Source organism: Nycticebus coucang, chromosome 4 (genome assembly GCF_027406575.1).
Source record: "Nycticebus coucang isolate mNycCou1 chromosome 4, mNycCou1.pri, whole genome shotgun sequence".
Classification (NCBI taxonomy): domain Eukaryota; kingdom Metazoa; phylum Chordata; class Mammalia; order Primates; family Lorisidae; genus Nycticebus; species Nycticebus coucang.
In genome coordinates, this window is record NC_069783.1 from 63,913,874 (window position 1) to 64,202,231 (window position 288,358).

General features: G+C 43.7%; 1 protein-coding gene, 1 long non-coding RNA gene and 1 pseudogene across 4 annotated transcripts; 1 reads left to right on the forward strand and 2 right to left on the reverse strand.

Moving 5' to 3' along the window:
- Positions 1-28,010: 28,010 nt before the first annotated feature.
- On the reverse strand, positions 28,011-153,764 carry SPRED2 (sprouty related EVH1 domain containing 2). 3 transcript variants are annotated; one of them, XM_053588218.1, is made up of 7 exons: positions 152,917-153,764; positions 67,318-67,408; positions 66,381-66,558; positions 57,435-57,603; positions 53,878-53,942; positions 33,922-34,071; positions 28,011-31,249 (listed from the first exon to the last, which is right to left on the reverse strand). In XM_053588218.1, exons 3-7 carry the CDS (start codon positions 66,522-66,524, stop codon positions 30,584-30,586), a joined length of 1,194 nt encoding a protein of 397 aa, XP_053444193.1. In that variant the 5' UTR covers positions 66,525-66,558; positions 67,318-67,408; positions 152,917-153,764; the 3' UTR covers positions 28,011-30,583. The 3 variants fall into 3 exon arrangements, with proteins under 3 accessions (XP_053444193.1, XP_053444191.1, XP_053444192.1); XM_053588216.1 differs by lacking the exon at positions 67,318-67,408 and having other exon boundaries at positions 152,917-153,763; XM_053588217.1 differs by lacking the exons at positions 67,318-67,408; positions 152,917-153,764 and adding an exon at positions 88,073-88,275.
- Positions 153,765-156,199: 2,435 nt separating this feature from the next.
- Positions 156,200-163,011, forward strand: LOC128584680 (uncharacterized). The gene is made up of 3 exons (XR_008379708.1): positions 156,200-156,430; positions 157,159-157,282; positions 162,624-163,011. It is a non-coding gene; the product is annotated as an uncharacterized LOC128584680 (long non-coding RNA).
- A 40,529-nt stretch (positions 163,012-203,540) lies between these two features.
- LOC128584679 (60S ribosomal protein L9-like) lies at positions 203,541-211,763 on the reverse strand (annotated as a pseudogene).
- Between the last annotated feature and the right edge of the window lie 76,595 nt (positions 211,764-288,358).

A 288,358-nucleotide genomic window follows, 5' to 3' on the forward strand; every position in this document is an offset into this window, starting at 1 on the left:
TCAATGATCCCAAGGTCCCCTCCTGCTCCAACATCTATTTCTGTTTCTTTTCTTTTTTGAGACGGAGTCTCACTTTGTCGTCCTTGGTAGAGTGCCATGGAGTCATAGCCCACAGCAACCTCAAACTCTTGGGCTTAAGTGATTCTTTTGTCTCAGCCTCCCAAGTAGCTGGGACTACAGGCGCCCACCCACAATGCCCTTCTATTTTTTTTTTTTTTTTTATTGTTGGGGATTCATTGAGGGTACAATAAGCCAGGTTACACTGATTGCAATTGTTAGGTAAAGTCCCTCTTGCAATCATGTCTTGCCCCCATAAAGTGTGACACACACCAAGGCCCCACCCACCTCCCTCCTTCCCTCTTTCTGTTTCCCCCCCATAACCATAATTGTCATTAATTGTCCTCATATCAAAATTGAGTACATAGGATTCATGCTTCTCCATTCTTGTGATGCTTTACTGAGAATAATGTCTTCCACGTCCATCCAGGTTAATACGAAGGATGTAAAGTCTCCATTTTTTTTAATGGCTGAATAGAATTCCATGGTATACATATACCACAGCTTGTTAATCCATTCCTGGGTTGGTGGGCATTTAGGCTGTTTCCACATTTTGGCGATTGTAAATTGAGCTGCAATAAACAGTCTAGTACAAGTGTCCTTATGATAAAAGGATTTCTTTCCTTCTGGGTAGATGCCCAGTAATGGGATTGCAGGATCAAATGGGAGGTCTAGCTTGAGTGCTTTGAGGTTTCTCCATACTTCCTTCCAGAAAGGTTGTACTAGTTTGCAGTCCCACCAGCAGTGTAAAAGTGTTCCCTTCTCTCCACATCCACGCCAGCATCTGCAGTTTTGAGATTTTGTGATGTGGGCCATTCTCACTGGGGTTAGATGATATCTCAGGGTTGTTTTGATTTGCATTTCTCTAATATATAGAGATGATGAACATTTTTTCATGTGTTTGTTAGCCATTCGTCTGTCATCTTTAGAGAAAGTTCTATTCATGTCTCTTGCCCATTGATATAAGGGATTGTTGGCTTTTTTCATGTGGATTAATTTGAGTTCTCTATAGATCCTAGTTATCAAGCTTTTGTCTGATTGAAAATATGCAAATATCCTTTCCCATTGTGTAGGTTGTCTCTTTGCTTTGGTTATTGTCTCCTTAGCTGTACAGAAGCTTTTCAGTTTAATGAAGTCCCATTTGTTTATTTTTGTTGTTGTTGCAATTGCCATGGCAGTCTTCTTCATGAAGTCTTTCCCCAGGCCAATATCTTCCAGTGTTTTTCCTATGCTTTCTTGGAGGATTTTTATTGTTTCATGCCTTAAGTTTAAGTCCTTTATCCATCTTGAATCAATTTTTGTGAGTGGGGAAAGGTGTGGGTCCAGTTTCAGTCTTTTACATGTAGACATCCAGTTCTCCCAACACCATTTATTGAATAGGGAGTCTTTCCCCCAAGGTATGTTCTTGTTTGGTTTATCAAAGATTCGGTGGTTGTAAAATGTTAGTTTCATTTCTTGGTTTTCAATTCGATTCCAAGTGTCTATGTCTCTGTTTTTGTGCCAGTACCATGCTGTCTTGAGCACTATGGCTTTGTAGTACAGACTAAAATCTGGTATGCTGATGCCCCCAGCTTTATTTTTGTTACAGAGAACTGCCTTAGCTATACGGGGTTTTTTCCGGTTCCATACAAAACGCAGAATCATTTTTTCCAAATCTTGAAAGTACGATGTTGGTATTTTGATAGGAATGGCATTGAATAGGTAGATTGCTTTGGGAAGTATAGACATTTTAACAATGTTGATTCTTCCCATCCATGAGCATGGTATGTTCTTCCATTTGTTAATATCCTCTGCTATTTCCTTTCTGAGGATTTCATAGTTTTCTTTATAGAGGTCCTTCACCTCCTTCGTTAGGTATACTCCTAGGTATTTCATTTTCTTTGAAACTATGGTGAAGGGAGTTGTGTCCTTAATTAGCTTCTCATCTTGACTGTTATTGGTGTACACAAAGGCTACTGACTTGTGGACATTGATTTTATATCCTGAAACATTACTGTATTTTTTGATGACTTCTAGGAGTCTTGTGGTTGAGTCTTTGGGGTTCTCTAAGTATAAAATCATGTCGTCAGCAAAGAGGGAGAGTTTGACCTCCTCTGCTCCCATTTGGATTCCCTTGATTTCCTTGTCTTGCCTAATTGTATTGGCTAGAACTTCCAGCACTACGTTGAATAGTAAAGGTGACAGAGGACAACCTTGTCTGGTTCCAGTTCTAAGAGGAAAAGCTTTCAGTTTTACTCCCTTCAGTAAAATATTGGCTGTGGGTTTGTCATAGATAGCTTCAATCAGTTTTAGAAATGTGCCACCTATGCCTATACTCTTCAGTGTTCTAATTAGAAAAGGATGCTGGATTTTATCAAATGCTTTTTCTGCAACTATTGAGAGGATCATGTGATCTTTATTTTTGCCTCTGTTAATATGGTGGATAACGTTTATAGACTTGCGTATGTTAAACCAGCCTTGCATCCCTAATGCCCTTCTATTTTCTAGAGCCAGGGTCTCACACTTGCTCAGGCTGATCTCAAACTTGTGAGCTCAGGCAATCCACCGCCTTGGACTCCCAGAATGTGAGGATTACAGGCATGAGCCACTACACCCAGCCTTTTTTTTTGTTTTTTTTTTTGATATAGTGTCTCACTTTGTCACTCTGGGTAGAGTGCCATGGGGTCATAGCTCACAGCAACCTCAATCTCTTGGGCTCAAGTGATCCTCTTGCCTCAGCCTCCCGAGTAGCTGGGACTGGGACTGCCTGGCTATTTTTAGAGACAGGGGTCTCGCTCTTGCTCAGCCTGGTCTCGAAATCCTGAGCTCAAGCAATCTGCCCACCTCAGCCTCCCAGAGTGCTAGGATTATAGGTGTGAGCCACCCCGCCTGGTTTTATAGACAAATAACTATATCATGTACATGTCAGCTCAGGCCTCAGGAGAGAGATAGAACAAAGTGTGGGGCAGGGGTGCTAAGAAAGGGAAGCTGTGTTAGACAAAGTGATCTGGAAGTCTTTTAAAGAGGTGACATTTGGGCGGCGTCTTGGCTCAGTGAGTAGGACACCAGCCCCATATACTAAGGGTGGCAGGTTTGAACCAGACCCTGGCCAAACTGCAACAAAAAAATAGACGGACGTTATGATGGGCACCTGTAGTCCTAGCTACTTGGGAGGCTGAGGCAAGAGAATTACTTAAGCCCAAGAGTTGGAGGTTGCTGTGAGCTGTGATGCCACAGAACTCTACTGAGGGCGATAAAGTGAGACTCTATCTCAAAAAAAAAAAAAAAAAAAAGAGGTGACATTTGAGAAGAGACCTGGAGAAAGCCACACAGAGACCTCAGGGCTGAGCTTTCCAGGCAGAGAACACAGCACGTGCAAAGGTTCTGGGCAGGAGAACCTTGAGGAACCTTGAGGAGAACCTTGAGGAACAACAAGGAGGCCAGTGTGGCTTAAAGAGATGAAGGGTGGGGAGCATTAGGAGATGAGGTTGGAAAGTCAGTGGGGACCAGACCTAGTAAGTCTGAAATGTCACGCTATGGCTTTTTGAGATAGGAGGCTATTGGTGGGATGGAGGAGAGGTATGGACATGAGGTACAGGGAGGACTGCTTTCTCACGGGGAATGAATGGTTTTCTGGATGGTGAGTGCCCACTTCCTGTCTTTGAAAATAACAGAGCTTAGGAAGTGCAATTGAATTTTCATTTCGTAATTAAAGATCTTGCAAGGCCTCAGGATTGGTCATTCATTCATGATACAGCATTCACCGAGGACTCTACACTCCACTTACCATAGTGACAAGGATCTCAGATCTCACCATATTGAGGAAGGCAGGTTCCTCCTTCCTTCCACTGCTGCATATGAATCCAGCAACTTACAGGTATCAGGGAGGGGAAAGGTCTCCAGCTTCCGATCTGTCACAGATGATGCCAAGATGCTCGCCGTCCAAGTTTACTGTTCTTTTCAAAGGCAAGCAGTTCCTTTGGGCATGGTGGCTCACGCCTGCAATCCTAGCACTCTGGGAGGCCGAGGCAGGTAGACTGCTTGAGCTTATGAGTTCAAGACCAGGCTAAGCAAGAGTGAGCCCCCGTCTCTAAAAATAGCTGGGTGTTGTGGCAGGTCCCTGTAGTCTTAGCTACTTGGGGAGCTGAGATAGGAGGATCACTTGAGCCCAAGAGTTTGAAGTTGCTGGGAGCTATGATACCACAGCACTCTACTGAGGACAACAGAATGAGACTCTGTCTCAAAAAAAAAGAAAGAAAGAAATGGCAAACAGCTCCATCCTCCATACCAGCCAGGGCTTCTAGATCCTTCCCTTGGTTCTGGGAACATAGGTGTTATTCCCAGTCTCCTCGGTGGCCACTCCCCACCCACCTGCAGCCAGGTACTGGTGGCTGCCACATGTGTGAGCAAGGCATAGGCATCTTTCCTTAAACCTTTTGTAACTTTTGGTCCATCAGACATACTAATCAGTAGGTGGAGAGGAGGCTGGCTTTGCTGGGGCAGTTTCCCTTATCGAAACTAGCCAAAAGACAGCACTCAACCCCATTTTTTATTTTATTTTAATTTAATTTAATTTTATTTTATTATTTTATTTTTTTGAGACCGAGCCTCAAGCTGTTGCCCGAGGTAGAGTGCCGTAGCATCACAACTCACAGCAACCTCCAATTCCTGGGCTCAAACGATTCTCCTGCCTCCGCCTCCCAAGTAGCTGGGACTACAGGCGTCCACCACAATGCCCGACTTTTTTTTGGTTGCAGCCGTCATTGTTTTTTAGAGGACCCGGGCTGGATTTGAACCCACCAGCTCAGGTATATGTGGCTGATGCCTTAGCCGCTTGAACCACAGGCGCCGCCCCCCATTTATTCTTTTAAAAAGCCCTTACATTTTTTAGAAACGACAACTTGAAACTTTGGGTGATGGAAGTCAGGCTGGGGCAGGTTCAGACTAGGCCCTGCAATCTCACCTGAACCCTCCACTCAGCCTGGGTGGATGGGGGTCACCCTTGTTGAGAGAACAGGAAGGCCACAGTGACCTGCCACAAGGGAGACTTGTCCTCTTCTGCGTCCAGCATTCTCTGGGTGCAGGGTAGGATGTCTGTGGGCAGCAGTGCTGCGGCACTGACCACATTTGGGAAGCGCTTAGCTGGAAAGGGCACGGATGGGGTAATTGAATAGGTGTCAGACACATAATGGCTTCGAGAGTCTTTTCTCCCTCATTCGGTAAGAAGAGCCCTTTCCCTCACATCCTCTATAAAAGTCAAGGAGAAAAGGATGTTCACCCAGCTGTATATCAACCCTGTCTATTGAGAAGGAGTTTTGGGAAATCATGAGGAGAAGCACACTTTTTAAGAAGGCTTTGGGGACTGTTAATAGCAGGCTGGGCAGGGCACAGGAAGAGGCTAAGAATGAGTGTTTTCCATGAGATCCTGCCAGGTGATAAAATATTAAAACCAATACCAACACTGGCTCTTCAAGGAATGGTCTTAATGATTCTGTCAGATTTCTGGGCCCTCTGGGCAAATGGACGGTGAGCTTTGAGCTTTATCAAAAACAGGCCCTGTGATAAACCCTTACACCTTAATCTCATCTAATCTTAACAAAAATCCAGTGAGTTGGCACTATTACTATCCCCATTTCACAGATGAAAAACTGAGGCTTGTACAAGACCACATAGTTATGATGTGGCAAAGCTCAGCTTGAAATCTAGGATTGGGATTCTAAAGCCAATGTTTTCTACCTTATTTGTTTAAAAAACTTAAAGGAATACAGAATACATCTATATGCAGTAAAAGTATAGAAGAGTTTACAGTAGAAATCAACTGTCTATCCATCAGACCCCCATCCAGATGTAACCTTCATTACTGCTTCCTTGTGTTGCCTTCCAATTATAGAGAACACACACACAGTCTTCCTGCTTCAGTCTCCTGAGTAGCTGGGACTCTAGGAGCGGGCCTCTGTGCCTGGGTAATTTTTCTATTTTTAGTAGAGATAGGGTCTCACTCTTGCTCAGGCTGGTTTTGAACTCCCGACCTCAAGCAATGCCCTTCCCCGGCCCCCCGCCATCAGCACTCCCAGAGTGCTGAGATTACTGGCCAACATTGTGCTTTTGATAACAAGAGCAAGATAACAGATATCGTGTACAGTTGGGGTCACTTGCCAGGTCACTGGCTCAGAAACTTCACTTGTAACGTCCCCAAGAGACTGGGGATGACACCTAGGAGGCCATGCAGGCTCTCATACATGGGACATCTCACATGTGCAATCCTCCAAGTTACACAGACCTCAGCACTCTAGGGACATTTCTGAACCAAGCAAGAATACCATGGCAGGAGTTCCTCTGCAGGTGGAGACCATTTTGCCTGGGTCACTAAAAGAGGCACAGACTAAAGCACAGGAGCCTGCCCAGGGTCCCACAGGCAGTGGGGCTGGCATGGGTTTCTACTCCCCCACTTGGCCTGAGCAGTTCTGCTCAGTGAAGATTTGCCTCATCTGTGTTTGGCCCTAGCACTGAAGGAGACCCTGAGGCCCCTTCTGTGTCTGGGGAAGAAGGGCAGGACCGAAGAGTGATGAGTGATGCTTCCCCTGTGGGGAGCGGCAAGTGCCCTTGTCACCACCTTTTACTTGGGCGAAGCTGGATTTTTTGTCTGTCTTATGAAGTTGATGCTTCCTATATAAACTGCTACTGTTTTTGTATTAGTCAGGATGGTCCAGTAACAAACAAACCCAGCATTATAGTGGCTTAATACCAAGACTTATTTTTCACTTTACTCATTCACTCCCTGACTCAGGCCACCCCTTTTTAGCTGTCCTCCCTGTGGCACTCAGTGACCTGATCTGATTTCATCTTGTGGTTTGGTGCCTCAGTGGCTGGCCTCCATGCCTGCCCTGGGAGAGGTTAGTATGTTACACAGGAGAGTAACATACTAACACTTAAAAGTCTCACCCAGGCCGCTTGTAGCCCCTTGGCTAGAATTAGGGGGGGGACCGGCAAACATGAGTTGCATTATGCAGGGGAATGACCACAGGTTTGTGGGGATGGTTGTGAAAGGTGGATCTGGGGACCAATATTAGCTTTTAGGTACAAGTCAATTGCTAATTCATCTGCAGAGTACTTTTAACTGTCAAATAAAACATACATACACAGAAACCAGCACACCCTGAAGTGTTGAATAGTTAATTATAGGCAAAGACAAAGACATTTTTTGAGACAGGGTCTTGCTGTCACCCCAGGCTAGAGTGCAGCGGTATCACCATATTTCATAGCAACCTCTACCTTCTGGGTTCAAATGATCCTCCTGCCTCAGCTTGCTGAGTAGCTGGGACTACAGGGATGTGTGACCGAGCCTGGCTAATACTTTTTATTTTTTTAGAGATGGTGTCATGCTGTGTTGCCCAGGCTAGTCGTCTTTCTTATTTTTTCTTTTTTTAAAGATATAGTCTCACTATGTTGCTCTTGGTAGAGTGCCATGGCATCACAGCAACCTCAACCTCTTGGGCTTAAGCAATTCTCTTGCCTCAGCCTCCCAAGAAGTTGGGACTACAGGCACCTATCACAATGCCCAGCTATTTTTTTTGTTGCACTTGTCATTGTTGTTTTAGCTGGCCCGGGCCGGGTTTGAACCTGCCAGCCTCAGTGTATGTGTCCACTGAGACTACCCAGGCTAGTCTCGAACTCTTAGCCTCAAGTGATCCACCTCAGGCCTCTGATTCCAGGCAAATACTCCTGAAACTGTCTCCTCAGGAAAGAAATAGAACTTAATGGCGGAGTTCATTGTTTTAGCTTTTGGGCTCAGTGCTATATACTTTGTCAAATTTGAGTGTAACATAGTTTTGGAACAGTGCAGTTTTGAATTTCAGAGATATAAAGCTCCACTCTTAAACAGAGAACAATGAACACTCTCACAATGAATGTGGGGACAAATGTGGGGTGCCCCGGGCAGGCTGGAAAATGCTGCTGAGAGACCCTTCCTGTCTGGCCTAACTGTGGACTTGGTCTCTGGGTCAGCCTGCTGCTTATGGCCCTTCCGGCCACCACACCCACCAGATGGCCCCTCCTTCAGGCCAAACTGCAGCCTGGAGGTCAGTATGAACTTTGGGACTCCCAGCTCTGGGCAGAAGCCTCATCACCCCTGCCAAGGTATGTGTCAACCTTGAAGTAGCTCACGATGTTTTGGTAACTTGCAAAGGCTGAATCCTAGAAAGACCGAGTGTTCCTGGCCACCAGCTTTGGGGATGCTCTCTCTGCCCCGGGAGCCTGATGCACCTGCTGGGAGGCAGCGCTGGGCAGGGCCATCCCCTCCAGCTCTGCCAACACATATTCCTAGGCTCAAGTCAGACTTGGGAGAGCCCAGCTTTCTCCCCACCCCACATCCCGCTCCCTCTGCATCCATGAGTAGCTTACTCAGTGTTTGTTAGAAAAATGAGAATCTTCGTCAGATAAGAGGGTAGGAAGCAAATGCCACGCTGCCATGACCCTCCTTCTGAGGAAGGGGCAGGGAACTTGGGCCTTCTCATTCTTTCTTTTCAGAGTGTTTGGAACAAATTCCCAAAATACCAGAGGCTGAGTGCAAACCTCCTTTGCTGTCATCAAGAGGGAGGATGAATCATGCAAAACACGCAATTTCTCTCATCCCAAAATACTGCATATATACTTACATTTAGTGTCATTTTACATGTGCAAGGTATTTTTTAAAAAATTCTTTCTCTCTCTCCCTCTTTTTTCTAAACCAAAAACACCAGCTGTAAAACCCACTGCTTCCTTCCCGGCCAAGTCCGCAGTGGCAGGAGGCGGTGGCAGCAGATAGCAGGGCCCCTGTGCTCTGAGTCAGGCCTCCCTCTCGGTGGCTTGTTGCCTGCAAAAAAAACCTAAAAGATGGTGAATAGCACTTAGGGGCCCTGCAAGTACCAGAGAGGCCTAAAATACTTGCAGAGGGGCACACTCTGTTCATAGCATGAAAGGCTACTATGTAAATATCTGGGGGATGGTTGGGGCAAGGCATTTTCAAAGTGGCTTCTCTGCTTGTCACATCAAGCCGATGAGGAAGCAAAGACATTCATTCAAAAACATCACATAGAAGCCACACCACAACTTCCTGGCCCCAGAGTGTAGACTCAAAGGGACCATAGCCCAAGGGCCTGTGTTTCTTTGACCTCTCTCTCCTTCGCTGCATTTGCACAGGATGGTTTTGTGACAGCCTACAATGTCAGCTTTTAGGGCTGGCCAGACAGAATCAATCTTCTCTTTTTTGGCAGGGAAAAGGCTTTTTTGGAAGACACTCAAAAGGCAACCATAGTTACTGATGGAGCATGGCAAGCATGAGACAGGAGTAGTTATTACCCAGGCTTGACAAAAGGGAAAAAACAGGGGATGGATTTTGCATCAAGACACAGATATTAATTCCAGTGGCTCCAGGAGGAGTGTAGAGGCAGAGCAGGCAGAGCTGAAACCCCTTGCAGCGAAGCACCCCCTGCAGATTCCCAGGAGGACTCATACAAACATGGAGCCTGGCAACAACCCTCTATCCAAAGACAAGGCTGTGAGCCAAAATCCAGGCAGAATTTTTACTAACCACATTGTTCATGGGGACGCATTCAGAAGAACATTCTTGGATTTCACACTATTCATGTTTCCCACTGTGAGCCAGAACAGGACAGAAGGCACCATGAGGAAGGAAATAGCTTTTTTTTTTTTTAAATCAATCAATCAATCTTTTTTAACCAAACTAGAATGGTTTTTTTTTTTTTTTTGAGACAGAGCCTCAAGCTATTTCCCTGGGTACAGTGCTGTGGCCATCATAGCTCACAGCAACCTCAAACTCCTGGGCTCAAGCGAGTCTCCTGTCTCTGCCTCCCAAGTAGCTGGGACTACAGGCACCCGCCACAATGCCCGGCTATTTTTTGGTTGCAGCCGTCATTGTTGTTTGGCAGGCCCAGGCTGGATTCGAACCCGCCAGCTCAGGTGTATGTGGCTGGCACCTTAGCCGCTTGAGCCACAGGCGCCGAGCCCAGACTAGAATGTTTTTTGAAAGGAAATAGTTTTGCTTTACTCAATCTTTGTTGGTGATGGTCTTCTTCCTGGGCGAGAATTATCTTCTAGGTCAGAGCTTAGTTTCATCCATTTCCTCCTTTCTCCAAAGAAACAGACTGCAATTCTGAGCATGAAACAGAGAGAGAGGGAGAGAGAAGGAGGGAGGGGGAGAGCAAGCACAAGCTAAAGGCATGATCATCTTCTTCAGATGTTTCGGTGTTAGAGGATGTGTCATCAACAGTGACAGAAAGGGAAGGGCGCTGAGAGAGGCTGCTCCAAGAAGGGATATAAACTGTAGTTGATTCCCAAGCTCAGTCAGAAGATCCAACTGTAGGCTGGCTCAGAAATACTCTGGATAATGCTCACCAGGCAGGAACATCTGAGTTGGACAGGCTTAGATCCACAAGCTTCAGAAGCTGCCAGTACACAAGGGGGAGGCTGAGGACACATAGCATTTACCTTGTGTGATGGCTGGGGCCAAGCCTGGACAGAGGGCTCTCCAGGCAATGGAAAAACACCTACAAGGGGCCAGGAAAAGATAGTCAGGCTGGAGCAAGTTGGCAGCCGAGTAACAGCTTCCTTGCATCTGGGCACCGTGAGTCTGGGGATATAGGACTCCAGGCATCTCTGGCTGGTGGGATCTGCCTATCATCACCCCTGAGAGGATACAGGGAGTCAGTGAGAGACTTCTGGACCCCAAGAGGAGGACTAAAACAGTGGAAAACCGGCAAGTGGTCGCATGTGTTCAATCCGTCTAAACCCGCCCGCAACTGTAAGTTCAGTAGCAGCGAGACTGCAAACCAGAAAGGCCTTACTGGTTTTGGTGTCTTTGGACTTGGCACTCAGCTGAACTGCCTTGGGGAGAGCCTGAGCGGGAGTGCGGAGAACTTTGGCCTTTGTCTAGGGCCCCAGTCTGAGCCGCTGAGCCAGACGGAGCTAATAGAGTTTGGCTCTGGGTCACAGGCAGCCATTGTGAGCGATCTGCCCCGGCAAGCTCCGCCCTCAGGGTCGCAGAGCTGGAATTGGGTGGGAGCTGGTAACCCAGCAACCAAGTAGCCTAAGGGCAGGTCTGAGCCACCTTGCAGCCCTAACCCTCGGGGGCAGAGGGAGACCAGTTTTGACACACAGGGTAAGTGGATAGCCACTTCAGCAGTGACTCCAGCGACAAGCACTTCCCTGAGAAAGCTTCTGCTCAGTAAGTGAACAAGTTCAAAGTGCCTTTTAAGTGGGCTGAAGAGAGATTTAGGGTGTCTACCTGCTGGGGTTTGAGAAACTAGCAGCCTCCAGTCGTATCAGAACTGTGATTAACATCTCATACCCCAGAAGACCACGTGTTGCCCAGACAATATTCAATAACATATACATACTGCTTTGTTTTTGGTTGTGTTTTTTTTTTTTTTTTGGTTTGGTTGTTTTTTTTTTTGTTTATTTTGATGTTGTGGATTGTTGTTTTGTTTTTTAAGTTCAACCTTTTCTATACAGATCCTTTTTCTTTCTCAATTTTTCTAGTTTAATTATAATTTCCCATTGCTGCCTATTTCAATAATTAGAACTTCATTTTTGTTAGTGTTTCTACTGCTATTATTTGGTTTTTCCAGCCAATTTTATCCCGTAAAGTTTTCTGTTTGCTTGTTTGAGTTTGATTTATAGCATTTTTGTCTTTCCTCTCTACTTGGTGGAGGTGGGGTACTATGTCTGATCAGGTTAGCAAAGAGCTGCTAACCTCAAGGGAACCACCCAACTGGGCACCCCCAGAAGGTGGTTTTTTTTTTTAAGGTTGTATCAAAGTACCCTACTGTACACCTATATTGCTCTGTCTCCCTCTTTCTGTGCCTCTCTTCTTTTTGTCAATATTCCTTTTATCCACCCCCTCTCCTTTCTCTATTTTTCTTTTTTTTTTCTTATCACTCGGTCCTCCTTTCTTTCATCCCTTTTTTGCTCTTCAACCTTCTCACCCTTCTGGTCCTGTAACCCTAAGTCCACAGGCATGAGAACTTAAAGAGCAAGAGGAAGTGAAAGGAAAATTAGGGCAAGGAAACAGATAAAAGAAATCACCCATGAGGAAGAATCAGCAGAAAACTCCAGGCAACATGAAGAACCAGTCAAGAACAACCCCGCCAAGGGACCATAAGGTAGCTACTGCAGAGGATTCCGCCTATACAGAAATGTTAGGAATGACAGAAAGGGAATTTAGAATACACATGTTGAAAACAATGAAAGAAATGATGGAAACAATGAAGGAAACTGCTAATAAAGTGGAGAATAACCAAAAGGAAATCCAAAAACAGAATCAAATCAGAGATGAACAATATGAAGAATATAAAAAGGATATAGCAGAGCTGAAGGAAATGAAACAGTCAATCAGGGAACTTAAAGATGCAATGGAAAGTATCAGCAACAGGTTAGACCATGCAGAAGAAAGAATTTCAGAGGTAGAAGACAAAGTTTTTGAGATAACTCAGATAGTAAAAGAGGCAGAAAAGAAGAGAGAGAAAGCAGAACGTTCACTGTCAGAATTATGGGACTTTATGAAGCATTCCAACATACGAGTTATAGGAATTCCAGAAGGGGAAGAAGAATGCCCCAGAGGAATGGAAGCCATACTAGAGAATATTATAAAAGAAAATTTCCCAAATATCACCAAAGATTCTGACACACTGCTTTCAGAGGGATATCGGACCCCAGGTCGCCTCAACACTAACCGAGCTTCTCCAAGACACATTGTGATGAACCTGTCCAAAGTCAAGACAAAAGAAAAGATTCTGCAAGCTGCCAGGAGTAAGCGCCAGTTGACCTACAGGGGCAAATCCATCAGATTGACCACAGACTTCTCTAATGAAACTTTTCAAGCAAGAAGACAATGGTCATCTACCTTTAATTTACTTAAACAGAACAATTTCCAGCCCAGAATTCTGTACCCCGCTAAGCTAAGCTTCAAAATGGAAGGAGAAATCAAATCATTTACGGATATACAAACATTGAGGAAATTCGCCACAACAAGACCAGCTCTACAGGAAATACTTCAACCTGTTCTGCACACTGACCACCGCAATGGATCAGCAGCAAAGTAAGAACTCAGAAATTAAAGGACAGAACCAAACCTCCACACTGATGCAAGATAAAACTAAGCAATGGACTCTCACAAAATAAGACAAATAGAATACTACCACACTTATCAATTATCTCAATAAATGTTAATGGCTTGAATTCCCCACTGAAGAGACATAGATTGGTTGACTGGATTAAAAAACACAAGCCATCCATTTGCTGTCTGCAAGAAACACACCTGGCTTCAAAAGACAAATTAAAGCTCCAAGTCAAGGGTTGGAAGACAATTTTTCAGGCAAATGGAATTCAGAAGAAAAGAGGAGTTGCAATCTTATTTTCAGATACATGTGGATTTAAAGCAACTAAAGTCAAAAAAGACAAAGATGGTCACTTTATATTGGTCAAGGGAAAACTACAACAAGAAGACATTTCAATTCTAAATATCTATGCACCCAATTTAAATGCTCCCAGATTCTTGAAACAGACCTTACTCAGTCTGAGCAATATGATATCTGATAATACCATAATAACAGGGGACCTTAACACTCCTCTTACAGAGCTAGACAGATCCTCTAAACAGAAATTAAACAAGGATATAAGAGATTTAAATGAGACCCTAGAACAACTGTGCTTGATAGACGCATATAGAACACTCCATCCCAAAGATAAAGAATATACTTTCTTCTCATCACCCCATGGCACATTCTCCAAAATTGATCATATCCTGGGACACAAAACAAATATCAACAGAATCAAAAGAATTGAAATTTTACCTTGTATCTTCTCAGACCATAAGGCACTAAAGGTGGAACTCAACTCTAACAAAAATGCTCGACCCCACCCAAAAGTATGGAAACTAAACAATCTTCTGTTGAATAACAGATGGGTGAAGGAAGAAATAAAACAGGAAATCATTAACTTCCTTGAGCATAACAACAATGAAGACACAAGCTACCAAAACCTGTGGGATACTGCAAAAGCAGTTTTGAGAGGAAAATTCATCGCTTTAGATGCCTACATTCGAAAAACAGAAATAGAGCACATCAACAATCTCACAAGAGATCTTATGGAATTGGAAAAAGAAGAACAATCTAAGCCTAAACTCAGTAGAAGAAAAGAAATCTCCAAAATCAAATCAGAGATCAATGAAATTGAAAACAAAAGAATCATTCAGAAAATTAATGAAACAAGGAGTTGGTTTTTTGAAAAAATAAATAAAATAGACAAACCATTGGCCAGACTAACGAGGAATAGAAAAGTAAAATCTCTAGTAACCTCAATCAGAAATGATAAAGGGGAAATAACAACTGATCCCACAGAGATACAAGAGATCATCTCTGAATACTACCAGAAACTCTATGCCCAGAAATTTGACAATGTGAAAAAAATGGATCAATATTTGGAATCACACCCTCTCCCTAGACTCAGCCAGGAAGAAATAGAGCTCCTGAACAGACCAATTTCAAGCACTGAGATCAAAGAAACAATAAAAAATCTTCCAACCAAAAAATGCCCTGGTCCAGATGGCTTCACTCCAGAATTCTATCAAACCTTCAAGGAAGAGCTTATTCCTGTACTGCAGAAATTATTCCAAAAAATTGAGGAAGAAGGAATCTTCCCCCAACACATTCTATGAAGCAAACATCACCCTGATACCAAAACCAGGAAAAGACCCAAACAAAAAGGAGAATTTCAGACCAATCTCACTCATGAACATAGATGCAAAAATTCTCAACAAAATCCTAGCCAATAGATTACAGCTTATCATCAAAAAAGTCATTCATCATGATCAAGTAGGCTTCATCCCAGGGATGCAAGGCTGGTTTAACATACGCCAGTCCATAAACGTTATCCACCATATTAACAGAGGCAAAAATAAAGATCACATGATGCTCTCAATAGATGCAGAAAAAGCATTTGATAAAATCCAGCATCCTTTTCTAATTAGAACACTGAAGAGTATAGGCATAGGTGGCACATTTCTAAAACTGATTGAAGCTATCTATGACAAACCCACAGCCAATATTTTACTGAAGGGAGTAAAACTGAAAGCTTTTCCTCTTAGAACTGGAACCAGACAAGGATGTCCTCTGTCACCTTTACTATTCAACGTAGTGCTGGAAGTTCTAGCCAATACAATTAGGCAAGACAAGGAAATCAAGGGAATCCAAATGGGAGCAGAGGAGGTCAAACTCTCCCTCTTTGCTGACGACACGATCTTATACTTAGAGAACCCCAAAGACTCAACCACAAGACTCCTAGAAGTCATCAAAAAATACAGTAATGTTTCAGGATATAAAATCAATGTCCACAAGTCAGTAGCCTTTGTGTACACCAATAACAGTCAAGATGAGAAGCTAATTAAGGACACAACTCCCTTCACCATAGTTTCAAAGAAAATGAAATACCTAGGAGTATACCTAACGAAGGAGGTGAAGGACCTCTATAAAGAAAACTATGAAATCCTCAGAAAGGAAATAGCAGAGGATATTAACAAATGGAAGAACATACCATGCTCATGGATGGGAAGAATCAACATTGTTAAAATGTCTATACTTCCCAAAGCAATCTACCTATTCAATGCCATTCCTATCAAAATACCAACATCGTACTTTCAAGATTTGGAAAAAATGATTCTGCGTTTTGTATGGAACCGGAAAAAACCCCGTATAGCTAAGGCAGTTCTCTGTAACAAAAATAAAGCTGGGGGCATCAGCATACCAGATTTTAGTCTGTACTACAAAGCCATAGTGCTCAAGACAGCATGGTACTGGCACAAAAACAGAGACATAGACACTTGGAATCGAATTGAAAACCAAGAAATGAAACTAACATTTTACAACCACCGAATCTTTGATAAACCAAATAAGAACATACCTTGGGGGAAAGACTCCCTATTCAATAAATGGTGTTGGGAGAACTGGATGTCTACATGTAAAAGACTGAAACTGGACCCACACCTTTCCCCACTCACAAAAATTGATTCAAGATGGATAAAGGACTTAAACTTAAGGCATGAAACAATAAAAATCCACCAAGAAAGCATAGGAAAAACACTGGAAGATATTGGCCTGGGGAAAGACTTCATGAAGAAGACTGCCATGGCAATTGCAACAACAACAAAAATAAACAAATGGGACTTCATTAAACTGAAAAGCTTCTGTACAGCTAAGGAGACAATAACCAAAGCAAAGAGACAACCTACACAATGGGAAAGGATATTTGCATATTTTCAATCAGACAAAAGCTTGATAACTAGGATCTATAGAGAACTCAAATTAATCCACATGAAAAAAGCCAACAATCCCTTATATCAATGGGCAAGAGACATGAATAGAACTTTCTCTAAAGATGACAGACGAATGGCTAACAAACACATGAAAAAATGTTCATCATCTCTATATATTAGAGAAATGCAAATCAAAACAACCCTGAGATATCATCTAACCCCAGTGAGAATGGCCCACATCACAAAATCTCAAAACTGCAGATGCTAGCGTGGATGTGGAGAGAAGGGAACACTTTTACACTGCTGGTGGGACTGCAAACTAGTACAACCTTTCTGGAAGGAAGTGTGGAGAAACCTCAAAGCACTCAAGCTAGACCTGGGCATCTACCCAGAAGGAAAGAAATCCTGTTATCATAAGGACACTTGTACTAGACTGTTTATTGCAGCTCAATTTACAATCGCCAAAATGTGGAAACAGCCTAAATGCCCACCAACCCAGGAATGGATTAACAAGCTGTGGTATATGTATACCATGGAATACTATTCAGCCATTAAAAATAATGGAGACTTTACATCCTTCGTATTAACCTGGATGGACGTGGAAGACATTATTCTCAGTAAAGCATCACAAGAATGGAGAAGCATGAATCCTATGTACTCAGTTTTGATATGAGGACAATTAATGACAATTATGGTTATGGGGGGGGAACAGAAAGAGGGACGGAGGGAGGGGGGTGGGGCCTTGGTGTGTGTCACACTTTAGGGGGGCAAGACATGATTGCAAGAGGGACTTTACCTGACAATTGCAATCAGTGTAACCTGGCTTATTGTACCCTCAATGAATCCCCAACAATAAAAAAAAAAAAAAATATATATATTTACACAAATAAAAAAAAAATAGTACAAAAGGAGGTGGGTAGGAACAAAGCTATATTAAGCTAAAACAGTTACTCCAGATGGTAACTTGAATCCATAAGAGCAAGAAATGAACAGAATGCAAAATGATAAATAAGGTTAATATAACAAAACCCATAATTATATACTTGTCTCCAGGCTATGTTAAACTAGTGTGATGAAAATATGTCAAATGGTATATAAAACCAGTGTATGGTGCCCCATGATCGCATTTACGTACACAGCTATGATTTAATAAAAGAAAATAAAAAAATAAAAAATAAAAGTGAAAGAAGAAAAAAAAGAAAAAAAGAAAAGATAGTCAGGCTGAAGGGGAAGAAACCTGCCCTCAAGACTCAGAGGAAGTGATCTCTTTGAATGTGACTGTTCTGGAAGAAACAGATGCTCATTTTGCGTAGTGTCCTCTGCAAGATGCAAGAAGATAGGGCTTCAATGGAGCTGGTTAAAGAAGGAACTAGAAGGACACAACAGTTTGAGATAAGGTAAGAGATACAAAGGAGGATGTCTAAAATAAGAAGGGGATACAACGTAACCAAAACAGAGCCAGAGTCAAAGCTGCATTTGAAGAGAGTGAGAGCAGAATTCACTACCAAACAGCTTGTTAACCAAACACAGGAAGAGGCCACGTGCTTTTTGTTCTCAGTATCCCTATATAATCATAAAAATCATTGAGGATCCCAAAGAGCTTCCGTTTAAGTGAGATACAGCTATTGATATGACTATGTTAGAAATTAAAACTGGGAATTGGGTGCTGCCTCAACTAGCCCCCCTCTCTCCAGACTGCCTGCAAAAGGTGAAAAGTGAGGCTGAAAGTCCCACTCCGCTCTCGTCCCCTCCCAGCCCCATCAAGAACCAGCCAGAGCCAGAGCCCAGCCAGGATGAGAGTCAGCCTTGCAGCCTCACCAGCGAGGCCCGGCTCCCTGCGGGGGCTTCTGCACTCCAGCACGCATGCTGCTTTTCCTCCAGAGGACTCCTTGGGTCACCTGGATGCTGGCATCTCAGCCACCTACCCCTCTGGGTCCCTTCTTGCCCCTGTCTCCGCGTTCTGGATCTCAATTTCAGCCTTCTGCCACCTCCTTCTTCCACAGGCATTGCTAAACCTGGCAGAGCCCATGGCTGACACCCCAGCTCCCACTAACACCAGCCTCTGCACAGAAATGTGTTAAACTAGGATATGGTGGTCTGGAACTATTGGTTCTAAAATACAAATGGGCTGGGTGCGGTGACTCACCCCTGTAATCCCAGCACTCTGGGAGGCTGAGGCAGGTGGATTGCCTGAGCTCACAGGTTCGAGACCAGCCTGAGCCAGAGCAAGACCCCCCCTCTCTAAAAGGGGGGTTGTGGCAGGTGTTGTGGCAGATGCCTGTAGTCTCAGCTACTTGGGAGGCTGAGGCAAGAGGATTGCTTGAGCCCAAAGTCTGAGGTTGCTGTGAGTTGTGATGCTATGGCACTCTACTGAATGTGACAAAGTGAGACTCTGTCTCAAAAAAATAAATAAATAGGCCAGGCAAGGTGGCTCACGCCTGTAATTCTAGCACTCTGGAAAGCTGAGGTGGGTGGATTGCATGAGTTCAAGACCAGTCTGAGAAAAAAGCAAGATCCCCCATCTCTACTAAGAATAGAAAAAATTGAGGCAAGAGGATTGCTTGAGCCCAAGAGTTGGAGGTTACTGTGAGGTATGACGCCATGGCACTCTACCCAGGATGACAGCTTGAGACTCGGTCTCAAAAAAAAAAAAAAAAAATACAAATAAAGGCTCAGTACCCATAGCACAGTGGTTATAGTGCTGGCCACATACACTGAGGCTGGTGGGTTTGAACCTGGCCTGGACCAGCCAAACAACAATGACAACTGCAACAAAAAAATAGCCATGCATTGTGGCGGGCACCTGTAGTCCCAGCTACTTGGGAGGCTGAGGAAAGAGAATCGCTTAAGCCTAAGAGTTAGAGGTTACTGTGAGCTGTGATGCTGCAGCACTCTACCCAGGGTGACATAGTGAGACTCTGTCTCAAAAAATAAAATAAAATAAAATAAAAATAAGATACAAATGGGATCAGTTGGTCAGAAGTATGCTGAACTAGAGTTGAAGGAAGCCTCTGATTCTAGCTAGAGAAAGCAGAGATGAGTCTGTTGGAGGCTAGGGCCTCTGCAGTCTCACAGCTGCGGCTCTGGAGAACTTACAGGTGGCAGCAAGCTGTTCTGTGTGCCTGGAGTAGCAAAAGGAGCCTGTCATCACTGGGTGTGGGCACAGCTTCTGCAAAGCTTACATTCCTCCCTGGTGGCAGGACCCAGAGAGGGACTTCCTTTGTCTTGTCTGTTGAAAGACATCTCACTAGGGTAGTCTCTGGTCTAATTGGCCACTCGGCAGCATGGTGGAAATTGCCAAGCAATTTCCAGTGGAAGATCAGGGTTGAGAACCTCTGCCTCCAGCATGACAAAGCCCTGTCTTTTCTGCCATGAGGACCATGAGGCGGTATGTTTGATTCCTGCAATTTCCCACACCCGTCCGTGTCACTGGACGATGCTACACAAGAGTACGAGGAAAACTGCTAAAGTGCCTGGAGCCCCTGGAACAGAAGCTGCAGGAGATGACGTGCTGCAAGTCCTGGGAGCAGAAGCCTACTGAGCTCAAGAGACTAGTGGAGAGTCACGGACAGCAGATTTTTTTTTTTTTTTGAGACAGAGCCTCAGGCTGTCGCCCTGGGTAGAGTGCTGTAGCATCACAGCTCACAGCAACCTTCAACTCCTGGGCTTAAGCGATTCTCTTGCCTCAGCCTCCCAAGAAGCTGGGACCACAGATGCCTGCCACAACGCCTGGCTATTTTTTGGTTGTAGTTGTCATTGTTGTTTGGCAGGCCGGAGCTAGATTCGAACCCGCCAGCTCTGGTGTATGTGGCTGGCGCCTTAGCCGCTTGAACTACAGGGGCTGAGCCCCGACAGCAGATCTTAAGGGAGCTAGAAGAGCTTCATGGGCCACGGGGTGAAGAGCAGCAGGGTTGCTTTCATGATGAAGAAGAGGAACAAGTTCTATGGAGACTCCGAGAAAACGCTGCTCACCTTGGGGACAGGCACGGGGATCTGGCCCACTTGGCTGAGGAGGTGAAGGACAAGGGCTTATTATAATAGTCCAGCTTTGGCTCGGCGCCTGTGGCTCAAGCAGGCTAAGGTGCCAGGCACATACACCTGAGCTGGTGAGTTTGAATCCAGCCCAGGCCTGCCAAACAACAATGATGGCTGCAACTAAAAAACAGCTGGGCTTGTGGCGGGTGCCTGTGGTCCGAGCTACTTGGGAGGCAGAGGCAGGAGACTCGCTTGAGCCCAGGAGTTGGAGGTTGCTCTGAGCGGTGATGCCACAGCACTCTACCCAGAGCGACAGCCTGAGGCTCTGTCTCCAAAAAAAAAAAAATAGTCCAGCTTTGAGATGCTTAAGGTTCGACCTTTGCCCCCGCTTAGCCCTCCCCCAGCACAGTTTAGCTTTACAAATACTATTCAGTCAGCCTAGGAAGCACACTCTTCTCTTCTTTCCTAAATCCAGTTCTTTTCTTCCAGACATACCCAAAGGATCATTTTCTACAGAAAGGCTGCTCTGATTTCTTCTATCCCCTTTTAATAATTTTTGTTGTTGTTGTTGTTATTGTTGTTTTTCTGTAGAGACAGAGTCTCACTTTACCGCCCTCGTAGAGTGCTATGACATCACAGGACTCACAGCAACCTCCAGCTCTTGGGCTTATCTCCTGCCTCAGCCTCCCGAGCAGCTGGGACTACAGGCGCCCGCCACAACGCCCGGCTATTTTTTTGTTGCAGTTTGGCTGGGGCTGGGTTTGAACCCACCACCCTCGGTATATGGGGCCGGCGCCCTACTCACTGAGCCACAGGCGCTCCCCCCCTTTTAATAATTTTTGTGCTCTATGTCTTTGCAACAATTATGTGCTTAATCTGTACCAAAGAAAAAGTATACTCTTTTGACAGCAGGAAAGTCTGGTCTGAATTAGCAAAAAACTGTGCATTAAAATTTTTGTAAATGTAGTTGCTATTACTTTTAATGTAGTAATCTAGTGCTAAAAAACAAATAGAAACATAGTTTAAAGGATAAAGGCATACGTTAGAGATAGTGTGGGTTCAAATCCAGACCATTACAATAAAGTGAACAATGCAAAAAAAAAAAAAAAAATCAAAACTGGGCTGGACTCACACCTGTAATCCTAGCACTTTGGGAGGCCAGTGCAGGAGAGTTTGAGACCAGCTTGAGCAACATGGCAAGACCCTATTCCTACATAAAATACAAAAAATTAACCAGATGTGGGGGCATTCGCCTGTAGTCCCAGCTACTAGGGAGGCTGAAGCAGGAGGATCTCTAGAACCTAGGAGTTTGAGGTTCCTGTGAGCTATGATTACACCACTGCACTCTAGCCTGGGTGACACAGTGAGACCCTATTGAAAAAAACTAAAACTGAGAAATTGAAAAAAATATTTATTAAAAATTTATTTTAGGACAGGTCTGGTGGCTCATGCCTGTAATTCTAGCACTCTGGGAAGCTGAGGTGAGTGGATTGCCTGAGCTCATGAGTTCAAGACCAACCTGAGCCAGAGCGAGACCTTGTCTCTAAAAAATAGCTGGATGGGCTCAGTGCCTGTGGCTCAAGCAGCTAAGGCGTCAGCCACATACACTTGAGCTGGTGGGTTCAAATCCAGCCTGGGCCCGCCAAACAACAATGACGGCTGCAACCAAAAAATAGCCAGGTGTTGTGGCGGGTGCCTGTAGTCCCAGCTACTAGGGATGCTAAAGGAAGTGAATCATTCGAGCCTAAGAGTTTGAGGTTGCTGTGAGCTGTGACACCATGACAATCTACCAAGGGTGACGAAGTTAGACTCTGCCTCAAAAAAAAAAAATTATTTGAAAAATACAATAAACTCGGGGTGGTGCCTGTGGCTCAGTGAGTAGGGCGCCCACCCCATATGCTGAGGGTGCTGGGTTCAAATGCAGCCCCGGCCAAACTGCAACCAAAAAAATAGCTCGGCATTGTGGCGGGTGCCTGTAGTCCCAGCTACTTGGGAGGCTGAGACAAGAGAATCACCTAAGCCCAGGAGTTGGAGGTTGCTGTGAGCTGTGTGATGCCACGGCACTTTACCGAGGGTGAGAAAGTGAGACTCTGTCTCAAAAAAAAAAGAAAAAAAACAATAAACTCTTTTCATGTTAATAGAAATAACATGTTTCATAAAAGATAAAAATATTTTCAAAACAAAAAGTATTTCAGTGAGGAGAGTCACTGGCTTATATTTTGCAAATCTCTTTAACTAATAGAAGACATCTGGATTCTCACATCTGCTTCTGAATTCAATCTGTTGTGATAGGTTGTTTTGGTTGAAGCATATGAATTTGACCTTTTTTCTTTTTTTTTGAGACAGAGTCTCGCTATGTAGAGTGCCGTGGTGTCATAGCTCACAAAATCTCAAACTCTTGGACTTAAGCAATTCTCTTGCTTCAGCCTTCTAGTAATTGGGACTATAGGTGCCTGCCATAATGCCTGGCTGTTTTTTAGAGACGAGATCTTGTTCTTGCTCAGGCTGGTCTTGAACTCATGACTTCAGGCAATCCACCTGCCTCGGCCTCCCAGAGTGCTAGGATTACAGGTGTGAGCCACCAAGCCTGGCTTAGTGGACAGTCTTCTTTGATACTATGCCAAAACTCCCAAGTGATAGCTTTTTAAAAGTTAGTTGCAGTGTTGAATCTGAAACCCTATCACTTTGTTACATCAAAATTCATTGGTTTTGCAGTTTAAATGAATCTTTGTATGATTTTGTAACAGCATGCAGTGATCATTTGGAAAATATTGACTCAATGAATTATCCAGCTCTCTTGCAAGTTGACATGTTTCATTTTCATTACACATTGCTTTTTTTTTAAAAAAACTTTTCTTAGTATCACCAATTTCATGAGAAGTCTACTGGGAAATTGTCAAACCAACAGTAGCAGATACATATTTTATAAAATTGCAATTTTTGCTTGAATGCTCATATTTGTCACTGACAACAAATACTGTTGTCTTCCTTAAAGTAATAGACTCATTTTTTTTGAGAAAGGAAAGTGTCTGCCAAATACCTCTGCCTAAACAACCATACCAACATAATGACAGTCTCTGTCAGTCGCTCTTTCAGGCAAAAGTAGTGTCCCATGACGAAAGCAGCTGTTAGGTTTGCGACTCAAAACAAGAGCAACAGAGGCTTTACCTCAAGATAACATATTTAACCATACAACTTAAATGGTTCATACATATGTTCCATTTTGTCACACCGAATATTAAAAAGAACTCGGGTTAATATGTATTATTATTATTTTTTTTAATATGTATTTTTTTTTTTTGAGACAGAGTCTTACTATGTCGGCCTTGGTGTCACGGCCCACGGCAACCTCAAACTCTTGGGCTTCAGTGATTCTCTTGCCTCGGTCTCCCAAGTAGCCCAGGTGCCTGCCACAATGCCTGGCTATTTTTTTTCTTTTGCAGTTGTCATTGTTGTTCAGCTGGCCTAGGCCTGGCTCAAACCTCCTTGGTGTATGTGGCTGGTGCTATAACCACTGTGCTACAGGCACCGAGCCACGGGTTGCTATGTATTAAAATTAATAATACTCATTGCTTCATCAAGCACATTTTAAGAAAACTGGAATTTTCTTTCTTTTTTTTTTTTTTTTTTCCAGTTTTTGGCCAGGGCTAGGTTTGAACCCACCACCTTCTGGTATATGGGGCTGGCACCCTACTCTTTTGAGCCACAGACGCTGCCCTCTTTTCTTTTCTTTCTTTCTTTTTTTTTTTTTTGAGACAGAGCCTCAAGCTGTTGCCCTGGGTAGTGCCGTGGCGTCACAGCTCACAGCAACCTCCAACTCCTGGGCCTAAGCGATTCTCTTGCCTCAGCCTCCCGAGTAGCTGGGACTGTAAGCGCCCACCATAATGCCCGGCTATTTTTTGGTTGTAGTTGTCATTGTTGTTTGGCAGGCCCAGTCTGGATTCGAATCCCCCAGCTCTGGTGTATGTGGCTGGTGCCTTAGCCGCTTGAGCTACAGGCACCTAGCCATGGAATTTTTTTTTTTCTGTAGAGACAGAGTCTCACTTTATGGCCCTGGGTAGAGTGCCGTGGCCTCACACAGCTCACAGCAACCTCCAACTCCTGGGCTTAGGCGATTCTCTTGCCTCAGCCTCCCGAGTAGCTGGGACTACAGGCGCCCGCCACAACGCCTGGCTATTGGAATTTTCTTTTAAGAGCATGTGCTTGGGGGCGGCACCTGTGGCTCAGTCGGTAAGGCGCCGGCCCCATATACCGAGGGTGGCGGGTTCAAACGAACTGCAACAAAAAAATAGCTGAGCGTTGTGGCGGGCGCCTGTAGTCCCAGCTACTCGGGAGGCTGAGGCAAGAGAATCGCTTAAGCCCAGGAGTTGGAGGTTGCTGTGAGCTGTGTGATGCCACGGCACTCTACCGAGGGCCATAAAGTGAAACTCTGTCTCTACAAAAAAAAAAAAAAAAGAGCATGTGCCATGATGAAGCACACAGTCACTAGATCTGCATGGTTTGGTAGCCCTGCCTTGATGGGTGCTAAGGTACTAGGAGAAATTTCACCTTCCACTGCTTTTGCACCATCAGTTCAAATGTCAACACAATAGAAAAAATAAATATTGTGTTATTAAAGATAGTATTATTTACCCCGCTCCCCCTAAGCAGTCTCACTCTATTGCCCTGGGTAGAATACTGTGGGTGTCATAGCTCACAGCAATTCAATACTGTGGGTGTAGTAGCTCACAGCAATTGGGCTCAAGCAATTCTCTTGCCTCAGCCTCCTGAGTAGAGTATCTGGGACTATAGGTGCCCACAACAAAGCCTGGCTATTATTTTTAGAGATGGCATCTGGCTTTTGCTCATCTCGAACTTCTGAGCTCAGGCAGTCCATCTGCCTCGGCCTCCCAGTGTGCTAGGATTATAGGCATGAGCCACGGGGCTTCACTGGTTTTAAAAAAATTTTTGAAAATCATGGGTACATAATAGTTGTGTATCTTTATAGGGTACATGTGATGTTTTAATACAGGCATACAATGTGAATTAATTAAACCAGGGTAATTGGGGTATCCATCACCTCAGGAATTTATCATTTCTTTGTGTTTCCAATTCTACTCGTTTTTTTTTTTTTTTTTTTTTTGAGACAGAGTGGCCCTGGCTAAAGTACTATGGCATCATAGCTCACAGCAACCTCAAACTTTTGGGGTCAAGTGATCCTTTTGCCTCAGCCTTCCAAGTAGCTACAACTTCAGGCACCTGCCACAAGGCCTGGCTAGTTTTTCTATTTTTAGTAGAGATGGGGGTCTCATTCTTACTCAGGCTGGTCTCAAACTCTTAAGCTTAGGCAATCCACCTGCCTCGGTGTACCAAAAGAGCCACATTTCTAATTATCGCACCTCACAGATCAGAAAGCTCAACAGGCCTGTAGTCCTGCAGTAAGAACTTTCATACCACCCACCATCAATAGCCCTGTGATTGCTTGCTTTGTGAATGCCTGCTCAGATGCCACAATGGAGTAACAAACTGACTTGTAAATCCTGTAAAAAAGAACTCTTCCAACAATGGTTTTTCCTCTGGGAAGTGTCCTGGTTTTCTGGGGGGGGTGTTCACTGTTTAGACCTGGGTTGGCAGAGCAGCAAGGATGAGAAACAGAGAGGCTGTGCTTGCAGGAGAGGACCCCAAAATCCACAGAAACTACAGCAGCAAGCCAGGAGGTGAGGTGGGCAGCGCTAAGGAGGCTGCTCCAACCCCAGCAAGTGCTGCTGAGCACACCCAGCCTCTTGGCAGAAATGTTCCAACGTAGACATACGCCGTTGACTTTTTCCAAGTTGCGCACATTGGCTGACCTGGAATCTAGCCTGGTGCACTTCTGCAGCCATCACCGGGGTCATTAACATATCTGGAAGGGTCAGCAGGAAATAAAAACCAAATTCAGAATCACAGAGAGGATAAGAAATAAAAATCTTAACATATAGATTGTAGGTTTCAATACTCACAAAATACTGACGATGTGCTTTGGCCTCCTGTGCTGTGAAAGACGCCGTCCTCTTCCTACTGTTTCCTCGGGGCCCAGAATAAACGGGCTGGCAGTTTGGAGCCCCTCTGGGGTAACTACACAGTAACTACAGTTACTACAGTAACACAGTAACGACAGTAACTACAGCGCATCATCAAGTCTTCCTCCTGCTCTGGGTAGGTATTACTCCACCTGTCCTACCCAAGGAAACTCGGAAAGGTAGTCACTTGGACAAGGGCTAATGGCTAGTCCGGGCCAGCAGACAGTCAGCCCTCTAAATCTGTGGGCTCCCCATGGATTCAACCAATTGGGGACTGAAAATATTTTCTTTGGAAAAAAAGGATGTCTTATACGTCTGCACTAAACATGTACAGACTATTTTTTCTTGTAATTATTCCCCCAACAATATCGCCTAACAACTATTTACGTAGCATTTACACTTACTAGGTTTAATCAGTCTGAAGTACTCAGGAGGATGTGTGTGGGTTATATGCAAATACTGCACCATTTTATACAAAGGATTTGAGCATTTGTGAATTCTGGTGTCTGCAGGGGGTCCTGGAACCAATCCCTTGTGGATGTGGAGGGACAACTGTTGTTTCTTCACGTGTTATCTCACTGGGAAGGTGGAAATGAATCGCTATCCTGCAGATGTTGAAGATAATGTCTGGGGTGTGCACAGCTCCTGGCTTTGCACACAGGCCCCCAAAGACAACAATCTCCTCTTGAAAGAATAGAGGGCAAGGCTCTTGGCTGGTGCTGCCAGCAGGGATGGAGGGAGTAGAGGCAAATGAGGGAGCCCAGTGTGGATGCAGGCCCTGTGGTCAGCCAGCATGGCTGGGCCTGGCTCAGTCCTTGCCTCTGTGACTGCAGGTCCCCTTGGTTCCTTACCCTGAGCTGCAGGGACAGAAGGACGTGCCTTGCAGAGCCATGAGGGGCAAGTAAGATCTTGGGGCCCTTTGCCTACTCTACCTCCAGAGAAGCCCCGCAAGTCTTCCTCTCACTCTTAAGTCCCAGTGTCTCTCCCTGCTTTTTATCTCTGCCAGAAGCTTGGAAAAGTCATCCCCTTTGGGAAGAGTTACAGCTAAGACAGAGGGCCCCCTCCCAACATTTCTAAGGGCCCTACTTGCTTCCCTACAGGAGCTGAAACTTCCCTCCGTGACCCTCAAAGGACCTCATGCTCTATTTCCTTCTGGGGAGTGTCACTGTAGCTTTTGAGCATCCAAAGAGTCCATTTGGAAAGGAAAGCTGGCCAAATAGAGCTGCTCTGAGGAGACCAACGGTCTTATAGTTTTAATAGCTGTTTTGTGAAACTGTCTTCCAAACTCCACACACACACACACACACTCTCTCTCTCTCTAACAAACACCCAAGGTTCAGCAGGAATCAGAGGAAAACAGCTTGGAGGAAGTACAGCTGTTCCCTCTGAGGAGCTTGCCTGGGGGAGGCCAGGCCTAGGAAGAGGGGGTGTTCCCTGGGCAGTGACACTTTCCCGTGAGGCAGTCGAGCCTGAGGAGTTGCAGTCTCCCCGTGGGAATATGACATAACCATAGGTGGGAAGGCCTTGAAAAAACAGACCGGTGTCCACACATCCTTCTCCACAGGAACCCCCTCCCATCCTGCGTGTAAGAACTCCTAGGTCAGCAGAGGGTCAGCTATTTCCCCATCTCCAGCCAGACAAACACCCCAAAGACACAATCTGATAGGATGTGTTTATATTTACATGGTACATTTTAAAGCAAGGGCTATGTTGGTCATACATATTAGAAACCATAAAAAAAAGTTAAGAACTAAAATGTACATCATACACTTGTATATATATTTTTTACACAGAGGTAAAAAGGCTTATTATAAAAAAATCAATACAACAGGGTTTTTAGTATACAGGTAAAGAATGAATTATGCTTCAGGCACTTTAATTTGTTAATGTGAGCAAATAGCTTGGGGGGTGTCGGGGAAGCTTCTGGACAGTAAATCTTTTGGTTAATGTTTTGTTACCACAGATACAAAAATAAAATCTGAATAATTTCTCTCAAATGATTGACGTCAGTATGGCAAAGCTGACTGGGAAAATACTGCACACTGTCAGCTGCAGTGTGGCAATTAGAGAGATGTATTTACATAAATGTCCCCATGGCTATCTTTGTGGCCTTAACCACTGCCTTCACAAACCAAAAAGTATATGCGGAGTAAGATTTGCTAGCATAAGGACAAAGGGTGAAGGAAGAGAGAAACATTAATGACTAGAGGTGACAGAGGAAGAGCAGCTGGGATATGGGTGTTGTTATTGAAATAAATAGGGGCACTTGAACGGAGGTCTAATGAAACATACATTAGTGTTGTGCTTTGTAGAGAGGAGACCCTAGAGAAAGACCCTGAGGGAACGCCTCAGGGTGGAGGGGAAAATGGTCTCGGGACAGCACTGGAGGCTGGCTGTAGGTTCTCTAGATGTTTTCCAGGCATGGAAGAGGTTCTCTGTTCTTCCATCCATCCAGATAGCTCTCTATTCCTTTTCCAAACTGGAAAGCCCAAACCAGTGACTCGAACAAATGAAAACATCTACCCAACTAACTCATAAACACACTTGGTATTTACATTGCCAATCTGACTAAAGAAACTACATGGGCTCTCAAGGGAGCTGAAAATACCCCCAAGGAGGTGAGCATGGCTAGCACTTTCCTAATATGATTGGCAGACTGGAAAAAAGTCCCTTTACTTGAAGACTGATGTCCTGTGTACAAGAAAGAAGGGACCGGGAAAGGGAGGAGGGGGGAATGGGGCCATGCCTTTTGCTGGCCATTACCACAGAAAGATCATGTGGGAAGAGTAGCCAGCATCAACAAGCCCGTCCCCTGTGGTCTCCACAAAGTTCTGATTGTACTATGCTACGTACAGGTAACGACTCTTCATTTCTCCGCTTTCTTCGATAAGAAGATTTGGCTATTTCTTGCAATATATTAGAAAAATACTCTTTTCCAGCTAATTAGAAACCTCCTACGTGGCCAGGCGACAGGGAGAACCAGCTGGCTGACCTAACCATCTGTGCACCCAAAATGGCAAGTCTGGGTTTGGAGTTGCAGGAGAAAGACACGTAGGCATTGGAAGGGTTTTTACATATGGCCTTGTTTTTTCCCAAGTATAAATGAAGAATTTGGTGATGTGAAATTGAGTTCAAAGTAAAAACAAAAACATAAACCCATGAACAAAATGTAACCCACCACTCTTCAAATTATGACATTTAAAACCCGCCTCCCCCAGTTAATATAAAATAGCTACTGGAGGGGGTGAGGGGAGGAAGCGCCTATAGTTTTATTCATTACTACATTAGTGTTTCTCCGTTGGAACTTATTTGTACAACACTGGTTTGTGTCTGAGTAACGATCTGGTTTGTAAAATAATGAACAAAATTTCTTACTTTAGTAGTGTCATTCTAATATTGTGAAATTTTTACAAGTGGTGGCAACACAATTTAAAAAAATTCTACTTTAGGGATAACCGGGGAGGCTCATAGAACCTGAAATCCCCTTTCTAGCCCTGGTCCAAGAGGCTGCAATGCAGTTTAAGGAATTTTCCTGATTCTTACAAGTTAATCTGAAGTTAAGGCTCGATTCTCAGTCATTTTACGGCTAAATGTTTTGCATCAGTGAATAACTTCGACAGACTTTTTTTTGGGTACAGATAATGACGATGGGCTAAAGATAGAAATTGAAGCTTACGCGGGAAATTTGGCTTTAGAAAAGTTAAAGCGATATTGTTTTGTGGTACAAGTAGGTTAACTAGCTCACCTCCTATACATAACAACTGCAGGCTTAAATACTTCTGGTAGGGTTTCATCATTCTGACATCACACGGAGGCAAGCACCTGATGCCTGCTGGCAAGGGGCAAGCTGACCCAAGAGAAATGTAGTCTTCAAGCTCTTGGGAAAAAAATCAACTACAAAACCCACCAAAAATCAGCAGTTCCAACTGCAGGCTCCTTTGAACGGGAAGAAGTGGGAAAGGAAAGAGGAAATCACCGTATGGGTAAGACAGTGAGCTTGGTTCCATATTGTTAGTAATACGCACAAGTTACGCTGAAAGTTCCTTCCTCAGAACACCGGGCGGGGGTGAGCACGGGTGTGTGGCCGATGCGGGGAGGGCGGCCCGGGCAGTGCGGCCAGCGGGCAGTGGCCTTGGGCGGGCCTCGCGCTCTCCCCCTCCACGCCCTCCGCGCTTGGGAGCGGATGAGAGGAGGTGAGAGACGCCGAGCTCCGAAGGGGGAGACACACGAGTCAGGCGGCGGCTTTGTGCTTCCCGCCGCAGCACCTGCACATCACTCCGCAGTGGTAGCAGGCCCGAAGGGGCAGGTAACAGCACATACAGGGGGCCAAGAAAGACAAGGCAATAAGGGCCATCCACCGGAGGCAGAACTTCTCGTCGCTCGTATCACACGAGCACGGGTCCGTGTAGTCGCCCTCGGGGTCCGACATACAGTGGTAGAGCATGCTGTCCGCGCACCACATGCAGCTCACGCGGCGGATGCAAGTTCGCGCGGCGTCGGGCGCGTCCTGGCAGTGCCCCCTGCGGTTCTCCTCGTGGTTGAACATGTCCCTGCAGTACACGCACCGCGAGCGCTCTCCGTCCTCCTTCCGCCGCCGCGACTTGCCCCGCGGCGGCTGCGTCTTGATCACGCCGCCCCCTCGGCCTTTGGGGTCCTCCAGGCCGAAGTCTGACGAGTCCACGTAGGGGTAGTTGTAGTCGTGCTTGGGGACCTCGCCCTTGGCGAAGCGCACGTAGTAGTCTGCATCCTCCGCGGGGTCCGGGTACTTGCCCCTGACCGGCGCGTGCCGGTAATCCTCGTACCCCGTGGTCATCCAGATCTTTTCCCGAGGGTTGATGCGGACAATCTCCTCGTCGTCGTCTGGGAAGCTCACCTGGCGGTAGGACCTTGGCATTGGCTGCCCCGGGGAAGACAAGACATAATTTTGTAGCAGTAGCCAGAAAAAAAACACCCAGTCCCTCCCCAGTCCTCTGGAATGCACCTTTCACCTCCACGGAGGCACTTCTCCCAGAAATTGACCCGTCCTGCAGTGACTGGACATTTTGTCCATCAGTCAGAGAGGTGTTTCTGAGTCTCAATCCGCTACTGGGTTAGAAAATCAATTCAGTGGGTTGAGACGGGCAGTGTTTCCCCTGTAGGTTGAAGTGTTAACTGCAGGGTGGAAGGTACCACACAGCAAGAATGGAGTTTGATGAGCGCGCAGGAGCCCCACACGCCCATCCAGAGGTACAGCAGGGCCTGCCTCGGTCCTAGGGTGGAGATTAGGCAGATTTCTAACTGCTCAGATAGGTTTTGCCCGTTTTCGTACAGTATGTTACCTTATGTTAAGTCTGGCTCCCCCCCCTTTTTTTTGAGACATAGTCTCTGTGCTGTGGGTGGAGTGACATGGTGTCATCATAGCTCATAGCAACCTCAAACTCTTAGACTCAAGACATCCTCTTGCCTTGGCCTCTGGAGTAGCTACAGGCCACCCATTGCAAGGCCAGGCTATTTATTTTTTTGAGACAGGTTCTTGGTCTAGTTCAGGCTAGTCTCCACCTGCCTTGGCCTCTCAAGTGCTAGAATTACAGGTGTGAGCCACCTGGCTGGCCTTACTTTTTCTATTTTTAGTAGAGATAGGGGTCTCTCTTGCTCAGGCTGTTCTCCAACTTCTTGAGCTCAGGCAATCTACCCATCATCTCAGCCTCCCAGCCTGCTAAGATTACAAGGGAGAGCCACTGTGCTTGGCTTTTTTTCCCCAGAGGAAATAGAATAAGGATACTGGAATGCACCACATGTTGTAAGGGTTAAGTACTGTGTCCTGAGATTTCATTAGCTATGTGTGTGCAGTGTGTACATGCTGGGTCACATGGTAGCATCCGTCTCTCACTGAGAGTCATGCTTCAAGGTACAATAGAGGCATGCTAGTAATTTTAAGCCTCACCTTGTAATCTGGCTGGGAAAATAAGATGTGTAGATGAGAGTAAGAGTAAAGGTCCCCACAGCTGACTGCCTGGGTTTGAGTCCTGCCAGGATCTCCCAGACGGTGTTTGGCCAGACCCAGAGCCATACCCTCTTCACATTCAAACTGCATTCTCCCTTAGGGTGAAAGAGTCTTTTCTTTCTTCTTCTTCTTTTTTTTTTTTTTTGGCCAGGGCTGGGTTTGAACCTGCCACCTCCAGCATATGTGGCAGGCGCCCTACTCCTTTGAGCCACAGGCGCCGCCCCTGAAAGAGTCCTTTCTTTAGTGTTAGTCCTGCTACAGTTTACAGCAGTACCTTGTCCCGAGTGCCAGGCACTGAATAAATACTTATTGCATAGATGCATGCAACCCTGCCTTGCTCTGGGCATCTCAGCTGAGACAGAGAACGCGATTTCCTCCCCTTTTAAGCCCTTTGGGCATGAAAAATTTTCAAGGGGCAAGGCTCTGAAGTGACCCATTGCAGTCAAATGCTGACTACAAATTTATTAGCAAGTCAGTATGACTCGGTTCCTGTCTAATGAAGCTGCACAGCCCCATTGTGAGAACAAAGAGAAATGATTTGTGTTGAGTGTCAGCTCCAAGCCTGGCACACAGGGCACTCTGGATACCTGCTACCATCACTGTCATTATCACATGGTAATTAGATTTACTGATCATGTCCCACCAAATTGGGAGCGTCTTGAGGACAGGGGCATGTCTGTGTCTCAGACACTTTGGTTTAATTCCCATCAGACTCCTGTTAACCAGTTTCCTGGACTTTGGAAAAACTACAATTCTAAAGCTTGGGAGCTGACATGGGCTTTATTAATTTTTATTTTGCAAAATAAGGAAAAGTCAAAGAGAAAGACATAAGAGGACATTTTAATGCCAAAATATTAGGAAGCACATAATAAAATAACACTAAATAAAAAGTCAAATAAATCTAGCTTTATGTTAAAAAAAACTTCACTGTTCTGTGTTCCTTTTTTCTCATTTCAAAGCAGTCTAGTGGCCACATCATCCCACATGGGCACCATGTCCATGCCCCATGATTTGGGAACCTGCTCTTCCAAGCAGCTGCTTCGTAAATATTTGTTGAAATACTGAATTCCAGACTCCAGCTACATCTTCCTGAGCAAGACTGGGCCTGCAGCCTGTGATGGTGGGGTCTTCAGCCAAGTGTGCAGCATTCCTTAGTCTTGCTTGTGGCTCTGTGCTTCCACACAAAGCCAGGAGGCCTTTTGGACAGAGGAACACAGGAAGCAGAGTAGCAGCCTGGGTGGGGACAGACCTGGATTTGAATCTTGACTCACCAGGTGCTCCATCACTCTACGCCTCAGCTTTCTCATCTATAAACCAGAGATGTTGACAACTAGCCCTGTGGGGGTAATTTGAAAATTAAACCAGATACTGCATATAGAAGGCTTGGCAAGGTGTCTGGCACATGGGAAACTTTGTAAGGCTGAAGGACTGCCACCACCACCACCACCATCAATATAGGGTGAGGGTGCAGCGTTGGAGAACAGAAGAGGCCTAAGTTTAGGGAATGTGGCTGAAAGGAGAGAAAGGCTGTTACAGAATCAGAGCTGTCCCCCTGATGACCTCAGAGGGGTGAGACTATTGCTCACCTGATCGAGGTGATAGTGGTCTGTGGGGTATGGGTCGTGGATGTGGCCCACGGTGTAAATCCTCCGGTGCTCACAGGATGTGGGAGAAGAGATTGTCCGAGTAGGTTGTTCCCTCTTCTGAGAGGAGTTAGAAGAACTGTCTGTTGCTGTCTGTTTAGAGGGAGGTAATCAAGAGTCAATTAAAAAACAATAACAAAAACCGACACACAAGACCCCAACGTGCACTATTCACAGACCTCCTCCTTGCCAAATGTGACATCTTGCTGGGCTTCCCAAAATCTTGAGTTTATCCTGGCTGTGGTCGAGGACCCCTGAAGGGCCAGACTGTCTAAACATAATGTGGCTGGCTCAACAGGGAAAAAAATCCAGGCACCAGACTGGAAAGACAGGTTAGCTTTCTCAAATGTGGGAATAGTGACTCAGCTTTTGATAAAGCTCTTAATAGACCAGGCTCCCACTTATGTGTCCCCATTTGATCAAGAATGGCTACCCCATCTATGGCCCTGGCTGCGAGGCACTATGGCAAGCCAGGAAGATGTGAATAGGCAAAGATAAACCCCAAACATTTCTATGTGGGATTAATCCCGGCCCAGCAATGTCTCAGAGGTAAGTAAGGATACCTCTAGGGCAGTGGTTCTCAACCTTCCGAATGCCATGGCCCTTTAATACAGTTCCTGTGGGTCATGACCCACAGGTTGAGAACGGCTGCTCTAGGGTAATCATGAAAGTTGGCTTTCCAAAAAGAAACCTTGTAATCTTTGGAGTTGGAGGTAAACCTTGGGGATCACTTTAAAATAGAAGTGAAATAGACAACTGCTGGATGATTGTGCAGAACAAAGCCACCCCATGGAGGGGAATGAAATTCTCTTTTGTAACCTAGGCCAGAATGCACTGAGTTTGTCACCTAGGTGCTCTACCCTCCCTCTGGGGCCTTCTGGTGGCAGCAGCTCTACCTGTGACACGCTCTGTGCCTCTCTGTCCCTCATTCCTCCCGAGGCGGAGGGAGTGGGCTGAGTGCGTGGTCTGCTACTTTGCTCCTCTCCTTCTTGGGGACTACCCAGTGGGCAGACAGCATGGGCCAATGGACAATCTTGGGCTGTGTAGTCCACCCAGAGGTCAAGGGCCAATCTTCTCTATCTATCGCCCCCGTACCTCATGGGGCAGGACTAGCTAACTCTGGGGTCTGGCTCTGAAATCTCACTTCTTGCAGATGGAAGCCAGGGCTGGCTTCATTACTAATTAGTTGTCTCTAAACTTTTTTTTTTTTTTTTGAGACAGAGTCTAACTATGTCACCCTGGGGAGAGGGCCTTGGCATCACAGCTCACAGCAACCTCAAACTCCTGGGCTCAAGTGATTCTCTTGCCTCAGCCTCCCAAGTAGCTGGGACTACCAGTGCCCACCACAATGCATAGCTATTTGTTGTTGTTGTCACTGTTGTTTGCCAGGCCCGGGCTGGTGTACGGGGCTGGTGCCCTGACCACTGAGCAACAGGCGCTGAGCCCAAACTTTTTTTTTTGTAGAGACAGAGTCTCACTTTATGGCCCTTGGTAGAGTGCCGTGGCCTCACACAGCTCACAGCAACCTCCAACTCCTGGGCTTAAGTGATTCCCTTGCCTCAGCCTCCCGAGTAGCTGGGACTACAGGCGCCCGCCACAACGCCCGGCTATTTTTTGGTTGCAGTTCGGCCGGGGCCGGGTTTGAACCCGTCACCCTCGGTATATGGGGCCGGCGCCTTACCGACTGAGCCACAGGCGCCGCCCCAAACTTTTTTTTTTTAATTAACTCAGTTTCCCAGTAACTGAAAGATACCAAAATGATACCCCGTTTCCCCAAAAATAAGACAGTGTCTTATTTTAAGGTGTGCTCCCAAAGATGTGCTACGTCTTACTTTCAGGGGACATCTTATCTTTCCTGTAAGTAGGTTTTATTTTCGGAGGATGTCTTATTTTCGGGAAAACAGGGTATGTAAGACTTTACTTTCTTCCAAACTCCAGCCTGCTTGCTAACTCTCACCGGCCCTTTCCTATGTCTTTGAAGGCGCTGCTTCCCTTTCTTACCACACACTGACTGCAGAGAAGACAGAACAGCACACAACCCTGTGCAGTGCCACAGTATGGGTGCTTCGGGGGCCATCATTCCTTAGCACAGCCCAGGTAACAGGTAAAATGTCATCTCCATGTCACACCTATGCATATGGGCCTCTGAGAGATGGGGGATCCTACCCATGGTGACACACAGTCACTGGTGGAGCTGGGAATGAAAAACAGACTCACTGACCACAAAGCCCACTGAGATTCTAACATGCCACTCCACTGCCTCTCAAACTCAGGCAAGCCCACTTCCAGTTCCTACTCTGGGAGGTATTTTGTTGAGATGACAGCTTGCCAAGGAAGAAGGTACATGTTCCCTTTATATGCACCAAGAAGAGGAGAGGATATCTCACATTATAAAGTTTATAATGACTTCAGCAAGTACCTTTTGAATGAGCAGATAAGGGCCCTTCAGTATGATTCAAATCCCAGGAGTTATATTCTATCCAGCATCCACGGTACAGCCACGTTATCAGGTTAGACACCACCCTTGTATTGAGCATCGTATAATAATATGCTCAGCACTTAGTTCTCAGAAACCTAGTTAATGTGTAACAGTCACAGGCCGGTCGCGGTGGCTCGCATCTGTAATCCTAGCACTCTGGGAGGCCGATGTGGGTGGATCTCTTGAGCTCAGGAGTTTAAGACCAGCCTGAGCAAGAGCAAGACCCAGTCTCTAAAAAAATAGCCAGGTGTTGTGGTGCATATCTATAGTCCCAGCTACTCAGGAGGCTGAGGCAAGAGGATTACTTGAGCCCAAAAGCTGAAGTTGCCGTGAGCTATAAAGCCACAGCACTGTAGAGGATACAGTGAGACTGTCTCAAACAAAACAAAACAAAACCAAACAGCCCCCCTATAAGAGTCATATCTGTGTTAAGTCACACGCTCACCTTAACCCACCTACTTAACCTATGTTTGGGTTAACAGTGTATAGAAAGAAAGTCACTCTGAGAAGTGAGGCATACGGGGTTTTCCTAGGGTGCAGGAATCAATCAGAAATGCCACCTTCCAATGCACCCGTCCTCCCTCCTCAATCCCAGCAACCTCTTTCCACTGCACAGGCAAGTGCAAAGCTCCCCAGGCATTGGCAGATGATGGGGACTGAGAAAGGCTTTCTTAATTTAATGACATATTTGTACAAAGGAGCAAGAATGAAAGAAAACCTCAAGAGGCCTGTCTGCAGTCCACCACTGCCCTGAGAGCAAAGCTGAGGGTGTGCCCTTGCATAGCCCATAGCTTTCCATGCCCAACTGCTCTAAGTCTGGGGGGGAAGGAGAGCACCAAAGAAGTTCCATCAGAAGCTCATGTTTATTTCAGATCTATACTATGAGGTAAAGCTTGCAAAGCAGTGAGTGTGACCTACAAAACGTACATAAAAAAATGTACTATAAGGGCATTTTCAAGGAAGGTGAGAGGAACAAAATATCCCTTTACCCACATGCAACTCTGAACTGGCCCTCCTGTAGCTCTGCTGTGGTTTGCGCACAGACCACTGAACAGTAGGCCACCTGAGGTGCACACATTCAATAAAGGTGAGATTTTAAAACATCTCCATTATTTGTGTGCACAAGCTACTGGTACCTATCAACACACCAATCTAACAATGGTCACCTTCAACTGAAAAACTTGGCAGCCACGTGCCTTTTGGCTATGTTTTACACTCTCCTTGCTCTCTAGTGTGGGGGCCTCTTAGGGCTTTGAATTCAAGAAGAAAATAGTAGGGTTCTCTGTGACTGCTCTGTGATCAGAGATTTCAGCATCCTAAGAGGGGGCTTTAACACACTTCCCAGCATCCCAAGACAGCAAGGTCAGAGGGGTTGTTGAATGTCTCCTGCTGTAGACAGCCGGGCCGGCCCGCCTGGGAGGTCTTGTGTACCATGATGCAGCAAGCAACAGCCCTTGTCACCTGCAAATATATTCAAAGGATATATTTACAGGTGACACCGCCAAAAAAAACCTCTGAGTTTAACTCTGACTCAATGTCAATGCTCAATATTAAAATGATGTCCAGTTAATAAGTGTGCATCCTAGTAGGGGGCACTGAACAACAGACATGCAGGCAAGTATTATAATGCTAAAAATAATAGGATCTTGGCTCAGGTAGATTTGAGTCATTCTCTGCTAATTATAAGATGTGTGATTTTGGTCAAGTTAAACTCCAGTCTTCACATCTGTGAAATGGGGCTCAAATCTTCTGTGGAGTTATTGCAAAAATCAAATGAGATTTAAAATTTCTATTTTCTTAAGTGTGACTGCTGATATGTGGGAAAGTTGTTGATTCTGAATGTTGATCTTGTGTCTGCTTGCTTTGCTTAGATGCTGTCTGAAACTTCAAATAATTTATCAAGTGATTCTGTGGGTTTTTCTTTTCTTTTTTTTTTTGAGACAGAGTTTTATTATGTCACCCTTGGTAGACTGCCATGGCGTCACAGCTCACAGCAACCTCAAACTCCTGGGCTTAAGCGATTCTCTTGCCTCAGCCTCCCAAATAGCTGGGACTTACAGGCGCCCACCACAACGCCCGGCTATTTTTTTTTTTTTGCAGTTGTCATTTAGCTGGCCTGGGCTGGGTTTGAACCCGCCAGCCTGGGTGTATATGGCTGGTGCCCTACCCACTGAGCTATGGGCACCGCCTCTGTGGATTTTTCTAAGTAAGTCATTTCACTCACAATAGTTTGGTTTACTTTCCAATATTTATACCATCTTTTTTTTTTTTTATCTTATTGCATCTTTTACCAAGGTTTATAGCATGATACGGAAAAACAAAGGTAATAGTGCTCTGCCTGTCTTGAACATGACTTTGATGAAAAAACTTTTTTTTTTCTTTTTGCAGTTTTTGGCTGTGGCTGGGTTTGAACCCACCACCTCCGGTATAGGGGCTGGCACCCTACTCCTTTGAGCCACAGGCGCTGCCTGATGGACAAACTTCTAATGATTTTCAATTTGATACGATCTTTCGAATCAAATTCACAACTGAGGTGATTATAAATCCCAAAATGTTTCCTTCTATTCTAGATTGCTAAGAGTTTTCACCTGAAGATGTTTGAGACCAGCCTGAGCCAGAGCTAGAACTCATCTCTAAAAAAAGGGGGCTATCATTAGATGATTTGTATCTACTGAGATGATTACATAGTCCTCTACCTTTAATTTTATTAATTTATTATAGACAGTCTCTGGCTCTAAATAGCCTGGGCTAGAGTGTAGTGGCATCATCATAGCTTATAGCGACCTCAAACTCCTGGGCTCAAGCGATCCTACTGTCTCAGCCTCCCAAGTTGCTGCGACTGCTGCCACCAGGCCCTGCTAATTTTTCTATTTTTTTTTTTTAGAGACAAAGTCTCACTATGTTGCTCAGGGGCTGTACTTGAACTCCTAGGCTCAGGCAGTCCTCCTACCTTGGCCTTCCAAAGGGCTGGAATTATAGGCATAAACCACGTGCCTTAATGTATTTTATTAATGTAGGAATTAAATAGTTATGCTTTTCCAGTATAAACCAAGTTTACATTCCTGGAATTATTTGCCTGATCTTTCATTCAATTTATCTTACTAATATTTGAAAAACTAATATATTTATTAATATTTTTAGTAAATTACAGAAACAATAAAGATGGGCTCTTGCTCTGTCACCCTGGAGGGCAGTGGTACAATCATAGCTCATTGCAGCCTCTAACTCCTGGGCTCTAGTGAAGCGATCCTCCTGTCTTGGCCTCTGAGTAGCTTGGACTATAGCCCCATGACACCATGCCTGACTAATTAAAATTTTTTTTTGTAGAGACAGGGTCTCGCTCAGGTTTTGCCCTGGCTAGTCTCAAACTCCTGGCCTCCAGCGATCCTTCTCTTGCATCTTGCCAAACTGCTGGGATTACAGGTGCGAGGCACATGCCCAGCTGTCTCCAGAGGTTCCACAGGTTCCTGCAACTATGTAAAGGATTTGGCTCCTAACAGCAATCACTTAATAGGTAAGATGTGCACCCGAAATTGTGCTATGCTGTTCCTCACAGAGCTGTTCTACTACCTCTCGCAACAATGCTGATGTGGTTTCCAGAAAGTGGGCTCTTTTTATAGGTTAATCCTTTCTTTCTTTTTATAGACAGAGTCTCACTTTATGGCCCTTAGTAGAGTGCTATGGCATCACAGCTCACAGTAACCTCCAGCTCTTGGGCTTAGGCGATTCTCTTGTCTCAGCCTCCCGAGTAGCTGGAACTACAGGCACCTGCCACAGTGCCTGGCTATTTTTTGTTGCAGTTTGGCCAGAGCTGGGTTTGAACCCACCACCCTCTGTATATATGCGGCCTGCGCCCTACTCACTGAACCACAGGCGCCGCCTAGGCTAATCCTTTCTAAGTGATTTAATTAACCAGCAAGATGTGGAAAGCAGATAGAATAAAGTCTGGCTTGTGCCTAACGGACAGTGTTACTTCAATATGTACATATTCTTTAACATGCTTATTCAATGCTGAGCACATCCTGTATAACAGGTACTGTGCTTAGACACAGGGATAGAACGGTAAACAGAAGGGACAAACCTTCTTGCCCTCCTGAGGCAAGTTGGAGACAGGCAATAAATAATTTTTTTTTTTTTTTTTTTCTGATCACCCCTGGTAGAGTACCATGGTGTCATAGCTCACAGCAACCTCAGACTCCTGGGCTCAAGCGGTTCTTTTGCTTCAGCCTTCTGCGTAGCTGTGACTGCAAGTGCCTGCCACAATACCTGGCTATTTTTTTTTTGTATGTGTGTGTGTTAGAGACTGGGTCTCAACTCGTGAGCTCAGGCAATCTACCCACGTTGGCCTCCCAGAGTGCTGGGATTACAGGTGTGAGCCACTGCTCCCAGCCTAAGTTTTTAAGGGGGCTGAGGGCAGTGGCTCACACCTGTAATCCCAGAACTCTGGGAGGGTGAGGTGGTGAATTGTCTGAGCTCAGGAGTTCGAGACCAGCCTGAGCTAGAGCCAGAGTTAGAACTCATCTCTAAAAAAAGAAAAAAAAAAAAGCTGGGCATTGTGGGGGGCGCCTGTAGTCCCAGCTACTTGGGAGGCTGAGGCAAGAGAATCGCTTGAGCTCAAGAGTTTGAGGTTGTTGTGAGCTGTGACGCCACAGCACACTACTAAGGGTGACAAAGTGAGACTTCTTTCTCAACAAACAAAAAACCTTTGTTTTTAGTTGGGGTATAACATTTAAAATACAGGCAGTCCTTGAGTTACAGACATCTGACTTATATGCAGCTGATTTATGTGTGACTTACACTTACAAACGGAGACTATTACATTAAGTCCCCGAGTTATGAACATCTGACTGACATTTGACCCCATTTATGAAGGGAGGCTGTTACAGGTAATAGTTAAGTGTACCTGTTTCGCCTTACATACACAAGTTCAACTTAAGAACAAACCTACAGAACTTCTTGTTTATAACCCATGGACTGCTTATGTACAAATCAAGCGAGAGGTAGGAGAACAGCCTATAATTTAATTAACTTTTACCTTTTTAAAATATGTTCTCCTGGACATTTTATTGTTTTCAGTTTAGGGATATTAGGAATAAAGTTGCTATGAACATTTTTTTTTTTTTGAGACAGTCTCACTTTTGTTGCCCTTGGGTTGAGTGCTGTGGCGTCATAGCTCACAGCAACCTCAATCTCTTGGGCTTTAGTGATTTTCTTGCCTCAGTTTCCCAAGTAGCTGGGAGCTAGGAACATTCTTAAAAAACAGTTGAAACGGAATTTTAACTGTTTAAATAACTGATTTTAATATTATGTAACTTGACAATAAATCAAAATCGGAAGCACAAAAGACACTGGGCTGAGGCTGTATGAGCTAATGAACTGGTTAAGTTTTTTTTTTTTTTTTTTTGAGACAGAGCCTCAAACTGTTGCCCTGGGTAGAGTGCCATGGCATCACAGCTCACAGCCAACCTCCAACTCCTAGGCTCAAGCAATTCTCCTGCCTGCACCTCCCAAGTAGCTGGGACTACAGGCGCCTGCCACAACGCCCAGCTACCTTTTGGTTGTAGCTGTCGTTGTTGTTTGGCAGGCGTGGGCTGGATTCGAACCCACCAGATCAGGTGTATGTGTCTGGCGCCTTAGCCCCTTGAGCCGAGCCTGAACTGGCTATTTCCCTAAGTTCAGTGCTTCCTGGTTTGGATGGGAACTGGTCTGAATGGAGAAGGGCAACTAGAAGGTTGATGCTTCATGTTGAACCCGACGCTAGCCTCCTCCCATGGCATAGGCCCAGTTGGTACCATTTGAGTCTTACTACTGAAGTTTGGCTGCCCTTCCCTCTCCTACAGAAGGATCTTGAGTTCACTAGGAAATTCTCAAAGATGGCATGTCATCTGTTCACATGCCCTGGATCCGGGAATAAGCCTTCTTCATTGGGAAGCTGCAGGAGGGAGGGAGAGAAGCAAAAGGCCAGGCCAACTGAGGAGACAGTTTCCTTAAACTGTCCATCCTGGGATGGAATCCTGGCTGTGGACCAAGGGCTTTTGGGGTATTAAGGATGAGCTGGATGCATTTCAAAGTTCATATTTCAAAGTAAAACAAGTCTTCTGGGGACTATGTGCAGCCCTTCAATTCCCCTGGGGCTTTCCTGCTAAATCTGTTTTTCCAAAAGGGGAAGGTGGAGGGGGCACTGGCAGCTGGAGACAATGCTGTGGGAGAGGAAAGGTGTGCCTGGGGCTGTTTTCTCAAGAAGGATGCTCCCACCCAGCACAGGGGCCAGCAAAGCTCTTCCCTTGGTAGGGATGTAGACAGGCAGGAGGAACCCTGCCTCTAGAGGCAAGCAAACAAGGACAGCCATTTCATCATCCCTGTGTCCCCAGGAACACAGAGCCGACCGAAGAAACCATAAATTGCAGAGAGCCAAGCCCTGCCTGAGCAGCCATTTCAGATCACCATGTTTTGAGTAAGGAATAGTATAGACAATACAAGAAATTGCTTAAGGAGCTAGCCCTCATTCTCTGGGAATCATGTAGCACTGTTGAGCAATAATAGTGCTATACAGGAGGCTAGGCATGGAGGCTCATGCCTGCAATCCTAGCACTCTTATTAGAGGCTGAGGTGGGAGGACTGCCTGAGCTCAGGAGTTCAAGACCAGTCTGAGCATGAACAAAACCTCATCTCTACTAAAAATAGAAAAACTAGCTAGGCATTGTGGCAGGTGGCTGTAATCCCATCTACTCGGGAGGCTGAGGCAAGAGGATCTCTTGAGCACAAGAGTTTGAGGTTGCTGTGAGCTATAATGCCATGGCACTCAACCCCATACCCCTCCCCCCAAAAAGGTGCTGTCCAGGGAGAATTAGAAAACCTCAGCTCCAGCAAGGCCGTGTATCTTGGACAAAGTTGTTTAACTTCTTTGGGGCTCCGTTTCCTCCTGTGTAGAACGAGAGGGTTGTACTAGGGGATCTTCAAGGTCTGTTTGAGCTGTAACAATTTTATGTGTACTCCTCTGTTGCTCTGAGAACATTACAGGTTAGAGGAGTATGACTAAGCCTTCTGCTCAGCTCATTAGAGACCTACAGGATTGATTTAGTTGGATTAAGTAGAATTTCTGCCTTGTCTGCAGATTTGAATTTTTAAAGGTGACCATATTTGCATTATTATTATTATTTTTTTTTGTAGAGACAGAGTCTCACTTTATGGCCCTAGGTAGAGTGCCGTGGCCTCACACAGCTCACAGCAACCTCCAACTCCTGGGCTTAAGCGATTCTCTTGCCTCAGCCTCCCGAGTAGCTGGGACTACAGGCGCCCGCCACAACGCCCGGCTATTTTTTGGTTGCAGTTTGGCCAGGGCCGGGTTTGAACCCGCCACCCTCGGTATGTGGGGCCGGCGCCTTACTGACTGAGCCACAGGTGCCGCCCAATATTTGCATTATTTTTACTGCATTCTACCACCAGTAGCTGATGGAACCAAACAATATGCTTCTGATTACAAGGGATTCTCATTTTATATATATATATATATATATTTTTTTTTTTATTGTTGGGGATTCATTGAAGGTACAATAAGCCAGGTCATTTTATACTTTTAAAAAAAGTATCAACACCCCTTCCCGCATATGTAAATAGAACCACTGCTCTTCCTCTTGGGCTGAGAGCGCCTTTTCCCTCTGTGTCTACTGGGGCTGACAGACAGATCGCCAATCCCTCTCTCCTCCGGCAAACAGAGACCATTCTGTCAACAGGTCTTTGGGAACAGGTAGCTCCTCACCTGTCCTGAGGGCCTACATTGGCTCCAGGTGTCCTCTTTCTTTTTTTTTTTTTTGGCCGGGGCTGGGTTTGAACCCGCCATCTCCGGCATATGGGACCGGCGCCCTACCCGCTGAGCCACAGGCGCCGCCCCCAGGTGTCCTCTTTCAACAGGGGCAAGCTGATGGGGAAATAGGCCAGACTCATGCTCTTTTATAATCACAGCTGTAAGGCAGATGCTGGGGCCAGGAAAGAGATGACTCTGTCCTAGACTCCAGGAATTTATCTTTTTTTCTAGGACCTAGAAGATGTTTTTCATTGTGAAAACAAAAACAAACAAACAAAAAACCCTAAAATTAAAGTTTTAAGTTTCTAAATTTTAGGTGACGGTTTTATTGTGAAAGGAAAGGACTCTGATACTCATAGCTTGGCTTCCCTGGAAAGATGAAGGGGTTGGGGACTGGAAGGATTGGTTTCAGGTAACCTGAATATGTACTCTGTATGAATTAGTAAAATGGAAATAACTGTGTCTACTGTCTGTCCACAGCTTAAAAAGATGAGATGATAATCTATGTAAATGAAGCCAGATGAAAGGGGGAGGGCTAGCAAAATGCCTTTAGGCCGAACCTGAGAGCACTGTAAAGCTTTTGTTTAGATCCATAGACAGACATTCAATTAATTTGGCCACTATAGGTATTACAGTTTGAATAAGAAGGTCCTCTTCTTACTGTGCAAGGTGACCTTGATGGTTATTGTCATTTAGAAGTTAAAGGAGCTCTCCTCCATCTCTGAGACCTTCCACACCACTCCAGCGGGTGCTGCTCCCCCCGGTCAACCACAGAGTGGACAGCTGCCTTCCCCAAACATTTCTGTTCTTCTTAGTGAACCATCATTGGCCAGTTTCACTAGTTCAACTTTGTAGAAGTAATTTGTATTTCCAAACTATTTTCTCCTCCCCCATTGCAAATCCTTATGTCCCAAAGGAAAGACAACAGAGAACATTTTTTATCAAACTGATCTTCTAAAATGAGACAGGGCAGTGGCTCATGTCCCCAGCACTATGGGAGGCCGAGGCAGGTGGACTGCTTGAGCTCAGGAGTTTGAAACCAGCCTGAGCAAAAGCAAGATCCCCCACCTCTAAAAACAGCTGAGTGTTGTGGCAGGTGCCTGTAGTCCCAGCTAGTTGGGAGGCTGAAGCAAGAGGATTGCTTCAGCCCAAGAGTTTGAGGTTGCTTGTGAGCCGTGATACCACAGCATTCTACTGAGAACGACCAAGTGAGACTCTGTTTCAAAAAAAGAGAGAGAAAGACAGGGAAACTTCAGACCTCCACGAAAGAGACTGCTGACCTTTTAAGCCAATGTACCAGGTGAAAAGCCCATCATTTAGGAAGTTCTTCTGCCAGTAAAGGAACCTAGGATACTGAATATGTTAAACTTACTGGATACATATATTTCCTATTCTTAAAGTTCTCTGAAAGGCAGCAAGCAGGTTTGGGGTTTGTGGAACCAAGCACAGATTACTTCATCTCTCTGAGCCTTTAGTGACAGTATCTGCACAAGTGTACTGGCAGAGGATGGTTGTGGGGAGCAAATGCAATGATGTATGTAGAGTGCAGTGCAGAATGCCAGGGACAGAGCCAGTTCCACGCTGAATCCCTCTCCTCCCCCACTATGGCCAGTGAAGAGAGACTCGAAGGAAATATATTCGCCCCCATAAGGGTATGGGTTCAGAGATCAGTGATCACAGCTAACTAAAAGCAGAACCAAGTTGAGAAGCCAGGCCTCTAGACTCCAAACTGCACAAACTCAAAGAGATCACATATATCTCACCTTTAAAAAAATACTCCTTTTTTTTTTTTTTTTTTTTTTGTAGAGACAGAGTCTCACTTTATCACCCTCGGTAGAGTGCCATGGCCTCACACAGCTCACAGCAACCTCCAATTCCTGGGCTTAAGCGATTCTCTTGCCTCAGCCTCCCGAGTAGCTGGGACTACAGGCGCCCGCCACAACGCCCGGCTATTTTTTTTTTTTTTTGGTTGCAGTTTGGCCGGGGCTGGGTTTGAACCCACCACCCTCGGTATATGGGACCGGCGCCTTACCGACTGAGCCACAGGCGCCGCCCAAAAAAAAAAAAAAAAAAATACTCCTTAAAAAAATCAGTAAATAGGTTCGGTGCCTGTAGCTCGAGTGGCTAAGGCACCAGCCACATACACCAGAGCTGGCGGGTTCGAATCCAGCTGGGGTCTACCAAACAACAATGACAACTACAACCAAAAAATAGCCGAGCATTGTGGTGGGCGCCTGTAGTCCCAGGTATTTGGGAGGCTGAGGCAAGAGAATCGCTGAAGTCTAGGAGTTGGAGCTTGCTGTGAGCTGTGACGCCACAGCACTATACCCAGGGTGATAGCTTGATGCTCTGTCTCAAAAAAAAAAAGGGGAGGGGGCGAGGGCGGCGGCACCTGTGGCTCAAGGAGAAGGGCACTGGCCCCATATACCAGAGGTGGTGGGTTCAAACCCAGCCCCAGCCAAAAACTGCAAAAAAAAAAAAAAAAAAAAAAAAAGGTAGATTTGCACTCAGCTTTAATGTTGGTTGGGGACAGAGTCGGTGGAAAAAAAGAATGTTATGTTATTCTATACTGTCTTGCTTCTGTGAATGAAGCTTTGATAATTACAAAATTCAGTGAATTCACTTTTCCTCATTTAATTAGGACTGAAAATAAGCACAACTTAACAAATACCCCAACTCATTAAGGTAGAACGAACTGCTTCTGGGTGCTTTGGTTCTAAGCTGGGGGTGGGTGTGGGGGTGCTCTAATCATGCTTTAGCCACCTGGGGTGGCTGGGAGGTTGGGATGTCATCAGAGATCACTGCTCTGAATAGCCAGAAAGTCATAAAATGCAGTTTGTAATAAACAGGATGTCAAGGGTTCAAACACAGGGCATGAGGAAAGACCAAGTTTTCCAGTCTGGACAAAACACAGCCAGAAGCTGACAATGCTGCCAAAGACAGGGCATTTCCCTTAAGGATGACTGCCTGCCTGAGGAAATCAGGTACAATGAAACAGCAAAACTTAACCCAGCACCAGCCCTTTTCAACTGGGTTTGGGGAAAGCATTAGGCCCCACACAAAATGCTGTGAATAACTCTTCTTAATCCTGCAAAGGATGGTACACAGTTGGCACCATTCTAAGTGCACAGAAGAGAAGTTAATTCATTAGACATAACAGATGTCTGATGATGGTAGGGCTTCATTAGAAATCCCGGGTGAGAGGGCTGCCCAAATCCAGGAACAAAATACTTTGGTTGTAATAGAAACCTAGAAGGTGAGGAAATAAAATAAATCAAAACTGCATATATGGTGGGCCTTTCTATATGGTCAGCCTTTGAGCCGGAATTTTGGGGCCTCGAAGTATAACACTCCCTGCAGCAGGGTCCAAGTCCATCACAGGAATGGTTCACATGGGCACTGGCCACACATTTATCCTCTTATCTCTCCCCTTTCCAGCTTGAGTCCAAGAGAGTCCTAAAATATAACTCTTGCATTTGGTTGTTACTTTAAAAATAGAATAGTTGAAATATCATAAATGTAATTATTTAACTGAGGAATAAGAAAAGTAACAGTGGTGAACTGGGAAGGGTGGGAAATCTAGCTGATCTCAGCCAAGTCCTATGCCTGACCGAGCTGCTTCTGTGACTGTGTGTGTAAAATGAGGTAAATCCTGCGACATCCTTTGCCAGCAGGAGGGAGGTTGGATGAGATGGACTCACAATCCCTTCCCATTCCAGGATCTATAATTCTAAGGACTTGGCCTGGGTACAGCCACCCTTACCTTCCAGCAAACTCCCTTTAGTGTCACCCTACCTTTAATGTGCCATGCTTTACTTGGGGGGTAGACTGCTTCCCAGTACCAGGCCAAAGGACACAGTGACAGCTACTGAAAAGTACCCAGCCCCGCAGAACTCAGCCTTCACGGAGTCTCTTTAATCTGTTTAAGCCCATGGATGTGGAATCAGGATGGCTGTAACTCAGGTGTCTCAATTCCTTCTCCCTCCACTCCCATTCTGAGAAAGCCCTTTGCATTCTTCTGTCCTTTCTTTTTTAAAAATCAAAGCAACATATGGATAGCACTTACATCAAATAGCAGCCCCTGGTCTAACCCTCCCTATCTCAGCCCAAGTATCATCTTCTTTTTTTTTGAGACAGAGCCTCAAGCTGTTGCCCTGGGTAGAGTACTGTGGGATCATGGCTCACAGCAACCTCCAATTCTTGGGCTCAAGCCATTCCCCTGCCTCCGCCTCCCAAGCAGCTGGGACTACAGGCGCCCGCCACAACCCCTGGCTATTTTTTGGATGCAGCCGTCACTGTTGCTTGGCGGGCCCGGACTGGACTCGAACCCACCAGCTCAGGTGTATGTGGCTGGTGCCCTAGCCGCTTGAGCCACAGGCGCCGAGCCCCAAGTATCTTCATATAGAGCAAATATATATATATATTTTTTGTACAGACAGAGTCTCACTGTACCGCCCTTGGGTAGAGTGCCGTGGCGTCACACAGCTCACAGCAACCTTTAACTCTTGGGCTTACGTGATTCTCTTGCCTCAGCCTCCCGAGCAGCTGGGACTACAGGCGCCCGCCACAACGCCCGGCTATTTTTTTTTGTTGTTGCAGTTTGGCCGGGGCTGGGTTTGAACCCGCCACCCTTGGCATATGGGGCCGGCGCCCTACTCACTGAGCCACAGGTGCCGCCCTTATAAAACAAATACTTCTTTAACTCCCAGCTTTAGAGCATGAGTACAGCTACTCAGCATAATTATAGTTAAAGCAACAATGCCTGACACAGATTCTATTTTTTCTTTTTAGAGAGAGTCTCACTCCACCACGCTGGGGAGAGTGCAATGGCATGATCTTAGCTCACTGCAACCTCAAAATCTTGGCTCTCACTGTTGTTCAGGCTGCTCATAAACTCCTGAAGTCAAGTGATCCTCAGGACTCGGCCTCCCAGAGGGCCAGGATTATAGGTGTGAGCCAGTGCACCCACCTTGACACAGATTCTGGATTAGCTGGGCTCTAGAAGCATGCATACAACCCTATAGCTGCATTCTCCCAAGATTATTAAAAAATTGTCCTTATCAATGAAAATGCTAATAACATTTAAAAATGATTTCAGAATTCTACAGCAATAAATACACCAAACCTCACCAACAGGAGGGTTTTGATTTTAAACAGACCAAACCCTACCAAGTTTGGGAAACCATTCATTAAATGACTATAAAATCTAGAACCTTTCCAGTCCTCTACAACCCATTTTCTCTACTCCCACATCCTATCCCCAATAACCTTTACTCCCACCCCTGTCCCCAATAACACAGCTAAAAAGTACAATTTGAACTTACTGAGAATCTCTCGACATCACCCACCTTTAAATAGTCCTTGAGGATAAAAATAAAGCAAATGAATAAAATATGAAAACCTAAGATTATTACTATATCTGCCCGGGGTTCATTTTACCCATTTACTGAGCACCTGGAGAGCAAAGCTTTATTGTGTTGTAGAAACTACAATGATGAATAACCTATGTTTTAACTGGAGGAAGATTCATTCATTCAGCAAATAAAGTATGAAAAAAAACAAAAAAGCAAGCAAGTGCAGGCTTTCAAGTGGCAAAGCAGTGCCATGGGATTTTTAAGGAGAAAGAACAACGATTGGTTGGGGGAAAAATATTATGAATGTAAAAAGTAGCCCCCAACTCAGAAGGCCAGAGCGGTTGCTACTCAGCAGTTTCTGGCAGTGGCCTTGGTGGGAGAGACGTGGACGGGCACCAGGCTGGGGGTCAGTGAGATGGGAAGGAGAAGCAAGGGAAGGCTGAGAGGCAGCGGTGCTGGCACCTGCAATAAATGTACTTTTTTCTGAGGAATACAACATGATCCTACCATCCTGAGAAGTCAGGACAAACTCATTTGAAAGACAACCATGGGAGCTAGGGAAATGTGAGCAGAGACAGACGCACTTTGTGAGAACCCAAATCCAAGGGGAGGTGCCCTTTCCCCCAGGCTTTATTCCTTACTAAAGCAGAACATTAATTGAGGTGTGCATCAACATGCTGTCCACAACATCCTGTTGTCTTCCTAGCCCCAAGGAAATCTCCCGAAGCAGAGGGAAACCTCTGGCACTCAAAACAGAAAAGATGCATCTGGTTCCTCAAGTTACATCTCTAAAGGTCTCCCCACACATGCTGTCCTCATTCTGACCCAGCATACCTTGTGAGAGGGTCTTTTCACCATTTAAACCCTTTCTGTGATAAATGAGTCATTCCACATTCTAAATATCTGCCTTACTGATAAGTTTCAGAAAGCAACAGAACCTGTGGGCGGAGAGGTGATTGGTGGGATTACACCTATGGTGCATCTTACAAGGGTACATGTGAAACTTAGTAAATGTAGAATATAAATGTCTTAACACAATAACTAAGAAAATGCCAGGAAGGCTATGTTAACAGGTGTGATGAAAATATGTCAAATGGTCTATAAAACCAGTGTATGGTGCCCCATGATAGCATTAATGTACACAGCTATGATTTAATAATTAAAAAAAAAAAAAAAAGAGAGAAAGCAACAGGACCTGGACAACTACAGACTGCCCTGGAGTTAAAGCAGTTGCTGGCGTCCTTGGCTCTGGGTTTCAGACATCTCATTTACTGTCTTAGGACAGAAAGTCTAATGACAGGGAGCTCACGGATAAATTGGGAACCTGGTATGGATGAGCTCATAATAGTTAATGGCGTTATGACTGGGCTTTTCTTGGCAAAAGGGGGCACTATTATTAATCGGTCCTTGTTTGTAAACAAATGGAATGAAGGCAATTGATCATCCACACTAGGGCCTATGTGGAATGCTATTAATTGAGTTTCCAAATGTCTAGAAGCAGCTAGCTGCTTCTAAACTTTCTTCCAGCATTTGGTGTTACCCTGGAGTAGCACATGGATCCCCTGTGGATTAAAGGGCAAAACCAGGAGGGAATCTGGCTTCCATCATCCCTTTCCCTCTTGCTGTCTCCTGAGTCTATAAATCACTTCTGGCAGGTAGCAGGGACGCAGCAGCGAATGACAGTTTTGCTCTAGAGCACAGGAAGCCACCTTTTAACCCGCCTGCTGTTGTTTGTCTCTCAAAACGTGACAAAGGAACAGATGTAAGCAACATGCCAACTGTTGAGAGGATCTGCTCGGAGCACTGTAGGAAGCCTGTTCAGAGCCACATCACACCAGCCGCTCCAAGGAAGGACAGCTGAGCTCATTTCCTGAAACCCCCCACGCAAGCTCTGTTCACGTCAGGTTGGGATTGGCAGTGCTCGGGAACTCACCACGCAAACTCCTGCTTCCACTACCCCCCATGGCTCCCCAGTCTTGAAGCCCCTTCCTGAACCCCATTCAAATGCCACTGAGGTCCAGTCCAGCCTCATCCCTTGCTCTCTGCTACATGACTGCTTTATTAATTCCTATCAGTTTTTTTAGGGGGGGATACATTTTCCGATCCTGCGCCGCTCTCTCCTCTCTTGACCAGGCTACTTTACATGGTGTGTGCCAGTCTCTCTCTCTTCCTCTCATGGGTCAATCTCCTCTCTGTAAACTACCCTGTTATCTCCTTAAGGCCTGGGGCCAAGGCTAACATACCTTTGTATTCCCAAAGTAGCAGTTTTTCACATCACTAGCTGCAAACTATGAGTGCACTGGGAAATAAATTTAAATGGACTACACCCAGTATTTTAAAATATGAAATAAAAAATTACAACTGAGGAACTATATAAAGTATTAGATGACTTTATGAGATTCCTATTCATTTTGGGGGGAGGATACATGTAGTAATGGTGGTATGGTTGTGTGGGAGAATGCTTTAATTTTTTTTTATTTTTGGCTAGGGCTAGGTTTGAACCTACCACCTTTGGCATTTGGGGCCGGTGCCCTACTTCTTTGAGCCACAGGCGCTGCCCCAATTTTTCTTTCTTTATTTATTTAAAAAGCACTTTTTTTTTTGTAGAGACAGAGTCTCACTGTACCGCCCTCGGGTAGAGTGCCGTGGCGTCACACGGCTCACAGCAACCTCCAACTCTTGGGCTTACGTGATTCTCTTGCCTCAGCCTCCCGAGCAGCTGGGACTACAGGCGCCTGCCACAACGCCCGGCTATTTTTTTGTTGCAGTTTGGCCGGGGCTGGGTTTGAACCCGCAACCCTCGGCATATGGGGCTGGCACCCCACTCACTGAGCCACAGGCGCCGCCCTTAAAAAGCACTTTTATTAGACTTTATTTTTTGGAACTGTTTTAGGTTCTCAGTAAAATTGTATACTCTCAGGTACACCGAATTCTCATATACTCCCTGATCCCACACGTGGATAGCTCTCTCATTACCAACACCCCTTCAGCTCAGCGGCGGGCGCGCTCGTTGACCTTACACTGACACATCACTATTCAATATCACCCCAAGGCTACAGCTTACATTAGTGCTCATTCTTGTTGTTGTACGTCCCACAGGTTTAGACAAATGTACTATGACACATACATACTATGACAGTATCATGCAGAGTAGTCTCACTATCCTGAAATTCTTTTGTGAATGCCTTATTTTTAGGAGAGGCATGCTAAAGTATTGAGGGGTAACTTACTTTGAAATGGAGCAACAAAAGAAAAACTTGTGTGTGCACATGCACGCCCATGCAGCAGGCCCACACCTGTGTGTTTAAGTATACATGCACAGATCAAGCAAATGTACCAAGTTACAACTGTTCCATCTAGGGGTAGGGTATACAGGTATTCATGATGTTATTCTTTGCATTTTTCTGTGTATTTGAAAAGCTTCATTAGTAACAAATGAAAGAAAATGAAATAGAAAAAGATCAGACTGCAGACCATGAAGACCATTTAGTTCCAGGTATCTACTAAATGCACTTGTGTCCTGGATCACAAAATAAATGCTTTCTTATTGTGGGTCAAGGCCCAGAGCACAAACGCAACTTGCTGCTCCAAGCACTCAGCAGGCTGATAATGAGCTACTTGTTAATTAACTTCTAGAACAGGATTTAACTAAAGAAGCAAGCTGAGAAATCATTTTGTCCTCAGTTACACCCCATTAACTCAAGCTGTGTCAAAACATCTAGGCCCTTTCCTGCCTTAGCACACTTGGGCCTGACCTTAACTCAGCCTTCAGGCCTTTCTTACCAGATAGTTAATTACTCATCAGGAAGAATGCCTCTAGCTTTCCCCCTCCATGCCAGGGAGGGGAGTATATTAACAGAAGACCCCAGTAGGGAGATCAACTATCTTGATTTGCTCGTGACTGAGGTGTTTCCCAGGACTAGGGACCCAGCACAGGCCCAGGCAAACCAGGGTAGCTGGTCACCCTAAACCTGAGAGAAGGCTTTGGGAGAACCTTGAACAGATCAGGGAGAGCTCACACATTCCTGCCGGGTACCAGATGGCACCACTGCAGCATGAGCAATGGGGCAAACCCAGTGCAGGAAAAGCTGCGACAAGACAGCTCTCTGATGGCTTCCAAATAGCAACAGCAAATGCCACTTTGCAAATGAGAATTCAGCTATTCCAAATAGCAATAGCAAATGTCTCTTATGCCCTTAGACAGAACCTTTCCCTGATTATTCATCAACTAATCTGGAAAGTACAGGACTAAGGACACTCACTGTAAAAACATCATCGTCGCCAAGCTCAGCTTCGTTATGGATGGTGGAAGATGATGTTGTTGAACCTAAAAAGACAAAAACATAATAAAAAGTGTTTCCCAAGACGGTAGGTTAAAACCAATCATTTAAAAAAGGGTATTTTAATAAAACCACATTCCATTCCTTTAGCAAGTGCATGGCCAGAAGAAACAAGTTACCTGGGATGAAATGCTTTTAATTTACTCTTAAATTGACTCTTGCCAGGATGCTCTCTAAATTAACTTTGCCTACTCAATTAATCTCTCAAACTTCTCCACTGCCACTAGAAAATAAGGACATAGGTACCACATAGGAGGTGAGAGCCTGCCTACTCCTCCAAGGGGCACCTTAAGCCCAAGCCTCAGTGGTGACCTTGAAGTTTCAGCTGTGTGGTGGGAAGACTGGACTGGGTGCCCCCAAGTTATACCAGCCACAATTTCACTATATTGGCCTTTTCATCAACCAATGAGAGAGGTTTTTTTTTTTTTTTTGAGACAGGGTTTTGTTTTGTCGCCCTCAGTAGAATGCTGTGGTGTCATAGCTCATAGTAACCTCAAACAACTCTTGGGCTCAAGCAATCCTATTTCAGCCTCTCGAGTAGCTGGGACTATAGGTACCCACCACAACGCCCGGCTATTTTAGAGTTGGGGTCTTGCTCTTGCTCAGGCTGGTCTCGAACCCATGAGCTCAGGCAATCCAGCTGCCTCAGCCTTCCAGAGTGCTAGGATTACAGGCGTGAGCCACCATGTCCGGCAATGAGAGAGTTTTGATTAAACAGATTGTATGCTTGCCTCCAGTTCTGAATTAATATATTGTATTCTAAATTCCAGACCATGGGAGCTACTTTCTAAGCAAACAGGCAGACAAGGAGGTTTTCTCTTGCAATATAAGGGTATCAGTGAATTTTCTTTGCTTGTCCCAGTCAAAATTAAGGCTCTTGTCAGAAAACCCAGCTTCCACTATCTAACGAATTGGTCTTTAGAGTTCAACTTATTTACTTGTTTGACTTTTTCTTCATTCTTATATGCAAAACAGTGTAACTGTCCCACTTTATGCCACAATAGTACCCAGTAATGTATGGATACATTTAAATGACCAAAAGAAAAACATTTACATTTGTATAAGTGATAGATATACCAAAAGGGAAATTTATTCTCTTTTATTTTTCTTGGTAAGTCTTTTAAAATGTACACTTAAGCCTCAGCACCCGTAGCACAGTGGTTATGGCGGCAGCCACATACACCAAGGGTGGCAGGTTCGAACCCAGCCCGGGCCAGCTAAAAAACAACAATAAAAAAATAGCTGGGTGTGGGCAGCGCCTGTGGCTCAGTGAGTAGGGCGCCGGCCCCATATACCGAGGGTGGCAGGTTCAAACCCAGCTCCTGCCAAACTGCAACAAAAAAATAGCTGGGCACTCTACCGAGCAGCAACGTAATAAGACTCTCTCAAAACAAATAAACAAACAAAAAAACAAGGTACAGTTAGAAAACATTTTGCTATTACATAAAATTGAAATTAAAAGAATTATTCAGAAAGGGATGAAAAATACTTAAATTTCCAACAAGAAATAGGAAGAAAAAAATCAGTTCCATAAAACTTTCTGTGCGATTCTTATTGGTCGGTCTTTCAGGATTTTTCTTTACTCTTGAATTAGTCTAATCAGTCAATGTTTAAGGCATGCTTGATAGAAAACAGCTAGGGAGAAAAAACTGTAGATAGGAGAATCAAATTTTATGTGTATTTTCAGTGAAGTACATGGACACAACGTAAACTTCTGTCAGTAATACAGGAGATATTTTCTCTCCCAACACTTAAAAGTTATTATTTAATAACAATATTTTAGGCCAGGCATGGTGGCTCATGTATATAATCCCAGCACTTTGGAAGGCTGAGGAGAGAGTTTGAGGCCAGGAGTTCAAGACCAGCCTGGGCAACATAATGGGACCCCATTTCTACAAAAACAGAAAAATTAGCAGGGTGTGGATGGTGCACCCATAGTCCCAGCTACTTGGGAAGCTGAGGCGAGAGGATTGCTTGAGTCCAGGAAGAAGTTCAAGGATGTAGGGGGCTGTGATGGTGCCACTGCCCTCCAGCCAGTCTCAAAAAATAAACACTTTAAATATTTGCCACTTATGTAAGACCTGTGAGGTGAATGCTAGTTTATATTATTTCCTTTTGGCTATCTCATGGTTGTTATTTATGGACTCATGTTCTAACTAGAATTGTCTTACTACTGATTATAATAATAAGTGATTTTTCGGGCAGCGCCTGTGGCTCAAGGAATAGGGCTCTGGTCCCATATGCCAGAGGTGGCGGGTTCAAACCCAGCCCCGGCCAAAAACCAAAAAAAAAAAAGTGATTTTTCTAAGATTGGTTTTGCTCTCTTCCCTCAAATCCACTGATGAAAATGATTTCAGTACATGTTGTGTTTCTTAAACAAATAAAACATACATTCTTTTGTGACTCACTTTCCCAAATCCTGAATTTGGCATTTACGTGCCTTGCTTGATATTCCTTCCTTCATGGGGCCTGGCTATGGCACCTTTAACCCTCTGACTTGATAGTTGAATGTGCTGAAGTGGAGAATTTGTGTGTCTGCATCTGTGGACTCCAGCCAAGCCCATCTTGAGGACTGACTGCCCAAGGGCCTTCTGGGCTGTGACTGGATACAACACAATGCCTACTACTCACCCATACACCAAGGCCTAAACCGGACCAGGGCTCCAGAGGTCACAGATCCCTTTCTTTTTCAGTGGCAGCCATACACTCTGGGCCTCTGATTACTGAAGGACAGTGGGTAGGCCTAGAGTCTTCTGGGCCTGACAGAATCCAGTCTCTACTTCTGAGCCAAGATAGACCAGACCAAAACCGTTTTTTTTTTTTTGTAGAGACAGAGTCTCACTTTATGGCCCTCGGTAGAGTGCCGTGGCCTCACACGGCTCACAGCAACCTCCAACTCCTGGGCTCAAGCGATTCTCTTGCCTCAGCCTCCCGAGCAGCTGGGACTACAGGCGCCCGCCACAACACCCAGCCATTTTTTGGTTGCAGTTCAGCCGGGGCCGGGTTTGAACCCGCCACCCTCGGTATATGGGGCCGGTGCCTTACCGACTGAGCCACAGGCGCCGCCCCCGTTTTTTTTTTTAGTTTTTGGCCAGGGTTGGGCTTGAACCCACCACCCCTGGTATATGGGGCCAGCGCCCTACTCCTTGAGCCACAGGCGTCACCCTGAAGCCATTTTAATAGTCAAAACAAGGTGAAATCAGTCAAAAATATATGCATGTGGTAATTCAGAACCTGCCTGCTTGTACTTTTTCACAGCAGAGTCTAAAAATCAATTGGGATCATTCCTTACTCGGAAAGTCATCTCTTTCCCCCTGCTCTGTCGCTTTAATTCCTCGCCCTGGACGCTCCGAAAGTTTTTGGGATCTACCGACCTGGTCCCAAACCCTCCCACAAATAAATGATGGTAGACTACTGGAATTAAAAGAAGCTGATATATTTCTGTAGTCCCACGAACAGTGCATCAGCAAGTTCAATACCTTCTATAAGGTCTTCGATTGCTTTCCTCACTCCCCTGTCAAAGGCTCGAGCATCAGCAGGGCTTTGGAAAGTCAGTCCAAACTTCCTATTATCGACCTTCCAGTGATGAAACGTTGGATTGGCTTTGGTGTAGACCAAGTCCTTTCTTACATAGCATTCCAATACCACCTGAAGGATGGAAACACACAGGCTGGTTACTTGTGGAACAGCCACGATGATGTCTGGTTACAGAAGTCTAATTAGAAACCATCACTGGTGGTGATTAATAAAAACCCTCTTAACTGCTGCCTGCATACTTCCATGAATCTCTTTATCTGGCAAGAGCCTTTGCTTGCCTATGGGCCTCTGATCCCCTGGTGCTGGTCAGGCCCACTATCCTGGCTGTAACCTTTTCAACACACTCCTCTTCCTCTCACTCACTCCCTTTCTGCCTGCCCCTGACTGTGGGGGCAGTAAGCCCAAGTCTTGGGTCTCTGCACTGTTCCAGGATAACTGCTTCTATATGTCGGGGCCTTTATATTGATGGCTCTGAATCTTCCCTTCCTGTTCTAAAGGCTGACTCCCCATTATCTCAAATTCAACAAGTAGAAAAATGAACTAATATGCTCTGAAATTTCTGCCCCTAGTTTCCTCTCCCAACTTCTCCATAGCTGGCAATGCCAACTCTTCTCTGCTCATTCTGGCCTGGGATCTCTGTGGTCATCTTTACTGACTCTGCTTTCTCTATCCCCTGGATTATCAATCACCAAGTCCATTCCATTTTTCTTTTTCTTTCTTTCTTTCTTTTTTTTTTAGTGTAACAAAGAGAAATTTTATTTAAGAAAAGGAAAGTTTACAGCACTTCTAAAGAGAGTTGGAAGTGAGTCCCTCTCATGATGGAGAAGAGGTGAGAGAGATTATCTATTCCATTTTTCCTTTTACATTTTTTACATCAATCCATTTCAGCTGCTGCTACCTTTAATTTTATAATAACACAATCTCCAAGTTTCTTAACAATGTCGTCTCAGAAAGGGGTTTCACTGAGCTGTAGCTTTGGGTAGACTGATCTTTTCATCTCTAAGATGGAGCTAACACCGCCAGTGTTATCAGTGAGAACATGAACCTGCTCTGATAATACTGAGTAAATGAGAAACTGAAGAGGGTCATGCTCATTGCCCACTCAGGCTTTACTCCATCCGGCTTCTGCTCCAGTTGTTGTCGTCCTCACAATTCAGCCCCTGATTTTGTGCTATACTCTAACATTAGTTTCACACTTACTGGTCTTGCTCCCCTAGCTGGACCACAAAAGGTCAAGATGTATTACAACATAACTCCCTGTGTCTAGCACAGCACTGTTGTTGATGAAGACACTAAAGATTATTTCATATTACAGAATAAAAGGAGCATTGCAATCATATGAAGGAAAACTTCATTCTTTATTCATTAAATAAACCCAAACTGTTTACAATATTTATTCCTACAGCTTCATTATAAACACCATAATGATTCTGCTAAGTTTTAAAAGCCTTGATCTTGTTGTGATGAAGCTCTGCATTTAACATAATGTGATCTTTTTAATTTAGAGAGACTAAGAGTGGGCAAGAGTAAAGGCCTGCTTCAATTAGTAAAATTTAGAGAATGACAAATTTCAAGAATATATCAATGCAAAAAAATTAAATGCTCCCTAATAAATGTCTCCTAACTTAAATGAGAATAATATTTAAATTGGGACATTGGGACATCAAAGAACAGTCCAAAGCAGTTAACTTTATTACATTGTATTGAAATAGGACAACAGTTCCTTCACACAATTCTATTTATGATGAAATTGCTTATTATGGCCATTTTCCCCTAAGAATAGTGCGATGATTAAATGTCAGCCCAGCCCCATTCCAAACTGGGGAAATCCAAATAACCAAGGACTTAACTAACAAATGTTATCTATTTTAGAATTTAATAGCCTCAATTCAAAGTCTCAAAATAAACTTTTTGTAAAAACAAAGACTCCCAGTTTCTCCATATTTTTAGGGTGAAAAAAATTAGTTTTTGGTTGACATTTTCTAACTTTAAGATTATTCCAAAGATATATTTTCTTGGAAAAGTTAAAATAAAATAAGTTTAGGAACCTACATGAAGTGAGGAAGGGAATCAGATACCATCACTTTATGTCCTTTTAAGCTAAATAATATCTTTATGTATCTAATTTTAACAAGAAAAATGACAAAGTTCAGATGCTTTGATCTTCATAACAAAAGATGATGTTGTGGCATAAAAACAATTATGCAGTAACTTAAAATTCAAGATAGGCTTTTAAAAAATACCTTTTAAAATAAGATGCATGGGAGGGAAAAAAGTGATTATATTCTTTGCAGGCTTTGAACAAATCTACACAAGAAATACATATTGTGTTGGTTGGGTGCCTGTAGCTCAGTGGTTAGAATGCCAGCCCTGTGCACCAGGGGTGGTGGGTTCGAACCTGGCCCGGGCCTGCTTAACAACAACAAAAAAATGATAATAAAATATTGTTAATCTGAAAATAAAAAAAAAAAAGAAAGAAATACACATTGTAAAAGACTGAAGTAATTTAGAGGAATATATGAAAGCTCCATTCTTACTATCTCTCCCTCCCCATCCTCACCATCTATTTCCAGAGTCACCCACACTCTCAGCATGGTGGGCACAATCCCAGTTTCCTTTCTGTGATTCTTGATATATATACATAAATTTGTAACTGTGTGTTTAAATGTAGACACATCTATAAATTATTCTGCAACTTGCCTTTTACTTTCCTTAAAAACATGTTTTAGAGATATAAGAAGGTAAAAATGATTCTGTTTGATGGCTGTGTAATACTCCTCAGCATGGATGTATTATATTTATGCAGCGATTCTCCAGACTAAAGGGCATCTCTGTAATTTGTAATTGATCACTTTTACAGAAAATGCTGCAATTGACACCCTTCTATATTACAACAGAAAATCAGGATTTTTGGATAGCTTCTCTATACTTAACAGACTCTTTTAATGAGTAACTGTCAATATTAAGAAATGTGGTTTTTGTTATTATAGAATGTCAACATTTGGAAGATCTGCTTAACTCAGATTATTTTCATTATACTGACTGACAACCATGCATAATGTTACAACATCAGGTCTGATTAGAAAAGATCCATTCAGGGCGGCGCCTGTGGCTCAGTGAGCAGGGCGCTGGCCCCATATACCGAGGGTGGCAGGTTCAAACCCGGGCCCAGCCAAACTGCAACAAAAAAATAGCCGGGTGTTGTGGCGGGCGCCTGTAGTCCCAGCTACTCGGGAGGCTGAGGCAGAAGAATCGCCTAAGCCCAGGAGTTGGAGGTTACTGTGAGCTGTGTGACGCCACGGCACTCTACCGAGGGCAATAAAGTGAAACTCTGTCTCTACAAAAAAAAACAAAAAAAAAAAAAGAAAAGATCCATTCAAAGAATGAGATAAATCAGTGGATTTTTTTTTTTTTGAGACAGAGCCTCAAGCTCTCGCCCTGGGTAGAGTGCTGTGGCATCACAGCTCACAGCAACCTCCAACTCCTGGGTTTAAGCGATTCTCTTGCCTCAGCCTCCCAAGTAGCTGGGACTGTTACAAGTGCCTGCCAGAACGCCCGGCTATTTTATGGTTGCAGTTGTCATTGTTGTTTGGTGGGCCTGGGCCGGATTTGAACCTGCCAGCTCTGCTGTATGTGGCTGGCACCTTAGATGCTTGAGCTACAGGCGCTGAGCCAAATCAGTGGATTTTTAATGAATAGAGTATGAAAAGCTCAATGACAGGGTTTCAGATTCCATGTTTAAGAAACTACTACCAAAACCCCCCAAACAAACAAAATGAAACTACTACGGGTTGAGTTTGGGTGTAGTATCAAAGAAGAATATCTATAATTGGTTGAAAAGGCTATTAAAATATCTCTTTCTTTCCAACCACATATCTGTGGGAAGCTGGACTTTATATACATCAACCAAAGCAACACATTATAACAGATTAAAAGCAGTAGATATTAGAATGCAGTTATTTTCCATTAAGCCAGATAGTAAAGAGACTTCCCCAAACACGAATAAAACAATGCCCCTAGTCTTCTGAATTACTTTTGTTCTAGAAATATTGGTTATTTGTTGCAAAATGTCATTTATATTAACAGTATTGTTTAATTAATAGGTTTTTTAAATTTCAGTCTTTTTTTTTTGTAGAGACAGAGTCTTACCTTATGGCCCTCGGTAGAGTGCCGTGGTATCACACAGCTCACAGCAACCTCCAATTCCTGGGCTTAAGCGATTCTCTTGCCTCAGCCTCCCGAGTAGCTGGGACTACAGGCGCCCGCCACAACGCCCAGCCACTCTTTGGTTGCAGTTCAGCCGAGGCTGGGTTTGAACCCGCCATTTGGTAAATACTAACAGCTACAACTCACAAAAACAAAAGCTCTTGGGGGTTTTCAACAAATTTTTAGAGTGTAAAAGTATCCTGAGCTCAAAAAAGTTTAAGAACTGTTATTGTCCATAAGTCTTTTTCTATAGGATGGTCTTTCAGATGTAAACTACTAGGTGAAAAGATATATATATTTAAAATTAAAATCCTGGCTCATGCCTATAATTCTAGCACTCTGGGAGGCCAAGGAAGATTGCGTGAGGCCAGGAGTTTGAGACCAGCCTGAGCAAGAGTGAGATTCTGTCTCTACCAAAAATAGAAAAAATAAGCTGGGCGTGGTTGACGCATGCCTGGAGTACCAGCTACTCAGTAGGCTAAGGCAGGAGGACTGCTGAAGCCCAGGAGTTTGAGGTTACAGTGACCTATGACTATGCCATACTACACTCTAGCCAGGGTGACAGATGAGATTCTATCTCAAAAAATAAAAATAAAAAAAATTAAATTAAAATCCTGCCAAATTGCCTTTCAAAAAGCTTTGCCAGCTCAAATTTCCATCAAATGTTAAGTGAGAATGTTCCCTGACCTAACCCATGGGCAACAACTGGAATGTTCAACCTTTTAGGTTTTGTGATGAATCGTCACAGGATTTGTTTAAGGAGTAAACTCCTCTAATCCATCTAAAATGAGTAAACTCTTCTAATCCATCTAAAATAAGATACGACTCAGAATATTTTAATGTACATGTAATTTTAGGCTTATTGCCAACTTACCACAACATTATTAGAAGAATTACTTGTGAATGGGTGTCTGGAACAGAAACTTTCCTGATATAAACAATGGCAGTTCAGTTCACAGGCTCAATATGTAGTTAAAAATAAACAGAGAATCCTACAACCTGCTGAATTCTAAAACCACACTCCACTGGAAAAACTAATGAGGCCACTAATTTCTATTAGATGATCTGAGTATTTAATGATCTCATTGGAATATCGGGAACTCAATATCCCTGGCCCAATGTATCCTAAAAATGATCTCCATCCTCTCCTTACTATTCCACCTTTTGGGTGGGGGAGGATGTTCCCTTAACAACCCACCCCCTTTGTAGAGCTCCCATGTAGCCTCATACCGTCCACTGGGCATAAGTCCTGCATTATAAATGCTTGCAAGGCCAAAGGCAGAGTCACTTATCTGTGTGTGGGGTGTGTGGTGGTGATGGTGGGGATAGAGCAGAAGGGGTGGGAGGGAGTTTCCACATTACTGAGGACAGAACCCAGAATTTCCCAAATAGTATGAAACAGACAAGGTGAGGATGGAAAGATGGAGAAGTACAGCGGGGTGTGTGTGTGTGCACTTTAAGTTCTAGAGAATATAAAAACCCAGAAATAGAATGTGAAAGGGATGGGAAGTGGGCTGGGGAGATGGAGAAGCATGGTGGGGAAGGGGACGAGGCACTTCTGGGTTGTATTATCCTTGTACAATAGCAACAAACAACAGAAGCTGGTCTGCAACTCCAGGGAATGCACCGAAGTCTGAGACTGCCCTACTAGTATGAAGGGACTGGGTTTTGGGTTACCAAAGAAAGGGGCTCTAATGCTGGCTCTGCCAATGACCGCAGGCCCCAGACTGTGGAAGTGGACTGCTTCTTGGAGCACTGAGTTTCCCCATTATAATATATGGAGATAATAACATCTTACGCTTTCAGAATGTTGCAGGAAATTTAACCGAGGTTACTTATGTAAAGGGCCTCAAGCTAAATGGTAAAAGTTTATGATTATTATGCAAGACACTAGTAAGACACAGTGTTTATAAAACTAAGGGGCTGGATTAGCCAATCTAAAGTCCCATTTTAGGTTGAAATATTTTATGACAAACCATGGAAATACCAACTCTACAGCTCTACACATATATAACCCTTCAGGTAAGATAATTTGCTAACATAGCATAATGATAAAAATAAAAAGGGGACAAAAGTGAAAAACATTCTATCAAAATTCTGTAGGAAAAGAACACTAAAATTACAAGGCAAGCAACAGAGTATAAAAGTATACTTGCAGCAAAAATGGATTAATATCTTTCTTATAGAAGATGGAATACATATTAAAGAGAAAAATAAGGCCCCAGTAAACAAACAAAGAACATTAATAGTTACAACTGTTTCATGAACAGAAAAACATTTGATCGCATGATAATGCTATTATTCTATCAAATTGGTAAAGATTTAAAATGTATGACCCCATCTGGGCATGGTGCTCACACCTGTAATCCTAGCACTCTCGGAGGCCGGGGAGGGTGGATTGCCTCCTGTGAGCACAGGTTTGAGACCAGCCTGAGCCAGAGCAAGACCTCATCTGTAAAAACAGGGGAGGCGTTGTGGCAGGAGCCTGTAGTCCCAGCTACTCGGGAGGCTGAGGCAAGAGAATTGCCTAAGCCCCAGAGCTGGAGGTTGCTACAAAGTGAGACTCTGTCTCAAAAAAACATAAAAAAGTATGACCCTCAATGTGTTAACGGAAATTCTGCTGCTGGTAGCAGCTCCTTGGTCATATATCAAAAGGCATGAAACTCTGACCCCCTTCAAATTATTTCCGCAAAATAAATGTGAAAAATGCACATTGGTGTCTATTCATAATGCTGAGGGTGTAGGGAGGAGAAAAGAACTTTAGTATTTGACATTAAGGAAAGAGCCAAACAATGAAACATTAGGGCAAAACAAATGAGATACAAAACTATTTACAAACTGATTATAGCTATGTAAAATAAAAAAAAGCCTGAGGGTGGTGGTATTAGCCTGTAATCCCAGGTGCTTGGGAGGCTGAAGAGGAAGGATCATTTGAGTCCAAGAGTTTGTGGGAAGCCTGGGCAACATAGTGAGATTCTGTTTCTAAAAATAAAAATAAAACCCCAAAATATGTATGGGGGTGGGGAGGAGGAGGGTCCTATATCTTTTTTTTTTTTTTGTACAGACAGAGTCTCACTTTATGGCCCTCGGTAGAGTGCCCTGGCCTCACACAGCTCACAGCAACCTCCAACTCCTGGGCTTAAGCGATTCTCTTGCCTCAGCCTCCCGAGTAGCTGGGACTACAGGCGCCTGCCACAACGCCCAGCTATTTTTTGGTTACAGTTTGGCCAGGGCCGGGTTTGAACCCGCCACCCTCGGTATATGGGGCCGGTGCCTTACCAATTGAGCCACAGGCGCCACCCGGAGGGCTAACAATTGTGATTCTGATTTCGTTTTGGAGTCAGAGTGACAAAGGTATCAAATACTAGTTCTAGACCCCCAAAATGGATCACCAAGAATAAGGAATTTTTCTGAATTTGAATTTCCTCAATTAAAATTATACAGACTGCTGTAAGGATACAGTTATTCATACAACCTAACCAAATGGCTAGCATTGTACTTAGCATATGATACTAGATAAATGTCATTTTACTTTTTATCGGTAATACAGTTAAATTGCCTTTATTGGAAAAGTGCTATAAACACAAGAATATTTTTACTATTTGACTATTATACAGGGAATTTCTTGAATAGATACTTCTTAAAATTAGCTACATTCCCTCTTTAAATTTTCAGAAATGAATCAAGTGTGAAAACAGCATTTCTGTTAAGCCATAGATAAAATTTACAAATTGTTCTGTCTTATCCATTTTGTAACTTTTTTAAAGTATAAGAAGTGGTTGCAAAAGATTAAATTTGTACATTTGACACATAAACTCAACAGATGCTGCAGTAAAGGGTCTCAAATGTAACATAGTCCTGAGGTATTTTTGCATTTTTTCTGTGAGACTGTGTACAATCCTGCACATTCTGAATCATTCGGTGGCTCTGGAGTGTACACTCCGTGATCAAACATGGACAGGAGTCTTCTTCTGTGTTTAGGCCCATTAACATAAACAGATTTTGCATATTCAGCTTTGCTTCCTATCACACAGATTCCTTCATAACACAGAACTGGATATTCAAGTTCCTTTAGGAATCTACATTTTGAACTAATGCTTACTCTTGAAAGTATTTATACGTAAGCGTACATAATTATTTATAGAAGTGTGATGCTTTTTGTTACTTTTTCCCCAAACATGTTCAATTCATTAGCTTCTGAAATAAAAGCTGCAGTATCTTTTAGACAAACATTTATTAGAAGTAGCCAAATGTTAGATGATATCCCACCTTTGCATTTTACCTTCACCCAAACCTTCCTTAGTGATGTGCTCCACCATAAACCGCACATTTTTAAAACTCTGACTTCACAGAGCTCAATACAACTATGATTCATAACAGAGGACACTCTTTCGTTTTTAATACCTTCTTACAGTGACAGAAAGATATCTTACTTAACGACAAACAAGACAGCCAAATAAGCTCCCAATCGTCTGAGTTATACGGTGTGTGTTCAAAAGAACCTTTGCTGGAAAGGGAGGGTCATGTTTTGCAATTTGGCCCTGGCTCAGAGTTCTAACTTTTGAAGCTTTGTAAGAGTTTGAAATCAGAGAAAGAAAATAAAAAACGGGAAGATAGCCGTGCTTTAACACAAAGAAACCACCGTTGCTAGTTTAACCCGTGTGTGGTACGTCTACCATTACCAGGTTGTCTTTCTGTCGTTCACCATGGATGAGAAAGCCGCTGCGTCCACTGCCTTCAGGGTGCATGACCTTACAGACCCCGACGCGACTGATCCCGCCTCCTTCCTGTGGGAACCATCCCCCGCTGGAGTCATCTCTGGTCATAACCACAGCCTTGACACGCACAATATAGCTGTCACTAAAACGACAACAACAAGAAGAACGGGGCATGACAATGGTCTGGAGCTGCGGAACACGTTTCACAATGCAAGTTGGCCACCAGCCAGCACTTTTCTGGATTTATCAAAAGAAAATCAAATCTGTACCTGGGAACAAACTTAAAAGGTAGCCCATCTCAACTTTAGGGAAAAAGCAAGACACTTAAACTGAATATAAGAGTAAAATTTTAAAAAGGTATCTTAAAAAAATATTTAATGGATGTCTAGTAATTAAAAAAATACTTGCGAGTCTTTGAAGATGTGTGCTGGTATAATACTTTCCAGTTTCAGGGTGTAAGTATTAATAATAAAACAAGCTGATCTCTGCAATTTAATCTCTATAGGATGGAAAGATACAAACCCATTAATTGAAGAGGGTTTTATGGTCTCAAACCTTTAAACTTAGTTGACAACAAATGACCAAGTCTTAACATTTTATAAAGCTAATATTCTAATTTAGCACACAATAGGATAATAATCCACTCCTACTCACAAATTCACCATGAAATCACTTATATAGGTGGGAAAGCATTTCAATTCAAATAACCCGTTACACACTTACAGGCTTCTGTTCATGATTTTATTTTTTTCCTATCTAAAACTTCAATTTCGCAATAAGTTCTTTTGCACATTTGTCAAAAATCTTTTTCCTCCAGAGACCAACTCTTAGTTTCTTTTCATTCTTTATCACTTTTTGGGGAAATAACATTTGATTTTCAGCAAGGCCATTACATTCTTACTTGCCGTTTTCTTTCTTTGGATAGAATTCATTTGTTTAGTCATTTAAACATATATTCCGTGTGTTGTATACATCAGGCGCTGTGCCAGATTCTAGGGAAACAAAGACACAAAGTAACAGAAGCCGGTAGAGGAGATTGTCCCCAGTGCTCAGAACCTGGCCACCGATATCTGCCAGGGACCACGTAGACAGACCCCGTGCCCCACACCTGTGCTTACTTTGCTCACCCACAAAGGCAAAGCGCCACTGGACTTTCCACAACCCCGGTGGTCTGCCCTCCACTGTGACCCAGCACCGCTCCCATTCTCCTCTCCCTAAGGTCCCTCATTGCCCTTACCTGCTCATCTCCTCCTCAGACCATTGCTTCCATTATTTTTCACCAAGGCAAAGACAGACGGCATAAACTGTACCATTGTAACCACTTTTATGAATACAAGCTCAGTGATATTAACTGCACTCACATCGTTGTGCAATCATCAACCCCCATTCACCTGCAAAACCCTGTCATCAACCCAAACTGAAACTCTGTACATACTGAACACTACCTCCCCATTCCCTGCCCCCCACCTCACACACGCTCCTTTCACCAGAAATGCGCTCTCGGCTGAGCTGTGGCCTTCCTCTGCGGCCCTTTCTCACAAGGCAGCTTTCCCTCTTCCACATCTTTGCCCACTGGGCCTAGACGTGGGGCAGGGCGCTGACCACGGGTACAGGCTATCTGTCCTCCCTCTGGTTCCTCTGTAGCTCATACAATCTGTTCATGCCCCTCACAACCTTTCTTCAATCTCTACAGACCTCTGGATCACCCCCCACCCCCATTCCTTAAAGACCTTAGCATCTGAGTTCACTGTCCCTCCATCCCACCACAGTGATCCCTGCCACAATTCTTGATAATTTCACTATTGACTCGGAGGATTCTTCCAATTCCTTGGCCTCTCAGTTTGTGGGACTCTTCCCTTTCCACACCCTGGTCTTACATACCTAACGTTAGCCGTTCATGCCCAGGTCAACCCTTGATTTTGTCATTACCAGTATGTGTACCATCTCAATTTTATACTATTTTTATTATTATCATTTTAGAGATAGTATCTCTACTCTATCACTCAGGCTAGAGTACGATCGTGCCATCACTGCTCACTGTTACCTTGAACTCCTGGGGTCAAGTCATCCTCCTGCCTCAGCTTCTCTCAAGTAGCTAAAAGTATAGGTGCATACCGCCACACCTGGCGACAGTGACAGCGTCTCACTATGTTGTCAAGGCTGGTCTTGAACTCCTAGTCTCAAAAAAAAAAATCACCCCCTGCCTTGACTTCCCTCAGTGCTAGGATTATGGGCGTGAGCCATTGCCCTCAGCCTCATCCTGCTCTCCAACCCCCATCTCCTGACTTTGTAGCTCCTTCCTCCAAGCTCCAATATTTCTGCTGGGACCAGCAATCTATTCTGACCATGTAAACCCTGTCCTCCAGACCCCTCATGTCCTCACTTGATTATCTACCCGACAAGGTCCACTGCCTATCACCATCTCTTTGCCCTCTCTTTCCTCACTGTCAGTGCCTGGCACCACCCCAACCTGGTTAGATCCTACATCTACCTACTCCATGCTCTCACCCAGTCTGTTGAACACGGTGAGAGGGAAAACCCCGCTCTACTCTGCTTACAGGCCTTGCAGTCGTAAACACCAGCCTCAAGTGGGTCCTTAAGTGGCACCTGGCATCCTGCTACATTTCCCTGATCTGTCCCCATGAAGACTATTTCACACAGCCTCCTACCCCCTCACTCTCAGACGATGTTTGAGCTTACTTTAACTTTGATGAGAAAACAGACACAATTGGAAGAGGCTTTACCCTCGTGCCCACCACTATGCCTACTACTTTGTATACTACACTCTCTGCCTTTCCTCCTGTAACTGTGGCTAAACTTTCCAGGATCCAAGCTGGGGCTTACTCCTCCACTTAAATACCTTCCGTATGCTAACAGCAATCCGATTTACTTTCCCAACCAGATCTCTTCGCCAGCTTCAGACCAGTAAGATCAAGCGTCTAATGGGCATCTCAATCAACATGTTTCAGATTGAATTCTTAATTCCAACACTTTCCTATCCTTCTGATTCTCTCTTTAAAATATATTCAGGGTCTACTTTTTATCACACCCATCCCACTGATCTGATCTAGCTGCCATCACCTTCCACCGAGATTACTGCAACAGCCTCCAGACTGGTGTCCTTACTTCCACATTTGCCCAGCTTTCCCAAAAACAGAACAGTAAGTCAGACCACTACACTCTACTCCAACAAACCTCCAGTAGTATCCTGTATTACTCTAAGTAAAAGAAAAAATCTGGCCTTGCCCACTACTCTCCTCATTCTACTTCAGTGACCCAAGTATTAAGCACACTTCTACCACAGGGCCTTTGCATTTGCTATGTCAACTATGTATTTAAAATCCTACTCCCCACACACCAAATAGGCTCATTCTTTTATTTCATTCAGGACTCTGCCCAAGGTTCTACATCATAGATGACTTCCCTGTGGAAGTTTCCATATAAAGCTACCCCTCTTAAATCTTCTCACCCTTTATCTTTCTACATGCTACTAAAACCGTGCTTGCCCTACAACATATCTGTTTACCTAGAAGGATACAAATTCCACAAGAGCAGAGACTTTGCCCTTTTTGTTCACTGCTATATCCCTAGATCAGTGATTTTCAACCCCTATGCCCATGGCACACTGGTGTGCCATGAGAGGATCTTAGGGGTGCTGCGAAAAATTTTAAAGATTGTTAATTAAACTATTTTCGAAAGCAGTTCAAAGAACAGTAAATATATTCTTTTTTAACTCTTATTTTTTTTTTTTTATCAACATAGTAAGTGTGCTGTGGAAGTTTAACGATAGGTTCAAGTATGCCATGAAATTAAAAGGTTGAAAAACACCGTCCTAGAGCCTAGAATGGTGTCATATATGTAATAGGCTGTGGAATGAAGGGGTTAAATACACAATATAAGCAGGTTTTTTAAAAAAAGTATTTGCAGCTAACAGATTCCCTATAAAAATATAAAGTGTTCATCTGCTTATGAACCACAATAGCTTAATTGGGACAAGAGTAAAGATTTCCTTTTCATTAACAAGAAAAATGAATAAAAATCACAGGTTCTGTATATAGAAGTACATTAAAAAAAATCACAAGATGCACATGCACGTGTATTACTAATTCCCTCATTTCAGGATTTAATATACCTATTCCTTCAGATCCTAAAGATTGATTAAGAATATTTTATAACATTTGTTTAGATTAACTGCACACGATTCTGGAGAATAGCCATCGTTTTTTCTTTCCTACACCTTTCTTCACTTCAGAAAACCCTGGGGGCCCAGGATTTGTGATTCTCCAACATGCAACACAGTTTTCTCAGATCTTCCGTGTGTGTCCTGTGGACTCATCTCAACAGGAAATGGCCAAGGTGAAGAACAGAAACTCCCCCACCTCCTGTTAAAACACGCTTTTGCTTTTTCTGTGTGGCAGCTGTGTGCTGCTCTCCCTTTCTTTGAGGAGATGAAGTAAACACGAAAAAGGGAAGTTTGCATGACTTAATGTTAGTACTGTAGACGTATTTCCCAAAAAAGTAATCATTTATCAGAGATTTAAAAAAATATCCTGCTCCCCTGCTGCCAGCCTACAGGGGCTGTTAGGGAACGTGGCCCTCTGTGGCATCCTTGCTCCGGCCCCGATTCCTCCTATCTAGTGCCTTCCTGAGGGTTTAGACTTCTCTGTGTGGGGTGTAGGTTTAGGGCGCAGAAGTCCCCCCTGTACGATGGCCCACATTACCAGAGGCATCTGGCTATTTAAAACAAACCAGGGGACGCAGTGCCGCACTGAAAGTTGTGAGGCCTGTCTGGTAATCCAGCTGCATGGCGGGGTGCCAAATGCTTCCTATCTGTGGCATGTTTATGTCACTCAGGCCCTTTACCCCACCCAGAACACAAATGACAATGGCCTCTACTACCAAAAACTCCCGGGCCACCTTCCCTGCCCCTCTTTCTGGAAAGAATTAAACAACATCTGCTTAAAACAGATGCAGGGTTTGAGGGGGGAAATGGGAGCAGGAAGGGCAAGGGTAGATTCAGTTTTTCTTTTTTTGAGACAAAGTTTCATTATGTTGCCCTTGGTAGAGTGCTGTGCTGTCACAGCTCACAGCAATATCAAACTCTTTGGCTTAAGCAATTCTCTTGCCTCAGGCTCCCAAGTAGCTGGGATTACAGGCACCCGCCACAATGCCTGGCTATTTTTTTGTTGTTGTTGCAGTTGTCACTATTGTTTAGCTGGCCTGGGCTGGGTTTGAACTGGCCAGCCTGGGTGTATGTTGCCGGTGCCCTACCCACTGAGCTATGGCAGCTGTCCAGATGCAAAAGGGAAATGCTGCTGGTATGCCTTAGAAAAAAATTTCAAAACATGCTATCATTGTCAATAACGATGACATTAAAAAGAAAAATTGAAGAAACAAGAAATTAAAAAGAAAAAATGCTTTGGAAATGGATAACTGCTGTACTGGTGCGCACCTGGTAAAGCTTCAGACATGGGTCCAAACACCAACTGAATGGAGCCCCGGTGTCTGAACTGGAGCAGAACTGCCCCAAACAACTCATATGGTTATGAACTGGTGTTTGATGGCCACTGCTCCAATGATACCATCGTCTTCAGGTGTGCCAAGAGTCAAACTGGCTGGACTTGGGGTGCCTTCCATTTTAAATGTCGTTTCTTTAAAGAAAAGGCTTTGTGTTCTCAACGTATGGATCTATTTGTAAAAATAGGACTTACTGGATCACTCATATATAAAAGAGGCAGGAGGCATCCTGTGTCAGGATAGGAAGGCAAAGAAATAATTTCTTTTTTTTTTTTTCAGTAATCATAATACTTTATGTTCATATTGTGGCTTACAATTTATGTTCACAGTAGGTTTTATACTTTCAAATTTTTGCCATTCCATCTTTACAATTCTATAAAATAAAAGACATTATCTCAATTTTATAAATAAGGAAACTGAGGTTCAGAGAGATAAAATGACTGGTCCAAGTTTACACAAAGAGGAATCAGCAAATTACGGAGGCCAGAGACTCAGGGTTCCCTGTGTCCCCTCACAGCAGATGTACGCCCTTGACAGTTCACTCCAACCAACTTAATTCTTGTATCCAGCAAGTGTACAGTAGTTTGTATGCTAAAGGATGGGGATATGGAGGATATGGAGGACTCAGAGATGACAGCTGGGGACTGTGTGTGCTGTGAGCACAGGCAGGGAGTTTGAGGGATGAGAGAGAGGATGAGGATGGGCAAAGAAATAATTTCAAAGCTGGATTAGCACCCCAAATCAATCAAAGATCTCAGGCCTTTATGTTCTAAGTTTTCTCCAGATTCAAATGGGCCACGTAACAAAAGTGAAGCAAAGGGTGGTAGGAACTGGTGCTTAGGCAGTTGAGTGTGCTTCAGGGCCAGACAGGCCAGCAGGGCCCGACCTTCTCAGTAGCTGAAGAAACCACTTTCTGAACTGCACTTTCCTCCTTTGCAAAATGAACACAGGATCTCCCCTGCTGACTAAAAGCAGTGATACAAGTGCCAGAGTCAGAGAAGTTTGATAAGTTGAAGCCAGCATTATTTTTGCAGAAGGCTGACCTTGATTACAAAAACAGGCCCTTCAAATAGCAGATTCCCTGGCCCCTGAGGAGTGGGTTTCCAGACTGCCTCCCCTCCTCTGCTGTCAGAGAGCAGAGGGGCAGGGGAGCTGCCAGGCCCTCAACAATAGGAGAAAATCTGAAACGGACTTCCAGCAATTATCAGTGGAAGTCGGGCTTATAAAGGCCAGGTGTGATGGCTCACTACAGGCACACCTGTGGAAGAAAGCAATGGGACCTGACTGGGACGGAGCTCTCTGCTACCAACCCCCACCTTTGTAGGACGGAGGCTGAGACTTTTATAACCCCCATAAATATTTCCCATGCCAGCCCTTATCTGATTACAGGCCCCTTTATCTCTCCATTATGCACAGCCTTAGATGCACTTCCTCCCAGCCTCCCTTCCACTCTTCTCCACTTCACCAGACCTTGAGAGGGATTAGCCAAGATCCCAGCCTCTCCAGCCCAACTCCCAGACGCCAGCAGAGCCAAATATAACACCAACTTCTCCTGGGGAGCCAGGCACACTCACTTTATTTTAATCACATTCCTGGCCCCAGGCTTCCTCATGCTTAAAGATTCATAAAGCCTCTTTGATTTCATCGAATTACGTGTTTAAAATGTATGTGTGTATAAAATAAATGTGGACATAAAATACATATGTCTAGTGATCTTTTCAAAAAGAATCAACAGAGGGCAGTGCCTGTGGCTCAGTGAGCAGGGCGCCAGCCCCATATGCCGAGGGTGGCGGGTTCAAACCCAGCCCCGGCCAAACTGCAACAGAAAAATAGCTGGGCGTTGTGGCGGGCGCCTGTAGTCCCAGCTGCTCGGGAGGCTGAGGCAAGAGAATCGCATAAGCCCAAGAGTTAGAGGTTGCTGTGAGCTGTGTGATACCATGGCACTCTACCTGAGGGTGGTATGTGAGACTCTGAGGGTGGTATGTGAGACTCTGTCTCTACAAAAAAAAAAAAAAAAAGAATCAACAGAATATTTCAGTATAGAATCAAATGTGTTAAGCAGCCAAAGGGACCGGTCACATTCGAATTACTTAAATTGGGTAGTGGTTTTGTGGATGCTCATTTTTAAGTGTCAACTGCTTAAGAATTTTTTAAAAGTGGACTGCCCTGGTTTTTAGAAGTTTATGGGCAAGGAAAGTTATACATAAGGTAGTTTTATACTTGGTGGTAACATACTTTTCTGCTCTGTACAAGCTTAATGTCACAGGAAATAAGGCCGCTACCAAAATACGCCCTGGTTAGGCCATTACAGGGCAGTGTTAAGAAAAGCCCACTAATGCCTGTGGTAGAAAGACTCGCTAGCAAAGATGCCAGATGTGGTAGTGGCTAATTCTGGCAAAGGCACCAGCTCCCCTCTCAAATACTGGTAAATAGTATTGTGAAGGAGAGAAGAAATTTTCTAAACATTAAATATTTGCTTCAAAAAGAGAAGGGGTCTGCATTATAGAGTAGGGGAAGATGAAAAGTGGGCTGAGATCAGTTGAAGGGCATAAAGAGCAGTAGCCCCCAAATTATTGAACATCAGTAAAACCTGCTACAGAACATACTTGATGGATAGTCACTCAAAACTGCTAGTTAACGAACCCATGTATTCAAACAGGCACTAACATCTAAATCTGAACTCACAGTGCCAGGGGACCTTGCTAATGACTAGATTTACCAAGAGGTAACCTTGCATCCTCACTCTTCTGAAATGCCACAGATAATCTTGCCCATGCATGTAACCCCTCTCCCCCGCTAGAGGATTACAACATAGCTTTGATATGTTTTGTCTTTGTTATCAACTTAGGCCATTTTTAATGGTATAAAATGAGTTTTCAGGAATGGAACCTCAGTATGGAACAGGGTACCCAAAAGGTGTGTGGAGGGGAGGTGGTCCTTATCTTACAACGAGTGAGGATGTAACCTTCATCCAGGAGCAAATTAGGATGAAAGTTAATGATGCTGGTTACGGGGAGCCCCAGAAGGGGTATGAATAGGTTTTCCTCCTTCTCTCTGTGTTAAGTTTGGAATCTTGAGTAAAGCTAGAAGGAAATGTTTTAGGAATCCCTACTGTAGCCTTGCACCACAAGCCAGTAAGTCCTGCTGTCTTTCAAGGTCACTCGCAAGATAAGCCTGGCATCTTTGTTGTTCATGCTACCTAGCTACACTGAAATGGATAAATAAAGCCACTCACCCACACACCATTTTCCAGTGCACATATTAAAAGGGGCCGTTTCCTCTATTACCATGAAACATACCGGTAGCGCAACTGATGTTTGAAATATAAATGATTTGTTAAACTTAATAACATATAAATCATTCTTTAGAACCAGTCCCAGCAACTCAAAGTGTATTACACGTAGATCTCTAGTATTTTATTTTCCTACTGAAAAAGTCCTTTTTTAATAAGCTAACAGCTTCCATTTTTATAAGTTAGCAATTATGATTAAAAATATAAGCCTTGTTTAACACACAGTGCTGATTTAGCAAACTTACATGCCTCTATCATATATATTTTTAGTGTCAATTCACTATATATTTATATACTTCCCAATCTCTGAGTGCTGCCTTACGCCTTCAAGCCACCAGAGCCAGAGCATAAAGCACACCGCACGTTCTGGCACGTACTCTTGTAGGGCTCACAGCACCTGTGCTACACTTGCTTTTGGGAATGGAACGGATCCTCGGCCTGGCTCTCCCAAGTCAAGGGTACCAGGCAGTGTGCAGTTCACATCTGGCCTCTCCCTCTTTCTTTACTGCTGTGTCCTGTGACCCATAATGGCCAAGAAAAGGAAATGAAACAAAGACACAAAGGAACAAAGATCAGGGCTGGTAGTTAAACATGGAAGCTTTACAGAGGCTTAAGAGGCCTTTGAGGAAATAGTTGGGGAAATACCAGCAGGCAATTAGAGCTCCCTGACATCCCGCAGCCCGGGAGCGTGGACTGGCAGCCCCAGAGAGCCTGGAAAGCCCACAGGGCAGATGTGGGTGGGAGCTTGTGATGCTCTCCCTTCCCCCGCAAGGGAACCTCAATTCTGGGGGCAAATCTGGACAGACTGTGACGTGAAGATAGGTCGGGTGATGCGATGGCATGGCAATGTCCACGTATGCTGGAAATTACTTCCTAAAATGCTGGTTTTGTGGTTTCCTTTGCAGCAAGGTTTACAAAGTCGTATTACACTCACTCTACTGTACTACTGTGTTTGAAACTCAATTTTTAATTTCACCTCTAAGTGTCTGTCTCCTGCAGTTTGAACGAGCATAAATCCTGCATAGGAAAAGAGCAATTCAGTGGGAGTCTACCAACATTGCTCTCATTTTTTGGATTAAAGTCTTAATAAAAACATTTTAATTTTACCTACTTTAATATATCAAATTGTCTTAAGGACAGAGCTATAGTTTTTTTTTTTTTTTTAAAACAAAACAACAAAACAAAACCAACGAAACTTTCTAACAACATTCAAAATTAGCACTTAAATTCCACAACCGCAAGAATACTAAATGTATCCACAATGACTGATCATTTACAATGGAGGTATAATAAAGATAGAGGCAGGAGGTTTGTTCTGCTCATGGACGGCCTAAAACCATAACGTCGGGCAGTTTTAAACTTGGACAATGAAGTGTTTGCTGAAAGCTTCAGCACCTGAAAAGGCAGTTTTAGAAGTTGTGTTTAAGGCAGATTAAAAAAAAAAAAAAAAGCCTCTTTGGCAACTCTCCCTGTGTCAACATGGCTTTCCTGAGCAAGAACCTTTTGAGGGGAGTGATGCACCCAGCCAAGAAGGAGAGCTGAGCCCACAGAGCTGGCGGACAGGCACGTAGCTGGTGATTACAATCAGTGAAGAAAGTGACAACTTTTTCTGGAAATTCGGAAAACTCTTTGCTCTGATCCTTGCTAATAGCAGAAATCCTAATTTTCCAGCCCTGGGGGACCAGGGAGCTGGAGATTCCTGGGCACACTTCCTGGCCAACCAGTTAAGACCTCCCTATCAGTCAAGCATCTGTACAGTGGGTAAATGACCTTACTTCAAGGCTCTGGAATGCACTTAAAATTATTTTTGAGTGTTAAGATACTGGCTCCAAGAAATTAAACTCATACTATCCTCCAACAATAGCTCCTTAGATTGGAATGAAAATGTAATATAATTTAAAAAGATTATAAAAAATTACAGTTCCACTTAATTCAAGAAAGTTAAAAACAAATTTTTTTGTTTGTTTAGCAGACCCTGCCACCCCAGGTGAACGAAGCTGGCGTTCTATTGAGCTATGGGCTATCTTTAAATTTTTAAAGATTTTTTTTTTTTTTTTTAAAGCCTCACATCAAATGATTCTCGGCACTGTTCCAAACGAGGGTTATATGAGCACAAGGTAGATAATTCAGATTTAGGCTCTGGCTTCCAAGGCAATACCAGATGAGGCTTCCAAACCCAACTGGCCATGTTCCTCTGTCTGCTTCCATTCCTCTCTCCTTAACCTGTCACATCCAGGAATCCTATCTGCTGTAGACTGTTACTAAAGTAACAACATAAATATAGATGTGTATATGTGTGTTTTATTGTACTCTTACTATAGCATCTTAAAAAACATTTTACATGACTTCTCTAAAGACTAATGTGGATATTTTAAAGCCTGTTAAATCATGTTTTTCAAAGTATGAGAATGGCTTGGCGCCTGTAGCACAGTGGTTATGGTGCCAGCCACATACACTGAGGCTGGTGGGTTTAAACCCCGCTCAGGCCAGCTGAACAACAATGACAACTGCAACAGAAAATAGCTGGGCATTGTGGTAGGCGTCTATAGTCCCAGCTACTTGGGAGGCTAGGCAAGAGAATCAGCTTAAGCCCAAGAGTTAAGAGATTGCTGTGAGCTGTGATGCCACTGCACTCTACAGAGGGCGACAGAGTCATATTGTCTCAAAAAGAAAAGAAAATTATGAGAAGATTTGATCATAATAGTTCATTAACATCCAAGGTATCTACTGGAAATAGTTCTGAATTTTTGTCAAAACCTACCAAAACGTAAGTAACTTTGGCATAAGCATACTTTAAAAAATAAAAGTTATTTTATTCAAACCAAAAAAGAATGCATCTACTTCTTATAGACTGAAAATGGTTCGTTCCAAAGGTCCGAGTTTCAGGGTGATTACGCAGCATGAAGAAGGGCAATGGAGTGCTGGGAGGTGAAAGGCCAAAGTCTGAATCTAGGTTTATGATTTTGCTTTTATTGTCTGTCTGCTTTACTGAGCCTGAAGTTCAGTGGAGTTCATAATTAATCAAGATCAAAGGATTACCAACTTAAACAAAATAACCCACCCCTTAAGAGCCCTTTCTTCTGCTTTTTACTCTGAAAGCAATAATTTTCTTTGACTTTCTCTGTTTAACACACCCTTCCAAAAAAAAACCCAACCAAACAAAAAACAACGGTATTTACGATCCACATTTCAACTCCAAAGGCTAGCTCATGGAAATGTCGGGTTACTAAACAAGATTAACTCTCACCACATTAAAGCCGACATGTAATAGAAAAATTGGTACTTCAAAACACAAATGGCAAAGGGAGTTGTTTAAAGTGAATAATCTCCAATTCAGGGCTTTAAACGGCAGCCCTTGAACTTCTATGCCTGACTTTTTCCAGAATATTTTTGCTTTCTTTTTCATTATTGGAGAAAACAAAAGAAAAGAGTACTTAATGACCTACATGCTGAAATGCTCAGGAAGAAACAAACTGATATCTGCAACTTACTCTGAAATGCATCTAAAAAAATCCCATCACTCCTGGATAGAGAAAGATGGGTCTATGGACACACAGGTGTGTGTGATAACGCAGTAACAGCAGAACACCAGCTGCAGGTGGCGGGCATGTGGGTATTGACCATACATTTCTTTCAACTTTTCTGAACATTTGAAAATTTTCATAAGGAAGAAGAGTGAGTGAATCTACAGTGCTATATTTCTTTTTTTTTTGAGACAGAGTCTCACTCCATCGCCCTTGGTAGCGTGCTGTGGCATCACACAGCTCACAGCAACCTCCAGCTCTTGGGCTTAGGCAATTCTCTTGCCTCAGCCTCCTGATAGCTGGGACTATAGGCGCCCGCCACAATGACTGGTTATTTCTTTGTTGCAGTTTGGTCAGGGCCGGTTTGAACCTGCCACCCTGGGTATATGGGGCCGGCACCCTAACTGCCGAGAGCCACAGGTGCTGCCCTACAGTGCTATATTTCTAAACTGAGATCAGTACAAAACCTACAAGATGCTGATAATAGTATTAAACAGTCTGGTTACTTCTCTTTCTTTGATGCAGGTCATAATTCCCATTTTTTTACCCATTATGTGCCCCATGAAAATAAACCATGATCAAAAGGTCAGGAAATTACTTCACCACACTATGTTAAAACCAAATTCTTAACCTACAAAATCCTTTACTAGCCAGTATTTGATGAAACCTGTTTTCAAACAAAAGGAGGTGATAATTTAACCCTCGAGCCAGTCGGGCTAGGGTAAGTTGATAGAGTTTTTAAGAACCTCACTGTTGATATTCCCAGCAGACCTGGTGGACTCGATACCATTTCAGGTGACAAGAATGACTAATTTCCTTTCTTTCTGGGACGCTGTCACCTCCCTTCTTAGAGATAGGAAGCTAAACACACAAAGAAACAAGCAAGACATGCTGGAGGCACTGATTCCCCTGAAAAATACTGGACTGCTTCTTTGCTTCCCAAGTAGAGAGTGGAATAGAGGTGGGGCTGAGGGTAGAGTTTAGACCTTCAAGTTAGTAGTAACACATTTGAAGTCAGAAACATTCGTAGGAACCATCTACTCCAGACCTCTCACTCAGACGGAAAAGTTAACAATCCAGACTGCAGAAGGAATATGCGCAAGGTCCCCGACATTAGGGACAGGTAAGGACTAAGATCCGGTCTCTCTCTAATCACCCCATACTCCCTTTTTTTTTTTTTTAAGGGCCCCGTGTTGTGGCAGAGGTCCCCATACCTGAGCGTGGTACTTTGAAGGATATAAGAGAAATTATTCTTTTTGGTTTCTCAAAATTTACCAACCATAAGAGGAATTATAAGGAGAAATGAAGAAGTACACGGGTTACTGATAACACAGTTACATGACAGAGCTGAGGAGGGGGGCAGGGAAGTCCTACTGGCAGGCTGCACACCCACAGAGGTGATCGCTTTTTGGGTCTGTCAGCATAAGTAGTGCTGTGGGTCAGGAGACCTAACTTCCACCACCTATCTCCTCCTCACGACTATGGGAGACACCACTGCCTCTACTACCCAGCCTCAACTTCTTCATGTGTAGAATGAGGTCTGTTTTCAACATTGGTCCCTTTGTAAACTTGGCGTTATAAAAAAAATGGCCTTAAAGTAAAATATTCTACAAAAGCAGATCAGAAAACTTCCAGCAGTAGAATGTAACCGAAAACATCTTTTGAACAGAACAAAACTTGAGACCACAAAGACCTGAAACCACCACAAACCAACAGATACAATCTCTCACTGCAAGTGTTATTACGCAATTATAAAGTTCCCAGGAGCCAAGCTGGTCTATCAAAGTATTTTGAACAAGCAAGCAAATGATTAAAATTGAGTTCTACTAAGTTTAATAAGATCCTTTATTTTAAAAATAGGTATTTCCTAGTCATCTAGTTGAGTCTATAGCATCCACAAACATGACAGTCTCTTTAGCCTCCTGGAAGAAAAACCCTAATGGGTTACAAATGCAGGCAAAAAAGAGAAGAGAGTTCTGCCTCTTTTCTTTCAAATAGTTCATTCTATCTGCCTTATGGGTAGACTCAATACAAACTCTCCAGGCTCAACCTTCACTACGTTCACAGAAAGGAGAAAATGTCAGGAAAAGGTAACACAGCCACTGTTTAACTCAAAAATGGGGACGGACATTTTTACAGATATTTTAATGTGATAAATGCGTCCTGGTTCAAAAGACTTCTCAGAAATCAGTTGTTTGAAACTGGAACATATTTTCCCTACAGAAAAATGTAAAATGGTGAGTGGTGGGTGGAGTTCCCAATCCAGCCCATAAAAGCCTAACCAATTTGTAAAATACTGTTATCCCCAAATGTTTCCACTGATAGACTCCTTAACAGCAAAGCCAGTTCCACTCAGCTCTAGCTGGGTTTTGGAGAAGAGCTTTCCAATCTAGGTGTGAGGTGGGAGAGAGAAGGTAAGCAAGGAAGAATTCTTAGACTACTGATTTAGGTTTCATTTTGCAGGTCCCTGGAATTTGGCACCACTGGATTTTTCTTTCTTTTTTTTCTTTTTTTTTTTTTTTGTGGTTTTTGGCCGGGGCTGGGTTTGAACCCGCCACCTCCAGCATATGGGACCGGCGCCCTACTCCTTGAGCCACAGGGGCCACCACCACTGGATTTTTCAATGGCTCTAATAGCCAATATCCTAATAAAGTTGAGAAGTCTTTATACCTAAACAAGGAAGCAGACCAATAAAAATCAAGCACCTGAACACTCAAACTCAAAATGACTTGTTTATTTATTTAGTTAGTTAGTTTTTTGAGACACAGTCTCACTATGTCCCCTTGGTAGAACGCCTTAGCGTCACAGCTCACAGCAACCTCAAACTCTTGGGTTCAAGTGATTCTCTTGCCTCAGCCTCCCACATTGCTGGGACTACAGGTGCCCACCACAATGGTACAAGGTCCCTGACATTAGGGACAGGTAAAGGACTAAGATCCAGTCTCTCTATAATCACCACTTTTTTTTTTTTTTTTTGTAGAGACAGAGTCTCACTTTATGGCCCTCGGTAGAGTGCCGTGGCATCACACAGCTCACAGCAACCTCCAGCTCCTGGGCTTAAGCGATTCTCTTGCCTCAGCCTCCCGAGTAGCTGGGACTACAGGCGCCGGCCACAATGCCCGGCTATTTTTTGGTTGCAGTTTGGCTGGGGCAGGGTTTGAACCCGCCACCCTCGGTATATGGGGCCGGCGCCTTACCGACTGAGCCACAGGCGCCGCCCCATACTTTTTTTTTTTTAATATGCCCGGCTATTATTTGTTGCAGTTGTTGCTTAGCTGGCCCGGGCCAGTTTTGAACCGGCCAGCCTTGGTGTATGTGGTTGGCACTGTAACCACTGTGCTATGGGAGCCCAAAATGACTTGTTTAAATACACATTTATCAGTGGTATCTGTATTAACGCTTTCATTTACAAATATCAAATATTAGGGTTCCTGCGAAGAGTGTTTCTTTTCTTTCTTTCTTTTTTTTTTTTTCCTAGTTTTGGCTGGGGCTGGGCATATGGGGCCAGTGCCCTACTCCTTTGAACCACAGGCGGCGCCCAAGAGTGTTACTTTTTAGGGTCGCTGTTGGTGCGTCATTAAGGCAAGTGTGAGGTCACTGGATAGCCATGATGCAGTGGATTCTTAACTAGATGACTACACAGAGGGATAGGATTTGTTAAAAAAGTTTACAAAGTATTTACAAAATATTCTCTTCGTGTCCACCATCTCTGCAAAAATTTGTAATGAATATTTTGTAAATAAAGATATACTTAGCTAAAACTTCCCATTTTCCTTATAAATGGAGACTTTGGGGGAAACTTTCCGGGGCACCCTATAGTTTGAAGTACTTGATTCAAAAAGAGCCTCCAAGAAACACTAGAGCTAGGTCCTCCCCAAAGCCCAGCAGCTTGTGTAAGCACTGGAAGGCATTTTATTTTAAGACTCATGATCTTCGCAGGTAATTGAGATGGGTGGCGAAGCTGCCAAAGTTGGGCTTTCCTGGCCATTGCCAACACATGAGTAGCAGGGAGCCCAACCAAGTTTTAAGTCATATACATCCAGGGGTGGCTAAAGACACTGCCCAAAACAGGTCAACTAAGCTGTCACTGCCACCTTCTTCCTGACAGATGGCAGTATGCCTGGCCAACCGAGTGCAATTATACTACCCTGAAGCCATTCATTACCAAAAGAAAGAATAAAGGGACCCTATTTAGTGTTGGTAAGAGAACAACTCCCAGCTCATCTCTTTCCTGGTCAGCCACCTCTCAAGACTACACTTACATGTTTTGGTCCTCTAGGAAAGTCACAATCCCTCGAGGGCACCCTGAATATGCCATCTCAACCAAAAATTGATAAGTACTCTGTAATTTCCTACAGGGAGCAACTCAGTATTGGGAAGCTCTTGTGTAAACTGAAAAGGCTAAATATTGATGATTTTTCACACAATTATTCTTGTGAGTTTGCATATAGAGAGCAAACCTTAATACTTAATAAAAGGCAACTCCTATCTCAAAAAACAATTGCACACCCACATCTATAAAAGTACTGTACCCTGAGAAATGGCTAAAATGACAATGTTTTGTTTTTTATTATAATAAAAAAAGACAATCTGAAAAATAAAGAGGCCACTTGAAATATGCAAATAAAGGACCTCAAATACTTCTGCAGTCTGTAAGGAAGCATTACCACTAAAAAGATTAAACTTTCGTCTAATTATAAAAGTAACATATGTCCCTCCTGTACGAATTACATACATCACAGCTATCCTTTAATCTAAGATGTAGTCTTCTTATGAAGAACAATTAACAAATTTGCAAGATAATCTTGAGGGAACTAAAAGGAAAATCTTCCACTTCAAATATAAATGTAAATATTGCCTTTGCTTTGTTCCTTGGAATACCAGGCAGATAACATACGAAAAACACAAACATTTCCTTTGGTATTAGCTTTACTGAGATAAAAATGGCTTTTCTTATAAAATAGTTTCAAAAACAACAGAAGAAAGTTAAACAGAATAGATTTTCCCCTAATTGTTAGCTCTAACAAATTCCCTTAATCCACAATTTATATTCTAACGGAATGCTTACCATGTTTACAAAACAAGTGACAGAACCCTCCAAAAGGTTTATGATTAGTACCTTTTTATTTCTTCTTTTCTAACCTCAATTTTAAAGATTACTAAACACACACACACGACCAAAGGGATTTTCTAACAGTTCCATTTCTTCCACCTAGAGGTTAGTGATGTTTTTTAATATTACTCAAAGCAGAAAAAAGGGGCCGATTTATTTTTCTTTGGAACAAGTTCCTGCCAGATTTTGCACATTGAAGTTCTTTGGTGATGTGATGAGAACACATGCCCACCCACAGACACTAATTTTGCTTTTCACCCTTCCCAAGCAGCCTTTCTGACACACGCTGTCTGTGCTCCATTTAATGGAATTCAAGAGACCCAGGCAAACAGCAGATCCCCGGGGGCCACAGCAACAGCAGGCCACTGGCTAGGTACACGGAACATGTGTTTAAAACAAAACCACAAAAAAGCCAAACCTAGCTTGGACGTCTCCAATCTGAAAAATCTTTGCAACTGAATAAATTAGCACTGAAAACTAAAAGTCATCTCTTTGGCGGAAATCTGGAAAGAGATAGTATCTTGTTTCAATTTTTTGCCCTCAGAACTCTATGAAGATGATGCAGCTAACTCTGGGCTATTCTCAGAATATGCAGCAAAGAAGGTACCACTCTTATCCCAAGCCAAAAAGCTCTTTCTAAGAGAGCTGAAGTGCCAGCCTCGTTCTGAAGCATTCACTTTCTCTATGGTGAAAGGTATGAAGAAAGGTCAGTGATTAAGAACCCAACTGGGAGGGTGGCGCCTGTGGCTCAGTGAGTAGGGCACCGGCCCCATATACCAAGGGTGGTGGGTTTGAACCCAGCCCTGGCCAAATTGCAACAAAAAAATAGCTGGGCGTTGTGGCGGGCGTCTGTAGTCCCAGCTACTCGGGAGGCTGAGGCAAGAGAATCACCTTAAGCCCAAGAGCTGGAGGTTGCTGTGAGCTGTGACACCAGAGCACTCTATGGAGGGCGATGAAGTGAGACTCTGTCACTAAAAAAAAAAAGAATCCAAATGGGAATGCACATGGCTTCCATAACTATCCAGATATATCACAAGGAAATCCAGGCACAGTTGAAGCAACAAGCTGTCAGCAAACTAAAACCTGAAAGGATGCTCAGGACTCACAGAAGTTTATGCTGGTCTGATAAGTGGGTTGTCATTCATCCCATTTGTGTTTTCTTAAGAGTGAGTTTCACGTCCTTAGAAGGCTGTTCCATGCTTGCCTCTGGCTTTTCTGAGTTACAGGGGCAAGTTGCTATTTCTAGGTAATGATATAAGTTTTACCTACAAGTGTTATCAGACCTACCCACCAGAATGACTATAAGCTCCAGATCTGGGGAGGACAATGACGCAGCAGACAATGGATAACAGGCAACAGGTGGGCCAAGCCTTCTGCAGGGGCCATCACCATAGCCATAGACGCATAGGTCATATAACCATGCAGCATGGACTGCAGACTTAATAAACAGGTCTCTAAATACATGTAAGTATTCCGAAATGTTAGTAGATGATCTATAGCGATTTTAAATAAATCTGTTTTTATGAAACATCTACTGAACCCATATAGCTTTGAGCAATTAGAATACAATTTTAATAGATACTAAAAAGGGGAGAGGTCTTTAAGCCAGCAAAAATTGGGAAAAACAGTCTGTTCCATTAAAATGTCTTGGACACTATAATCTTTTAGGATTCAAATGCTCAAAAAAAAAAATCTTTTGTCCAAGGTTATGTCACTCTACTTGGCTCAGAAAACATGGCCACCAAAATAATCAGATAGATTTTTGAGTAAGAGCAGTTCTTTCTTGATTTCCATCCAAGAAGAGTTAGGTTCTGAAGAACTGAAAAAGAATAGCTTAAAGTTGCATATAAAACGCAGGAATTAGTGACTCTGGATTACAGACTCCAGTAAATCTATGAATAAAAGAAAACCCAGGGAGGAATCTATCACCAATAATGATGAATCCCCAGTAGAGTGGGAATTAAAACAAAGACAGGGCTGGGCTCGGATGGAAAGCATTTTTTAATTTAACACTACACAGCATATTGCTCTGAACATTGGCAGTGTCACACTCAATATCTATTGATTGATATCCAAGTTGAATGATATGAGACCTTTGGTACTAGCCCTGGTTCTGTATTCTTTTTCCCTCAAAAGGGAAAGAAGGAGTCTAAAAATTATGTGGTCTCTCTGGTCTGATGGCTCATAGAGCTTAACAGCAAAGGGGCCCAGGAGGTGGGGCAGCCACAACCCTCTGAGTGATTAGCATTGCCCAATCTCAGTGGTGTGTTCTGTGTGCAATGCAACCAAAGCTGAAAGAAATCCAAGCTGTTCTGGAAAGAATCTGGACAGGGTCTGAAGTCTCCATAGTATTAAACTCAGGAAAACAAGACATTTTTACAGAAAACACCAATAAATCAAGAACTTTAAATGCTTTTATAACCGTTCCTATGATCAGTTTCTGTAGGCCTCAAGGAAAAAAAAAAAAGAAATAATGGAACCTAAAGTTTTGATGAAATCAGAGAATTAGGTGTTCTACCTTTAATTAGTTTATGTTATTTTTCTGATAACTTTTGACAAAGCGAAACCTGAGTGTGGAATTCACCAAAGCTGCAAGTGAGAACTCCATTTACTATAACACTGCAAAATACGGGCTTTAGTTCCAGCTAACATTTTTAAAGTAGCTTAAACAAAATTGTCAGTAAAAAGTACTAAAGAGGGCCCTGTGAATCTGAAGTATTTTTTAATAACACCAAATGCTATTATTAAGCATGCACTATATATGAATGTATACACATACACATATAAAAATAAGCACTACAGATGTGGGCAAGAAAATTCTTAGCAAAACCCCCACATATTTCAAATACTGTTCTTCCTCATTATTGTCCTCTACCATAATTAGCATGTTACAGCATAACAGGTGGCTTTCATTTATAGAATGCAAAATTAATGAAATTTGGAGATGGTCCTGTCTCCAAAAACAAATTGGCCATTCTAAAACAAAGTGTACCCCTTAATCTACGAAACAAACAGAACCAAACCAGAGAAACCTCCTTCATGCTAGCCTTCTCAATTATATGAATTTCTGAATGTAGTTAAGTGTGTAGACCGAATGCATTAACCAACAGCTTAAAATTCAGACACCTCAAGGAAAACAAATCATGTTATGGGCTTTATCAGAAAGAAGAGAAATAAAGACTGCCTATTCTTCCAGCTTGGGAAGCCCAATCTGTTTCATGTTCTCCGAGGGATAACAGGGATTTATTGCCATAGACTGGGCTGCTCCACAAATGCTAAGTCTTAGGCAAATTTGTGGGCAGTTGTGTTGTAGGTCCTGACCTAGCCATTCTGGACAGACAGACCAGGAAAGCATAAATAGTACAGCTATAAACTGACTATAGCATCTGTCCCTAACAAGCAGGACTCAAGAGGTATTTTTTAAAAATACGAGGAGACACTGAATAGACTGTCAACACAGATAGGAATGTTTAATACACTCAAATAAATAAGATATGTACTTTAACTAGTTAGGCATTGTTTAAATTTAGGGAGGGAAGAAAGAGAGCGGGTCAGACAGGCAGACACAGCCTCCCAATTATGCAGAACAATCTTTCAGATCATGTGAAAGCTATAATTAAATGTTGCTATCAAATTCCCATAACCCTTTCTCCCACCTAGAAAAAGTTAATGCATGAATTCAGTATGAGCAAATTGTGATTTGCAAAAAATTACATATTCACTCAGAAGGAAAATAAAGCTTTCTTGCATTAAGTCACACATCTTGGGGGGGGAAAAAGCACAATACTGAAAGAAATCCAGCATAATACAATAGTTATTGTTAGACCACATCCTTCAGCTCACCTCTGCTAATTCGTTTTTTTAAAGCTCTAAGCTACCCACCCAAAAGGTATACCACCTCTGTAAGCTGTTTCCCAGGCAGCACCTTTTAGATTCAGGACTTAATAAAGGGATGGGTAAAACCCTTTTCTATCTGAATATCTAAGGAGAGATTTGTTTTCAGAAAAGGAGCTATGTAAGAGCTTTGTGTCCATCAACAGACCAGTGGTTACCTATCTGCCCTTGCACTTTGCATGTGGCCACACACACAAATACAAACACACACACTTCAGTTCTTTACAACTAGGATAATTATTCTCCTTTAAGCAAACACTGGAAAGGTTAAGCAGAAAATGAGAAAATTAAGTTCATGTAAACAGTAAGCACATACCTGCTGGGCGATGCCATTTCCTCTACATCGTAGAGCCCAAGTGCTGGGTATTAGCATTATTGCTACTATCAAGCTTCCGATAAAAATGGATCGTCTCTTGCTGACCTGAGAACCAGCTGGCTGCCTGAGAAGTGGTTTCCCCCATATATGATTCAGTCTCCTTGACAAATATACTGCATTGTACCGGATGAGTCATCCGAGGGTTAGTCCGCATTTTATAGGCCTGTTGTGTCATTACTCACATTCAACATCCTGCTTCTCAAAAGTGGAAACTGGAAGCCTGACAGCTGACAGATGCTTTTTCCAATTAAAATATTGTTTAAAAAAATTCCTGTAAGTTATGATTATCAATCAATGGTGAGCTATAAAATGCCCAGGAAGTAAATGGCACAGCTCAATACCTGAGATTGGTCTGTGGAACCACAGTGCAAATCCTTCGTCTACCCACACTCCCAAACTGAATAGTTTTGTCCAGAATTAAGAACAAGGATCCCTCTCTTCCAAATTATCCATTAAATTAGCATAAGCACGGACCTTGTTGATTCTAGTGTTGGGAGATCTGGTTTCAGGAGCTATTTAAAACCACATACCAAAATTTTGGTCCCTGGGTTAATTTTGTTAGGTGGGTGGGATAGTGGCATTACGTTTATAAAATGTCTACGTTTATGATGTAGGGGTAAAATGATATGGTATCTGGGAATTGTGAATATTTTGGGGGAAAAAAAGGTGAGGGGTAAAGAAATATGGCAAAATCTTAACAAATTGCTGCCTGTGTAGTGAGTATATGCAGATTGACTGTATTTTTCTTCTCTTCTTTAGAGTATCTTAGAATATCTTCATTATAAAACGTTTTGGGGTTTTTTTGGAGAGTTTCATTTTGTCACCTTTGAAAGAGTGCCGTGATGTCATAGCTCACAGCAACCTCAAACTCCTGGGCTCAAGAAATCCTCCTGCCCCAGCTTCCCAACTGGCAGGCACTACAGGTGCCTGCCACAACGCCAGGCTGTTTGTTAGAGCTGGGGTTTTGCACTTGCTCAGGCTGGTCTCGAACTCCTGAGCTCAGGCAATCTACCTGCCTCGGCCTCTAAGAGTGCCAGTATTACAGGCATGAGCCACTGTGCCTGGTCAATAAAATGTTTTTAAAAATTAAAAAAAAAAATAGCTGGGCGTTGTGGCGGGCGCCTATAGTCCCAGCTACTCGGGAGGCGGAGGCAAGAGAATCGCTTAAGCCCAGGAGTTGGAGGTTGCTGTGAGCTGTGTGATGCCATGGCACTCTACCGAGGGCCATAAAGTGAGACTCTGTCTCTACACAAAAAAAAAAAAAAAAAAAAAAAGTTTTCAGTCCCTACGCTTTAACATATACACAAATGGGGCACTTTTCTAGTTAGGTACACAGCTATTATGCATGTGAATAAGGACCACTATTCACACAATGAGACAAAGTGGCCCTGTGAGTGTGGGAGCTGAACTTGAAGTTGTTTTGCCCTTTTAGCTGGAAGGTATGATACAGGTGTCCTAAGGCCAGTACCCTGTCCTCCCAGGACAGTTTGGTGATTGTTTCATTATGCTTTCTTTGAGGACACACGACCTGGTTGTATCCATGAGCTCACTGTTAACGTTTATGAAGGAGAGGTGACTTTTTCCAGCTTCCTTATATGGTTTCGGAAAGGTTCCACGAAAGGTTCTAAGTCACATCCATAGTCTCTTACACTAACAAATCCCTCAGTAAGGTGGCACAGTGTTTGCTCAGCTCACTTAATGCTCAGATTGCGTTACTTAAACCATCTGGAGGAGGAAGAGGGCTTTGCTTTCATGGCTGAAAAAAAAAATCCAGATATGAAAGCTCTAATGTATATTAAACGAAACTGCTGTTGAAAGTAAATGTCATCTTAAAAACTATCCACACTGGTGTGTTGTGAAAACATGACAAGTCAACACAGGAAACTCAAACTAGAGGTCACCAAAGCCCAGAACCTCTGTGCCTTTAGTTCTGAAGCTAAAGGATGGGAGGGCATTTCAGGCTGTTTCCCACCTCCGTCAACAGACAACTCCAATTTTCAAAGGACACCGTCCACTAGGACCACCAACTGGCTCCAAATGGATGGGACAGTCCTCATACCACGTCAGACTAAAACCTGACTAATCCAGGCTGACTAGGATTGTATGTGGGCCTGAACTGAGGACTTCCCCGGCTCTAACAAATTGTTTCCTCATAAGGACTGCAAATTATAGCTTATCAAAATGTTCCCTTGCAATTTCATAACTTTACACACTTATAAACAATAAGGTACCTTAATGCTACAAGCAGAAATTGGGGAAAATTAATTAACTTCTAGCCTAATTTGAGTTTCTGTGCATTTTTTCAAGAAATCCATGGTTCATTAAAGGATTTTGTAATTTAGATTTCACTAATTTTTTTTTTTTGTTTTTTGAAATAGACTCTCACTATGTTGCCCTTGGTAGAGTGCTGTGGCATCATAGCTCACAGCAACCTCAAACTCTTGGGCTTAAGCGATTCTCTTGCCTTAGCCTTCCAAGCAGCACCTGCCACAACGCCAGGCTATTTTTTTGTTGCAGTTGCCATTGTTGTATAGTTGCCCCAGGCCAGGTTTGAACCCTCCACCCTCTGTGTACGTGGCTGACACCCTCACCACTGTGCTATGGGCGCCAAGCCCAGATTTCACTAATTAAAAATGCAAAAATAAGAGTAATAATGTGGTACACATATACATACAGAAAGATTGTGAATAAGGCAAAAATGGTAAAATGCTAACAAATGGAGAGTTGGTTATGATTCCTTTGTGTTCTTGCAACTTTTCTATAAATACAATATTTCAAAATAAGTTAAACACAATACAGGGAAAAAAAACCAAAAACCATTTCTTTAAAAAAAAAGGGGGGGTGGTAGACGGGTGCGATGGCTCATAGACCAGCCTGAGCAAGAGTGAGACCCCGTCTCTATTAAAAATAGAAAAACTAGCTGGGTGTTGTGATAGATGCCTGTAGTCTCAGCTACTTGGGAAGCTGAAGCAAGAGGATTGCTTAAGCCCAAAAGTTTGAGGTTGCTGTGAGCTATGATGCCCCAGTATACCCAGGGCAATAAAGTGAGACTCTGTCTCAAAAAAAAAAAAAAAGAAACGGGTGACCTCTGTGGCTCAGTGAGCAGGGTGCCGGCCCCATATACCAAGGGTGGCGGGTTCAAACCCGGCCCGGGCCAAACTGCAACAAAAAAAAAAGCCGGGCGTTGTGGCGGGCGCCTGTAGTCCCAGCTACTCGGGAGGCTGAGGCAGGAGAATCGCCTAGGTCCAGGAGTTGGAGGTTGCTGTGAGCTGTGTGACGCCACGGCACTCTACCGAGGGCGATAAAGTGAAACTCTGTCTCTACAAAAAAAAAAAAAAAAAGAAAGAAAGAAAAAGAAAAAGAAAAAAATTTTTTATGCATTTGATAGCCACCATAGATGTTGTTGCTGACAGTCTGCCCACTTAAAAACTCTTGGACCATAAAGAAATTTACCAAAATGTTAACACTGGGAAATGCCTCTGAATTAGAGTTTCTCAAAGAGCGTTCCCTCTAAACCAGTGGTTCTCAACCTTCCTAATGCCATAACCCTTTAATACAGTTCCTGTGGGTCGCGACCCACAGGTTGAGAACTGATGCTCTAAACAGTCTTTTAGGTCACAAACATAAAACTCAAACATACATTTTGGGAAAACATACTATATCCATGAGAATACTGTTTAAGTTTATTTACCCTGGCAGTTCCCAAAATTTACTGGACCACAGACCCTCCACCCCCAACACCTATTACCATCCAATGAGCCTGAAGAAAGAACTTTGGCAACATTGCTAGAGGTGACAGCATAGGGGACAAGTTTTCTTCTTACAACAATAAGAAATGGGAAAACACAGTTTGCGCTATCTTTAGTGGACATTTTTATTTGATCAACCTGTGTGCCAATAACCACCACAAATCAGAAAACAACATGAATTATGTGATTATCCAGTTTCCTCTGACTACACTGGAGTGAACCGTGCCTCCATCAATGGCAGCCAGGAGCCTGCACCTGTGTGCACAATGGGTTGGCAGCTCATGCTACTGCTGGTATTCCTGGTGAGAGCTGGCTGGCTCCAGGCAAGGCCACTCCAAGGAGCAGTAGCTTGCTCCAGGCCCAGCTCTGTCTTGCCATTTTCAGAGCATGAGGTTTTAGAACCTGGAACCTAGCCCAGATGTCTTTTGCCTCTGAGCTTCTTAAGGTTCATGGATTTATTTCCTAGCACTGATCTTTGGGAGGTATAAAGCAAAACTAGCCCAGGGAACACAGCAAAACACAGTCCCCAATTTCCACTAACTTTCTAAGGGACTCTTATTTTCCAAATTCTTGCATCTACTAATTTATAAGGGTTCTAAGCAATTATCTATATTTTTGTTGTTGTTATTGTTAAAATCCACATACTGGCTAATGTCAAGATCTAAAAGCAAACATAGGTATCAACTATGTAAGTCCTGCATGCTATAAAAAAGCATGAGCTTAGAGTCAAGTTTTCTTGGTTCAGAATTCTGCCTTGCCTATATTTAACGTTATTTAACTTCTCTAAGCCTCTGTTTCCTTATCTCTAAAGTGGGCATAATACTATTTATAACCTCACAGAATTATTCTGAATGGGATAAATGTGGTCATTCTCAGCAAGTATTTAGCACACGGCCTGGCCACATACAGAACAGTCACCAATTAATGAAAAAAATGATGAGGATGTTTATAGCTTAATGAATTTAGACTCAGGGGGTGGGCAAATTATGGTCAGCCATCACTCTGTTTACAAACTCTCTGTGGCTGCTTGAGAGCTTGAGAGACAAAGGCAGAGTCGAGGAGTTGTGACAGAAACCACATGGTCCCCATAGCTGAATATATTGCCTATCCATACCTTTATAGAAAAAATTTGTCCATCCCTGGTGATCAAAATTTGGGTAAAGAACCAAGTCTTTTCCCTATAGAAGTTTTTTTTGAGACAGAGTCTCATCATGTTACCCTAGGTAGAGTGCTGGGGTGTCACAGCTCACAGAAACCTCTAACTCTTGGGCTTAAGCGAGTCTCTTGCGTTAGCCTCCCAAGCAGCTGGGACTACAGGTGCCCACCACAACGCCTGGCTATTTTTTTGTTGCAGTTGTCATTGTTGTTTAGCTGGCTCGGGGGGAGTTCAAACCCGCCACCCTCGGTGTATGTGGCCAGTGCCGTAACCACTGTGCTACGAGTGCCGAGCTCCTTTAGAAGTTTTGGTCACTGGCCTCTTATTCTGATTAATGGTCTCAATTCAGAGTCAGGTGTGTTACTGATGGTGATTTGGTCATGATTTGCATCATGAGATGCAGCTCACACTTTCCTTATGCTGCAACACACGCACTCAGCTCCCGGTCTCAGGGTGGGTGGGGAAATCTGCAGAGGCTGAGGTCGCCTGCTGGTCTTTTGGCCTCCTCTCTTTCCTGACCTGCCCACTCAAAGAAGACCTCCCCTATTTCGGAGACCAGTGACCCCAGCTGATGTGTTTGAGTCCACAGCCACGCCTCCCCTCCTCTAAGTCACATCTGTGCATTATGTAGAAACCACATGTGTCCCCAGAGGTTGAAGTAAGAGGTGAAAGATGATCTGGAAGAGGCATTCAGGAAACTGAGCAAACAAACGAAAGCTGCTTTCAAGAAGGCCAGATAGCCACATGCAGGATTAATGAAGCAGCAAGGGACCTTCAGAAATCAGGGCTGCAGCAACACCATCACTACCACCAAGAGCCCAGGAAGGAGACTGAGGGTCAGCCCAGAAAAATGAAGAACATGCCTCCAAATTAGGCCCTGAGACATATCTTTGCATCCAATAACACTGCATACTTTTTTTTTGGCAGGAAAGCTTGTTTATTTGGGAAGAATGAACCCATAGCATTAATGGAAAATGCAGGTGAAGGGACTCCTGAGACTGGTCTCTGTGAGGGGGAATTTGAACAAAAGAAACTATTCTGACTGCCGCCATTTATGGTCTCCTGAAAAAAAAAAAGTCTTAGCCAGCTGTGCGGACAGATTAAATCTGAGGTACACTTAGATATACGTGGTGTCTTTCTGGTGGTCACTTGTTGCCTTACTGGCAAAGATCTTTGAGAAGTCATCTGTAGAGAAAGGCCTTGTTAAATACTAGGGTGAATGGTGAGGGCTGGTCAGGAAGAGGGGGAGGCGGATGAGTTCTGTCATTACCTGACAGAGCAGCAGGATTTCAGAGCCGGTACACACAGCGATGGTGCACACAGAACCGGTACGCACAGCGACGCATCCCACTTGACGCCAAGTCAGGTTTGCACCATGTTCCTTAAAGAGTAACTGGCTGGCAGCAGGGGCACAATAAAGCTCTCTCCAAAGTTCACCGTCAATTTGGGGAAGTTCAACTTGGCCAAAGCCAGGAGACCTGCCCTGATAAAATGCAAATGCGCTATTATGCTTAGCAGGTTTTTAAAAGAAACAAGACACCCTATAATGTGAGGTACTTTTGGAGCTAGGACTGCAGTTTCAGCCCAGAATACTGGGGTGCAGTGGGCAGATCATGGCTCACTGCAGCTTTGAACTCCTCAGACAAGATTTCTTTAAGGAAAAGCAAAGGAAACTTGCATTCACCCAGTGCCCTCTGCGTAGGATGCTCCATATGGTTATATCACCACACCCACAAATGTTGTTCCTGGTCTGCAGAGAGGAAAAATAGGGGGCTGAACTAGTAAGCAGACTTTGCCTAAATTGTCTCAATTTCTCCAGCACAGTATGTTACACAAACAAGGCACGACTGATGAGAGAGGGAGAAGGAACCTCCAATACCTTTGAGGTAAGGGAAAGTCACTCTGGGAAATTATAGGAGGAGCCAAGGGCTTGATTAGCAAGGAAAAGAGAATGGTTAGTATTCAGGTGCTGGTCATATGCTGATCAGAGGCCAGGCGTCTATGGAAGACCGTTTCTCCAGTTAAGCCTGGGAAAGGAGGGCTGAAGACCAATTAAGGCAAGGCCTGACTTCTCCAGAGACCTGGGCTGCAGAGAGAAACCAAACCCCAATCAAGGGGTGGAATTTCAAGACTTGGAAAGGAGATAAAGAGAGTGACCATTTAATGAATTTAGCTTGTGCCAGGCTGAACAATGAAGTCTGTGGTTAAAATCCGCTCAAGGTTGGGTGGCCTGTTCTCTAAGGTACACTCATACCATGATGACCATTGATGGACTGAGCATGGGGCACCTGCCATTCAGGCTAGCTCAGCCCTCTCTGTCCTTTCCCTACCTCTGGGCCAGACTCAGACCTGAAGCTGCTCAAAGGCTGTGTAATTCTAGGGACAGTCTTCAGGACAGAAATCACTCACCTTGATGCTGGCCACAAGAAACTAATCCAAGGCAGTGGTAGCTTCCTAGCTAAGGAAGCCTTGCGCGTGGAAGCCATCTCTGTCAGACGGCTATTCAGAGATTCAGCTATGGAAATGAATCGAAAAGAGTGTTCTTTAAACATTCACCCAGGTAAACAGCACACAATTAACGGAGTTAGAAATCCTGCAAATTCATTCTGTTGAGAGGCAGGAGCTGTCGACCTCGGGCAGACACGTTTAACTTCTTTGTTCCTTGACTTCCATGACTAGAAAATACAGAGTGGCTCAAGCAGCTAAGGCGCCAGCCACATACACCCTAGCTGGCGGGTCTGAATCCAGCCCAGGCCCACCAAACAACAATGATGGCTGCAACAACAACAACAAAAAAAAGAAAGAAGAAGAAAAGAAAAGAAAAGAAATAGCCAGGCTTTGTGGTGGGCACCTGTAATCCCAGCTACTTGGGAGGCAGAGGCAGGAGAATCGCTTGAGCCCAGGAGTTGGAGGTTGCTGTGAGCTGTGATGCCACAGCACTCTACCCAGGGCGACAGCTTGATGCTCTGTCTCAAAAAAAACAAAACAAACAAAAAAAACTAGTTCAGCCCTTGAAGCTCTAAAATTCTGCATGGAATGGATTAGTATCAGCTAAATGAGAAAATTGCCTAGTAGTACAAGTAGCCAAAGAAGAGGGCAGTGAAGAGAAGGCTGGGCAATGCTGGAGGATCAAGACCAGGGGACTGGGAGGAAAGCTGAGGCCCTGACCCTGGACTGAGAAGCCGACCAAACTCACACCCCAGTCTAAAAGGATGCAGTTCTCACCCCAAAGCTAGAACTGACTGTTCCTTACAAATAAACATTAGTCAACAGCAACAGCGGCAGCTAATGTCAACACTAGCTATGATTATATCATATGCAAGCACTGGGGCTTAGAATTACACAGGATTTATATCCCAAACAAAGACTCAAGACAGGGAGACGGAGCCTAGCACATCCTCTTCCCTGTCCTTATAGTAATCACTACCATAATGACATTTTGTTATGACTTCTGTGTCATCTTTGCCACTGGACTTGAGATTCTCCAGAGATTTTTTTCTTTCTTTTTCACTTTTGTAACTCAGTATTTGGCTTTTGGTAAACCCTCCAGTAAACTGGGGTTCTTTCATTCATTCAATAGTCAACCCAGATTAGCCTTTACTGGCTGAAACAGGGGATGGAGATGATAGCAAACTTTTGTAATATGCATGTTTTCCTTCATTTACAGGAAATGCAAAGAATAACTTTTGCCCCAAATGACAGTGGGGTGGCAGGATTTAAAGAGTACTACAGGCATCCACAGCCTGCGAGGCATGTTTGCAATCTAATGTATTTTCTCGCAGTGTCTGAGTCCCATTTAAAAAGTGACTGGGGGCTCGGCGCCTGTAGTCCCAGCTACTTGGGAGGCGGAGGCAAGAGAATTGCTTGAGCCCAGGAGTTGGAGGTTGCCATGAGCTGTGATGCCACCGCACTCTACCCAGGGTGACAGCTTGAGGCTCTGTCTCAGAAAAAAAGTGACTGGGAAATAACATTTCCCTAGTCTCTATTTATTCATGACTGATAAAAAGTACTGTGCACAGGAATTGGCAAGATTTTTGTCTTCCTGTTTTAGTTCAGCTCCCCAGAGAGGCAAAAAATAAAAAAAATTCATGGGTTTTATACCTTATAGGCTTTAGATATTGACTATGAAAGGAGACCACCACCACAGAATTCTAAACTGGGACTTCACAGGACCGAGTTTCGGGTCAACCTCACTCGACAGATGAGAAAACTCAAGCTAACAATCAAGTTGCTGCTCAAATTTAGTTGTAGGAGCAGAATTTGGTCCCAAACTTCAGAGTCTTAAGTCTCACTATTCCTTACTAAGAATTAGCTTCCTAGCTAAAACCAAAATTGTCCCTAAATTCTGTCACACTGTTAACATTTAGTTTCTGAAATGCAATCCGTTAAGAGACGATTCTAGAAGACGTGTAGTTGATGTATCTAGGATATTTACCTGAACTAGAATTCTCAGGATTAGGTTAAATAAATCATCAGAAGGGCAGCCAGAGTTACTCAATACTTTGTAAGTTCTTTCTGGCTTTGCCATAAACATTTTAGCTCTATCAGAGATTTTAAAAATAGGCAAGTGAACCTGAGTCAGGGCTCACTGGTCAACAGATTGAGAAACAATCAGATAAGTCTTATAGATCACCGAATTTGGCCCCAGCTTTCTCCCCAGGGCTCACCTGAATTCTGCGTAGGGAAGGTACTTGTGGAGAACATCCAATTTGTTTCAAGTATCTCCTCTCAAGACCTCCTAAGAGAGATCTTAATAAAACTTGCTGAGAGGGGAGGGAAGAGGGTATCTAAAGTATTCCACCAAGAAGAGAACTGGGCTCTGTATGGTAGCTGAGTGCCTCAAAGTCTCGTATGAACAGTCAAATTCGAATTCTAAATTCAACAATGCACACTCAGCAAGCGAACACAAGCAAGGGTCTGAGACTATTTCAAGAGAGCAAACGCCCCTGCCCCTTCTCTGAGTGAACACATACCCTGGAGTTGGCAGAAATTTGAGGGCTCCTGTCCACCTGCTTTCCTGACCTTCCCATGCTTGATGTGACTTTAGCGTTTAATGACACAGTACATAGTCATTTTCAACATGGTTCCTAAATGCTAGCCAACTACTTCATCCATCTGGTGCTCTATCACAGCAACATCAATCCTTCTCAACACTGGAGGGAGAGGGGAAGGGTTGTATACAGGCCTCCTAGAGAACTTCCAAGGGTAGCTATGGCTGTACATGATTTTCAACTCTATTCAAAAGAGGGAGAGACCCGTGAGAGGGATAACAAGCCCCTGACCAAATGTCAACCTCCCTCATCACCACTTACCTTTAGAAACAGTATTCACAGTAGTACTCCCACTCAAGGAAGAAAAAGAACCCAGGGAACAGGGGTTACCCATTCTTCACGTAGTTGCTGTTTAAGAAACATAGTTCTCAAGTTTCATTAAAGTAAGTATCAGATGGCTAAGAGGGAAGGGCAAGGCGAATGGACAATGAATACAGGCTCTATCTATTTTACAGACTGAAAACCAAATAGTAATGCACCAAGTGCAATAAAACAAAAAAGGTACATTTGTGGCAGAGCTTAAAAATAGATCTTCAGCGTCCTTGAACTTCATCTTTCAGAATGTTTTTAAAACAAGGGTCACTCTCACATGTTCTTTGTCTCAAGTCTCCTCAAAGAACTTCTCTGCCTCTTTCTCCACTCCAGAGGGAGAAAGCAGTTCCACAGATTTCATTTGGTTGTTTCCCATGGGCCCTGGAGGAACTGTCCTGATGATAAGAATGTGCCGAGAGTGAAGAGCAAGTCTGAACATTTGAATATTACAAAGCTACCGGGTGGGATGAATTCAGCTCAAAGGGATTGTGCTACTACTCAGGACAAGCAGGAAATAAATACAAACATGCAGAAAATATGGTGCCTAGGATGCCAGAGGATAAGCAAAAGGCTGCATGAGGAGACTGCAGAGGGAAAGGAAGCCACACCTCCACCTCGGAAGACAGCAGTAGCCAACCGTGCAGGAGACCTGGGCACTTACCTTCCCTATCCCCTGTAGTTAAAACTTCAGATGTTACCAGCTCAGTTTATATCTCAGGGAGAGGAAGGGGAAAAGCCCAAGGGCTCCACGATAGAACCAAACATTTATAATCTGCTGCAAAGTAAGGCATCATAGGAAGTGTAGGTCACATATTCCACAGGTGGGCCATAGCCTCGCTGGTCTATTTCAGAGCAGATTCTGGGATATTTAAGTCTGGATAAGCAGCGGTCAGAAGCTTATAGGACAAATTAGGCATAATAAACCCACTAACTTATCTGCACAAAGTAAGTATAGATGAGTTTTTTTTTCTTCTCAATTTAGGTAATTATAGGTAACACATTTGTTTGATTCGTAAATCAAAACATAAAAAGGACATATTCCCACCACATCCCATCTGCCCTATTCCCTCTCCCAACCAACAAGCCAATAGCAGCCACCTCTTAAAAAAGTTTTTTTGTACATCCTTGCAGGGTTTATGCAAATATAAATACACATTCTCACCCTTCTCCATCTCACAAGAAAGGTAGCATATTATTCACATGTTCTGGACCTTGCTTTTTATCACTTAAGATTTTTCCATATTGGAACACGGATGACTAATTCATTTTCTTTTATATCTGTGCAATATTCCACCATTAGGATGTACCATGATTTATTCAACTAGTCCCTTATTAATGAGCATTTAGGGGTTTCCAAACTTTTTGCTATTAAAAACAATCCTGTGGAAGGAGAAAAGGATGGATAAATTCACACCTAACAATGCACCCTATGGGGTACATGGATATAATTAAAACCTTGTCTCAAACTGTACAGAAATAATGCAGGTAACCCAAACATGCAACCCACAATATTCTGAATTTTTAAAAAATTGTTTTAAAATCCTGCAATGAATAACCTCATACATCAGCATTGCCTTTACATATTAAGAAGATTGTTTAGTGCTCTGTAACTAGCTGACCATGCAAATCCATCCAGAATCAAGACAAAGCCCTTCTAAAGCAAAAAAACAAAACAAAAATAACCACCACAAAAAACTTATGGAAAAATAAAATGAGATTTTGTCTTGTTGGGTTAGGATGATGTATGTGTACGTAGTAGGCATGAATTAGGCATCTGTCCAAGGAGCGAGGCAGAGTTCGATTACTTAGGGTGCCCATCCTCCATCCTTATCCTCCTCTCGCCCACCTCCCCAAAGCCTCACCAGCTCAAGTTGGGGCTCCGTAAGAAATTTTAACAGCATTCTATCTCACAGTGGGAGGCAACTGTTAAAGCCCTGACCAGGGAGGTAGCAGGTGCTAGCTCAGAGGGCAGAAAGTAACCCCCTCCTTCCCTGGGCCATCACTGGACCTGAACTCAAATGTCCAGCTGGAGGTAAGGCCACACCCAGCCATCTAGACTCCTTACCAGTTGACTCCCCAGGTAACTGTCAAAGCAGCCCTTTCAGCAGAGCCGGGAGAGGAGGCAGTCCCAGCTCTTCTCAGACACAGCCTCTAGCAAAGGAGCAGGCAATCTAAGTCCAGGGAGCTGACTCACACTCTCTTCACAAGCATCCTGAAGGTTCTATTCTAAGTCTACCAAAGAGAACATGCCTGCAGGCAGAAGCAGAGCACAGACATGATCGCAGCTGGGGCCTCAGTATTTCCTCTGTAACAGGTCAAGGTCGCACCAGAGGGGTGAAGGAAAGGTGAGGAGGAGAGAGACCATCCCATAAACATCAGGCTAGCCAAATGCTATTTACACCACTTTTCAGAGGTGCATATGCGTCATTACCTGTGTGTATACACAGTGGCAGTTTAATTACTTTGGGGTTAAAGTCAAACTACTAAAAATGAATTATACTCGGCTCAGCACCCATTATCACAGTGGTTACGGCACCAGCCACATACACCAGGGCTGGCTGGTTCAAACCTGGCCCAGGCCTGCTAATCAACGATGACAACTGCAACAAAAAATAGCGGGGCATTGTGGTAGGCACTTCTAGTCCCAGCTGCTCAGGAGGCTGAGGGAAGAGAATCACTTAAGCCCAAGAGTTAGAGGTTGCTGTGAGCTGTGACGCCACAGCATTCTTCTGAGGGCAACATAGTGAGATTCTGTCTCAAAACAAAACAAAACAAAAACAAAAACAAAGAATTATACATATTTGGGCCTTCATTAGAACAAACCAAGTGTATAAAGGTATTTCTGAGGCAAACTGAAAAAAACAGAACACGCATTTGGTATTAGATGGAATTAAAGAATTACTGTTAATTTTCTTAGGTGTGATAATGGTATTGTGGTTATTTTCTTTAAGTCCTTAGCCTGTAGAGATATACGTACTAAAGTATTTATGAATGAACTGATGTCCGGGATTTGTTTAAAAATACTCCAATCCACCCCCTCCCAATAAAGTGTGTGTGGTGGGGCAGAGGGGACACGAGTGACAGCTGAATGATGGTGAGTACATGGTGGGGACACGATACTGCTATTCTAGCTTTGTGTTTAAAATGTTCATAGTGAGAAAAGGCCTATTATGATGGCTATTATGTCACCAAGACCTCACTAGTGACCACAACAGGCAATTTAGCCCCATAGAAGTGACACCTTTGTCCTGGATGATCTGCAGATGACAGAGTTAGTGACCACACAAAAGTACGTCAACTCAATAACTGCACCAGAAGATTTTCATTCCACCGTGGAGACAATGGTTCTCAAACGTGGCTGTACACTGGAATCACCTGGGAGGTTTTCTGTTGTTTTAGTTGGTACCTCGTTTAATTGTTTGGGGTGCAGCCTGAACTTCTGGATTTTTTTTTTTTTTTTAAAGTTCCCCAGGGGATTGTAATGTACAGTGCAGTCTGAGGATCAATACTCAAGAGAACCTAACTGGCTGGTTCAGGAAGCAGGCAGGGGTGAGGGTGATGGGATGGGCGCAGATGGCTGCTCTCTGGGCGAACCTTTTGACTCAGCCGGCTTATCTGTATTTCCAGGGCCCCACAGTCTGGGGTTCAAGCCAGGCCTCCCTGAACGACTGGTACAAGCAAGGAGGACACTAGAGTCACTAGAGTTATGGAAAAAATGAGGGACTTAGCAAAAGATTCAAACCTGAAACTGGGCCTACTTTGAAAGTCCAGGTGGGAGGTGACCCCTTAACAGTGTCAGGACTGCAGTTGTATCAAGCATTCCTTTGACCGTTTCTCCTCACCTACTTGAGCATTAAGCACTAATGTGCATCTTGTTGAGACCAATCTATGTTGCCTACAAAAAAACTCTTGTTCATGAGGCTGAAGGGTCTTAAGCAGGGAAATCCCTAAGAGCTGGCCCCGTTCCTTAGGACTGCAAGCCTCATTTCACAAAGGGATCAGAGAAGGGGCATACTCTGATGTACGACTAGGAGTCTCTGCCTACTTTCTGTGGCAACTGGGTCAATTCTGGTGTCATTCTCAGAGCCTGGGGGGACTTGCATCTATTGACGCCCCTCATATATGTAACTCCAGTAACCCTCTCACAACTCCGAGGTGTACTTACGTTCCTACTGCACAGATGAGAGAAATAAGGCCCATGAAATCTTAGTTATGGGTGAGTCAACACAGCAAAAGAGCAGAGCTGGATTGTGACCCAGCCAAGCTCCAAAGTCCTTTCCCATAGCCACGACCTCTAATGTATACTTTAGGTAAGAATGATCATGGCACCTCGTTTCCACCTGTAGAAAATAATCCAAAGGTTGCTTGGTCACCCTGTCTTCCTGGATGAACCTATTAGTCACCATGAGCCTGAGCATGTTTTTCCTTGGGAGACACGGACTCTTCTTACCCCAGGGTGAGCCCCAGCTGCTGCATTCCAGCTGACAGGCTACTCTGGCCATGGCCTTGTAAAAGAAGGATGAGTGCTTCTCATACACCCAGCTTTAATGTCCTTGCAGAGGAGATTGACCTGAGGGCCCGTCCCTTGACACACACTCAAATTTTCAGATTTGAATTCGGTATATTACAAAGTGTGAACAGACCTGGAATGCGAGTCAACCTAGGTCAAAGGTTAGGTTTTGGCCTTTATTCCTTAGATGCAGGTAACCTTCCCTGCAATAGCCCCATTCAAAGCTACATAAGCGGGCAGCACCTGTGGCTCAGTGAGTAGGGCACTGGCCCCATATACCGAGGGTGGCAGGTTCGAACTGGCCCCCAGCCAAACTGTAATAAAACAATAGCTGGGCGCCTGTAGTCCCAGTTACTTGGGAGGCTGAGGCAAGAGAATCGCCTAAGCCCAAGAGCTGGTGGTTGCTGTGAGCTGTGATGCCACAGCACTCTACCAAGGGCTACAAAGTGAGACTCTGTCTCTTAAAAAAACAAACAAACAAAAAAACAAAGTGTCATAAGCCCCAAATGCAAGGCCAACTAGGCTCTGGTGTTATTTAATAGCGTAGCTGTAAATAAGACTAATTTTTACTCCAAAAATCCAACCTAAGGAATAAAGGCCAAAACCTATCTTAGTCAATATTGCCCATTTACTTCCAAATTCATGCCTTTAAAACTTTTGTCATGGGGAGACTCTATTGGTGTTCCAAAGATACTGCCTGGAGTCAAAAGCTGCTTGGAACCCTTCTTTTAGAACTGACTTCAAGGCCAGTCTTATAAAGAATGAGCCAGCCATTAAAAAAATTAAAAAACAATCCATCCTTACTGTTAAGGAAGCACCATTTTTTAAACTTATAATAGATCCATCATCAAAATTTGTTCTCAACTTACCAAACCTAACTCTAATAAACTTAAAGCCAGTGCCAACCTTAAAAATTGACCCTCACAAGATAAATATTTAATATTGCCAAGTATAGGCCCCCCTCCCACTAACTTTTTTTTTGAAAAGAGTTATAAAGAGGCTTCTAAAAATGCTTCAAGCAAATGGCTGTGAGGTCACAGTAAGAGTGGAGCAACATTCACATACAAAGTTCGTGTTCTGCTCCAATGTGTTTGCCTTAAAACAACAAAATACTCAGTTTATATGTATCTTCAGTTACATATAAAGGTGTATGTTCCATCAAAGAGCATTATATGGCATTAGTGATAACCACATTAAAATGCTGACACATTTACCAGATGTGCCAAAGTACACTCTGCCTTTACATGTCTTCTTTATTTATTTATTTTTTTGAGACAGAGTCTCACTATGTCACCCTCGGTAGAGTGCCAGGGCATCACAGGTCACAACAATCTTAGGCTTAGTGTTTCTCTTGCCTCAACCTCCCAAGTAGCTGGGACTATAGGAGCCTGCCACAATACCTGGCTATTTTTTTGTTGTAGTTGTAACTATTGTTATTATAGCAAGCCCTGGCTGGGTTTGAACCTGCCAGCCCCAGTGTATGTGGCCAGCGTCCTAACGGATGAGCTATAGGAACCAAGCCCACATGTCCTCTTTAATTCTTACAGCAGTTCTCTCAGGTAGGTACCTAAGCATCCCCATTTTAGACCTGGGGAATCTTCTACCCAAAGAATAAAGAGCCCAACCAATAAAAGAAGCCATAGATTGAGAGGTGGGATCAAACTGGCAGCTGGACTCCAGAACACAAGGCTCTAACTGTGTTGCTCATTTCCAGACCTCAGGGCATCAGCCAGATGCAGAGTTGCCCCTCTCCACCAAAAAAGCAGGTCTCAGGCACCCTGGAGAGGCCAAATCAAAACTCTTTCCGGCCAGCCCTGGACCCTCCACTGGGCACAACAGCTACTTGGGGAGAAGCTTCTGCAGCATGTAGCATTTTAAAATGCATCAAGGGCTCGGCACCTGTAGCTCAAGCAGCTAAGGCACCAGCCACATACACCAGAGCTGGCGTATTTGAATCCAGAGGCAAGAGAATTGTTTAAGCCCAGGAGTTGGAGGTTGCTGTGAGCTGTGATGCCAGAGCACTCTACCCAGGGTGACAGCTTAAGGTTCTGTCTCAAAAAAAAAAAAAAAAAAAGCCATGTAAGAAGAGAAAAAAAAATCCAAAGTGAAAACCTTCCAAGAAGTCCAACCAGCAAAGCTCACAGAAGCTTGGTGTCCCTCAACTTTTAGCTTAGCTGGTTCAGCAACCCAGGTTTTACCACCCCTCTCTGTACACCCCCACCCCCAACATCTGGATAACAAATGTTTGTGCAGACTGTAACAGTAAGTCCACAGGCTGGTCTGGGCTGCACACAGTAACAACTTAACAGTTAAAACACTCAGCCCTGGAGGCACACAGCTCAAGTTGCACTTCAAGCCCCATCTATTTCTAGCTATTGAGTTCTTGGATAACTTATTTCACCTTTTTAAACTGTAGTTTCTCCTTTAGGTTATCCTGGAGTTTTTTGTGCAAGTTAACTGTACATGTGAAGAGGCACTTTGCACACAATGCCCATACATAGCCAGTGAGCACTTAATGTTGACTCTGACATTAGTTACACCAGCAAAGGTTCAGGATGTGATAGATGCCAGCCAGGTGGGCAAAACGTGGCAAAAGCATGAGGTGGCTCAGGGCAGGGCTGCTTTCACTGGCTGACAACCCAGATTTCTCCGTATAACAGCCGCTGGCAAATGGTAAGTGTACAATTCAATGGGTTCTTCCAGGACCTCTGAAGTCAGCGTGAAACTCCTCCTTGCAACAGGAGATAATTTGGGACTTTCAGAAACCAATGGAATTTTCCCCCTCCCTTTTCCTGAAATGTCAGCCTAACATTAGGAGATTGGTTGTGGTTCTGCACTTCTTTTTTTTTTTTTTTAAAGGTTTCCAGGAAGGAGGCTGGTTGGCAGAGCAGGCTAAGGAAGAAAAATGCTAAAGGGGTTGCCTTTGAAAGAAGTTTTAGAAATTCCTGCTCCTCCTTATTGAGTTATTAACTTTTTGCCTAGAAGCAAGTAGGCTGTTCCACCCACTGCCCTAGGCAGTCTTCTGTTAGGGTCACCCCCCCCTTCCCCCCAGGCCACCAGGGAAAGAAGCCTCTGAGAATTTATTAGCTTCAAAACCACAACAGGCAGCTGAACTCATAGCACAGACTAGCAGCACCATATCCAGAAATGTAACTTGAGCTACATACGCAATTTAATATTTTCGAGGAGTCACATTATAAAGTTAATAAAACAGCAGGTGAAACTCATTGTAATAATATAGTTGACATAACAAAAAATTTCTAAAGAAATTTCATTTCAACAAGTAACCAAAACAAAGTACTAGTGAGCTATTTTACATTTTTTTTTCTTTGCAATAAGGCTTCAAAATCTGATGGGTCTCTGTGCTTCCAGCACATGTCTGTTCACACCAGTCACATTTCAAGGGCTCAGCAGCCAGATGGCATACTGAACAGAGCAGGTCTAGAGGGTCATGGGATGGGGGACGGAGCAATAATTGCCAGTGGAGTCAACCTGGATCTCCAGAAGGACAGGTGGTGCCTTGGGATGGTGTGTCTGGAGAGTGTGGCATCCCAGCCCCGCCTCGGAAGGCCTCGGTGAAAGGGAGCTGGCCTGCCTCCAAGTTCCGCTGCGGCACAGGCCGCCACCCACGCAGCCTGGCCACCACTGCCTCACTGCAGGAGTCATGCAAGAAGCCTCACGTTTTAAAAATACCCACCAGCGTGCTGGCTTGGGATTTGTAAGCACAAAAAGTAGGAGAGCAAGGAAAGGCGCCAGAGGCAGGTGGACCGGGCTGATGAGTAAAGCGCCCACTCCTGCTGAACCAAGCTTGTCTGTTTGTCTGTCAGGTCTGAACTTGGCTCCAGCTCCAACATGGCTTTTCTCTTTCTCTTTGCACAGACATGGGCACCAAGTACAGGCTAACTCCCTCATCTTCAAGGGCAGGGGTCCTAATTATTGTCAGAAGATGTTGTGAACAAATGATGGCCCATGGCATTTGACAGGGCATTCAAAATTCTCTCCCATAAGGCTCTCTGCAGCTATCACTTTATATCCCTAGGACTCTGGCCAGAAAGAAGCCACCTTTAACTTGGAGGAGGGAGGCTGTGAGTGCCTCTGGAAACCCAATGAAGGTCATTCCCCACCATTCAGGTTTATAAAGCCTTACTCGCTGGGGTGAACTGAAATCTCTCAAAAGAAAAGTCTGACACACCAGTATGAAAAAGTTCTCTTATCATTTGGAGAACATAATTTAGGGCTGGGTAGATAAACATGTACAGGAAATACTTCTATAGAGGTCTTGATCCTCTGAAGATTAATAACCCACGGAACTGGAGACCAGCCTCAAACTCAAAGGAAATAGGCAAGTTATAAAAACAGGAAGAACGGGAAGTTTATTTTTGGATGAATATTTGTTCTAGTGAAGCTCTCGATACTGACAAAAACCTTGATCTGCAGGTCATTTGCTGCAGCTGAGCAGCTGTGGCGCATGTTTCCACAAACTGTCTCACCACAGATTTCCAGGTCTTTATGGAAAGAGCCTCGCCTGGCTCCTGCAGAACATCTGCCTTGCCTCCACTGGCTTAGGGACTCCTTTGTCCTACATTCCCACTGGTGTGCAGGATCACCAGCTCAGCTAGAAACCTCAGCCATCTGCATTAGCCCCCTGGGCCTTTGTTCCCAGTGCCCAGAGCGGCTTGTCTGTCTCTACCAGGTGCATGAGCCGTGGCTCTCAGTATCTAACCCAGCAGAAGCCGCAGCCCCCCTCATCGGGCTACTGGCCTCCCCGGGGTCTTACAGCCCCCAGTGCTCCTCCTACCACCCCGTAACCATCACTGCATCTTCCAGGGCTCCCCACTGTTTTGAGAATAAAGCCAAATGTTTTTGAGCTTGACAGACAAAGCTCTTCACAATCCAGCCAGATCCACCTTTACAGCCCCATCTCCATAGGCAGGATCAGCTGCAGGATTTGCAGGGCCTGGTGAAAAATCTATGGGGCCACCCTTAGTTCAAAAATTATAAAGTATTTTGAGATAGCAACAGCAGAGTTTAGATCAAGTGTGAGGCCCAGGCTGCAGAACCCCCCCCCCGCCCCCCCCCGCACCGTCTCCCTCAAGCCAACACCAGAAGGTGGTGGCTGCATGTGTAAGACTGAAAAAACATGCCTTACTTCCTCTCACCAACTCATCTTTTCCCTCAAGGAAGACTCTAAGACTAGCTCAGGTGACCGTTCAGATGAGCTCTGGCCCTGCTTTACATATATTGTATGATGATTCACTTCCTCCACACCTCAAGCAGACCAAGCGTCCCAGGGCTCCTTATTTGTTGGGTAGTCATTTCTGTACCCTCCCTTCCACCTGCCCAGAACAAAACTTGGCACACAGTAGGTCTGCTATAATTTCTACTGAAATGCTCACCAGGAATTTTGCTCCCCACCTCTAATGGACACTAACAAAGCCCAGGCAAGGCCATAACCCTGCCAAGTGAACAGTTAAAGGAAAAATGAAAACTTCCCTCTGGTTTTCTTTTTACATAAGAGGAGGTACCTGTGCCCTCTGGGGAGTCTGAGGGGTGTCTGAAGAGGAACCGCCATTAACCGCTATTGTGCGGTGTGCTGCCCAGACGCAAAGGCTGCCCATGTTGTCTCTGGCAGTCACTTCACAGTTGACGGCTGGTGCAGGAGTTGGGGGTAGGGACAGGGGGATCAGGAGACACCTTCTTTGTCTGACACAGACGTAGGCAGAAGAACCCAGAGGAAGAGCGTGTCGCAATGTTTGATCCTCTACCCAGGGCCATTAAGAAGTAGAAGGACAGGAACTGGGGGGTTTCTGACCTAGAATCTGTAAATGAAATCTCATTTCCCTGGAAAAGATGAACTTCTCAGGGAATGTGTTTGTGGGCCTGTAGGTTCCTTTTCAGCAAAGAAGCAGAGTATGGTCAGGTGCAGAAGAGATGGATGGTGATCGCTACTACCCTTCAAATGCCAATCTGCTTTATTATTTTTTAAGAGGAAGGAAAACATTGGAGATCCCAAATAGCTTCCTAAATGTTCAGGCAAAGTTGATTTTTCCAGCAATTGTTAACCGATCTTCCCCATGGAGCTGGTGAGGCAATTGGGGGTGGGGGTGTGGGGGGTGTGCCATGTCAGAAAGCACAGGCATTACACTGAGCATGCCCTCCGCCATCAGAGGACCTTCTCCAAATGTAATCGGGGAACCTCTCACCCCGACAGGCCACTTGATAACCATAACAACAATAGTAAGAGCAGCAGCTAACAATTATGGAGTCAAGTATTCATAAAGGAAGGGCCTCTCTGTCATCTCTCTCATGGCACTGGTACAATCTACGCTTTTCTCATTTGCATGCGTCCACGCTTACTGTGTATAGATGGCCCCTCTAGGAATGTAAGGTCACTTCTGACTATCCACTCAGTGCCCAGGACAGCACTGCAAACCTGGTAAGCTCTTAGTGCAATCATGAATTTGTCAAATGTATCTCACCTTCATTCTTACCGTATAGTTCCACCTTTACAATAAGGAGAAAGACCAAGTAATGTACTCCGACTACCTCTCTCTGAGGAAGGACAGACACTTGAGGTTTGGGCTCTCAGCTGTTCTTCTGTATGTTCAGAGTGTTTTGTTGTTTCAAAAGTCCTAGGCATGAAAGCATCTTTTATCACGTCTACTTTAGAGACCCAGCTTGCCCTGTCACATTTCACCCTTCACCCAGAAATCACACTGATGAACAATTTCCTATATGTGGTTCTTTAAGAGCTACCTTTTTTTTTTGAAAGTTGAAGCTGGTTTTAGTGTTCCAGAAAAATCTTCAATTGGAAAGCATTCAGTGAATACCCTAAACATCTAAAACCCCAAGGAGGAGGCCAGGCCACCCCCCCCCCACCAGCATGACAGGGTGACTCTGGGAGGAATACCCTAAAGGCTGTGTAGGTGGTGTGGGTTACTTGGTAGGCGGCTCAGTCAATGCTGGTTCCCTCTGCTGTAGTCATAGCTGGGGACGGAAATTCTAAGCGGCTAACCAGAACAATCCCTTCAAAATTTCTGCCTTAGTTTGCACTGCAGCCCTTCTGTGCTTTCTCTTTAAAGAATATAGTCACTGTTTTCCAGTGATGACTCCACAAAGGAGTATGAACTCCCTCCAACAGAGACCTCTCATTTCCATAACTAAAACAGTAATTTGTAACACGGATCAGCTGGTTTCCTACACAAACTAACTAAAAGCACACTCAGATCCTTTTCTTAACAGACAGCAACAGCTAAATGTATTTAATTCTGATACCAATAAATGAAAATAGCAAAAATTAAGTCATACCTGTAAATCCCTCAAAATTACATTTTTGCAGTAAATTTAACCTTTCTTGTATTGGAAAGGTTAAATATTTGTGTGCCTATTAACCTCAGAGTGAAGATACTACAGTTTGGTTAAAACAAATTTGGAAATATTAAAATACGAATATGCTTCTGATTTAGGACTATAGACTATTGAATGAAAATGCAAATTTACCATAAATATATATATACATTTATAAGAAAGGGAACTTATACATACTGAAAAAACAGGGAGAACAAATTTCTAAAAGCTACCATAACGCAGTCGTGAGGCTTGTTCCTTCAGGTTTAATGCACCACACAGCTGCAAGGGCTGGGCAGCACCTCCCCCGCAGGCTGTTTTCAGTCACTTATATTAACAGAGTGTGTTTAGGGGAGAAGAAAGTTCAACTTTCGGGAATCCAGCATTTATGAAACTCTGAATCTGAGCCCTCAAGGTAAAGATCGCGTGTCTCCCATTAGGGGCAGGGCCCAAGACATTATCAGTGCCCAGCAAATGAGGGTGAGGTCATGGCAGCCCTGAGCAGCATGTGGGCAGGGCCGCCCTGCCCACCCATGCCAGGCTCCCAGCTAAGGTTCCTCCTCCTACCCAATCCTAGGCCTTGCAAAATAAAGTCAAGGCCCATGGGCTTATGTTCCATTTTCAGTTACTTCTTCTTGAGCCCATAGGAATATAATGAGGACCCCTACGATCAGCTTTACTGTTTGTTTTTGTGAGGGCAGCTGGGAGATGGCCTGCTCTCCTTACTGGGGAGTTTACCGCATGCTCTGAGGGGCTGTTATCAATAGGGCAGGAAGTGCGGTGGTCCTCTACCAGGGTAGATGAGGGACTAAAACCAGGAAGGGGGGGGGGAGGTGAAAGCAATTTCCCCCTAAAACACATACACAAACAAACAGAGCAACTAAACACACTCCTGATGTGTTCCTGGACGTTTCCTAGGTACCCAAAGCAAAACCCAAACCCTAACATGTGGTCCAATATTATAAAGGCCTATTCTTTAATTAAATGGTCCCTCTCCGTCCAGCTCCTAAGCCCCTCCTCCCCTTGGCTTAGGGCTAAATTGCTCTCCTGGGCAGGCACACAAGCCACCAATTCAGCCAATATCCACACGCAAAGCAAGCAGATCACCAGGAGACAGTAGGTTCAACAGGTGGGGGTGAGAAGAGAGACAGCACTTCTAACAACTGCCCAGCGATGCTCGCCCTGTGGAGGGAGCAGCGGGGTGTCAGAGCTCTGGGACTCCTTGCCGGCCTGGCCTGTCCCCAGTCTGGTCTCTCAGGTCCCCAAGCCTCTTTCCTCTGAAGGATAGAAGGCCCTTCCTGTCACAGCCTGGGGTCAGAAATCCACCTGGCCAGGCCAGAGACTTCAATTCTCCACTGTTCTCATGTCCCTTCCAGAGGGACAGCAGCACAAACACAGGTCTTTTTCTTTTTTTCCAAATGGGAACATCTTCCTTTGGGAAGCACAGACTTTCCTTTGAACACTAAAAATTCTAAAGACATCATCCTTTTACAGTTGAGGATTGATTTTTCTACATTACTTCTCCACTAAACCCCCTCCCCCAAAGGTGTGCTGGGGCCAAGGAACGAGGATGACGCACACTTTTCAGAGAAACATAAAGATTCTCTGAAACATACATAATCTACAAGGTCCAAATTTAAACTGCTGTAGCTTAAACATCACACTCTCCACAAAAATGGACTTAAAAGTGTGTTCTGTTATTTGACAATTAATAGATTTCTAAAATTTAAAAGCAAAAACATTTCCTACACCTAAAAAGACATGTAGCTTTTGTGCCTTCACCTCAGAAGTGAGGAATGCTAATGCCCTCATTGTTCAATTAACGTGACAAAACAATTAACCAGAAATTCTGGCTTAGTTCTCAGAAAATTCTGACAAGTTCAGACAATAGCTAAAGGTAATTCTTTTTTGATACAGAAATGGAGTTGCTCTAACTTGAAGGATGGTTAGGAAGATCTTTGCCGTGCACAGACTTTGAAGGGAGCTGTAAAGTTTGTTGTAGGAGTAAAACCGCATTTAAAGAAAAAAAAAAAACAGCTGAAATACATTTTTTTAAACCTGGAAAAGTAAAGCAAGTTTGTTGAAGAAGGATTTAAAACAAGTAAGCAAAAAAAAAAAAAAAAAAGAAAAGAAAAAGAAAAAAGAAATACGGCCTGTGATCACCACACAGAGATATAATACTATTAATGAAACACTTGTGCAGTCCTGGGGTCTTTTGTGAGCCAAGCTGAGGATGGACAGACTGGATTCTTCCTGAAATGTGCAGAGTCCAGAACGCTCATGGAAGATCACAACCCCTATAGAAATGTCTGAGGGTTTGGCAGAGGACCCCAAATCACCTTCAAAGAGGAAGATGACTAATATGCCAGACTTGGCAAAATAAAAGAAAAGGGGATGTGCTTCCAGAAATAACCAACGCTGCACCTGGACCTAGTCCTTTGCCACAAGACAACGTAACAAAACTGAAAGAATTCTATCACCAGACACCAGCGAGTCTGCCGTGGAAATCCCCACCCTAGCTCTTTCCGACAGGGGGAAGATGTTTCCCCTGTGCAAGGTCAAAGGCAGTCCTGACAGTGACATTGGTGCTGGAGTGAAGCAGCAGTTAAGTGAAGCCTGACCAGCCACAGGCAGGAACAGCTAACAACTGCTGAGGGGCAGCAAGGGGAGTGGTTGCAAGAGGGGATCTACAGGGAGGTAGTGGTCAGCAGTCCAGACTCTGGAACCAGACTCCCCAGGTTCAAGTCCAGACTCTGTTAAGGGTTGCGTGACGCTGGGTAAATAACACAATCTCTCTATGCCTCTGCAAACAGGGATGCAGTAACAAACAGTATCTACTTCTAAGGGTTATGATAATTAACCTGTGAGCCACCAAAGAAAGCCATTCAGAACTACACAGGCCACTTGGAAGCATTATTTAAATTCTTGCATATTTATTCTTTCCCTATATTTCCTACAATAAGTCATATTAATTTTAGCATCAGAAAAGCTATTACCTGACTACCACACAGGCCCTATCAGCTTGTCCTTTATCTTTGGACCTTCCTGCCAAATGGCGCATCATTTCAATGCACATTCACGCGTGCACACACACGTAGACATATACTAGAGTAATCCGGATTTCAGTGCTAAAACCAGGACAGTACTACAGGGCAACAAGAACAGTTGATCATCTTAATATGTACATAAAAGAATAAAGAAGGAAACCAAGAGCTATGCCTGCAATATCACAGCTCAGAAATGACCAGTGCTAACATTCTGGTGTTGTTCATGTTGTCCTTTTGCTAGGCAGAATTTGGATCATGTTATACAGGTACAGAGTGCCTGTTTTCACCCAATTTTGTATCATCCACATTGTTAACAATTCCTTAAAAGCGCTGTTTTCCAAGGTTGTACAATCTCTGGATGGCCCATGTGGCTTAACCATTCTACCAGGCTCTTAACACTTTCACTCACATCATTGTTCATGCACTTTCATCTGATTTTTATCTTTAAATTTCAAGAAGAGGAAATTTTAGAGAAGAGGATGAACATTAAAAAACCCCCCAACAAATTAACAATTGCTTTTCAGAAAGGGTACACTCAGTTCTACTCCCCAAAACAAGTCTATATGTTTGAGACATGTATTATGTCTGTCTCAAATATTCTCACCCAAACCACACCAGCATTTAAAAGTGATTTTCTGGGCGGTGCCTATGGCGCAGTGAGTAGGGGGCACTGGCCCCATTTACCAAGGGTGGTGGGTTCGAACCCGGCCCTGGCCAAACTGCAACAAAAAATGTCGGGCATTGTGGCAGGTGCCTGTAGTCCCAGCTACTCAGGAGACTGAGGCAAGAGAATTGCCTAAGCCCAAATGCTGGAGGTTGCTGTGAGCTGTGACGCTACCACACTCTACCAGGGGTGACAAAGTGAGACTCTGTCTCTGAAAAAAAGTGATTTTCTATTTGATAATAACAACAATTGAAAAACTGCTATTATGTTTTCGTCACATTGGTTTAATAACTTGTGGGGTTACCCATTTTGTTCTTTTTAGCCAACCATGCTTACCTTTTGACCAGGTAGATCAAATTTTTTAAAAAGTTTTAAGTTGTCTATTTTCTTTCTGGTTGTCTTGGTGTTTCTTCTATAATTTCCTGAACTCTCCATAGTTTTATTTTAAATCTTTTATATCTTAATCAAGGCAACAGTTGCATATTTATTAAATTTATCAGTAATAGTACACAAACGTAAGTTTGGAAACTTAGTGATTTCCTCTGTAACTTCTTCCAAAACTTTTATATGTGAACAATCCTTCCTTTAGAGAAGTGGAATATCCATCTATATATTCTTCCAGGGTTTTTTTTTTTTTTTCTAAGTTTTAAAATAAAATGTGAGGTGTGAAGGTCTACATTAGAAGAAAATTATAAAGCCCCTTGTACAATGGTGTTGTGTTGAAACGAAGAAATTGCTAGAAATTAAATCTGCAGGATACAAGCTGGGGATTTGCATGAGAACTACTCTTAGTAATGAATCAGCTCATTAAAAAGCTGTACTTGACAATGAATAGGATTAATCAGAACGTGCCAGGGACACTCCGTCCTCCTCCCCCTCCAAGCCCTTGTCTTGCAAGTGCTGCTGTAGTGGATTGTTAGAGGTGAGAGGGGAGGAGGAGGGACGGAAGCAGAGGGCAGCGCAGAAGGAGGCGAGGGCTGTGGGTCTGGCAGACCTCCACGAGTAAGAGATTCTACCTGCCACTTCCTAACAAGAAAAAAAGAACTCAGAGAAACTTGTTGAGAGTTCAAAACAGACCTCTCCTTGTCTCCTTTGCAAAAGGCAAAAGATCATGGAAGTAGCCATTTTTCTTATAGAAAGTTATTGCTACAGAGATTAAAAACAAGGCAGCATGCTATTTAAAATAATCCTAAATGTAGCATTCAACCATCTTCAGACACCTGCACACAGATGCCACATTACAACCCTGGAGTACTACTGGGGAAAACTCACTGTTGGAATTGGGGCCTGTCTCCCCGGCCTGCTTCTCCACCTGGACCTCTACCCCCTACTACCTGCCCCCAAATCCGGAGCTGAAAAGAACAGTTTTACACAATATCTGTTTAGCGGTTAATCATAGCTTTTTAGTTTTTTTTTTCCCTTCACAATTACAGCCCTTACAAAGGGATTTACCAGAAATAAGGAAGACTTATTGGTGCTTCCTTGTCCACAGCCCCATTCTCAAAACAACTGTCTCAAATATTCTCTCATACTCGGGAACATAAGAACTATTCTTTTTGAAGAATCCATTCATTCATTCATCTATCATTATTATCGCCAACTGTAGGGCTACTCCTGACAATGGAGCACAAAGCCCAGACAGTCAGAGCGGGCTGCGTTCCAGTCACACTGCTGGCGTCTACCGGTAGGGAGACCGTGAGCTACTCAACCTTCTGAGCCTGGGTTCCTCATCTCTACAATGGGAATAAAAACAACACAAGTAACTTACAACTACTAAGAACGTGCAAAAGTCCCAAGGCAGGAAAATAAGAACATCAATAAACAGTGGCTGCTACTTGAAAAAAGCCCTTCCCTGTGTCCAAGGCATCTATGGATGAGATGTCTCCCTCGTATGTAAATTTTTAAAAGTCCGGCAAACAATTTAAATTCTTATTTCCTCTCAGGTAGCTAATCTGCTAGAAGCAGACCAACCACAGTTCAAAAACTAAGCAATTACACATCATTAGGGTCAGAAAGATTATGCCGCAGACAAATCCCTGCTTTTAAAATTCACAGGCGTCTGGCAAAGGATGCCACTTTTAGAGACCTGCCCTAGATAGAGATGGCTGCTGGCCCCAGCGCAGGCCACTCTGCCTGAAGCCAGGAGGCAGCTATGAATGGACAGAAACAAGGGCTTAATGGACCTTCTCTTTCAAAGCAGTCTCAAAAGACACAAAAAATGAGGAGAACTGCCTCTGGGCCAAATCTGACGGAGGAGCACAGACTTTCTTATCACAATAGGTTTCAGACACAGGATCAAACATTCAGCTGACCCACTTGAACTTACAAAGAACACAAGCCCCTCCCCAATCCCTGGTGCTACTCAATACCCAAGGAGAGGGGGCTCTGCCCTCTGTGTCCCCAAGTGTGCACTGGGTCCCACGCTGCCTGCTTTGCTGTTTTGGCACTAGGCTTGCCAGGTGCCTTGAGGGGTGTTGCTGATTATTTCTATTTCCCAGAACACCCAGCCCATTTCTCATCACAATAAGTGTCTAAGAAGGCAGAATACAAAGCACTAGCCACTAGTAGGCTTTGTTTTGCTCTTTTTGTACTAACAGAAAAAAAAAAACAACAACGCACTATATTTTCAAATTAGGGTACTTCTGTCTTTTTTTAATGGGTAAATCCAGGCAATTGTAGTGATTTTTCTGAATGAGGCAAAGAGGAGACTGTCTCATCTTGAGGTCACCTCACACAGCAACGGGACACGAGATGTCCAGTGACCACAATATATCAAATCCAGTCATTTCTCTCTCTACTATACGGCCCCTTCTGAGGTAAACCCAGCCCCCGCCCGCCAATCCATGTGTCCCTGCCTGACACCCATCATTCGGCCCATCCGTGGAGTGCTGGCCCCAGCTCCCGGCCCCTACCCAGCTCCCTTACCAATGTAACACCCCACTGATAAACCCAGGCCTGACACTTGCCTTCACAGTCCTACCCACATGGGCAGAATGCCCCAACCTGACTCTTCAAGCGTGTTTACGGAGCTCAATCAAAGGAAGAGGACTCTCGAGGATTGTCCCAGAACCAGCATCCCACACGGTGAAAGTCAGAGCCTCTGCAGGGGACTCTGTCTCTTCAGTTGTGCTCCAATCACTTCCATTCCTCTTCCTTTCCCGCACTCTCTCCCTGGATTCCTGCAGTGCCTCACTCACCTCTCTGCCTCTGACCTCAAGTTCATCTTGCACATCATGCTCAATCCCACTTCTGGCAAGCCTTTAACCTCTCTAAACTTGTACTCAGTTTCCTTATCGGTAGGTAGATGGGATTCCAACAGCACCCATCTCGGAGGGCTGCTATGAGAACGAACAGAGGCTAGGGGTATCTGGGATAGTGGCCAGCACATAGTAATGAACTAAAATATTTTTGCAGTTACAGTTGTAGTCCTGCTGTGGCCACATCACACCCCATTAAAAATGGTCAATGGCTCCCTGCTGCTTACAGAGTAATTAGCTCAACACCCAAGGTCCTTTTTTTCCATCTGCCTCAAACCACTTTTTCCCTAAACTTTACCCCTTCAAATTACTTTTCCCTTCATATCTAACTGAAAGCTTGCTCTGGCTCAGAGGCTAAAAATTTGAGACTTGGAATTGGACTGTCTTGGGTTCAAATCTCCCCTTCTACCACTTCTGTGCATTCTTGGGCAAGTTATTTTAATGCTGCAGGCCTTAGAAGAAAACAGAGAAAAAGTTGCTAGGAGGATTAAATGAATAATGCCTCAGTCAGGTGCCTGGCGTACAGTAAGAGCTTAATAAATGCTTATTACGCTTTCTTTCTATTCTCTACCCATTCCCTTGCTTTCTAGCTCCCAGGCTCTATCTAGTCTTTGCCTAGAACATTCTTCTCTGCGCAGCTAAGCCTGTTCTTCAAGGCTCAGCTCAAATGTCACCTTCTCCACGAGGGTATACTTGAAACCCATCCATCTAACTAATCTCCTTTTCCTCCCTCTAAAATACCTGCACCTCATCACCCTATTCTTGGACACTTCCAAGGAAAAGCTCCATGTACTTGCTTTATGTCCTATACGTGACTGACAACCTTTGGGGACAGGCCCCACATCAGAGTCATCTTTGTGTTCTCCACACGGTCCTGCACATGGCACAAACTTGGCAAATATTTGCTAAATGAAAGAACAAATTTTTGGAGTAAAGGCAAGAGGAGTTCCAAGTTTTGAAGACTAAGGCCCCAGCACTGCAATGTAACCGAGCAACGGGGCAGAGAGGGATCTGTCCTGGGACACACTGGAGAAATAAAGAACTTTTTACGCCAAAGGAGCACAGAAGCCAAACTATACAAAGCAAAGTGAAGTCAGCGTCCTCCTGTCTCCTCCAAGTGAAGCTTGGCTACCTCTGCAGAGCCAGGGCAGCTGCCATTTTAAAGAATTACCTCACACGGCCTCTGGTACAAACCGCCCTCAGTCCTGCAGGCCGGACCGGAGGGACCCTGTGCACCACGCACTTGAAAAATTATATCTCTGATCCCAAGAGGCTATTCTAAACTTCTAACTGGCCTGTCTGCTTAGCAATTCACTCCTTAAAAGCATGTGCTGGTAGCAAGTACAGCTGCATTCTTAATCACTTACACCCCACAACCAACTAAAGATAGCTTGAGGAGGTCTGCCATATGCCAAATTCTTCTTTTAAATAAGAACACAAGAACCGTTCATGCAAGAAAAATTCAGTCATGACCATCAGAAAAGGGAAAAGGAAAAAGACTTAACTTTTCTCTCCTTGTTTTGAATGAAATACTAAAGTAGAAAAATTCGGATAGAGAAACAGATGCACATTACATCTTGGCATCAGGCTTACTCTCTGTATGGTCTGGCCCCAGAGACCCCGATCTCAGCGCTTACGAATACCCTGAAAATGACCCAGGCCTGTCAGAATTTAGTCAAAGATGGTGCCAAGCAACAAACTCAGCCCTCACCGCCACCATCTTGAACAAATGTGCAGTGGTAACTTTTCTACTGGTAACCAGAGTGGGTTGTGGCTTAGGACTGTGGCCTCCAATCTTGGGGTTACATACCAGTACTGATCTGTGGCCTGTTAGAAACCTGGCTACTCAGCAGGTGGTGAGCAAGCAAAGCTTCATCTATATTTACAGCCACTCCCCATGGCTCATATCACTGCCTCTGCTCTGGCTCCTGTCAGATCTGCGTGGCATTAGATTGTCATAGGAGCACAAACCTACTCAAACCCTACTGTAAACTGCACATTTGAGGGATCTATGCGGCATGCTCCTTGTGAGAATCTACTGCGCCCTCAACCCCTCACCTTTGTCCACGTAAAAATTGTCTTCCATGAAAATGGTCCCTGGGGGAGGTGCCTGTGGCTCAGTGGGTAAGGCAACAGCCCCATACACTGAGGGGGGCGATGGTTCAAACCCGGCCCCAGCCAAACTGCAACAAAAAAATAGGGTGCTACAAGGCATAGTGGTCAAGACAGCATGGTACTGGCACAAAAATAGAGACATAGACATTTGGAATTGAACAGAAAACCAGGAAATGAAACCAACAATTTACAACCACCTAATCTTCAATAAACCAAACAAGAGCATCCACTGGGGGAAAGACTCCCTATTCAATAAATGGTGCTGGGAGAACTGGATATTCACATGTAAAAGACTGAAACTGGACCCTCACCTTTCTCCACTCACAAAAATTGATTCAAGATGGATTAAAGGACTTAAATTTAAGGCACGAAATGATAAAAATCCTCAAAGAAAGAATAGGAAAAACACTGGAAGATATTGGCCTGGGGAAAGACTTCATGAAGAAGACTGCCATGGCAATCGCAACAACAACAAAAATAAACAAATGGGATTTAATTAAACCGAAAAGCTTCTGTACAGCTAAGGAGACAACAACCAAAGCAAATAGACAACCTACCCAATGGGAAAGGATATTCGCATATTTTGAATCAGACAAAAGCTTGATAACTAGGATCTATAGAGAACTCAAATTAATCTACAAGAAAAAAACTAACAATCTCATACATCAATGGGGAAGAGAGATGAACAAAACGCTCTCTAAAGAAGACAGACTATTGGCCAGCAAACACATGAAGAAATGTTCATCATCCCTAATTATTAGAGAAATGCAAATTAAAACCACCCTGAGATATCATCTAACCCCAGCAAGAATGGCCTATATCACAAAATCTCAAAACTGCAGATGCTGGCGCGGATGTGGAGAGAAAGGAACACTTTTACACTGCTGGTGGGACTGCAAACTAATACGATGTTTTTGGAAGAAGTATGGAGAAACCTCAAAGAACTCAACCTAGACCTCCCATTTGATCCTGCAATCCCATTACTGGGCATCTATCCAGAAGGAAAAAAAACTTTTTACTATAAAGACACTTGTACTAGACTGTTTATCACAGCCCAATTTATAATCGCTAAAATGTGGAAATACCCTAAATGTCCCTCAACCCAGGAATGGATTGGCAAACTATGGTATATGTATACCATGGAATACTATTCAGCCGTTAAAAAAGTGGGAGATTTTGCAGCATTTGTATTAACCTGGGTGGAAGTGGAACACATTATTCTTAGTGAAGCATCACAGGAATGGAGAAGCATGAATCCTATCTATTCAACTTTGATATGAGGACAATTAATGACAATTAATGACATGGTGGGGGTGAGGGAAGGGGAGAGCAGACAGAGAGAGAAGGAGGGAGGGGGTGAGGAAAAGGAAAAAAAAGAAAGAAAACAGTGACTAATTTTCACATAAATTTGATTTAATTTTGACCAAAGTATATTACTTGAACATTAATTTTTAATTCAACTTGTTAATATGTTGTTTAGGATACTGCATCCTCATTTATAAGTGAAATGTTTATAATTTCCATTTACAATGATATATTTTTTCCAATTCTAATATCAGGTGTATCCAGATGACGTAGAATGATTTTGAAGTATTTCTTCTTTTTCTATTGTCTATAAGATTAGGCAGCTTGGCGCCTGTGGCTCAAGTGGCTAAGGCGCCAGGCACATACACCTGAGCTGGTGGGTTCGAATCTAGCCCGGGCCTGCCAAACAACAATGATGGCTGCAACCAAAGAATAGCCAGGCGTTGTGGTGGGCACCTGTAGTCCCAGCTACTTGGGAGATGGAGGCAGGAGAATCGCTTGAGCCCAGGAGTTGGAGGTTGCTGTGAGCTGTGATGCCCCAGCACTCTACCCAGGGTGACAGCTTGAGGCTCTGTCTCAAAAAAAAAAAAAAAAAGATTTGGCATGATCTGTTTTGTGAAATTATCTTTTTTTTTATTTATAAATATTAGTTGTCTATTTTTTGAGACTTTGAAAAAAAATAGTAAGAAGAGAAGTTAACTGATGACTCCATACTGAACCTCAGAGTCAAAGCATTCTATGATACACATACTCTTTTTTTTTTATTAAATCATAACTGTATACATTGATATGATCATGGGGCATCATACATTCGCTTCATAGACCATTTGACACATTTTCATCACAATGGTTAACATAGCCTTCCTGGCATTATCTCAGTTACTGTGCCAAAACATTTACATTCTACATTTACCAAGTTTCGCAAATACCCCTGTAAGATGCACCACAGGTGTGATCCCACCGATTCCCCTCCCTCTACCCACCACCCCCCTCCCTGATGATACACATACTCTTATCTGACAATGTGAATGTTATTTTTTTGTATTATTATTATTATTGCTCAATATTTCGTTGCAGCAATCGTCTGATTTCTTTTCTGAATGTATTTATCTTCATTCGTTCTACATGAAGTTTTTGTTTCTAGTCCTTACCTTAAACATTGTTATTGTTATTAAATTTTAAGCCTTGTTAATTTTGTGAAGGCAAAAGTGGAAACCAAATAAACACATATGTATATGTATAGAGAAAATTAAAAAAAGAGAGAGCAAAAAAAAAAGCTGGGCTTTGTGGTGGGCACCTGTACTCCCAGCTACTTGGGAGGCTGAGCCAGGAGAATCGCCTAAGCCCAGGAGTTGGAGGTTGCTGTGAGCTGTGATGCCACAGGACTCTGCTGAGGGAGATAAAGTGAGACACTGTCTCAAAAAAGAAAAGAAAATGGTCCCTGGTGCCAAAAAGGTTGGGGATCACTGGCTTAGGACATAACATGTATCTCTCCTTTTTCTTCTACCTAAAGCCAACTAATCTCTCTAGGCAAAACTCCATTCCTTTCTCTTCTGTGAAGCTTTTCTCAACTCCCTAAACCACGATAATCTCCCCTCTTCCTGCATCAAATTCCTGCGATCCATTTTTCACATTGTGTTTTTTTTTTGGGGGGTGGGGAGGGAATACTTCACAAAGCTACAGTATAAGCTAACATTATATTAATAATTACATTTAGGGCAGTGCCCGTAGCTCAATGGGTAGGGAGCCAGCCATATACACCAAGGCTGGTGAGTTTGAACCCAGCCCAGGTCAGCTAAAACAGTGACAACTGGAAGGAAAAAAAAAAGTCTGGCGTTGTGGCAGGCACCTATAGTCCCAAGTACTTGGGAGGCTGATGCAAGAGAATCTCTTAAGCCCGAGAATCTGAGGTTGCTTTGTGCTATGACGCCACAGCACTGTACTTATGTGTATGTCCTAAGCCAGTGGTCCCCAACCTTTTTGGCACCAGGAACCATTTTCATGGAAGACCATTTTTCCGTGGACAAGGGTGAGGAGTTGAGGGCAACAGGTTGAGACTCTGTCTCAGAAAAAAAAAAAATTCACATTTAATTCCTGAGCCTTCCTAATTCCATTGCCAACTTCCTAAAGACAGGACATAGCACCTCCTCCAAAGCCCCTGACAGAGACAGTCTCCACAATGCAGGGTGTATACAGGTGTAAATGCCACCGCTACTCAACCCTTCCCATGTCAAACATGGAATCACCTAATAGCTTTCTGTTGTTTCACTCTCTTGTCTCCTGGCCCCTCCACAATTCTCTTCTTCACTTCTTCAATAGTTACATGAAATTTTTAATTAAACATTTGTTGATAGGTTGTTATGATTTTATAAACACTCAGAGCTGTCCGTGGAATTCTCTATGGTTATAGTTTCTTATAACTTTGTTTGATACTATATGAAAATTGCCTCCTTATTTACTTTTGCTTAGTTGTCTATGTAATTCATACACAAATTGGGCAAGAGCTGAAAACATTCCTCAATAGATTAAAAGTACTTCTGGGACCCTTCTAGGACCATCCATGCTCTGTTTTCCATGTCCCATTCTCACCGTCAGCTCCTAGGGTCCTGAAGGTGTGGCTGGGGCTTCTTGCCATCCCTGCTATGTTGGTTCCCATTTCCTGGGTTCTATGATATTCTTTCTCCTCTTTCTTTCTTGCTTTGATGGAAGGCCCTTTCACATCCTGTTTTTGGTTTGATCCTGCATCTGGAACTTGAACCTTAAGATTCTGTAGCAAAGCACCATCTAGCCTGCCCCCAGCTTTGCACCACTCCCCATGGTGGGCAGTTGGTTCAGTTCCAGCTTTCTCTGCTCTGCTAAATCAGCATTCACACACTGGTACCCCGTCTTGCAAAATATGGTTAATGTCTTGGGAGGTTTCTGGGTTTATACTGTTTTTGTTCCTTGCTGTCATTTTATTAACATTTTAGGAGGAAGCAGAAATATATACACTTGTTCAGTTTATCAGAAGTCAAAGACTGAATGTTTACAAACAGAATTACAAGGTCAGTTTGCTATGTTTCATACCATTCTTTTTCCCTACTTTTATCAAACACAAAGACTTACAAATGGTGAGGGCTAAAGAAGTATGGGCCGGGGGTGCCTGTAGCTCAGTAGTTAGGGCACTGGCCACATGCTCTGGGGCTGGTGGGTTCGAACATGGTCTGAGCTTGCTAAACAAAACAAAACAAAACATAACATAGCCAACCGTTGTGGTGGGTGCCTATAGTCCCAACTGAGGCAAGAGAATCACTTAAGCCCAGGAGTTTGAGGTTGCTGTGAGCTGTGATGCCACAGCACTCTAATGAGGGTGACAAAATAAGACTCTGTCTCCAAAAAGGAAAAAAAAAATTGGGCAATTATGGCTGGTCAATATTTTAGTTAACTATATACTAACATCTAGACCACTCCCACACTACTGACTGTAAAGCAAGCAGAATATGAAACCATGTGCACATCTGTCAGTGTCTTAGGTAATTCTAGTTTCGTTTTTTTTTTTTTGTAGAGACAGAGTCTTATTTTATAGCCCTCGGTAGAGTGCCGTGGCATCACAACAGCTCACAGCAACCTCCAACTCCTGGGCTTCAGTGATTCTCTGGCCTCAGCCTCCCGAGTAGCTGGGAGTACAGGTGCCCACCACAATGCCCGGCTATTTTTTGGTTGCAGTTCAGCCGGGGCTGGGTTTGAACCCGCCACCCTCGGTATATGGGGCCGGCGCCTTACTCACTGAGCCACAGGCGCCACCCTTAGGTAATTCAGTCTTAGGTAATTCTAAAGGAACACAAGCATCTCAGGAACTCAAACATCACGGGCGATCAGTAGTTTATATGCAAGCATGTCATCACAGGGCACCACTTATTTACACACAAATTTAAAGTTGGGTGACCTATAAGTGGGTGAGGGACAGAGTTAGGAACAGAGTCCTACAGGAGACGGCATTTAAACTCAGATACAGTTATGAAGAAAGAACCGATGATGCACTGATGGGAAAAGGAGGGAACAGTTTAGACCCTGAGGTTAAGAAATGACCTGCCTGGCTCACAGGAGAATGGACCTATGGTCTAAGATGAGGAGAATATGCAACCCAGGCTAAGGCAAGGACAAAGCCTCGCAAACATGGTCAGGAGCCTAAGTCTCGAGGGAAACTGCTGGAAGGTTTTCAGTAAGAAGAGGCAATATGGTTTTTGCTCTGCAGAAAATGTGGTATTTAGGGGTGAGGGTGAGGTGGGGTGTGAGGGCTATAGCAATGGTCTGGAGACTGTGGAAGCTTGACCAGGAGGGAGAGCTACAGAGAATAAAGGACAATTTGGGTTGTGTTGCAGGGGAACAACAGACAGCCTTGTTGGATTAGAGACAGACAGGTAGAAGACAGACACATGACTAATAAGTGGCAGAAAAAAGAGAAAAGGGGGAGGAATCAAAGATGTCTTGAGATTGGGGTCTCGACCACTGAGTGAATGGTAATGCCAAGTCAGGATGGGAAAGCATGGGTGAGTGGGTAGAAAGTTCTTTTCTACCCATTAAGTTTAGACGCCTATTACACATTCATGTGCAGAGACTGGCACAAATCTGGAGTTCTGGGATGGACAGGCTGGAGAAATCAATCTGAGAGTCATCTGCACATAGATGGGACACCAAGTCACAGGACCAGATGCCACCCAGGCAGGCCTGTAGAGCAGAGGCGAAGGGAGTAGGTTGAGCCCCTGGGGTGTTCCAAGCAGAAAGCAGGGGAAGCCTTGGTGAGGGCGCAGTAATTCCTACCAGAGTTGACTATGGAATCACAGCCTCTTGAAACAAACGAGTTAAACCCACACCCATATTATTGTCTGAATTAGCTTAACATAATTCCACAAACAGCTGCATCTGAAGCAATGCTGTGATCATCCAGAACTTACTGAAATCAATAAACATGGTAAATACACAGCGAAGAATTCTAAGTAAGGTTTTAATTTTGCAAGACTGTAAAAGAGTTGCTTCAGGATTAGCCAAAAAAAGGGTTAAACAATGCTAACCCCATTTGGTTGAGTTGAGAAATATAAATGAAAATCTATCATGTTCGGGGTATTTTACATTTTTGCCGAAGGATTTATCGGCACAACCTGCTTTCAGCCAACACTGAACCTAGTAACATTTGATTTACATCCAAAAGCCAAAATACAAAGCTTCAGAGTTGTCGCAAGGTCCACAGGGAATCCTAACGTGTCCAAGCTTGGGAGTGGCTGCAGAGAAAGGAGGCAGGACTCTCTTAACCACGTGCAAAGCAAACACCAGCCCCCTCTAAGGAAACAACTATCTCTGAAAGGGATTAAGTCTAGAAAAGTCAACATTTAGAATCAGATACAACAGGTATCTTTAGAACACAAAAGAAAACCTCAAAACACTAAAGACAAAAGGAAATCGTGCTGCTGGAAAGGTAATCTAAGGAGCAGCAGCATGGACTGCCCCTACAGCTTGCAGGAAATGGACAAGCTCAGTCCCCACCCTGGAGAGCAGAACGGGGACGTGCAACTTAGCAAACTTAGTAAGATGACCTCCAGGTGACTCACATGCACATTATAGCCTTCGTATTAACCTGGATGGAAGTGGAAGACATTATTCTTAGTAAAACATCACAAGAATGGAGAAGCATGAATCCTATGTACTCGACTTTGATATGAGGACAATTAATGACAATTAAGGGTATGGGGGGGTGAGGAAAAGTAGAAAGAGGGACGGAGGGAGAGGGGTGGGGCCTTGGTGTGTGTCACACTTTATGGGGGCAAGACATGATTGCAAGAGGGACTTTAGGGCGGCGCCTGTGGCTCAGTCAGTTAGGCGCCGGCCCCATATACCGAGGGTGGCGGGTTCAAACCCGGCCCCGGCTCAAACTGCAACCAAAAAATAGCCGGGTGTTGTGGCACGCGCCTGTAGTCCCAGCTACTCGGGAGGCTGAGGCAGGAGAATCGCTTAAGCCCAGGAGTTGGAGGTTGCTGTGAGCTGTGTGAGGCCACGGCACTCTACCAAGGGCCATAAAGTGAGACTCTGTCTCTACAAAACAAACAAACAAACAAACAAAAAAAAGAAGGACTTTACCTAACAATTGCAATCAGTGTAACCTGGCTTATTGTACCCTCAATGGATCCCCAATAATAATAATAATAAAAAAAAACATGGGTCTGGGTGGCCCAGACCTCAGGTGCTTGGTACTGCCAGGTCTAAGTGATTATCAGGTAAACATAACACTCCAGAAGCAGTAATCAGTTTCCTAAAAAGAACAGACAAGCTAATAATTGTCCCTTTAATTGTTTCAAGAATTGTGTGCAGGCAGGCAACCATGTTAAATAAAGTTACAATCTGTAATCAAATATATTCACAGAGTTTAGCACATGTATTACACATATAAATGAACTCCCAAGTAACTAGGTGTAAGCAAGACTATATACTACTTGTCTATGGCCAAACCAAGTTATTTTTAAAGGTTCTCTCGTCTCTTTCTTGGATGGCTAAACAGTCTCAGTAATGAGTTTCTCAGGAGCACATCTAATTTAACGTAGATATTCATTCATACCGTACCCTACTCATTTAGCAGATACTGAATGAGCCCCTACTATGCCTGGCACAGAAGACAGCAAAGAACAAAATGGGCAGAAACCCTGCCCCTACCCTACACTGATCCCTGGGAGCTGGTGAGTTGATAGACCCCCGCCCTCAAGTTCAGGACACAAGATCAGACAAAAGCCACCTAGCAGGCCAATGGAATAGGCTGTATGTCTTCAAAAACCACCTGCCTGTTTCTTACCAATGAGGCACAGCTTCGTCATCCCCTTCTGGGCTGCTGCTCCAGGACGGAGGGATCGCCCTTTCCCTTCTGCCAGACAAATCCCTCCCTCCTAACAACATGCCCCTTCTGGACTCACCTCCTTCAGCGCCAGGAGCCCACTCTCTACCAGGTCCTTCATTCCTCACCTTCCCTCCTGTCTTGCAGCTACATCTGGTAAGGTATGCTTTTCTTCTGTCACACGTGTGTTATAGACAAGATGGTATAACACCATAAAGAACAGTATGACAGTAACGACAGCTTGCTAATATTTACCAAGTGCCTTCTCATTTAACTGTGTATACATCACACCAGTCCATTTTTCAAAAGAGAAAACTACAGCTTAAGTTTACAGAACCGCCCCAGGTCACATGACTAATAAATAAGAAACCAGGACTCAAAACCCCTTCCTATAGCACTTTCCAGCTGGGTAGAGAAAAGCCTAGAGGTGACATACAAATGTTGATAGAAGAAGTTGTTTTCCCAGGAATTACTAAAATGTTCTCCTCGGCTCTCCTTTTATCATTCAAATAGCAGCTAACAAAGACCAGTCGTCACCAATCACCCTCATTTTCCCCCTCCTGCTTTAATTTCATTTTACTCTGATCCCAAATATTCTTAGTTAAAATGTTTAATGTGGATTGTTTTTTTCTCATCGTGTACTTGTTACAAATGCAAAGTAACTGAATGACTGTCCAATGAGCAGGACAAAACTCCCCCAATTAAGTCCAGTACACACACCTGACCGTAATGGGGCCTCAATACCCCCAGTAGATTAATCAGCACCGCAGGGCTCCTGAGAACACAAAGGCTATTTTGTGGGAGTAATGCTGCGCGGCAATCTTCTTTTCTGTGATTACACCTCATTTTATAACAATGTTCAGACATTTGGTTTGAGCAAGTATAGTAATTACATTTCTCACTTTGAACTAATTTAAGCAGCTACATCTGAGCTCCTCCACAAGTCCTCAGGCTTCCCCCGCCCTCCTCCTCCCACCCGGAGCACTCCCATTTGACAAGACCCAGGGCCTTTTGCTGTGACTGTCCCTGCTTTCCATGAGGTGCTCTTTATAATTCCAACCCAATTTTCCCAGCTGACCCTCTTGCAACGGGCAGCACACCCCACTCTTTCTTCCTGGCACTCGTCGGATGAGACCTGCAGAAAAACAACCAGGCCTGCCAGACTCTCCCACCACCCAACTGCATGACCTGGATTTAACTCGCCAGGGCTCACGTCTTCATTTGTAAAATGGTGTTCCTGGGTTCTGTGTGGTTGATGGGCACACTCCTTTGGGCTGATAGTGCTACCCTGAGAGTAGACAAGGAAACCACCCCAAGGTGGCAGGTCCTTCACCACAGAGACCCTCCTCCCAGAGGCAGAAAATCCTGCAGCATGTGCCCTGCAAAGAAAATGCTGAGAAACCAGGATTTCTTATTACTGTCCACCCGACTCACCACCCATAAACTTTCTAATCTTCCAATACCGTTTATAACTCACTCTTCAGAGAGGTAAAGAATAACAAATTGAAATGTTAAAAACAGAAAGCAATCCCAGCCCTCTGCTCCCCAAATCAAAGATCCTGGTTTTGCCAATATTTTATTCACTCATGTCTGTGCACTGAAGTTTGCTTCTAAGATTGCAAGGGGCTTTTCTTCTTTCTTTCTTTTTTTTTGAGACAGAGTCTTACTCTGTCGACCTCGGTAGAATGCCGTGGCTTCATCATAGCGCACAGTAACCTCAAATTCCTGTTTCAGGCTCCTATGTAGCTGGGGCTACAGGCACCCAGCATGATGCCTCGCTGGTCTTTCTATTTTTTGTAGAGACATGGTCTCAATCTTGCTCAGCCTGGTCTATAACTTCTGAGGCCACCTTGGCCTCCCAGAGTGCTAGGATTATAGGTGAGCCACCTCTCCTGGTTTGCCAGGAGCTTTCTGAAAGGCATTAGTGGTTGCAGAAATGAAGTCAGTCATCATACTCCTTGCGTACCACACCTGAGATATCCTGACATTTTATAATGACTCTGGGAAGTTTTTTTTGGGGGGGGGGAGGGTGGAAGCCTGGGGGCAGGGAGCTAACTCACATTTCACTTTCCTTTTGCTTGGCAAATCAGCCCACTGTGCTGAACAGGAGAAGGCAGCTAGAAATAGTTAGCATCAACCAAGTTTTCCTTTCCACCCTTGCTGGGAGCTAACCTGTTCCACCAGAATGGTCTGATAAAGGGAGCCGCCACTTCCTTAGAGATAAGATCCACCTTTCCTGAGAGCTCAGACCCAAGAGTGAGGTAGGACCCTTCACCAAGCTGCCAGTCCTGGGGCTCACACGGGCTTTGCCTCCAAGTTACTGGAAGCTACTTGGAGCAGTGGGAAGTTTAGGCTCTTTCGCAAGTGGGGCATTCGGTTCCTATTGTTGGCCCATGACAAAAAGCATCTGATTTGAAAAGACTCCCAAACTACAATAACTTCTTTACAGGAACTTGAGATGGCTACACATCTCTGCACGCGCAGGCTGGAGGTGAGGGGTAATGAGTATTTGTGCCTGAATTGAAAGAAAACAACATATGCAATGAAAACCCATCAAATGACATCTTTAGGGCCATTTAAGTTGTCCTCATCAAGGAAAGATTCAGCAGAAGGGGCTTTAATCTATGACTTTGCAGCCACAGATCCATGAGAGCCGATGGTAAACCAAGGATGGGGTACAGGGCATGCTAAGTTTCGGGGGTGGGTGGTGAGGGGTGCTGCTGATTTAAAGCTATTTCATGCTGAGTACAGTGACTGTCACACACACCCTGTTCATGTGCCTTGTCAGGTGCCTTGAGAATCTAGATTTTGGTGTCTGGTTTGCTTAAACCACGAGACCGACTATTTCTTCTCTGGCTGGACCTCCCTGTCCTTCCACCTGTGTGGACACTGTCTCCACTCATGCTTCTCCTTTTGTGCACACAGGTAGACAGAAAAGAGCAGGGATGGGGGCGGGTACAGGTGGAGCACAGGTAACATCCCCAAAACTCCCTGTGGACCATAGTTCTTGCTTCAGCTCTTGGGAGTGTCTTAAAATATTAATAGGAGGGAATGTGATGCGCTAGCTATACTTTTACTTTCCCTGAACAAACAACAAAATATCAAAAATGAGGCAAGGAAGCCAGAGATCTAAAGGGACAGGAAAAAAAAAGGACGTTATCAAAATGATTACGACATGGCCTGTGTGTGGAGGGTAACTCCCTGATATGCCAACAAACCAGGCCGTGCCCCTTTTATCAGCCTGTTTTCAGCTCCAGAGTTTCTCACAGAACCAGTCTAAGGTCCCTCTCCTTCCTGCTGGCTCCATCTTTCTATGATGCTTATCAGAGGAGCAAGATCAGTCCCCTCTGTCTGGACCTGGGGCCCTCCCACAAAGCCCTCTCAACACTGCTTTCCAGCAACACTCAACCTGGCACCTGTCACGCTCCTCAAGTGTGCCAGACACTGGAGTGGACACTTTCACGAACTATGTCTAATTTAATCCTCACAAGCCTCACGTTATTACCTGTGTCTGACATACAAGAAAGGCAAAGTTTGGGAACATAAACATGCAAAATTAGCACCCCCACGTCTGAAGCCAAAGCTGTTTTCACGATGCACAGCTACTCCTGTAGGGATTCCTGGTCCACTCGCTTCTCTCAACTGGTCAGAGCTCCAGGCAAACTGCTCGGACCAGAACCAGAGCCCCCTTCCAAAGTGTGTGCTGTTCATAAGATCCCTGACGGTCGACTCTGAAGTATTATCCTAACGCTGGCTTTTGCCCTTGTCCTTTATCCTTCCCCTGTGGGACCACAATTACAGTAGGTATCTCAGAAGTCATAGGTGCCATTTACAGATCACCTCTTCATGGACCCAACCAAACCTTTATGCACATACATCAACTGCCTTAAAGCAACAGCCCCCAAAGGAGGTACTGTGGTCTTTTTTTTTCTTTTACATTGAAGGAAACTGAGGCTTTAAAGGGTTCAGGTCATTTAACCCTGGTCACATAGCTAACAAGCAGCAGAATGATGTTCATACTCAACTCAGGTATGTCTTAGTCTAGAGCTGTACCGTCCAACACAGGAGCCACCAGCCCATGTGGCCATTGAACATGTGAAAGATGAAATGTACTGTAGGTATAACATGCACATTGCATTTTGCAGGTGTAGTACAAAAAAAGAACGTGGAATACTTCATCAACAAATTTTTAATATTGATTAAACGTTTAAATAATTTACACTAGATTAAATGAAATAGATGAAAATTAATCCCACCTATTTCTATTTACTTTAACACCACTACTATAACATTTAAACTTACCTATGTGGCCCTCATTGTATTTCTATTGGACCGAATTAGTCTAAATCCTATGGTTTTTACCAAGAAATCCTACTGCCTCCCTGGAATGGAACAGCTCTCAGCAATTTACATCATGTGCACTATTTAAAAAATGAAGTCACTTTGCCAGACTCACTTCTGGTAATAAGAATTTCGTTTCCTGATGAATACGGGCTCCCAAATCAAAAGGGAACCTAGCTTTTTTCAAAGGATGAAACTTTTATGGATAAAAAGTTAGGCTGAACTCAGGAGGCTGAGCTGGGAGAATCACTTGAGCCCAGAGTTCCAGGCTGCAGGGAGCTATGATGGCGCCACTGCACTCCAGCGTGGGCAACAGAGCAAGACCTTCTCTCTTAAAAAAAAAAAAAGTTACGGGAGGCTGAGGCAAGAGGATCACTTAAGCCCAAGAGTTGCTGTGAAGCCATGGCACTCTACCCAGGGCAACATAGTGAGACTCTGTCTCCAAAAAAAAAAAAAAAAAAAAAGGTGGCACTTGTGGCTCAGTGGGTAGGGTGCCGGCCCCATATACCAAGGGTGGCAGGAGCCTGTGGACCCAGCTACTTGCTTGCTTAGGCAAGAGAATCGCCTAAGCCCAGGAGCTGGAGGTTGCTGTGAGCTGTGATGCCACAGCAATCTACCGAGGGTGACAAAGTAAGACTCTGTCTCTACAAAAAAAAAAAAAAAGTTAGGGTGGCGCCTGTGGCTCAGTGGGTAGGGCGCTGGCCCCATATACCGAGAGTGATGAGTTCGAACCCGGCCCCAGCCAGCGAAAACCGCAGTGGCAACTGCAACAAAAATAGCCGGGCGTTGTGGCAGGTGCCTGTAGTCCCAGCTACTCGGGAGGCTGAGGCAAGAGAATCGTCCTAGCCCAAGAGCTGGAGGTTGCTATGAGCTGTGATGCTACAGCACCCTACTGAGGGCAACAACAACAACAAAAAAAGTTAGACTGAAAAATATAATGCATGGCATCTACAGTGGGACCAGAAGGAGCCTTCTGCACTTCCATGGAGAATGGTTCTCAGAGCAGAGCACCTAGCTGGTATCTAGAGGGGGGCAGATCTCAGGCGGCACAGGAGGCCTTAAGACTGTTTGCTTTAGGTGGAAACCCGGTCAGAGGATGCTCCTGACCTTATTGCACCTGCCAACCCTAAGGGTTCCTTTTCTTTCAGCATTTTTAATTTTAACGTTATAATCACCATCTGCTCCAACAGCTACTTAAAAAAAAAAAATTGTTTGCTTTCTGTGTACCAGGCACTGTGCTGAGTACATGACCCATGTTCTCTCCCTTAATCCTCGGGCAATCCTGTGAGGAATTACTTTCTGGGCTCAGGCAAGACTCAGATTCAAGAGCAGACTCTGAAAGCCACCCGCAGGGACACCAGTCTCCCTTCCCTTCTTCCCGCACACATTCCTACGCTATCCTTCCTTCTTACAGGGGGAGGGCAAGTCATTCCATTGCAAGAGCGCTAATATGGCATTATTTAATAGTTACTTAAATTACATGCTTTTAAACCGCACTCCCACAAGAGGACATGACGAGTCGCACTTACACCTCAACACTGGAACGGGCCACACATGCACAGGCTGTGTGAAGTAACTGGCTTGAAGGGACTTGTAAAACTAAGCTACAACAGGGGACCCAAGTAAAAGCCGGAATGTTGGCCTGAACAGCTCACTTCCTTGCCTTAATTGGCTTCTATCTTAGTGTTAATTGACTTTGAGATAAGTGCCTTTCATACACATCAAAGAAAGCTGACCTTTGGACCCCTGGTGACTTTTTGGGCATATAAGTCTTTATGGACTTCATAAAATGCAGATTGTGTAAGCACATACTCACTGGGTGGCTGGAGTAAGGCATAAAAGTGGCCTTTAAGGTTCCTGAGTACTCAGTATTAGACATTGAAGAAAATGAACATCAAGGATGTGTAACAGTCACATTTTAGAAATAGGTCTCAAACTCTGGTTGGTGGACAGAGGAATCACCTGGGGATAATTTTTTTAAAATGCAGATTCCCTGGGCCTTACAGCCAGGGAGGTTGATTCAAAAGGTATGGGTGGGCTGCAGACATGTGTATTTTAACAAGCCCTCTGGCTTATTGACTGAGTAGGTGGCCTAAGACCTGCTTCAAGAAACAACAATTTTAGTGCTATAAGAGTCATTTACCTTCTCCCCTACCAAAGAATGCCACCTAGGGAACACAAAAGGCCGGGGTCCTTTACCTAGAAGTGAAGAGATTCTCTTCCCCAAGATGCCCAGGAACTGACTGTGCTGGCACCAGGAGGACCTTCTTTGTGCCCACAAGGGGAGAGATGTCTGCTCCTCTGAGGCCCACAAAAGCTAGATGGCCAACATGTGCTTTAAAAAGAAAATGGATGGTGCAGGCTCTGCACCAACAGCCTGCATCTTCCATGAAAACAGCCTGGAGATTTTTACACCGACCATAGCCCGAGAGCTCCCCCAGACTACACAAAGAGGGGCAAATACCCACGATGTCTAAGAGGCTGTTGCCTCTGGAAGAGGATGTAAATTCTGGGTTCTCATATCGTGAAGAGATGTGGTTGCACTTGTCCACTGACAAGGAAAGCAGGATGATGTTTGGCCAACAGTAAGAGAGGAACAGGGTGGTCAGAACAATGGAGAATGGTTGATTGTTGCTGCTGCAGAGGACAGAGGTTCCACAGAAGAACTTGTGACAATTAGAGCTGCACACCCAAGTCATTGTGCATGTAGGACCCAGGTATTCCTTATCAAGGGCACAGCAAGCAAAGGCTGGCCACTCTGGCAGAGCAAGACAAACATCTCAGCTCCCTTAATGTGTACGATTTTAGGATTCTGTTTCAGCCCTTGTGGGGGTGGGGGGTGCTTCCTTCACAAATAACCCTAACCCAAAGCTTATCAGAATGGTTCATCACATTTGTTTTTTGTACTGAACATTCAGACTGCCAAATTAAGTACTATTTGTGGTGACTTAAGTATTCCCAAGGCCAGAAAGTGTCAAATCTATAAACAGTTTATGAACAAGTATAAATTTTCAACAGTCAAGAATGAGTACTTGTTGGTAAGAGTTAGTGTGTAGTTTTATTGAAAAATTCACAAAAGCTATCAGTTGTTAATGTTCCTTCTCGTGGGATATACTGCCTCAGAAATGCTAACAATTCAATTTAATTAATCAACGTGCCACTAGTAAAACTTCTTAAAGAGAAAAACATCAAGTCTTAAAAAGGCTGGGGGGCCTACCGTCATCGAAGGACAAGTTGATTTTTCCCATGTGCGAGCACTACAAGACAAATTCATTCCTGCATTCATTCTGTTTGTTTTAACTAAGTGAACCTGAACTTTATCTACCAGGTTATGAATTCTCCTGTCTCCAAACAGGGGAAAGGAAAGGCCTGACTTGCTTAGTTAATTTTTACATGAGTGTGAATACTAACTTTTTCATACTGTCCACCTCTATGAGTCCCTACAACCTCTGAAGTCGGTCTTCTTGCTGTTCTTCAGAACACAGAGGGTCTGTGGATGTAAAGTGCTGACCCAAGGCCCTATCAGTTGTCATCACAGAGAAGTTTTTCTTCAACCCTGGTCCCAATGCATGTCTGGGAAGAAGCCATCACCCCCCCGCCACCATCCAAAGCCAAGACCCAGCTATGCTGTTAGCTCTATGGCAAAGTGGTCAAAGTGGTTAGGATTACAAGGCTTTCTCAGAGGCCCCACCCCCTTTGTCAACATATCAGTACTATAGAGACCAACCTGCTTACCTGCTTGGGGCACTGCAGGGAACTTAAGGAGATTGAGTCCTTGGGCATTGCTGATCATCTGTCCTTAATTTCTGTGAATGGGGGTGGGGTGGGAGGAGCGTAGGGGTACAAGCAGGGATGGATTGGGAGCCAAAAATCTATAATAAGGAAGTAAATAGGAGAGTGGGCCTCTGAGGAGGCCAGATAGCATGTGCTCAGGATTCCATTTTTTTTCGAAGTATTTCCTTAAGCCCTTAAGTCATTACCTGATTCTGTCTCATTTTTTAAAAAATTATTTTTAATTGTGGAAAAATACATATAGAAGTTACCATTTTAACCACTTGTTTTTGTTGTTGTTGTTGCAGTTTGGCTGGGGCTGGGTTCGAACCCTCCACCCTCGGTATATGGGGCCAGTTCTCTACTCACTGTGCACAGGCGCCACCCCATTTTAACAATTTTTAAGTGTACAGCTTGGTGGCATTAAGTACATTTGCACTGTTATGAAGCTCTCTGTCCCATTTTGATGTATGCCCTTCACATTTTCTCCTTAAATATTAAGACATTTTGGTGGCCTTCCCTACATTTGCATATGGTGACACACTTGTAGGTGACAAGCTACAAATTAAGCCTGGTATCAATTTTTATTATGAGATCTCTGTTTTAAGTCAATGTATTTTCATTTCTAGGTAACAGCATATGATTTTATAGCTCTGCTTTTCTTTAAATTCAAGCATCTACCAGTCCTATGTGAACAAAGGTTTGTCAAAAAAAAATCAATTTCAAGGAACTATTCTTGTTCCTGGTAAAATAATTGGCCCCTATTCCACCAAAAAAGGGCAAAATTAAAAAAAAAAAGTTAACTATTAAAATAGCTAAATTTATATCCTAAAGGCATCTGTGTTACATCACCAGGAAAACATCTGAAAAAAAAATAATAGAGCTTTTAATATTTCAGCCAACCTTTTAAAAAAAATAATAAAAAGCAGTTGTAATTTTCATCAGCTGTAGATCAATTTTTGTATGCACTTCAGATTTTTTTTTTAAAGTTAAAAAAGACCTTCCGGATCAACAATTAGAATTTGTGTTTTATTGACTCTTTATGACCTTGCTTCACATGCAACATCAATGTGGCGTATTTCTGCCTGGGAGATTATCTAACTTGAAAAGAGAAAGAACAAAGGTAAAAGGGGGAAGAAACAACACTGCTCCCAAAACTCGCTTCACAAATATGGATGAGTGTCACCTTTTAAATGCACCCGATAGGACAGACCAATCAGGACAAACGAATGGGCAGTGAAGAGACAGGGTCCTTAAAAGAGCAAATGCTCCCTGGCCAGGACCATCTGGGTTGGCTGCAACTCTCCAGGTTTAAATGGGTTTTGTTCCTTTCCAAACTCTAATTAGCTAGGCATATCAGCATCTCCTGGATCCTTAAAATTCCAGCTCAAAAAGATGAACGGATGGGGATGAAATTCTGATTCAGTGGTCTGAGGATGAGAAAGGTTAAGAGTGGAGGGATGAAAGGGGGCTGTTTTCTTGGCAGCATCCCCTACCAGCCCAGGTATGTTCTCCCTTGGGGCTTCTGGTTATGATGATAAACTGTCCTTGTTAATACAGGGGGCAAGGGGAGGTCTGTTCAGGCTTCATGCCAACCATCACACTGCCTAGGGGAGGGTGGGGAATGGGCATGCTGGGAAACCATCATAACCAAACCACCTGTACCATTAGACGCACCAGGGTCACCTTACTGTGAGTAAGAAGAACGCCCAACTGATGGGAATTAACAAGGGAAACAAAGGGGCTGGAGGCCGAGAGAAAGAAATCTTTTTAAGAACAGCATTTTCCTATCCTACACAAGCAGTATGAATCTTGTTATTCCTGACTAAAAAATATAATTTCCAAGTAGGACTGGGAAGTCTCACCATGGCAAAGTGAAGTATATCCTCCCAACCGGTCTGCTGGACCCCACTTGGGCTCTTGGGGATAATGTGTCTTGGCGATTGTTTTCATTCTTCCCCAACCTAGGTTTTTACATGCCCTTGGCCATGACACTTACTAGCTATGTGATTTGGTACAGAGGATAATCCTGACTTTATCTGGAGTAAACATATAGGGCAGTGGCCCTATAAAAACTTCAAAGTAAAACTACCACAAAGAATGCTCATTATATGACCAGGCTCAACTCTTCCTTCCCTCTCTTTGCTGTAACAACACCTGTTGGCTTATATAAGTAAGTGCAAAGAGTTCTCATAGTAATGTGCTTAAACTACCACCCTTCCCACCCGGACATCCACCTTTGCCTTCCCCCTCCCCCAGGAGAGCTGCATATCAAATAATTACTTCCTGCTGTCTATGACCATACTGCTTTGACAGTTAACATCAAAAGCAAACACATGAGAAGAACAGAAGGCACTGGTGAGGAAGAGCAAGCATAGGTAATGTTTCATACACCTTTTTTCTGAAGCCCAGGTGCAAAAACCTTGGAACTTCACGTGTATTCCAATTGTTCATCTGAGCAGGGGTCCTCAAACTGCGGCCCGTGGGCCACATGAGGTGGTGTGATTGTATTTGTTCCCCTTTTGTTTTTTTACTTCAAAATAAGATATGTGCAGTGTGCGTAAGAATTTGTTCACAGTTGTTTTTTTTTTAACTATAGTCTAGCCCTCCAGCGGTCTGAGGGACAGCAAACTGGCTCCCTATTTAAAAAGATTGAGGACCCCTGAATTCTACAGGCTCATCTTCTCCCTCCCAGGATGGCAAGCTGTAAGCCCTTCCCTGCCTCCCATTCCAAATCTCCTGTACCTGGAACACGACAGGTGGAAGCCATGCTTTAGGACCCCTACCTGCCATCCACAGGACAGCCACACAAGTTCTTCTACCTCAACCTTTTGTAAGTGTGTTCTGATTTTCACAGCCCTCCTGTCCTTCTTCCAATAAATAACAGTCTCTTTGGAACACAAGTTTCTATAGGTATGGCCCCTACTTAACGAAGTCAAAGAGAAAAGTCCTGCCCAGATCTGGGACACAATTATTAGGGATCTCCCTGATTCCCACCTAGACTGTACCCTGTAACTAACTAGATTGATTTTACCAACATTATCACTTCATCTCTTTGTTTCAAAGTCTTAAACATCTACCTACAGAACAAAAGTCCAAGTATCCACTGTCTGGCTGGCCCTCTCTATCCCCCCAAATTTATTAGCCTCAGCCAACTCAATAAGCTCTTTCTTTGACCTCCCCTGGGATAACCTGGGAGGTGCCTGCCCACGGAGAAAACCTCTGGGCGCCTCCTCTCCACCCTACCCAACCCGCCCCCTCCCCAAATACAACCATCATCTTTTTCTAAGTCCTTGAAAACTCAAGACCTACCTTGTTGAAAGTGAACTTCCCCCTGAGCATTTTAATTTCTTGCTTATATTTTTCTCTATTTAAAAAAAAATATATATATATAAGAATGAAAGTTTGTGTATTTTTAAAAATGTCAACTCTCCTTTGAATATTTGAAACAAAGAGAGTCCTTCAATATTTCTTTATTATTGAACCCCTCTATTTCAGAAATGAGAAAACTGAATATAAGTGTGCTCACCATCTTACCCAAGGCCACACAGCATGCTAGTGGCAAAAATGGAGTGGGGGCTTGGTGTGGTGGCTCATGCCTATAATCCTGGCACTCTGGGAGGCCAAGGTGAGGGGATCCCTTAGGCTAAGGAGTTCAAGACCAGCCTGAGCAAAAGTAAGACCCAATTATTACTAAGAATAAAAAAAATTAGGCAGGTATTATGACAGGAACTTTTAGAGACAGCCACTTGGGATACTGACTAGGGCCTGAGGCAGGAGGATTGCTTGAACCCAAGAGTTTAAGGTTGCTGTGAGCTCTGAAGGTTAAAAGGAAGGAAGGAAGGAAGGAAGGAAGGAAGGAAGGAAGGAAGGAAGGAAGGAATGAAGGAAGGAAGGTCGGAAGGTCAGCCAAGTGGGAACCTAAGTTTCCTAATTCCAGGGCTTTCTACTTCTAGTGTTGGGCATATCTTCTTTTCCAAGAAAAGTAAACAGTTGTATAGGTATTTGGGAAGCTGAGGCCAGAGGATCACTTGAATCTAGGAGTCTGAGGTTGCTGTGAGCTAGGCTGACACCATGGCACTCTAGCCTGGGAAACAGAGTGAGACACTGGCTCAAAAAAAGCACACCAAAACAAAACAGTTGTGCACTGCACAGAACAGGTGCCTGGATAAATGCTGACTATAAGAGTAGAAAGGGAGATAGAGCTACAAGACAGAAGACTCACTCCCCAACTCATCCTCTGTAATCAAAAGACCTAACTTTATACCTAGTCTCTAGGGAAGATATATAGATTTAAAAAAAAAAAAAAAAAAAAAACGGGATCTTATCCTGTCACTAGAGTGCCATGGTGTCATTACTGCTCACTGCAGCCTCAAACTCCTGGGCTCAAGCAATCTTCCTGCACTCAAGCGATCGGCTTCCATTGCACCTGCCTAATTTTTCTATTTTTTATAAAGGTAGGGTCTCATGATTATTGCTCATTCTGGTCTCAAACTCCAGTCTCAAGTGATCTTCCCACCTCAGCCTCCCAGAGTACTGGGATTATAGGAGTTAGCACCAGCCCCAGCCTACAGACTTATTTCAAAGCTTCCTCCTCCCACAACCCACCCCCTATATCCACCCTCCATGGACTTAAACATCCTTTGACTTCTACCAAATTCACTCTTTAGTGCCAAGATACCCTGTGTGTATTCATCGCCCACCCAAAGTGACTACACGTTCTTACATCCAGAATGCAGTTCACGATTCCTAGTTTTCCAAGTAAAAGGTCTTAAAAGGAAAAAATTCAGGGACCATTCTCCTCCCCAGAAATTATAATTGTATTTTTTATTAACTATGAGTCAAGATCACTGTGAATTCAGTAGTATTTTATTGTTCTATAAATGCAGCTATGTACATTAAGAGAGTAATACTCCTACATGAGACATTACATGTTTGGGTCACAAACAATGTTTGGAGTGCATACGGGTTCCCAGCTTCTTGTTCAGTGGTAACGTCAGTTCAACACTTGCAGATGAGGCATGGGATCACTTAAGCCCAGGAGTATGAGGTTGCAGTGAACCAGGATCATGCCACTGCCCTCTAGCCTAAGTGACAGAGCAAGACCCTGTATCAAAAACAAAAAGCAAAACAAAACAAAAAGATTTACAGATGAGATATCTAAATGCTAGGGAAGGATCTTGAGTTTTCTTCATCTTCCTCTAAAGAAAAGTATGACAGGCGAATGAAGATAGAACCGGAGAGTGTACAGTTAGCTTATTTCAGATTTCCCATTGCACCCACCTCCATATTAAAGTTATTGATAGCATAAGCTTTTGTATTTTTAGTACCTATTCTTTGTGAAAGGAACAAAGGGGCTCTCACATATTTCAGTGCTCTGGTTTACTCTTGCCTTTCCAAGTAATACTGTCTAAAGTATAAAGCTCTATTCCAATTCATATTCCAGTCTCTTCCCCATTTCTCACCAGGAATTATCTCTAAAGAGTGAGCACTGACAAGTGATGGATAATTTGCATTTTAACCCTATTCAAATTTTGGTAAATGGTTTAATATGCATGCTAATATTCCATCATTATTCCAATTAAGGAAATTATTATGATAAAGTGTTTAATCAGGAGAATTAGGGAGAACTCTAGACACCTAAAATTAACCTCTAATAGTCTTGACATTCATTTAAGTGTAATTTGCCAAGTTACAAGCAACTCCTGCTTAAGACTTCTGCTAGGGCACGTGGGGATTCCTGATAAGAACTAAAAGCAATTTATTTCCTAACTAGATTGCTGTCTAAAGAATAAACTAAAAGAACCGCAATTTAAATACAATCAAATACCCAAGCAGTCACATTCCAAGAAATTTAAACATCATCATCTTGATCCTCAGTAACAACAATGCTTTTCGCATCAGAAACAACACAACCATTTCCTCTTTCTCTGACCTTCTCTGTTTAATTACTTCCTGTGATTTCTTCTAGGGCTGAGCGTCCAAGCTTCCCCAGGCAGCAGGCAAGGCAGCCTTTCTGTACCTAGGAGACTGATTTGTCTGGAGAAAGTGCAGGTGCCAGCTGAGTGTAGCACATCACACACACCGTTTGGGGACTTCAAGTTTCCTTTGAAGTGATGGATCTCTTGGGCCTCCTGGCATTTACCAAGAACTTTTTTCTAAGTCATTAAGAAAAAGAAAAAATTCCTCCAATATATTCCCATTAAAAATCAAGCAGCACCTCAACTCGGGAAGTCCCGCCAGAAATGGAGAATGCAGCTGCCTGATAACATCCCTCAGTGTGTAAGCACCATTCTTGTCCAGTGAGCTTCCTCAGCAAACATTCAAAATGCCAAGCATATAAAGTCATCTTTTAATCAAGGTCGGGACAACAAAGACATACACTGTCATCGCAACCATGTGTAAGCCAGTGGACCCCCAACAGCATCATTACCAAGGAGTCTGTTAAAAATACAGAATCTCAGGCTTTACTGAATCAGAATCCTCATTTCACCAGATTTCCCCCAGGGAATCACCATGTACCTTCAAGTTTGAGAAGCACTTCTACAAGATCTTTCTCCCAAAACAGCTGGGCTACACCTGTAAGATTCAGGTAAACACTATGTTTTGTTGAGCCATCCTGCACACACAGGCTTTCCATCAGGGAGAAGGTGGCTTGTTCTCTTTCCCAAATGTAGAGCTGCTGTTTATATCTCAGAAAAAGCTACCTAGATGCACACTGGCTTCCTACTCCAGAGGGCTAAACAAGAATGCAAGGAAGCATTCTTGCACAGGATTCTGCAAGAGTTCTAATTTCCTTTGCTCAACAGTAACATAAACTATGCTACAATACACACAACATAATTTTCGTAAGAGAAAACAGGCCCTGTGAGATTATGACCCATAGTGTTGTTCTTCTACAGAGGTGAGATTTGAAGCCCAAGGTCCTGGGGTTAAACATAACAAATCCTGGTGTATGTGTGACCTCAGGCAAGATATGTAACCTCTCAGAATCTTGTCTTCACCAGCAGTATGTTAATGCTTGACTGTTGGACATATTCCACCCATGTGTGAATGTGTACATGCTTGTATGCACAATATACACAAATACACGGTCTCTCTTTCACACACCCTAAAAATGAGTTGACAAACTTGCCCATCGAGGTTTCTGGCAAGGACATGTAGGTCTTTTAAGGCTCTGTGTGAAGAATTCCCCTACCCAAATCTGGGAGCTCCATTGCTTTCATTTCTAGGGTGTAGCAGGAGAGAGGAGAAGAAATGGGAAAATAAATCTAGCAATTGTCATGATGATGCTGTTTTCACACCCCAAGACATATAAAAGGTCTGTCACTCTAGGATGGAAGTGCCCAGAGGGCAGGGACTTCCTGCGTCACAGCTCAGGTATTGTCTGTCAGGCCACCGCTCTGTATTTGCAGTTTAGTGAATAGCATGTTACTCTAACAGCTAGTTAGTCCCTTTCCTCTGACTGTACCCCCACTCATTTATTTTATTCGATAAAATAACTTATGCATGGTTTTGCAATTGGGGCTGAAGTACATTCTAAAATTCAAGTTATTTAGATTCAAATCAACACCTACTATCTAGTGTCCCCTAATTTTCTTAGATGTACAAAAGACATCTGAGAATGGACAGTAAGGACTTCCATTATTTATAGACAAATAAAAGCTTATTTACAGACAACAGACTGACACTGTTCACACACAGATGAATGAGAAGGCAACCATTAGGCTGCAGAACATAGTGAGATGTTGAGCCAGTGCACAACACCCTATCAGGGCAGATGTGCTTTGGAATTCTGAGCCTGAGAAATATCAGACTTCACTTAACCTTTAAGCAAAGAAGAGAAACATAATAATTGTATTCACAGGCAGCGCCTGTGGCTCAGTGAGTAGGGCACCAGTCCCATATACTGAGGGTGGCGGGTTCAAACCCAGCCCCGGCCAAACTGCAACAACAACAAAAAATAGCTGGGCGTTGTGGCTGGGACCTGTAGTCCCAGCTACTTGGGAGGCTGAGGCAAGAGAATCACCTAAGCTCAAGAGCTGGAGGTTGCTGTGAGCTGTGATGCCACAGCACTCAACCGAGGGCAACAGAGTGAGACTCTGTCTCTTAACAAAAAAAAAAAAGACTGTATTCACACTCATACAGCTTTAAAGGATCTGTAAAAATGAGTAAAATTGCTGGATATTGAGGATTAAATGAATCCTCTGGTCCAACATTCCACCTGTAGTCCTGCTCCCTCATCCACTTGAATCCTTGGCTGGAAATACAGAATGAAACTCCAACATGGCATGCAAGTAGACAAAACACGTCAGCCAAAGGACTCCTAAGAGAGCCCTCAGCCCCACCCATCTCCACCAAGCCTATCGACTTCTGTTCCAGAAACAATTTGAACATTGTTGGTAGGATTTCTAGACCACAGAGGAGTAGGAATGGCAAGGGAGCCAAAGCTACTAGCAGTAAGAAGGCAGTGGGGAGCAGACAAGCTACAAAATCGCAACTCGAAAAGCACAGCCAAGTGGGGTCACCAAGTAAAAGGGTCAATAGGCAGCTGGCACTGTTGATATCACAGCACAACACTGTTGATATCACAGGGTGCTGTTCTCGGGGTACCTAGCAGGACAGCACTGGAAAACCAAAAACAGGAGCACATGACTTCTACATTACAATTCTCTTCCTGCAAACTCGCTGAGAGGCCTCGAGCAAGTCACTTAGTCAGGAGGGGCCAGAGGCAGGGTCTGCCCCCAAAGCCCATGATACTTCCACCACCATCGTGGCAGCCTCTTCTTTGGTAGTTTTGAAAAAGTAACCTCTAATTATTTTTTGAGTAAGCACAGTGTGAATAATGTTCAATTTTTATATAAAATAATAGTATTTTCAATGAATGAATATTTATTTTGCCCAATCAACAAATGTTTGCAGAAAGCCTACTATCTGCTCAGCACTCTGCCAGGCCTTAGGTATGAGGATCAATAAGCTATTCCCATGCTTATAAGGCAGATGGACCCTCCTTCTCTGTACATTCTCAGGGAGAGTGGGACGCACATATAAAATAAACACTATTTATCTGAACGGTCAGTACTGGAAGCCAGAGCCAAAGTAATGCAATGAGAAAAAGAAGACGAATAAATAATGAAAATGGAAAGACAAAGATGTCATTCCCAGATGAACAAGGGAAAGTGAATAAAAAAAAACCTGATAATTACGTTTCAAGCATTTATGAATGGACCACAGGGAATATATCTAAGAACAAAAATAAACAGATTTGAAAAATCGTTACTTTAGGACACAGAGGAGGCAGAGCCATACATTTTCTAATCTCTTTGATTACAAGTGCTATAATACTAGGTGAAGTCAAAAGGCATTTCTTTTTTTTTGAGACAGAGCCTCAAGCTGTCACCCTGGGTAGAGTGCCATGGCATTACAGCTCACAGCAACCTCCAACTCCTGGGCTCAAGTGAGTCTCCTGCCTCTGCCTCCCAAATAGCTGGGACTAAAGGCGCCCACCATAATGCCTGGCTATTTTTTTTTTGTTTTTGTTACAGTCATCATTGTTGGTGGTGGGCCTCGGCTGGATTCGAACCCACCAGCTGAGGTTACGTGGCTGGCGCCTTAGCTGCTTGAGCCACAGGCACCAAGCCCAAAAGCTATTTCCTTACCTCTAGTGGAAGTAAAGATACAACTTTTGTGGGGGTTTTTGGTTGGTTGTTTTTTGGAGACAGAGTCTCACTCTGTTGCCTGGGCTAGAGTGAGCATCATCATAGCTCACTGTAACCTCAAACTTGCTTCAGCTGCCCAAGTAGGTGGGACTACAGATGCTCAGCATCTCACCTGGCTCATTTTTCTTTCTCTTTTTCTTTTTCCTTCCTTCTTTCCTTCTTTCTTTTTCTTTTGGTAGAATTGAGGTCTCTCTTGCTCAGACTGATTTTAAACTCCTGAGCTCAAATTCTTCCTGCCTCAGCCTACCAGAATGCTAGGATTACAGGTATGAGCCTTTGCACTGAGCAAAAATTTGTTTTTAAATAAATATTCAACTACTCTTTGAGAGTAGCATAAATAACATGAGCACAATTTGATATCATGTGTGCAATATGCCACATGTGAATATACTATTCACAAAGATTATTTGAGAAAGGGAAATTAATCAATTATGAAACAGTTGTTACTTGGTTTAGTGAACCCCTACACCAGCCAATTTCAAGTATTTTACTAAGATCCTGCTTTGACTTTCTTTCACTGACATGGTATGCATGTCAAGCTGAGGTAACAATCCTCCAGGTACACCCAGGGTGCATATAGGAAACACATTTTGTTCCACAAGCCACTATGTGCTTTAATACAAAATATTCCTTCTACTTCAAAGTCACTAAAAGCTCTATAAAATGCCTAAAAAAATCACCAATGTTCTAGCCCTAGACATTGATTAAAAAGAAATATTTCTAACAGTCAGTTATCAACTTTATCAGTATCTCTGGGTCTTTTTTTTTTTTTTTAGAGACAGAGTCTCACTTTGTCGCCCCCAGTAGAATGCCATGGGGTGTCATAGCTCACAGGACCCTTAAACCCTTGGACTCAAGTGATCCTCCTGCCTCAGCCTCCCAAGTAGCCGAGACTACAGACACCTGCCACAAGGCCCAGCTAGTTTTTCTATTTTTAATAGAGATGGGGTCTCCCACTTGCTCAGGCTGGCCTCAAACTCCTGAGCTCAAGCAGTGTACCTGCCTCGGCCTTCCGAAGTGCCAGAATTATAGGCATTTGTCTCCAGGTCTTTAAAAAAAAAAAAAAAATTCAGCATAATTTACTTTACAGAGATTAAACTCAAACAAATAATCATACACAACAAAACTTCCTGCTTTGCTTTTACTATCATCTTGTTCAATTTCTGAGAATTCTGTTAGACTTCGTATTTGTGTTCAGCCAGTAATACAGGAACTATGCCAATATTAGAGTTCATCAGCACAGCTGTTTCCAACTTCAAGTGTTAAAACTTCAACAGAACCCTGCAGCTATTGCAAATTGTTAATATTGTGATTTCTGCAGAGATTCTTCTGCAGAGGCAGAAAAATAGGCCCTGTCTTACTTTGATCAAGATTTTCTACTTGTCTGTTTCCACAATGAAGGGAATCAAAATGGTTTTGAGGGACGGCGCCTGTGGCTCAAGGAGTAGGGCACCAGCCCCATATACCAGAGGTGGTGGGTTCAAACCCAGCCCTGGCCAAAAAAAAAAAAAAAAAAAATGGTTTTGAGGTGCCAGGGACAGAACACCATCATCAGATAGTTTTGTACCCAATTTACACAAAATACAAGAAGGACTTTAAGAGAATATGGCAAGTCTCGCAGAAGGAGGCTTATATTTACCCTAAGTTAAACAAATCCAACAATTATAATTATTAGTCAGCACAGGTGAAACAAAATTTTAAAATAATTAAATTCATTATTTTATTCAAGAGACATTTATCAAGCAACCACAAGTACTGCACCAACAGAGAACTAGGCAGTTGAGAAGTAATCCTGGCTGAGCTCAGTGTTCATGCCTATAATCTTAGTACTCTGGGAGGCCAAGGCAGGTGGATTGCTTGAGCTCAGGAGTTTGATACCAGACTGAGCAAAAGTGAGAAGCATCTCTACTAAAAACAGAAAAAGTAGCCAGGTGTTGTGGCCGGCACCTGTAGTCCCAGCTACTCAGGAGGATGGGGCAAGAGGATTGCTTAAGCCCAAGAGTTTAAGGGTGCTGCGAGCTATTATGATGCCATGGCACTCTACCCAGGGTGACAGAGTCAGATTCTGTCTCAAAAAAAAAAAAAAGCAAACAGGTTGCTGAAGCAAAAGTGTTTGGTATCCCTACTGATGCCTGTTTTATAAATTTTATGGGTAAAAAGGACAGGAAGGCAGAGGGACTAGCTGCAATCAAAAAGGAGATAGCATTTGCTAAGAAACAAACCCAGACCGTCACCAGCAGATGGTGGTTAGCCCAGGCCTACTAGCTATGCACTATGACAGGTTCCAACTTACAAGCTCCTTAAGGGCTTCCCAAATTTTTTTGTTTTGTTTTGTCTTGCTTTGAAGATTTTCTATGGCCGGGTACAGTGGCTCATGCCTGTAATCCCAGTATTCTGGAAGGCTAAGGTGGGTGGATTGAGCTCAGGAGTTCCAAACCAGCCTGAGCAAAAAGTAAGACCCTGTTTCTACTAAAAATAGAAAAATTGGCTCGGCGCCTGTGGCTCAAGAGGCTAAGGCACCAGCCACATACACTTGAGGAGGGTTTGAATCCAGCCCCGGAGGCCCGCCAAACAACGATGGCTGCAACCAAAAAAAAAAAAAAAAAGCCAGGCGTTGTGGCAGGCGCCTGTGGTCCCAGCTGCTTGGGAAGTGGAGGCAGGAGAATCGGTTGAGCCCAGGTGTTAGAGGTTGCTGTGAGCTGTGATGCCATAGCACTCCACCTAGGGCAATAGCTTGAGGCTCTGTCTCAAAAAAAAAAAAAAAAAGATTTTCTAATGAATAAATCAAGACTCTAGTTCTATGCAGTCAACTCCATGCTTTTAACATTTAAAGATTCTACTCATGTAGAGTAGAAACACACTCCCTTTTAAAGGCTAATGCAAAGAAAATGGATCAATACTTGTATCAGTTCAATTTCCACAACTGTTATTTCACTTAATGTAGATCTAACATTCTAATAATAATCAACTCTGAATTTGTCCTCCCCCATTATCTTAAGGTGTATCACAGAATTCACAAGTCAAATTTTACTCAAATTCATCTTAATTCGGTATGCCACATGCCTCACAGCATTTTTGGGAAGTGAGAAAAATTGTGACAATGACAGATTGTTACCAATTCAGAAGAATTAAAAACAGCATGACTAGCAGAAACAATGTGAGCTCTGAAAGTCAGAATGACTGAGGCTGGACACCCTCTCCCTTCACAGCAGTTAGTTCAGAGCTCAGAGGCCTTCTTGAACCAAGCTGCTGGGGTGCTCCTTCAATTACTAATGACCTTGAACAGTAATAACCTCCCTGCCTTGGCTTCCTCATTTATAAATGGGTATAATAATGCCATCTACCTCATAGGATTGTTGAGAAGATGAAATGGGTAAAGTGCTGTGAACAAAGGTTGCTGTCTTGGACACATAACTTTACCTAAGCTTTGTCATCATTTAAATTTGGTAATGCCTCCTTAACAGGGCTATCTGAAAATTACCAAGCTGAGCCTGTTAAGAAATTTACCTCTGTAAAGAGCCACAGAGGACACCTATTTTATGCCTAGTGCTATACCATAAGCTTTACATAGGCTATTTCATTTAATTTTCACAGTAGCGCCACAAAATAGGTAGTGTTTATTACCAGAGTGAGATATATAAGTAACTTGCCTTAGATCACAAAGTGAGCAAGTGGCTAAGCTTTGAGCCTTAAATAGATGTTACAAATGCATTTAACTTGGGGTCTTTGATTGGTCCCTGGCTGAATAACCAGTTATAAAAAGACATTTTTTCTGGGAGACCAAGGCACATGGATTGCTTGAGCTCATGAGTTTGAGACCAGCCTGAGCAACAGTGAGACCCTGTCGCTAAAAAACGGGTAGGGCATTGTGGTGGGGGCTTCCAGTGCCAGTTGCTTGGGAGGCTGAGGTAAAAGGACTGCTTGAGCCCAAAGAGTCTGAGGTTGCTCTGAGCTATGACACCCTGGCAGTTTACCCAGGGAAACAAAATGAGACTATCTAAAAAAAAAATATATATATATATATATATACATTTTCCAGACAATTCAAAAAGACTGTTGACGTATCAGAGAATTATTAATTTTACAAAGTATGATAATGGTATTATGATTTTGAAGAACAGCATTTTAACTTTTGAAAAGTAAGCTCAAGTATTTAGGTGTAAAAGTTCCAATGTTTGCAATGTCCAAAGTTGAAATGGTTCAGCAAAAATATTTAAGCCTTTTTTATTAATGGGAAACCTCTCGACATCAGGAAAAATATGACCGAGGGCAAAGCTGAAAATCCATTCCCTGCAAGAAGTGGGTTACAGAGAAGAACAAAATAGAAGCTGAATGAATGGGCAGCCTGATGTCTCCTGAGTTACAGCTTACTGCTGAAGGGTTTGTCTACAAATTTCCAAACCATGCAGTCATAATCAAATGCTTTAAAGATACAAACAACATACTTAGGGTTTAAATTTTTTTCCCACTGCTATGTATGAAAGAGACCACTTCTCATAGTTTGTTGATGTTCTCTACTTTTTAAGTTATTACAAAAATGTCTGTAAAATTGTAAATCTTAACATGAACAGTCAGTGCATTTCCTATATAGAAGCTATCTTTTAGCACTATCATAAACAAGAGCAGACAAGCTTACTTGAATTACCATGTTTCAAATTGATGTGGAAAAAGAACATTAGAAAATAGCACTGGGCAGGGGGGAGTGGGACCCTGTCTCAAAAGAACAAAAACAAAACCAAAAACTTTATAAATGAAGCACAATTTTAACAGTTGCAAGATTCTGAGTTACTGCATTCTGATGCTAAATGTAACATATTTAATTATCTAATAAAAACCTTACCTATATGTGAACTATCAAGAAAGTATTTCCCCTAAAGTACAAATATACCTCTCCTAGGTCTCCAATTTGAGGCCACCAAATAACATGCCCACTTAGTTCCAAAAGGTATCTAAGAAACCTCAAACATAAAGCCATTAGAAGAGAAAATACAAGATCAAAATTTATAGAGAGGATGGGTAAATAAATCTCGGGGAGAAAAAAGCTAATATGGCTACTGTAATCAAGCAATAATTTTAGCTCTAGGCTTACAGGCAGTGGCAGCAAACAACCACCACCAAAAAAAAAAAAAAAAAAGCAATCACAGCAAACTGTTAATTCAGAGCAAGAAACCTGTCCCTAAAATTTGAAAGGAATTTTTCAGATGAGTCATTACATAAGAACACTGAACAACATAATTGGCATGGTCTTCAGTGGCAGGTTACAGCCTCTTTCTTCTCAAGCTTTTCATGTCAGAAGCCAAGGTCATCACATTAAAAGTAACCCCCACAAGCTCATTTCTGCAGTGGCAAAGTGCCCACATTTTATGATTCTCGAACTGAAACAGAACCTGTCCTTAAACATCCAACCTCCATGGATGGGCTTCTAACTGCAGAGAAAGCAGCTCTGACAGCCTGTAATGGAGATATTTATTTTTCCCTGGTGATCCCACCCTTTGGATAGCAGTTGGGGAAGGACGCAAGGCTGACAAGCTGCCCTCAAAAGGGCCAGGCCAGGCCAGGTCTTATTCTTCCAAGGGGTGGGGGTGGGGGGCCTAGGAACCCTAGGTAGAGTTGGAGTGGTCAAACCTCTCCAAGAATTAGCCAGGGCAAGGTACAGCAACCATTCCTCACTGCTATCATCTGCTATTCGTGTGTGCGGGTATAAACCAGGGCCCATAAAAATACTGGTTTATTGGTCAAGTGCATAAGGAAGCAAGGCTCAGCATCATGTTCCTTCTCCATATGTCTGCCCTAAAAGCGCAACTTTTTTATTCATTTTACCATTTCAAGATACTGTATGTGAAGACAAAGCAAAACATCTTAAATAGTATCACCAACAGATGCGGTGGGATAGAAGGACAGCCACACCAGGCAGGATCTTCTATGCCTGATGCATGGCAGATCAGGGGTTACTGCAGTCAGAATTCCCTGGGGACCCAGAGGAAGGAAATTCCCTTTCCCAAACACCAGCCCCACCCCCACCCCGCCAGGCAACACCAGACGCCAAGGGATAAAGGGGACATTTAAAAAGAAGTGAGTAGATTTCTTAGAGTGGAGCACAACATTCTGTCACCTGCTGCAAGAGACAAGCCTTCCATTCGCCCATCCCTGAGTCACTTCCCTTCCCTACAGTCTTACTTGTGGGGGGTCAAAAGACCTGGGTCTTCCAGAACTCGCCGCCCGCAGCTCCCATGCGCCAGGCAGGGCCACGCGCGGGGCCTCCCTCTAGGACGCATCCCGAGGCTGCCGACCGGCTCTTATGCACAAGCCCGCGCCGCCGCTACCTTGGCTAATGGCAGCACTGAATGAAAGGAGCCGAGGCAAGCTCCGGATTTATGAATGTGCAAGGGAGGAGGGGAGGGATGTCATGTGACAATAAAGGAGAGCGTCTTATTCACAAAAAAAAAAAAAAAAGTGGCTGGTGGCGGGCACAGCCACTAAGTAGCAGCGGTCGCTGTGCGATGACCGCTCGGACCCCAGGCCGAAGATTTGAGGCGCCCAGCCCAGCGGCCCCGCCCCCGTCGCTCTCGAGACTAGAAACGCCTCGGGCAGGAGAAGGAAAATGCCAAAGTGGACCCTGAGACATCCGGGTGGGAAGCCGTAGCACCTTTGCCCCGGGCTGCAGACAGGCACAAGTCCCGCGCGGGGCGGCCCCGAGTCCCTCCGGCAAAGCGCCCGGAGCATTGTTCCCCTCGGGCCCGCGGGGCGGGCACACGCCCGTGCACGCGCACACGCGAGCGCACACACACACACACACACACACAAACACCTACACCCAACTAGCTTGCCGGCAGCGCGCTGCCCCGCACGCCCCCGCCCGCCCCAGCCGCACACGTTCAGACATCCCCCGAGCGGCCCCGACCCCGCGGGGCGCGTGTGCCGGCCCACAAGCGCGTGCACACGCACGCACACACACGCACACACACACACACACACGCCTCGCGGGACCCCTCGGGCGGCTCCGGCACGCCCGTCCGCGCGGGGACCCGGGCGCACTAGACCCCCTCGCAGCCCGCGCCAGTCCTCCCCTGGTTCCGCCGCGTTTTTTATGAATGAAAATGTGGTATGCAAATGAGAGCGATTCAAGAAAACGAAATGGCGGAGCCTAGGCCCCAGTGGGCTGGGAAAGCAACTGTGGGGCAAGCGGCGGGGCAGGAGTCACAAAGTCACCATGCAAAATCCCACGGGTCCCGGGAGTGGGGGTGTCAGATCTTCTGCTTCAATCACCAAGGATTTCGGGGTGGGGGGGCTGAATCCTCAGAAAGGGAGCGGGGACCGCTCTCCGAGGTCACCCGCGCGCCCTTGGCCCCCGCAGCAGCCACCAGCCAGCCGACCCCAGGCGTGCCACCGCCGGCCCCAGGCATTTTTTTGCCCCCCTCCTCACTTTAATTAGGAGAGAAGTCTCACCTCTTAACCCCGACAGGTCAGCGAGTCAATGCACTCCACGCTAAGTTCACCCAACCAGCGTCCCCACCCGCATCCTCAGCCCCGGCCCCCACGCTGCCCCCTCGGGGCACCCTCGTCCCACCCCGCGGCCAAACTTACTCGTCCGGGTGTGTTTCTTCGGTCATTTTCTTGTTCACCTAGACGCCTGTCCCGCGGCGGGCAGCTTTGCTCCCTTCATCTTCCTGTCCGCTCACCCCCCTTCTTCACATCTCCGGAGATCGCCTGATTTGGGGAGGGGGGGCGGCTGGAGATGAAGGGGGCGCCGCAGGCAGAAGGGGAAGCGGAGTGCCTGGGGCGCAGGGTGAGGTTTAGGGGAAGGGGTGCAAAGGCAAGCTGCGGGAGGAGTGCGCCGCAGCGCCGAGGGGCTAGGCGGGCTGGGGGCCCGGGGGCTCGGGAGCCGGCGGAGGGGGCGAGATTTGGGCAGGGGACGGCGGTGGGGGAGAGCAGGAGAAAAACAAGCGCGCCTCGGAGCGGCGGGGACTGCAGAAGAGGCGGAACAGGCCGGCCGGGGGTGGGGGCTCGGTCTGGGGTCGCCCCCGGGGGCCGAGCCAATCACGGTTCCGGGGAGCGGTCGGCGGTCGGGGGAGGTGCGCCTGGGAGGCGGTGCAGGGCGCCCCGTCCGAGCCCCATCTCTCGACTCTACCGATTTACTCCATATTGGATTCTCACCGCCGCCAACAGGAGGAGGAAGTAGGGCGGAAGCGATGACGTCTTCCCAGCGGCCAGAGGTGGTGGAGTGCAAAAAGCTTCCTACTTGCGACCGAAAAAAAAACTTTGTCCTGCCTACCGAGCACGCCCGGCTTCCTTTCTCCCTCCCTCCAGGCTTCCACTCCCGGAGGAGCAGCAGAGCCGAGTTGTTTGCGCCTTGACTGTCTGGCTCCGAATCCTCCTTGGTCGAGGCTCCGGGTTTTAGGAAGCCCGAGAGGAGGGAGGAGGCGGGAGCGGGGGACTCGTACACATCTGGCTCCCGTTTTGTCCCCTCCCTCCTTCCAAACCCAAGATTAAAAATCAGGGGTGGGGGCAGCGGGGGCGTAGATGAGGAGCTCAAGGGAGGGGATGGAGTTAAACCGTTGGAGGGGTTCGAGCTTAGAAGAACAGCTGCTGCCACCCTAAGGTGGGAAGGTAGGGCTGGTGCAGGTGCCAGGGTCTGGTCTCTCCACCCCAACCCAACCAGAAGGGAGGGGGTTAGACTTTGCCAAGGTTCTGAATGGCAGAGGCTTTTCAGTTTCACGTGAATTTTGTGTGTGTTTTTTTTTCTGATAGGGGAACGGGCATTTTTAAGTAATGCGCAGAGAAAAATAAACCCAACACAGACCAGAAACGTTTGCATTTCGGTAGAAAGATTGGAATTTCTCACGTTGAGCAATCCCATATATATGTGTGTGTGTGTATATATATATAATACATATGTATGTATATGTATTTAAATTGTATCTTTCTCTTATTGGTGGAGAATGGCTCTTGTCACAGACCCTTGAAGGCCATTGTTACTGGGTCAGAGGTTGCCAGCCCTATGGGCTTTGGCACAGAGAGATGCTCCCCCTTTATTTAAATTATTTTTCCTGGGTGGACTCTGGCCAGGCTCTCCTGAGCAGCACTGTCTGGGCAATAAGCATGACTAGCTTCCTAGGTATGCAACCTGTGTCACTGCACAGGAATGACCACTCTGTATCATGCTGTGCTGTTGTAGTCTTGAAATTGTTTATAATTTTTAAACAAGGGACTCTGGCTTTTCATTTTGCAATAGGTCCTACAAATTATGTGTCCATGGGGTATTTCTTCTGGTGTCCTGGTAGGAAGCAAGAGAAAAAGTCCCTGCCCCTTCCTGCTCTCCAAGCATAGTAGACCTTTCCATCTTCCTGAATATGCCAAGAGACAACTCAGAGATTTTAACTAAATAGTAACAAATGAAGAGAAGAGTAAATATTGTCTCAAATATACATAAAAGGTATATGCATATAGGGAGCCACAAGTGAACCAGAAATGCTACAAGTTTCACCTTGAGTCAGGGAGAAACTGGTGGTTTGCACTAGGCTTTGTGCTTATCACTGGGGACATGGATTGGGGTTCACCCATTTTTGATGCTGGATGCTGGTGATGTATGGTGGTAAGGGCATCAGACAGGAGGTGGAACACATGGGTTCTGGTTTTCTTCTAGCAGCCCTTGAGAACCTGAGGCTTGTAGCAGTTCTTCAGTTTCTTTATAAAACAGGAATAACAAGGCCAAGCTTGTCTTTCTCAGTTTCTGTGGCCACTGAGAGTCTGTGAGAAAGTACTAAACAAACCCAAGATCTCATAGTTTGCTCTAAATCCCCACTTTTCACTTTTGGCCATTGTTGCTCTTCTCCCTGGAGGTGCTGAAAGACATTCCACTCTTCATCATTCCTGAACTTCCCAAACACAGGCATTTATCTCTGTTGAAATCATCCACCCAGAGGGCATCTCTCTGGCTCCACCCTCTAATTTCAGAATGCCCAAATGGCAAGGTGGCAAGTGAGGTGATTATTAATTTCTGCAGGCAGGCCAGTTCTATGAGCAGGCAGAATTGGTGTCATCGTCACTCAGCCAAGCTGTCTAATAGAAGTGAACCACTGGGACTGGCCCAGCCCCTGGACCAGGCAGCCAGGGAACAATGGTAAACATTCAAGGGTCTAGGAGTCACAGAGTCCCTGCTGAGATTTGCTACTGCCAGACTCCAGCCAGGCCATCTCAGGTAGGTATTTAGGTTCTCTGAGCCATGGGTTCAGTGTTGTGTCAGAATAATCCCCACAACCTAGGGTATGGGGCTATACAGTAAAGGTACTGTGTTAACCATGAGATTCCTTGTAGCCCTTTTCTCTCTAGCCAGTTGGATTACCAAAAGCTCCTCTCCACCCCTCACCCTTCATGTTCCTCTAAATAAGGCTTTCCAGTTCTTTCCTGCCTTGTGCATCACCCAAAATGGGCCTTTCTATGGAAACTAGCAAGTCACCTCTCGGTGCTCCCTGTCAATTATTGCCTCCAGCATCTCGGTAGAATAAATGAGAATACTGGGCGAGTAACTGATATGTTTATTTATCTGAATATCAGGGTGTTATCAAAGTCCATGCGATTGTTGCCGGAATATGGGATGCCATGGATTTAGGGTTTTAATTTAATGACATTGCTGAAAGAGCTAAAGACCCACATCTCTCTCTCTCTTCCCCACAACCAGCGGAACAGGGTGCAGGCAGCTCTGAACAAGATCAAATCAATAGTGTTGACTCCGAGTAGGATCGTAAAGCTTCAAAAGTAATATCGATCTGCTTACAACTTCACGCAAACCCAGCGGAGAGTCCAGCACAACCCCCACCTACCGGCCTCTCAATTCCGAGTCCGAGGCGGGGGAGCACACCCACCCGGGTCCCTCCAGCCGGCCGCCCGGAAAGCCCGGAGCGCGGAGCCGGAGCGACCCTCCGCGGCTGCGGGACGGGCATGCTCAGTAGACCCGCAGGTCCTGTTTCACTGGGAAGCGGGCCGCGGCCCCCACCCCCTCCCGCCCGGCTCGGGCGCCAGGAGGAGCGGACATTTTAGTCTCCTCTGCAGTCCTCTCGTCTTTCGCCCCTTCCCGTCAGTGCGGGTCCGGAACGGCTGGGTGTGTAGACGTCCTTAAGGGTGGGATCTGATAAATTCACTCACCCTCCCCTCTCCCAGGGGCGGGGAAGGGGGGTGGTGATCCCGGGAGGGCTCTGCGGTGCCCCGAGGTTTGTGCGGCCCGGCCTCGGCCCGCCCGGAGGAGCCCTCTGCTACCGCTGCGCCCTGGTCCCCCGCCCCCGGCGGCGCGCGCAGCTGCGCGGGGCCTGTCCTCGGCTCACCCCCGCTCTGCCCCTTCGGTATTTCTCAATGACCAGCGCTCCGAGTACACTTCCGACGCTGACGGGAGGGGGTGTCATTAGCGCTTGGTTTATCAGTTCCTTCCGGTCTGCCCCCGCCCAGCCCTGCGCGCTGCTTGGCGGCGGTTCGGGAGCTCTGGTGCCTTTATTATTATGTTTGAATAAGCGGCCGTGTGTGCCAAGTGAGTTTGTAGCCCAGCTGTCTCCCCCAAGACCCGCTGGCAGGAATGGAAACCCAAGCTCTCTCGTAACGCAGGGGATGGTGCAAACTTAGAAACTGACCCGGCGCCCGGGAATGGTGACCTCCCCCCCCCACCGCCCCCAGCCGGCGCGCGGCGTCCTGGTCGGGGTATGAATGGCTGCAGCCCGATTGCATAATCTGCACGGTATAAATAGCCGGCAGGCGGGCAGCTGACGCGCTGGATTGTACCGTTATCGTGCAATACTTCTTCCCCAATGCCGCTCACTCCCAGGTCATTTTCCCTTTCAGCTGCAGTGCTGGGATTTTAAATAGCAGAGATGAAAGGCCCTTGCCCCCGCCTCGCCCCTCCCCTGAGTCTGTGTATCATGAATGAAACGCCAACCTTGCTGCTTCCTGAGGTGCTCCACTTCAGGTAGGAGAGGCTCAATGTCATTGCACAGGTCCATCAAAAGTTGGGGGTGTCCGCGTCTTTGGGAGCGCTAGAAAGCAGGAAATAATTGACGGGGCAGGGAAACATTCTTTTCCAGAAAATGTAACCGCTTAGGCTTTGCCTTTAGAGTTTCATTTTACAACTTTACAAGCCTTAGTCCATTTAAGAATGGATTATGCATAGGGTCTTTCCACTGGCCGCTTGCCCTCCCGCCGCAGCCCGTAGGCTGTGGAAAGTGCTGTTTCATTCAGAGGCGCTGGTTCCTTCCCTTCGCAGGCAGCAAACATTCGCCCACTCCCCCTTTAAGAAGAGAGTCCTGGTGGTTTGGGTCTCTTTAGCCATTCATTAACTCTAGAGCTCCTTAGAAGCCTCAGCTAGGTCGGAAGCAGAGTAAAACCTATTCTTTCCAACTGTATTTCACAAATATGTAGTCGTTTAAAAAATTAAAGTATGGAGAGCTATTTTTTCTTCTCTTAAATACCAAATCTCAACTTCGTTTCTTAAAATAAAATTGCCAGTTCTTCACAAATGGATTTCTGGCGTGTGAAAGGCAATGGTCAAGGTAATAACTTTACCTGTGGGATACCCATTTCTGCAATCTGTGTTTAAAGAGCCAGGTACTCCATGGGGTAATGGGGGAACAGAGGTGAGTAACAGAGGGTGCATCTAGGGATTCCATCTGGCTGGGGCCATAGACGAATAAACGAACACAGCAGAGCAATGTGATAACTCCTCTAAAAAACGGGGTCAGTACGAGAGAGAGCAGAGGTCAGGAAAGGAATTTTAAAGGATAGCACAATGGTGGGAGTGCGCATGGATAACTGGAAGGGGAGGCAGGAACACCAAAGGCCCAGTGAGGTGAAATGACTTGAGGAAGGGAAGTAGCCTAAACGCCGTGGGGAGGTAGAAGCCACCTTGAGGTGGGGCATGCTACAGGAGGTTAGACTTTATTTTGAAGTCATGGAAACATTTGTAGCTGTTTCATTGCTGATCTTAGTCTAATTCCTGATCACTGCCATGGCCCCCAAAATTATGCAAATGAAGGGTAAATGGGAATCCATAGTTCTGGGATTAGGGTATCAAACTAAATTCACAAGCTAACAGCTCTAGGGCAGGATAAGGAGCCAGACCAGTTTTGTTTTTCCTGCTTTCTTTTCTTTCTTTTTTTTTTTTTAGAGACAGAGTGGCATCATAGCTTACAGCAACCTCTAGATCTTGGGCTTAGGAAATTCTCTTGCCTCAGCCTCCCAAGTAGCTGGGACCACAGGCGCCAACCATAACGCCCAGATATTTTTTGTTGCAGTTTGGACAGGCTGGGCTTGAACCCACCACCCTTGGTATATGCGGCCGGCTCCCTACTCCTTTGAGCCACAGGCGCTGCTCTCTTTTTTTTTTTTTTCTTTTTTGAAACAGTCTTAACTCTGTCACTGTGGCTAGAGGTAGACTACCATGGCATTATTGCTCACAGCAACCTCAAACTCCTGGACACAAGTGAGGAGTCCTCTTGCCTCAGCCTCCCAAGCAGGTGGGACAACAGGGGTACTGGTAGTACCTGGCTAGTTTTTCTATTTTTACTAGACAGTGTCTCACTCTTGTTCAGGGCGGTCTTAAACTCCTGAACCAAGCAATTCATCTACCTGTCTGGGCCTCCCAGAGTGGTAGGATTACAGGTGTGAGTCACCGTGCCCTTTTTTGGAGGTAGAGTCTCAGGCTGTTGTCCTGGGTAGAGTGGTGGCGTCATAGCTCACAACTTCCAACTCCTGGGCTCAAGCGATCCTCTTACCTCAGTTTTTCTATTTTTAGTATAGATGGGGTCTTGCTTTTGCTCAGGCTGGTCTCGAACTCATGAGCTCAAGCTGTCAACCTGCTTCTGCCTCCCAGAGTGCTAGGATTACAGGTGTGAGCCACTGTGCCCAGCCTTTCTTTCTTTCTTCTTTTTTTAATCTGACAACTTAAAATCAGAGTCTTTCACATAAAACACAGTATTTTTTTACTCTTCCTGAAAAAAGTTTAAAGATCTGGCAGCTGTGAGTGCCAAATTCCTGCTCTGTGATGGTTGTTGCCGGGTAGTGACTACTCTGTCTGTCAAGTTTCTGACTCCTAGAAGCATTTGAGTTTTTGACCCCTGGTGTAAAACAATGTTTTGTGACTGGATCAAGGTTCCACTGCAAGTCCCTAGGTAGACAGAGCTTGTCACTGGATAAAGCAACTTGCATGTAGAGCCCTGAGTCTCTTGGGAGGAAAGAAACCAATCCCTGATCTCCTTTCCCAAGACCTGACTCTGTATCATAGCTACAGGGTAGATTAGAGTGGGCCTAGCCATAGACCAGTGGCAGGAGCAATGAGGCTCCTAAAATAACAACTAACACTTAAGCCAGCTCAGGCTCTGTTTCTAGGGAACCTGACCTAAGATAACTAAGGCTTTCTGCCAACAGGAGAGTTAGGGGTTTGAGTGATCAAATAGAAAAATCACCAAATAGCACTGTTTGTACCCCAAATTAGTGGAGCAGGTTTTACAAGTTCTATAACCAAACATTTTATTCATTTATTTATTTAGTTTTTAGAGACAGAGTCTTACTTTGTCGCCTTCGGTAGAGTGCCATGGCATCACAGCTCACAGCAACCTACAGCTCTTGGGCTTAGGCGATTCTCTTGCCTCAGCCTCCTGAGTAGTTGGGACCACAGGCGCCTGCCACAACGCCCGTCTATTTTTTGTTGCAGTTTGGCCCGGGCTGGGGCCACAGGCGCCAGCTACTCACTGAGCCACAGGCGCCGCCACCAAACATTTTTTAAGTAGGGCGTGCTAGACTCAGATTTTACACTTTTTTTCCTCTTCCACAACAGAAGTAATAATGTATGACAGAGAACAGTGTCAAGGGCCATGGAGAGAGGTCACCAATTCCAAAGACACAAATGGGGTAGAAATGACTTGGTTTTATGATCTATTATATTACATCTGAGAACTAATGGAGAAGTGTAGGATAACTTCTCAGTTTCTTTCTTTATCACTCTCTGTAGAGTGTAATGACATCATAGCTCACAGCAACCTCCAACTCCTGGGCTTAGGCGGTTCTCTTGCCTCAGCCTCCCGAGTAGCTGGGACTACAGGTGCCCACCACAGTGCCTGGCTATTTTTTGTTGCAGTTTGGCCAGAGCCAGGCTCAAATCCGCTACCCTCAGTATATGGGGCCTGCACCCTACCCACTGCCCAACTTCTCAGTTTCTGACTTGGGAAACAGGGTGTCTCCTCTCCTTAACATGATTAGGGTAATAGGCAGGGATGAGGAGAAAGGTTAGATCACCCAAGATGGAGAGACACAACAGGCAACTGCTATCACTCAAGTCTGAGACTCAACAATAAGGTCAGGGATTGGAGGATACAAATAAAACAAGTCAGAGGAAAGCAGATCTTAGAGGTGGAGATGGGGAGACGGTTCCCTGAGGACATCGGTTGAGCAACTAGATTCAATCTTGCCTAAAGCCTAAGGATGATCTAGGCTTCTAAGATGTAAAAGCTAATACTGTAAAACCTCAATAACAGGACTGTAACAAACTGGTCAACATACAGAGGTGATCAACATAAGAGACTAGGCCTACTGTACTGACACGTGCAAGTGCTGCATTTCTGGTCTCTGAAATTAGGTCAATGTAAGGCAGTGTCAATGTAGGGAGGTAGTCAACTATGGAGGTGCTATTGTATATTGTTTTTTGCTTGAGCTAGTTTGAGTGGAGCGTCTGTCACTTATAAAACATTCTAACTAACAAAATAGAGAAACTAAGCCAGGCAAGGTAGCTCAGGCCTGTAATCTCAGCACTCTGGGATGCCGAGCCGGATGGATTGCCTGAGCTCACAGGTTCAAGACCAGCCTGAGCCAGAGCAAGACCCCATCTCTAAAAAATACCCTGGGCATTTTGTGGGCACCTGTAGTCCCAGCTACTTGGGAGGCTGAGGCAAAAGAATCGCTTGAGCTCAAGAGTTTGAGGTTGCTGTGAGCTATGATGCCATGGCACTCTACTCAGGGTAACCAAGTGAGACTTGGTCTCCAAAGAAAAAGAAAAATAGAGGGGCGCGCCTGTGGCTCAAAGGGATAGAGCGCTGGCCCCATATGCTAGAGGTAGTGGGTTCAAAGCCAGCCCCGGCTAAAAAAAAAAAAAACTGCAAAAAAAAAAAAATTAGAGAAACATACTTTGGATAGTGAAAAAAGTTTGCGAGGAACTAAGGAATGGAATGTAAGGGGAATTTTAAGCTCTGCACCTGTGGCTCAAGCAGCTCAGGCACCAGCCACATACACCTGAGCTGGCTGGTTCGAATCCAGCCTGGGCCCGCCAAACAACAAGGATGGCTGCAACAAAAAAATAGCCAGGTGTTGTAACGGGTGCCTGTAGTCCCAGCTACTTGGGAGGTGGAGGCAGGAGACTCGCTTGAGCCCAGGAGTTGGAGGTTGCTGTGAGCTGTGATGGTATGACACTTTACCCAGGGCGACAGCTTGAGGCTCTGTCTCAAAAAAAGGGGAGGGGGGGATTTTAAAATGTGTATTGGCAATTTAACGTAGGAACATCTAGAGTCAGTAACAGGGAGTTTCATAGAAATTCTGATTTAATGAGACAAACTTCTCCCACAAAATTAGTCAACACTTTATGAGTTATACCATCCCCTCTTTTTAGTATCAGCATCCCACCATCACCACCTTAATTCACCCTCTAGCTCTCCTCATGCCTCACTTTTACTACCTTTATTCCCTCTCCCCTTTCTTCTGTAAAGACCACAGCTCAGAAAGGAAGCTTAATAATATAAGAGAATGAGAGCTTTTAGAATTGGAAGAAAATGAAAGATCATATGTGTGTGGCAACTGTGGCTCCCATAAACCAGATGTCTTACACAAGCATTTTGGAATGGATAAAGATTACAGAGGAAAACAAAATACAATTAAATATGGTCCCCCATATCAGTTAGCTCTGGCTATATACCAAACCACCACAACCTTTAGGTGGCTTAAAATAATAAACATTTTACTGTTTCTCATGAGTCTCTGCTTGGTGGTTCTGCTGGTCTGGTCCAGTTTAGCTGGGGTTGGATGGTCTGGGATGGCTTTGTGCAGGTAGGTGTATATGGTGATTGGCGACTGTTTGCCCTAGGAGGGCCTCAGCTGGGCTAGCTCATCTCCGCTCCACATGATCTGTTATCTTCCAGCAAGCCAGCCCTGACTAGAGCACACAGTGAGATGATAATAGGGTTCCCAGACCAGCAAGAGAGGGCAAACCCCAATGTACATGCATTTTTAAAGCCTCTGATTGTGTCACGTCTGTTATCTGTCCCTGCTAGATCCCAAAGAAGTCACATGGCCAACCCCGAACCAGATCAAGGGATGGAAATATTCTCCTTCTTGATGAGAAGAATGGCAAAGTCATATCACAAGGGATGTGCATACAAGATGAGAGGAATTCGTAGCCGTTTTTATAATCTACTTAAATTCCTAACCCAAATTTCACAACCTGGAGAAGCATATTTGAAACAATAATACACATTAATCACATATATGATATATGTATACATATGTATATTTATGCATACAAATATGTGACGTCTATGTATATAAGTATATATTTCTTAAAATACACATATGTAAGTACATGTATCATATACATTTATGTAAGTATCAGAAATTTTTGCATAGGTATACTATTTATATATAGGAGTACTACTGATGGGATTAACGTCTACCTTTATAGTCACTGATTTATAGCCAACTAACTAAAACTGCTTAGTGTTTAATAGATCTGCATGTTCAGTAAAACTCTTCTCAATTAATTTAATGAATCAAGAAAGAGGCCTAATGAACTTCTTATGCTTGCCTGTCTCTCTCAGCATGAAAATCCTCCGTGACATGCCTTACTTCTTAAAATAGAGAGCTTGGCAATTAAAATGTTTGTAAACCAAAGCACATTTAAAAAACACTAGGGAAACTGAAGTATTTACAGTTACTTTAGATGGAATCATTTGGAAAAGCAAATAATCAACCTTTCATTTGTTCATTATATTAACTCAGATTTTGTACATAGTTTGGGGATTAGTTAAAGCAAGGCTCACCTGTGTGCCTTTTGGGTGGTGATGGTGGTAGTGGTGATAATGTTGGTGTTGAGAGGTGGTAGTGGTGATGGCAATGGTGACAGTGATAAGGGTGGTAGTGGTGATGATGATAGAGGTGATGGTGGTGGACATGGTGAGGGTGGTTATAGAAGTGATGGTGGTGGTGGAAGGGTCTGAGATAGAAACCTTCATTTGCTGCAGTGTTTTCCTTGTGGTCCTTCTGCTTGATCCCAGGCTGTACAGACACCTGGAGCAAACAAATTGGGAAAAGAAATAGAAACAAAATGGGAAAAGGAATAGAAAACAAGTTAGAGAAAAGATGGAAAGCAGGGAAAGTGCAGGATGAGATGCCCACTAGTCCAGACAGTTCCCTACAATGCCAGGAAAGGCAACCATGTACTTGTCCTTCAGGTCTCAGTTGGATATCACCTCTTCCAGGAAGGCTTCTCTCACCTTCCCTCAGATGGGCTGGGTGCTCCTCCCTGTACGCCCATGATAATTGCTTATCTGCTTGTCTCTATTCCCTTCCTACTAGATTATAAGCACCCTGAGGGCAGATACCATATCTTATTTAATCCTGAGTCACCGTGGCACATGTGGGTGCCCTGTAATACTTACTGAGTAAATGAATGACAAGACATCACAGCTTACTACCTTCTTTTCTTCTAAAAGTGCATTTTGCCCAGTGGCATCAAAGTGTCCTGAATGACTTATCAGATGTCACTGTCCCAAGCTACTATCAGATAACAGGCTGGTAAGGTCCTCTGGTTGAACAGTAATATAGCATAAAATCCTAAGAGTACCAGAGTTCAAAGGCCTGGTAAGGAACTACCTGGTTTAAGATGAGGAGACTGGGGCTCAGTGCCCATAACTCAGTGAGTAGGGTGTCTGTCACATACACTGAGGCTGGCAGGTTTGAGCTAAACCACAATGACAACTGCAACTACAGCAGGCCTTGTGGCAGGCACCTGTAGTCCCAGCTACTTGGGAGGGTGAGGCAAGAGAATCACTTAAGGCCAAGAGTTTGATGTTGCTGTAAGCTGTGACGGCACTCTACCAAGGGTGACATAGTGACACTCTGTTTCAAAAAATAAATAAATAAAAAATGAAACTGGGACCCAGATAAGCAAAGTGACTCATTTAAGAGTACACATATAAGGGTAGTGCCTGTAGCTCATTGGGTAGGGCGCCGGCCACATTCACCAAGGCTGGCGAGTTCGAACCCAGCGTGGACTAGCTAAAATCAACAATGACAACTGCAACCAAAAAAATAGCCAGGCGTTGTGGTGAGCTCTTGTAGTCCCAACTACTTGGGAGGCTGAGGCAGGAGAATTGCTTAAGCCCAAGAGCTTGAGGTTGCTATGAGCTGTGATGCCATGGCACTTTACTGAGGGTGACATAGTGAGACTGTCTCAAAAACAACAACAAAAAAAAGACTACACATATAGGGTCATAGTCAAACTGTAACTCAGGAACTCAGAGTCTACATTTTATAACCAAGATGCCTTTGGAATAATGCTGGGTGCACCTTTGGCACTTCTAATTATGCTGGTTGGAGGCAATGTTGCTTATTACTGTTGTAACTCATTCATAAAAGAGCAAAGACTTGCTTTTAGCTTTCCCCAAACTGACTCTCGGATATATATGTATGTGGCTTCATTTGTAGCTCGCGTTAAATTTTTTTGGAAACTGCTGGCCTAGGGCAATAACGATAATGGTAATTTCCTGCTCTGGGGCCAGTTCTTGATTTAGGGGTCATTGTGTTTTTTCTTTCAACTGAGTGTTGTTTTTTCCCTGCCTTTTTTTTTTTTTTAAAGTTTTGATCCAGATCTCAAGAGAATTCCCTGTGTTTTTCCTGACACTGAACTGTCACATGTGGTCAATAAAATGTAGGAAGATGTCTGCTAGGGAGATTCTGGGAAAGGTTTGAATTTCTGAACAAAGGAGAGAAATGGAGGAGGAAGAGCAGAAATGCCACCCCGCCCCCTTCCTGCTTTAGAAGTTCTCCTGTGAGGCAGTGATGTTGGGAACTGCCAGGGAGAGCCACCACATCAAAGGAAAGCCGACCCAGAATCCTAGAATCGTTGAGTTACTGAGCTAACCAGTCTCAGAACCCACCTTTGTCTGGACTTCATGTTATGTGAAGTAGTAAACTTTTATTATCTATGACACCTTTAGTCAGTGTCTTGTTCCTTTCAGCCACGCTAAGTGATTCATACGGTATCATTCGCTGTGTCGTAGGTAAAACATCCCAGTCTTCTGAGGACAGGTGCCTGGGCTTGGTTTGCCACCTTGCAGAAGAGAATAACCAGCAGAATTGGTTTTTAGACACATCTCCTTGGGACATCATCTAGTAATATTTGTAGACTAAGAACTTTTTGGTGCTATTTGTATAACAACTTAACATTGGGAAATCTACAAAAACATAAAAACCTCTGGCCTCAGTATGCTTACAAGCATATGTTGTGGTATGTGTGTAACATGTTGTGGCTAAAACGCAATGGTTTTGTTGCATTGAATTTTTTTTTATTTTATTTTGTGAGTCTCCAGTTAATCTTTTTATTTTAGTAGAGATAGGATCTGGCTCTTGCTCAGGGTGGTCTCTTAACTCCTGAGTTCAAGGGACCCTCCCACCTTGGTCTCCCAGAATGCTAGGATCATAGGTGTAGCCACTGTGCCTGGCCTCCACTGTGACTATGAAAGCAAGCATTGTTCATTGGACAAACATTTAAAGTGCAAAAAAGTATAGAGAAAAAAATAATACCCCAGTAATCTCACCACCCAGATATAACCTCTGCTAATATTTTAAGTATCTTTATAGACTTTTTCTGCATAGATAGTATATACAGGGTGAACATTAAGTTCGTGTGCATTTTTAAAATAAAGTAACATAGTAAATTGCACATGAACTTTATGGATACCTGTATTTTAATAAAACATTATACAGGGAATATTGTCATAAAAATAGAATCATGCTAAACATATTCCTTTGTAGCTCCTTTTAAAAAAACTCAGTGATGGCTTGGCGCCCATAGCACAGTGGTTACGGGTCTGGACACATACACCAAGGGTGGCGGGGTTCAAACCCGCCCTGGCCAGCTAAACAACAATGACATCTGCAACAAAAAATATCCGGGGGCTGTGGCGGGTGCCTGTAGTCCCAGCTATTTGGAAGGCTGAGGCCAGAGAATTGCTTCAGCCTAAGAGTTTGAGGTTGCTATGAGCTGTGATGCCATGGCACTCTACCAAGGGCGACATAGTGAGACTCTGTCTCCAAAACCTCCCCCCCCAAAAAAAACTCAGTGATAATGTGGTTGTGTTCAGAGTCCTAAACGTCTTGTGCATGTTTTCCAGAAGGCAGGTATCAGTTGGTACCATTTTCTTTGGTCTTAATGTCACATATGTATAGAGCACTTGGCAGAGGACAAAACAGTTTGAAATGAGTTACTTTGTTCTTTTGTGCTCTCGCCATGACCCATCTAAATATTCACCTTAGCATCTCTAATCAATATTAAAACTACTTGCTTTAATATTTAATTAGCTTTCTTTACCAACTAAATCATGAATTCCTGGAGGGTGTGGGGAAAGAAATGATCAAATAAACTAAGCTCTATGTCCATATAGCTGTGTCTGTCAGAATGCTCATTGCATATAAAGTACTCAGTGAATATTTAGAAAATGAACAAAAAATTTAGGCTTGGTGCCCGTAGCACAGTGGTTACAGTACCAGCCACATACACTGAGAGTGGCGGGTTCAAACCTGGCCTGGGCCAGCTAGACAACTGCAACAGGCTCGGCGCCTGTGGCTTAAGCATCTAAGGTGCCAGCCACATACACCTGAACTGGCGGGTTCGAATTCAGCCTGGGCCCGCCAAACAACAATGATGGCTGCAACCAAAAAATAGCTGGGCGTTGTGGTAGGCACCTGTAGTCTCAGCTACTTGGGAGGCAGAGGCAGGAGACTTGCTCAAGCCCTGGAGTTGGAGGTTGCTGTCAACTGTGATGCCACAGCACTCTGCCAGGAGTGACAGCTTGAGGCTCTGTCTCAAAAAAAAAAAAATAGTAACTGCAACAAAAAAAAAATAGCCAGGCATTGTGGTGGGCACCTGTAGTCCTAGCTACTCTAGAGGCTGAGACAAGAGAATCACTTAAGCCCAAGAGTTGAGGTTGCTGTGAGATGTGATACCACGGCATTCTACCGAGGGCAACATACTGAGACTATGTCTCAAACAAAAAAAAAAAAAAGAAGAAAATGAACAAATATTTTCTTGTATAATTTTTGTTTTACAATTATAATAATTATTCTGATGGCAACTTTACACTACTTTTTCTGTTGAAATTCTCATTTCAAACTAGTTAAGATCACACAATGATTAAATCACACACACCACCAGAGAATCATTACTTTGTCATCATCAATGTCATTGTCTGTTTCACCATCAAATCTTTTACTGGTTCTAGATTTGAAGGCTCTGCGTATAGATTCTGCATGCTAGTTCTGGACTTGAATTTTGACCATTAAAGTTTTATGCAAAACCAAACAGCTCCAACAAGTGAAAAGTTAGTCAGATACCCTAGTGTTTCAATAAACTGATATTTTTGATATGCTGATTTAAAAAATTCAGGTAGCAGCCCACATGTGTGATTTTTATCTTAATACTTGCTGTTACTTAGCTGTATAATCTATGCTTTGCATCCTCACCACCTCACACAGGCTGTTCTCTGGTCAGGTTACTTCCTCTGATTGGCAAATCTGACCTTGATTTGTCACTTAACAGAGCTGATCACTTCTACTATCTTGAAATCCCTCCATCAACCACTTGCATAATCCCAGCTTCTGGTTCCTCTTTACCTCTTTGTTTATTCAGCAAAATTTTTACTGAGTACCTATGTTAGGTGTTTTGAGTAAAGGCCTACAATAATATTAATAAAACTGGCTTACCAAGTACCAGGCAATGATTTAAAAGATTTAAACGTTTTATATGTTTACATGCATGAACTCATTTCATTTCAGGAGGAAACCAGAAAACCTTTTCTTAAAGGGCCAGCCACATAGTGTGTATTTTTGGCTGTGCAGGCCCATATGGTCTATATCTCAACCACTAAACTCAACCTTTGTAGCGTTAAAGTGGCCTTAGATAATGTGTAAACAAATGAGTGTGCCTGTATGCCAATAAAACACTATTTACTAAAACAGGTGGCTACATTTGGTCAAGGGCTGTCCTGGGCTCTTCTCTAAGTTCCACCAAGGCAGGAATTTTTGTTTGTCTTGATATATAAAAATAAATGCTCAGCACATATTTAATGAATGAGTACTCTCCTTTAAGATAGGGACTATTTAAATCCCCATTTTCTTTCTTTCTTTCTTTTTTTTTTTTTTTTGTAGAGACAGAGTTTTACCTCATGGCCCTTGGTAGAGTGCCATGGCATCACACAGCTCACAGCAACCTCCAACTTCTGGGCTTAAGTGATTCTCCTGCCTCAGCCTCCCGAGTAGCTGGGACTACAGGCGCCCGCCACAACGCCCAGCTATTTTTTGGTTGCAGTTCAGCCGGGGCCAGGTTTGAACCTGCCACCCTCGGTATATGGGGCCGGTGCCCTACCAACTGAGCCACAGGCGCCGCCCTAAATCCCCATTTTCCAAATAAGGAATCCAAAGGACAGAGATTAAGTAACATGCTCAAGGTTACCAAACAAGTATCTAAACTCACATGGGTTGGCATCAGAGCCTGTCCTTTTAATCACCGTACTCTGTGGTGGTGACACAAAGGAGAAGGGAGTAAGCCGTTTTCTCAGGAGTGAGGTGTGAGCTGGGAAAGGTAATTTTAACTAGACCTTGGAGAATGAAGAATTCACCAGGAAGAAAATCAGGAAAGTGAGAGGCTTTGCCTTCTAGGATGTGGAAACTATAGGTACATAAAACAGATGCCTGATACAAAATGGCATTATGAGCATACTGGCAATAAAGGAAGAAAGTTCCTTAGGGAATGCATTCAGTTTTCAGTAATTCACAGGGTTTGAGCTGGAGAGTGGTGGAGATGGGCTAAAGAAGTGTGCCAGGGATCTTATGTGATGTGAATGATTGGGGATTTGGGGATTTTAACTTGTGGCAGATGGACTACGAGTGTTTGAGCATGGGAAAGAATGAGCATATTTACATTTTCAGTCAATTTTAAATTAAATTTTATTTTAAAGTTAGATGATACATGCATATTGTACAACATTCAAAAGCTGAAGAGGTCTTCCTCCTCCTTCCTCCTGCCTTCCAGCCACCCAGTTTCCTGCTCCAGAGGCACTGACTGTGTCTAGGTAGATCATTTTCACCTCACTGTAGTGTGAAGAATGGATCAGTTGGGTGAGTTGCTTGTCTTTCAGCCAGCCCTGGCTGCACCCGTCTCTTGACAGAAGGTCACAGCTCCTGTCAAGGGTCCTCTTATCTCAGCTGTCTCCAACTTCTAGTAATTCCCCTTCCCTTTCCACTGCTGGCCTTGAGATGGTACCTGAGCCACTAGCCTTGAGTATTGTGCTGCCCCTGTGATTTCTGTATGCCAGCCATTCTCAGTGGAGGTAATATTACTCCCCTGCAGGTAAAAATTGATTTGAGAAGGGAACAAAGCAATTTTAGATGTTAAGGTGATCTGTGGACCTCTGCAGCTCAACCTTATCAACAAAATATTCTTAGAGAAAATTTTAATTACATTTCTCTCCTTAGGCAAGGTGTGATGGCTCAGGCCTATACACTGTGAGAGGCTGAGATGGGTGGATCCCTTGAGATCAAGAGTTCAAGACCAGCCTGAGCAAGAGTGAGACCCTGTCTCTATTAAAAATAGATAAATTAGCCAGTTGTTGTGGTGGGCGTCTATAGTCCCAGCTACTGAGGCAGGAGAATCGCTTGAACCCAGGAATTTGAGGTTGCTGTGAGCTAGGTTCAAGGCACAGCACTGTAGCCTGGGCAACAGAGTGAGACTCTGTCTCAAATGAATGAATAAATAAATAAAAATGAAATAAATACATTTCTGTCCTTAGGGTGGATGATATCCCACACCTTTATGAATAGTCCCTCTATTAAATCCTCTTCACCTGACTTGGGTGGAGTGTGTCTCCGTTTCTGCCCAGGTCTCTAATTGATGCAGGAGGGGTGGAATTCAGAGGCTTGGGTGCAAGGTGGTCACTAGAGAAGAGGCAGGATAACATCCTGGGGACGAATGTGCTTCCTGGGGTCAGGTCTGGCTCTGCCATGTACTAGCTGTGTGACTGTAACCTGTCTTTGCCTCCGCACAATGAGGACAGTGGTGGTACCTGTCTCGCAGTGTTTGTGAGGATTTTGCTCAGTGGGTTAGCTGTTGTTCGGAGAGTAGGATGAAAGGGCTTCACAGGGGGAGGAGGGTTTATAGGGCAGAAGAGTGAAGGTGTAGAAGCAGGACTGAGGAATGTGGAGAATGCCCATCCCGCTTCCCAGGCCCGTGAAACTCAGTGGCATCCTTTCTAGAATTCAGCAAAAGAAGAATGTTCCTTAGGGAACACAGTGACTTGACAGTGAAGGCAAGGCAGGACCAGGAGGTTAAAAATGGAAAGACTTTTATTTACTAGTAAATGAAGGTTCCAAGTTACAGAGGAAAGGCCTGCAAAGGAAGAGGGCAGACAGGGGAGAGGAAGCCTGGAGCAGGATGGCAGATTGGAGATTAGGCCTGGGGAGAAGAGACCTAGCTGGGGGCAGGGCACCCACACGTGACTAAGGCTGGCCAGAGCAGGGGATGGTCAACTATGGTCATACCCAGCTAGCTGCCTAGTTTTGTATAGCCCACAAGTTGAGACTGGTTTTTACATCTTTAAATGGTTTCTAAAATATGAATATAGGAAATGACACTTGAGAACGTTATGAAATTCATTGTCAGTGTTCATAAGTAAAGTTGTATTGAATCACAGCCATGCCCATTTCACTTACGTATGGTCTGTGGCTGAATCCACGCAATAATAGCAGAGTTCAGTAGTTGCAACAGAGAAGGTATGGTCCACAAAGCTGAAAATATTACTGTTCTACAGGAAAAGTTTGCTGGGCCCTGCTTTTACAGTCTTATTCAGAGTCTATGATTTGAATGGCATCCTCGGAGCTGGACAGCACAGGCAGCACAGTGAGGAAGGTGCTAGGAGGCCTCACTTCAGATGGTGAGAAAGGGTTACAATGAGGAGAGGAATTGACAGAATTAAATGGCCCCAAGGCTCTTTTTTGGAATGTGGGCAAAAAAGCAAAGCTGTCAGCCTGGGTTGAAGCCACCACCTCTTGGCTGGAGAGCAGCTAGGTGTGGTAGACACTGCTGGTTGCCTATACAGTCTTTGTTTCTCCTCTTGTTCCTTACTAAACAGAAGCCTGATTTTATCAAGGTAGCAATGCACCCTGTTATAATCAGCTCAAATAAGCAAAGTTCCCAAAGAATGATGAGGACATGACAGTAGGACACGGAGGCAGGTGAAGGATCCTAATGGCCAATCTAGGACAATTCACTGTCAAAAAAATAATGATACTAGTGAATTATAATCCATCAAAGAGATGAAGAATCTGTGGGTTTGTACTGAAATATAAATAAATGGAAGAGAAAGGTAAGTTATTCTGTATGGTGAAAGACAAACTAATACATAAAGAAGGAATAACAGAATCAGAAAATCACCAGTTTGCAGTCACTATATTATTGCTTCAGGCAAGTATTATCCATGGATGGATGGAAGTTTGATGAGAAATATGATTTTTTTTTTTTTTTTTGAGACAGAGTCTCACAGTGTCACCCTCGGTAGGGTGCTGTGGCATCACAGCTCACAGCAACCTTAAACGCTTGAGCTTAAGAAATTCTCCCACCTCAGCCTCCCAAGTAGCTGGGCTACAGGCACCTGGCTATTTTTTTTGTTGTCACAGTTGTCATCGTTGTTTAGCTGGCCCAGGCCAGCTTCGAACCCACCAGCCTCAGTGCATGTGGCTGGCGCCATAACCGCTGCGGGCGCCAAGCCAAATATACTTTTATAGTCTCAAAGCATCTCCCTACCGATTCTTATTAATCTCGAAGGGTAAAATAGGAACTTTATAATGGGGAAATCCAACAAATACTACCTTACCACCTTACCCAAGTGATTGAAGCTAGTGTCACTAGTAATAGAACAAGTAGAAATAATGTGACCATTGAAAAGGGCACAGCATTGCTTCTGGGGTAGTCCAGACAAAGATACATAACCTGAATCATGAGGTGACATCAGACACACCCAAATAAGGGAGACTGGTTTTTACATCTTTAAATGGAATTTTTTTTTTTTTCTCTTCTATAAGGGACATTACTGAAACAGTCGGCAAATGCCATAGATTAACTAATAGCGTTGCATCAACGTTCATATTCTGATTTTGATCATTGTACTGTGGTTATATAAGATAAAGGCATTATTTTTAGGAAGCATACACCAAACTATTTAGAAGTAAATTGGCATCATGTGTACGTGAGTGAGTGCTAGAAAAAAAATGATAAAAGTAAATGTGGTAAATGTTAATATGTGGGAATTCTGAGTGAAAGATGTACTACTTTTTGTAAATTTTATCAGTTTGAAATTATTTCAAAACAAAAAGTTAGAAAAAAGACTCCTTTCCTCCAGGTTCCTATGCAGCACGATATTCATATCCCCAATCCAGTGGATGGATTTTTAGTCTACTGGATGGGGCTTCTCATAAAACTATTATTTTTCTGATTGAAAGGGAGAGACATAGTGAACACCTTTTGTCCTTTGCATTTCTCCTTCTTCCTGCCTAGAATGAGGGTGCAATGCCCGGATGTAGAACAGCCATCTTATGATTATGAGGATAAAAGGGGCTGGCAGTAGCTTCGGTCTTGATGACTTCATGGTATCAGCCCTGGACTGCCTCCCTCTGTTGATTGATCCACCGTGGGCAGGCTTCCGTGGTACAGAGTCAAATGCAACTCACCTGAGCTAGAGCATCTAAGGCTCCCATTACAGTTCGGAGTTTGGGTGTCTTTGGGTGTCTTTGGGTGTCTTGACTTCTCAGTTTTCTTCATGGGCAACTGCTTCCAATTGCCAGTCAAATCCCCCCATGTCCCCTGGTGTGAGTCCTCAGCCTTCTCGTCTCTATCTGGTCTCTGTGGGCTACCTCTTCCACTTCCACTCCCACTTACCACTTAATCGCTGATGACTCTCAGAGGACTATCTCCAGCCTGAAACTTTCTCCTGCACTGCAGACCTTGTATCCAGCGACCTACTGGACATCTATGATTGTGGTCCATATCCACTTCAACGGTTACAAGGCTAAACTGTCTTTTTATCCATTCACACACACACACACCCTCCTCCCCACTCTACTTCTAACTCATCATCCAACCACTTTCTCAAGCCAGAAACTCAGGAGTCATCATCCTCTCCTCTTCCTACTTTCTTACCTCCTATATGCAATTAGTCATCCAGATCTTGATGACTTTACCTCTTAAATAGTTGCTGCATCCATCTCTTCACTTTGTTCTCATTACCTTTATCATCTCTCACAGTCTCTGTGTCTCTGTCTTCTGTTCTCTAACACATACACTACTATCCATTACTAACTAAAATGTAAATATGTTCACCATACTCTCCTATGTAAGTATTTCCTTTCACTTTGGTACTTCTGGTAATAGTTTTTTTTTTTTTCTCTCACAGTTTCTACTATGGTATAAAAATGCTCATAGGATAATCTTCTCCTGGCTTCCCTTCAGTACTATGTCTCAATCAGAGAAGGGCTCTTGCCTGCCTTGGCTGATGTGTTATATTCTTAGGAGGCAACTTCTCCCAGCTCCCTATAAACCAGTGATCTTCCTTTGGCTCCAAACTTCTACCCACAGCAAGCTGTATCCCACTTTATTCTGTGTTAGATGATCGGCAGTGTTCTTTTACTTGTTGCAAAAATACATTTTATACATTGATTGAAATGAGGAGTTGGGGCCACTCTGTGTGATAGTGAGGGTTGGACACTGCGTGAAACACAAAAACCATTATATACATGACACTTTAGTCTGTAGGTGGTGGCCCAGTCAGGCAAGCCCCAGGGATTTTTTATAGTCACCCTGGCTCCACACTATGGATCTTTTGTGTTGGGTTGCTTTTGAATTAAGCAAGCTTGGGCCGCTGGGGCTGTTTCCTCCATTTCCTGAGACCAAGCCAGGGCTTGAGCAGGATGGGACACTGAGAGTCTTCAGCCTCAGAGCAGGAAACAAGGTTACTCAGCCATGAAGGCACCAGCCATTAGTTCTTTTCTTTAACAATCTTCCTCCTTCTGTTCATAACAATATGCTTGTTTTTTTAAACCCAGATAAAATGGAATATATTAAAGGCTTCCTCGCACCCCAGCAGAGTTAGACGGTCCTCCTAGGAGCTCCCATGGTATTTATCACACTGTAATACAATTACGTATTTGCATGTCCATTTCCCTTCATTTGGTTTCCAGCATCCGAATGCAAATCTGATTCTTTTCTGTGTGTCCCTCCATCAGCGTATCATAGAGCCTGACATGGAGAATAGTCAGTAAGTGTCTGTTCGCAGTGTCTGCGAAATGAATGGACGTTTCTTCTGGATTCCAGGTAGAGCATAGTGGAAAGAGCCTAGACCCTGATGCCCTTCCCAGTTATTTCCTCTGCTTGCTAGCTGTGTGTCCACATTCTCTCAGCAGATCCTTCACCTCGTCAATGGAGACAATGCCACTCACCTTAGGAGAATTATTTTGAAGATTAAAAGAATTAGAGATCATGTATTTGTTCAATTGTAGGACTGTACTGAAATGCCTCTTGTGATCTGATCTGGGCAGACATTGTATTAGGTACCATTGATATGACATTGTCTTTTCTTCACTGTCTTTTCAATCTAGGAAGAAAGACAGATAATTAAACAAGTATCTATGATAAAATATAGTGAATATTATAATAGGGTAAAAAAATAAGGCACTATGGGAACATAGAACGGGGGTACAATGTGGGCTATGGATTAGGAAAGACCTCCCCAAGTGTGTGGAACAATTGCAAAGTACTGCCCTTATACCAGGTAGGATGTTATTTTATGGATGAGATGCCCTTGAGTTCATTAGGAAGATGACATCAGATTGCGGGGGGTAAGGTTTCCTGGAAAAGTGGACTGCTTGGGCGGTACCTGTGGCTCAGAGGGGTAGGGCACCAGCCCCATATGCTGGAGGTGGCAGGTTGAAACACAGCCCCGGCCAAAAACTGCAAAAAAAAAAAAAAAAAGTGTACCACTGTGCTGAACCCAGCTTCCTCTGATGCTGCTGACCACTTTTCATCGGGAGAGCATGCCCTTTGAATGGTGTTTCCATGGCTAGGGATGGATTTGCCTTCGTCTGTCTATACCCTAGCCCACCTTGTTGGTCTAAGAAACCAAGCCCTCCAGTTAAAGAATGTAAACCACAGAGACAGGGAATGCCGAAGGGAAAACTTACAGGCCAGTAGTGTTTCTAAGCAAGGATATGATGGAACACTCACTTCTGCCTTCAGTTGTATCCAGAATTCAACTGCTTCTTACCACCTTTCTGTAACCCTCTGGTCCAGTCCTCTACCACTGGTCACTGAATGATTGCAGAAGTCTCCAACGTGGTCATCCTGTTTCCACCCATAACCTCTTAAAATGCCTCCAAACACATTCCAGCTCAAAAATTCTAGTTCCTGTTTTGGGCACATTAAGATGAAGAAAATCCATGGTTTGCAAAGAAAGGAGGACATGGCTGAAAGAGCATGGAGGGGAACTTGTGCTCTGTTGCAAAATGAGAAAATGTGTAGTAGGGGCTGCCCACCCAACCTGCAGTGGGTACACAAGCAAGACCAAATCAGTCTTCCCCAGTTGTTTTTTTTTTTTTTAAAGGATTCTCAGAAGACCCTGCTTGTTCAACCTTTCCTCATCTCCCCTTCTCCATATTTCCCAGACATTTTCTGAGATGTCTCTTGGCTGCAAACATCCCATCTTTCTGCCTCCTCATCTCCTTCCCAGCTTTTCCTGACTTACCCTTCACAGTCTCTTTGAGTAGCACACAGACATCCCCTTGTCTTACAAAGCCAGCTTCCAAATAGTCATCACAATGCTCCAGACTGGGGGAAGGGGCAGGGGAGCTGGTGCTCTGTCGAGTCAGCTCCTGAGTGTGGGTTTGCAGGGAGAATGGGTCACCTGGCCCAGGCTTCAGACAGAAAGGATTGTGTCCTCCAGGAATGCCCTAATTCAGGTCTTAGCATTTTTCATAGGCCAGCAAGGTACAGGAGATACTACCTATTCCAAAACCTTCATTTTTCTTCCCCCGATTTTTATTCTGAAATATTTCAAACCTATAGTTATGCCGAAAGAAAAAAAAAAGTCCATGTATTCTTCACCTAGATTTAGCAGTTTTAACATTTGCTTTCTCTCTCTCTCTCTCTCCCTTTCCTTATCCTCTCTCCAAATTACTCTTTTGAGATATCTGACTGCGTGTGTACATTCACACACACACACACACACAGATGGGATGAACTTTTTGAAAGTGAATTGCAGACATCTTGACACTTCACTTTCAATATTCTATCATGCATTTCCTAAGAATAAGGCCATTTTCCCTACACACCACAATATCATTATCGCATCCTAAGATTTAACATAACTATAAATATTACCTAAAATATAGCCCTGATCTTTCCAATTTTCCCCAAAATACCTTTGAAAGCTCCCCTGTCACCCTCAAATCCAAACAAAGATCAAGTGTTGCATTTTTACATTTGATTGTCATGTCTCTTTTTATTTTTTTGTAGAGACAGAGTCTCACTTTATGGCCCTTGGTAGAGTGCTGTGGCCTCACACAGCTCACAGCAACCTCCAACTCCTGGGCTTAAACGTCTCTTGCTTCAGCCTCCTGAGTAGCTGGGACTACAGGCGCCCGCCACAACGCCCGGCTATTTTTGGTTGCAGTTTGGCCGGAGCCAGGTTTGAACCCGCCACTCTCAGTATATGGGACCGGCGCCTTACTGACTGAGCCACAGGCACTGCCCCGTCATGTCTCTTTTTAAATTTAGACAAGTCCCCTCACCTTTTTTTGTTTGTTTGTTTGTCTTTTCATGATTTTGACATTTTGGAGAGTCCAGGCCACACCTATGGTGCATAATGCAAGGGTACATGTCGAATCTATTAAGTATAGAGTATAAATGTCTTAACACAATAATTAAGTAAATGAGATGAGGTATATATTAACCAGTGTGATGTAAATGCTCCTAATCTTATATGAAATCAGCACATTGTACCCCATAAATGCATTAATGTATACATGATCTATGTTTATGATTAAGAATAATAATTAAAAAAATGAAGAGTCCAGGCCAAACAGAGAAATATCACCTTCTACCCTTTGCAGAATGGCCCTGATCTAGACTTGTTTAGATACCTTTTGTTGCATGACCTGAGACGCGAAAGAACAGCAGCTTTGCCGTGGGTATAAACTCGCTCCTGCAATTATTAAGTCAAGAAACAGATTACACAGTATGGGATGGCGTGTAGCAAAGTTCTTTATTCAGGGTTTTGATTTTATACCTTTCTAGTCACGTACACACTTAATCTATCATCTGAATAGAAAGTCATTTTAAACTCACACTGAGTTTACTTTGTGTGCTTGATGTAGGATATGTTTATTTCTAGATATTATCCTACACCTTTTCTGGTAAGAATACTATAGGGGAGGTCTTGTGTATTTCCCATTGCAGGTCATCAGGAAGTATGTTATGTCACTTTGTCCTATGATTAATGATGCTAAGTGTGACTGCTTGGTTCAGGTGGTGTCTATCAGATGCCTGTATGGTAATGGTACTCATTTCACCTTTTGTAATTAATAAGGCATAGAAGGAAGAGGAGTAGTACTTTGAGACTAGGAAATATTCTGTTCCCCAGCAACCTTTCACCCAATGGTTTTGCAACTATTGATGGTCCTTGCTTAAGGCATTTATTACATTGGTGGTTTTAAAATGGTGATTTTCTGATTATATGACTCCTTCTACATTTCTTAGCTGGCATTTATGTGTAAAAAAACCCAACAAGATCCTCCTCTTACTTTTTTAAAAAGTTTGACTATGAATTATAGATTCCTTTTTTTGTTGTTTTGTTTAGGATTATAATGCTTTATTATCATTATTTTTGATGCTCAAATTCTTCCAAATTTGGCCAGGGAGTCAAATATCTTTAACATTTGATTATTTATGTTGGCTCTTATTATTATTATTCCAGGGAAATAGTAGTTTTCTGCTGTGGATAGGAAAACTTTTTTTTTTCTCTTTGCAGTGGGGTTTTGGCCTAGGTTTCAGACAAGAAATTTGAAGACTAAACCAGGACAGGATATTCTTAGATGTGTACCCATTTGAAGAATTTATATTTGGTTTAAGCCACACATGTTTGTGGAATATAAATAAAGGCAAAAGAAACAATATGAAGGCTCAGTGCCTGTAGCACAGTGGTTACAGGTGTCAGCCACATACACCAAGGCTGGCAGGTTCAAACCTGGCCTGCGCTAAACAACAATGACAACTGCAACAAAAAATAGTCAGGCATTGTGGCAGGTACTTGTAGTCCCAACTACTCGGGAGGCTGAGGCAAGGGAATTGCTTAAGCCCAGGAGTTTGAGATTGCTGTGAGCTGTGATGCCATGGCACTCTACCGAGGGTGACATAGTGAGACTCTGTCCCCCCACAAAAAAAGAAAAGAAAAGAAACAATAGGAAAAGATGAAGTCATAGAAGCCATCATTTTGATTGCAGCATGAAATTAGTTGACATTAGAGAATATTTTCTATCTTTTCTTTTTTTTTTGAAGTGGAGTCTCACTCTGTCACCCTGCCATGGCTAACAGCAATCTCAAACTCCTGAGTTTGATCAATCCTCTTGCCTTTGCCTCCCGAATAGCTGGGACTACCAGTGTGCACCTCAATGCTCAGCTAGTTTTTCTGTTTTCAGACGGGGTCTCGCTCTTCCTCAGGCTAGTGTTGAATTCCTGAGCTCAGGCCATTCTGTCTGGGCCTCCCACAGTGGTGCAGTTACAGGTGTGAGCCACTGCGCTGGCCTGAGAATATTTTCTTTAAACCTAGAAACCTCCAGGGCAATACTAACCTTGTGAGAGGCAATATGGTTGACAGAAACAGGGCTCTGTAGCTATATGTGACTGGGTTCAAACCCCAAGTTTTTCCCAGATATGTAACCAGGAACAAATTATTTCACCTTTCTCGTCTCAGTTTCCTTATGTATATAATGGGAATGCTGTTACCTGGTCAAAAGATTTTGCATTATTAAGAATAAGTAGGCTCAGCGCCTGTGGCTCAAGCGGCTAAGGTGCCAGCCACATACACCAGAGCTGGTGGGTTTGAATCCAGCCTGGGCCCGCCAAACAACAATGACGGCTGCAACCAAAAAATAGCTGGGTGTTGTGGCAGGTGCCTGTAGTCCCAGCTACTTGGGAGGCTGAGGCAAGAGAATCGCTTAAGCCCAGGAGTTGGAGGTTGCTGTGAGCTGTGAGGCCACGGCACTCTACCCAGGGTGACAGCTTGAGGCTCTGTCTCAAAAGAAAAAGAATAAGTAGTTGTAGTGCTTGTCAAGAGGTAGGCACTCAGAGCAAGTCATTCCTTTTGAAAGGGAAGTAGAGAAGGAAACTTAGTTGGGTTATATGAGTGGCTGAAAGGCGGCGTTGAAGTAGCTAAACAAATGTAAGTGAACAGTCTACAGCAAGGTTAAGGACAGACTAGAACTATTTCCACTGCTCACATAAGCTGGTAGTGAATGCCTCTCAAATACTGGCATATAAGCTCTATAGGCTGGGGATTTCCATCTGTTACATTCATTGTTTTGTTCCCAGGATCTGAAACATAGCTCATTAGATATCTTTTGAATGAACAAGTAAATATATAAGTGAATGAATACAGCTTACCAGATGAAACAAATACCAGCTTCTATCCTTTGCTGCCTTTTCTAGACTTGGCTTTCTCTGACACGAAGTGAGGCATCTGTCAGCTACGAGCAAGTTCTTCTGCCTAACAAATCATCCTAAAGCTCAGTTGCTTAAAACAACTATCCTTGGGCGGCGCCTGTGGCTCAGTGGGTAGGGCATTGGCCCCATATACTGAGGGTGGTGGGTTCAAGCCCAGCCCCGGCCAAACTGCAAAAAAAAAATAGCCTGGTGTCGTGGCGGACGCCTATAGTCCCAGCTACTCGGGAGGCTGAGGCAAGAGAATCGCCTAAGCCCAGAAGTTGGAGGTTGCTGTGAGCCGTATCATGCCACGGCACTCTACCAAGGGCGATAAAGTAAGACTCTGCCTCTACCAAAAAAAAAAAAAAAACAACTATCCTTTATTTTCATGCTTGTGGGTTTACAGGTTAGCTAAACCTTGAACTGAGCAAAGGTAGCCTTCGGCTTTGGGTTCCAAGCTCCAGGTTGGATTCAGGTGTGTTTTGTACGTCTCTCATCCTCCTTGGACCTGGAGGTGGAAGTAATCTGTTTCCTGTGTCTTGTTCTGGGGTACAAGCTACCAGGAATAAGAAGGGAGCCATTTCTTTCTCTCTCTCTCTCTTTTTTTTTGCTCCCACTTCAGTGAGCATCAGTATATGTACCTCTTAATGCATGGTCTCTTATCTCCTGAACTTTCTGGAACAGACTTGATTAAATTCTTGGTCAAGAGCTCTTCTTCTCAGTTTTCACAGGGGATCGGGTAGGGGGTGGTTTATTCCCTACATCTCTAGACATGCATAACAAATCATGTACGATGAAGAGAATACGGTGTGATTACAACAGACCTGTATTGTTCTCCTTACCCCTTTCTTTTTTGAGGCAGAGTCTCACTCTGTCACCTGGGCTTGAGTGCAGTGGCAGCCTCATAGCTCACAACAACCTCAAACTCCTGTGTTCAAGTGATCCTCCTGCCCCAGCCTCCCAAGTAGCTGGGACTACGGGTGTGTGCTACCACTCCTGGCTAGTTTTTTTATTTTTAGTAGAGACGGGGTCTCACTCTCGCTTGGGCTGGTCTCAAACTCCTGAGCTCAAGCAATCTTCCCTCCTCAGCCTTCCCGAGTGCTAGGGTTGCAGGCATGAGCCACCTCCCCTGGCCTTTCACCCTCTACCTATACCCCACATTCCCTGTGTCTTCGTGCACATGACTTTGCAGGGAAAGCCATGAGACAGGAGAGCCTGCAGCCTGTCTTTGCATTCTTTACTTGCCATCTTGTCCCTGTCCCCACTTGCCTTCTTCCATTCCCTGTCCAAGGCAGATTCTGATATCTCTTCTAACCCCCCCTTCCAGATTTTCAGTATACCAAATGGCCCCCTTTCTCTTTTCTTTCTTCAGTTTTTTTTTTTTCACTAGTGCTTTTTTCCTTGGCCATTTAAGTCTCTTCCATCTTAAAATCTCTTGCTTGACCTCGAGTCGCCCTCTGTACTCTGCCCTCCAGAGTTGTCTATGGCACTCTAATTAAAAAAGGAGAGAAGACTCCTGTAGGAAATGGCAGTCCCTGGGAAATAAAGATAGGTAAGAAAGGGGATGACAGATAATGAGATAAATGTATAGTTATTTGATGGTGAAGGGAAAATTCAACAAGGAATAGATCTAATAAACAATTTCAGGAAGGTTGCTGGTCAATGTATAAAAACTAACAGTGTTTATTGATACCAGCAATGACCACCTAAAATGTAATTAAAAATATGGATGTTCTAACTAGTAATCTTTAGTAACCTCAATCAGAAATGACTGAGGGATTAATCCCTGTGAATCAAATATAAATTGGATTTAATTTTGACTAAAGTACATTATTTAAACATTAATTTTTATTTATTTATTTTTTATTAAATCATAGTTGTGTACATTAATGTAATCATGGGGCACCATACACTGGTTTTATAGACCGTTTGACACATTCTCATTACACTGGTTAACATAGCCTTCCTGGCATTTTCTTAGTTATTGTGTTAAGACATTTACATTCTACATTTACTAAGTTTCACATATACCCTTGTAAGATGCACCGCAGGTGTAATCCCACCAATCACCCTCCCTCCGCCAACATCCCCCCCCTCCCTTTCCCCCTTCCCCCTATTCTTAGGTTATAACTGGGTTATAGCTTTCCTGTGAAAGCCATAAATTAGTTTCATAGTAGGGCTGAGTACATTGGATACTTTTTCTTCCATTCTTGAGATACTTTACTAAGAAGAATATGTTCCACCTCCATCCATGTAAACATGAAAGAGGTAAAGTCTCCATCTTTCTTTAAGGGTGCATAATATTCCATGGTTTACATATACCACAATTTATTAATCCATTCGTGGATTGATGGGCACTTGGGCTTTTTCCATGACTTAGCAATTAAACATTAATTTTTAATTCAACTTGTTAATATGTTGTTTAGGATATTGCATCCTCATTTATAAGTGACATGTTTGTAATTTCCCCTTTAAAATAATGTATTTTCTTCAATTTTAATATCAGGTGTACCCAGATCAAGTAGAATGATTTTGAAGTATTTCTTCTTTTTCTGTGGTCTATAAGATTTGGCATGATCTGTTTTTCGAAATTATCTGTTACTTTTATTTATAAATATTAGTTGTCTATTTTTTGAGACTTAAAAAAATAATAATAAGAAGTTAACTGATGACTCTATACTGAACCTCAGAGTCAAAGCATTCTAGAATAGACATACTCTTATTTGACAGTGTGAATGTTACTTTCTTTGCATTATTATTATCATTATTGCTTAATATTTCGATGTAGCAATTGTCTGATTCCTTGTCTGAATGTATTTATGTTCGTTCGTTCTTTACGAGGTTTTTGTTTCTAGTCCTTATTTTAAACATTGTTATTGTTATTAAAATTTAAGCCTTTTTAATTTTGTGAAGGCAAAAAAATGGAAACCTAATAAACACATGTCTATGTAAAAATAAAAAAAATGTGGATGTTCAAAATAGTCATCAGAAATCGTAAAATATGTAGTAATTAGCCCAACCAAGTGTTGCGAGCTGAATAGTGTTTTTCCAGAATTCATGTCGTAGTCTTAACTCCCAACACCTTAGATTGTGGCTGTGTTTAGAAATAGGGTCTTTATAGAGGTACTTAAGTTAACATGAGGTCCTTAAAGTGGACCTTACTCCAATATGACTGGTGAAGAGGAGATTAAGGCGCAGACACACAGAAAGAAGACATGAAGACAGTGAGAAAATGACCATTTACACGCCATCGAGAGAGGCCTGAGAAGACACCAGATCTGCTAACACCTCGATTTTGGAGTTCAGTTTCCAGAACTGTAAGAAAATAAATTTCTGTTGTTGAGGCTGCAAGTCTGTGGTACATTGTTGCAGCAGTCCTGGCAAACTAATAAGACTTCTGTTGATACAGAAGTTCCTAAACAGGTTTCTTCCCCTTCCCTTTGCTTGGCCTCCCTGCACAGTTTGGTCCTTAGCCATTAGGTGGGGCAGAGCAGTGTCTCTGGTTTGGGGATGGGAGCTGGTGACAGAGTGAACCAAACACAAACAGGCAGAGAGTGTAAAAGTGCTCTGCAAACCCGGGGCAGTGGGAGAGACAAGCTTTAGGAAATGGCCTCCTAGTTCCCTTTTAATTTGTCCTTCACTAAAAGAGAATGGCATCTGTAGGTCATAATCCCTCTTCCTTTTTTCTCATGGCAATAATAGAGCTGAAAATGCATTTCTTCTGTTACCTACTTTCCCCTTGTTAGAAGGCAAAGGGCCTTCTCATTCAACTTGGAGCTGTATTCCTGTTGCTCCAAACAAAGCAGATTGTTCTCCTTCCCTGTAAGCACAAAACCACTCAGGAATCCCACCTTGTACTTGATTGTCAAAGATAATAACTGATAGTTATTGAGTACTAGCTACGGTGCCAGGCCCTTTCCAAATTCAACATGTGTATTAATTCATTTAGTCTACCAACCATCCCATGAGATATGCATGGTACTATTAATATCAAATCTTTTAGGGATAAGGAAGACTAGGTTCAGAAAGATTAAGTAACTTGCCTAAGATCTCTCATTTTCACTGGCAATTGAGGCTGGAAGCAGGATCTGACCCCGGCTCCAGGACCCACTATACTGGTAAGTAAACAGTAAACTGGGGATTTACTTCTCTGAATGTCTTTAACTTTTTTTTTTTATGTGCTGTATTGAGCTCATAGGGAAATCTGTTTTCTCAGATATTTTCCTGTCCACTGGAGAGTAGATTACCAAGACACTAGAAGTCTTGACACTGGGTAGAAATTATTTCCCATACAGAATTAACATTTACTGGGTACCAACTGGGATTTGTCATGGCCCTGCAGAGTAAGCATTACCCTTCTTTTATGTTGGAGGGATATGAGGTTGCAGGGGTTGAGCCCAAGTCTGGTCCCTGGGCATTCTCTATGGCTGCTTGACACCTAGGATATGCTTTGTTGGCTGGGAACAAGTAGAGGCTGTCTGGAGGGGAGCTGTAGGACAATTTAGCAAGAGCCAAATGTCATAGCTTTGACTTTTGTGTTTGAAGTCCGTTTCAGGAACTTTCGTGCCAGGTCGGAATATGGGTACAAAGCAATGTGCCAGAGGCCCCCTGAACCCTCCATCTCCAAGTAGGAGTGTTTTAGTAGTTGTTTAGAGAACTAGAGCTAATTTCTAACTTTAAAGTCTGTCATTACCTATTTGCCACCAGTCTTTCAAATATAAACATCCCGAAAGCATCGATTTATATGCATCTTGAATCTGAAATCCAAGGCCCAACACACCCCGCACAGACCATTCTTTGTTTTGTGAATTAACGCTATCTGCTTGCATTTCACTTCAGTCTGGAAACCTCTTTGCTTGGCTTTTTTTCTGAGGTCTAAAGAAGGGGTGGCCTTAGCAGGCACAAGCTCTCCGATATTGTATTCTACAGGTATGTGAACTGAGTTCTTGGTCTACCTACATTTCTTTTTTGTTTTTGATACAGAGTCTCATTATTTCGCCCTTGGTAGAGTGCAGTGGCGTCACAGTTCACAGCAACCTCCAACTCTTGGGCTTCAGTGATTCTCTTGCCTCAGCCTCCCAAGTAGCTGGGACGACAGGAGCCCACCACAATGCCTGGCTATTTTTTGGTTGTAGTTGTCATTGTTATTTGGCAGGCCCAGCCTGGACTCGAACCCGCCACCTTTGGTGTATGTGGCTGGCATCCTAGCCGCTGAGCTACAGGAGCCAAGCCAAGTCTACCTGCATTTCTGCATTAGAAACAGATACTAGTTGTGAACTAACCGACTCTGACAGAGAGGCCTAGTAGGAGCAGGACGGGAGTAGACTCAAGGCTCTGCAGTGCAGTTACAATTGATCTAACTCTTCTTTGAGAAAATATTCTCTCTGAAGGAGAGGACTCAAACTGCGGTTCCCCATCCAGGCATCGAGAAGGTAGCACACAACCCTTTTGTAGGCACCTTCCAAAATAGCTCTCAACAGGATATGGCTCGTTATATTAGTTCTGTAATTTTATTTTCCAAATGATGCTTGTCTTTGAACCATGGCCAAAGGACTTATAGCTAAGATTCAATGGGGATTCAATGTCTTTTTTCTTCCTTTTTATTTTTTGAGGCAGAGTGTCATTTTGTCACCCTGGGTAGAGTGCCATGGTGTCATCATAGCTCACAGCAACCTCAAACTCCTGGGCTCAAGTGATCCTCTTACCTTGGCCTCCCGAACAGCTGGGATTACAGGTGCCTCCACAACACTTGGTTATTTTTAGAGAAGGCATTCTCGCTCTTGCTCAGGCTGGTCTCAAACTACTCAGCTCAAGTCATCTGCTGCCCTCAGCCTCCCAGAGAGCTAGGATTATAGGTGTGAGCCACCATGCCTGGCCTGGGTTCAATGTTTTGTGACAATATGTCCTTAGATTTACATGAGACTTTAAAAAAATACATATTTTTTTTTATCTCTTAAGACCAGTGACATAGCATATTGGATCATTTTCCATCCCGCCATCTGGTACCAGGGACTGGGCCGTGAAGATGAGCAGGGCAAGGGAGGGGCGGCTAGCGGGGTGAGACTGAGAGGCAAGAAGTGCCAGGGCCCTGGGCTTTCATATAGTCCCCACCCATAAAGATTCTGATTTATCTGGAAGAGGGGAAACTAGATACGGGGAGGTTTTTGAAGTCCTTTGGGTTAAACCAGGGTTAAGAATCATTAACATAGGCTTATCTGGTTCTTATCCTAAGAGTGTGGAAAACCACTGAATTGTTTGTAGCAGGAGATGACATGATTCAGATGTACATCTTGTGTCCTTAGGATGGCTGCACATAATTATACACCTGGAACCAGTGATCCATATGATTCTGATGTATGATGATAAAGTCGGAATCACTGTCAATCTGAGCATTGGTCAAAAAGGAAGTGAATAGATAAAACCAAAAAGTAGACCACTAAGATTGGCCCATTTCAATCCCTTTTTTAATTTAATTTAATTTTTTTTTTTGAGACAGAGTCTCACTATGTCACCCTGGGTAGAGTGCTGTGGTGTCACAGCTCATGGCAACCTCACACTCTTGGGCTTCAGAGATTCTCTTGCTTCAGCCTCCCAAGTAACTGTCAATCCCTTTTTAGATTTAGTTTTCTTTGGTTACTCCCAGTCTTTTTGTTCTGGCTAAGCCCCAGCACTTGGAATGAAGGCCTAGTGGGCACCTCTTAACACACCTGTGGCTTCAAACGTGGAAAGCTTGCATTGTAATGAGGTGGCTTCCCAGCAGTGCTGTTTCCAGCAGCAGCATTGCATCGTGTCTACTGCGTACAATGGGCAGAGATAATGAAAGAAATTATTTTAATATGTGTGTGAGCAAAAATGTTCCACGTGTAGGTTCATGAATTCAAGAAGGTGGTATTCATACTTGAGAAAAGTGTCATTTAGAAAGAATGTGTTCAGGATTTCCTCTCTTCCTTAAACTGCCAGATTCTCAGAGATGTGAAATACAAGGCTGGTCGGACCCTACTACCTACCTCCACATCACCCAGTCATTCAAATTCCTGAAACGTCAATGAATTCAGAGTAAATTAACCAGGCATTTGGCTGGTCTCTGCAATGTCGAACACATTGGGTAGCATTCCTTTCATCTTCTGAGCCTTTACTTGCACAGATCCCATAAACTCTCTAGGGAGAAAAGTAGGAAGAAAGGGCAGCTGAATGCTTTCTCCTTTTTATAGATAAGGAAACTGAGTGGTTAAGTGACTTCCTTGAACTGCATTTTAGAAGGGGCGTCAGAGACAAGAAGGGAAGTCAGGGACTCCAGGCTTCCGCACACAACTCCGGCCATTAGGGCTGAGAGGCATTCATCTTTAAAGATCTGAAGATGGTGAACTTTTTTGAATGACTTATCAGACAGATGGAGTGATGGCTTCCAGCCATGCAATTCACTTACCCTGGATGGCCGTCAAGGTTAAAAGTTCTATTTGCAGGTCTCTCCCATTAGGTTGATGTTTTTTCGTGTGTGTGTGTCTCCCTCCCATCCCCGCGGCATGGTTCCTAACTGGCTTGGTTGGCCTGGATAATGGCATTCATCTCCTGCTCTGTCTTAGACCACCTAGGGGCAAAGGTGTGGGCACTGTGCCAGAGCATAAGCTGTGAATGGTGCCAGCCAAGACCAATTCCTTAGAATTGTTACTTAGAAATGAGGCCCTAGGATCCTTAGGAAGCCAACTTGTTTTTCTAGGGCAATGAATTGATCAAATGACCTTGCAAACATATTTCCTTCCCATATCCATTTTCTTACTATGTTGTTTCATCAACTAGGGATGAATGAAATATCCTCTCAAACCAATCTCCAGGCTCCAAGCCTGTGGCTCAAGCAGCTAAGGCGCTAGCCACATACACTTGAGCTGGTGAGTTCGAATCCAGCCTGGGCCCTCCAAACAACAGTGACAGCTGCAACCAAAAAATAGCCAGGCATTGTGGCGGGGGTCTGCAGTCTCAGCTACTTGGGAGGCTGAGGCAGGAGAATCGCTTGAGCCCAGGAGTTGGAGGTTGCTGTGAGCTGTGATGCCACAGCACTCTACCCAGAGTGACAGCTTGAGGCTCTGTCTCAAAAAAAAAAAAAAAAAAACAAACAAAACCAATCTCCAAATTTATATAAATAAAACTAGCAATAGGAAACCCATGTAGTGCTTACTAAGTGCCAAGATCTCTTCAAAGTGCTTTATGTGTATTATTAACTCATTTAATCTTGACAGTTGCCCTCCCAGGTAGGTACCATTTTACAAACTGAGGCACAGAGAGGTTGACTTACTTATCCAGGATCGCACAGCTAGTATGAAGCAATACAGGTGAAATTAAGATCCAGGCAGTTTGATTCCAGATTTTGTGTTCCCAACTACTTCTCATAATTATTCTCTTCCTAAGGGGTAAATTAAACTGAGATTTCAGTTTTCTCCATCATAAATATATCTACAACATGTTATATTGGCCACAGCAAAAATTTCATTTGCATGTTACCTAGTGAAAAATAGAATAGGAGCTGCTTAAGGGCCTTTTCTCTAAGTCCTCATTCCTCACAAATGTATAAAAGCTTGCTAAGTTTACCCTGAATGTTATGCAAAAGCATTTGAAAAACAGTTAAGTACTCTGAAATATTACAATATGTGCTCATACATACCTGTATCTCTAACTAGTCCAAGCTGCCTACCTGTATCAGTGCCTTTCTCTTTTTATATATATGTAAGTGACCATGAAAGTTTTGAGAAACTTCCCAGAAACACAGTCAATGGCGTCTTTTCTGATTCACCCATGCAGGTTTCAACTTGCTTAGCTTGTTGAGGGTTGCTGGGAGGGCTTCATTTGTTTCTCGATTTTTGTATATCCCAAAACTTTTGTAATGACGTACGTGTGTGTGTGTGTGTGTGTGTAATGCATGCTTTTTGTATAGAGTTTTGCCAGTTATTCCTCAGTTGTCTCTTACAGCAGCCACAACTTGCTAATGGGCTCCCCTCTGCCTACCCACTTCTTTCCCTCTTCCTTACCAAGTCTGGCTTAGTGAATGCTTTAAAAATTTTTATCAGCCTGAGCAAGAGTGAGACCTCATCTCTAATAAAAATAGAAAAACTAGCCAGGCACTGTGGCAGGCGCCTGTAGTCCCAGCTACTTGGGAGGCTGAGACAAGACCAATAATGGTTACTCTTGAACCCAGGAGTTTGAGTTACTGTGAGCTATAATGCCACAGCATTGAATCCCAGAGTGACTGAGTGAGACTCTGTCTCAAAAAAAAAAAAAATTAAGGTTACAAATTCTTGTCAGTGATTTAATTCCATTAAAAAGTACACCATAGTCATTATTATATTAATTGGCAATGATCTGAAATATGACAAACACAAAACTATAATAGCATTTAAGAAAGGGACTCTATTAACATTTCTCTTCACACTTATGTTTCAAAGAGAATTCAAGTATTTACAAAATTAATTTTATTGTTAAGACCCCAATCTAGCTTTTATTATTATATCTATGCAGCCATTTGTAAGCAGATCCATGCCCTTGTCAATGGGCCAGATTTTTGCAAGTGTCTGGTATATGACCCATGAAAACTAGTAGATATATAACTAGCCTTATGTTTGTGTCATGCAGGATAACTGTTTTAATCAGCTGTCTCGTACATAAATATTAGGGCCTGATTAAAAACTCAGTTCTGAGGTCTTCTGGTCCTAGACCTCAGAACAGGGATCCTCAAACTTTTTAAAGAGGGGGGCCAATTCACTGTCCCTCAGACCGTTGGAGGGCGGGACTATAGTTTAAAAAAAACAACTATGAACAAATTCCTATGCACACTGCACATATCTTATTTTGAAGTAAAAAAACAAAATGGGAACAAATACAATATTTAAAATGAAGAACAAGTAAAGTTAAATCAACAAACTTACCAGTATTTCAATGGGAACTATGGGCCTGCTTTTGGCTAATGAGATGGTCAATGTCCAGTTCCATATTTGTCACTGCTAGTCGTAACAAGTGATGCAAGTGTGCATCAGTTAGTCTAGATCTGGTTGGAGATTTAAGATGTTTCATTCTGGAAAAAGTCTGTTCACAGACATAAGTGCTGCCAAAGATGATTGCCATTTTGAGTGCATGGTTCCTGAGATTAGGATATGTCTCAGAGGGGAGAGATGCATAGAAATTAGGGAGGCTGCTTGACTTGAATGCATCTTTCAGAGAGTCACAATTCTGCAGTTCAGCCAGTTCCATTTGGTAAATCGTATCCACATTTTCAATGTCAATAGAAAATGGGTTACGGAAAAGCTGTATGTCCTGTTCATGGAGATGAAGCTCTTTAAATATAAATTGGAACTTCTTTTACAACTTTTCCAGTGAATCCACACATGTTTTATTTGGGAATGCAACCAATGGATTTTCTGCTAACAGATTTTGAGTTGTGGGAGATGGCAGAAATTTTCCTCCTTCACTTGTTTGATGAGGAGGCCTAATTTTACTTCAAATGCTTTCACATGTGATTGCATATCACAGATGAGCTTCCCCTTTCCGTGAAGTTGCACATTGAAACTGTGGAGTAGCTCTGTTTCATCTATCAGAAAGGCAAGGTGCCATTTCCATTCTGCATCATTGAGCTCTGGTACTTCTTTGTTTTTTGAAAGCTGTAATCTGTGGAAGTAAGTCATAGAAATGTTTCAAAACTCTCCCTCCACTCAGCCAATGGACTTCTGTGTGGTACAGAACATCTTCACAGGCAACATTTAGCTCAGACAGAAATTCCTGAAATTGTCTGTGGTTTAGTGCATACCTCTAATGAAGTTAACATAAGATATCACAGTTTTCATAACAGAGACCCACTTCAGTGATTTACTACACAGCACTTGTTGGTGGATGAGGCAGTGTATGGCTATTGGATGAGAATGGTTATGTTTGTCCATCTCTTGGTTAATGCGAGCAATTACTCCTTTCTTAGACCCCACCATGCTAGGAGCACCATCAGTTGTCACACTGGCTGATTTTGTCCAGTCCAGCTCCAAACTATTCACAGTTTGGCAAACCTTTTCATAGATATCCTGTCCTGTAGTTGTTCCTTTGATGCTTTGCAGTGCAGCAAGCTCTTCTGTGACTTTGAAATAGTCATTTGTCTCACAAATAAAAATTAGAAGTTGTGCAGTTGTGCAGAAGTGTGACTTTGAAATAGTCATTTGTCTCACAAATAAAAATTAGAAGTTGTGCAGTTGTAACGAACATCATTACTTTCTTTGAGTGCCAAGGAAAAATAGGAAAGTTTTTTTGTGGAGTTTTGCAAATACTGATGCAAATTGTCTCCCATTTCTTCAATCCTTCATGTAATTGAGGGTCCTGAAAGACTCACTGTACTAAATAAATCGGCCTTCTCTGGACACATCTCTTTGGCAACAGAAAGAAGGCATGCTTTAACAAATTCTCCCTCCACGAATGGTCTGCCAGTGCATGCTATTAGCTTGGCAACTTGAAAACTTGCTTGCAGTGAAGTATTTAGCTGTTTCTGCTTCATAAAAGTATTTTGCTGAGTTGTCAATGTATATTTCAGTTTTAATATTTTATTTTTTCTCACTTCTCCGACCAAACAATCATATTTATCTTTATGTTGAGTTTGATAGTGTTGACGCAAATTGTATTCTTTCAACACAGACGCTATATTCTGGCATATCAAACACACAGCTTTTTCCTTGTACTGCATGAAAAAATAATCATAAGTCCACTGTTCTTTGAATATCTTACACTCTGAGTCAATTTTTCTCTTTCTTGATATCATTGTTTCCTAGGGATTCCAAATTGCTATTAGTAAAATACCAATATATATATACAGCGCTCCAAAAACAGTATACCAGCAATAACTTTGCCCACACAGAGACATATAGACTGCCCTGCCCATCAGTGAAGTCTGATCAGTGCCCATCAATGCAGCCTTGCCAGTCCACATCATTTCAGCCTCGCCAGTGCCCACATGGTGGAACTCTGTTTTTACCTCAGGTGGAAAGAATGTTGTTAAAGGAGGAGAAGTGGTTGGAAGTCACTCCCTGAGTGTTTCCAGGCTGTGGGGGCCCTGCCACCCACAGCCCTCTCCCCACAATAAGCTACCCAGTCCATAGAGCTGTGGGAAGTGAGACATAGCCAGTAACCCGGGGAGACAGAGCAGGTAGTTCTTATACCTTTCAGGCTTGGAAACGTCAGCCAGTGGAGACCAGAGTCTTCTCAGATAACACACAGATGATGTCCCAGACAGCTTGGAGCCTTCGTAAGTATGAATTGTTTTTATTATTTATTTTAAAAAAATTTTAAATATCTTGCTGGTAAGATACCCAGGCATGATCTTAAGACTTCATCCAAGCTGTGTCTGTCCTATCCCGATCCTGCCTCTGATTTCCCTCAGTTTATCAACTATACGCAGCCTCACTACCCTCTGCTGCCCTGATTTCTGCCTGTCTGTTTGGTGACAGAACCTGATTTTGGTCAGTCTTGAGCTTCCTTTCAGAGTTCTCTAGTCCTCTGACTATACCTTTTGCTCCAATGTATATCCCATCATGATTTTATATGTACATATGCTAATTTACAATGACAGCCATCACTTATACTGCAAGCATTATGCCTTTAGCCATGAGCAGGCCTCTGCCCTGCAGACCTGAGTTTCAGAGGAGGGAGGAGTGCCTGTCCCTTAGTGAGCTCAGATGCTGCTCCTCCATCCTCTGACACTCATAGCTCTGCAGGGCAGGGGCAGGATTCAAAGGAGACCTCAGGAGCCTACCCATAGCCAAAGGCAGAGTTCCTGGAGGTGGAAAGGCTCAGTGTTAAGGCTGAGGCCTGGGAGCTGCACTGCCTCAAACTTCCCAAGTACCTTTGGAAAAAACAGACTCCCTTCAGTTACAAAAACAAAAGTTTCCTGATGATACTTGCACACCACAACTTTGGCTACAACTAAGGGAGAAAGCAGGGCCCTCAGCCATCCCAAATCCACAGAGCCACCTCTCAGGGAGACAAAGGTTGTCAGACCTTATCCTTGGTGAACTGTGACAGAACTGAAGATCGTGACGCACGTTTTAATAGTCTCTTGATTGGATGAGTAGAGCTCCCTGTATCTTCGTCTGCTGGCTAAGTAGTTTTGTGTCTGCACAAGGACCAAATGCTGTAGCCAGACTCCTGGAGAGTCAATGGCCGTATATGTTGTAGGGAAGCTTAAGTAACTCAATTGACTTTCAGCTGTTGAGAGCATTGATTTCTTTTTTAATTGCACTTATGGTTTAAAAGACCCAAAATAGCCTTGGACAATTGAGCACAGGTTGCATTGTTAGTTCTTTAGGCAACTCTTTGACATATTCTGCCATCTAAAAGGGCCAGTTAATACATCAGTTAATCTTATATACCAAGAGCTTCTAGTTCAAGCCTAAGATGTCCACAGATATGACTTGTGGACAATTGTTTCTTATCTTCATTCAGATGGGAAGATTCTCATGTCTTCACAAAGGTTCTGGGAGATATTCTGCCTAAATGACACAAGTCTGGGGAGTTCTGCAGCCTCTCTTTTGTTCTGCATGAGACCTGTGATCTGTGATCTTTCTCCCTGGGGACTTTTGCTCTCAGAACCTCCTAACAGCTTATGTTAGAGGGAAGGAAGACTCATCATTCTTGATGTTTGTATAGTGCTTTCCACTCTTTAATATTACAGAGAACACTAAAAATATAGTAGGCTGATCTTGTTTTTATAAATGAAGAATTGAGGTTAGGGAGGTTAAGTGATTATCCAGAATGTCACAACAAGAGGCAAGGCCCAGGATTATAAATCCAGGGCTCTTGTCAGGACTCCAGACTAATCTATTTATGGGTAGGGGATCCAGGCTCCACTAGATCCATAGAGAGAAGCACTTATTAAGTTTATCCAGGTATGATACGTCTCTGCTATCTTCATGTGTAGGGTTGGGGTGGAGAGACAGGGACACATTCAAATGGGAGTGTGTGAGAGCAACCACACCTCCCAGAACCTCTCCTAGGGCAGGGCCGACTAGGATATGGAGAGGTGCCCCCTTCCCCATCATTTCTTTAATCTGGAAACTAGGTCAAGAAACTGAAGCTAATGGAACCAACATAAAATTGATTAGCTCTGTCATTGGCCTAAGTGGTCCAGCTTCAGAAATGTTTGGGAAAGAAGATACCAGGGAGATGATGTACTTATGCAATTAAAACATAAAGAATATAAAGCTTTTGACTGAATGACCTGACTCTTTAAGGTGACACTTGGAGGAAGGGCAACTATATGTACTAACAAAGAAAAACCAGAGCTAGACAGGAGTTAAAGTGGTAAAAACAGATTTTATGTGAGACTATTACATGAGGAGAAAAGAGACCTCAGGATAGAAATGGACTCAATTCTGAATATAGCATGGGCAAAGGGGGAATTCATAGCCAAGGAACAGGTTGGGGTTGGTGGGTGGAGAATTACTAAGAGAAAAGATGAAGGGTAAGGGATCAAGGGTACTTGATCTCTAGTTAAACTGGATTCTTGCTGAAATCAGATCATCAGGGTGACCCCCCATCTGAGGAAATGGAGGAGAAGGAGGAACTCAGTCAGATACTGAGGGTGATCTGTGATGGAGGAGAGGGGACTTTAGCTAAACCAATTTATCAAGGTTCTTGCTAAAACTGGATTTCATAAGGAAAGACACACATGGGCCCCAGACAAGGTTTGAGAGCTGGCTAAAATTTGGCCAAGCCAAGAATCTTTGTTAGTACCAAGTCCGGGAAAAGACAGATGTAAGGAGTGGGAGGCATTGGTTTTGACCCAAACATACAGGCCACGGGACTGGCACTGGTTATACAGATATACCCTGGAGAAGAGAAGAGGGCACTTGATGGCCTCTGTGAATGAGTTCTACAGAGGTTTCCAGGACAGGGATCGTACTGTGTTCCAGGTGTGGGTGCACAGACGTTAGTGAAGCCTCGTGGCCCCAAGGAGATGACAATGTGGGAGCTGAGGGAAGGTGGAGCCCAAGGTTATAGCTGGCACTGTCAGCTCTGCTGGGGTGGAAGGTCATTAGTGTTGCCTCCCAGGGCAGGGCAGGTGTAGTCTCATTATATCCATATACCACCATCAGTTCTGCCAAGGTCTCAGACAGGCCACCCCATAGTAGCTCATTCTTCCCAGAAAGTGGCTTTTAGATTCACAAAGATACTCATTTGCATAACAGGAGTCACTAGATCTACCCCATACCTTCACCCCATGCTCAGAATCCAAGACATTTCTTCAGGGATTATATTTTCAGCCTAAAGATTGGTATATCTGGTTTGACATATGAAGATGAATTGGAAATCAGTGGCAGTAGTTTTCCCAACCTTAGAGGTATGGTTTTAGGCATCACTACCTAAAAGTTCTCCTGTCAAGCAACCCCCCTTCCAAAGTCTCTTTAATAAGAAAAGCCAATGACATTTATTGATCACTAACTCATCAGGCACTGTATGTGCATTAGCTCATTTAATCCTCCCAACATCCCTATGGGGTAGATCCTATCATTATCCCATTTTACAGATGAGGAACTGAGATGAAGAAAGTACATGGCTAGCCTAAAGTTATGTAAGGGAGTAGAGGGTGAGTGGGAGTCCAAGCTGCTTAATCACCACATTAAACTGGGTCTTTACCTGAAATAGTGCAACACCCAAGGCAAATTCCTGTTTCAGGGATTCTTAGAGGAGTGGGAGAGGTTGCTCTGTCTTACAGAAGTGTGCAGTTTGATGAAACTATGCTTACTACAATATTTATTATATACTTTTACATTTAAAAATGATAATATCATTGAGAATTGGCAATTGAGAAAAGGCAATCATCCATAATGCTCAAGATGGGAGACACCACAAGCTAAATGTGGCTTGCAGGACATCCTTGGGTGACCTCCAAGGGGAGACAGCGTGAAATAAAGAATAGTCTCTGTAAGGTGGCAGGACTGATAGCACGCCCCGTTAGGGCTGTCGTGAGGGTTAGACGAGATAATGCCTGTTAAATGTTCACAGATTGCTAAATAATTAGTATTAGTTACCAAAGATATGGGGGAAAAGATAAGCAATTTGATTAAGTAATCAGTATTTTTTTTTTTTTTTGTAGAGACAGAGTCTCACTTTATGGCCCTCGGTAGAGTGCCGTGGCCTCACACAGCTCACAGCAACCTCCAACTCCTGGGCTTAAGCGATTCTCTTGCCTGAGCCTCCTGAGCAGCTGGGACTACAGGGGCCCGCCACAACGCCCGGCTATTTTTTGGTTGCAGTTTTGGCCGGGGCCGGGTTTGAACCCGCCACCCTCGGTATATGGAGCTGGCGCCTTACCGACTGAGCCGCAGGCGCCGCCCGTAATCAGTATTTTTTTAATTAAAGCAAATGGGTATGGATATGGCTCAAATGCAAAATTTGCATATATTTAAAAAGATATAGATCAAATTTCAGATAAATTATCGCCTCTTCAGGATCTGCCTCAAATATCTCTTTCTAGTTTGTGGGGTTATCTCCATGAAAATGGCTAAGTTGGCAGGCTTTTTAAAAAAAATTTTTTTTTTCAGGCCGAGTTTCACTTAGTCAATGTGGGATTGAATTCTGTGGCATCATAGTTCACAGCAACCTCAAACTCTTGTGCTCAAGCAATTCTCTTGTGTCTCACACTTGTTCAGGCTGGTTTTGAACCTGTGAACCTGTGAGCTCAGGCAATCCACCCACCTCGGCCTCTCAGAGTGCTAGGATTACAGGCATGAGCCACCGTGCCCTGGTCTTAGTTGGCAGGCTTTAAAGAGCCCTTTCCTGGTTTAACGCCTTCCATAAGTAGAAGAGGGGTCCCCTTACTGCCCTTGAGATATAAATGAAGTCTTTGAAACCTGAGCACCTAAATTGGTCCATTTCAAGTTTTGGGGACTATCTCCTCTACAAAAGTGGGGGTGTTGGCTTTGGATTACCTATGCAAGGCTGGTGGGAGGTGTCTGTCTCCCAGATAATAGCTGAAGAGAATGCCCATCCAGGATAGTTTCTGAGAAGACTGGCAAAGCTAAGGAATCTTGGTAGCTTCTTGTGTGTGGTTTACTTATCTCTCTTCTATGTCCTTTAGAGATTAGCAATAAGGTCCATCCGATCAGTTTCAACAGGAGACCAATCTAATACCATTATTTCCTTCCTTCCATCTGATGCCCAGGGAGGTCGTGCTAGTCCTCACTATCTGATTTTCATGCAGAAAATTAGGGTGTGCACAAGTCTGCCAACGTTCATCCTTGTACCCTTTCCATACGAGACCACTCACATCTCAAAAGGGCCCATCTGAAAATCACGGTTAGCAGCTCTGGATGTAGAACTAGGCAGACCAGAGTTCAAATCCCAGTTCTCCCTCTTATAGGTCACATGACAATGGGACCCCATTGAAGCCTCACTCCCTCCTCACTGCTGTAAATGTGGGGGCTAAATAAGATGATATATACAGAGCAGTGTTTTTCAACCTTTTTTATCTCACAGCACACTTGAAGCAATAGTTAAACTTCTGGGCTCAGCACCCATAGCACAGTGTTACGGCGCTAGCCACATGTACCGAAGTTGGCAGGTTCCAGCCTGGCCCAGGCCAGTTTAAACAACAATGTCAACTGCAATAAAAAAATAGCCGGGCGTTGTGGCAGGTGCCCGTAGTCCCAGGTATTTGGGAGGCTGAGGCAAGAGAATTGCTTAAGCCCAAGAGTTTGAGGTTGCTGTGAGCTGTGATGCTATGGCACTCTACCAAGGGCAACAAAGTGAGACTCTGTCCCCCCGCCCCCCCAATTAATTAAACTTCCAGTGGACATTTAAATTATGTTGATCCAAAAAAAGAGTTAAAACAAGAACATACTTAGTGTACTTTGAACTTCTTTTGAAAATAATTTAATTAATGATCTTTAAAAATTTTTGCAGCGTACCTACACTCCCCTCATGGCACATTGGTTGAAAATCACTGGGCTTAGTACAGGGCCCAGCTGAAAGTAAGTTTTCAAGAGATGTTAGCTGTTCAGATTCTTTTTTGTAAGTAATTCAAAAAGTGCATTTTGGAATTTAAGGAAGCAGAACTTGGTGGTTTTTCAGGCCCACCTCTGAGGAGTGACTGCCTCCTCACCTCCCTTGGAACTGTCCTGATTCCGGACTCTCCGTGTAAAAGCTGAAGGATTTCGGCAGCATATGATGTCCTGGCAAATATTTAGCAATAACACCTGGGTTGAAGGCGCTAGAGTCTTTACTACATCTTGAAAACCAATGGGGGTGTCATATATACTGAGAAAAGGGAAATTGACTACCTGGCAGCTCTGCACCCTGCTGAGGGAGATTTCCATGTTTCAGGCCAACTGCATGGAAGCCAGTCACGGTGTGGGGCTGTGCACCTCAGTCACTGCACTTAAGAAGAGCAGGTATATAGAGAAGAGGTTTTATTCAGTGATCAAGAGGAGCAGAACTCACATTTTGCTTACTGTTCTGGGGAAGAATGCCCAGCTTAGGGACCCCCTAGGAGATCGTAGCTCCCACATCCCTCTCAAGTGCTGGCCATTATAGGCTTCCTGCCTCTAACATTTTTTTTTTTTTTTTTTTTTTTTGTAGAGACAGAGTCTCACTGTACCGCCCTCGGGTAGAGTGCCGTGGCGTCACACGGCTCACAGCAACCTCTAACTCCTGGGCTTCCGCGATTCTCTTGCCTCAGCCTCCCTAGTAGCTGGGACTACAGGCGCCCGCCACAACGCCCGGCTATTTTTTTTTGTTGTTGCAGTTTGACCGGGGCTGGGTTTGAACCCACCACCCTCGGCATGTGGGGCCGGCGCCCTACTCGCTGAGCCACAGGCGCCGCCCAACATTTTTTTTTTTTTTTTTTTAGACAGAGTCTCACTCTGGTGCCCTGACTAGAGTGCCATGGCATTATAGCTCACAGCAACCTCAAGTTCTTCGTCCTTTTGCCTCAGGTTTTCTATTTTTATTAGAGATAGGGTCTCACTATTACTCAGGCTGGTCTGGAACTCCTGAGCCCAAGTAATCCACCCTCCTCGGTCTCCCGTAGTGTTGGATTACAAGAGTGAATTACTGCGCTGTCCCCTGCCTCTAACTTTGTTTGTGACAAGGTCATTCCTCCAGAACTTCAGATGGCCTTACAGACACCCAGATTAGGGTGGGGGCAGAAGCATCCTAGGCAGCAAGGGTCCCTTGTCTCCTTGAGAGGACTTGCTGGCCGGAGTAAAGGAAACCCAGTGAAGAGAAAAATTCATCCGTAGCATAGGAGGGTGGGTTGTGTCTGACTGCAAGAAGGCTAGATTTCCCCAGGGAGGCTAAAAGCACCCCCTACCCATTATCTGCTTTGTCAGGAACATTTCCTGGGGAAGAGGGAGGCTTTCATGAGACAATAGCCTTAACAGAGAAAAGACCTTCCCAGAGAGACCTTGTGCCCGGGCTCAGGTGCACGTGAGAATAGCGGCTCTAGAGAGGCTGCCTGGTGTCTGGTGCTTGCCTGGGCTTTTCTCTAAGCAGTGGGATGAGATGGAAGAAGAGAACCCACCTGGTCCCTCCACACTGGATTTTTTATAAAGAGATGAGTGATGACTTCTAGTCATCAGAAGTTGACTCTGGAGAATGCCTGGGAAAGGGTTGCTGATTAACTCTTCTGACCAGCCCATGCGTGACAGGACTCATGCAGAGATCCCACCCTCCTCTGCCTGCTGCCTCCCTTCTCCCCAGCCCAGACTAATTGGAGGAAGAAGTCTACAAAGCTGGATTATTTTTAGCCTTTGAGGCGAGGCTGATTCACCCCGCCCCTCACCCCTGCCTTTGAAACATGGAGTCCTTTTCATTCCTCAGCCCAGCCCGGGCAGCCGACTGGTTCTCTCGGGAACCATCCTTGAGCAAAGCTTGCTCAAAGCTGCTCCATCAGCAGGATGTCCAGTCCTGGTCAGGAGAGGAGTGTGGAGGTGGAGCTGATCTGCCAGTAGGAAGGCTTTAAAGGAACTGAAGTCCCCGTGCTCTGGTTGTCATGATTTAACTTGTCAGTTGTTTGTTCATCTGAGCATCAGAATAGGCAGGATACTGTAGGACATGCAGAGGGGAGTGATTATGAATCATAAGGGTGTTATTTCCAAGGAAGGGCTGGTTGCTCAGGTAAACACAGAAATACCCTATGAAGAAAAATGCCCCAAGCTACAGTTTTAGTTACTACTTTAAAAAGAGAGTGTCTCTTAAAAAAATGATTAACAAATGTTTCAAACATATGGAAGAGTGCAGAGCACTCATGCGTATGGAGGCCAAACTCCTGATTTAACTTTTAGTTCTATTACATTCCATTTAATTTTTCTTTTAAGGAATAAACCTTAAGAATATCAGTTGAAGCTCCCCTGTGCTCTCTCCCCACTCTCCTAGCCTAGAGGGGCTGTGTTCTAGTCCATCCTGAGTAGAGCAGTCTTAAAGCAGCAAGAGAAATGGAAACTTATGAATTAGCTACTTCCATTAAAAACATTCCTTAGTTACCTTCTTCCTCTTCTTTAGTCAGCAACATCATCATCGACACCACCACTGCCACCACTGTTATCCCTTTCTGTAAAACACTCCTTCTATCCATCATAGAGCACCAGTTTCTCCATCATAGGTTGTTGGTCCTGGAATGGGGCTGGAATCAGCCTTAAAGATCACAGCTGGGAAACGGAGACCCCAAGGGGTGAGGTGTCTGCATAGCGATGGTGTGTCTACTCAGGTTCCCAAGCAGGGCAGGAGCTGTGTGATCCTCCCTGGAGACCCAGCACCCTGCACAGACCCCCCCGGAGGAGGTGCTTTGTAAAAGCTTATGGCATGATTGCCTCTGCTGATGGAGAAATGAACACATACGGTTAGTGCCCTCGACTTCATCCTAATCAATCAAAGTCTATCAGGACGGGGTTCATCTTGTTACTAAATGTGTAGTATACAGAATGGACTATTTCATACAATGTCCTAACTGAAAAAATCTGCTTCAAAACAGTTAAGTTGGGCACAAAGTTTTCAAGAGAAAGTGTTAGCTAAGAGATTCGACACACACACTTCCCTCCTAGAACTGAAGAAAGAAAAGTGTTAGAACCCGTATTAAAACAATGTTTTGTATAGTCTGATAAAGTGCCAAGAAGCTAGTGGGCCAGGGGTGGTACCCCTTATTTATTTATTGAGCATCTATTATATGCCAGAAAATAAAGAATAGAATAAAATCACAGTCTTTCTTTTTTTTGAGACCGTCTTACTTTCTCCCTCAGTAGAGTGCTATGGCATCATAACTCACAGCAACCTCGAATTCTTGGGCTCAAGTGATCCTCTTGCCTCAGCCTCCTGAGTAGCTGGGACTACAGGTGCCTGCCACACCACCTGGCCATTTTTAGAGATGGGGGTCTCACTGTTGCTCAGGCTGGTCTCGAACCTGCAAGTTCAGGCAGTCCACCTGCCTTGGCCTCCCAAAGTGCTTGGATTACAGGCATGAGCCACCGTGCCTGGCTAAAATCAGTCTTATAGGAGGAAAGCATACCTTTTGCCTGGTGTGTGGCATTTGTGAGCTTCCTGCCTCAGCTAAGGGGCATAGCTGGTAGCTGTGGGAAAGAGATTTTTAACTTCCCTAGAGAATGAGTGGTCCCTCAAAGGCAGATTTCAGTAATAACAAGCTCTAGCTTAGCCTAGACTGCTCCCAGTGTCCTACCCCCATTGAGGGTGGCCTCCATTCTTCCCTCAGGCCTGGTAGAGGACCCACTGGGCTGGGGGTAGGGTAGGATGCAGGGCAGACAGGTATCAGGTCGACCCGGAAGGACTTCATGCTGTGTCTCTTGGCTGATTGATTATACTGCGTTCTAATGCTGAATGGGTGCTGCGCACCACGTTGTGTACATTTACTCACTAAATCCTTATAATGAACCTGTGAACTAGGAGCTGTTACATCTCCATGTTTAGATGTAAAAAACAAGTCCCAGAAAGCTTCAGTAACTGTCCACAGTCACACAGTTAAGGAAATGTTTGGAGCAGAGGTTCTGGGACAGGCCAGTGACTCCACAGCCCATTTCTTTTTTTAAAATAAATTGAGGTGTAATCTACATACAGTAAATTCACCTTTTTAGTAAAGTACAATTCTATGAGCCTTGACAAATGCATACAATTGTGTAACCACCACCATACTCAAGTACAGAACAGCTCTGTCACACTCAGAAATTCCCTCGTACCCCTTTGTAATCAATCTCCTCCTTCTGTTCACCCCCAGCCTTGGGCATTGAGCAATCCAGTTTCTGTCTGGGTGGCTTTTTTCTAGAATGTTATAGAAAGGGGATCACCCAGCTTTTTGAGACAGGCTTCTTTCACTTAGCACCATGAAAGAAGACATTTGTTTTTCTTCTCCTGCTGCACACGTCCGTCCTTTGTTCCTCTTTGTTGCTGAGAAATAGTACATTGCACGGATCTACCACCCTTTGTTCATCCATCCAAATCGAAAGGAATTTGGGTTTGCCCACTTTGGGGGGATGATGGTTAAAGGTGAATAAACACATGCACAGGTTTTCATGTAAATGTAAGTTTTTATTTCTCTTAAGCAAATACCTAGGAGTGGAATTGCAGAGCTCATGTTCTTAATGAGCCTCCAAGGTGTTGTATAACTAGATACTCAGGACCTTGGTAGATGTTAACAGGCCCTCTGCTGTTGCAGGAGGGTGTGGAAAAATTTTTTTCCCCCCATTCATACACTCCTAAAAAACTCAGAAATATTTCTTTTTTGTTCTAGTCTTCACATTTTTAATATATAAAAAATGATAAATTTATAATCATAAAAGTTTTTTCCCAAGTGAATGAATCTTTTATTGCATCACTAACGTTACAAAGAAATCCTTTTTTTTTCTTTATTGAGACAGAGTCTCACTATGTTGCCCTTCATAGAGTGCTGTAGCGTCATAGCTCAAAGCAACCTCAAACTCCTGGGCTTAAGTGATTCTCTTGCCTCAGCCTCCCAAGTAGCTGGGACTACAGGTGCCCGCCACAAAGCCTGGCTATTTTTTGGTTGTAGTTGTCATTGCTGTTTGGCAGGCCCGAGCTGGGCTCGAACTTGCCAGCTCTGGTGGATGTGGCTGGTGCCCTAGCCGCTTGAGCTACAGGCGCCGAGCCCATTACAAAGAAATCTTAAGGAATCACCTGGTATCTTGCTGCAGCTGGACCACTCTTAGATCTTATTCATCAGCCTGCTGAACTGTTCCTTTTTCAGAGACATAAATACCATCCAAAAATTTTCTGATATCCTTGTTTTTAACTGTTGGGGCTTGCTGAATCAAAGCAGCTGAATTTTGAAACAAGATCAATGCCATTTTCTTCAAGGATTAACTCGTCTTTCTGGGCTTGAGATACTGAACAAGCAAAGCCTGCCCTCATCCAAACCTGGCGGATATATTTTTCACTCAAGGAATTTCTCTCTTTTTTCTTTTGAGACAGAGTCTCACTATATCGCCCTGGGTAGAGTGGTGTGGAGTCACAGCTCACAGCAACCACAAACCCTTGGGCTTAAGTGATTCTTTTGTCTCAGCCTTCCAAGTATCTGGGACTATAGGCATCCACCACAATGCCCGACTATTTTTTTGTTGCAGTTGTTTAGTTGTCCCAGGCCAGGTTTGAACCCACCACCCTTAGTATATGTGGCTGGCAACGTAATCACTCAGTGATTACAGGCACTGAGCCCCAAGAAATTTCTTTTTTCAACAGGAGACCCATTCTCCTGTAAACAACGTTGATGGGGCAGTGAGCGTACACAGACCTCATCTTGTAATGGAAGGCCAGTGTAACACTCTTTTTTTTTTTTTAATTAAATCATAGCTGTGTACATTAGTGCGATCATGGGGCACCATACACTGGTTTTATAGACCGTTTGACACATTTTCATCACACTGGTTAACATAGCCTTCCTGGCATTTTCTTAGTTATTGTGTTAAGACGTTTATATTCTAAAAAAAAAAAGACGTTTATATTCTACATTTACTAAGTTTCACACGTACCCTTGTAAGATGCACCGCAGGTGTAGTCCCACCAATCACCCTCCCTCTGCCCATCCTCCCCCCTCCCATCCCTCGCTCTCCCTCTTCCCCCTATTCTTAGGTTATAACTGGGTTATAGCTTTCATGTGAAAGCCATAAATTAGTTTCATAGTAGGGCTGAGTACATTGGATACTTTTTCTTCCATTCTTGAGATAATTTACTAAGAAGAATATGTTCCAGCTCCATCATGTAAACATGAAAGAGGTAAAGTCTCCATCTTTCTTTAAGGCTGCATAATATTCCATGGTTTACATATACCACAATTTATCAATCCATTCGTGGATTGATGGGCACTTGAGCTTTTTCCATGACTTAGCAATTATGAATTGGGCTGCAATAAACATTCTGGTACAAATATCTTTGTTATGATGTGATTTTTGGTCTTCTGGGTATATACCTAGTAGAGGAATTATAGGATTGAACAGCAGATCTATTTTTTGGATCTCTAAGTGTTCTCCAAACATCTTTCTAAAGGAATATGTTAATTTGCATTCCCACTAGCAGTGTAGAAGTGTTCCCTTTTTACTCCACATCCATGCCAACATCTCTGGTCTTGGGATTTTGTGATATGGGCTAATCTTACTGGAGTTAGATGATATCTCAAAGTAGTTTTGATTTGCATTTCTCTGATGATTAAAGATGATGAGCATTTTTTTTCATATGTCTGTAGGCTGTGCGCCTATCTTCAGAGAAGTTTCTCTTCAAGTCCCTTGCCCAGCCTGCGATGGGATCACTTGTTCTTTTCTTGCCTATATGTTTGAGCTCTCTGTGGATTCTGGTTATTAAACCTTTGTCGGAGGCATAACCTGCAAATATCTTCTCCCATTCTGAGGGCTGTTTGCTTGCTTTACTTTGTTCTTGGCTGTGCAGAAGGTTTTTAGTTTGATCAGGTCCCAGTAGTGTATTTTTGAAGCTGCTTCAATTGCCCCAGGTGAGGGGGGGGTCCTCCTCATAAAATACTCGCCCAGACCGATATCTTCAAGGGTTTTCCCTGCACTCTCTTCTAGTATTTTTATAGTTTTATATCTTAAGTTTAAATCTTTAATCCAGTGAGAGTCTATCTTAGTTAATGGTGAAAGGTGTGGTCCAGTTTCAATCTTCTACAGGTTGCCAGCCAGTTCACCCAGCACCATTTGTTAAATAGGGAATCTTTTCCCCACTGAATGTTTTTAATTGGCTTGTCAAAGATCAAATAACGGTAAGTAGCTGGATTCATCTCTTGGTTCTCTCTTCTGTTCCAGACATCTACTTCTCTGTTTTTGTGCTAGTACCATGCTGTTTTGATCACTATCAATTTATAGTATAGTCTGAGGTCTGGTAGCATGATTCCTCCTGCTTTGTTTTTATTTCTGAGTAATGTCTTGGCTATTCGAGGTTTTTTCTGATTCCATATAAAACGAAGTATTATTTTTTTCAAGATCTTTAAAATGTGACAGTGGAGCTTTAATAGGGATTGCATTAAAATTGTGTATTGCTTTGGGTAGTATGGACATTTTAACAATGTTGATTCTTCCCAGTCATGAGCATGGTATGTTTTCCCATTTGTTAACATTTTCAGCTATTTCTTTTCTTAGAGTTTCATAGTTCTCTTTATGGAGATCTTTCACGTCCTTTATTAGATAAACTCCCAAATATTTCATCTTCTTTGGCACTACTGTGAATGGAATAGAGTCCATAACTGTTTTTTCAGCTTGACTATTATTGGTATATATAAAGGCTATCAAGTTATGAATGTTGATTTTGTAACCTGAGATGCTGCTGTATTCCTTGATCACTTCTAAGAGTTTTGTAGTAGATTCCCTGGTGTTTTCCAGATATACAATCATATCATCTGCGAAGAGTGAAAGTTTGATCTCTTCTGACCCTATATGGATACCCTTGATCACTTTTCTTCCCTAATTGCGGTGGCTAAAACTTCCATTACAATGTTAAAGAGCAGTGGAGACAATGGGCAGCCTTGTCTGGTTCTTGATGTGAGTGAAATGATTTCAATTTAACTCCATTCAATAAGATATTGGCTGTGGGTTTGCTGTAGATGGTATCAGTTTAAGAAATGTCTCTTCTATACCAATTTTTTAAAGTGTTCTGATCATGAAGGGATGCTGGATATTATCAAAAGCTTTTTCTGCATCAATTGAGAGAATCATATGGTCTTTGTTTTTTAATTTGTTTATGTGCTGAATTATACTTATAGATTTACATATATTGAACCAGCCTTGAGACCCTGGGATAAAATTGACTTGGTCTTGATATATAATTTGTTTGATGTGTTGCTGGATTCTGTTTGTTAGGATCTTGTTGAATATTTTTGCATCTATATTCATTAGTGATGTTGGTCCATAATTTTCTTTTCTTGTTGGGTCTTTTCCTGGTTTGGGGATCAGGGTGATGTTTGCTTCATAGAACGTGTTGGGTAGTCTTCCTTCTTTTTCTACATTTTGGAACAGGTTGAGTAATATAGGTACTAGTTCCTCTTTAAAAGTTTGGTAGAATTCTGATGTGAAGCCATCTGGTCCCGGGCTTTTCTTTTTAGGGAGATTTTGTAAGGTTGATGCTATTTCAGAACTTGATATTGGCCTGTTCAACATTTCCACTTGATTCTGGATAAGTCTTGGAAGGTGACGTGCTTCCAAGTGTTGGTCAATTTCCTTCAGATTTTCATATTTCTGAGAATAAAGTTTCTTATAGTATTCATTAAGGATTTTTTTGAATTTCTGAGAAGTCTGTTGTTATTTCATCTTTGTCGTTTCTGATTGATGAGATTAGAGATTTTAGTCTTTTTTTCCTGGTTAGGTTAGCCAAAGGTTTATCTATTTTATTGACCTTTTCAAAAAACCAACTTTTTGATTTATTGATCTTTTGTATAATTCTTTTGTTTTCAATTTCATTTGATTCTGCTCTAATTTTGGTTATTTCTTTTCTTCTGGTTTTGGGGTTGGAATGTTCTTCCTTTTCCAATTGATTGATATATCCCATTAAGTTGTTAACTTCTTCTCTTTCCATTCTCCTGTGGAAGGCTTGCAGTTCTATAAATTTCCCTCTTAGGACTGCCTTTTCGGTATCCCAGAGGTTCTGATAATTCATGTCTTCATTGTTGTTTTGTTCCAAAAATTTGGCAGTTTCCTTCTTAATCTCATCTCTGACCTAGCTATCATTCAGCATAAGGTTATTTAACTTCCATGTTTTTGTATGAGTATGCAGATTCCTGTTGTTACTGAGTTCAACTTTTATTCCATGGTGGTCTGAGAAGATGCAAGGAATAATTTCTTTCTTTTTTTTTTTTTTTTTTTTGTAGAGACAGAGTCTCACTTTATGGCCCTCGGTAGAGTGCCATGGCATCACACAGCTCACAGCAACCTCCAACTCCTGGGCTTAAGCGATTCTCTTGCCTCAGCTTTCTGAGTAGCTGGGACTACAGGTGCCCTGCAAGGAATAATTTCTATTCCTTTAAATTTACTGAGGTTAGACTTGTGACCTAAGATGTGATTGATTATGGAGTATGTTCCGTGGGCTGATGAGAAGTATGTGTATTCAGTTTTGTTGGGATGAAATGTTCCGTAGATGTCTACTAAATCCAAATGTTGGATGGTTAGGTTTAAATCTACAATTTCTTTGCTCAGCTTCTTATTGGAGGATCTATCCAACACTGCCAAAAGAGTGTTGAAATCTCTGACTATTATTGATCTGGAGGAAACCAGTTCCTCATGTCTGTTAGAGTTTCTCTTATAAACTGAGGTGCATTCTGGTTGGGTGCATAGATATTAATAATTGAAATCTCATCATATTGAGTATTACCCTTAACAAATATGAAGTGACCATTCTTTTCCTTCCTTACTTTTGTTGGTTTAAAGCCTATTGTGTCTGCAAATAGAATTGCAACACTTGCTTTTTTCTGATTATCATTTGCCTGAAATATGGACGACCATCCTTTCACTCTGAGTCTATATTTACCTTTTAAGGGAAGATGTGACTCTTCTATGCAGCAAATATCTGGCCTAAGTTTTTGTATCCAGTCAGCTAACCTGTGCCTCTTTCGAGTACAGTTTAAGCCGTTCACATTAATGGGGAATATTGATAAGAGAATATTGGTAAATATTGGTAAATAATTATTGGTAAATATTGGAGAATATTGGTAAAATTTTGGGTATTGAGTTTTTTGAAAGTCCAGTGGACTTTTTTAATCCTTTCGCCAATGTGGAAGTTGGAGTTTAATCGAACGTTTCTGAGTGAGTTTACTTTTGTGGTAGAGGATTGGGCTGATCATTATGGAAGATAGGTCTGTGTATATCCTGAAGAGCTGGTTTGGTTATGGCAAATTTCTTCAACATATGAATGTCATTAAAGTATTTAATTTCTCCATCACAAACGAAACTCAGTTTAGCTGGATACAGGATCTGAGGTTTAAAGTTATTTTGCTTTAGGAGATTAAAAGTCGATGACCACCCTCTTCTGGCTTGAACAGTTTCAGCAGAGAGATCTGTAGTCATTCTAATATTCTTCCCTTTGTAGGTAATGGATTTCTTATGTCTGGCTGCTTTCAGAATTTTCTTGTTCATATTAACTTTAGTGAAGTTAATTATGATATGCCCGGGGGATGTCTTATTGGTATTGAGTCATGCTGGGGTTCTGAAACTGTCTGCTATCTGAATTTCAGAATCTCTTGGCATGTCTGGAAAATTCTCTTTCATAATTTCATGGAGAAGGGCCTCTATGCCTTGCAAGGGCACTTCATCACTTTCAGGGATTCCAATGAGGTGCATATTAGCCTTCTTCGAATTATCCCAGAGCTCTCTGAGAGAATGATCCGTTTTTGCTCTCCATTTCTCTTCCTCTTTGAGAGTCTGGAAACATTCAAAGGCTTTTTCTTCAATGTCAGAAATCCTTTCTTCTGCTTGTTCCACTCTGTTACTGAGGGATTCTACTGTATTTTTCAGATCCTTGAGGGCTGCAAATTCTTGCTTCAGTGCATCAAAATCTCTGGTGGTTTTTTTTTTAATTCATTAAATTCTTGAGACAACTTTTGAATTTCTCCCCAGATTTCTAATTTCAACTTTTGAATTGCTGCTTGAATTTCTAATTCCAAATTTTCCTCCATTTTATTAATCTTGTTTGCAATCCAAATTCTGAATTCGATTTCTGACATCTCGGCCAGCTGTTTATGAATGGGATCTTCAGTTACATCTGCCCATATCTTTCCTGGAAGTGGTGGTGGTGGTTGATCTATTCTGGTTATTTATGTTACCAGTGTTTTTCTGCTGATTCTGCCCCATGATTATTTTACACCATTTGATTTTTACCCTAGAGCTTTTTCGAGGACCTGTACAGTGCTATGGCCTGAGAAACTGTGGACCTGTTTGGTGAGGTGAGGCTAAGTGGTTCTGTCTTGTTTTCAGCTGGTCTCTGTTCGACCCTAGTGAAACAGTTACTCTGGGTTGAAATCTCAGCTGTGGAGAAATACCAGCAATTAAGTCACCCTGCCCCCCACAGGCAACTATTGGAAAAGGAAAATCAAGCCTTCCTACAACCACACACCCAGGGCACCACTGGAATAGTCCTCGGGTGATTGGCTCAGTTCAAAAGGTCGAAATCAATTGTCTCAGTCAGCACCTGTCTCAGGTGGAAGAGTTTAAAAGGTCTCTGGCAACTGGATCGCAGGGGTCTGGTGACAACTCAGATATGACTTGCTCTTGTGCTCCGTGAAGGCAGGAGGACACACCCAGCAAATAGATCAGTCTGGGAAGGTTGATACCTCCTTCCCCACCTTGCACCTCTGTCACCCCCAGTCACTGATAGTCCTCCAGGGCTTTGACCCAGTTGCCTGTAGTGAACAGATACTCCAGGGGTTTGCACCTGCCTGAATCACAAGGAAATCTATTTCTGTTCTGCCAGGCCGCTGTGCTCTGCCTCTATCCAGCTGGGGGAGGTGAGGCCTGACAACCTCGGGTGCTTGATGGAGGCTGGGGAGTGGGGATGGGTGTTCACTCAGTTCCAGCCCTGCCCCTGATTGATGTTACTGACAGAACAGAACAGAACAACTTTGTAGGAATTTGTTTCTGTCCCTGCTAAATTCCCCTGCAGAAGAGAAGCTGTTTTGAGTTCCCAGAGCCTGCGCCTCAGGCCCTGTCTTTGCTCCTGCAGGTTTGTTTTCAGTCAGCTGTCAGTTCTAGCCTCCTGCCTTCCTTTGTCTATAGGCTGATGATCCCCGGAGGGCCAGGTGCATCTTAGGCTCAGTAAAGCAGTCCTCTGGGTCAGCCCCACCCTGGGAATTTCCCGGTTCTGTGCATGTGTTATCTAGTCCCCGTGCTCCACCCAGGCAGGTACTGCCTCAGGCAAACCCTTTACTCACAGGGCCTGCATTTCTGTCCAGATCTGTTCTGTGGTTGTTGCCACCTGAGAAGATGCCCGGCCTCCTCTGGTTGCCCAGGGAGACAGGGGGTGTGGCTTCGGAATATCCAGGAGTGAGCCCTATTGTTGCCCAAAATGGCTGCTGCTCTGCGCCTTGGGGCACCGCTGCTCCGGTGTGGTTCCCGGTCAGCCGATCGTCCTTTCCTCACTCCCGTGCCACAGAATCAGCACTGACAGCTGAAGTCTAGGCCCTGTCCACACCCCTCAAGAAATCACCCAATAATCTGGACTCCTGGCGGACAGGCCTCCAGACCTCAGAGTGAGAGTGGAGGGGAGTGATGGGAGCTCAGAATTGCATGCAGAGAATATATATAGTTTTATACAGTTTTATGCCTGGCAGGAGAGTGCCGTGGCACCCTAGTAGGGGAGGTAGGTCCAGTTTTTAGAGGGTCTCTCACGTGGAGTGTAGTGGGAGGATCTTTGAACTCTGCTCGTTTGTTTGTGGAGCACTCCAAGCCATTCTCATGGGGGAGGGGACTCCCATCCGGTTGGTGATGGATTTTGTACCTTTCGTTTGTATCCTTGGGGTTGTAGCTCGCCTCAGCGGGGTTGATGTGCGTTCTTCAACCTTCTCTCTTGGTGCAGGTCTAATCCACTAGGTTACTTGCTAAATTTCTGTCCTTTAACTCTCCTTCTGGACGGGAGCCTCTGTGGAAAGCTGGCTTCAGCCAGCCATCTTGTCTCTGCCCCCCAGTGTAACACTCTTGATCATGTTCTGTACATGACCACAAATAGTGTGAACAGTAGCCAGTTTCTTTCTATTTCCCCACCATTTGTCAACCTGGAGCCTCTTCTTTTTCTTTCCAAGGAGACTGAGTTCCACATTCATGTGGTTGAAGTCCCTCTGCAGGGTTCCTCTGGGACCCTTCACAGTAACTGTGTGTCTCTTCAGAGTGATGTTGACATTTTCTGGAATGTTGACAGTCTCATTGCTGAGAATGGTCTTCATTCTCATGGAGATGTGGGAGAAAAAAAGCAACATAGAAGTTTTAAGCTTATAATGTAATTTTTTAATCTGTGATGTGTACATAAACTAAACACTACTTTTTTTTTCACTATTTATGATCTTTGTTTTCCCATCCCAGACAGACCTCAACCTTTACCTCCTGTGACATTTCTATTTCTGGATATGTTTTCTGTCATTTTGAAAGCATTATGCTCAGACCTAGATGCTCAAATGAAAGGTATAGATGAGGTTTTCTTCCCTTCTCCTCTTTAGAATTCTGGTCTTTTCTCTCAGGTTTATCTTAACTCTAATCCCATCTTCCTTCACTCCTGTGACCCCCCCCCCCCAACCCTTATTTGCACCTGCTTTGGGGAAGCATGATTCTCAATCGAAGCTTCCTTGGCTATAATTGGTTAAAATCTCTAGACCGAGTTGAGGACTCTTAGACATCTGCCAAAGCACGTCATGTCATCTGCCAAAGCACGTCACTTTGTGTCCTGATGTGTGCATGTGAGAAATGTGTGAAATATCCTACTTCTAATAAAACTGATCTTCCAGTTTCTGCATGGTGAGTCAGTGGCCCTCCCACAAGATGAATTCTAGTGAATCAACAAAATGAAGCAGTACTTGGTGAAAAGAATTCATCTGCTATGCCTGTCCACCGTACCCAAAGAGACCATTTTCTCTTCCTTCTGTGTGCTGAGTATACTGAGGACATTTCAGAATCAACGTTTGACTGTTTACAGTAAAAATGTTCATGTTCGGCACCCATATAAGCAAGGTTCTAAAGAAAGCCTTGTGGTCGTGCCCTACTGGGGGCCACTTTCAGGAACCAAGTCATAACTTTTGAGTTTCCTCCATGCCTTAGCCTGGGTTCTGCTAAAAGTAGAGACTGATAGGCCTATATTTGTATAGTGTACTTAAGAGTGAAACAGGGAAGAAGGGAGAACCAGTGGAGAAGAGATTTCTTTTCTTACTCATAGCTAGGTTCATAGCAGAGGCTCCTATAACAAAAGACAGATTAATAAGAAAAAAAGCACACAAATTTATTTAATATATTTTATGTGACATGGAGGCCTTCAGAAATGAAGACTGCAAGAAAGAGGGAAACTCGTGTGTTTTTATGTTTAAGTTTGATGAAGAATAGACAGTTGTGAAGTATGAATGGACAAGGGGTAAGAATGGTAGTAAACTGAGGGAACTTAGCAAGGTCTGTTTGTTCAGATTGTTCTTTGTGTCCCTGCATCTTCAGAGATAACGCGGTCCTTTCCTCTAGGTATAGGGAAGGCACCTCTGCAATGATGGTCTCATGATTTACTTCAGGAGAAGGTTGCAGAGACCAACCTGCTTCTGTTTTCTCAAATGCCAAGGTGCTAACTTTTGGAGTAGTGTGTTCAGAAGCCCGTTACAATGAAGGATGAGTTATTGAGTTGGCCACCACTATGCAGAACCTTCTGAGAAACTTTATGAAATGCTTCTCAGGAATATCCTATGGTGGGGAGAGAGCAGAAATGGAGAAGCATTTAATCTTCTGCTCCCAGGCATCAATATGCCCATGCTCACCTGGTCTATGGCAAGTGTGGGGAAGCAGAGAGATGATCCTTACATAGGCCTGTTGGCTACACAGTGCCACTTCAACAGCTCCTGGTATTTTGTTGAGTAGATGGCAAAACTATCTGGGACCTCCTGGGTTTTGGATCCTGTCCTTGGCTTCCTATAGCCATGGCTTTAATGCTGTAAGTGCCCCAGGGTAAGCTGGCAAGAGTGGTGGCTATGGAAATTTCTATTTGGAAGAGGCCTGGGGGCAGGCATCTGGTTGGAACTTGGGGTAGGTGTGAAGCTGCATTTGCAGAGCAGACATTGTTTTCCCTTAGGTCGTAAGTGCATATGGGGCATGCTGACAGGGAGTGGGGACTGTTAGCTCTGAACACGGCCCCTAAGGGGAAAGCCTTTCTTGAGCAAATTCTGCCCAAGGTAGCCCAGAATTTTTCAGGGCTTTCCATGAAAGCTTTTTACAAAACTATGCAGAGTACTTGGCTCCGCTCTTTCTCTTTCTCACCCAGTGTGCCAGTCTCTCCTGCCTACTCCCTCACTGGGGCAAAGGGTGAAGGTGAGCAAAGAAGAAATCCTCTCCCAGCACAGGAGCTGTAAATGAGGTCTCGGCTGCCAAGCCTTCAGGGAAATGTCTTCAACCCTCAAAGTTTGTGACTCCTGAGTTCCACGCTGTGCGATCCAAACACAACAGGGAGAGCTGGCACTGGTGCAGTATCGTCTGGTGCCAAGTTTTCAGAGAGGGGAGTGTAGTGGCCACACGCGTCATCTCACTCAATCAGCCCTCTTAGAACTACAGGAAAGGCGACCTGTTCACTATGTGGTTTGTGTATTTTGTATGTGTCTTGGCGTGAAAAGCAGTCATGAATTGCCCTGTACGTGTGTCCGTACTTCCCAGTGATTGTCTATTAAGACCTTGGTTTCCCTCGTGGTAAGCATCTTCAGTGGCTGCCTCTCACTCCCCCGTTGCTATGGCCTGAGGAATGTGGGGGTAGGGGGATCACCTGGAATACCCCTGCTTTGTAGCTTTGTTCATAGCCTCTCCCCTTTCATTTTCCCTCCCAGGCCCTACTCCAAGCCAGCAAAGCTCTCCCATCCTCTGAACCCACCTTCTCTGGGGCAGCCGTCCACCCAGCTCCCAGGAACCACCTTCTGCTCTGAAAACATGACCCATCTCTGCTCAACTCCCTCAGCCTGATGACAGCTCTAGTGTTGTCATTTGTCTTTTCCAGTAAGTTACCTTATCTTTATGCCTCTCCCACACCTGCCAGTAGACTGTTAAGCTCTTTCAATTTGCTTTAAATTAATTTGTAACCTCTATAGGATATAGTCCAATGTCTTAGACACAGGAGGGATAAATAAATGCTTCTTGAATCAATAAATGAACAGAAAAAAGACTCATGAAAATCTGGGGAAGGACACTCTGATGGCCTCCGTCTCCACTAGGTCTTAAACATGTTTGAACAGTTGGTTGAGGCTGGGTGTGGTGACTCACACCTGTAATCTTAGCCCTTGGGAGGCTGAGGTGGGTGAATTGCTTGAGTTCACGGGTTCAAGACCAGCCTGAGGCAGAGCAAGACCTCATCTCTAAAAACAGCCAGGCATTGTGGCGGGCACCTATAGTCCCAGCTACTTGGGAGGCTGAAGCAAGAGGATCGCTTGAGCCCAAGAATTTGAGGTTGCTGTGAGCTATGATGCTACAGCACTCTACCAAGGGCAAAAAAGTGAGACTCTGTCTCAAAAAACAAAAACAAGCAAAAAAACAAAAACAAAAGTTGATTGGCCTTGGGCCCTATCTCCAGCACCCAAATAATGAATAGTTCATACAGATGCTTGTTGAGTCTGCTTGTTACCATCTTCCTCCCTTCCACAACCATTTATTTAATACCATAAACTAATGTGTAGTCATTAAGAATGTAGACTTCAGAGAAAGATCACCTTGGTTCAAATGCCAGCCCTGCTTCTATAGCCTGTGGGACTTTGGGCAAGTGACTTAAGCTTCATTTTTTTCATTTGTAAAATGGGAATGATAACAACAGTGGTGGCCTGTTAGGGTTATTGTGCAATAAGATGAGGTAATGCATAGAAAACATTTGGCAGGGACCAAATGGCACAAGCTCAGAGGAGTATGATTTGATACCTATCCTTGGGGGGCCCACTGTCCAATAGGGAAATGAACCTGAGTATACCTATGTTTCGTAAGTTGGGTATTCTCAAAAACTGACCAGAAGAGATGGATCTGAGTGCACATGGTGTATTTGGGAGGCACCCCCAGGAAGCACAGGTAAGGGAGTGGGGAGGTGGGTCAATACAGGTGCATTGTGCGCAGGTTACCACATTGGGCAGCTGGGTTTAGTCCTGTGGGGCCCCTGGGAGACTAAAGAGAGCAAGCCTCAGAGTCATCCTTTTCCACCAACGGCTAGAAAGTTGGGGTCTCTTTCATCATCTCCTATTACTCACAGCTTGAGGGTTGTGGCCCAAGGCTTCTCTCCACAGGCAGTCAAGGAAAGTTTTTAGGACAGGAATCAAAGATGCTTGCAGAAGAAAGCCCGTAGTCAAGGTCATGGTCTCCACTGGACAATGTGCTGCGGTTCTATGGGTGGAGCATCAATGATGAAAGCACTTGTTACTGCTGTTATCTGTAAGAGTTGGTAGAGGAAAGAAATGAACTTTTGTAGCTTTATTTAAGGGGAAGTGTCAGGTACAGGGGCATATGCTTCTGAACAGAACCCTGGTGCCTCTGTGAATATTTTGTTGTAGCTGGGCACAGTGGCTCATGTCTATAATCCCAGCACTTTGGAGGAGGGAGGATTGGTTGAGGCTAGGAGTTTAAGACCAGCTTGGGCAATAGGGAGAGACCCCATCTCTTCAAAAAGTAAACAAATTAGCCAGGTGCATATATATGGTCCCAGATACATGGGAGGCTGAGGCAGGAGGATCATTTGAGCCTGGAGTTTGAGGCTGAATAGCATTTGGTCCATATGATTGGTCCATAGCATTCCAGCCTGGGTGACAGAGTGAGACCTTGTCTCTGGAAAAAAAAAAAAAGGCTTTGTTGTGATGTGGCATCTCTCAAACCTCAGCATCTGCCAAGCTGTCCAGTGCTGAAGGTCAGCTCTGGAAATGCAGAGGCTGTTGCCTGAGTTCCTGGCAAAAGGGCTCCACCCTAATTGTCTCCCAAGGAGTGTGTGACTGGGCTATGACAGCAGCAGTGCACAGCTGGGGTAGGAAAGAGCAACCTCACAGGTTCAAAAAGGGTGCTGCTTCCTGCACCTTCTCCACCTTTTAGAACTTGAAATAGCAGGTGGCTCTGTAGTTCAGTGGGTAGGGCGTCGGCCACATACACGGAGGCTGGCGGGTTCAAACCGAGCCCAGGCCAGCGAAAATCAACCATGACAACTATAACAAAAAAACAGCCAGGTGTTGTGGCAGGTGCCTGTAGTCCCAGCTACTTGGGAGGCTGAGGCAAGAAACTCTCTTAAGCCCAAGATTTTGAGGTTGCTGTTAGCCGTGACGCCACAGCACTCTACTGAGGGGGACATAATGAGACTCTATCTCAAAAAAAAAAAAAAAAGGACTTGAAATAGCGGAGGCAAAGGGACAATCACATGCAGATAGCACAGCCAGCTAGGGGGACACTGTGCGGCTTTGACTTTTTGTGTTCCTCATTAAGGTACGCCTTTCTGCCATGATTGTCTCCAGAACTAATGATTGCAAGGAAATGAGGTTTTGAGCAGAGCTGGAGAGAATTCAGGAAGTATTCCTTCTTCCACAGGAGCTTCAGTGGGCCCACTGGAATGTCACAGCAAGTCTAGCTCCTAGGCAAAGTCAGACCAGGAGGTGCAAGACAAAGGGACCTGCCAAAGGTGCTTATAGTAAACCTCCAAGCTCATAATTCCTTGCACCCCATATTGCAGCCAGCCCTAATCCCTCCTGGTTCATTTAAATTTGTAATAGTAATTTTACATGTGTGATTTTGATTTTTTCTATTGAGTTTTGCCTCTATCAACACGTGTACTAGTTTGAGCTGTATCTTCCCTACCCCCCACCAAATTCATGTCCACACAGAAGCCTAGATGTGATCTTATTTGAAGATAGGGTGTTTGCAGATGTAATCAGTCAAGATGACATCATACTGGACTAAGGTGGTCGTAAATTCAATATGCTCAATACCCAACAAGAGGGAAATTTGGACAGAGACCCAGATACACAGGGACGAATGAAGGCCCTGTGAAGGTGGAGGCAGAGACTAGAGTGGTGCAGATGCAGTCTAAGGAAGACCAAGCCTTGCCAGTGCTCATCAGGGGCTAGAAGAGGCGAGGCACATTCTTCGCAGCCAAGGGAGCGTGGGCCTGCTGACACCTGACTTTCTGTCTTACAGCCTCCGGAACTGTGAGATAATAACTGTCAGCTTTAAGCCATGGGTTTGCAGTGCTTTGTTATGGCAGCCCCAGGAGACTAATGCGGAGTGTAAGTACCTGAGGGCAAGGGTGAGTCGTTCTTATCTTGCATCTTCCTGCATAAACGTGTTGACAAGGGAGCTTTTTGAGAAGGCTTGCTCCTTGAAGGTACAACCTTTTTTAGCCTGAGCACTGTCACAACTGTAGAAATCAGATTATCAGAATATGACAGCTGGGCCATGGGGTTTGCCTCTTGGAAGGACTGCACCGTTCTAGGAAGGGAAATACTCAAGACGAGTGGTTGGTGGGCCAAGACCTCTTTAATCTGCTTCCCAGTTTTGGCTAGAGCTGGCCTGGTTTCTGGGCCTTCATATCTTAATTACATGGGTTAAAAAAGTCTCAGACACTCCTTCTGGGAGTGGGACAAATTCTCAAAAACCCAAGGTCCTGAACTCTAGAGGACTGAAAGTCACCAGGAGGGGTGAAGAGGGGGTAGTGTCTTGGGGTTGAAGTCAACTTTAGCAAATAGCTCATTGTTCTCTTTCACCCTTCTGTGAAAGAGGATCAGAAGTTCAGGGCTTGGCTCTAAGGAAGTTCCTGGCAGCTCTGTTTATAGTAGCAAGATTTTGGAAATGGCCCAAATGTCTGACAATAGATGATTGGTTAGATAAAGTATGGTTTAGACAGACGTTGGGATTTTATTCAGCCATTAAAAATGATGTCATAGATGATTGTTTATTGACATGATAAAAGGATATCACGTATGAAAAATAAGTGCCATGTTTTACATTTATGATATGTGTAAGATGTTACATATGCATGCAGGCCTAGAAAAAGATGGACAAGTAAATAAGACCAAGGTTTTAACAGGAGTTTTCTTTGACTACTGGGTAGATAATGCATGATTTTCCCCTCATACGGGTACAATGGGGAACATTTTATTAATTTTCTTTGTAACATAAAACTGAAGTTATCCTGGCTCGGTGCCCGTAACACAGTGGTTAAGGTGCCAGCCACATACACTGGGGCTGGCGTGTTCGAACCTAGCCTGGGTCTGCTAAACAATGACAACTGTAACAGAAAAAAAAATAGCTGGGCATTGTAGTGGGCAACTATAGTCCCAGCTACTTGGGAGGCTGAGGCAAGAGAATCGCTTAAGTACAAGAGTTTGAGGTTGCTGTGAGCTATGATGCCACAGCAATCTACCCAGGGCAACATAGTGAGACTCTGTTTCAAAAAAGAAAAAAAAGCAAAAAAATCCTGAAGTTATCCTTAGTTTTAAGAAATGCTCCTGATGTACACATCTTGTGTCGATTGTGCGTGAGCACTGTCCCTCCTTTTTCCTTATTAGAACTCACTTTTCTGCAGGTTTTTGCATAGGGTCGGACTCTCAATGTGTCAACAGAGAGACAGGGCAGCTGCACAGAAAAACCTTATTACCAGGCCAGATGTGAAGTTGCCAGCAGCTTCTGACAGGCCTCTGGGCATCACCTCTTCGGCACCGCAGGTAGCAGAGGTCATTTGCAAGGGTCTTCTTCCTTCTGCACCCTTCCTGCTATGCAGAGTCACCAAGACTTGCCTAGTGTCAACTCCGCCTGACCTTTCAACCTAATATCTGCCTCTCATTCCCTGTATTCATCTTACTTGAAATACCAGACCCTATTATGCTTTAAATATTGATTTTTACTTTTTATTTATTTTTATTTTATTTCATTTTATTTTTTGAGACAGAGTCTCAAGCTGTCACCCTGGGTAGAGTGCCATGGTGTCACAGCTCACAGCAACCTCCAACTCTTGGGCTTAAGCGATTCTCTTGCCTCAGTCTCCCCAGTAGCTGGGACTACAGGCGCCTGCCACAACACCTAGCTGTTTTTTTGGTGGTGTTGTTGCAGTTGTCATTGTTGTTTTAGCTGGTCTAGGCCAGGTTAAAACCCACTGGCCTCGGTGTATGTGGCCAGTGCCCTATCCATTGAGCTACAGTTACCACCTATTTTTTATTTTTTGAGTTTCACTTTGTCACCCTTAATAGAATACCGTGGTGTCATAGCTCACAGCAACCTCTAACTCTTGGGCTAAAGTGATCCTCTTGCATCAACCTCCTGAGTAGCTGGGACTACAGGTGTCTGCCACAACGCCCGGCTATTTTTTAGAGACGAGGTCTCACTCTTGCTCAGGCTGGTCTTGAACCCATGAGCTCAGGCAATCTACCTACCTTGGCCTCTCAGAGTGCTAGGATTATAGGCGTGAGCCACTGCACTCAGCCTTAAATATTGATTTTTAAAAGCTATACTGTTCTACTCCGATTCAATTCAGCCAACATTGATTGTGCTGCTTGTTTTGTGCCAGGTACTGAGGCAAGCTGCTGGGGAACAGCGATCACCAGGGTGGGGTCTGCCCTCCGGAAGGGATCTTAGCTGACGGGGCCTCTGTTAAGTGCCAAGCACTTTGCTGATGACTTTACACACGTTCTCATTTCTAATTTAAGCCATACAGCAATCCTTTGAGTAAGTGCTAATATTTTTATGGTACAGATGAAGAACTGAGATTTAGAGAGAACTCACTAAATCTCACTTGTTTAAATAGTGAGCAGGCATTTAAATCGAGTTCCATCTGACAGGACACCGCTACTATTATTATTATTACTATGCTCTGACCACCTTAGAGTCCAAAGTAGTTTTCATTGCACAGTGGTTGGAGAGCAAAAAGCAATAGTTTACTTAACTATTTCTTATTTTAAACAATGAGGTTCTTTTAAGTATTTCCACTCTCTTAAGAAGACAGCGCTGTAGTCACATGCATATACATAGCTGTTGCTGATCTTAAAAAAACTTCCATATATGCAAACTTTATGTGTGTGTGAGAAAAAGGACTGGAAGAAAACATTCAATATTTGAACTCCCTCCCCACAGTGGGAGAGGGTTGGGTATGAAAGGATTGAGGAAAATAACTTTTACTTAAAAACAAAGACAGATTTTGGCCAGGTACAATAGCTCATGCCTGTAATTCCAGCACTCTGGGAGGCTGAAGTGGGAGGATCTCTTAAACCCAGGAGTTCGAGACCAGCCTGAGCAATAATGAGATGCCACCTCTACAAAAAACAAAATGATTAGCTGGGCATGGTGGCACTGGGAAGGCTGAGGCAGGGGGATTGCTTAAGACCTGAAGTTAGTTTGAAATTGCAGTGAACTAGGATGATGCCACGGCACTCTAGCCCAGACAACAGAGCAAGATCTGGCCTCAGGAAAAAAAAAAAAAAGAAAGAAAGAAAGAAAGAAAAGCAAAGCAAAAGGGAAAGAAAAAAACATTTATTTTCATTTATTCATTCACTTATTTGTTTTTGAGACAGATCTCAAGCTGTCGCCCTGGGTAGAGTTCTGTGGCATTATATAGCTCACAGCAACCTCCAACTCAGGCTCAAGTGATCCTCTTGCCTCTGTGTTTCTATTTTTAGTAGAGATGGTGTCTCACCTCTGCTCAGGCTGGTCTCAAACTCACGAGCTCAAGCAATCCACTGCCTTTCCCTCCCAGAGTGCTAGGATTATAGGAGTGAGCCACCGCGCCTGGCCAAAAAAAGACTTTAAAAGAGCAGTTTTAGGTTCATAGTAAAATAGAGCAGAAGGTATAGAGCTTTCCCATATACCTCCTGTCTCCACATACATATAGTCCAAACCCTGTGCCAGCGAGTACCCCGGTTACAGCTGAAGAGCCTGCACTGACAGATCCTATGCTCTCACAGTCCACACCTTCCACCACGGCTCACTCCTGCTGCTGATGTTCTGTGGTGTAGACAAATGTAGAATGACAGGCATCTACCGTTACAGTGTCATACGGAGCAGTCTCGCTGGCCCCCAAATCCCCTTTCTCTGCCTAGTCATCCCTCCCACACCCCTAACTCCTAGCAACCCTGATTTTTTTACTCTATTGATAGTTTTGCCTTTTCTAGAATGTCCTACAGTTGGAATCATATGGTATGTAGATGTTTTGACTTCTTTCACTTACTAATTTGTGTTTAAGGTTCCTCTTCTTGTGGCTGGGTAGTGCGTTTCTCTTCAGCGCCGAGTAGTATTCCATTGTTTGGGTGTACTACACTTTATTCAGCTACTGAAGGTTGTCTTGGGTCCATCAAGTTTTGGCAATTGTGAATAAAACTGGTATAAACACTCATGAACAAGTTTTCGTGTGGACATGTTCCCACCTCATTTGGGTAAATACCAAGGAGCATGCTTGCTGGATCACATAGGAAGAGTATGTTGATTTTTTTTTTTTTGTAAGAGACTGTCAAATTGTCTTTCAAAGTGGCGGCCCCGGTTTGCATTCCCACACACAATGTGTGAGAGTGCCTGTGGCTCCATGTCCTTCCAGCATGTGGCATTGCTAGTGTTTCTGGTTTTTGGCAATTCTAACAGGTGGGTACTGGTGTCTCATTTTAATTTGCAATTTCCTAATATACTTATCATCGGGCATCTTTTCTTATGTTTATTTTCCACCTGATATCTTCTTTGTTGAGGTGTTTGTTTAGGTCTTTTGGCAAAATTGGGTTGCTCATTATCTTCTTGTTGAGTTTCAAGAGCTCTTTTATGTTTCGGAGAACAGTCCTTTATCAGATATGTCTTTTGCAAATAATTTCTCCCAGTCTTTGGTGTGTCTTTTCATTCTTTTGAGAATTTTCTCTTTTTACTTTACATATTTCGGTATCATTAGATTTTTTTCCTACCACCAAAGAGCCTACAGTGGTTTTTGTGATTGCTTTCCAATACATTCGGACGCATACAAATAAAGAAGCTCTTATTAGCAATGCAACTACTTTTAGAAGGATTACTGGGGGAAATGAAAAATTTCCCCCAGAGAGCTCATGTTCTCTCCTGACCTAGCCAAGAGGAGAGAAGCTGCGAGTGTGGCCAATATCTCCCACTGGAGCTAACGAACTTTTTAATAGTCTGTGTGGTTATGACTGTGTCATGTATTTCAGAGTTTAATGACTATATTATACATTTATATGTCTGATAGGGGCTTGGATAAACAGGAGAGTCTCTGTCTCCCTCAAAAGAAATCCTAATAAATTGGATTCCCTTTGGCTAAAAGGAAAAACTGGAGCCAGCTGTCTCAGCTAGAGAGAGCAGCAAAGAGAAAGGTTGAGGCCAGAAAAAGACATTTGGCAGGAGGTTGACTGCTTCAGCTGTGGGCTTCTGTGGTATTTATAGGTAGAGGTCCCATACTTACAGTCAAAGGTTGGGGGGGGGTCCCAGGCCAGCCCCAAAAGAAACTCTGTGGTTTGAACAAGATGCTTAACTTCGGAAAATCTAGATTCTAATAATATTAGTCACTATCTAACAGGATTATTGTGAGAATAAATGAGGCTTCACTTTCAAAGAACTAAGTGTTTGTTCTAATATGCTATGTGAATATTTTGTGGGTATTTTGAGAAATTTGTTTGGATACTTATTGTGTGCTGAGCAGTGGATATACAAAGGGCAATGGATGTATAAAATGGGTATATTGTCATACAAATGAGAACATTATTACACAAAATAATCCTCAAGAAACTTACAGGCAATATGAGAAGACAGATATGTGAAAGGATAATTCCAACACTATTCAATGGAACTTACACCTTTTAAAAATACAGGGTCATACGTAACGTTCATTATTATGAGAATGTTCTTCTCATTTTCTAGAGTTGATTGCAGGCTCCCATGTCTTCAGAGGTGGAGGAAATCATATCTGGTACCCTTCATGGAGGGCTCTCTGTGGACCAGGCCCTGTGTTAAGAACCATGTTATCTTACATAATCTTTGAGACAACTCTGTAAGGTAATTTAATTATCATTTCAATTTTACAAATCAGGAAACAGACACAGAACAGTTGAGGTCTGTCAGCTGTTGAGTGGTGGGATAAAAATTTGAACCTTGATTTATCTGACTTCATAGTCCATATTCTCCCTCTCTCTCTTTTTTTTTAGTCCATGTTCTCTTTTTAAAACACATCTTGTTGTGTGTATTTGAGGTTTACTGCATGATGTTATGGGATACATATGTCATTAGACAGTAAAGTGGTTACTCTAGTGAAGAAGATTAACATAGATGGCATCTCACATAACTTTTTGTGAAAAGAGCAGCAGAAATCACTTATTTAACAAAAATCCCTAATACAGTACAATTTTATTAACTTAGTTCTAAAGTTGTAATTAGCTATCTAAACGTGTTGATCCTATATAGCTGTTATTTTGTGTCCTTTGACCTATGTCTCTCCATTTCCTATCTTAGTATATTTGCATTCTTTTCAAAAGAACATATAGGGACTGGGTGCGGTGGCTCATGCCTGTAATCCCAGCACTCTGGGAGGTCAAGGTGGGTGGATTGCCTGAGCTCATGAGTTTGAGACCAGCCTGAGCTAGAGTAAGACTCTGCCTCTAAAAAGAGCTGGGCACCTTTAGTGATGGGCACCTTTAGTGATGGGCACCTTTAGTCCCAGCAACTTGGGAGGCCGAGGCAAAAGAATCGCTTGAGCCCAGGAGTCTGATATTGCTGTAGGCTATGATGCCATGACACTCTACAGGGGGCAACAAAATGAAACTGTCTCGAAAAAAAAAAAAAAAGAATTTCATATATAAATGAGATCATGCAATCTTTTTCTTTTTGTGTTTGACTTAATTCACTTAGCACGATGTCCTCCAGGTCCATTGCGGCAAGTGGTAGTATCTCCTTTTTATTGAAGGCTGATAATACTCCATTTTGTGTATGTGTGTATAGCTCTTACATTTTCTTTGTCCTTTTGTCTGCCAATGGACATTTATGTTGTTTCCATCTGTTGGCTATTGTGGATAATGTGGCAGTGAACATGGATGTGCAGACATCTTTACAAGGTGGTGATTTCATCTCCTTTGGCTATATACCCAGAAGCGGGGGGGTTGCCGAAATGCCTGTATTCGTAACTGTTATCCTGGAAGCTTTGGAAATTTGTTGACTGATTGCTAAACTTACACTGGGGCCTAAAATAGAATACTTAGTGTTGTGTTAGTGTTGAGCTTAAGGGAGGCTTGTGGTAAGATATAGCCCTCAGAGGTAGGAGGGGGGCCTTTGGGTGTATATCGTGTCCCTGGGAGATATTCCTATAATTGGGGATCACACATATTTTCCTGTTTCTGTGCTGTGAGAAATGAAATTATTTTTTTAATATATATATATTTTTTTTTTTTTTGTAGAGACAGAGTCTCACTGTACCACCCTTGGGTAGAGTGCCGTGGCGTCACACGGCTCACAGCAACCTCTAACTCTTGGGCTTACGCGATTTTCTTGCCTCAGCCTCCCGAGCAGCTGGGACTACAGGCGCCCGCCACAACGCCTGGCTAAGAAATGAAATTATTTTATGGCTCTGATTTAGCAATCAGTTAAATATCCCTGTGGGTTCCACACTTGAGAACAAGTCACTTTGGATAGGGGCCTAGTGTGCCCGTAGGGTAGCATAAGAGCACAGGCCCAGGGACCAGGTAGATCTGGGTGGGGCTTATCAGGGGTGCTGCTTCTACAAGGACCAAGGATAGAGGGGCAATGGGAGATATAGAGACAAAAGGGTGGTGGTGGTGGTGGAGCCTTGGTATCGAAGGGTTGTGTGTCATGGTTCTCATCCTTTTAAGTGAATGAATTAACATGATCAGTCAGAATCCAGTAGAAAGCAAGCGGCACATTGAAGCAGTGTAGTCAAAGAGAGTTTAACAAAAAGGGCTACTTACAAAAAGCAAGAGAAACCAACCCAGGATGGTGAAGTTCCTTAGGGTAGCAGCAGGGAGGACCACCCCTGGGGCAATGAAATAGTAGCAGAGACCGTAACCTGCTGAGAGCTTTAGCTGTAGGACAGGCCCCCTTAGAGGGGGTGGTGGCCTTCGGTAGAGGAACACAGCCTCTGCCAGCCTGCAGCTTGGTAGGAAGTGAAGCAAGGGATAAATATTCCAGGTTCTCTCCCTTTGATTGCCTGCTATTCACATAGGTTTCACCTGAGTGGATGCTAAAGCGCAAAGGAGCCAGCTCATGTTATCTACAGTGGTGTCAGGAATCAGACACAGAGCAGAGAAGGATGGAGCTGGCGAGGCAAAGGGAGCATTTGTGCATTTACCCACAGCAGTGTTTGGAAACTGCCATAAGGACAACCCAAGAAGCTATCAGTAGTGAAGTGTCTTAATAATTGTGTTGTGTCCATGCAAGAGAACACTGTGCAACAGTTGAAAACGTAGAATAGATTAGTAAGAATTGATGTGGATAGATTTCTGAGATCTATCGTTGACTGGTGAAGCAAATTGCAGAAAGGCGCATGGAGTGGGTGGCATGTTTATCACACCCCTCCTTATAACTGCCCCCCATCTATTATGGCATTTTTGGTATCTATACATGCACGTGTATATAAACTCTGGAATAACACACATCAAACTGGTAGTAGTGGTTTGCTGAGGCTCAAGATTGGAGGGTGGTGTTCAAAGGGGACCTCAGTTATGATAGATACTAATGATTGCCTAATAATTACCACCCCCATCCATCTCCTTCTTCAATGCTAGCAACTCAAATTTTGTTAGAGATCAGTGGTAGCACTGTGCTTGGGGAAGCTAGGTCCAGGTGTCAAATTATGGTTGGTCTAAGCTGAATATGCTTATACCACTCCTCTTTGCTTCTAATTTGTCTATGGGTAGACTTATGATCTAGTCTGCTGGTGACTTTTAGAAAAGAGCATAGTGGATGAAGAGTGGATGAAGGATGGATGCCTTTCCATTCTGCCTTGGGACAGTGTTGTTTGAAAATGTGATGCTTGGAGCTATGGCAACCATCTCGTGACCATGAGGGAACAACCAGGAGAAATGTAAAGACATCAGCCCAGCATCTTGACATCTTGTTGTTGTTTAGAAGAAGCAACTATTTTTCTCCAAACTTCTTGTTACCTATGATATTTAACTGTCTTTGTTCTTTAAACCACTGCTAACTGGACGTTCTATTACAATTAAATACATTCTAACACATACAATATGAAGAGCTGAAAGTATTTCACAGGAGAATTTTCTCATGTGTTACTTGTGTAATTAAACTTTTTTTTCAAGGTCCTCAGGCATTCATAGCTCATCTTCAGGATTGAACTGATCTATCTTCTGCTGGTTCTCTGCCACCCTCTATCCTTTAAGGCTTTTGTTTGCCTCTACCACTGGCCTCTGGGCAGCCTGCTGAACTGCTTTGATTGATGTCTCAAGCAAAGACATCATGGATGGATAAGACTTTTGGAATATACCCTGTATCCCTCCTGGGACTGCTCCATTCCTTAAATCCGTTCAGTCTGGGGGTGGGGGTGCCTACTGTGGAGCTGCATATTCAACACCCCTTTCTGCAGAGAGGAGCCTGCTGTTTGATAACTTAAGAGTCTGAAAAGACTGGAGAGGTAGGCTAGACCTGCCACATGAATAGTATAAAGAAATTCATTGCAGGTTTATCCAAAGGAGGTTTGCATCTCTTGTGATATCCAAGTTTTATTTTATTTTATTTTTTTGAGACATAGTCTTGCTCCTTGCCCTGGGTAGAGTACAGTGGCATCAACATAGCTCCCTGTAACCTCAAGCTCCTGGGCTAAAGTGATCCTCCTGCCTCAGCCTCCTCAGTAGCTGGGACTACAGGCTCATAACACCAAGTCTAACTAATTTTTCTATTTTTAGTAGAGATGGAGTCTTGTTCTTGCTCAGGCTGGTCTCCAACTCCTGATTTCAAGGAATCCTCCAACCTTGATCTCCCAGAATGCTAGGATTATAGGCATGAGCCACCACCTGGCCTAAGAATGTTTTTAAGTTATTAGTATTCACTGCCTCTGCTAGAAACCCTATGCATAAGATTTTATTCCTATGGCAATGGGGAAGTGTGAAAATGTCTTAAAGAGGGAGTAAATGGATCAGGCAGGTTTGCAGAAGGACTGGCTGAAGTTTTAGTTAGGGACCAGGATGGAGGTGGAGGGGGTGGGGATGTGCCACACATGGTGGTAATGTTTTGTTTTTGGTTTTTTTTTGCAGTTTATGGCTGGGGCCAGGTTTGAACCTGCTGCCTCCAGCATATGGGGCTGGCACCCTACTCGTTGAGCCATAGGTGCTGCCTTTTTTTTTGGTTGCAGTTTAGCCGGGGCCAAGTTTGAACCCGCCACCCTTGGTATATGGGGCCGGCACCGCCACAGGCGGCGCCCTCACACATGGTGGTAATGAAAGAATCTGCATTCTTCAAAGCAAGGGCAGAGATCTTCCGGCTGCTGTTTTCTAGGGCGGTGCAGGGAGCTCTCTGTAATCGGGTTTGCTCTGTGCATCTGGCAGTTGGTCATTTCATTGCAGCAGGACTCTGCAGGGGCGTGGGGAGACCAGGACTCTGCTGTCCTTTTGCCACACAGAGCTCTGCAGCTGCACCTGGGAGTGGTACCTCCCTCCTCTCTCTTTCCACCTGCTCTCTTCAGTTGGCAGGAAAGGAACACCTGTAGTTCAGGATTGGGAAGGCGGGAGGAGAGGATGAGGAAAATCCAACTGTTGCCTCAGATGCCCGGCTGCCTTGTTATGCATGCCTTCCTCTTTCTCACTGTTTTTTGGGAAGGCTGAAAATAAACCCTTTTGTAATACCGACTTGTAATTCACACTTTCCCAACAACTTACTCAAACCGTAGCCACAGCCGCTTCAAGAGGTTTGACGCAAGCTTTATTCTGCGGACACTTTCTAATTCAGAATGTTCCGATGCAGTTAATCTTGCTACATCTAAACTAGTCGAGGGGCTGAGGATGGGCCACAGCGGGCCAAAACTCACCACCAGCGTCTCCACCACAAATTCAGGCTTTTGGGAGTGCTGGGTTCTCAAGGCTGCTACTCAACTCACTTTGTGCAGGTAGTGCTGTAGAGTCATTGAACTTTTCATCTGGAAGGGACTACGAAACTCTCTTATTTCAAGATCCTTCTTCGTAGCCCAGAGAGCTGGATTCCCTGCTTAAACTGAGCAGACCTGTTGGTGGCAGAGCCAGCAATTTGACCTTGAACTCTGGAAGCCCCTTTCTTCTCATTGAGCTATTCTTTGTTAATTCCTTGGTTTTTCTCTCTTCCATTTAAGTTTTCATGATGGAGAATTTCAAACATACACAAAGTTGAGAGAAGGATCCGATGAACACTCATGTCACCATCACTCAATTCCAATAATCATTGCTCACCTTCCTCCTTTGCAACCAGAAAGATGCCATAGCACTTTGTCTATTAATACAGGAATAGGTATCTCTAAAGGAAAGCTTTAAAAAATAATGTAGCCATAGTTACCATTATCACACCCACAAAATTAACAATACTTCTTTGTGTCATTACACACAGTTTGTACTTCAATCATATCAAAAATGTCTCTTTGTAGTTTGTTTAAATCAGGATCCAAAAAGGGTCTACATATCCCACTAGTTGATTTTTTTTTTTTAAATGAGTGCTTTTAAATTCTTGTGGTTCCTCCCTCCATAGCTTGCCATGCCATATGTTTGTTGAAGAAACTGGGTCATTTGTCTTTGAGACCTTCCCACATTCTGAATTTGACTGGTCGTATTCTGCTGGTGTCCTTTCACGTATTTCTTCATCCCGTTCCCTACAAATTGGTGCTTACGATCTACAGCAGAGGCTCTCAGCTGCGGGTGATTTTGCTCCTCTCACCTCCCAGGGGACATTTGGCAATGTCTGGAGACACTTTTGGTTGTCCCAACTGGGGGTGAGGCAGGACGCTGCTGAACACCCTGCCGTGCGTGGGACAGCAGCTCACAAGAGGAATTATGCTCCTAAAATGTCCATGGCACCAAGCTGGGAAAGTCTGACCCAGAGACTTGATTAGATTCAAGACCTATTTTTTTTTTCTTCTTTTTGCAAAGATCGTTCATAGGTGGTACCAGGTGCTTCCTGTTGCATCACATCAGGAGGATACTGTGTCTGAGGTCAAGGTGATGTTAAGGTTGGTCAGTGCATTTGGGAGGTGTCAGCCTTAAGCATCCATTACAAAGTTAGCCAAATTGGCACTTTATTAATTTTTCTTTTTTTTTTTTTGCAGTTTTTGGCCCGGACTGGGTTTAAACCTGCCACCTCTGGCATATGGGGCCGGCACCCTACTACTTTGAGCCACAGGTGCTGCCTTTTTTTTTTTTTTTTAGAGACAGAGTCTCACCTTATTGCCCTCAGTAGAGTGCCGTGGCATCACACAGCTCACAGCAACCTCCAACTCCGGGGCTCAGGCTATTCTCTTGCCTCAGCCTCCCGAGTAGCTGGGACTACAGGCACCCACCACAATTCCCGGCTATTTTTTTGTTGCAATTTGGCCGGGGCTGGGCTTGAATCCATCATATACCTATCCTTGGTATATGGGGCCAGCACCCTACCCACTGAGCCACAGGCGCTGCCCCAAACTGGCACATTTTGAAAGTAAATGGGGTCAGGCACAGTAGCTCATGCTTGTAATCCTAGCACTCTGGGAGGCTGAGGCGGGTGGATTGTGTGAGCTTAGGAGTTCAAGACCAGCTGAGAGAGAGTGAGACCCCATCTTTACTAAAAATAGAAAAATTAGCTGGGCATGGTGGCGAATGTCTGTAATCCCAGCCGCTTGGGAGGCTGAGGCAGGAGGATCACTTGGGCCCAGGAGTTTGAGGTTGCTGTGAGCAAGGTTGATGCCAGGGCACTCTAGCCCAGGTGACAGAGCAAGAAAAAGAAAGTGAATGGGGGTTCTATTCAATGAAAGTCGGGAATATTTCTGGAAAACAGGGACATGTGATCATCCTACTCATTGACTTTTGAAGAATTTTATTCATCTCTAATTGATTTTATTTCACTTTTGTTTGGTCTTCCGGTTTTTATGAAAGTTACACAGGCACATAAAGAGTCATATAATTCTTCCAAATGTTGCTACAGCCATTTCTTCGTCCCTTACTATTTTACCTTCCCAAGAGGCAACCACTTTCAATTCTTTCAGATGGTTCTTGTAATATTTATCTTTGCATATCCTAATAATATGCTTAAATCCGGGTGGCCCTGTAGCGCTCAGTGGGTAGGGTGCCGGCCACATACACCTGGCTGGTGGGTTCAAACCCAGCCCAGGCCAGCTGAACAACAAGGACAACTGCAATAAAAAAATAGCTGGAGCGTTGTGGTGGGCACCTGTAATCCCAGCTACTTGGCAGGCTGAGGCAAGAGAATCGCTTAAGCCCAGGAGTTGGAGATTGCTGTGAGCTGTGTGTGATGCCACGGCACTCTACCAAGGGTGACATAGTGAGACTCTGTGTCAAAGAAAAAAAAAAAATATATATATATATGCTTAAATTGCTACTTCTTGGTTTTTCTGTTTTGAGTTTTTTTTTTTTTAAGAGATAGAGTCTCACTTTATTGCCCTCGGTAAAGTGCTGTGCCGTCACAGCTTATAGCAAACTCCAACTCCTGGGCTTTAGGCGATTCTCTTGCCTCAGCCTCCCGAGTAGCTGGGACTACAGGCGCCCACCACAATGCCCGGCTATTTTTTTGTTGCAGTTTGGCTGAGGCCGGGTTTGAACCTGCCACCCTCGGTATATGGGGACGGCGCCCTACCCACTGAGCCATAGGCGCTGCCCTGTTTTTGGCATTTTTAAAGGATTTCTCCCTGAAGGTTATAATTTATCATTCCAATAATGCTAAGCAGCCCCTGTATAAGCAAGCACCTTTCTTGTCCCTTCTTCTTCTCAGAATAAATTCTAATGTTGGTTGTCTGCTCATAGTTAAGACTGGGTATTAAAGAGCCGATCTGATGCTCTGAGCTCATGAGTCCGGCTTGTTCTCTATGGTCGTCACTATAGGGTTATCTGGCTATGCTAATCCCAACGTCAGAGTGTTTAGGTTTTTCTTCTTGGGCCAGTAAGACCTGTCCACAGAGACTGTTTGCTTGGCTGCCTGGGGTCTGGGAGCCAACGGGGCTAAATAAGGGATACAGCACGTGGACTTTCCTGTTTTTGTTATAATTCCCTCCCCATCCACTATACCTGTGGTCCTCCAGTCCACAGAACCTCTGTTTACTTCCTCTAGGGAATACGTGAGAGTAAGATCGCAGAAGCAGTTGCCCGCAGTTAGGGAAAGAGGCTTTAAAAAGCAGCTTTACGAGGTATAATTGACATAAGATGAACAGCACTTATTTAAAATGTACACCGTGGTAAGTTTTGACCTATGTACATACCCAGTCCTCACCACAGTCAAGATGATGAGCGTGTTACTTGTTTCTCCAAGTTTCTTCTTCACGCCCAGATAGCTGCTGATCTGCTTTCTGGCACTGTCGATTAGTTTGCATTTTTTGAAATGTTGTATAAATGTTATCATACAGTACTTTTTCTTTTCCCAGGGGAGGGGTTCTGACTTTTTTCACTCAGCATAATTTGAGATTTATTTATGTTGCTGAGTATATCAATACTTCATTCCTTGTTATTGCTAAGTGAGATCTCATTGCCGCGATATGCCAACATTTTCTATTCTCTCGCTGGATGGACATTTAGATCATTTCTGGTTTTGAGTTATTACCAATAAAGCTGCTATGAAATTCACGTGCAAGTTGTTGTGTTGGCATAGCTTTTTATTTTCCCTGGGTTAACACCTAGGAATGAAATTTCTGGGCCATGTGGTTGAGGTATGTTTAACTTTTAGTGAAACTGCTACATGCTTTTCCAAAGTGGTTGAACCATTTTACATTCCCACTAGCAGTGAACAAAAGTGGTTCAGTTGCTCAGCATGCTTGTCAACCTGTGTTCCAGCCAGTCCTTCGAGTTTTAGATACTGTAGCCAGTGTGTGGTGGCATCCCATTATGGTTTTATTTTGCGTTTCTTAGTGACTAACGATGTTGAGCATCTTTTCATGCACTTATTTGCCATCTGTATATCTTCTTTGGTGAATTGTCTGCTCAAATCTCTTGCCCATCTAAAAATATTTGGTTATTTTGTTTTCTTACTGAGTTGAGATTTCTTTACATATTTTAGATACAAATCTGTTATTAAATATGTGATTTGCATGTGTTTACTTCCAATTTGCAGTTTGCCTTTTCAATCTTCTACCAATGTTTTTTCGAAGAGAAAATGTTCTTAATTTTGATGAAGTCCAATTTATTGATTTCTTTTTCTTTTATTGATTGTGCTTTTGGTGATATACTCAAGAAATTTTCACTTAACCAAAGGTCACAAAGATTTTCTCCTTCAGCCTCCCGAGCAGCTGGGACTACAGGCACCCGCCACAACGCCCGGCTATTTTTTGGTTGCAGTTTGGCCGGGGCTGGGTTTGAACCTGCCACCCTCAGTATATGGGGCCGGCGCCCTACTCACTGAGCATGAGGCAAGAGAATCGCGTAAGCCCAAGAGTAGAGATTGCTGTGAGCCGTGTAACGCCACGGAACTCTACCCGAGGGCGGTACAGTGAGGCTCTGTCTCTAAAAAAAAAAAAAAAAAAGATTTTCTCCTTCTCTCTCTCTTCTTTTTTTCTTCTTTTTTTTTGAGGTGGAGTCTCACTATGTCGCCCTGGGTAGAGTGCCGTAGCATCACAGCTCACAGTAACTTCCAACTCTTGGGCTTAAGCCATTCTCTTGCCTCAGCCTCCCAAGTAGCTGGGATTACAGGCACGTGCCACAATGCCCAGCTATTTTTTTGTTCTAGTTAATGCCCAGCTATTTTTTATTTTTATTTTTTTGTTATACTTGTCACTGTTGTTTGGCAGACCCAGGCTGGATTCGAACCTACCAGCTCCAGTGTATGTGGCTGGCGTCTTAGCCACTGAGCTACAGGTGCCAAGCCTTTCTCTCTTTTTCTTTGTTTCATCAGAAAATTCATAGTTTTAGGTTTTGGTTTAGGTCTGTGATCTATTTTGAGTTATTTTTTCTATATGGCGTAGAATGGGTTAAATGCTTTTTTTGCATTTAGATATCCAATTGTTTCAGCACCATTTGTCGAAAAGATTGTTTTTGTTATCAAATTGCCTTTGCACTTTTGCCAGGTTTTATTTCTGTATTGTCTGTTCCATTTCATTGTTCTATTTGTCTATCTTGAATTCAGTGCCATGGTGTCTTGATTATTGTAGCTTTATTCTAAGTCTTGAAGTTGGATAATGTAAATTCTCCATGCTTCTTCTTCTTGTTTTTTTTTGAGACAGATTCTCACTTTGTCACCCTCGGTAGAGTTCTGTGGCATCATAGTTCTCAGCAACCTCAAACTCTTGGGCGCAAGTGATTCTCTTGCCTCAGCCTCCTGAGTAGCTGGGACTATAGGCACCCACCACAACACCTGGCTATTTTTAGAGACAGGGTCTCAGTCTTGCTCAGGCTGGTCTTGAACTCCTGACTGAATCCATCTGCCTCAGCCTCCCACAGTGCTAAGTCCACAGGCATGAGCCATTGCACCTGGCCTGATTCTTCTTTCTTTTTTTTTTTTTTTTGTAGAGACGGAGTCTCACTGTACCACCCTCGGGTAGAGTGCCGTGGCGTCACACGGCTCACAGCAACCTCTAACTCTTGGGCTCACGCGATTCTCTTGCCTCAGTCTCCCAAGCAGCTGGGACTACAGGCGCCCGCCACAACGCCCGGCTATTTTTTTGTTGCAGTTTGGCCGGGGCTGGGTTTGAACCCGCCACCCTCAGCATATGGGGCCGGCGCCCTACTCACTGAGCCACAGGCGCCGCCCTGATTCTTCTTTCTTAAAAGTGGAATTGGCAGCCGGGTTTTGTGGCTCCATGCCAGTAATCCTAGCACTCTAGGAGGCCAAGGCAGGAGGATCTCTTGAGCTCGCAAGTTGGAGACCAGCCTGAGCCAGAGTGAGATCCCCATCCCTAAAAATAGCCAGGCATTGTGGCAGGTGCCTATAGTCCCAGCTACTTGGGAAGCTGAGGCAAGTGGAGTGCTTGAGCCCAGGAGTTTGAGGTTGCTGTGAGCTATGATGCCAGAGCACTCTACTGAGGGTAACAAAGTGAGAGAAAAGTTGAATTGGCTATTCTAGGCCTTCTGCATTTCCAAGGGAATTATAGAATCAGCTTGTCAATTGAAAAACATTTATTTTGTAATATAAAATGTAAATATATATTGTATATATGTTTAATATATACAAGTTTTATATAATGTTTGGTATAATGTGTAATGGATAAGGTAAAAAGCCTTCTGGAATTTTGACTACAATTGTATTCCATCTATAGATCAAATTGGGGACAGTTTACATCTTAGCAATATTGAGTATTCTAATACAGGAATACACTATGTGTATTTCACTATGACAGTTTTGAGATAGACTGTGTTATGGTCTATTATTTCACTTCCAAGGAACACTGATTCACCTGTTTAAGTTTCAACGTGCTCGGCTTATTAGCTTTGCTGGGAGGGCTTCATTTGTTTCTATCCATGTTTCTTGATTTTTGTGTATGTCAAAACTTTTGTAATGACCCATGTATATTTAGTTATTCTTTAACTTTTCTTCATAACGTTTTCATTGTGTAGGACTTGCACATCTTTCATTAGAGTTATCCCTTTTTCATACTTTTTATTTTATTTTATTTTATTTTATTTTTTTTTATTGTTAAATCATAGCTGTGTACAATAGTGCAATCAAGGGGTACAATGTGCTGGTTTCATATACAATCTGAAATATTCTCATCAAACTGTTCAACGTACCCTTCATGGCATTTTCTTAGTTATTTATTGTATGTAGACATTTGTATTCTGCCTTTAGTAAGTTTCGTCTGTACCCATTCTAAGATGCACTGTAGGTGTGGCCCCACCCATTACCCTCCCTCCACCATAACCTCCCCCCTCCCTTCCCCTTCCTTGGCCCTTTCCTCACAGTCTTGTGCTATAGTTGGGTTATAGCCTTCATGTGAAAGCTATAATTTAGCTTCATAGTAGGGCTGAGTACATTGGATACTTTTTCTTCCATTCCTGAGATACTTTGCTAAGAAGAATATGTTCCAGCTCCATCCATGTAAACATGAAAGAGGTAAAGTCTCCATCTTTCTTTAAGGCTGCATAATATTCCATGGTATATTCCATGTACCACAATTTACTAGTCCATTTGTGGGTCGATGGGCACTTGGGCTTCTTCCATGACTTAGCAATTATGAATTGGGCTGCAATAAACATTCTGGTACAGATGTCTTTGTTATGTTGTGATTTTTGGTCTTCTGGGTATAAACCTAGTAAAGGAATTATAGGATCGAATGGCAGGTCTATTTTTAGGTCTCTAAGTATTCTCCAAATGTCCTTTCAGAAGGAACATATTAGTGTGCATTCCCACCAGCAGTGTAGAAGTGTGCCCTTTTCTCCACATCCACGCCAACATCTCTGGTTTTGGGATTTTGTTATGTGGGCTACTCTTACTGGGGTTAGGTGCTATCTCAAAGTAGTCTTGATTTGCATTTCTCTGATGATTAAGGATGATCTTTTTTTCATGTGTTTGTAGATCATGTGTCTGTCTTCTTCAGAGAAGTTTCTCTTCAAATCCCTTGCCCACCCTGAAATGGGGTCACTTGTTCTTTTCTTGCTAATACATTTGAGTTCTCTGTGGATTCTGGTTATTACACCTTTATCGGAAGTATAACCTGCAAATATTTTCTCCCATTCTGAGGGCTGTCTTCTTGCTTTACTTACTGTATTCTTGGCTGTGCAGAAGCTTTTTAGTTTGATCAGGTCCCAGTAGTGTATTTTTGATACTGCTTCAATTGCCTGGGGAGTCCTCCTCATAAAATATTCACCCAGGCCGATTCCTTCAAGAGTTTTCCCTGCACTTTCTTCAAGTATTTTTATAGTTTCATGTCTTAAGTTTAAATCTTTAATCCAGTGAGAGTCTATCTTAGTTAATGGTGAAAGGTGTGGGTCCAGTTTCAATCTTCTACAGGTTGCCAGCCAGTTCACCCAGCACCATTTGTTAAATAGGGAATCTTTTCCCCACTGAATGTTTTTAATTGACTTGTCAAAGATCAAATAACGGTAAGTAGCTGGATTCATCTCTTGGTTCTCTATTCTGTTCCAGACATCTACTTCTCTGTTTTTGTGCCAGTACCATGCTGTTTTGATCACTATCAATTTATAGTATAGTCTGAGGTTTGGTAGCATGATTCCTCCTGCTTTGTTTTTTATTTCTGAGTAATGTCTTGGCTATTTGAGGTTTTTTTCTGATTCCATATAAAACTAAGTATTATTTTTTCAAGATCTTTAAAGTATGACAGTGGAGCTTTAATAGGGATTGCATTAAAATCGTATATTGCTTTGGGTAGTATGGACATTTTAACAATGTTGATTCTTCCCAGTCATGAGCATGGTATGTTTTTCCATTTGTTAACATTTTCAGCTATTTCTTTTCTTAGAGTTTCATAGGTCTCTTTATGTAGAGATCTTTCATGTCCTTTGTTAGGTATACTCCCAAATATTTCATCTTCTTTGGCACTACTGTGAAAGGAGTGGAGTCCTTGACTGTTTTTTCAGCTTGGTATTGTTGCTACATATAAAGGCTACAGATTTATGGGTGTTGATTTTGTAGCCTGAGACATTGCTATGTTCCTTGATCACTTCTAAAAGTTTTGTAGTAGAATCCCTAGTGTTTTCCAGATGTACAATCATATCATCTGCGAAGAGTGAAAGTTTGATCTCTTCTGACCCTATGTGGATACCCTTGATCGCCCTTTCTTCCCTAATTGCAATGGCTAAAACTTCCATTACAGTGTTAAAGAGCAATGGAGACAATGGGCAACCTTACCTGGTTCCTGATCTAAGTGGAAATGATTTCAATTTAACTCCATTTAATACGATATTGGCTGTGGGTTTGTTGTAGATGGCCTTTATTAGTTTAAGGAATGTCCCTTCTATACCAATTTTCTTAAGTGTTCTGATCATGAAGGGATGCTGGATATTATAAAAAGCTTTTTCTGTATCAATTGAAAGAATCATATGGTTCTTATTTTTTAGTTTGTTTATGTGCTGAATTACATTTATAAATTCACGTATATTGAACCAGCCTTGAGACCCTGGGATAAATCCCACTTGGTCATGGTGTATAATTTTTTTGATGTGTTGTTGGATTCTGTTTGTTAGGATCTTACTGAGTATTTTAGCATCAATATTCATTAGCGATATTGGTCTATAATTTTCTTTTCTTGTTGGGTCTTTCCCTGGTTTGGGGATCAAGGTTATGTTTGCTTCATAGAATGTGTTGGTAATATTCCTTCTTTTTCTATATTTTGGAAGAGGTTTAGTAATATAGGTACTAGTTCTTCTTTAAAGGTTTGGTAGAATTCTGACGTAAAGCCATCTGGTCCTGAGCTTTTCTTTTTAGGGAGATTTTGTATATTGATGCTGTTTCAGAACTTGATATAGGCCTGTTCAACATTTCCACTTCATTCTGGCTAAGTCTTGATAGGTGGCATACTTCCAGGTATTGGTTGATTTCTTTCAGATTTTCATATTTCTGAGAGTAGAATTTCTTGTAGTATTCGTTGAGGATTTTTTGAATTTCTGAGGGGTCTGTTGTTATTTCATTGTTACCATTTCTGATTGATGAAATTAGAGATTTTACTCTTTTTTTCCTGGTTAGGTTGGACAAAGGTTTATCTATTTTATTGATCTTTCCAAAAACCCAACTTTTGGATTTATTGATCTGTTGTATAATTCTTTTGTTTTCAATTTCATTTAATTCTGCTCTGATTTTGGTTATTTCTTTTATTCTGCTGGGTTTGGTGTTGGAGTGTTCTTCCTTCTCCAGTTGCTTGAGATGTCCCATTAAGTTATTAACTTCCTCTCTTTCTGTTTTCTTGAGGAAGGCTTGCAGTGCTATAAATTTCCCTCTTAGGACTTCCTTTGCAGTATCCCAGAGGTTCTGGTAATTTGTGTCTTGATTGTTGTTTTCTTCCAAAAATTTGGTGATTTCTTTCTTAATCTCGTCTCTAACCCATCTGTCCTTCATCATAAGGTTGTTTAGCTTCCATGTTTTTGTATCGGTGTGCAGGTTCCTGTTGTTATTTAGTTCAACTTTTATTCCATGATGGTCTGAGAAGATGCAAGGAATAATTTCTATTTTTTAAAATTTGCTGAGGTTAGATTTGTGGCCTAGGATGTAGTTGATTTTAGAGTATGTTTCGTGGGCTGATGAGAAGAATGTGTATTCAGTTTTGTTGGGATGAAATGTTCTATAGATGTCTGTTAAGTCCAGATGTTTAATGGTTAAGTTTAAATCTAAAATTTCTTTGCTTAGCTTCTTTTTGGAGGATCTATCCAGCACTGCTAAAGGGGTGTTAAAATCTCCAACTACTATGGAACTGGAGGAAATCAAGTTGCTGGTGTCTGTTAGGGTTTCTCTTATAAATTGAGGTGCGTTCTGGTTGGTTGCATAAATATTAATAATTGAAATCTCATCATATTGAGTATTACCTTTAACAAATATGAAGTGTCCATCCTTATCCTTCCTTATTTGGGTTAGTTTAAAGCCTATTGCGTCTGTGAATAGGATTGCAATGCCTGCCTTTTTCTGCTTTCCATTTGCCTGGAGTATAGATGACCATCCCTTCACCTTGAATCTATATTTGTCTTTTAATGTAAGATGCAATTCTTGTATGCAGCAGATGTCTGGCTTGAGTTTTTGCATCCAGTCAGCCAACCTGTGCCTCTTTAGAGGACAATTTAAACCATTCACATTAATTTAGAATATTGATAAGCCTTTCGAGAGTCGTTGGACATTTTTAATCCTTTTGTGACTGTGAAAGTTGGAATTTGATCAAAATTTTCTGGATGGGTTTATTTTTGTGGTGGAGGATTATACTGGTCTTTATGGAGGATAGGTCTTAGAATATCCTGGAGAGCTAGTTTAGTTATGGCAAATTTCTTCAACATGTGAATGTCATTGAAGTCTTTAATTTCTCTGTCATAAATGAAGCTCAGTTTAGCTGGGTACAGGATCCTGGGTTGAAAGTTATTTTGTTTTAGGAGATTAAAAGTAGATGACCATCCTCTTCTAGCTTGAAAAGTTTCAATAGAGAGATCTGCAGTTATTCTAATATTCTTGTCCTTGTAGGTGATGGTTTTCTTTCATCTGGCAGCTTTCAGAATTTTCTCCTTCATATTAACTTTAGTGAAATTGATTATAATGTTTCTGGGGGATGTCTTATTTGGGTTGAGTCATGCTGGAGTTCTGAAACTGTTTGCTATCTGAATTTCAGAATCTCTTGGCATGTGTGGAAAGTTCTCCTTCATAATCTCATGGAGAAGAGACTCTGTGCCTTGTGAAGCCACTTCATCGCTTTCGGGGATCCCTATTATATGAATATTGGTTTTCTTCAAATTATCCCAGAGCTCTCTGAGAGAGTGATCTGTTTTTGCCCTCCATTTCTCTTCCTCTTTGAGAGTTTGGGAGCATTCGAAAGCTTTGTCTTCAATGTCAGAAATCCTTTCTTCTGCTTGCTCCATTTTGTTACTGAGGGATTCTACTGTGTTTCTCAGATCTTTGACAGCTGCAACTTCTTGTCTCAATGTGTCAAAATCTTTGGTCCTTTGGTCTTTGAATTTGTTGAATTCTTGAGATATCTTTTGGGTTACTGCTTGGAATTCTAATTTGATCTTATTTGGTATCCAGATTCTGAATTTGATTTCTGAAATCTCAGCTATTTGTTTGTGCATGGGATCTTGTGGTGTGTCTGCCCCAGTGATCCTTGGGGGAGTTGATCTACTCTGATTATTCATATTGCCAGAGTTTTTCTGTTGATTTTCCTCATGGTTGTTTTTCACCATTACCTCTGGCTGTCCTCAGAGTTGGGGAGGTGTCTCTCCAAGATTGGACCCCAGGAAGATCGCTCTATTGTTGCTGGATCTTTGTAGGGAGTGACCTTGTGTAGTTCCTCTGGGGCTACAGCCAGGAAGTTCTGGTTGTAGAAACAGCTACGGAGTGTGGCACACCCGGATCCAGCAACAGGGCAGGAGGTGGTGCACACGGTTCTGGGAGTGCCTGGCACCAGTGAGCCCAAGGCTCCAGCAGTCTCTGGCCAGGAGAAGGACTCTGCACAGAGGCAGGGAGGGATCCAAAGGGCACACAGCTACCAGAGTCCCTGGCCAGACGAGCAGGCTGGTGTGGAGGCGGGGAGGGTACAGGACGGAGGACGCAGGGTTGCACGGCTCCCGCAGTTCCTGGTCAGGGAATGAGGAGGCCTGGCGGATGCGTGTCGTGGGTTGGGGGTCGTGGTGCAGCTCTTATGGAGGTCTGGGCGGCGCCAAGCCCAGGAATTTGAGGTTGCTATGAGCTGTGATGCCATGGCACTCTACCCAGGGCAACAGCCCGAGGCTCCAGTGGGCCTAAACCGGTTTCACTCTGGCCCTGAGGGTTAAGGCTGTGAGGCAGCTCCGTCTCCGCCTTTAGGCTTCTCAGTCACTAGGTTACTAGTTCCGGCCTGATCCTTGCTCTGCAACCCTGAGGTCGGAGCTTGCTGGGGCAGTTCTCTCACAATGGCTCCCTGCAGCCCACAGCAGAACACTATTAGCTCCGTCTTTCTCAGTGGCTCAGTCTGGGGCCCTAGACAATGCCCAAAGTTCTTTGCACTCCTGCTCAAGCTCTTCCCAAGGCAGTTCAACTGAGTGCCAAGTCCAAAAACACCGAAATAGTTCACAGGTAAGACCTTTCTGGTTTGAAGTCTCACTGCTGCTTGTACTTCAGGTTACTGGTGGGATTAGTCGATTGAACACATGCAACCACTTGCCAGTTTTCCACTGTTTTTGTCCTCTTCTTGGGGTCCAGAAGTCTCTTGCTGACTCCCTGTATCCTCAAAGGGATGATTATATGCAGATCCCACCAGCCAGAGATACCTGGAGTCTTATCTCCCCAGACTCACTGTGCCCAGTTGCAGGGAAGCTGTTACTTGGCCGCCATCTTGGTCCATCCCCCCTTTTTCATATTTTTAAATGGTGCTATTAATGGCATTGTATTTTAAAATTCTACTTCTCACTATTTGTGTCTATTATTTTATACATTGCTTTTGTATTTTGAAATTTTGCTAAACTTAGGTATTAATTCTAGTAGCATTTTGGTAAATTGTATAGGATTGTTTATATAGACAGTTACATCATCTGTGAATAAAGACAATTTTACGTCTTCCTTTTCAATTCATTTTTTTCTTGCCTTATTGCATTGGCTAGAGCCTCTAGTTCAACACTGGACATAAGTGGTAAGAGCATACATGGTGAAAGTAACCAATCATTCATCATTCAAGTATGATGATGTTGGGGAAAACAACCAATCTTTCATCATTCAAGTATGTTGTTAGCTGTAGGTTTTACACAATATCTATTATTAGGTGGTAGAAGTTCCCATCTATTTCTAGTGTGTTGAACATTTTTCTCAGGAATAGTAGTTAGATTTTGTTAATTGCCTATTTTGTATCTATTAAAGTGGGCACATTAAAAAAATTTTTGTTAATATAGCAAATTAAATGAATTGATTTTCTAACGTTAAACCAACCTTGCAATCCTGGGATAAAGCCTACTTGGTCTAAATATATTATTCTTTTTTATATTGAAATCACTTTATTAAAATTTTATTTTAAGAAATTTGTGTTGCTAGGGGTAGTGGCTCATGCCTGTAATCCTAGCACTCTGGGAGGCCAAGGCGGGTGGATTGCTTAAGCTCACGAGTTTAAGACCAGCCTGAGCAAAAAGCGAGACCCTTTTTCTACTAAAAAATAGAAAAACTGAGGGAAGAAGATTGCTTGAGCCCAAGAGTTGGAGGTTGCCATGAGCTTTGAAACCTCGGCACTCTACCCCGGGGAACAGCTTGAGACTCTATCTCAAAGAAAAATAAATTTGTGTCCATCAATTTTCTTTTATTGTAATGTTTTCAAATGGTTTGGTATCATTCAGTACTGACCTCCTAGGATTCTCTTTCTCCTCTTTAATTATCTGAAAGAGTTCGTGTAGTATTAGTATTATTTCTTTAAAATGTTGATATCATTCTTATTTTCTTTCTTCTGCTTACTTTGAGTTTCATTTTCTCTTCTTCTTTTAGTTTCTTAAGGGAAAAGGAAGCCGAAGTTGTCAATTTGAGTACCTTTTTTCTTCCAAATTTAGGCATTTGGTGCTATAGATTTTCCTCTAAGTTTTGCTTTAGCCACATCTCACAAATTTTTGATATATTGTGTTTGCATTTTTATTCCATTTGCAATACTTCCTAATTTCTCTTTGGCTTCTTCTTTGACCTGGTTTTCAAACATGTGGGAAGGGTTGAGATCTATTTTTCTGCTTGATTTCTATTTTAATATCATTTTGGCCACAGAATATACTGTGTATGACTTGAAGCATTTTAAATTTATTGAGGCTTACTTTATGGTCCAGAGTATGGACTATTTTGATAAATGTTCTGTGTATACTAAAGAAGAATGTATATTCTGCTAATCTTGGGTAGACTCGGAAACCCCCAGGAGACAGTAAGCTGGGAAAATCATAGAACTCATTTTGTTTATTTCCTGTTTCTCAGAGACTGCTATACTTCATTGCCTCATATCTAATGACTTGATAACATCTGTTTTAAATGTTTGTCTATTTTATAAGTTGTATTTGGTGGGAGGGTACATGTGGTCTCTTTGTTCTGTCCCGACCAAAGTGGAAATTTCCCTGAGCTGCTTTTTTTGCCTGTTTTTCAAAGAATATTCCTGTGTTAGTTCTCTTTTAACCATCCACCTCCAGAAGCACCTGGTACTGACTATCTCTGAGGCCTTTGGGTGTTCAGCTAAATTATTTATTGGCTTTCCTCACTATTGGTCCAGGAATGTCATAAATATCCTAGGAGAGTTGTTAAGGTGAAGCCAAGCCTACATAGGAGACACGGAAAATAGGCACCCATGGCTGAGTCTGTCATTTTCTCATGAGGCCACATTGCGTGGAACAAGACCTCTAACTCACATACCAACAAGGGCTCTTGGAGAGAGGAGAAAGAATGAAAAGGATTGGTGAGTGATATAAAGTGAGTGATATAACTCACTTTGTTTAGACAACTCCACTCTGGTCTCCTATGGCCCTGGGAGAAAGATGGCCTTTTATTGCCAGACCTTCCAGTAATTCAGAAAAGCTGGAAATCCTGAGCTTTGTGTGGAATTTCCTCTTCTAAAAATCTTGAAAATTTATCCGGATTTTAAAAGAAAAGTCAAGGGCCAAATGAAAATCCAAGTCAGGATTAGATGTGCCCCATGAGGCTGGCAGTGTGACACCTCTGGATTTGTGTCTCTGTTTCTCCTTGGCATGTTCCTGCTCCAGTATGCAGCATGCTCACTGGCCTTTGGGGACTGAGTGGGACAAATCTCTATGGGCAGCAAGAAAATGATGGGCTCACTATGGAGACCTACCGAATCATACAATAAGAGAGCGGGAAGTGACTTTAGAAAAATTTGGTGAAGACCCAGGATGTTACACAAGAAGTGACCGAGACTTGGAGAAGTGAAATGACTTTTCCAAGTACAACTTTAATAAAGGCTTTAGTTAATAATTGAGCTGAGTCTGCAAATTTGCTTAGCTAAATTTCTTTCTTCTGTGTTCCTTGAGAGCAGAAAATGTGTCAGTATCCTTAACGCAACACTTGATGCGTAGTAAGTATTCAATGGATATTTGTCAAATTGAAAAAATGTACTGAGTTACTTTTCTTTCTTTCTTCTTTTTTTTTTTTTGAGTTGCTTTTCTATAATATTAGCATGTGCTATCTTTATCAGTTCGGATATGATTTGGCTACGTATAACAGAAAACCCCTAAAACATTGGCTCATACACGTTGAAGGTTTGTTTATCTCTGAAAGAAGTTTGGACTTTTAGAATGTCAACAGCATTCCCATAGTTCATGTTTGTATTTTGCCATCCTTAGTGCATGGTTTCTATCCTTAAGTTTAGCTCAGGATACTAATGCCTTAGCCATATACTTGAATCCCAGGATGGGAGAATATAGAATGGGTCCGTAGCAAAAGGCTTACTGAAAGTTCTACTCAACTTCACTTAAATCTCATAGTTTGAAATTTAGTAACTTGCTTTTTCTTTTCTTTTTTTTTTTTTATTGTTGGGGATTCGTTGAGGGTACAATAAGCCAGGTTACACTGATTGCAATTGTTAGGTAAAGTCCCTCTTGCAATGATGTCTTGCCCCCATGAAGTGTGACACACACCAAGGCCCCATCCACCTCCCTCCTTCCCTCTTTCTGTTTCTCCCCCCATAACCATAATTGTCATTAATTGTCCTCATATCAAAACTGAGTACATAGGATTCATGCTTCTCCATTCTTGTGATGCTTTACTAAGAATAATGTCTTCCACGTCCATCCAGGTTAATACGAAGGATGTAAAGTCTCCATTTTTTTTAATGGCTGAATAGAATTCCATGGTATACATATACCACAGCTTGTTAATCCATTCCTGGGTTGGTGGGCATTTAGGCTGTTTCCACATTTTGGCGATTGTAAATTGAGCTGCAATAAACAGTCTAGTACAAGTGTCCTTATGATAAAAGGATTTCTTTCCTTCTGGGTAGATGCCCAGTAATGGGATTGCAGGATCAAATGGGAGGTCTAGCTTGAGTGCTTTGAGGTTTCTCCATACTTCCTTCCAGAAAGGTTGTACTAGTTTGCAGTCCCACCAGCAGTGTAAAAGTGTTCCCTTCTCTCCACATCCACGCCAGCATCTGCAGTTTTGAGATTTTGTGATGTGAGCCATTCTCACTGGGGTTAGATGATATCTCAGGGTTGTTTTGATTTGCATTTCTCTAATATATAGAGATGATGAACATTTTTTCATGTGTTTGTTAGCCATTCGTCTGTCGTCTTTAGAGAAAGTTCTATTCATGTCTCTTGCCCATTGATATATGGGATTGTTGGCTTTTTTCATGTGGATTAATTTGAGTTCTCTATAGATCCTAGTTATCAAGCTTCTGTCTGATTGAAAATATGCAAATATCCTTTCCCATTGTGTAGGTTGTCTCTTTGCTTTGGTTATTGTCTCCTTAGCTGTACAGAAGCTTTTCAGTTTAATGAAGTCCCATTTGTTTATTTTTGTTGTTGTTGCAACTGCCATGGCAGTCTTCTTCATGAAGTCTTTCCCCAGGCCAATATCTACCAGTGTTTTTCCTATGCTTTCTTGGAGGATTTTTATTGTTTCATGCCTTAAGTTTAAGTCCTTTATCCATCTTGAATCAATTTTTGTGAGTGGGGAAAGGTGTGGGTCCAGTTTCAGTCTTTTACATGTAGACATCCAGTTCTCCCAACACCATTTATTGAATAGGGAGTCTTTCCCCCAAGGTATGTTCTTGTTTGGTTTATCAAAGATTAGGTGGTTGTAAAATGTTAGTTTCATTTCTTGGTTTTCAATTCGATTCCAAGTGTCTATGTCTCTGTTTTTGTGCCAGTACCATGCTGTCTTGAGCACTATGGCTTTGTAGTACAGACTAAAATCTGGTATGCTGATGCCCCCAGCTTTATTTTTGTTACAGAGAACTGCCTTAGCTATACGGGGTTTTTTCCGGTTCCATACAAAACGCAGAATCATTTTTTCCAAATCTTGGAGGTACGATGTTGGTATTTTGATAGGAATGGCATTGAATAGGTAGATTGCTTTGGGAAGTATAGACATTTTAACAATGTTGATTCTTCCCATCCATGAGCATGGTATGTTCTTCCATTTGTTAATATCCTCTGCTATTTCCTTTCTGAGGATTTCATAGTTTTCTTTATAGAGGTCCTTCACCTCCTTCGTTAGGTATACTCCTAGGTATTTAATTTTCTTTGAAACTATGGTGAAGGGAGTTGTGTCCTTAATTAGCTTCTCATCTTGACTGTTATTGATGTACACAAAGGCTACTGACTTGTGGACATTGATTTTATATCCTGAAACATTACTGTCTTTTTTGATGACTTCTAGGAGTCTTGTGGTTGAGTCTTTGGGGTTCTCTAAGTATAAGATCATGTCGTCAGCAAAAAGGGAGAGTTTGACCTCCTCTGCTCCCATTTGGATTCCCTTGATTTCCTTGTCTTGCCTAATTGTATTGGCTAGAACTTCCAGCACTATGTTGAATAGTAAAGGTGACAGAGGACAACCTTGTCTGGTTCCAGTTCTAAGAGGAAAAGCTTTCAGTTTTACTCCATTCAGTAAAATATTGGCTGTGGGTTTGTCATAGATAGCTTCAATCAGTTTTAGAAATGTGCCACCTATGCCTATACTCTTCAGTGTTCTAATTAGAAAAGGATGCTGGATTTTATCAAATGCTTTTTCTGCATCTATTGAGAGGATCATGTGATCTTTATTTTTGCCTCTGTTAATATGGTGGATAACGTTTATGGACTTGCGTATGTTAAACCAGCCTTGCATCCCTGGGATGAAGCGTACTTGATCACGATGAATGACTTTTTTGATGATAAGCTGTAATCTATTGGCTAGGATTTTGTTGAGAATTTTTCCGTCTATATTCATGAGTGAGATTGGTCTGAAATTCTCCTTTTTGTTTGGGTCTTTTCCTGGTTTTGGTATCAGGGTGATGTTTGCTTCATAGAATGTGTTGGGGGAAGATTCCTTCTTCCTCAATTTTTTGGAATAATTTCTACAGTACAGGAATAAGCTCTTCCTTGAAGGTTTGATAGAATTCTGGAGTGAAGCCATGTGGACCAGGGCATTTTTTGGTTGGAAGATTTTTTATTGTTTCTTTGATCTCAGTGCTTGAAATTGGTCTGTTCAGGAGCTCTATTTCTTCCTGGCTGAGTCTAGGGAGAGGGTGTGATTCCAAATATTGATCCATTCTTTTACATTGTCAAATTTCTGGGCATAGAGTTTCTGGTAGTATTCAGAGATGACCTCTTGTATCTCTGTGGGATCAGTTGTTATTTCCCCTTTATCATTTCTGATTGAGGTTACTAGAGATTTTACTTTTCTATTTCTCGTTAGTCTGGCCAATGGTTTATCTATTTTATTTATTTTTTCAAAAAACCAACTCCTTGTTTCATTAATTTTCTGAATGATTCTTTTGTTTTCAATTTCATTTATCTCTGATTTGATTTTGGAGATTTCTTTTCTTCTACTGAGTTTAGGCTTAGATTGTTCTTCTTTTTCCAATTCCATAAACTCTTGTGAGATTGTTGATGTGCTCTCTTTCTGTTTTTTGAATGTAGGCATCTAAAGCGATGAATTTTCCTCTCAAAACTGCTTTTGCAGTATCCCACAGGTTTTGGTAGCTTGTGTCTTCATTGTTGTTATGGTCAAGGAAGTTAATGATTTCCTGTTTTATTTCTTCCTGCACCCATCTGTTATTCAACAGAAGATTGTTTAGTTTCCATACTTTTGGGTGGGGTCGAGCATTTTTGTTAGAGTTGAGTTCCACCTTTAGTGCCTTATGGTCTGAGAAGATACAAGGTAAAATTTCAATTCTTTTGATTCTGTTGATATTTGTTTTGTGTCCCAGGATATGATCAATTTTGGAGAATGTTCCATGGGGTGATGAGAAGAATGTATATTCTTTATCTTTGGGATGGAGTGTTCTATATGCGTCTATCAAGCACAGTTGTTCTAGGGTCTCATTTAAGTCTCTTATATCCTTGTTTAATTTCTGTTTAGAGGATCTGTCCAGCTCTGTAAGAGGAGTGTTAAGGTCCCCTGTTATTATGGTATTATCAGATATCATATTGCTCAGACTGAGTAAGGTCTGTTTCAAGAATCTGGGAGCATTTAAATTGGGTGCATAGATATTTAGAATTGAAATGTCTTCTTGTTGTATTTTTCCCTTGACCAATATCAAGTGGCCATCTTTGTCTTTTTTGACTTTAGTTGCTTTAAATCCACATGTATCTGAAAATAAGATTGCAACTCCTCTTTTCTTCTGAATTCCATGTGCCTGAAAAATTGTCTTCCAACCCTTGACTCGGAGCTTTAATTTGTCTTTTGAAGTCAGGTGTGTTTCTTGCAGACAGCAAATAGATGGCTTGTGTTTTTTAATCCAGTCAACCAATCTATGTCTCTTCAGTGGGGAATTCAAGCCATTAACATTTATTGAGATAATTGATAAGTGTGGTAGTATTCTATTTGTCTTATTTTGTGAGAGTCCATTGCTTAGTTTTATCTTTTGCATCAGTGTGGAGGTTTGGTTCTGTCCTTTAATTTCTGAGTTCTTACTTTGCTGCTGATCCATTTCGGTGGTCAGTGTGCAGAACAGGTTGAAGTATTTCCTGTTGTGGTGAATTTCCTCAATGTTTGTATATCCGTAAATAATTTGATTTCTCCGTCAATTTTGAAGCTTAGCTTAGCAGGGTACAGAATTCTGGGCTGGAAATTGTTCTTTTTAAGTAGATTAAAGGTAGATGACCATTGTCTTCTTGCTTGGAAAGTTTCATTAGAGAAGTCTGCGGTCACTCTGATGGATTTGCCCCTGTAGGTCAACTGGCGCTTACTCCTGGCAGCTTGCAGAATCTTTTCTTTTGTCTTGACTTTGGACAGGTTCATCACAATGTGTCTTGGAGAAGCTCGGTTAGAGTTGAGGCGATCTGGGGTCCGATAGCCCTCTGAAAGCAGCGTGTCAGAATCTTTGGTGATATTTGGGAAATTTTCTTTTATAATATTCTCTAGTATGGCTTCCATTCCTCTGGGGCATTCTTCTTCCCCTTCTGGAATTCGTATAACTCGTATGTTGGAATGCTTCATAAAGTCCCATAATTCTGACAGTGAACATTCTGCTTTCTCTCTCTTCTTTTCTGCCTCTTTTACTATCTGAGTTATCTCAAAAACTTTGTCTTCTACCTCTGAAATTCTTTCTTCTGCATGGTCTAACCTGTTGCTGATACTTTCCATTGCATCTTTAAGTTCCCTGATTGACTGTTTCATTTCCTTCAGCTCTGCTATATCCTTTTTATATTCTTCATATCGTTCATCTCTTATTTGATTCTGTTTTTGAATTTCCTTTTGGTTATTTTCCACTTTATTAGCAGTTTCCTTCATTGTTTCCATCATTTCTTTCATTGTTTTCAACATGTGTATTCTAAATTCCCTTTCTGTCATTGCTAACATTTCTGTATAGGTGGAATCTTCTGCAGTAGCTACCTCATGGTCCCTTGGCGGGTTTGTTCTGGACTGGTTCTTCATGTTGCCTGGAGTTTTCTGCTGATTCTTCCTCATGGGTGATTTCTTTTATCTGTTTCCTTGCCCTAATTTTCCTTTCACTTCTTCTTGCTCTTTAAGTTCTCGTGCCTGTGGAAGTTGCGGGCGGGTTTAGACGGATTGAACACACACGACCACTTGCCGGTTTTCCACTGTTTTAGTCCTCCTCTTGGGGTCCAGAAGTCTCTCGTTGACTCCCTGTATCCTCCCAGGGGTGATGATAGGCAGATCCCACCAGCCAGAGATGCCTGGAGTCCTAGCTCCCCAGACTCAACGGTTCCCAGATGCAAGGAAGCTGTTACTCGGCTGCCATCTTCTCTTGCTTTTCCTTAATCTCCCTCGAAACTAACCACATATCTCCTTGAACTAATCAGGGTTTTGTTAAAGAAATATGAGGGTATGGGTATTTGGTAGGCAACTAGCAGTGCCTACTAGAATTCAAAAGAGTTAATTATTCCTTTAAATATGTTGCCTGCAGTTTTGAGATGCAGAATAACCAGAATAAAAATACAGAGACCTTTAAAGATATTTATTGCAAGATATAAATAATATTTTAATGTTACAGTTCAATTGTTTTATAATTTTTTTTGAGACAGAGTCTCACTTTGTCACCTTCAGTAGAGTGCCATAGTGTCACAGCTCACGGCAACCTCCAACTCTTGGGCTTAAGCGATTCTCTTGCCTCAGCCTCCCAAGTAGCTGGGACTACAGGCATCTACCACAAAGCCTGGCTATTTTTTGGTCGTAGTTGTCATTGTTGTTTGGTGGGCCTGGCCTGGATTCTGCCAGTTCTGTTGTATGTGGCTGGCACCCTAGCTGCTTGAGCTATAGGTGCCAAGCCTGTTTTAGGAAATACTGATTCAGTTGGAGCTCATATTAGTTCAGCAGGATTTTGTTGGTTTTCATAGAAATCTTTTTTGAACGAGTCCCCAATTTAGAAAAAAATAGTATTTTGTTTCAGTTCAGTGCTGGGTTTCAAAAATAGGTGTGACTCTTTTGAATTTTGGGTTCACAGTTTGGGTTAGCTCCAGTTCCTGGCCCTGTTGTATCCATCCTAGGTATTTTGTAATTATGGCTCAGAAGGGCAGACATGGACCAAAGAACTGGTTGCCACTGAGGCAGGAGTTTATTAAGCCCGCTTTTCTTACGTAGGAGCTAATACTTCTAATGGCTTTGAATGATTCTAACTTTATTTCTGTGATTTGGGATGCTAAGGTTTCCACTTGGGGTAGATGTGGCAAAATTATCACATTGGCAAAATTATCACATTAGCTGGTTTCATACACGTTCTATGACATAAATGTACCCAGGTGAATCTAGCTGATCAGGGCCTAGGGGGATGGGAGCTCAGCATGGCCAGACACTGTAGAGCAGCACAGTGTTTTATTGAAAAACTGGATATCTGAGTTCATGTGAAAAAATCCTGCCTTTTACTTATCAGATGCTGTTTTAAAAACTTAAAACCCATGAGTGGGTCACTACTGTGCTTGCCAACACTACCCGTCTATAGGTGTAGTTTGTGGGCTGTGGCCTTCAGAGCCTGATTTTAACAGCCTGCGTTTCTGTGTCCTCCTTGCTCTCTTCGGTGCCTTACTTGGTGATTCTGAACTTAATCTTTTGGGTAAAAATGTTGATAAAATATTTGAAAGTGGCTTCTTCTTTTTATTGATACGACATTTCCTATGATTCGAAATATATTGCCTAAGATCCAAACTATTCGTATGTTCTCATTGTCTAGGGAGGAATAACTCAATGAGGAGACAGTGGTAGTGAGGCCAGGACCTCAATTCTCTGGACATGACTCTAGGCTTTTCTTTTGGCCATTGGCCACCTGCATGAAGTTCATGTAGTCAACTTTGCACATGTGACTACTGGTCATAAAGTAGAAAAGGGAAGAGGATGCAAACGGTGCACCATCATCCATCCTGCAGAGTCATCAGGCAGAAGTCTGCATGTTTGTGTGATAGCTATGTCTTTTCCAGAACGCATTCAGTAAGTCCCAGCTGTGTGCTAGGCCTGTGGTTGAATGATAAGTGGAATGTATAGAGGCTACCTGCCCTATTCTGGATTATCTTAATACTTATTTAATATTTTTAAAATCTAAATTTAAGTGAAGAAGGCCTTTGCCCTCCAGCAGAAGTTGTGAGGATATGAACCCAGAAGCTACAAGTGGACATAATTCCTTCATCAGAGCAAAGCTGGTCTGACAGAATAAAGCCATCATGCTGAGAGGTGCATTATCTTTCACCTGAATACGGCAAGGGCTTCTTGACTTGTCTCCTTGTTTCTACCCTGCTAAGTAGTCTGTTTTCAACACAGAAACTGGATGGGTATTTTAAGTTCTCAAGGGCACTGAGTTACATGGCCTTTTTCCTCTTAGTCACCTGTGATATAATTTACCATCACAGCATCTTTCTACTTCCACCTATTTCCTGTTCAGCTTACTGGTCTATGTCAGTTGGAGGCCTTCACTGTGGGTGTGATCTGCAGCTTCATGCTTCCTTTGGGCCAGTGAGTGGGACATTTCGTTACTAACATCAGCTGACTGACACATACCTGAAACTCTCATTTCAGCTGATTTCTCAGCTCAGCTGTTTTGACCCAGAAACAAGATTGAAACTCCTCTGCCAAGTTTGCCATAACTTAGCCCTGTTCTAATTATCCAAGAAAGGAAGGAAGGAGGGAAACAGTGCTGGGTATGCTGACAGATATTGTGCTATGGTTTTATGATGTCTTTTCTCATTTACTTCTACAACAGTGCTGTGAGTAGGAATTATAATTATGCTGCAGAAGGGAATACTGACCTCTGAGTGGGAAGGTGGCTTCCATGGTCATATGGTTGGTAAGTGGAAGAGTCAAGAAGTTAAGTTAGGGGCCAGGCACAGTGACTCGTGCCTGTAAACCTAGGACTTTGGAAGGCTGAGACAGGGGGATCATTTGAGCTCAGGAGTTTGGGGCCACCCTGAGCAAGAGCGAGACCCTGTCTCTACTAAAATAGAAAAACCAGCCGGATGTAGTAGCCGGTTCCTGTAGTCCTACTAGCTACTGGGGAGGCTGAGGCAAAAGGATCACTTGAGCCCAAGAGTTTGAGGTTGTTGTAAGCTGTGATGTCATAGCACTCTATCGAGGGTGACAGAGTGAGACTCTGTCTCAAAAAAAAAAAAAAAAGGAGTTAAGTTAGGTCTATCTGATTCTAAAAGCACCATGCTGCTGTGGTAAGCTCTTCTCGGCTACCCACCAATGTTCATCTTTAATTGGGAAATTCATAGTCAAAACCCAGTTCACTGGATATTTTTTGAATATGACTTTTCTAACAATTCCCTAAATAGTATTTAACTTGTGATTATTTATTACTTTATACACTCCCAAACCCTCATTTTTCTGGATGCTGTACCTTGTCCACTCCAGACTCCACCACTCCTTTGTACACTTGGTTTCCTCCAGAACAGCCATGTTCTTTCTTCCCCACTGGGCACCTGGTTTGGTTTGGTCCAGTGGTCTGTTTCCTGGGACTTTTAGACTAGAATGGAGCTAGTTAGGCCAACCTTTTTTCAGTGGCTGAAGCTATTATTCTATATCATTTGTGGACCTTTTTTCTGCCTTGTGAATTGTAATGGACATTTGTCATGTGTAGCAGCCCAAATCTTGTAAACATTTCCACATTTTGATAGTGACATATCTTATGAATCTTGTCACATTATGGTAGGTTCCAAAAACAACCACCCTACATTTCCTCGCTTCCAGCAAGAGTGGATGGAGAATTGGTTTTCAATCAGATAATCCCGTGTGGGATTGCAATTTGGAACAATGTGAGAAAGTAGTTTGGGTGGGTGGCTCAGAAGTTGGTGGCAGTTCTGGTACTGGGTCAGTTCTTTGACAGGGTTCTGGGAGTTCTAGGAAGCTTAGCCTGAAGCCCATTTCCTATCCTCTCACTGAATCTGTGAGCTGGTCAAGATGGACATGGTTGTAAAGAGCCAGAGGGACTGTGCTGGTGCACACCAGCGGAAATGCTGTCTGAGGACAACTAACGTCCTTTCAAAACCCCTTTCTCCTTGAGCCACATAGATGTTGTTGCTTATAGCCAAGGACCCGTTCTTAATGAGAGAGAAGCATAAATTCAGTTCATAAAGGGTAGCAGGGAAAAGGTGCCAAGATTCTGATTTCTACCATTTGTAAGGCCTTGCTATATCTCTGCTCATCCATACTTGCTTATTCTGTAACATTCCCTCGCATCCTTCTCAAATCTCCCTTTTGGACTTAATTCGATTGAATTATTTCTGACAATTGCCACTCATCCATTAGTAAATTAAACAGCTGAGAGCTTTGATGACATCTTAGTGGCTGCCCCTTGGTAAGATGTAGTTGATGTAGTTAGATTCCAAAGAGTTCCAAAGAGGCATGTAGAAAGAACCCTGATTCCACTGAACTTCTGAAAAAGTAGAGTGTCTCTGTGCCATTCTAAAATGATATTTTTGGACATACAGGCAGTCCTTAAGTTACAAATGAGATAGGTTCTGGAGGTTTGTTCTTAAGTTGAATTTGTATATAAGTTGGAACAGGTACATTTACCTATCACCTATAATAGCCTCTGTTCATAAATGTGATTTGTACGTAAGTTGGATGTTTGTAACTCAGGGACTGCCCGTACTTGTCCCTTCCCTATCATGGAAAGGGCATCCTGGTGGCCTATTTCACTTCCTTCTCATCCTTCTCTCTCATCTGTAGAGAGCCCTGATACATCACCAGGGAACAGAATGACAGGAAATAGGTGGAAGTGGAAAGTTGCTATGATGGCAAATGTTATGACATGGTGGTTGAGAGGAAAAAGGCCATGTTATTCAGTCCTATTGAGAACTTAAAAACTCACTTGAGGGATAAGAAATGACTTAATGGGTATGATGTACACAATTTGAGTGATGGTTACATTAAAAGCCCAGAATTTACCAGTGTACAATACAGCTATATAACCAAGCTGTACTGGTACCCCTTGCATTTATTAAAACAAGAACAAACAACAATAAAAAAAAAAAGATTTCTATACTTAAGGTATTCCGAGGTGAACATCTGTTAACATTAATTATTGCAAGAATTAGTCTGCACTAAATTATCTTGGTATTTTTATTTTTTTTATTTTTTTATTTTTTGTAGAAGACAGAGTCTCACTTTATGGCCCTCAGTAGAGTCCCATGGCATCACACAGCTCACAGCAACCTCCAACTCCTGGGCTTAAGCGATTCTCCTGCCTCAGCCTCCCGAGTAGCTGGGACTACAGGCGCCCACCACAACGCCCAGCTATTTTTTTGGTTGCAGTTCAGCCGGGACCGGGTTTGAACCCGTCACCCTGGGTATATGGGGCCGGTGCCTTACCGACTGAGCCACAGGCGCCGCCAATTATCTTGGTATTTAAGGCAAGCGCATCACCTTCCTGCTTGATTTATTGTCAAGTGTATTTTTTCAAGTATACATTTCAGTATATGCTTACATGTGTTTATTTTAGAAAGTTACCATAGAGTTTGAGATTAAATCTGTCACTCGCATTTTTTTGTGGTTTTTGGCTGGGGCTGGGTTTGAACCCACCACCTCCGGCATATGGGACTGGCGCCCTACTCCTTGAGCCACAGGCGCCACCCGTGTCACTCGCATTTTTAACACTGCTGGTAAAAAATGCCATATGATCACCCACATCACTGTGGAATGTATGTTCTTTAGAAACGATGGAGGAAAAAAAGAAATAAAGACTATGTAACAAGGAAAAAAAAACAAGGACAAAAACAACTCAACCATGCATGGGAGATACTCCCACTTTTCTCTTTTTTTGAAGAGATAGAACAATAATAAATTAAATAAGAGTATGTCACACTTTATCGGGGCAAGACATGATTGCAAGAGGGACTTTACCTAACAATTGCAATCAGTGTAACCTGGCTTATTGTACCCTCAATGAATCCCCAACAATAAAAATAAATAAATAAATTAATTAAATAAGAAAAATGAAACAGTGAAACCACTGATAAAAGATGATTTTATAAAACAGCAGTGTGTACCAGGCAGACTCTTTTATTTTTTTAATTCAGATTAGTATAAGAGTACATATGATCAAGTTAAATTGTTTGCGTTTGGAAGGTAAAGTCCGAGTTGTAGTTGTGTTCTTCACACAAGAAGTGTACCATGTACCCCACATCATACCCTTTAGGTGGGAACTTAAATCAACTGTCTCTCCCTTCTTGAATTTAATTGTATGTTTATCTCATGTGGGCCTGTAGTTGTTAATCTACTAGTTTCAACTTAATATTGAGTACAAGGGATGTTTGCTTTTCCATTCTTGAGATACTTAAGTAAATGTTCTCCAAATCCTTCTAGTTTTCAATACAAAAGATGCAAAGTCTTCATCTTCTTTAAGGCCGCATAGTATTCTGTGGCATACATATACCATGGTTTATTAATCCATTTGTGGGTTGATGGGCACTTGGGTTGTTTCCACATCTTGGTAATTGTGAATTGAACTGTTATAGACATTCATGTACAAAGGTCCTTATGATAAATTAATTTTTTTTTTCCTCCTGGGTAGATGCCTAGGAATGGAATTGGGGGATCAAATTAAAGGTCTAGTTTTAGTTCTTTGAAGATTCTCCATTATTGTTTCCAAAAAGACTGCTTTAGTTTGCAGTCCCACCATTGGTCCATGTTCCCTTTTCTCTGCACCCACACCAGCACCTGCAACTTTGGGACTTTGTGATGTGGACTGTTCTCACTGGGGTTAGGCGATATCTCAAAATGGTTTTGATTTGCATTTCTCTGATGACCAGGGACACTGAGCATTTTTTCATATGTTGTTTGCCTTTTTTTTTTGTCCTCTTGGGAAAAGATTTTGTTTAGAAGGCAGACTCTTTGAAATGTCTTAGAGGCAGACCCTGAAAGAAGCATTTGAGTGCAAGTAAGTTATTTGAGGAAGTGAGACAGAAAGAGAAGGCCGCCAACAAAGGTGCTTTATGAGCAAGTGACCGGAGTGTGTAAGTGGAGCTCAGTCTCAGGCGCTTTATGAGCAAGTGACCGGAGTGTGTAAGTGGAGCTCAGTCTCAGGTGCTTTATGAGCAAGTTACCAGAGTGTGTAAGTGGAGCTCAGTCTCAGGCGCTTTATGAGCAAGTTACCAGAGTGTGTAAGTGGAGCTCAGTCTCAGCTGCTTTATGAGCAAGTTACCAGAGTGTGTAAGTGGAGCTCAGATTCTCTCGGGAGCTTTGGAGGGCATTGTGGAAAACACACCTCCTGCCCAAAGGCAAGGCAGCCAAGAGGAGAGCAACCAAAGAGGTGAGGGAGCTGGGGTGTTTATCTATCACCTCCTGTCAGTCTTTGGTTGAGGGCTGCTGCTGCTGGTGGATGTTAATTATCTACAGAGAGGGCCTAGTGGACAGAGGAAGCCCTTAGGCAAAGAGATGTAGGCTGGCTGTTGGAAGCTGGACAGTTGCCCCAGAATGGTAAGGAAGCAGGCAGTAGATGTGGCCTGGACAGCCTCTGCTAGATTCCACTTGTTATATACCCTTCCCCGAGTGCACACTGGTGTGGGACACCACTTCCATAATAAAGGAAGTTGACATGTTAGTATAAAGTAGATTCAAATTGAGTTTGGGTTTAGGATAAATGGGAAAATTTTAAAAATGAATTTTTCATGTAATTACTGCTCAGCAGCCCATTCCTTATTTTTGGGAGCTTTATGAGGGCACAGGCTATGACTTTATTTGCTTCCTGTTTTATCCCTGGGTTCCAGCATGGTGCCTGGCACATAGCAGAAATGAAATAATCTTTCCCAAGTGAATTTGGCATGCCTAGATGATGTGGGGTATGGCTATGTGTGTAACACATGGTAATTGTGAAAATCTGAATTTGTACAACATAAAAACCAAAGAAACTCCCAAGACTTATCTTTATGGCCTCAAAATGTCATTGTTAGCTTAAGAAATTATCACTGTGTGACAAGCAAGTTGATTTGTGTGTAAAATTATTAATTGGTAAATTTAGAGGTCTAAAGACCTTGTAAAACATTGGAGGAGTTTTTTTCTTTCTCAACTCAAAAAAGTCTAAGGAGGGAGAAGAAAAAGCTGATTTTTCAGCTGTTTGTTTTCTTTTTCTTTCCAACACTCTGAGGTCCCTACGTACTATTAAAACAGGGCCAAGAGTCCCTGGCTTAGATTTGGTCTTTCCTTCGGGGCAGAAGTGCCCCCTCAGACCTCTGGGGTCTTTCCAGTCTACAGTCTTCAAACATGGGCCGACCAACCCAGAAATGATCGTTTTGTTGACCAATTCTGGGCACATATTCTTTCATGGAGGGTATTTTATTTTTGAAAGAAAGGCTGCACAGTTTCCATTTGGAAGATAGAAGTATATTTCCAGAAGCTTCTATGGAATGAGGGTGACCTTTGCACTAACACAGAGAGTCTTCACTCTGGGATTTTATGGGGAACCTCATCTATTTTTTTTTTCTTTCTGGCTAGAGCTAGTTTCCTCTGTTCTTTGGTTAAGCATTTTTATTGGATAGATTTTACAATGGGGAGGGACAAAAACTTTTTTGTTGAAAGAACATCTCTGGCTAATAGAATCCAACTGGGCCAAGGGAATAAAATTTGGGGATTCAATTTCCTCAAACTGAATCAACACTTCACTGCTCTTGTCTCACGTACTTTGAAATGTGGCATGTTCGTGGTTGAAGCCACACAGAGAGTTGAGCTAATTATTGAGGCATGAAAAAGCTGGAACTAATATTAAAATAGTCATCTTTAAATGCTCATACTGCCCCAACAAAAGACAGTGTGTTAACTGACACAGCTAAGACTCCCTGCCCTTCTCTCTGGATGCCGTGAAGAAACTCCCTTCTTGTCCATTGGGAACAATGGTTAGAATGATTATATAGTAAATGGGGCTGAGGAGAAGGGTTTGAAATTAACAAAAATGTTTCATGTGGTAGATGAGAAGCTGACCAATAAAATATTGCAACATTTATACCAACCAACCCTATGGTTATGGTTACAACCATACATAATTATGTCTCATTTTCATTTCATTTATTTTTAAAGAGCTCAGAGATTTCTCTTTTAGCTAAAAACAGGGCATTTCACTGATGGTTGGGAGAGAAGGAGGGGATGTATGATAATGGAGCTACCTTCTTACAGGGAAGATATATGCTTTGGTCCTTGAGTGTTGAGCATAGAAATGACCCTCTTTCAGGAACAAATACTGTCTGAAGATTTTAGCTAAGAAACCAAATGCTATGCTGTAGTTATTTATAGAGAAATAATAATTTATATAAACCTGAACAAAAATTGTATAGACAAAAATTAACATCTGGCCTGTATAGAGAAAGGGCATCCTCTCCAGATAGCTCATTATAGCCTCAAAATCCTGGGCTGAAGGGATCCTCCTGCCTCAGCCTCCTTTGTAGCCAGGGCATACAGTAGACTAGGCTAACTTTCTTTTTAATTTTGTGGAGATGGGGTCTCACTATATTGCCCAGGCTAGTCTTGAATTCCTTGCTACAAGTAGTGATCCTCACGTCTAAGCCTCCAAAAGTGCTGGCATTACAGCCCCATGCAGCATTTTTACGCTCAGTAATTCAGCATATTTTACATCTAAATACTAGGCCATAACTGTCCTCATTAAAGAACTATGGAGCAAGATGACTTTAAAAGGAAAATAATGGAAATAGGAAAAGGAGAATTCGCAGTAGCTGGGCAGCGATAATATCTATTCTTCCATTTTTATGTAGAAATAGAAGGTATAAGGCAGCTCAGCTAAGACTAGTGAAAGACCAGTCTGCCTTACAGTTAGAAATCAGTTTTGGGGCTCAGTGCCCATAGCACAGGGGTTACAGCACCAGCCACATACACAGAGGCTGGTGGTTCAAAACTGGCCCTGGGCCAGCTAAGCAACAATGACAACTGCAACAAAAAATAGCCATGTATTGTGGTAGGCGCCTATAGTCCCAGCTACTTGGGAGGCTGAGACAAGAGAATCACTTAAGCTCAAGAGTTTGAGGTTGCTGTGAGCTGTGATGCCACAGCACACTAGTGAGACTGTCTTAAAAAAATAAATAAATAAAAATAATAAAAGAAAGAAGTTCTGGGCTGTGGAACTGACAGAGTGATGGGTGTAAATTCTAGGTCATGACTTTAAACGGAGGGGGCTTCTGCAGAACTTCCCTTGTTCTCTGTACTACGGCTAGGGACAGATGTGGACATCATCACCAGACATCTTAGACTGTGCAAATGAGGACTGTGCCTGTGGGTGGAAGATCAACAAAATAGGAAAAGCGTGGGTCCAAACCTGGGTGCCACTGTGTCAGCCCTAGATTGTTTATACTCAGACTGTTAGGTACAAGGAAAATTCCACCTCGTTTAAACCATGATCATTTTGCATCTCTTTTGGAGCTGCCGAGAATTTCATTAAAGAAACCTCCTTGCCAGGGTGGTAAGCTACAGACATTTTGCTTTGCTTATCTAGACAGATCAAGTCCCAAGTGCATCGTTCAAGAGCTGCTTCTGTTGTGAGAATACTATCATCAGTTCTTGGGGGAAACCGAACCCTGACCTTAGGAAGCTGAGCTATCTCTGTGGAAGCCATGGGTACTGGCAGAGAGTAGGATAAACAGCCACTGGAAAGAGAGAGGACTCCCGGGGCCAAAAGGACTGGACTGTAGTCTGATCAGGCAGACTATGCATCTGAAGAAAGTGGCCCTCAAGGCAGGACGGCCACACACAAAAGAGGAGAAATGGTGGCGGTGTCCTTGTGCTTTGTGCAGGGGAGAGGAATTGCACTAAGCTCTCCAGGAGTATTTCTGGCCTCAGAAGCACTGCAGGACTGCATGGGGAGGGGATTGCCAATCTTCTGGCCAGACAGCTCTGTGTGAGCAATCCTTTTGATTCGCTGAATCACCTTTGCTCTGATGTCCTGTTCAGCACGCCGTCTTTTGCTGCAATCCGCTTTCACACTCTGACCTCCTACAACGAATGTGCTGATCATAGAGGTTTCAAGCGTTTCTGGTCTTTGTGACGTGGATGGCTCACGGCAAATAAATAAAGTAGCTGCAGGTCAGGATTTGACTCCCTGAGTCGCTGGCGTAGGGAGTAACTCAGATCATGCTGACACAGGTGATTTGGGTGCAGGCGGACTTCTGTTTCTCTCTGTAACTTAGTGCATTTGCATTTGGGTGTCTATCTCTGTCTTAGGTGCATTTCAGTAGAATGAGACCATTTTGTAGTCCTGATAACTCCTCAGCGAGTCTGTGGGACTGGACCACTTAAAAGATAGAAAATCTACCATGTGGTCCTACTTTTGTCTGCCAAGAATCCCTTGGATCAATGGCTGGAAGCTTTTTATTTTTAATGAGACATTGGATGGGCAAGTTTGCCCCATGTCTGTTCCCTGAGTTATATTCAAATTGAGGACACTGGCCCTTACCCCAAGATTTTTTCTTTTCCACCCTGCACAGTATGTTGGAAAGTAAGAATGCTTTCCATTTAGGGCAGCGGTTCTCAACCTGTGGATCACGACCCACAGGAACTGTATTAAAGTGCCGCTGCATTAGGAAGGTTGAGAACCACTGACTTGGGAAGTCTTGAATTCTCTCTAAGTGGTAGTGAGAAAGGTCAGCCTTTGCAAAGGAACATATTCCTCCGCCATGCTCGACCTCCATGAGGTCACAGCCCTGTGTGAGGAGGCTGCAGTGATCAGCCTCAGGGACCCACTGCTACCCTGGCTCTGTCTGCTGAGAACCAGGGAGATGGCTAGTTTTGGCAAAGAATAACATTTTGATCTTTCTGAGCATATGCTAAAGCATTCAGTCTTTTGTCTATGTGGGTTCTTTTGACATTGAAATAAAAGTCTTAGCATTTGCCCTTGACTTTTCACTCTAATTTTCAATTTAAATATTATTCGTGATTCAGTTTTATAAAGTTTTTTATTTCCTAGTCTAAAGCAAATATGGTCAGTTTTTATTTTGGAGAATAGAAAGCTATGTATTTTCAGCTTGAAGCATAGAGGAATGCTGAATTAGGAAATAGTTTTGGTTTAATGAAAAAAGCAAGAGTTTTGGGTCAGAATTTTAGCTATATTCACAATATGGTACTTTATCTTTCTGAGCTTTGATTTCTACAGCTGTGAAAAGGGGAGTTTTGCAGGATTACTGGGAAAATTAAGTACTGTTAATAAAACACCAGCCAGGGCTTGGGACACCAATGGCCGATGCCCTTCTTTGTTTCTCTGTAGGGTAGGGGTCCCCAGAACAATGCAAGACTCTGCTACAAATGCTTGAGGATGTCCCAGATTCTCAGGGAGCCCCACTTAAAGGGGATGCTAGTAGCAGTGGCAGGAATGGTGTTGGGGAGGCTGTGTGTGTGATCCTCTAATTCTAGGGATTTCAAGGGATGAGCTGTTTTAGCTGGATCTTACACAACATCCCTGTGATATCAGAGATTTGGGTTCTATGATGAGAATTCAGCACAGCACTTGGTGCCTTTAATTGAGAGGGAATGTGACCAACTGGCAAGCAGTCACAGCTGGATGAGGGAAGAAGGGGGATGATTACTTGTGCTCGTGTTGGGAGAGCCTCTGGGAAGTTCCTCATGTCTCTAAATGCCTTTCTCCTGTGTATTCATCTGAAATACCCGAAACGCCACAAGATATTTTTCCCCTCTCTCTGGGAGTCTTGCTCTTTTCTTTCTTTTTGTATTCCTGGCACACATATGGGTAGTCCCCCCTGAAAAGGGGCTGTGTCTGAGACTAGTTTGGAGAGACCCAGCCAACTTCTTCATAACCTTACTTAAGTCACTGTTTATCTCTGAGCCTCTTAAAGTTAGGTATTTATCTAATTAATCCCCTCCATTGCCAACCAGATCCACTCTCTGAATGTCAAGATTGCTATAATTAGTGTGTTGGTTTCAGGAACTGGAGTCTTTACCATTCCTAGGGTGCTGTGGATGGTGTCAGCTGCCCAGGATGCCTAAGACAGACTCAAATCACTTTTCAGGCAGGCCCCAGGCCTACTGGGGATTGATTCTAAGAAAAAGGTATAAAGAAAGATTCCTGCAGTTTGAGAAAGTGTCCTGTTGGTCATAAGTTTCAGACTGAAGCTGATGAAAGCAAGGCCATCCTCCCTGGGATTGTCCAAGGAGTCAAACTGTGGGACACAGAGGAGAAGAGAAGTGATAAAGAGGGATTTATAGCTCTGCTAGTTTAGGCATTGTGGGAATTGGAGTCAGGAGTTCTGGTTTTGAAGCCCAGGCTTACTGCTGATTAGCTGGGTGAACTTGACATATCTGGACTTTCACTTCCTTCCTCTGTTAAGTGGAGTGGATGGTACTTGGCTTGCTATAGTTGAGGGGAGAACTGTGTGCTGAGGACTGAGCTGCATCCTCCTCCCTCTAAATTCATGTTGAAGCCCTAACCCCTAGTGTGATGCTATTTGGAGATGGAATATAATTAGATTTGGATGAAGTCATCAGGGTGGGTCCTCATGATGGGATTAGTGTCCTTATCAGAAGAGACACTACAGGGCTTGTTCTAGCTCACATGTTCTCTCTCTCTCTGTGTCATATGAGGGTATAATGAGAAGGGGCCAACTGCAAGCCAGGAAATGAACCCTCATTAGGAACTAAATCTTTTGGCCCCTTGATCTTAAACTTCCCAGAGTCTGGAACTATGAGAAATAAATGTTTATTGTTTAAGCCACCTAGTCTTTGGTAATTTGTTAAGGCAGCTCGAGCAGACCAAGATACCATGTTCACTCACTTGCTCACTCATCGGTCAAGCATCTTTTGAGCACTGCTTTTTCTGTTCTGGGCATTGCTCTCAAAAGTGAGGATACATTTACGAACAAAATAGACAAAGCTCTCAGGTCCCTACCATTCAGTGGGGTAAGACAGACAGCAAGCTAACTAAGTCAGCGAGATCATGGTGACTTGTGATACCGCCTTGATCTGTGGGTATGATGGTATGTGAAAGTTGGCAGTCAAGGAATATTTGTGGCACCCCTACCCATAGCTGTTTCTAATCACTGTCTTTGCTATGTTGCCGTCTTTGGAAATGTCTTCTTCATTTCGGGTCTGATGCACTGCCGCAGTTTACAGATTGCCATGAAGATGGCACTTGTTCATTTCTGGGATTATTCATTTTGTCTATTGTTCCCTCACTGAAAGCCCCTCAGCATTCTTGGCAAGGGGCACAGACCCTGCCTGCTGGGTTCTTCGTTGGAGTGATAGGCTGTTGTCACAGCAACTGCCTCCTCTGAGAGAGTTTCTCCTCAGTTATATAGTCAAGTCTTTCTCCTCAAATAGGGAGCTGATCTAACTTCCCTGCCTCGAACCTTCATGCTGCAGAAATTCTTGACTTTCCAGGAAGTCTGGCTCATGCAGGCTTTGTCTTTATAAGAAGACAAAAACAAGAGCAAATACAAAAGGGGCCTCCTTGCCAGGACAAGGGCAGGTGCTGGCCAGGCGTGCGTGGAAAGCTCCCCTCTGCCTGCTGCCCCTCCGATGGTTCCAGACCTGTGGGAGGGTTTAGCAGCGTGCTTGGTGGTGGGCTCTCTGTGCATTTTCGGTAGGTTTAGTTTTCAAGTTTCTCTGCTGTTTGGCTCCTGATGCTAGATTCAAAGGCCAGATTTATAAGGTCAGGAGAATCAAAGACGGCCAGTGACTCACACCCTTTCATGTTTCTCAGCCCTGGCTTTCTGGCAGTTTCTGGACCAACTTGTAACCACTTTCCTGGAGCCAGGGCAGGTAAAGGAAGGGAGTTTAGCAAACAGGGAAGGGGTGGGCGGCCTGCCTGAGCCCAAGCCCGAGCCTGGGCCTGTGATGTGGTCAGGCCGATGCACCCTGCCAGCCCTGGGCAGACAGGCCAGGGCACACACTGCTCAGTGCCTGAAGGTGCCTGGGAGGGATCCTGGGTCCCCTGCAGGGTGGGGCTGCCTGGGTCATCAGCTTCCAGCGCCACCACAGTGGGGTGTGCTTTGTAAGGTGGGAGAAGGTAGGGAGGGGATGGCGGGGGTTATTGGTAAGACTCCCGTGAATGTGTGCTCAGCTCCCTGTCCCCTCGCTGCCAAGGATGGGCTTCTGTTCTGGCTTTGTAAAGATCTTCAGGAGAAGACAGTGATATTTACTTCTGTAATGTTCCTTCTCTAATCTTCAAACTATAAGTCAGGACCCATACATGGGGGCATAAAATCAATTTAGTGGATTGCAAACAACATGAAAGAAGAAATAGAAAAGATAGTACTGAATTCATGTTAATGTTTCAGGAGCAGTAATGGCATAGTAGTGTGCAGAGAGTTCTTATTCTTAGGAGATAGGTGAGGAACTATTTATGTTTTGAACATCTTGAAGTTTCTAATTTACTTTTCAAATAGTCCAACCAAAAAGTATGCATGTATGTGGGTGAACACACATGTACATAGACATGTATTAAGAGAAAGATAAAGTAGTATGACAAAATGTTGACTGTGGGGAGGGCCTAAGTCAGTGGTTCCAATGGGAGGATGGTTTTACCCACCAGTCACAGTGTCAGTGTCTGCAGACATTTTTGGTTGTAATGACTGTATGAGTGTATGGGGTGCGAAGGGCCTGTAGTGGGTGAAAGCCAGAGGTGCTGCTACACACCCTACCATGCCCCATGGCCCCCACGACAGAGAATTACCCAGCCCAGAATGTCGCCAGTGCTGAGGTTGAGAAACTGCTTTAGGTGAAGGGTGTTTTGGGTATCATTCTTTCCATTTCTGAAGGTTTGAAAACTTTAAAAAGTAAGTAAACAAATGAAACATATAGACCAATAAAGAGTGGAAAGTCCCAGAGTACATTGCACGTTGCCGTAGTAAAGATAATTATTGCTTGGTAGAACTTGTTTTGTTTCAGCATCTATTGATGTGTCTGTGTGCTGAGTTGCAATATGAAAGTGTTTGTTCTGGGGATTGTGCTCAAAACATCTGAAAAACACTACTGGATTCATCTCCTGCAGTCTGCACGTTCTGTTGGAAAGATAAAGAAGCTCATTGAACTCTACGCACTTTCTACTTATCCGCAAAAGTATTATGATCTTATCTTGTTTTTATCATGTGTCATATGTGGTGCTAAGCAGTATACAGGCATTATCTTATTTAATCTTCCCAAGAATCCATGTGAAGTGGGTATTAACTCCTATCCTCATTTTATAGACAAACTGAGTCTTAGAAAGGTTAAACTGATGGCTTAAGGGCACACAACTAATAAACAGCAGAACAGAGGCTTAGGTCTCTTAGACTCCAAAATCCAAGCTCTTAATTATTATGCTATTCTGTCCCTACCCTCTCAAAGCTTCCCGCTGTAATATTGGTTGTTTTGGAAGTCAGAGGAGCCTTAGTCTCTGCAAAGCTGGAATGTGCCTGTCAGCAAGCAGACACGTCCTCTGCCCTTTCCCCCTCCGTCTGGTGGCGTCAGCAGATGTGAGTTTGAGCGCTGTGTTGGGCCCTCTAGAAAGATACTGCTGCTCCTCCGGAAGTGGTGAAAGTTTACCTGAAAATCATCTTTAGGGCTGAATGGCAAAAAGATAACAAGTGATAATGAAAATAGTTGACTCAAATTCCAACATGACTGAGTCAAACCTGAATTCAGCATTCAGAATGCTGTGTTTGAGGGTAGGGAATGAGGTGCTAACACCCCTCCTTGCACCTGGGCAAGTTTTAGGGTGTAGTGAAGCTTCAGTGAGCTGTGTGAGCAGGGTACAGATGCCCGCAGGCCCAACGTAGATGTGGGCTCTCAAGTTTTAGGACGAGCAACAGCCAGGTCTGGTCTTGAGGAGGAGGGTCTGGCTTCCGGTCGGGTACTGTTTCGGTGAAAGGCCACAGCTGGTTCCTGACCCTCGAGACCTTAGTCCCCATTAGCTGCCTCACATCCGATTGGTCACTCACTCCTGGCAAGTCCAGGGAGTGGCTCTTTCTTTCCACACTGACTTTAGAAAGGTCTCCACCTGGACATCAGTCCCCATCACATGTCACCTACAGTGTAGGTCCTGGGCCACTGCAATAGTCCTGTCTGTTCTTTGCTCACACAGAAGCCCCAGTGGTCTTTTAAAAACATCTGTCCTAAATCATCATCTCTCTCATATTAAAAAATTCCTTATTCTTTTTGATACTGAATAAAACCCTTGTTTTGTGATGTGGGATTCACTGTCTTTTAGGTTTTTTAAAATTTCAAGAGAGTTAAAGTTACAAGTGGTGTGTGGTTACGTGGATGAATTGTATGTATGGTGGTGAGGTCTTTTAGTGTCACCTGAACAGTGCACACTTTATCCAATAGTAATTTTTCTTCCCTCAGCCCCTCCTGTCCGCCTCTCTGTTGAGTCTCCAATGTCCACTGTACTCCTCCGTCTGCCCCTGTGTACCTGGACTCCCTGCCTTTATACTCTCTTCTGCCTCATCCAGCCATGTTTCTTCTCCATCAACCTTGCAGCCCTCTGGTGTTTCAACCTGGCTAAACCTGCAGCTGGGGTTGCTCCAAAAGTGGTGGCGGGGGGGTGTTCCGTCAAGGCAGTGCCTCAGACCACCCTGAGATTCCAAATAAGAAACCGCTAAGTGCTAGGGTGCTCGGCTTAAAGCACGTAGCAGGGGAACTTACCTATAGAGGGCTGCAGTGTGCCCTAGAGAGGGACAAGGAGAGGAAGGGATGTTCTCCCTAAGTCTCTCGGGGTCTTGAGTTTAAATGAGGGTTTAAGGAATTGGGCTCAGGGCTGGGGCTAGTTTCCTTCAGTGCCTGGGAATGTTCAAGACCCAGGTTGGATTCAAACCTGCAGAGGCAAACGGACAGCTGGCTGGGTCACAGAGTGGTGAAGGCGCTCTGTGTTTCTTGGTGAGGACAGACAAAAAAGTGGGGGAAACTGGGGACCCCTATACCTGAATGAGTCAGACTCTACTGTGTGTCCACGCTTTTGCACATACCATCTTTTCTGTCTTTAGAGTGCTCTTCCTTACTCTTCCTGCCTGGCAAACTCCTGCTACATGTCATTGAATCTAAGAATGAGCCATGGCAAGGCACACCATTATTTTTGTACCAATAAAAAAATTAGCAGCAAACACATACTGCTAGTTATCTCATTCTTTAATCATTTAGGATTTTTTATGGTTATTAGAAGAATCCTTCTAATCTCCCACTTTGGGAGGCCAGGGAGTAAGGATCGTTTGAGACCAGGAGTTTGAGATCAGCCTAAACAACACAGAGAGAACCTGTATTTACAAAAAATAGACAGATGAGCTGGGCAAGGTGATACGTGCCTGTTGTCCCTCCTACTCAGGAGGTTAAGGCAGGAGGATCACTGGAGCACAGGAGTTTAGGTTTGCAGTGAGCTAGGCTGATGACACTACTCTAGCCTGGGTGACGAAGTGAGACTCTGTCTCACAAAAAAATCCATTGGACATTTAAGAACTGTAATACGTACATAAAAATACTAATGTAAGGGAAATACATTGAAGTACATCCAAAAAATTCGGCCTCTTTCTTAAAGCTTTTTTTTTTTCAACTGCCATAGTCAACATATTATGAATGATTCTATAAAGAGGCATGTTGATTATCTGGATGACACAAAGTGGAGGGGGAAATGCCAATAAAGTGGATATAAAAAGTCAGGCCATAGGCTTGGCGTCCGTAGCACAGTGGTTACCATGCCAGCCACATACACCAAGGCTGGTGGGTTCGAACACAGCCTCGGTCAGCTAAACAACAATGACAACCACAACAAAAAATAGCCAGGCATTGTGGCAGGTGCCTATAGTCCCAGCTACTTGGGAGGCTGAGGCAAGAGACTCGCTGAAGCCCAAGAGTTTGAGGTTGCTACAGTGGGACTCTGTCCCCCCAAAAACCAAAAAACGGTCAGGGCATAAAACTATCTTAATAAATGGGAATCATAGTCCTAAGTTGAGATAAGAATTTAGTAATGAAAAATATAAAACTTCAAACAGTGATTGTTTTGTTTAGTGTTCTCTGCAACAAGATTCCATATTTCTTTTCTTTTTTTTCTTTCTTTCTCTCTCTCCCCCTTTTTTTTAGAGACAGGGTCTCTGCCACGCAGACTAGAGTGCAGTGGCATGATCATAATTCACTGCAGCCTTGAACTACTCCGCTCCAGCAATCTTCCCACCTCAGTGAGTAGGTGGGACAAAGGTGTGCATTTGGCTAATTCTTTTATTTTTACTTTTTTGTAGAGATGGAGTCTGATTATGTTTCCCTGGCTTTCTTGAACTCCTGGGCTCAAGCAATCCTCCTGCCTCAGCCTCCCAAAGTTCTGGGGTTAGAAGCTTGACCTCCACCCCTGGCCAAAATCCCATATAGAAATATGGGGATTACGGCCAGCTAGTAACATGTGAAGTGCAGAACTCAGTATAAACGTTTCATTGCTGCAGAAGAACTAGGAAGACCCTGAAATGTCATCTGCTCTGCCAATAGGCAGTCTCCCTGGGAAGACTTTCTTTGGGGAGGTGCTGAAGTTCAGCCTGTGGTTGATGCCTGTGAGGCTGCTTCTCACGCTGTGATCCATGCTCTCTGCTCTGCCCCTGGCCTCAGTCAGGCATCAGGAGCTGGCAACATTCTCACCTGTTGTTAGCATGTTTTAAAAATCAAGCTAAATAGGCTTGGCGCTTGTAGCTCAAGTGGCTAGGGCACCAGCCACATGCACAGGAGCTGGTGGGCCCGCCCAACAACAATGACAACTATAACCAAAAAATAGCTGGGCATTGTGGCTGGCACCTGTAGTCCCAGCTACATGGGAGGCTGAGGCAAGAGAATCGCTTAATAAAGCGTCCAGAGAAGATTAATTGCCCACAGATCACTTCAAATGGAGAGCTCTGATCTTAGTTAACTTACTCATGTAAAATGTTTTATCTTCAGGTGTTTGGGGAGGCAAGCAATTTGGTGTCTTTGGTGAGGAATGTGCCTCCTCACCTTGGCCCTTGGTTTGGTAGGTGACTGGACAGAGGGAACGCTGCCATTTTAGCGCTGGGGGGAGGTGTTGGGTCTGTATTTGGCTGTAAGGACAGTCCAGAGGCGGGCTGTGTGGCCCCTCAGGGGAGGGAACAATGGGACTGAAGACCCGGGACTGGTCCAGTGGAAGCCTCTTCCCTGTCACTGTCACCATTGCTGTCTAGCCCTCCAGGTCTTTAAGCACCTTAGTGTGCACCCTCCCCTGTGGTCATTCGAGATGTGATAAATGGGTCTTCTGAGAGCAGATGTTTTGCTTTCAGCTCCAGCTGAGAGCTCTCTGTCAAGGTAAGGGCTGTATTGGTCTGTGCAACTATGGTCAAGCCAGAATTTTGCCCCACCAGGTATATAGTATGTAGTTATCACCCACCTCTACTTCTGCAGGGCTATCTAGGGCGGGTGGTAATGATTTGCTCCTATTTTATTAATTTTACAACTTCCCACTTTCACTCTTAAATCACCTGTAGCTGCAGTAAATGACTTTCCACAGAACTCTTCAAACAAAAGTTGAGTCATTACATGATTTTGAGTGGATGGGGAAAAGCCTTGTCGTAACATTTCACCCCCATATTATTTTTATTGTGGTAAAATATACATAACACAACGTACCATTCTAACCACTTTTAAAGCATATAATTGGGTGATATTAAATATAGTGACACTGCTGCCCAACCATCACTACCATCTCCTGAACTTTTCTAATCTTCCCAGACTTTTACTCTTCTTAACAAAAATTTGAGTTATTGTTCACATATCATGAAATACACTCCTTTTCAAGTGTACTATTCTGTGATTTTTAGTTTCTTCACAAGATTGTGCAATCATCACCATTATCTAATAGGACAACATTATTATCTTTTATCACTTATTTTTCCCCAGAGACAGTGTCACTTTATCACCCTTGGTAGAGTGCCGTAGCGTCACAGCTCACAGCAACCTCCAACTCCTGGGCTTTGGCGATTCTCTTGCCTCAGCCTCCCAAGCAGCTGGCTACAGGCGTTCTCTTTTTTTGTGTGTGTGTGTGAGACCGAATATCACTCTGTCACCCTGGCTGGAGTGCAGTGGAATCATCAGAGCTCACAGCAACCTCACACTCCTGTGTTCAAACAATCCTCCTATCTCGGTCTCCTGAGTAGCTGAGACTATAGATATGGGCTATCCCACCCAGCTAATTTTTCTTTTTCTTTCTTTCTTTTTTTGAGACAGAGTCTCAAGCTGTTGCCCTGTGTAGAGTGCTGTGGTGTCACAGCTCGCAGCAACCTCAAACTCTTGGGCTTAAGCGAGTCTCTTGCCTCAGCCTCCCAAGTAGTTGGGACTACAGGCACCTGCCACAATGCCTGGCTATTTTTCTGGGCGGGGTGGGGGGGGCGGTTATAGTTGTCATTGTTTAGTAGGCCCAGACTGAATTTGAACCTGCCAGCTCCAGTGTAAGTGACTGGTGTCCTAGCAGCTTGAGCTATAAGTGCTGAGCCTAATTTTCCTATTATTTGTAGAGAAGGCATCTTGTTCTTGCTTAGGCTGATCTCGAACTCTTGAACTCAAGCAATCCTCCTGCCCTGGCCTCCCAGAATGCTAGGATTACAGTCATGAATCACTGCTCCAACCCTGTATCACTTTTTAACTCTGCACACAGTATCATGCTCTTTGCCATCAGGTGCACTGGTGATGCAGCATTTCTTAAAAGAGTGCTCCACTAATGTTCTGGAATTTACTCCCAAGCTACTGCGACCCATCTGCAAATTTGGATGCTGACACTTTCCTGACTGTGCATAGTGGTGTCAGGCAATGATGACTATGGCATGATTATCCACCTACCTGGCTGACAGTGACTGCATGACACATACTGATTTAGAGATGTTAAAATGTGAAAAATGTGTGTCTTAGATTTGGTGAATGCAGTATTTATCTTTCCAGCTTTAGCTCTAAAATTGCTGTATCTCCCGGGACTGACTTCTCTAGGTGGCTTCGTTTGTACCATCCTGAGCTCCATGATGCTTTGGACAGAAAGTCACTCATTGTCCCCTCACCTTATGGGCCTTATCTATACTGGTTGATATGCTGGCTCCCTTTCTAGACCCAGGGCCTCTACTCGTCTCCCACTGTGCTTAGTATTGTGTAGGGAATAAAATAAGCACTTGATAAATATTTATTGGCTAAGCAATGATATTGAAAGCCTATAAATGATAGCTCTGTGTGTGTGTGTGTGTGTGTGTGTATGAGATAGGATAATACTTTCCTGGGTGTTAATCTCCTCTCCATGCAGTCTACTGGTGAGATTAAAGAGCATTTCTTAGTATGAGAAACTTAAAATGTAACCAGAGTAGAATGATCTGAGAAGTTGGGAGAACACGATATGCTATGAAACATAGGAAATAAAGAACTGGGTGTTCATGGCAGTGAGAACAGAGAGGATGCAGTTGTGCTGTGTTTAGGAAAGAGACAGATGGCTGGGACTTCCTGGATCGCCCACCAAAGCCTTGGGGCTCATTGCCTGGCAAAGGAATGAGTTTTAGGGGTTTGATGGGCCTAGGGGTGAACTTGACTCGGACTATTCAGATCCCTAGGACTCAGTCCATCCACTAACCTCTGAATTCTAGTTTAGGTTCTTTTACCACAAGAAATATATATTAAGGCTTGCAACTGGCAAAGCTGTTCTCATGATAAACTGGCTTTCTTATTTTACGTAGTGATCTTGACTGGGCTAGCAGGATTCAGCTTGGTAGTCCCTGATGACCTCTGTATGAGTCTCTGCCAGTCAGAGCTGCACCCTGCCGTCGGCCCCAATTACCTGCTGCGGGCTCTATCTGGGCCAGTCTGGGATCCAGGAGCGCCTGGGCTGGCCGCTTGTCAGATGTTTTCTCACTAATGTGTGGATCTGGAAATTGTCTTCTGTGTCTATGCTGAGTGTCCTCAGGGCTGTGGATGTCTGTCCCCACTGGGCACGGCCTCCCAGTTCAGTCTGCTGACCTCTTCTAGAAACTTGTCACTGGTGTCTCTCTCAACAACTCTGAGGGGCTCCCTGAGCTCTGAGTTGGGAGTCCACCTGACCCACAGAGCCTTGGTCTCCTAGATTAGGAAGCCTGGGTCTCTTCAGTCCTCCAGAGTAGAGCTCTGGGGTGGTTATGCTTGGCTACCTTTTCTAGAGTTTGCTTTGTCTCTTGAGATTTGGTCGTTTTGAAACAAGGACTCTCAGGGTGGGTGCAGTGGCTCATGCCTGTAATCCCAGCACTCTGGGAGGCCAAGGCAGGAGGATTGGTTGAGTTTAGGAATTTGAGATCAGCCTGAGCAAGAGTGAGACCCTCATCTGTACTAAAAATAGAAAAAACTAGGTGTTCTGGTGGGAACTCAGGGTTCTAACTACTCAAGAGGCTGAGGCAAGAGGATTGCTCAAGCCCACGAGTTTGAGGTTGCTGGTGCTACAATGACACAATGGCACTCTACCCAAGGTGACAAAGTAAGACTCTATCTCAAAAAAAAAAAAAAAAGAAAAGAAAAGAAAAAAGGAAAGAAACAAGGACTACAAGGAATCTCCCTTATCTATCTGACTATCTGAGCTGAGGTTAATTTCCTCAGCTCTTGCCCCAATTTCAGTCTGTTTTCTCTTTCTCAGTGCTTTGTGGTCAGGACATTCTAGTTATGACAGAAAGTCTGGTAAATCTGAGATTCCAGATCAGAGAAACCGAGAACCTAATCCTGGACCCAGAAGGACCATGCTAGTAGAGTTCTCTGAGAGGCCCATCTTGAAATGGGCTTCTCCTCTCACCAGCATAATGAGGCTTCCCCGGGAACAGGGATCATGCTGTCTAGGCATTCAGGGAGGCAGCATCCTCTCCAGTTCCACCTCTGCCCTGTACTCCTACAACCTTGCTAATTGGACCAGTAGCATCAGCATCCCCTGGGAATTTGTCAGAGAGGCCAGAGTCTTGAGCCCCACCCTAACCCCCTACCCCCAATCAAAATCTGTATTTAAAAAAAAAAAAAAAATCTGTATTTTAATAGAAGCCCAGGTGACTCAAATTCACGTACGACTTGGAGGAACACATATCTAAAGCTCCAGCATTTGTGGCCAGAGAGCTTGTTGTATACAGATGCTAAGGAGACTTAGGCATACTAAGCACCCACTGCGTGCCTGAGGACTCATTCATTCAGTTCATTCATTCAGCTCTAATTTAATGATCAGTATGTTTTGGGCCTTGATCCCATGAGTTCATAGGCTCCATGAAGCTGGGGCAGTGCACAGCAGATGATGGATGAGTGTTTCCAAAGTGGTTGATCTGGATAAGCTGGTGTCGGACCTTTATCCAGGTGGTCTGGGTGTGCAGCAGTGGGTGGGGTAGCACTTGCTATGTGGAACCCAGATTGACCATGGGGAGCTCAGTGTATATTGCTGATGGTAAACAGGATAAAGCACCATGTGGCAACTCAGAAACATGGACAGTTGAGATGAAACTGATGGTAACAAGGAACAGAAACCAAACAAGCTACATTTTTTTTTTGACTGGCACGCTCAGTAAGTTGGCATTTTTTGTTTATCTGTTCACTGAAGTCCAGGGATCTGAAAATTGGCCCATGAGCCCAGTCTAACCCATTGCTTATTTTTGTAAATAAAGTTTTATTGGCACACAGCCACATTCATTTGTTTACACATTATCTATGTTTGCTGTCATGCTGCAAAGGCAGAATCGAGCAGTTGGAAAAAAGGCTGTCCACAAGCTGAAAATATTTACTACCCAGGCCTTTATGGAAAACGTTTGCTGACTGCTGACCTAGTCTGCCACCTCAGCAAGAATATAAATATTATTTTCAATTACTTCTATCATATTTATATTTTAGACAGAAGAAGCTCACAATATCACCAAATTATTTGTGATGGAGAATTTGACTTGGAGGAATTAGAGGACATTAAATTTTTCCTTAATACGCTTTAATACTTTTTCAGTTTTTAATGGAGTCTATTACTATATATTTAAAAGGAATATTTTGGTATATTAAATGATTTTTATTATATTAAAAATAAGTGACTATTTTTAATTACAAAAGCTACACAGTGTTTATTATAAATATTTTGGGAAATACAGAGAAGCAAAAAGTAAATTAAAAACACCTGTAATTATGCCACCCAGAAATTTTGATGCTGTTACTATTTTGGTGTGTATTCTTCTAATTTTGCATTTGAATGTTACTGTTTTGGTGTATATTCTCTTAGTTTTTTGTTTGAGTGTATGTGACTATGTGTGTGTGTGTGTGTATATTTAATGTGCTCATTATCTTTTGTAAACTATTTTTAAAAAATGTAATAATATACTGTGAACATTTTTTTCTGGGTTGTTAATTAACAGTCTACTTAAAATTTTAAATGGCTGCATAGTATTTTTTCTAATGGAGATGTATAACGATGTGTTTAACTGATTCCCTGTTTGGAAATTCTCATTGTGTTTAGTTGTTTACTCTTATAAACAAAGCTATGGTAAACATTCTTGTCGATGAATCTCGGTGGATATGTGTTATGACTTTTACAGGATGTTTGTGGAAGTTGAATTGTTGGGCTGAAGTGTATGGAATCTTTTAGGGTATTTTCCTCCCCCTTTTTGGTATTTTTTGATAAGGTTGAGTCATGGGCAAATCCTTGCCGTGATGTGTGAAGATGCCTGCTTTCCCGAACCTTCCACTAGGTTTTACCAAGATTAACAATGGCAGTACCTGGCTTCACAGCTTTGTGTTTCCTTAATAAACAGGAAATAGGGTTAGGGTTCTATTGACCATGTAAGCCTCCGCGGCTCACTGGAATGTTGAGCATTAGTCTTTATTCTACATGTTCTGGGATGATTAATGTCCTTAACTACCAATAGTCAGCAATGCTAGCAGCCACCATTAACACCAGCCAGTTCTGGACTTTAGCCACAGTGTGCCCACGTCCCTGTTTTCCTGCATAGTTCAAACACAAGTGTTGAATGGTAAGGCTGGCAGGTTTATACGATCTGGCAAAACTGGTCACACACTCATTCCAGAAAAGTAAAAGCTTTCCCACAAGAGTGGGTGACCTCTCTCCTTCTGCCCTTGGCCACAATTCTTGAAAGGGTAGTATGAACTTGGCCGGGTATGGTGCCTTATGCCCTGTAATACTAGGCCTCTGGGAGGCTGAGGCTGGTGGATTGCTTGGCCTCAGGAGTTCAAGACCAGTGTGAGCAAGAGAGAGACCTTGTCTCTACTAAAAATAGAAAAGTTAGCTAGATGTTGTGGCATATGCCTGTGGTCCTAGATACTCGGTGGCGGAGGCAGGAGGATCACTTGAACCAGGAGTTTGAGGTTGCTGTGAGCTAGGCTGACACCACAACACTCTAGCCTGGGCAGCAGAATGAATTGCTTAAATTGAATATTCAGTTAGGGAGGTGGCACCTGTGGCTCAAAGGAGTAGGGTGCCGGTCCCATATGCCAGAGGTGGTGGGTTCAAACCCAGCCCTGGCCAAAAACTGCAAAAAAAAAAAAAAAAATAATAATAATAAAAGAAAAAGAAAATTCATTTAGGGATTTCCAATCCAGGAGCTTCCTTTTGGGTGTTATTCTCTTTATTCTCTGTAGCTTTTGGTATCTGACTTCAACTTGGAAGAGGTCTTGTCTATAGCCCACTTTCAGCTGGCTCTTCTTTCCCCAAACTTCATTTATTTATTTATTTTTGAGACAGAGTCTCACTTTTTTGTCCAGGCTTAAGAGCCATGTCCTCAGCCTAACTCACAGCAACCTCAGACTCCTATCTCAAGTAATCCTTCTGCCTTCCACCTTGAACTCTTTTAATATTAATTAATTAACATTAATATTCCTATGCTTCCATCTTTAGTACTTGTCTCTTTTTGTTCATGTGTATGGGCTCTAACACGATCATCTATAGATGACTTATGTGTTCTACTTGCCACCCCCAAACCATCCTGTCCAAAGTACAGCTCGTGACCTTGGTATCTCCTTACCCTGGATCCAGTTCTTCTCTCTGCATTTCTCCTCTCTCAGGGGCACCATCATTGACCATGGCTCAATGTAGAAACCTCAGAGGAGGGCGGCGCCTGTGGCTCAAAGTGGTAGGGCGCCAGTCCCATATGCCAGAGGTGGCAGGTTCAAACCCAGCCCCAGCCAAAACCCACAAAAAAAAAAAAAAAAGAAACCTCAGAGGAATCACCATCTGACCCTACTGGTTTTTTGTGGGAATGTCATGTGTGAAGGGCACGCACATTCGGAGCTGGAATCCACCCCTCCTCATCCTTGGCTTGAATTATTTCAGAGACCTTCTATCCAATTTCCTGCATCCTGTTTCTCCCAGAGAGAGTCTACCTTTCCATAGCTAGCTACAGCTATCTTCTTCCTCTGCAAATGTGATTAATTCCTCTCTCTCTTAAAAAAGCCCAACTTCTTGGTGGCGCCTCATAAATGCCCAAGGTCTCTATTATCTGGCCATCCTCCTGCCAAGCATGGGGCCTGCACTTCAGCCCTGATTCCTGCTGGGTCACCCTCTGGTCTCAGCTCACACTGTGTCCTCTGTCCACAATGCCCTTCTGAACTCAGAGAAATCTTCTTCTTTTCTTGACCTACTGAGACCTTCCCTGAACCTCTGAGACCTTGCCTCTCCTCTTCCCAACATTACTCACTTCCTGCACTCTGGCCCTTTGGGACCCTGGTCACATTGCAGTTATTACATTGTCATTCCAGTAGATCATATGCCTTCCCCACCACCTCTGCTAGACCGTGAGTTCACTGTGGACAGGACCTTCCTGTACCCATCTCTGTATTTCCAGCGCTTAGCACAGTGCCAGGCACAGAAGAGTCATTCTCTAAATGTTTGCTCATCCAGTGAGCTCACCAGGCTTGTTTGGTCTCTGATATTTTAAAATGCAGTTGGTAGGCTCAGCGTCCGTAGCACAGTGGTTACGGTGCCAGCCACATACACTGAGGCTGGCGGGTTCGAACCTAGCCTGGGACAGCTGAAATAACAATGACAACTGCAACCAAAAATAGCCAGGTGTTGTGGCTGGCACCTGTAGTCCCAGCTACTAGGGAGGCTGAGGAAAGAGAATCGCTTAAGCCAAAGAGTTTGTGGTTGCTGTGAGTTGTGACACCACAGTACTCTACCAAGGGTGACATAGTGAGACTCTGTCTCAAAAAAAAAAAAAAAATTAGATAAAATGCATTTGGTAGACTCCAATTTTCTGTTTTGTGTGGCTACAGGTAAGATAGTATTGTCAATGATCAACTTCCCTACTGAGCTATGTTTTTGTTGACATTCACCACATCCACATCTTATCTGGCGGAGGGCAGAGCGGCTTTCTCCTTGAAGTCTGTGTTCTTTCTGTAGTTCCAGTACAAACTCAGCAAGAATGAGCCTCCAGAAAGTTATGTGTTTGCCTGTGTCTGCAAATGGGGAGTCAAAAGGCACACAAAAATCGAGACAATCCTAGTTTGTGAACATAGTTCACCCAAATTATCCACAACTTTTGCACCAAGAACTTTGGGATTTTGGCCCATTCCTACTGATTTTGAAAAAGGCATTTGCTGGAGCCAGCATGCCTGGTGTAACCAATGGGCCCTCAGCACATTAGCTGGTGTACCCAGCAGCATGCCGGCTTTGTGGGGAAGGTACTTTACCTCTCCAAGTCTCAGTATCCTTATCTGTAGGTGAGAACAATAATCGTGTGTTAGAGGGTTGTTGTAAGAGCCAAAGGGCACAAAGCCTAGAGATCTACTTGGCACCTGGCACATGGTGACAACTGCTGCTGGGAGGGGGAGGGGTACCCATTTCAGGCAGGTGGAAGTGAGAGTCAGAATGGTCCTGCCACACACGGGTTTAACCCTCGGCCAGTCCAGAAAATATTGCTGTTTTCCCACAACTCAAGAGATAGTTTAACCCAGGTTATCTAATGCCCTCTTGCTTTAAATCCCAGTGACCAGGGAGGCTTTCAGGGTTCCTCGGACCTTCCCTGAAACTACCGTCAGTTTTGTGTGAAAGTGCATTTTCCTAGGTAAGGAGTCCTTGGTTTTATCAGCTTCTCAGAAGGATCTGTGACCTTAAAAATGTTAAGAACTGGCCAGGTGTGGTGGCTCATGCCCACCTGTAATCCTTTGTAGCTCTTTGGGAGGTTGAGGCAGGAGGATCACTTGAGCTCAGGAGTCTGAGGTGGCAGTGAGCCATGATGACACCATTGCACTCTCCCTGGGGCGACAGAGCAAAACTGTGTCTATTAAAAAAAATAAAGTTAAGAACCACTGGCCTGGACTCCTCCAAACCGAGATAGTTGAGTGTGTCTTTCTCTTCTCTCTCCTAGGGTAGGGCGGAAGCAGTGTGTTACCCTGAGAGCAGGAGCCTGTCCTTGCCGGGTTCATGGTCAGCCTGCAGTCTGGCTTCAGACCGTAGATGGAGAAATGACAGCTCCTTTGTAGAGACTGGGTGTGAAGAGCTATGACGTTGTTATGACTCATGCCCTTGTGACAGGCCCTGTTTTACCAGGAACTCTCAGTCCTTACTCTCAAACAGGAGCAGGGCTGCCTGTAGGAGGCTACGGCAGGCTCTGGGAGGATGCTTCTGGGGAGTGCATGTGCTAGAGAGAGACAGTGGGTCTGCCTGCATCCTGGGTGGCAGATGTTTGCACCAGCTGCCAGGGTGGGAGGTGCAGTCTGTAATCCAGGAACTTTATGAAAGAGAGATATTCGATGATCCTCATGTAAATGCAAGACAAGCCGTGGCCATATTAAAGTGGGTCCTCTGCCAGCTTCAGTTACAGCCAGCCAGTAGATATGGGAGGCTCATGGGGCTCACGGCACCTCGGAAGAGGACAAAGACGACCCATTCTGGAGGAACGTCCTCCTGGCATGGTGTAGGGCTCATAGGTGCAGGTGCTAACGCAGGTGGCTTCCCTCCCATCTGGGGTAAGGTCTCCCCCCGGCTGGCCTCACTGCATCTTTCCAAACCTCGAAACATGCAGCCCTGCCTTATCCTCTGAGACCGAAGGAGAAGGTCCACTGGACGTTGGGTGTGTTCAGGTGACCTGATTCTGCCTCATTTGAACACCCTGGCTTCCAGGTGATGAGATGTTATCTTCGGGTATCCTTTGCCTAAACAGGGTTCCTGATGGAAATTTGTTTATTCAGAAACCTTTAGATGCTTCCTTTGCCAAGCTGTCCCTGCTCCTTGTCCTTAGAGATACTTCTAGATTTCTCAGCTTGCCCTGCAAGTGGAGGGAAGCGTTCGATGTTCCTTGGTGAAGGAGAAAATGATTATGCTGTGAGATTTCAGCTTGAGTTTGTCTTCATGTATATTACATTCAGATTTTTACAATGAGTGTTTAATTTGCAGTACAGGAATATTTATTTCCAAAGCCTCCAAATGCTTCTCAATGCAGCCTCCACACAGATTTTAATTGCTAAACCTACTTATTCTGACTCAGCGTCTGTTTGATAAAATGTCTAGAGATATGAAAAGTGGGGAGACAAGCGAGCCTGGCCCAGATGCTCCTCTGTGACTAACAGAATGTCCACCCAAAGTCGGAGGATGAGCGCTGCCGTGTCATAGGTGGGTGAGTTTCTCATAGCTCTTATTTAAGGCTGTGGCCTATTGTACTAAAGTTATAATTTGTGAATAAGTATTGAATTAGAGTTGCCGAGCTGAGCTGACTCATTGCAGTGGCTGGGACTGGGTCTGAGGAATGTCTTCATGTCACAGTCAACTAGGGCAACGGGAGAAAAGGCAGAAAATGTCCAGCTGGGGAACCTGTCCATGGCTGTCCTGAGTGTCATTTCTGCAGCTGACCCAGATCCCTGGGCTTTCTGTCTGCTCACTTGTTTTGTCCCTTTAGAAGGGCCAGTCAGTGGTTCTCAGTGAGAAATGCCTAAAAATCGGGGTCTTGGGCTTCGAGGTCATGGTCCCTACATCCCATCTCTGGGCAGCCCTTGAAGCAGGAGGTGGGAATACAGAAATATGGAAAGTGGTTTCAGGGTTAGACTAGGACGTACCCTAAAATCTTCACCATTTTAAGTAATTGCTTTTGGGTCCTCAGAAGGATGGGTAATCTTTCACAGGTGGCCTGGGCCACTCTGCTGTGCTCTGCGTCCCTGGCAGGGGACGCTCCAGGGCTCGGGGGCTTGTTGGAGCACCTCCTATAAAGTGGTGGTGGGGGCCTCCTGGTGTCTTCTGGGGTGTTTGTGTCCTGGGATGCTCAGTGTCACAGGATTACATCCAAGTGTCCTATTCAGATGTCCTAGGGACAAAGGAAGGATTGTGGAAGTTCATGTGGGTGAGGGAACTACTGGCATAGTTTTCCATTAAAAATTTAAATTAAATAACATATTCATTCATCATGTTAATTGATTGACATTTTGAAAAACAGAGAATAAGGTTCTAAGGCCACCTTAGAATAGATTTTAGGAAGTATAATTTTTCTAGAAACAACATGGAAGGCTCTCAGACCACAGGGCCCTGGCAGAAGGATTGGATGGTGGGATGACACAATGGCTAAGACTCTGTGATCCTCAATGAGTGACATTGCCCCTGGGGACATTCGACCATGTCTGGTAATCACAGCTGAGAGGGGAGTGCTACTAGCATTAGGGGGTAGAAGCCAAGGGTACTGCTACAGACCCTCCAATACACAGGACAGCCCCTCAATAAAAAATTATCTGGCCCAAAATATTGACAGCACCATTCTCGAGAAACCCTGCTGTAAATGGACACCAAAGCACAGCAATTGCACACACACATTCTCCTCCTCGTAAGTACGGCCTTCTGTGTTTTGTGTGTAATGTTCACTGAGCATTCTGAGAGCATTATCTGCATGCCAGGTGCAGAACTGTGGTTAAGTGGGGAGGGGGTGGGGGTGGGGCTGAGAGATGACTAAGAGTGGTTGGGCAGACGTGTGAGCATGCAGCTCACCCATCTAGTACAAGACGCCCTGATCATGGAGACTCGCATCTCTCCTTTCCTGGATGGAGATGGAGAGCCCCCAGGGACAGCACCATGTCTCTTAGGCTGTCACAGCATCAGCGGTCATGCCTAGCCGTGGCCTTTGTTCTCAGCGCAGGCCTGTGTGCTGTGGGGGCAGAGGTGAGGTGAGCTTCCCCATGTGGCCCAGTCCTGGAGAGTTCAGTTGGCCTGTGTGTTGTTTCTCATCTGGGCAGCTTCCCACTCCCCAGAACAGGCTTATTTCAGTGACTGAGACTCAGATGTGACTGAGAGAGTCCAGGGCACATCCTCTTGCTCAATAGTGATTATTCATGGCTGACCTGAAGATTTCTGCAGAAAAGCCTCCACATCCGGCCCCAGGAAGGAAGCCCTGCTCAGGAGGGAGTTCTTCCAGGAGGGTGTCCTGGTGCGGGAGCTTTGGAGAAGGAAGGAAATCATCTGGCCATCACAGTTCAATCGCAGCCTGATTGCACAGGGGGCCACATGAACTCAGTGGACCATGGTTTGTTTTCTAGAAGGAATTTGGGTGTGAGGGAGATGGAAAAGCCAGAAGATGGGAACTCGATCCAGGGCATAAGATTCAGAGGCTGCCCAGGGCTGCCTGACTCCACCCCAGCCCATCTGGGGATATGTTCCACTTCTACTCCATTGGAACAAGAGTGCCAGGGCAAGTCTTTTGCTGATGGCTCATCTCTTTACTATCACACATTTATATTCTTCATATTCTTTTTTTTTTTTTTGGCTGGGGCTGGGCTTGAACCCACCACCTCTGGCATATGGGGCTGGTGCCCTACTCCTTTGAGCCACAGGCGCCACCCTCTATTCTTCATATTCTGTAGCCAAGAGCCCAGGGTGGGCTGGAGGATGCAGAGTTATTGCAACCAGCCTTGCCCATATGTAGATCCAAAATACCTTGTTTCACAACTGTGATGTACTGTTTTTTCAAATGTATGTAAAGATTACCGTGATTAAAATATTGATACTGATTGAAAGTTTCTGAATTCAGAATGAATTGGCATACCTTTGCTGTTCTTGACTCAAACCACATCCAATTCTGAATATGTTGCCCTGTTCACTCCCTGCCCACTTCCACCTCTTCAGTGAGAAACAGGTCTTGCTGACTGTTCCTTCATAATCTCTTGGATGTGTCCTTTCTTCCCCCGCTTTGTCACCCAAGTCTGGCCCTAATCTCTCCTCCACTCACAGGTGACCAGAGCCTCCCATCTGTTCTCTGAGGCCCAAATCCCTGTAGGTCAGCCCACTGCCACCATGTGGATCTTCCTACTGGTCCACACAATTTCTTGGTTTAAATATAAGTAGGACTTCCAATCTCCTTAGCCTGGCACTGGACACGCTTCCCAGGGAGCCCCTTGAATATAAAACAGGTCACTGCATCATTTAGGTATCTTAATATTTGGAACATAACTTAAAAAATAAAGTTTGTGCCCTACTAAGATACTAGTTATAATTTATAATTTCCATGTAGAACTGTTATATTATTTTATCATACTCTCTAGAATAAAAGTGTTCAATAAAGCTAAAGCACACATGCATTCAATGGTATTATGGACTGCAATGAATAATAGAAAGCCGTTTTCAGATCTGTTTTTTTTTTTTTTCCTTTTAAAGAACAGGTGTTCACCTCTTACTCCCTTGAAATCATTTACCAATAAATCCTAGAGCTCTACCGAGGGTTGTTCGCCGGAGTTCGGGAGCTGCTGGCGTGGTTTGCCTCCACCCTGCTCCCTCAGGGTCGTGAGGAACCCACCAGTGGCCCGAACGGGACCCGGTGGCTCCCTCTGGTGGAGAGCAAGGAGAAAACATGCCGGAGAAAAGCGGCTACTGTGTATTGGCAAATCCTATTTTACTGAAACAGCCCCCAGGAACGTGATCTACAAAATATGGTCTGAGACAGAGTTGTATTTTTCTGTGTATTGCAAAAAGGATAGGAAGTTATGGGACTGGGTGGAGTATAAATTGAATCACTGGAATGTACAGATAATTAGAAAATTAAATTTTAGCTAATCATTTAATAGCTTGCCCGCAGTAAACCTTTCTACTGGGGCAATTTTTAAGGAATAAACCATCTTGGGGATCTCTTTTCTCCTCTTTCCCATCTCATGATGGGAGGAGGAACAAAATGATGCAAAGAGGGACTGTGGCCAAGTTTCCTGCCCCTGGCAGGGACAGGCCTAGGTACCCAGCTTGCCCTGCTGCCGTCCCACCAGGCTGCTAGGGCCCTGGCGCTGCTTGGGCAGGGACACAGGACCTGGGTCTCTGATTCCCTGCCTGTCAGCCATCAGCCAGGGTCCCTGGCCCTCACATACTGCCCTTTTGTGCCTCCCTGTTTCTCAGAAGTGAAGGTGGGTGACTATGTGGAGGGGCATTGGTCTCCATTAGGGTTTCCTCCCTCTGAAGCGGGTGGGAACAGAATGGGCAATGATTAGCACATTTGATGCAGCCTGTTATGGATGGAATGTGTGGAGAGTTTTATTTATTTATTTTTTTGCAGTTTTTGGCCAGGGCTGGGTTTGAACCCGCCACCTCTGGCCTATGGGGCTGGCGCCCTACTCCTTTGAGCCACAGGCGCCACGCTGTGTGGAGAGTTTTGCACTTTCAGCTTCTAATCTCAATGGCAGAGAGGCGCTATCTGGCTCTACCTGACTGCCCACTGGAGAAGTCCCTGCTAGCGGCAGTCCTCTTTGCTTTGTCGAATCCGGCTTGCCTTCCTGGTCTTACCTCAGGGGTCATTTACTCTAAGAGGCCCTCCTTGAAGTCCCTTAAGGGAGGGTAAGGTGACTCCCTACCTGCCCCCCCACACTGGGCCATACCCTAATTCCTGTACTGAAGACTGCACTCTGCCATCTTCCCGACTGTCACCACTGTGAGCTCCCTGCCTCTAGGCAGCAATACATGCCTCTCTCTCTCTTTTTCTTTTGTAAAAATTATTTTCATTTTATTTTTAAATAAATATGGGATCTTGCTATTTTCCCCAGGCTGGTCTTGAATGCCTGGCCTCAAATGATCTTCCCATCTCGGTCTCCCAAAGTGCTGGGATTACAGGTGTGATCTACCACATCCAGCCAACATCTATGTCTTAATCCTCCTCATCTCCCTGGGGTCTAGTCCCCTGACTGGCATAGTGTAAGGACCGTCAGAGAAGCCTCCCATATGATATAACTTCTGAGGTGTGTCTTTAACAATGAGTAGGGCTCTTCCAGGGAGATAGAGCATTCTGGAAAGAAGCGATCATGGAAACATGGAGAGCACTATCAGTAACATTGGCAAGATGTTGAATTGTGTCCTGCACTTCAGAAGACGCTCTGGCCCTTTCTCAGCCCCTCCCTTCCTACATGGGGCCATGAGATGTGACCTTGCTGAGTACTATAGGCCAGGATTCCCTGTGCAAGTGGCACTGAGCCTTCCTCCAGGGCCTGCGAGGATCTCTCTTTTGGATTTCTCCTCCCAGGGTCAGACTGTGCTGCTGGTATGTAAAGCTCCAGGCCCCACGGTGTCTTTTGGGGTGTGTGTTGATGGTGCTGGTGCTAGATTGCCCACATACATGCATGGGAGGCCTTTGAGGAGAAGGGCAAATCCAAGGGTGAATGGAGAAGGGAGCAGTCCAGAGGGCTGGTGTCTCCCACTTGTCATATTCTAGGGCAGAACCCCAATGATTCTAAATACAAAGCTGGTCTTCCTTGTCATTATGAAGGTATGTGTCAAGGAGAGTAGGAGGAGAAAGAAATTTTAACCTGCCAAAAGGGCTATACCAAAAAGATGGGCAGTAATAAGTTTTGTGAGAATGTGGAGAGATTGGACTCCTTCGTATACCACGTATGGGAAGAAAAAGGGTGTAGCTGTTTTGGAAAGTTAAAGCTAGAGTGACCACATGATTCAGGAATTCCACTCCTGGGAATGTATGAAGTAGAACTAAAAACCTAGGTCCATGCACAACCTTGCACATAAATGTTCATAGCAGCATTAATCATAATAGCCCCAAAGGTAGAAAGAATGGCAGTGTGCACCACCCGATGAGTGATAGATCTGTATGATGGGATATTACGCAGCTGTACAAAGGAACACAGTACCCATCCATGCTACAGCATGAATGAGCCTTGACCACATGCTGAGCATGAAGAAGCCTGTCACAAAAAGCCACGCATTGTATGATTACATTCATATGAAAGGTCCAGAATAGACAAACCCACGGAAGCAGGAAGCCTAGTGACTGCGAGGGGCTGGGGGCAGAGGGGAATGACTAGTGACTGTTAGTGGGTAGGGGGCATCTTTTGGGGTGATGAAAATGTTCTAGGATCAGATAATGGTTCTGGTTGCACAAGTCTGAGAACATGCCAAAAACTAACTGAACTGTGTAGTTTAAAACGGTGAATTTTGTGATATGTGAATTATATCTCAACTTAATAGAAAGTATTTTTATAAATCAGTTTGTTAGCTTGATTTATTTATTTTTTTTGAGACAGAGTCTCACTATGTCTCCCTTGGTAGAATGCTGTGGTGTCACAGCTCACAGCAACCTCTAACTCTTGGCTTAAGTGATTTTCTTGCTTCAGCCTCCCAAGGAGCTGGGACTACAGGTGCCCGCCACAACGACTGGCTATTTTGTTGTTGTTGTTGTTGTTGTTGCAGTTGTCATTGTTGTTTAGCCGGCCTGGCCAGGTTCGAACCCGCCTCCCTCGGTGGCTGGTGCCCTAACTGCTGAGCTACAGGCGCCGAGCCTGTTAGCTTGATTTAAAAACCATAACACTTAGACACATGCTACATGGGGCCTCATTTGAACTGTAGCCCTGGGGCCTTGCAAATGCTGCCAGGGAGCCTGCAGGTGGAGGTGTGGGATGGCAGTGGGTGCTCTGTCAGCTCCAGATTTTCTGTGAATCTGGAGCGGAACATTTCAGGTGAAGCATGGTAGGAAATGAGCCTGGATCATAGACAGGGCCAGGGCCAGAGCCAGGAGGGCTTAGAAACTTCTAGAGGGGCTCAGCCTAGGGCCGCCTTTGGGTGTAGGTAGGCATTGAGGAATCTTAAGCCAGATTCTGTGTTTTTAGACAAGCCACTCCACCAGCTGGTGGGAAGGAAGCCAGATTTGAAAGGGACAGGCTTGGAGTCAGAGAGGGCAGTCTGCTACTGCATTAGTCCAGGAGAAGGGTGGGATAGGCCCGAGCCATAGGCAGTAGCCGTGGAAATGTGGCAGGGGGAGAGGGCAGGCAGGAGAGAGTCTAGCTGATACCCTCAGTGGGATGTGGACAGCAGTCGGGTGTGGGAATAAGACTTGATATGGGGGATGGTGGGGATGGAGGGGCAGATTAGGAGTGTGGAGGGGGATGACTGTGAGCCGTGAGATGGGAGGTCGAGCCTGGGGGCTGATGTGGCTGGGTCCTTAGCAGATTATATTTGGGCTCCAGGGGGACCATCTCTTGAGGAGCCTGGGGCTGGTGCCTTGGGAATCACCAATGTCATCTGGAGCAGGACTGGTGTGAACCTGCATGCCCCAGAGTGGCCCAGGGGTGCGCTCAACTTGCCAAATGCCATGGGACCATCCGGGAGGACCAGGAGGCTCATGACCAGGAGGCTTGTGACCCTGGACAGTGATGGTGACGAGTAACTTTGCCACTAATCTCCCTGGGACAGCGCAGTGGTGAAGAATGTACAGGAGGCCAGAAAGTAGAGGCAGAGAGCAAGGCACTGCCAGGGAGGAGGCTGAGCACAGAGGACCGGCCGGGGTGCTTTATCTGAGGGAGAAGAGGAGGTGTTTAATAAGACGCTCTTCAGACCGTGCATTCCTCTAAACGCCATAGCAGTCAGCTCAGAAGAGGACTCTGTGACCAAATGCAGTGTTTTCCTCCAGGCACCAGGAGAGGCCCCCAGGTGTGTGTCCTGTAATTCAATTCTGACACTCTCCACCCAGAGATAGTGTCAGATCCCACAGAGGGAGAGCTCAGTCCCCAGGACGTCCCTCCTTTGTATCAGCAAGTCTGGGTCTCCAGAACTCCTGACCGACCACCTTCAACTTGGGCGTCCCATGACTCCCTTATTGAGTTCGATTCATTTGCTGGAGTGGCTCACAGAACTCAGGGAAACAATTAAGCTGACCAACTTACTATAATGGCTATTGCAAAGGGCACGGATGAGGAGATGCCCAGGGTGAGGTATGAGGGAGGCAGTGTGGAGTTCCACGTTTCCCTGGGCCCCCCACCCTCCATAACCCCCTCATGTTCAGCTATCTAGAAGCTCTTGCACCCCAGTCCTCTGGGGTTTTTATGGGGGCTTCACTACCTGGGCATGACCGACAACTGAGCACAAATGTGACTGGACAAAAAGCCCATGATCTACGCCCAGCAAGGCCTGTCCCGATCCCTCCTGCCCTCTCTGTGCAGCATTCCTTCCTCCAGGGTGTGGGGCAGGACCCTCTCTGAAATGGGGTCTTTTGACCAACAATTATTTTAGAGTCCTGCCTTGGGCAGGTGAAGGAGGACCAGAGAAGGTCAGAGAGAGGCATTCTATCTCCGGAGCCCTGCTCCTGAGGCCTCACATGCCCTAGCATTACAACAAGGACTACGGGAGTTATGAAACTCCATAGGAACCAGGCAGGAAAACCAATACACACATCCTACC

Excerpts from the sequence above, each read along its gene's own strand:
- SPRED2 (XM_053588216.1), bottom strand. The coding sequence starts at position 152,942 with ATGACCGAAGAAACACACCCGGACGA. Across the intron at positions 57,604-66,380 it reads AACGACAGAAAGACAACCTG|GTGGTATTGGAATGCTATGT; the intron begins GTAATGGTAGAC and ends TCCATCCTTCAG. Across the intron at positions 31,250-33,921 it reads ACCACTATCACCTCGATCAG|CCAATGCCAAGGTCCTACCG; the intron begins GTGAGCAATAGT and ends TCCCCGGGGCAG.